The sequence below is a fragment of the Dromiciops gliroides genome, chromosome 2 (genome assembly GCF_019393635.1).
Source record: "Dromiciops gliroides isolate mDroGli1 chromosome 2, mDroGli1.pri, whole genome shotgun sequence".
NCBI classification, from domain to species: Eukaryota; Metazoa; Chordata; class Mammalia; order Microbiotheria; family Microbiotheriidae; genus Dromiciops; species Dromiciops gliroides.
The window spans coordinates 376,090,425-376,378,782 of NC_057862.1; the positions used below are offsets into that span (position 1 = coordinate 376,090,425).

The following is a 288,358-nucleotide window of genomic DNA, read 5'->3' on the forward strand; positions in this document are numbered from 1 at the left end:
CCAAAGCAGGTGGGGTAAAGAAAAAAGAGGGGAGGAGGAACATATTTCATCATCAGTCTTCTGAAGAGCTTTGAAGTTTTTCAAAGTTGTTTTCTTTTACAGTATTGTACTACATGTTTTATTTTCATAGTTTCTGCTCATTTTCTCATGTATCAGTTCATATAGTATCTCTGAATTTTTTATTTCCATAATTTCCTACAGAGCAGTATTTCACTAATTTTTTTTTGAGGCAATCGGTGTTAAGTGACTTGCCCAGGGTCACACAGCTAGTAAGTGTTAAGTGTCTGAGGCTGGATTTGAACTCAGGTACTTCTGACTCCAGGGCCGGTGCTCTATCCACTGCGCTACCTAGCTACCCCAATATTTCACTAATTTTAGCCATAATTTTAGCCCCAGTTGAACCTATAGAAGTACAATAATTACCTCATAGTCCCTTAGGGGTATCCCAGAGCCCTGGAGGGGAAGATGTAATCACCCTTACTCTGTGGGATGCAAGTCAGTGAGAGTGGAATAAGGACCCTATTTTGTCTGCAGGACATAGTAGGATTCTTGCTAAGTCCATTAAGTACAAAGAAAGCGATAAGTGCATTAGTGATGAGTGAAAATGTCTCTTAGTATGTACAGGGAAAGAAAAAAGGCAGCATCTTATTTTCAATACAAAGGCCTGGAAGAGACAAAGAAATGGATCCTTTGAGTAAGTCTTTTGTGATTTCCCAGATGAGATTCTGAAATTCTTATCTGAAAGTGAAATTTGGCCCTGTGTGTCAATTACCCAGACCCAGCCAAACTATTCTAATTTTCTGGCAGTAGCTACTCTGTTGTGACTGCAGATGTTTTGTAAGAAGTCAGCTTCGGGGAACTATTCAGATCCAAGGTTTCTAGGATTCTAGAAAAATCACAACTTTGTCATTCCACTTATGCCAAGCCTAGGACAATAGTTTCTACCAAAAAATGCTAGAAACACATAAAGAAACTGATGAGTTTCCCTTGAAACAACCCTTTTCCGCTTCCTGGAGATATAGCCTGTACCTGCAGTGTGTCCCCCCTGGTGTGTTAGTTGTTTGTCCTATGAATCCTATGAATCTTTGCTCTTTCTGCCTCAGAAATGCAGTCTGGTAGCTCAGGAGAAAATGTTTCATGATGATGAGCCATGCTATATGAAAGAATACAAATACAGTATCCTATACAATTGGGAAAAGTGTTATTTTCCTGCTCCATTGTTTGGACCTCCATGATGTAGCCCTGAATGGGTCTGCGGATTTTCCCTTCCCAGTAATAGGAAGTTGGAGTATTTGTCTCATTGCCCCCACCAGTATGATATATTTTTGCTTCTGTTCTTCTTTGATGCATTCTGTTGCTTAAGAATTGCAATCTGATAGCTCAGATTGAAATGTTTCCGGAAGCTGCAGCAAGGTTTTTTTTCCCCAGAGATGTAGAATCATGGCAATTTAAAATATCTTAGCTCTAAGTGATGAAGTGAGCTTTGTCAGAATCGAAAGGTACCTTAGAGCAGAGGTATCAGACTTGGGTTACAAAACTCCAGAGTGCAGGCCAAATAAGATTAAAATACAATTGGAAAATGTTTAACAAAATAAAAATGCAATAGAACATAGATAACAATATGTTAATATGTGATTTTCTAAGTCAATATGCTGCCCATAGGGATCCATTTCTTTTTTTAAAAAATATTTTCATTTTGTTAAATATTTCCAAATTAAAGTTTAAAATTTTTCAACATTCATTTTAAAAAATATTGATTTCCACGGGGGCAGCTAGGTGGCACAGTGGATAAAGCACCAGCCCTGGATTCAGGAGGACCTGAGTTCAAATCCAGCCTCAGACACTTGACACTTACTAGCTGTGTGACACTGGGCAAGCCACTTAGCCCTCATTGCTCGGCAAAAAAAGAAAGAAAGAAAGGAAGGAAGGAAGGAAGGAAGGAAGGAAGGAAGGAAGGAAGGAAGGAAGGAAGGAAGGAAGGAAGGAAGGAAGGAAGGAAGGAAGGAAGGAAGGAAGGAAGAAAGAAGAAAAAAAGAAAGAAAGAAAAAATATTGATTTCCAAAATATTTCCGTCCCTCCCCTACCCCTTGAGAAGGCAAGTAACATGATATCAATTATGTATGTGTGGGGGCAGCTAGGTGGCACAGTGGATAAAGTACCGGCCCTGGATTCAGGAGGACCTGAGTTCAAATCTGGCCTCAGACACTTGACACTTACAAGCTGTGTGATCCTGGGCAAGTCACTTAGCCCCCATTGCCCTCAAAAAACAAAAACAAAACAAAATAACTGGAGACAATATAAAATATTTGGGAGTCTACTTGCCAAGACAAACCCAAGAACTAGATGAACACAATTATGTATGTGTAGTAACGTAAGACATATTTCCATATTAGCCATGTTGAAAACACACACACACACACACACACACACACACACACACACGCAAAAAAAAATAAAGTGGTTTTTTTTTAAGTGTGCTTTAATTTTCACTCAGATTATCAGTTCTCTCTCTGGAGGTGGATAGCATTTTTTTTTTTTATCATGGGCCCTTTGCAGTTGTCTTGGACCATTGCCTTGATTTGATTATCTAAAGCTTTCACAGTTGATTATCCTTATAATTTTACTTCTAGTGTGTAGAGTGTTGTCTGGGTTCTGTTCATTTCATTTTGTATCAGTCCATATAAAACTTTCCAGGTTTTCCTTGAAACCAAGGGATTTGTTTCTATTTCAGTTGACATGGAATGTCATGACTGGAAGGAATCTTCGAACATAGACTATTAGACGTGAAAAAGACTTTAAAGGTTATCTAGCTGAACCCCTTAATTTTAAAGGTGAGGAAAACTGAACAATTAACCAGTCTTTTCTTTTTCCAAGAGTAGGAATGTTAATATAGAAAGTAGGTGAAAGAACTGGACTTTCTGCAGTCTCACTTTCAGCTCTAACATTCTAAATTCTAGACAGGAATACAGCAAGAACTTTCTGTCAGGTCTCAACATGTGGATATGCCCCCGTTCCTTCACTCTTTCACTATACACCCTTTCTTGCTATACCAAATGTCAAGTAACTAGAAAAATGTTGGAATAATGGTTGCCAACCATTGGTGGGAGTAGCCTGCCATCTGCTGGCTGTATGATGTATTATGCCTATAAGACAATTACAAATGGTTAACAGCTGAAAGATATCTTGAAGGTCATCCAGTCCTATCTCTTCTTTGTGTAGATGGAGAAAAAGAGTCACAGAGAAACGAAGTGAATTGTTTAAGTTCACACAACTAAATAACCTAATATTTGCAGATAAAATGAAATGATGTAAGGGAAAAGTCAAAGGAGTGAGCCTCCTACCTGCCTTATTCAAAATGGATTGGGAAGGAAGTCATCTATCTGGTAATAATTTGAAGTTGCTCAGGTCAGGACCCATTGCTCACACATAATCCCACATTGATCTGCTGGGATATCTTACACTTTGCCATTGGAGGTAACTTTATTTATTATTTATTTATTTATTTTTAATTTATGGAATAAAACAAACATTTCCATAACAGTATAATACAAAGATAATTGCACATGAAACTGCAAATCTACATTTTTACAAATTGCCATTCCTTTAAAAAATATAATGTGAGATTTAAAATTGGATATTAGATCATAAATCTCCCCTACTTAACCTTTCCCTTAATTTATCTCCCAGACTAGTAAATGGAAGAAGCTTTTGGTTTTCTAGATAGACCTTTTATTGTTATGGTAGTCACAAGGTGATGTTGATTAGAAGGATAGGAAAGTAGAAACACAATACAAATCGTCTTAAGTCTAAGCTTAGTCTATATTCCTTATAAAAACTCACCAAAAGAGAAGGCCACCTTTGGAGAGAGAGAGAGACCGTCTGTGCAGCGCAGTCAGGAGACCAGCAGAGCAGGCAAAAGCCCCACTTCCGTTCTCTCCTTGCCTTTTCAGCTCGCACCCAGGAAGTCGAGTGCATAGCAGGCAGTCTAACATGCGCAGCAGGTACACTGGCGTGAGTAGCTCATGCCATTGGTCTCCTCCCCGAAAGGGTGGTCCTTAAAGAAAAACTGGCGTCTTTCAGTTATCCTAACCTACTGTTCAAAAACTTTTATATTTTTTTACCACAATAATAAAGTTATCTGTAAATTTATTTTTTTTTCTTTCCTCTCCCCCAGTCTTTTTTCTTTTCATTGAGGCATTGGGTATAAAGGAAAGATGAGTGAGCAGTCTCCAGTTTTAGCTCTGGCCTCTTACTTCATAGGATCATACATTTAGACTTGGAAGGGACCTTAAAGGTCATCTGGTCCAGCCTCTTCATTTTAGAAATGGGGAACCCCAGAGGTTCCCCAAAGTGAGGAAGTGAATTTTCCAAAGATGCACAGGTGAGTGGGCACAGAGCTGAGATTCAAACCCAAATTCCCTGACTCCATGTAATCCTAGAGGATTCTAAAATCCCAAATCTGTTGGTCTTTTTGCTATACTCCAAGGCTTCGTAAACTTTTTCTACTTGTGACCCCTTTTCACCTGAGAAATTTTTCTGTGGCCCCGGGCATACAGCTATATAAAATATATATACAAATCCAACATTTATTGCCAAATTTTTCGTGACCCCCCACATTCAGTTACTCTACCCAATATGGGATGGGGAGCCACTGTTTAGGAAAGTTTGATATACTCCACTGTTGGGGCAGCTAGATGGCCCAGTGGATAGAGTACCCGCCCTGGATTCAGGAGGACCTGAGTTCAAATCCGGCCTCAGACACTTAACACTTTACTAGCTGTGTGACCCTGGGCAGGTCACTTAACCCCAATTGCCTCACAAAAGAAAGAAAGAAAGAAAGAAAGAAAGAAAGAAAGAAATTATATACTCCACTGCCTCTCCAACTATCATGAACTTATTAACAGAGTGAAAATGAGCAAGTCAGCTTCACATCCCAGAATCTGTTTCCTCATATATAACAAAATAGGTACAACAATACTTGTACAATCTATTTCATAGATGTTGTAAATATCAAATCAGATCAATATCTATCAATCTATATACATATGCATATACACATACACATACATATAGCCTTATGAACTAGGGCACACTCTTCCAATATGAACTATTAGTATTAGTATTACTATTTAATTAACAATTAAAATCATGAATGAAAGAAATGTAAATGTATCTCACCTGGGGAGGGGGGATATTCAACGGCATAAGCCTTTATGAGCTAACATGGGGAGATGAGTATATTAGCTATTGAAAGCAAGGCCTTGTGGTTATGATGACTAGATTTGGAGTTCAAAAGCCCTGGGTCCAAGCCACAGAGCTGCTTCTAGCTTTGTGGCCTTGGGAAAGTAGTTTTCCTTTTCTGAACTTCAGTTTCCTCATCTACAAAGTGAAAACAATAGTTCTCATATTACTTGTTTCACAGGCTATTTTGAGGAAAAATCTGTTTAAAGGGGAGAAATATTTCATTGTTACTTGTCCTCGACCTCCTTTCTCTACTTGCTAGCTCTCTAGGCAATCATGTGGTGCTGAAAAAGAGCTGTGTTGTTCCCTAAGTGAAGGAAAAGATGCTTAATCTAGACATGTTTACTTAGACAACCTTTTTGAAGCCATCAGGAAACTAACTACCTGTGTAACCTCTTGGAGCCTCAGTCACTACATGCTTTAAGCAAGGAGGGTGGAGACAGATGATTTTTTTTTTTTTAGTGAGGCAATTGGGGTTAAGTGACTTGCCCAGGGTCACACAGCTAGTAAGTGTTAACTGTGTGAGGCTGGATTTGAACTCAGTTACTCCTGACTCCAGGGCCGGTGCTCTATCTACTGTGCCACCTAGCTGCCCCAATAGATGATCTTAAAGGTCCCTACAAGCTTGAAATCCTATGACACTTATGATTCATAGATTTATACAGTTTTACCTGAAAGGAACCTTAAAACTCCCTCCACCCCACCCCCATTTTAAAAGGGAGAAAATTCCAGGGGAGGTTAAGTAACTTGCCCAAGAAGACACAAAGCCTAAGTGTCAGAGGGGAGTTTTAAACCCAGGTCCTCTGACTCAAGGACAACTCTTCTTTTTATCATACCCATTGCCAGCTAATGTCATTTCTTTTCTCATAAATAATTCAGTAAGGAAATGGTGAACTTGACCCTTTTACATCTGAATGAGTTCTTATATAGTGAGATCTCACAGGGTCTCATTCTCAGGGCTACTTTGCTGATGGCATCAAGACCATAATATAAATTTTCTTGGGAAATCGAAAAGGAAAAGTGGAGAATGAGCCCTCTGCTGGCCGTTTGTATTTTTTATACAAACCTTGGAAATAAGTAAACTGGCTGTAAATATTCCACTAGTCCTAGATTCTTAGAGCCTCTGAAATATCAAGGCCCAATGAGTCTCAGACTTTTATTTTCTTCTTTTTTATTCTGAACTTAAATGAACACACAAAAGAGAATACAAAAATAAGATTCTCTTTGAAACCATGTATCTCCATTTCACGCAACACAATAAATTCTGTTATTTTCAAAACTGTTTTGCTTGTCTGTGATTTCTCTTGAATTTTCTTCTACACATTAAAAAATACCCTTTTTTGATTGGCATCATTATTGCTAACTCCACTTCTTTCCCACTTCCTCCTCCCCACATTAAAAATCAAGATAAAGAAAGAAAAACAATAGCAAATAACCATAGTCAAGCAAAATGCATCCAAGCAGTGACTATGTCCAAAAATGTATATCTCTTTATGCCAGTCATGACTGGCCAAAATGGGTCAAAGTCATTAAATGTTTCAAAGGTATTTTTCTTTACAGTGTTGTAGTCCCTGTACAGATTGTTTTTCTGACTGGTTCTGTCAGTTCCAAGTACTCAATATTTTCCTTTTGTTATTTTCTTATGGCACAAGAATGATCTGTTACATTCTTATACCCCTATTTTGTTCATTTACTCCCTAATCATCTAAGAGGTGATTTAAGGTACCCCCTAAGATGCTCATTATTTTTTCCCCCTTCCTATTCTCCTCACTACTTCAGGGTTGGGAAGTTTGTTTTTCTTGAAGCTATTTCCTTACTTGTTTTAACAACCATCTTTACTGCCCTCCCCCTCCTTACCCCCATCCCTGTTTGTTTCTCAGTTGTTTGATATATTTCTGCACCCACCTTTCCAAGTGGATGTGTTTGTACGTGTGATTCATCTAATGCCCATTCCTTTATGTTTGTAAACTCTTCTTATCATGATCCAAATTAGGAGAAATAGAAAGTTCCACTCCCTTCTTTCTACTTTAGTCCCTTAGTAGAAAATACTTTCTATTTCTACTCTCCTTTCTCTTTCCCTTTTTTAAACACTCAGAACAATATAAATCTACCTCCAGGACCTCTGTGTCTGTGTGTGTATATATATTTATATAAAAATTTTATACACACACACACACACACACATATATAATGTCTTGCAAGAGTATTGAGGAAGTGTGTGTGCATGTATATATGCACATACATGCATATCTCTCTGTGTACATATATGCGCATGTATGTATGTGTGCACATTGACACACACTTCCTCAATACATTTGCAAGATATTAAAGTTTTGAAGTTACACTTGCTTTTTCTCCCCCTATTAGAATAATAGTCCTACATCACCAATTGCTCCTACCAATTGCTCAAATAAGTGTACCTTTCTAGGTTTTACTGGACTCTCCTGTTTGTATCTTTTCTTTGTTTTTCTTTTTGGGTGGGGCAATGAGTGTTAAGTGACTTGCCCAGGGTCACACAGCTATTGAGTGTCAAGTGTCAGAGTTCGAATTTGAACTCAGGTCCTCCTGAATCCAGGGCCAGTACTTTATCCACTGTGTCACCTAGCTGCCCCCATGTTTATAATTTGAAGTTCCTGCTTACCTCTGGAATTTCTCTTCAGAAATGCTTGAAAATCCTCTATTTATTTAAAGCTTTATTTCTCCCCTTAATTTAAAAAAAATATGAATTTAAAAACATTAAATAAAATGTACATTTCCACATATATGTTGTTCAGTCATGTCTGACTCTTCATGACCCCTTTTGGGTTTTTTTTGGCAAAGATACTGGAGTGGTTTGTCATTTCTTTTTCTATCTCATTTTATAGATGAGGAACTGAGGCAAAAGAGTTAAATGACTTTCTCAGAATCACACAGCTAGTATGTGTCTGAGATAAAATTTGAACTCAGGTCTTCCTGACTCCAGGGTCAGCACTCTATCCACTGTGTCACTGAGATAGAACAAAATAAGATGATTGTACACAATGTATAATTTATATTGAATTGCTTGCCTTCTTAAAGTTGGGGTGGGGAGGAATAAAAGGAGAGAATTTGGAACACAAAGTTTTAAAAATGAATGTTAAAATTGTTTTTAGATGTAACGGGGGAAAAATAAAATGCTAAATTAATAAAAAGATGGTTGTACACAAAATTTCAGATTATTGTTACATACGGTTTATTTTTCTTTTAAAGTTTATAATAAGTTTAACTTGTAGTGTTAAAAGTCCTCATACTTTGTGGTTTTGGGGTCTTTCTTCTTTTCTCTATGGTTTTGAAAAAATATGCCTCAATGACCCCTCCCCTCTACTTTCCCCTTCCCTTTTCCTAAACTTTCCTCTCCTTTGTCAATTAACCTTGTCTCCCTCTCCATCCATCCCCCCAAAAATTGAGGAAAAAAAAAAGAAGAAAAAATAAAGCCTTTGCAATGAATATGCATAGGTAAACAAAATAAATTTCCATACTGGCTATGTCTGAACAGTTAACTAGTCAAATCAACAAGCATTTATACATTATTTACTGCCTACTTTATACAAAGAAAGACAAAAACAGCCCCTGCCCTTGAGGAACTCACAATCCAATGGGGAAGACAGTATGTTGTTTGTTTGGTCCTCTTTCTTTTGAAGGGGACTGATGGCATCATGAGGCTGATCTCTTGACTTGTTGATGAATTGGATTTAAGTGAGGCAGAGCTGTGCAAGTCCTAAGCCTCACTTTCTTCTCCAGGGTAACCAGTGACAAGACAAAAGTCAAGATGACTGGAAATGACCCAGGATGCAATGGGACACCTTGGTGGGAGACTATTCCATGTTGGGAAAAATGAGATTATCATGACAGTTTTAGAATTTAATAGGACTTTATAAATTATCTTCTCCCAATCCTTAATTTTATATATGAGGAAACTGAGGCCCATAAACATTAAATAACTTCTCCAGTCAGTCAATAAACCAATCATCAATAGCTTGCTATGTGTGAAGCACAATACTAACTATTAGGGAGACATATATAAACATTTCAAGGGACACCTATGCTTCTAAAGAACATGTTGACAGCCCAGAAAATACAGGATATATACAAAATAAATATACAGTGATTTGGGGGGAGAGAGACAGAGAGACAGAGAAAGAGAGAGAGAGAGAGAGAGAGAGAGACTCTGTGTGTGTGTGTGTGTGTGTGTATAAAGTCTCTTGAAAGAGGTTAAAATCGTGTTAACCATTTATTTTATGCCAGGCACTGGGCTAAGTATAAAAGATACAAAGAAATATAGTCACATGATCCCTGCCCCATTTTAATAGGTGAGGCAACATTAAAACATTTATTTATGTATTAAATATATGCAGGGTAAATTGGAGGCAATCTCAGAGGGAAGCCAGTGGCACTGAGGAGTGTCCAGGAGAGGCTTCTTGAAAAATATGAGATTTTAGGTGAGACTTGAAGGAAGCCAGGAGGTGGAGACAGATTGCAAATTGTGTGTGTGTGTGTGTGTGTGTGTGTGTGTGTGTGTGTGTTTGTGTGCGCCATGGAGAGGTTTAAGAAGGCTAGAAAAGTAGTGTTGGGGAACAGAAGATTTTATATTCAGTCTTGGAGGTAATAGGGAGTCTCTAGAGTTGATTATGTATTTGGGGGGGTTACAGGCCTGACCTGCCCTTTAGGAAGATCACTTTGGCAGCTGAGTGGGTAGAGGTTTGTTTGTTGGAGAGAGGCCAAGCAGCTGGGCAGTGTCAGTGTCAGAGGAGAGAAGGACATATTTGGGAGAGATATCTCTAAGGTAAAATTGATAGACCTTGGCAACAGATTGGATATGGTGGCTGTGAAAGTAAGGAGGCAAGGATGACACTAGTTGATGAGCTTGAGTGATTGGGAAGTTGGTTTATCTCTCTGTCTCTGTCTCTCTCTAATCAGAATGATTTTTCCAGGGTCATACAGCTAGGCTGGATTTGAACTCAAGTCCTCTTGACTCCAGGGCCGGTACTATCCACTGAGACACCTTGCTGCTCAACTTCGTCCCCACCCTACTTTTTGCCCCCTTTTTGGAGGCAATTAAGTGATTTGAGGTTGGTTTATTTCAAGGAAACAAACTCAGAGAGCTTTGTTCAGCTTTTTACAAGACAAGACATAGGATATGATTTCAAGCACCCTTACATGTGAGATTTTATCAGTTGAAAATCTCTAAACAAAAAATGTTAGCTTCTTGTTGATACATTTTCAGAACAAACAACTTTTGGTTCCTGTTTACTGACTCTCTTTAACTACTGTAGTTCCTTAGACCAAACAGTTTTAAATCTCATCTGGAAGTTTTTTCCTCTCTAGCATGTACACAAAGCAATGAACTAAATTTTGACTAAGATTAAAGACCTAAAGTTTTACTTTAAGATCAATTTCATTTTTGCTTTTTTAATTTGTTTTCATTTTTTTATCAAGCCAAATTTATCAATTTTATTTTCCTCTTCAAGGAGAACTTGGGAATTATCTTTCTATTTTATCCCCACTTTCTTAGTCAAAAGAATGGGAATTTTTTGTTTGTTTGTTTTGTTTGGTTTTGTTTTGTTTTTTAGTGAGGCAATTGGGGTTAAATGACTTGCCCAGGGTCACACAGCTAATAAGTGTTAAGTGTCTGAGGCCGGATTTGAACTCAGGTACTCCTGACTCCAGGGCCAGTGCTCTCTCCACTGTGCCACCTAGTTGCCCCTTTTTTTGTTTTGTTTTTGTTTTTGTTTTTTAGTGAGGCAATTGGGGTTAAGTGACTTGCCCAGAGTCACACAGCTAGTAAGTGTTAAGAATTTGTTGTTTTTTAAACACTATGTGACAAGAACAGTGCTAAGTGCTGGGGAAACAAACAGAAAAATCCTGCTTTCCCGGATTTCACTTTCTATGCTGAGAACAACACATAAAGCACAGTTCAGTTACAGGGTGAATAGAAGGGCCTAGTGGTTCTATGGGTTCAGCTGAAGGGTGACTCTTGAGACCAAGGGTTTCTTAGGTGTGTTGCCAAGTCCCCTTGCAATGCCTGGGGGTTTGGAAGCACAGTGGCCAGGAAGATAGTAAGGCCTCCTGATCCTTTATCTTAGCAGAAGGATTATAATTAGTGACTTCCTGCTCATCCAAGTAATAGGAACAATCGTGTCCCTCTGTCAAGGGACAGTGGGGCTGGGAGGGCCTGACCAAGTGCCACTGGGAAAGGTGGTATGGTCTGAATGTTGGAACAGAGCAGGAGCTCAGGGTTCCCTTCCACAGGGCTGGGGGAGGTATCATTGTCAATTCAGGAGTGAGAAAGGAGAAAGTAGCATTGTCAAAAAGGGCCTCTCAGAGAGACTGCTCTTCTTGGGTCCTCAGAAAGACTGGGTTTTGGGGGAAGGAATATTTTTGAGGAAAAACTGTATCAAGTAACACTTCTAGTAAAAGGAAAGTTGGTTAAAAAAAGTTTTTCACTGACAACTTTTCAACTAAATTTTAAATCAATAAAAGAAAAAGGTTGAAACAACTGTCAAAGTACTTAAATGTTTCTTTGTAGTTAAGATGTCTCACATATAACTTGACTTACTGAAATTTAAAACTTCCCATTTCTCATCAGATAGATATTGATATGGTTCATTTCCTCCTCTTGTATGTCCAGTCTGGCCAGGTAACCCCTGACAACACACTCCTTTCCCCTGTACTTTACAGACTCAGCTCCAGAGGTCCCCTATTACCTCTAAGACCAAAAAAAAAAAAAAAAATCAAAGCAAAACAAAAACTGTTTGGCATTTAAAATCCTTTATGATATGTTCCCCACTATCACCTTTCCAATCTTCTTATACCTCATACTCCTCCCCACCCACATATTTTGGGAAAGTATCTCATGTTTAGAGTACCAACAGTTTTTCTAGATGAGGTAAAAACTGGTTCTTAGCACTCTGTGCTCCCTTTTCCCCCACCACTCTGCCCCACTCCCACCCCAGTTACTGCAGAATGGTAAATATGTTTTACTCTGTTTCATTAATTGGTTCAGTCTAAGAGTTTGTCATTTATTTTCTAGTCTGTGGCTGATAAGCCTCTCGGAAATTAGCCAGGCTGGTGGTCCTTGAATAACAGAAACAATCTGTCTCTGGAATAGCACTTGAAACTGTTAAAGGATGGTAAAATCTGTCAGAGCTTGTCTCCTGCTGGCCTAGCCTGCAAAGACCCAGGATCGTCTCCATATCATGAGGATGTGTTGGAGTGAAACTTTGGATGAGGGCATCAAGCTTGAAAAGCTTAGAGTAACAGGCCTAGAGGTAAATTAACCTACTGAAGTTTAGAGAAGATCATCCTAGATAAGCTACAGGGTATTTAATTTTTAGGCTAAAATAACTGACAAAAACCACATAATATAGTGTGACGTCATGTTCTGCTTCAGGGGTGGGAGTATATGCAAGGTTGAAATTCCAGATTGTTGAAGTAGAATTTCATTCATTTTACAGATATCACCTGAGGCACCCCCCCCCCCCACACACACACCCACCCAACACACACATACACACACACACACACACACACACACACACACACACTCACATCCCACAGGGACTAATAAGAATACTCATTCCAGTTTCAAGCCACTCTGTGGGCCTACATGCTCTCAAAACTAAAGTACGGAAGCCCCCACCAATATCTTTCTTTTTCTCTTAGTTAGCCAGAGGATACAATGAGTTTAAAGAAAGACACTTAGTGAAATAATATAATAAGTAAATGAAAAATTTCTTCCAGAATCCTTGGGCACACTCTCCATAAAGATACCATTAGATGGGAGCATGGACATACATAAAGATGGCAAATGAAGGTCACACCGAAAGAACATGTGGCCACAGCACACTTGTGGAGGAGAGGTTAATTTATACCTCTTAAAGTTGCATGTCACTCAGTGATGTTTTTGGTGCAAGTCATCATGCTGCTGTCCCTAGGATTCTTCTACATAGTGTGAGGCAAATCTGTTGATCATGTTGCTTGTTATGTTCTTGTGGTAACTGAAGAACATGGTAATTTCTCCTGGGTATTGCTCTGCTATTTTCCCTGGTCTCATTGTGGCTGCTAGGAGTGAAGTCTCTGCTGGGCCTGGCTCCCTGATAACAGTTTTTGGGCTTTGTCCCTTTAAGAACAATGACAAACCCTTTCATTTCTAGTCAACTGAAACCTTTGGGGGAAAAGTGCAAAGTCAATTGTTCTTTAGTCATAGCTGTAATAGTCAGACAGAGTGTTACCTCACCTAAGATTGCTCTTCCTTGAATCCCTAGGCCTGGCCAGAGATCACTTATATTTCAGACCACTTAGTGTTTGGCATTCCCAAATTCTCCTCTGGTTTAGCATACAAATGAATTTGAGTCAGACTAAAAAAGTAAACTAAGGAGGCAAGGATTCTTTTCTCTACCCACTAACCTGTCATTTTTTATTTTATTATGCTTGTCTATCAATAGTAAAACTACAATTGTTGTGGTGTTTTATTTTGGCCTTCAAATAATCGTACTGTCTATGTCTAACTATATGCATACAATCTGCTGGGACAGATAAGGAATCAAGTGATTATGTATCTTCCTTTAAAGAATTCCCTGGGGGCAGCTAGGTGGCACAGTGGATAAAGCACCAGCCCTGGATTCAGGAGGACCTGAGTTCAAATCCAGACTCAGACACTTGACACTTACTAGCTGTGTGACCCTGGGCAAGTCACTTAACCCCTATTGCCCCGTTTAAAAAAAAAAATTCCCTTAGTGGTTTGATCTGAAGCAACAAGAATTCAACATTTCAATCATATGATTGAATTTAAGCAATCTCTGATAGTTCTTCACATCACAGAGTCCATTCCCCCCCCCACCCCCATCCATAAAGTGGAAGGATTCCACATATGTACTTTTCTATCATTAAAATTTTTCCCTCCTAGAAATAAGGGTACTAAAAACAGTTTGAGGAACATGGATCTTTATAGTCTGAAATTTCCAGTTTATCAATGGACAAAATGAATCTCCAAAAGAAGTGACTCCCTGGTAGGAGAAAGAAAATGTCAATTCATATTTTGTCCTTTCTCAGACTGTTACTGAGACAATTGCCATGTGGTTCTCCCACTGTTCCATTGTAAAAGGACTCATAATAGAAGACATAGGGGTAATACCTAGTGACTTTTACCCCAGTGATCATGGAGAACTCATTAGCAGGGTCAGAATTGTTAGCAGAGAGACTCAAATGGGCAAAAGAGGAGATGGACCTTGCCAGAGAGGCAGGTGGTACATACCTTCCGAAAGGACATCACTTTAGAGAACTGCAATTTAAGCAGTAAGGTTTTCTTAGAAACATAACTCTTAATGAGCAAAGGCAACAAAGGAGAGGGAATGGGGTTCAGAGAGAAATAAAATGTGTCAAAGGACCTTAGGAGTAGATTATGAGCTATGTCGTCAGGACAGATAGAGTATTAGAAGTTTTGAACTACCTGGTTTTTTTTGTTTGTTTGTTTTTTTTTAGTGAGGCAATTGGGGTTAAGTGACTTGCCCAAGGTCACACAGCTAGTAAGTGTTAAGTGTCTGAGGCCGGATTTGAACTCAGGTACTCTTGACTCCAGGGCCGGTGCTCTATCCACTGCGCCACCTAGCTGCCCCGAACTACCTGTTTAAAAAAATAATAATAACAACATAGTGGTAAAAGTGAAAAACACTAGGACGGGGTAGGACTTTAATAGTTACAAAGGATATTGGAGCTCATCTAGTTACAAGGTCACAGAATTAGAACTAGAAAAGACTTTAAAGATCCAGGTTGGGGGTAGGGGGTGGATTAGACTAAATTCTCTTCCCCCTCTGTTATCTATGGTTCTCTATACTACCTTCTAAACCTTTTGTTTCACAGATTTGAAAACTGAGGCCCAGAGAGGGAAAGTGAATCGCCTAAGGTCATATAAGTAGCAGAAAGGATTGAAAACCTGGCCCTTTGTTTACAAAGCCAGTGTTCTTTCCACTGTCTTTTGGTCTCCTCCTCCTTCTCACTAACCTCCTTGAAAAGAAAGAAAATGATTAAAACTAACATTCATTTCTATAAATTGAGTTCCTTGTCTTCCTCTGTCAACTGATAGGAGTGGGCCTTTATGGGTTCCATTCAGTCATAAAATTCTTTTAATTTAAGAAATCTGATTTTTGTATTTTTGCCCTGGGGATTCTTTGGACTTTCCCCTAACATTCAGGAGCTTTTCTCCAGCAAGAGTGTGGGTGTGAATTCCTGTGTGGGCTCCAGGGAAGCTAAGTAACCTAGGGTCAAGTTAAAGTTCATAGTGTTGGGAATCCCAGCCAGGAGATTCCAAAGTCAGTGTCTATCATGGGGTCAGAAGTCTTGCGGCTCCCTGCCAAAGCCTTGATTTATTTTGGTTTATGCAGCAGGAAGATCGTTGCTATGACTGAAATGCAAGCAACATTTCCTGCAGTCTGGAACAGCAAACTGTGTCGCTACAATGACAGAAATTATTACAGCCAGATAAACTAGGCAATATCTAACCAAGCCAAAGCAATGAATTCTTCAGATCTGGGCTTCTGTTCCATCACATTCCATTTGGATGAAACTTGGGGCACTTTTTGGGGGCCAGTCAACTAAAGGTATTTCATTTAAAAATGCAATTTACTGGTGATTCCCAAGAGAATTTACTTGGGAATTGTTTTGTTTTTTTCTTTTTAAAGTAAAATGCAGTTTGATGATTGTCCCTTTCGTTGTGTGTTTATGAGAGTGAAAAGATACTGGTGCTTGACCTTTCCTAAATCCCAGAAGAGTCTGTCTCAAATCACTCATGTCAGACACTTAGCTCCTTGACCTTGTTGGAATCCCAGCAAAGCCAGGAGAAGGGATGAAGATCTTCAAATAAGGGCATAGGGTTTTGCAGTTAGAAGAAATCTTATGTTAAACTCCATAATTTGATAAAATAGGAAACTGAGGCTAAGAGACAGGAAATGATTTATTCAAAATCATATAGATACTAACTGAAAGAGTCAGGATTTACACACAGGACATGAGCTCAAAAAGCTCAGAGTTGTAAAAGACTTTAGTGATCATCTTCTCTACTTCCTCCCTCCAATTTTATAGGAAGAGAAACTGAGACTCAGGGAAGTTAAATGAACCTTAAAGTACAGTAATTTATAAATGTCAGTTATTGTTTTTATTAATCAAGACTATGCAGCCAGCAAATAGCAGAGTTGGTATTAGAACCCAGTTTCTTAGACCCCAGATCTAATGGTCTTGCCACTATAGCAGTCTCGACTCTAATTTTATGAATTTATGTCTTGATGTTTGTTGAAGGAATCTATCTTGAATTGTAAGGGCTAAACCAGTCTTTGGCCTGTGGTTGGGGCATTTTGATTGCAGTGATCTCTAATGAAAAAAAAATGGGCTTGGCTGGAAGTGGAGAGATCTGGGTCCTAATTTTGACTCTTCCAGTAACTCCCTTCTATGACCTTGGACATAGCACTTTGTCTCTCTGAAACTATTTGTTTCTCTCTAAAATTGGGTGGGAAGGAGAGAAACACACACACACACACACACACACACAGAAACAGAGGATGAGAGACAGAGTTAGAGATAGAGAGACAGAGAGGATGAGAGACAGACAGAGTGACCAAGAGAGATAGAGATAGAAACAAGGGGGGGGGGGGAGAGAGAGAGAGAGAGAGAGAGAGAGAGAGAGAGAGAGAGAAAGAGAGAGAGAGAGAGAGAGAGAGAGAGAGAGAGAGAGAGAGAGAGAGAGAATTCATGATTTCTAAAATCTCTTTGAGCTCTATTAGTCTGTGATTCTATGACTTCTTCCCTCAGTTGTCCAGGACAGTTGGCTACAATATGATGTGTGGAGGAGATGGTGAGTCTAATGATGCTTAGGACAAATGGGACTCAGTTGAAAGTTGAATGACCCTGGGCAAAAGCTATTCTGAAAATTTATTCATTGGATCATAGATTTAGAGTTGGAAAGAACCTTAGCTCAGCCCTCTGAACTATTGATGAACTTGAAGCTAAGAGAACTAAAGGGAGGCCTGGCCCTTGGTATAAAACTCAAGACCAGGGAAAAACTTAGGGTGAAAGTTTCCTGTATTGAGATATTCAGAGCAGCTGTGAGGGACTGTGGTGGGGCTCAGGTAATTCAGAGCTTTTGCTCAGAGGCAGGCCACTGGGAACTTTCTCTTTTCTCTTTTTTTCCTTCCAACTCCACACCCCTTTCCTTTCTCTTAAACTCATCTCTTCACTGCCCTATATTTTTCATCTTCATGTTTTGTTAGTCTCCTTAATTACAGTTTAGGATGAATATATTTTCTTCACTTTCTACGCTCACCTAGCCAACCAATGTGATACTAACTAGTTTTATGATAGTGAATAAGTCACTTCATCTCTCTGAGCCTCAGTTTATAAAAACAGAAGGTTGGACTAGATAATCTTTAAGGTCATTCCCAAAGCTTTGATTGAGTCACTTTCCTTCCTTTAGGAAGTTCTTGAAATCACCTCCATAAAGCCCCGTTGGACTAGTCAGAAGAGTAATAATAACAACCTTTAATATCATTCGGCTTGAACTGACTACTACATTCAACTACTTAGCTCTTAGCAGGGTCACCTTTTGATGGCATAGTGGACAGATCATTGTACTGAGACTCAGAGGACCTAGGCCTTTTCAATACTTTTAAAAAAAAAAATTATTTTATTTTATTGGTGAGACAATTGGGGTTAAGTGACTTGCCCAGGGCCACACAGCTAGTAAGTATGAAGGGTCTGAGGCCAGACTTGAACTCAGATCCTCCTGAATCCAGGGCCAGTGCTCTATCTACTGAGCCACCTAGCTGCCCCTTTTCAATACTTCTGAAACTTAATACTCAATGTGACCTTGGTAAGTCACACTAATTTCTCTGGGCCTCAGGTTCCTCATGGATAAAATAACAGAAGCATGAAATTGGCAGGGACCTGAGAACTCATCTATTTCAACCTATAGCATCATGAACAAGTGGAAATTTAATATTTGCTTGAAGAACTCCAGTAAGGGGGAATTCCAGTGATTTCCTCATAAAACAGCCCATTCTACATTTGGATAGCTCTTATTCCTTATTCAAACCAGGGGGAAAAAATGGAATCATGCCTTTCCCTAAGATCTCCCCTTCCCAGGTTAAACACTCCTCAGTTCCTTCCACCCATCTTGTCATGGTTTTGCTATACTTCATTATCCTGGATGCTCTCCAATTTGTCAATGTCCCTCCCTCTAAAAAAAAAAAAAGTGCTACCCAGAATTGATTACAGCAGGATCTGATCAAAGCAGAATACAGGAGGGTTATCACATTCTGTGTTCTGGACACCCTTCTTTTATGCATCCTAGAATTTCATTAGAATTCCCCACTCTTAAAGTCTATTGAGCATGTAATCTTTGAAACCTTGTAGTTTTTTTTTTTATTTGTTTGTTTTTTTTTTTAAATGAACTGTGGTCTATCTAGTCACACCTCTTCCAACTTTTATTTGTGAAGTTGTTTTCTTTGAACTGCATGATGGGGTTTTACATATATCTCTATTATATTACATCTTTAATGGAGCCCATCATTCTAGGATTCAGAAACTTTGGAACCTGGCTTTATCATCCAATGTGTCCAACTATTGCTTCCAAGTTAGATTATTTCTAAGGTCTCTTCCTGCTCTAATAGCCTAGCAATTTATGCTTGCATCTGTTACCTAGTTGTAAATCACATCCATCCTAAACTTTTTCATTGTCTACATTTCTTTAGAGTGTGTGTATCTCTAGATCTATATCTGTACATCTATGTTGTCATTATTACTCCTAGATTGTTAAGCCTTTAGAGGGCCAGCACCACAATGATGTAATTATTTTGGTAACTACTATATGAGAAAAAATATCTAGTAGTGTTTAACATTATTAATGCTGATCCACATTTTTTAGATATATGAAGCTTAAGGGCCCAAACTTGGCTTATTTTAGTCATTTTGGAGAAAAATCTTTCCAAAATATGTTGTATATTCCCTGCCTTCTTGACCAGATAATGATGAACATAAACTAACTTTTTTCTTAATGACTCAAGTGTAATATGCATCTGGATTTGTGTTCTAAATTTTCTGTCTCTTCCAAAGTCAATTTTTACTTGATATTATTTTGTTTTACTCATAGTTTGCCTACTTTTTGAAGCCCCCTCCTCAAGATTATTTGAATCTATGCTAGGCTTAGAGAGAGTGAAACCTTTGGGCTTTTTCCACAGAGGGAGCTAGGTGATGTTGTGGATAAAGTGCTAGACAGGAAGACCTGAATTAAAATCAAGTCTCAGATGTTTATTAGCTGTGTGACCTTGGGCAAGTCATTTAACTTTTGTTTGCCTCAGTTTCTTTATCTGTAACAAGGAGATAATAATACCTGCCTATCAGAGTTATTTTGAGGATTAAATGAGAGAACATTTGTAAAGTTCTTAGCATAGTGCCTAGTATGTAGTAGGAATTATATAACATATATATATATCATATATAGTTTATTAGCACTATTATTATTAAAGTGGATGGTTTTAGTATAAGGACTTTGTTAGACTCATTATTCTAGGTGCTTAGAACTCCCTGTTTACATATCTCTTAAGATCCTGCCTTGTATGCCTCCTTCCTCATACTAAAGTGCCCTTAGAGGGCAAGAGTCATGCTTTTATTTACCTTCATATCCCCCTGTCCTACTACACCTAGCCCATAGGTTTTCAATAGAAGGCCTTTGAATGAATAAATTAGTGCCTTCACGGATATCTGATTTTATTCTCACAACAACCCTATTAAGTTTAGAAGGGCAGAGATTATTAAACACATTTTTTAGGTTAGAAAAACGAAATGGCAGAGCAACAACCAAAACCTTTGACTTTTGGCATCTCTGTCCAGAGTTTCTCCTATCCACATGGTGTCTCATGATGACCTTGTCATGGCTGTTTATCTTCATTCATGTACTTTTCCCCATGTCATTTCTCAGGAAGCAGAGGCAAAAAAGTTCACTTTGGAGAAAGAGAAACATAAGAAGGAGAGAGAGGCTCTCCTTTAAGAAAAATGATCTTTTGTTCTCTTTGATTCAACAATAGGGTCCACAGAAATTGGATAGAGGTTCTTCGCTTTCAGATGGGGGAAAAAAAAAAGGAACCTTAAGGTGAGCCTTCCCTGTTCTGTATTCCTTGCTTTTGTTAGTTATTTTTCATTTTTTGAAGGGCAAGACACTCAATTACACTGAAAAAGTGACCCATTAAAAGTATATTTCAGCTACTCCAGAGCAGGAGCTAGCGGCTCACTTTCCTCTTCAAAGGTCCTGTCAACCTTGGCTATTAATGACTCACCAAGTGGATGCCTCACATTACAAAGTAGACTCCAGTGACTTAGGGACTCACAGGATATCAGCAGTGGACAGAGCCTTAAAGGTCACTGAGTTTAACCTCCTCATTTTACAGATGATGAAACTTGATTGTTCTTTATGAGTCACAGACCCTGTTACAATTAGGTAACACAGTGAGACACAGACACATTATTTTCTCTCCTCAAAGATCTAGTAGAACATAGATTTATAGTAGAAAGAAAGCCCAACAAGTACATTTAAAAGTAATTGTGCTTTTATTAAAAAAAAATACAATCAGACACTGTCCTGCTGTGTTTTGGAAAGCATGGATCTCTTTAAAAACACTTAGTTTATTATTATTATTATTATCAACATCATTATAATCATCATTATTATTATATTATTAATCCTATTAATTGCATTTGAAATGGTATTGCTTTTCTGGTCTCTGTTGTCTGAAATGTAAAAGAAAAAGCCTTCCAATGACACACATTTAATTATAGCTAATAATAATAATGATAATTAATTGTACAGTTTTGTGTAAAATATGGCTGGTTCTAAAACAAACTACCAATGTACAACCTGCTCCCTGTGCTTCCCTAGAGCCACCCAAGAGAAAGATCCCATGAAACTGTCACTGGAAGAGTTTTGCAGAAACAAATAAACAAACAAACAAAAAGCCCCAAAGAAAACCAAAAGAAAACCCCTTTGAGATCATTGTCTTTGGTGTGAAGGACTTTACCGAAGAGCGTGTGAGATCGGCACTGTTGCTCATGCTGTCATCAACACTGTGGCCCCGGCAGAGTGTCTGGAACCAGTGGCTTTGATGCTTTGGTAAGATCCTCTGTTTCTCTGGGCCTCCCTCCCCTCCCCTTTAATGCTCTTCCCTCTGTTGTCCATGAAATATTTATGCTCGTTTCCTCCTGCCTTCTAGGTTCCGGAAGTTGCTGGGTCTTAGCTTCATTTCTGCAAACTGGATTGAGTGCTCATGACCCTTCCAATGGAACCAATTAACACCCTGGGGAAGAGAAAATGGTCCAAGTTGTTTTCCACTGGGCAGAGGAGCACCCCAATATCACAGGATCCATTACTCAATTTAGTGGTGGGAGAAACCTCGAAGAGCATCAAATCCAACCCCTTCATTTTATAGATGTGCAAATTGTGGCCCAGAGAGGGGCTGTATCTGCTCCAAGGTAACACAGGTTTTAAATCACAGAGTTGGAATCTGAGCCTGGTCTTCTGAATCTAAGCCCATTGCTCTTTTCCTAACACTGGGAGTTCATGAGTTAAACAGTGAGGTCAATCATATGAAGCATTGTTTTGTACAAAAGAGGAATGTGAGGGGTAGGTAGAGCTAAAAATAGTAATATTCACATTGTACACAACCCAGGAATCTCATATTCTGCCAAAATAACTTAGTGGGATTATTATTCCATACAACAAAATTCACCTCAAGCTGTGTAAATTCAAAAGTCCTGCCCCACCCGCTCCCTTAAATCATTGCCTACTTGGTGGGCAACAGCAAGAAATTATTGAGAGAACTCTAGGTCTCCAAATATGTATATTCCTATCACCTAGTCCATATATTATTCCTGTTGGGTTCTCTCAGAAACTGAAGCCGAGAAGGGGCAATAAATTACCAAAGGTTGTATAGCTAATTAATGACTGAGCAGGGACTAGCATCCAGCTAGCCTACCTCCAGAGGTCTTTTCATTGTATTATTTTGCATAGATCTAGATTCAAAATTATGGCTTTGCCAATAGCTAGCTGTGAGACCTTAGGTAAATCACTTGATCTCCCCAAGCCTTAGTTTTCTCATCTCTAAAATGGACGATGGTTAGAAAAGATGATTTTCAATGTCCCTTTTAGCTCTCACATTCTATGCTCTAAGGTTTCTGCCAACTCTAACATTCTGTATTCTACAGCCCCTCCTAGCTCTGCTATTTGGTACTCTAAGACACCTCTCCAGTCTTCTGTCTTCAGGCTTGGACCCTCCCAATTCTGACGTTCTCTGTTCTGAGGTTCCTCCCAATGCTAATCTTGTGTTCTAAGGTTACTTTGAACACAATATCATGCAGCATTTAAAAAATATCCTGCTACTGCACTACTGTTAGAAGACAAGATAAGTATGATCATGGCTAATCTTGGTGAGTTGAAATTAGAATGAGGACTGGCCAGGTACTTGGGAGGCCTAGATTTTAGAATCCTGGTCATACCAACACTTCAATGTGTGTCTGTGGACAAGTCACTTCCCTTTTCTGGGTCTATTTTCCTATCCATAAAGGGAAGGATTTGGATAGCTTTGAATTTATTAGTTTTCTTCTGACTTTTTGACCTTACTAAGGGGTATGCAATGGCCAGCAAAATCAGTGAAGTTCTGATATCCTGAAACTTTTTTTTTTTTTAATAAGCCTCCTCAAATAAGACACTCATCTCCTGACTTAGTTTTTTCACTGACTGGCCCCCATACCTTCAATACTCTCCTTTCTCATCTCTGCCTTCCTACTACCCCAGCTTCCTTCAAGTCCCAATTAAACCCTCATCTTTGATATGATACCTAATCCGATCCCTCTTGATTCTCATGTCACCCCTCTATTCATTATCTCCTATTTAACCTCTATCTTGTTTGCACACTGTTGGGTTTTTTTTCCCTTTGTTGGCCAATGAAGGTTAAGTGACTTGCCCAGGGTCACATAGCTAGGAAGTGTCAAGTGTCTGAGCCCAGATTTGAACTCAGGTCTTCCTGAATCCAGGGCCGGTGCTTTATCCACTGTGCCACCTAGCTGCCCCCACACACAGTTGTTTTCATGTTGTCTTCCCCATTAGCCTGTGAGCTCCTTGAGAGAAGAGGAAGATTTCTGCCTCTCTCTGTATCCCAATCACTTAGTACACAATGCCTGGCACCTGGTAGGTATCTAATAAATGCTTATTGTTTCTAAATATTATTATCTCAATTTTTTTTTCAGTTGAGAAAACCAAAGCCATGAGAGTTAAAGGTACTCTCAGAGCCACAAAGTTAGGAAGTGGTAAAGCCTGAAGTCAAACCTTGGTTTTGTGACTTTAAGTTCAGTATTCTTTCTATTCCAATTCAGTACTTATTTAGTCAACATCTCCTAGTATAAAGCACCGTCAGGCACATCTGTCTCCCTAAGATTCATGGTCTTCCAGGAAAACTCACCTGACTGTGATTGTTGTCACCATACCGGCCCATAAGGTTGACTCGATGACAATTCTTGTACCAGAAGGCTCCCTTGTAGGACAGAGCACAATTTGTGATGGCTGAATCTGTGTCCTTGTCAAATGTAGAGAAGGATCTTCCATTGTGGTAGGCCATAGAATCACCTGTTGAGGGAAAAAAATGAGGAAGTGAAAAGCCTGAATATACATTTCTAATTTTGAGGGTGAATAACATACCTAGGAATGACTAATTAGAGAAGCAAGCAGATATTTAACATTTGAGGTTGTTGTCATGAAGGGAAACTTTAAACTTTAAGACTGCATTATTGTAATTATTTCAGTGATTCTTTCATTGGGAACATGCCAGAGAGTGAAATAGAAGATAGTTTTTCTTTGAAGATTATATTTTTTTCTTTAGGTGATCAGCTTTCTTTATTCCCAATATTTAAACCTTTCAGATATTGATTAAGCTACTCTATGGAAAATACTCCCAGCTTCCAAGAATTTAGTCGATCTATAACTTCAATGATGTGGATATTCTGTCCTATAACGTAACCCACAACTCATCCATGTCTCTTCATCCTGTGTGACCTTTGTCTGTGCCTTCCTGTATTATGTTTATGAATGTTGATTATGTATGCATATATTAACATTCCTAATGTTTAGGTAAATCCTTCTAGATTTTAGGACATTGGTCAAATCATTGGATAGGGTGTACAGATATGTTTCAAATACACATACATTATATCCACCTATTATCTATGCAGTAAATCAAATGTGGCAACATGTATTAAGTGCTTTTCAAGCCTTAAAGTACTATATACATATCAGCTATTATTATTGATAATGACATTATTATTACTTTTGTTGTTGTTGTTATTGTTGTTATGACTATATAAAAGCAATGTGGTTTAGTGGCTAGTATCTTGGCTCACAGTCAGAAAGACTTAGAGTTAAAGGTCACCTTTAAGACTTACTATCTTTGTGACCTTAGATAAGTCACTCTTTGTGCCATCAAGTCTATGAATTAAGTCATCAACATTTCGACAATTGGCTTTGGTGTAGGGAATTCCTCATGAGCTGGAAATCAGAGTTCCTCTACATATTTGTCTGTATGTCAAGTATTTTTATTTATTTTATTCCTGTGTGCTTATTGACAGTGCCTCACATGTAATAGATGCTTAATTAATCTTTGTTGAACTGAATTAATTTAATACTTAAGTTTGTGGTTTTGTCATTGTGGGCCCTCCCTCCACCAATGCAGATGATTTCGAATGAACAAACATTTATTGAGTTGCTATTGCTGAGAAAAATTAATTCCCGTGATGAGCCTCTCTGAACTGAGCTTGATTCATCCTCTGACATACAGTTTGTAACTGGGCTCCTTCTCAGCTATACCTGGCAGGACTTGCAACCTGTTTTCGTTTAGTCTTGGAGAACTCAGAGTTGCCATCACACTGATAAAGCATCAGGGGAGGGTGTCAGTAGAGAGGAGAGGTTTGCAGGCTGCAATCTCCTCTGATACATTTAAGTACTATTATTTTTAAACATCATATTCTCTAGTGACTCTTTGTTAGAAGTCGATTTCTCTGGCATCAACCTCATCTACATGTGTGTTCTATTAGCTACTTGGGGGTCTTTTTGGCATAATTTATTATTTTCTAGTTAAATTTATTGATTTCTACAGACATTTAAGCTCCTCTTCTTGGCTTCATATAAAATGCCTGCATGCTCAATGATTTCAAGATGTGAGACGCTCTCCACTGAAATGATTGAGCAAGTTGTAACAGGGATTCATAGACATTCTTAATAGCTGATGCCATGGAAAGCATGGGAATGACAGGCAGATATTGATGGAATAAGTGTCTGCTTGTGTCTAGTGTGTGCTTAAAAAAAGTCTACAATTGTTCTGGAAAAAGCAGCCCTGTGAGGCTTAGCTTTATGAATGGAAATAATGCTGTGCATTTTCTCATAACTACAGAATTGAAAAGACAAAGACCAAGTGCTAGGTGGAGACAACATTTCTGTCTCCTCCGAACATTATCCCTCCTGGGGATTTCTGAGTACTGCTTTTAGCATACCTTAAGCCTGAAAAATTTTCCACCTAAAAAAAAAGATTGTCAGGTAGCAAAACTAAGGGTACTTGAAGTGATGTTAGAATCGATAGAGCTCCTAATTTGGTCATTAGTTTTCTTTATGACCATGTGACCTCACTGTGAATTGCAATCCTGTCATTTCTGTCTGCTCAGCTAGACTCATCCTTGCAATTTGTTTCCACTGGTATTTTACATAGGTATCCCTAGCACCTACAAAGGATGTGGTTTAAAAATATGGTTGTCTTTTTTTGGGTTCTAATGTTCTAGTAGTACGAAATTAGGACATTTCATTAGCCATCAGATTCTTTCCAGGCTGCAAAGATGATTTAACTGAATCAGCTTCACTAGGAACTTGCATTTACCTTCAATTGTTTTTCTAATGGGGGGATGGCTTACATGGTACCATCTACCAGTTTTCTTTGTAATACACATTGTGATCGATGGCACACATTCTCCATTGTGCTTTGATTCAGAGTTGGATCATGAAACAAAGTGAAGGCTGTCTCAGAAAACTTCCCTTGGCATTAAATAGTATAAAACTTCTAGGGAAGGAATTTTGACCTAAGTTCATTGGGTTGAAAAGTAAGCCATCATTTCTAATTCTGAGTCCTAACGACCTTTACCAGCTTATGCCATAATAGTACACTGTATGTTCTTAAATACCAACCTTAGTCTTTCTGATTTGAAAGGATGAGGAAGTCTGCCCTAGGAACCACCGTATAAACTTCCCTTGTTTACATACTAAAACCCACTACTTGGACCCTACCTGCTGTTCCACTGTATCCATCGACCTTCAGCTTATACCGGGACTTGGCATCTCCAACACTGAATTTATCATAGATGGCATATGCTGTCTCACCATGATCTTGAAGGTCCACCCTTAATTCATATTGTCCCTGGTCAGTGATTTTGTGAATGTTATCCAGCCCTGTTGGATAAGAAAGGTTAGATGAATGGGCAGGAAACCAGGGGACCATCCTCCTATAACTTCTTATATCTTGCAATGGGACAAGAATGTGTCTAGTACTTTTTAGAAACTTCGAGCACTGGTCTCTGCACATAGTAAACCTTTAATAGATACTTTTTTGGGGAGGGGGGCAGGGCAATGAGGGTTATAAGTGACTTGCCCAGGGGTCACACAGCTAGTAAGTGTCAAGTGTCTGAGGCTGGATTTGAACTCAGGTCCTCCTGAATCCAGGGCCAGTGCTCTATCCACTGTGCCACCTTGCTGCCTCCTCAATAAATGCTTAAATGAATTTAAAGATGAATTATTTTTAAGACAGAAAAACAAAATGGCCCTCTTTAAATGGCACCTTTAATTCCCAGGGACTTTTAAATGAACTTGTTTTTAAAGGGATGTATTTGTGTATTCACTAGTGGTGGTATTCCTTCTTTTTAGTAAACTTCTATCTCCACATAACAAATTGTCACAAAAGAAGGTAGAAGGGAGACAATATGGCATTTCTTTATGATAGCTTGCTTTCTTAGACATTAATCACACTGTTCTCGAAAGGTTTACCAAGCCAAAATTCCTCGTTGAGTTTGCCGAATCCAGTGGCATAGGTCCTCCAATTCTGGTAGAAATCTTGACGTCCATTACTACGTCTCAAAAATACCTAAAAAGAGTAATAAGAAGAGTATGTTTAAATGTTAATTCAGTTGAAGGAAATAACTCACAATTATAGTGCTGGAAGATTTACAAAGACTTTTCTTTAACAATCCCATGATATATAGTATAAATATTATCACTCCCATTTTACAGAAAAAAGGAAACAAAGGTTCCAAAGGATTGTAATTTGCCCTTGATCACAGCTATTAATGGGAAGAACTGAGAATTAAATCCACTTTTTAAATTTCCAGATCTTCTCTTCTTTTCTCCGTCCCATGCTATTCTCAAAAGAACCTAGTTTTCTTATCTGTAGATTGGGAACAATAATTCCAGGTCTCCCTCATGCACAGGGATGTTGTGAGATTCAAATGAGATTTAAAATATGCAAAAGCCCTTTACAAAGTACAAATCGCAATATAAAAGTCAGTCAGTTAGTCAACAGTCAGTCAAGCATTTATCCAGCATGTGTTATATGCCAGGCACTGTGCTACATCATCATCATTTTCATTGATACGGAAGTTGCAATAAAGGATGTGATAGAAACCATATCAAAAAGAAAGCTGCTCTCCTCCTGATGATGATGGGGGTGATGTAGAACCATCACATCATTTACATCAGCTTGTTTCAGGTGTGAGCTACAAGGCACATCCATCAGTGCTTCATACTCTTTCTGGGCCTTCTCTTCTCATATGATTGTAATGCTATATGTTGGCTCTGATTGACAAAGATCCCTACCCAACAGTCCTGTATGTTTGTCCTGACTCACCATCATTCAGCGATCCTGATCCCGTCTCTCTTGACTCAGATCCTTCCCTATGACCTCAACCCATGGGAGGCACTGAGCAAAGTTTATACAAGAATCCAGTAGTTGTTCTCCCTAATAGTCTAATTAGAAATGTTTAGGGATGTGACTTTATTGGACTTATTTATGAATTTGTTGCTATATTTTTTATCTTGTACAATTCTTGGGGAATTAGTTCTCTGTGTATGAATTTTTAAAACCCTCTCAGAAGGATAAGCAGGTTTATTGATCTTTCAACTGCCTTCTTCCAGCTAAGATGAAATTTCTTTTTGTGAACTAAGCTTCTCCAGGGTCTAAGCTATTCCAAAATCATAAGGGGACATTGGAGAGCCTGGATGGAAATATGGAGACCACCAGCCCCTTGATCTGAGCATAAGAAGACTTCAAGGAGTTTCAAATGGATTGTGCTTCTATCCAGGGACAAGAAAACATAGGATAATGAGGTTCAGGGTTTCCTTCTTGCAATCTTACAAGGTCTCTGATGATTTTCCCATGAACTTCAACTCCAAGAAGACTGTAGTTGTTAGCTGGAGCTTCACCATCCCTCTTGGCTTCTATTTATGGTGGTCCTTTCCCACCTCCTCTCTTCAACCCCTCTTCCCCCTCAAATGCTAGAGTCTGTTCCTTTAAAATCCCCTTCTATTTATTTTGTAAATAGTTATAAGTGGATATCTTGCCCCTCCCAATTGCATGAATGTACATTCCTTGAGGGCGGGACTGTTTCATTTTTATCTTTGTAAATCCTATGCTTACAACAGAGCTTGACGTCCAATAGGAGCTTAATAAACATTTTCTGATTGATTGGTTAGTTTTCTTTCCCCAGGATATTATTTAGGAATAAAATCCTTTGGAGGCAGCATAGTGTTTGTGGGATTATGTAGTTAGAGAGGATGCTGACTCATGGACACATCAGCATTGATAGCTTGGTATTGCTGTGAAGATACTACATCCAGAAAAATAGAGGTAAGACATAATCTGCTTCATTTATACTCACAATCCATCCACCTCCATCAGAGGTCATATCACAGAAGACATTTAGTGCCTGGGCCTTATCCCCATTCAGATAGATAGTGTAGAGGCCAGAGGCTGTTTCCCCATTTAGCATTGTTTGTGAACAGTCCTTGGGATATGGGTAGAGGAGTCCAACTGTAAGCCAAGAACACAGAAAGAAATTCTTATAGAGTGGACTGATTCGGGTGAAGTGAGAAGATGAAGGAACAGGGATGAGTTTAATGAAATTTAAATCTTGTTTATCATGGAATAACAGAATCTTGTTGGAAGATGCTTTAGAAGTCATCTAGTTCAAGTTCCTCCCCAATGATGAAATCACTTCTGAAACATCATTACTTCACAGAATTTCAGAGTCGAAAAGGATGCCAGAGATCTTCCAGTCTGACACATGCCTAACCAATTACAATTTATGGCATTTTCAATATCCCCAGTAAGTGGGCACATAGCTTCTGCCTAAAGACCCCAAGGGAGAGGAAACCTTTTGCTTGTAAAGGTAGCACACACATTCTACTTTTGGAGAGCTCTGACTATTAGGAGGTTTTTCCTCACATCAGGCCAAATTCTGCCTTCCTGCAACTCATGGCTCATAGTTGTGCCCCCTGGGCTTAGACAGAGCAAGTCTAATCCCTCTATTTTATGAGGCAGCCTATTCTATTTCTGAATAACTAATTGATCGAAAGCTATTTATGCTTGCACAGAGGAACACCAATAGAATTAACCCCATAATGTACACTCTTCTTCCCACTTGCATTTATACTTCTTACTTGTTTGGAAAATGGTCTGAATGAGTTTGCTCCTCAGGGCTCCTTTCAAGGCCTGGATCTTGGCTGTATAGTGTGTGGATGGACTCAGCATTGTGAGGCTGTAGGTATCTGTGTCAGGTCCCAAAATGACTTCCTGAGGGTTAAAGGGAAGACATTAAATAACATAAGGCTTTTTCCTTCTTTCTTTTTTGTTTTGCAAAGCAGAGATCCCTAATGAATAGAACTGATCATTAATGCATATTCTTAGAAAATTTTTTATTTTATTATCGATAATATTTTCTATCTCGTTTTCAGTTCTTGAATCTGTAATTTTGTTGTTTTCCCTTGAAAGCATGTGTGAAAACACAAACATGAATATATAGGGATATGTATACATAAATATATGTATACATGCATGTGTATATGTATGTGTATGTGTATTTGGCTGGATCTATTGTTTTCATTCATCATTCTCAAAGAGGACCAATGACATCATGAGGGAAATGTCTTGACTTGTATGTAAAATAAAGCTATGGGGCAATATGGAATCTGGTATACCTTTCATTTCTAGATCTATGATCCAATGTAGTAGAATTTAAATTTGGCATCCAGAGTTTGAATTAAATGTAGCCTATTCCTCCTTTCAAAAACAAAAGAAATATACTGTGTAGAATTCTGCAAACAACCACTGACTGGTTAAACCATCAAAACCAATCAGGAAGAACCTTCAAAATACACAGTGAGACCATATCTAGAGATAGGGCAGGCCTCACAGGCTCTCTAGATATGGTCTCACTGTGTATTTTGAAGGTTCTTCCTGATTGGACAGTATTTGACTCACTAATTACTACACAAAAATTTGGTTGGGAAAAGAGGCTGTGGGATGTAGTGGAAAGAGCAGTAGATGTAGAGTCAAGAGATTTGGCAACCAGCTGTATGTTATTATGTCTCTACCACAGAAGGGAGTTTTGAAAGGTGAAATGAGTTAATACATGTGAAGTACTTTGAACAATGGAAAGGGTGATGCAAATATAAAGTAGCATTTTTTGTATTGATAAATCAGCTTTTGTATTAAATCAACTCACTTATTCAGCACTGACTGTGCACTCTACTATTTAAGTCTCTTTCTATGTCTGTCTAACTCTCTATCTATAAATTTGCAAAGCTCTGAGAAAGCAAACATTTCAGAGGTGAAATCTCAAATCAAATACAACTTACTTTTTACTAATGCTATGACCATTCCATCAAGAGATTGTTTTGAGGCAGATGGCTAGCTAGATAAACACTCCTAGCTAGTGAACTGATTTGAGAAGCTGACTAGACACTTTAGGAATGATGCTGGTGATAGTGTACCAGAAGGAGAATGAGCCCTTGGCCTACCTCATTTGGATTGTTTCAGTGTTCTTTGCTGTGATAATTGGCCATGTCTAACAAATGTCAGTGAATGAATGACTGTTGCTTAAGTGCTAATGAATAACTTAACGTAGCTCTAGAGACACCTTCCAGAAGTAAATATCAGCTTGATGAAGTTTTATCTCCTATCTCTCCTCTTCTCCTCCCCAAAAAGAAAAAAAACAAACAAGTCTCAAAGGATTTCTTATTACTATTGTGAAGATCATCTGAGAAATCACTCTATGCTATTCATTCATTATTCATTAATTCATTTATTCATCCACTCAGTGCTCCTGAGTCTATGCTAGGTGTTGGGAAGATTAAAAAAAAAAATTAGAGAAGACAAGGGTCTCTACTCTCATGTATCTTAGTTTAGTAGAGTTATAAGACAAATACATATGATAACTATAATATAAAATATTATGTGAAATATACATTATAGTTGGCCTTCACCATGGAATCCTTTTTTGTTGTTGTTTTTGTTTTGTTTAACATATTCATTGGCCCTTTTCAGTTACATAGGAATATTGTCAATGCTATAGTTCTCCTTCATATATATGTATGCATGTGTATATATGTATTTTTGTGTGTGTATACACACACACACACACACACACACACACACACACACAGATATAGGGTCCTGTAACTACCTGGGACAGTTTAGGAATGAATAGAAAATATCCCTGGCTATTCAGTTTATTATCCATGAGCTTTCTGAGTCCTTCATGTCTCTTTCCTTGAAGGTATATGAACAAGCTTGCTGTCGGGTCTTCCTGTATTCATTACATTGTAACCAGATAGTTACTTCTCAGTTACCCATAGCTGTTTTAGGAAAAGCTTTCCTAAGAAATTTAGGGGCATGTTGGTATTAGGATAATGGACAAATGAATAAGTGACTGACTGACCGAATAACATGATCCTTTTCACATGCCCCCAATATAGTCCTTAGCAAGTCCCTTAATTTTCTGAGCCCAATTTGGGGAGAACAGCTCTTAGTTTGGGGATAATGCTACTTGTATCACCTAATATTGATGATGCTAGTATTTATATAGCTCTACAATATGCCAAGCTAAGTGCTTTACAAGTATTAACAAATTTCATCCTCACAACAACCTTGAGAGGTAGGTACAATTATTATCCTCATTTTATAGTTGAGTAAACTGAGTCAGACAGAGGTTAAGTTACTTGGCCAAACCAGTGTTTGTGACCAGATTCAAACTCAGTTTCTTCCTGACCCCAGGCTTACCACTCTATCCACTGTACAACTAGCTGCCTTGAGATGAGGAAAGTACTTTTTTACTAACCACTCTATAGAAGAATGTTACTGTTTAATAATAACAATAATAATAACTAGCATTTTTATAGAGTTTTAAGGTTTGCAACTGCTTTACATATAATACATCATTTGATCCTTATACAACCTATGAAATAGCTATTCTTCTTCTTCTTATCATCCCCATTTTATAGATAAAGAAACTGAGGGTGAGAGTTGAAGTAATTTCCCTAGAGTTATACAGCTAGGAGGTAGCTGAGACAGAATTTAAATTCATCTTCCTGACTCCAAGTACAATACTTGGATGCAATATATCACCTACCTGTTTATTTCTCTTCTACATTTGAAATAATCTGGATGCTAAATAATGTCAGTGACAAGTTGTTCAGAAAATCCAAACAAAATTGTACCTTGATGGTTCCATCCACAGATTCATAGATGAGGAGATAACCAGTGACAGCCCCCACGAGGCGACTTCCATTTTAACACTGCTGTTTCTGATTGAAACCTCAGTTGCCACCAAATCTCTTGGAGAATCTAGGTCTAGAAAAGACAAGGTATTTAATAATAAAGGAGGAAGATTGATGTAATAGAACATCCCTGGGCTGAGAACTGGAAACTCCCCTTGTCACTCCTCCTTTCTTACTAACTCACTGTATGACCTTGCTCAAGCTCTTTTTTCTTGGTGGGCTTTGGTTTGCCCCCTTGGGAGATGATGTAGTGAACATTATGATCTCAAATATTCCTTTCTATGCTCATACATCCTATGACAAATATAAAAATTCCTGAAGGGGGCCAATGGCAAGGAAGATGGCAAGATACCAGTACTGGGCAGACTAGGAAGGTCCCAGGATATCTGGATCTTGCCAACCAACCATGATAAGGTCGTGACTTGCTCAGATGGTATAGAACTAAGGTAAATGGGGAATATTTGTTTAGGGGAGTTTTCAAAAATGTCTTCATGGGTAAATTGAGCAGGCTGAGTAGTTTATGTTCCTGTACTTGTTCATGGACTCTTGAATTTTTTATGAATTACATCATCTCTATAGTGGGCAAGGTAAAAGATGGTCCTAAGTCCAGGAAAAAAAGATAAAATAAAAATAAATTGATTGTGACTATTTTGCAGAATAAACTTTCTATTGATAGTTGTGATATATTTTATCATAAAGTGAGGCTTTGTCTACATACTGTAAAATATTTAAATACTAGAGGCTAGAAGTAATCTTGGAAATCATATGGGTCTATTTCCCCCCCCCCTCCCCGCCCTTTCCCTACCCTTAATTTTACAAGGGTGAGAACTTAATATGAAGAAATAAGTGATGAAATACATTAATCAGTTGGACTGGTGGCACAGGTCTGATCTTTGTGGCTTTGATTGATAGTCCAATAACAAAAAGAAGAATTTACAGGGGACTCACATGATTTCCTATTTAACCCCCCTCTTCTAGAAATGTATAGAATGAAAGAATCTTGAAACATGAAACCTGGAAGGGATCTTAGAGAATATCTTACGTAAATTCTTTGATCTTGCAAATGTAAAACTCGAAGCCCAGAGAAGACTTGTCCAAGGTCATACAGGGAGTTTGTTGTACAGCCAGGACTAAAGTTATCTGAGTTCCATAAAATCACACAACAGACAGAGGATCTATTCTCTTCAGAAAGCCCTTGAAACTTTGGAATAATTTTTCTTGGAGGTGGGCATGAGTTAACAGCTCCTTGAGTTTCTTCAGGAGCTTTACTGCTTGCTATGTGCATGACTATAATAGGTAACATCTGGACCCTTAGTTTTCCTTATCTGTAAAACAGAGGCTTGGTCTTAGTTATCCATAAGGTCCCCTTTCCTTAAGACTACAATACTGTGAGCCTTTGTGAAATAGGACAGGTGGAAATTGATGTTGGCACTTACCTGTGAGGAATAAGATCTGGGAGAACACAGTCACCATTTTCATTAAAGTTCACGAAAAAATTGTAATGTATAAAAGTGTAATGGGCACCTGGGAAAACTTGCTCACAAAGATCCCTTAAAATGTTTTCCTGCATATAATACAAGCCATTAAAATGCCAGTTTTAAGGTCAAAGTGGGCTGGTTTTCTCCTTAAAGGACTTTCCACTTATAAAGTTTCCCTAGTCTATTGAGAGAACAAGATTATTTTAGTTAAAAGATGAATAGGCTGGTAGTGTATTTTTTTTTAACATTTTTACAGAATAGCATTAATGGTTTCTGTTGCTGCTGGTGTGTACAGTTTAACATTGGATACAAGGAAGGATTGGTCTCTAGGCAAGGCTGTTGACATTAATTAGTACCTGTTGTGAAGTGAGTAGTAATTATAGAACTTTTCTGGGGCCCCTTCTCTGCAAAGATCCTTAGCGTATACTCTGTTGCAGGCTCAAGGTCATTCAAAGCATATTCCACTGTGTTTCCAGATACTGTTTGAGTCACTTCTGGCACTAAACATCAAAGGCACGAATAAGGACAGTTAAAGTGCAGTTTGAGACATTAACGTATTAAAAAGCAGAAAACTCAGCTCCTTCGAAGATGAAAACCTTAGTGACCCTCTGGAGAAATCCAATTTGATTTCTGAAGGGACTCATATGCGTACATCTCTCTCAAGTCTGATACAAAGGATTTATCATAATGAAATTGGATTTTTCTGGGCATGAAATCAGAAGGTGAATTTGGGGACAGAAGATGCTTTCCACATGTTACAGACCTGAGTAGCGCTTTAACCAGGCTAACTAAAAAAAAAAAAAAAAAAAAAAAAAAAAGGAAGGCAGTATAATAACTGAGGAAAGTAGATTTCTTGGCACTATTTCTTGCCTTCCATGGGCTTGTTCCCTAACTCTCTTTAATTACTAACCCTTTTCCAACAATTTGCCACTCTTAAATCAACACAGTTAAGTGGACGGATCAAAAATATCTGCTTTAGGAGATGTAGAATCATATCCCCTTCATCTTCCCTGTCCAAGACATAGTTCCCTTGAAAAGTAACCACAATGTTTTAGACCTTAGAGATATATCGTTATTCCTGCCCCCTCCCCTCCCCCATTTTTATTAGGTTCATCCTGATTTCTTTTGGTTCTAAGAATCAATGTTTATTCTCTTGGTTTGAATCTCTGGGATGATAGGAAACATCCCAGGGATTAAAAAAATCTCCCTCTCTCTACATGCACAGATCATTCTTTTTAGCAGTTGCAGAGAGGAAGAACAATAAAAAAGAAATATTTCCAAATCAAAGCTTGCTCCTGCTGACTTCTGGGGACTCTGTGTGGAGCTGTAGTGTATTTTGGCTTTCCCGATCAGCTTGGATCTATGGACCAAGCTTCTGAGTCTTTCACTTCCTCTGCTGGAGGTGAGTGATGTCCAGAAAGCTGTCCCTTTTCCAAGGAGCCCCTTAACTTGGATGAAGTAATATGGATTCCATATAGGATAGAGAAGAAACTGGACAGCCTGGGACAATTAGATAGACACTAGAAATTTTCTTTTCATTTTTTCCCCTTGGATGGAATCCTTTTACTGAATTTACTTCATGAAACCACAATATTCTCCTGCTTTGCTTAACACCCAAGCAGAAGAATATTTGTAAAATACCCTTATCTTCTGATAGCCTCAGCCAGGATTACTGAAAAAAATATATCTATATATAGATATATAGATATAGATATATATAGACCTGGGAGCAATGTCCTATAATGCAAAATTACTGACCTATTGAACTGAGTTTGCTGAATTCTTGTTCTCTCCTAATATGGCAGTGAAAAGATGAAATTTCTGAGGGTATGAGAGAACTAAGTTTTAAGTGCCATGGAAGAAGGGAGAGAAACTTTGACATCTTACAATAACCTTTGTCCCCCGAATAGGAGATGACATAGCTGTCCACAGTAGCAATGTGCTGGCTGCCACATAGCCAGGGCTTCAGAATCAGTGATATTAGCTGCCACCAAGCCTGATGGTCCATCCAGAGCTGAAAAGAAAGAGGGAGCTGTATCAGAGACAGCTGGATAGGTATGAGCCTTTATTTCCTTATTTTCCAAAGAAAAGGTTGGGCTTAACATGACTATTACTGAACTTTCTGACTTTAGTATTCTCTGTCCTGTGGTTCCTGACAACTCTAACTCTAAGTTCTCATATTCTAAGAACAGTATTTATATTGCACTTTCTCCTCCTCCTCCTCCTTCTTCTTCATGGGGCAGTGAGGGTTAAGGAGTTGCCCAGGGTCACACAGCTAGTAAGTGTCAAGTGTCTGAGGTCGAATTTGAAACTCAGGTTCTCCTGAATCTAGGGCTGGGGCTTTATCCACTGTGCCACCTAGCTGCCCCTATATTGCCTTAAGGTTTACAAAACAATTGATATGTACCATCACATTTGATCCATACAACAATTCTGTGAGGCAGGTGCTATTGTTATCCCCATTTGAAACATGAAGAAATTATCAACAGTCAATAATAGTAAATGAACATGTAGTAAGTGCCTACTGTGTGCCAGGCACTGTGCTAAGGGCTAGGGTTACAAATACAAATTAAAAAGGATAGTCCTATGCCCTCAAAGAACTTCTAATTGAGTGGGTGAAGGGGAGACAACACAGAAAATAAGCTGAAAAGGTCAGGGATAGGGATAGGGGAACATGAAAAGCCATAGAGGTTAATTGACTTACCTAGGGTGATATAGCCACTAAATGTCTGAGTCAGAATTTGAATTCATTTTTCCTTGACTCCAAATACAGTTCTCTATCCACTATTTCTTCTTCTTCTTCTTCTTTTTTTTTTTTTTTTGCAGGGCCAATGAGGGCCAAGTGACTTGCCAGCGTCACACAGCTAGCAAGTGTCAAGTGTCTGAGGCTGGATTTGATACTCCGGTCCTCTGAATCCAAGGCCAGTGCTTTATCACTGCGCCACCTAGCTGCCCCCTCCACTATTCTGAAGGCAAGTAGATGGGCAATGGAGTTAGGAAGACCTGAGTTCAAGTTCTGGCCTTAAATACTTATTAGCTATGTAACCCTGGGCAAATCACTTACCTCCATCTCAGTTTCTTCAACTGTAAAAATGGGAATAATAATAATAGCACCTACCTCCCAGGGTTGTTGTGAGGAGCAAATGAAATATTATTTATCAAGTGCTTAGCACAGTGCCTGGTACACAGTAGCCACTTAATAAAGGTATGCTTTCTTCCCTATTCCTTCTATCTGCCTTCTAGATTCTCCTGTGCCAGCTATGGTACTAAAGCACCCGACATTTTTGTTCCCTGTAGTGAACTTATGTTTTTATGAATCCTGCTGTTGTAGTGGAATCTTGAGCACCTGGCCCAGCATGTTGCATATAGTGGGTGCTTAATAAATGTCCCTTGTTAAATTTAAAGGAGTAGTCAAGAGTTAGGGAACACAAGATGTATTGGACTGCAGATATCCTCTGTTGCTATGATATAAAGAGGATGCTGTCAGAAAAATGAGGATAAAGCCATGGAAAGACCGTTTTGCTTGATGAAATGGTACCTGTTGTTAGAGTTCCCTGTCATGGCTCACTTTCCTCAAAGCCCTTGATTGAGATGATACTGACAAGGTATTCCACTCCAGGCATCAGTCTCACCAGCCTGGGTTTGAGTCTTTGCTTCCATCCACTGTCACCACAGAAGGTGTTCCTGGAAGATAGCAAAAGAAACAGGATTCAGATGAGCCTGGGTGAGGTTGGAATCTCTGCTCCCCCCACCCCACCCCCTTTTAAGTAGCTGTGTACACACACACACACACACAACACACACACACACACACAACTCACACACTCACACACACACTCACACCCAACCAGCCTATCTTTGAAAATGAATTATACTTTAAAAAATATATATTTCCTTAAGCCATCATTTGCACCCAGTGAAGAAGCTTTCTTTCTTAAAGTGCTTTTTCCATTGGTATAAATGCCAAAAAAATCTTGGCTGGAGAGAAAAAAAAAGTATAAAATTTCAACAAATTTAAAATGGCAAGTTTTCTTTCAGAGTAACGTTGGTATTTTGTACAGTTTATTTTTTCTTCCCAGAATGTCTTCCAAACTGTCTCTGCGTTAGATATTCTGTCCACCGACATGTTGCCTGGAAGTTATGAACATATAGTTTTCTGCCTGAGAAGGTTCATCACCAGCTTAAATCAAATGGGATAATATGTGCAAAGTACTTTGTAGAACTTCAAAGTGCTATGTAAGGGTGAACTAGTATTAGCTACTATTAACTCAGGGATTGGGACTCTCTGGATACCATTAGACATATAAGGATAGAGAGTGATTGTATTTGGCATTTTCTTTCTTTGGTCAACAATACTGAGAATTTTTTGTAGCATCTCATATCTATGTGTCTTTTTTTGTATCATAAATGGAACATTTAATTGTTGTGTTGGTGAGTAGAGGAGCGGACAAAGGCATTTTGGGCCATTGAACCTCTAGGGTTTCTCTGTAGGGAAAATGACTCTTCTACAGATGGTCCTGTGAGTTGATAGGTACCTGGCTTTTAAAGGACCAATGGGCAAAGAAGTCTATCTAGGTAGTTAATACTTATTTACATTTTGGGATGATCTAGAGAAGTCCTACCCATTGATAGACACAGTTTCCTAAGGTTAGAGGCCTTTAGGGAGATGGATCTTATAATTAACATCAAAGCCTTTGTCTTACTAGTTTTCACCACTGAAATTTGGATGTCATGAATGGAAGGCTATATTGTTTTCAACCTATGAAATACATAGAAGAAAATTGTTGAATGAGTTAATATGCTGGGTAGAGGGTTAGATTAAATCACTTTTTTTTTTTTTAGTGAGGCAATTGGGGTTAAGTGACTTGCCCAGGGTCACACAGCTAGTAAGTGTTAAGTGTCTGAGGCCGGATTTGAACTCAGGTATTCCTGACTCCAGGGCCAGTGCTCTATCCACTGCGCCACCTAGCTGCCCCAAATCACTTTTAAAGCATCCCCCACTTGCCTTTCCTTACTCTCTCTCTGGACCCAGGGCTGCCCAGACTTCATACCAGGGGGTCTGATGGGAAGAGTAGCACAGGACTGCTCATACCGCTTGTATGGGCTGGGAATCACCATGTGTGGTGAAGTGGAGGACTACCAAATCCTGGCATTTGCCTAAGGTCTTCTGGGCCTTTCCATCTGCCATACTTTTCCTTTCTCTAGACCCACAAACACTGAACACTGCCATCTGATCTGCTGATGTACTCCAAGAACTCCTGGACCTTACTTTTGCCCTGTAGCTGGACTGTTATATTTGTTATCTCCCCCTAATTAGAGTATAATCTCCTTGAAAGCAGGGATTGTCCTGCTTTTTCTATTTGTATTTGTAGTGCTTAGCATAGTGCTTGTCACAGAGTAAGCTTCAATAAGTGTTTTTCATCCATTTATTCATTCATTCTTCCATTTGACATTCTAAGATTCTAGTGTTTACCAAATGCCATTTTACATATTAACTCAGAATTAGCTTCAAAAAAAGAGGAAAAAAGGAGGGACTTTCTTCCCTTTGGTAAAGATGGGGAGATCCAAAAAGTGTCAGTTCCTTTTAGATTCACTCCAAATTTCCAGGGTCCCTCACTTCTTTCCTCTTTGCCCCAGACTCTCTTACCTCCTGCAATGGGGACATATGTGATCCGGAAGCTCTCCACCTGTGAAGTGGGTGCCGTCCAGCTAACAGTGGCAGAGTTTTCAGTGATGTCAGAGAAGGAGATTTCTTTTGGTGATCCCATGGCTGAAAAAGAGAGAGCACAACAGTAAATGCAAAAACAGTCTGAAACTTTGCTTAGCAGCCAATCATTCTTTGCCTTTTATCCTGTGAAAGTGATCTATAGAGATTTCTGTCCATGCCAAGTCCTGCAGATGCTAAATTCTACTCTCTGAAAATTGAATTAGGATTTTATCAAAATTATGGTTCCTTAGGAACAATTTGATGCTTGCTTTTTATTCAGGGAGAATAAATTCTATCCTTATGCCATAAATCCAAGGAAAGGAGAAAGATTTCAGAATTTATGGGAACATCAGCAATAGCTGGTAATATGGATGTGTGTGTGTGTGTGTGTGTGTGTGTGTGTGTGTGTGTGTGTGCGCATTGAAAATATCTGTGCATCCGGGAAGTAATAGGAACATGCTCAGAACTTGAGCTGGGAGAGAGAAGGGAGAGATATTACAGGGAGGAATGTGTGATAAAGTGGGGACAAACACATTTCCCTAACTTCATAATTCTTGAGAGCCACTTCTGTGCCCATCCAGTATAGATAGTCCATAACATTATAGGATCTTAGAGTGAAAGGAACCTTAGACAAAACACAATCTAATCTCTCATTTTATATAATTATAGAAATAAACTTTATATAATTATATAATTGAGCCTAGAGATAGGAAGTGACTTGTCCAAGGTTATGTTTCCTAATATTTGCTCCCTAAAAGTCAGCATAACTTTATCAGATTAGTAGATGCTTGTAGAGGTAGTGGGGTGGATATGCCCTCTTGTTATAACCCATGAATTTATAGTTCCCTTTGCAAGACTGATTTTATCAGGATGAATACTAAAGTGCTTAGATTTTTGCAGGGAAGAGAACCAGCGTGTCAGGATCTACCAATGACTATCCATGTGTCTTTGGGCAAGTAATTTTCATATTTGGGCCTTCTTTTCCTTCTCGGTAAAATGAGAAGGCTAGATTATGTAACCTTTACAGCTCTAAAGCCTATGAACCCACAGAACATTTTTAGATGGGGAGACTTCCTAGCATCCCCTCCAATAAAACCACTTTAGCAATTCTCTAGAATTATAGGATCTGAGCCTGAAGGAATCTTAGAGATCATTTAGTTTAACCAGAGCTAGATCTAGTCTAACTTGTTGAATCTCTAATGGATTTGTTATGTAATTTCATGAGTCATGTCTAACTCTTTGTGACCCCAAGGACCATAGAACACCAATATTGTCCATGGAATTTTCTTGGCAAAGATACTGGAGTGGTTTGTACTTCTTTCTCCAGTAGATTAAGGCAAACAAGGTTAAGTGACTTGCCCAGGGTCACATAGCTAGTAAATGTCTGAGTCCAGATTTGAACTGTTTCTGAGTCCAGTCCCAGTGCTTTATCCACTGAGCTACTCAGCTGCCTATTATGAATTATACTTATCCATATTTTTTAATCTTATCTTCCTACTAGATTGCAAACTGCAGTTGGGTAGAGTCTATATCTTATTTAAACTTGGTATGGCCACCCCTCTACACTTCAATGTTGTTCTTTGTACATACTAGTGATTTAAGAAATATTGGTTGAATGTATGAATGGATGAATCTAACCCAGTCCCTTTATATAACAAATGGCAAAAGGCACAGAGAAAGGAAGCTACTGCCTGGTCCAGGGTCATACACCCGTTGGTGACATGCCTAGGGCTAGAACCCAAGTTTTCTTATTCCGTGCTCCCTGTTGTTTTTAAAACACCATATCACCTTGTACAAGCACTGCCTTCTACTCTGAGTTACTGGAAGATGACGGCAGCATCTCTCAAGAGGTTTTGGCATAGGATACATCCCACTCCTCAACCCCAGCTCCTTTAGAACTGATGTACTAGGTGCTCAAATCATTTTCACATGCCTCAGTTTCATCTATCAAATGAAGCTTGGTCTCCAAGAGTCCTTCCAGACCTATTTCTGTGTGTTTGATGGTCTAAACTTGTTTATTCTAAGATCCCTGCTAGCTTTATTATTCCACAGTTAAACCTTTCTAACAAAGATTTCATTGTTAAAAGCTGTCAAGTGGTAAAATGGGTCTTTTTCTTTCTCTTTGCAGAAGTAAGGCTGCACGGAAGTAGGATTGCATGTCATTTACTTTGTGGCTTCAGTCACTATGCTTCCTTAGGGAAAAACAAAACTCAAGTGCAACAGGGAGAGTCTGGTTCAGAGTTCCCAGGGGAGAACAAAAGACCCCAACTTGATGTGGAAGGGAGGGCTGATACAGCAAGAAGATTTCTGCAGACCAGTCATTGGACTCAGTGACCACTTATCTTGGGCCGTATATCACAGGGGCTACTGAAGTGTTATAAATTTCCCATCTCATCTTGTCTTACAGAAATGGCAACTTGGCATTTTTAGAGAAAATTTTTAAAAGTTGGTTGGAAATATTGGGAATTTGGGGAGGCAGAGCTTTTAGAATGAGAAAAATGACTTTCCCTGATGTCCGCTACCTATATTTCACTGAGTGGAAAGAAGAGGCAGGTATGAGGCAAATATGGTTTGAAAACTGCTCCTTTGGGTGACCTTCAGGGGCTACCAGAAAAAAGCTGGGAGCTCACCTCCCCAAAATGGGAGCTCAACTAAGGTTCTTTTTGGCCTCTCCAATAATATATGTTCTAGAATTGCCCTCCTGGGCACTGAGAAAAAGACTGACAAACACCCCAAGACCTCATGTTCCAAGGAAAGAAAATCCTGTTTTCGGGAAATAGAATGAACTAGGGGAGGATAAGAAGTGAAACTGTCCTTCAAAGGGACAAAGGGAGGGTGAGCTCCAAGGATAGAAATAACTTAGTTAAGATGTCTTGTGAAAAACTACTTTTTAAAATGGTCTATGGAAAAAGAAAAAGAGACAGACAGACAGATGAGGTGGAACAAAGCAAGAAAGAATAAGAATAAAGATGAGGAAGAGGGAAAATTGGAAATTATACCTTAGACTGTTTCTGACATTACCTCACTCCTTCTTCTTGCCAATATATGTACACGCACATGGCCTGGCTGTGAAACCTATGCACATTTGTAGTCCCAGAGAGACAAATCAAAACAATCTTTTTATATACAAGGTTCTGCCTTCTTTTTGTTCTTTTTTTAAAAATCTCATTCTTATTCTTTTTTTAGAAGTGTGAGGTCTCTCTCTTGAAAACAAATAGTTGAGACAAAAATAGTAATCAAAAATAAACTTGAAAATGCCCTGTTTATAAACCAGGGTCAAATCATGGCCTTCCCTTTGATCTGGCATGTTTGTATGGTGGGGGGGTGAGGGTGGGCATGGGGAACAAGAACTCAAAATGAGACTTCTTCAAAAGAGCCCAGTCTTGGGGGTAAGGGAGGTGATGCCTTTCATGATTCTCTAAACATCATTAGACTAAGCCTAGAGCACTATCTAAGCATGAATTTTGCTTTGTGAAGCTCATTCCATACTTAATCATATCATGTATTAATAATATGCCCATTTTACAGATGAGGGGAATGAGCCTCACATGAGGTTGGGGGATGTGCCTACAATGACCCATCTAATAAGTGTCAGAACCAGGGTTCGAATTCATGTTTTCTGCCTCTAAATCCAGCACCCTTTCCCCTGTCCCACACTGCTGTTTTTCTTTTTTTGGAGTCTTCACCCAAGTGTTCAGTGGTCCTGCATTTCATCCTTTTTTTTTTTTTTTTTTTGCAGGGCAGTAGGGATTAAGTGACTTGCCCAGGGTCACACAGCTAGTAAGTGTCAAGTGTCTGAAGCCGGATTTGGATTCAGGTCCTCCTGAATCCAGGGTTGGTGCTTTATCCACTGCGCCACCTAGCTGCCCCCCATTTCATCCATTCTTACAAGCATATGGTCACCAGATAGGATATAACTTTACTGTAGTGAACTCTTGTGAGATTTCTGGAAATTCCCAGTAGAATATAAGATCTTTGTGGGGCAGGATCTATTTAAATTATTTTCTTTCCATCCCTAGAACAGTGCCTTGCACTTACTTGGTAGACCCTTAGTATATGTTTATTGAATTAAATTCAACAGAAAAGGTCACAGGTTTAGAAAGAGAATGGACTATAGTTTAGTACAACTTGCTTATTTTACAGATGAGGAAACTGAGGTTCAGAAAGATTAAAAGTGTTTGCCCATGGGCAGCTAGGTGGCACAGTGGATAAAGCACTGGCTCTGAATTCAGGAGGACCTGAGTTCAAATACAGCCTCAGATACTTGATACTTAACTAGCTGTGTGACCCGGGGCAAGTCACTTAATCCTCATTGCCCCCCCCCCCCCAAATTGCCCAAGGTCACACAAATAGGGAATACCAGTTTGTTAATTCCATAATCAAGAAAGACTCTAATCTTTTCAGGTAAAGTTCTAATCCTCAGACAATGCATGTCCCTCAGAAAAATTTCCCTTTGGGTTTGTTCATAGATTTAGAACACCTTTGGGCAATATTCCTTGAGTTGGGACTCTTAAAAGCAGCCAATTTTAGCATTAGGTGAGAAATAATCAGCTGTAATTAAATGCCATTCTTCTAAATCTCTCTGAGGGCAATAGAGAGAAGAAGCCACAACCCCCAGCTATTTACCATAAATCTCTTGTGAGTCAGTCAAAGTATGGTAGTGAACCACTCTATAGTTTTGTTATGTAGCTTTTTCCTTTCAAAAAGAATTGGTGGGGTGAGGTTGAAAAATGGCTGGAGTCACAGGCAAAGAGCTAGGGGCTCTGACTGGTGAATCATTTCATCTCCCTAAGCCTCTGCTTTTTCATCTGTAAAATGGGAGGGTTTAGACTCAGTTGAATTCTAAAGTTACTTCTACTTGCAAATTTTATGATCCTTTGTTTATGTAGTGTAGGCATAGACTAGGGAAAAAATTGTGAAGATGAGCTCAATTAAGAAAGGGATGCATACCCAGGATACCTCTATTTCATTATCTGAGTATAAACACACCAATAACAAGAATGATGACTGATTTATATACGATTTCACTCAGAAACAAAACAAAAAGACTACAGTCACGGGGGCAGCTAGGTGGCGCAGTGGATAAAGCACCGGCCTTGGATTCAGGAGTACCTGAGTTCAAATCCGACCTCAGACACTTGACACCTACTAGCTGTGTGACCCTGGGCAAGTCACTTAACCCCCATTGCCCCGCAAAAAAAAAAAAAAAGACTACAGTCACAGAATTCAGATCTCGTAACATGAAATTGTCTGCCTCTCTTCCCTATTAAAACTTTAAAATATAATGCATACAGACAGTATTTTGTCATGCAATAATTCATTAAGAATTGTAATCCTTTGTGAAAGGGTGTCTGTATATTATTTGTATTTTTAATAATATTGTTTTCATTTTACAGATGAGGAAACTGAGGCCCAGAGAATTTGAATGACTTTCTCAGGGTTGTACAGGTAATAAATATGCAGCAGAGTCAGCATTTGAAACCAGACCTTCTGACTCTCAGTGTGGTACTTTTTCCCTTGTATCATACTGTCTTCCTAGATGCTACAATGAGGGAATATTTAGTACTGTTGGATGGGCTTCTTAAATTAGTCTTAATTTTAGGTACTGCTTGTGGAACATAGTGATAGGATGAGGTAGTTTGGTAATAAGGACTTTTCTTACATTCATTATAGGTATGACTTAGACCTAAGAGGGTTTAGATGTTGAGTGGCATCATTGCTGAAAGACTGTTTTTTGAGATTTGTTTAGTCATTTTTCAGTTGTGTCTGACTCTAGTGACCGCATTTGTTATTTTCAGTTTTTTTGGCAAAGATACTAGAATGGTTTGTCATTTTCTTCTTTAGCTCATTTTCTAGATGAGGAAACTGAGGCCAACAGGGTTAAGTGACTTCTCTCAGGTCTCTCAGTTAGTAACCCAGTAAGAAATCAGATTTGAACTCATGATGAGTCTTCCTGATTTCAAGCCCAGGGCTCTACCCATTGTGGTACCACGCTGACCTGTTTTTAGAGAAACCTTCAATTTCTTTTTATTCCCTCTAACTTCCTTTTTCTTTCTTTCTTTCTTTTTTTTCCTGGGGCAATGAGGGTTAAGTGAATTGGCCAGGGTCACACTCAGGTGTTTGAGACCAGATCTGAATTTAGGTCCTCCTGAATCCAGGGATGGTGCTTTATCTACTGCGCCACCTAGCTTCCCCCTTCCTACCTACTTCCATGGTGGTAATAATAATGCTATTATTTGTAAAGAGCTTTAAAGTTTACAAAGAACTTTATAAACATTATCTCATTTGATCCTTACAACTACCTTGTGAAGAAAAACTATTATTCTATTTTTAAAATGAAGAAACTGTAGCTTAGAGAGATTAAGTGGGCTTTAATGCCTAACTCGTAAGTATAGGTGGTAAGATTTGAACCCTGGTTTCTCCTTACTCTAAGTTCAGTATTATTTTCACTCCAACATGCTAATTCTCCAACAATACCTTTTTCCACAGAGGCAGTTGGTGATGCAGTAGAATAGAGCAGTAGGCCTGGAATTAAATCTGGTCTGATATATCTATCATCTGTTTGATCCTGAGTAAATCACTTAACTTCTGTTTGCCTCAGTTTCTTCATTTGCTAAATGAGGATAATAATAGCACTTACCTTGAAGGGCTCTAGTGAGGATTAAATGAGATAATATTTGTAAAAAGCACTTAGTGTGACTGGCACATAGTAAACACAATAGAAATGCTTATTCCCTTCTCTTCTTCCCCCACCCCCAATTCCCCATTCAGTTATACCACTATACAAATAGTCAACTATGGAATATGCATGCGATTCTTCTATTAACCCAGCATCATGTGATTTAAATGCATAGGAGAGGAAGCAGCTTCTTTTCTATCCTTCTCTCATCTCCTCGAAATGAAACTCATTACTTAAAAATTAGAATGAATGACATTCTTTGCAATAATGAACCACAAGACATAAGATAATTCCCTCCTCTCTCTCCATATTCGTCATAATACCTGTGGTTGCAATGGCATTTATTGGCTGAGATCGCCATCCATTGATTAATCCATAGAGTTCAATGTCATATGCTGTGCCCTCTTTGAGACCTGTTATGTCCTTGGTACGCTCATGGGCTGGTACGATTATTTCCAGTGGATCAGCCTGCCTTTTAGTATCCCTGATTTTAAGAACAAAACTGTCGAAGACCCCATCATCTGCCGTCCAAGATAGACGGAAACCATCTGGGGTGGCATCTGAAACCAGAAGGTTGTCGACTTCTGGTTCTGCTTCTAGAGGGGGAAAAAGTGGAAGGGGGAGGAGAGAGAAAGTCATTTAAACAGCCAACTGTGTTCTTCTGTTCAGTGGGGATGTCAATATTCAGTGATGCCCCAGGTCAGGGAAATGAAAATCTCCTAGTTACCAAAAAAATAAATGTTTTCAGACAGAAAAAAAAGTTCCAACAGAAATAGAGTTAGTACAAGTGCCTTTATGCATGTGTGGACTTTTTCTAACATTGATGACATTAAGCCACATCTGGACACACACCGTCTTTTTCTTCCATGCAATATTAAATAAGTTAAAAGCAAGTAACTTATTTCTGTTTGTTCTTTATCTTCCAATGGCTCTATTGTTCATCCTTTGTGAAACCTTTCTAGTAAAATACAAATAAGCCCATGCTAATGAGCTGTATAGCATTGTGCTCATGATCATTTTTCTTTTTTTTTTTTTCTGCTAGAGCAAAGTAGTTTTTAGAAGGCCTTCCTCTTTCTATTTTGTTCTAGAGAGTATTTGAATCAAGACTGAGAAAGAGTCCTTTGAGAGTCAGTGCTGAATCTTTTCCTGGTATTAATTAGTATTGCACTGTATCTTTGGACCTACCACATTAGGACCAAAGGGCTTACCTTGACATTGCCCTGAAAGGGACATTCCCTCCCCGGAAAAGCAAATTTGAACTGTGATAATGATTAATGCTGTATTTCTCAGGCAAGACCTCTGAATTATGAGAGAATTATGGATTTAGTCTGTGTTTAAGAATGTCTCCAGTGTGTCCACTTCTCTCATTGAAAGGATTTTGTTATTTAAGGGTCCAGTGAGTATTACATTTGACAATGTTCTATCAGTCAAGACTTTATGGATGACAGATGTTATTGACAGGCTTTTAGAAATATACCAGTCAGATATATTTCTTTTGAGAAGGCTGAAATGTATCTGGGGACCAGGAAGGATGATGATAGTTAAGTAGAATGTGTAATAGACACTCAGATGAGAACCTCTAAGGCTTTTTAGAGGCGACATGGTGACATTTCGACCTTCTCGTGTCAGGAATGGAAGATGGGACACAAGACAAAGGAGAGTGCAAAGGACATACGAATGAACTGGTCCCACCTATGAAATGTACAGCTGTGATAAGGACAGAAATGCAGAAGCCATGGTGATTTGGCATATGGACGGCATGAAATGTCTCCCAAGTGAAAACATGGGGATGGAAGAGAAGACCGAGCAGAGGAAGAGCATGGCTCACTTGAATGGAAATACCTGTAAAAACCACAGCACTCAAGGGCTTTGTTTGGTGCCCTTGGGCCAAGCCGAAAAGCATAACCTCATAGCCAATGCCAGTTATGAGGCCTTTAAGCTCCAGTTTCCTCTGGGCTCCTGAAAGTGTGAACTCCTGGGGGTCCAGCAGCTTCCCAGAATCCACCACGATTACTAGAAAGCTGTCAAAGGCATTCTCCAATGCCATCCAGGAAACTGTGAACCCATGGGGATTAATGTCGGAAATGGTTAAGTTTTCCAGTAGGGGCAGGGCCTCTGAAAGAAGGGAGGGTTGAAAACAGTACAGATTAGTGTCATAGACTCCACCAAAATAGCCTTAAAGCTTCACAAAGAACAATACATGGCAAATCTTAGAAGGTCATTAGATATCAAGTGCTGACAGAGTAGTTTTAGGATAAATTTGAGAGATTGAGTTCATCACCTCCCACCCATCAGAATTTTGGTTTTGAATCCAGTTGACCAAAACAAGCCTGGTTTCTATGAGTATTTTCTTTTCTCCTTTCCCATTTCAATTTTGTATTTTCTTCCCCTTTACATTTTGAATATAGTAGTATTGATGCATTTAGAGATGACATATCTCATAGACTAAAGTGTGCCTTTTGAGAGAAAAGCAGGTAGAAGTAGCCAGATTTGTATCCTGTACAGTTGCAAATACTTCATATATACTTCATAATGGATGACAAAATTTTAAGAGAAAGACTGTCTTTCACAAAAGTTAGGCTATTGTCCTTTTACTTAGAGACTACTTCAGAAGTAGCTGGAGGGTCACTCATGAAATGTTTACACTACTTGGGAAAACTATTACTTTGGGAGAACAAGAAAATGACGGGGTAAAACATCTGCAGTATACCAAGAAGAGTTTGAAAGGAAGGGGTATATATTTCCCATTTAATGAAGTCAACAGCACAACAACGACAAACCCCAAACAAACTTTCTTTTGTTCTAAAACCTGGTCATTGAAAAATCTTTTTAAAGTGTTTGAGTCTGTTTGCCTCCTTTGTAAATGCAATCTAGGGAAACATGGTTGAATCTATAAGGATGGAGTATGTCTCTGGACTTTGGTGTTATCCTGAACATTAATTCTCATTGTCCAAAATGTTAGAGGTAGACAATATATGGTCACATAATTAAAGCAAGAAAGGATCACCTTGTCCAATGGCCTTATATTTGAAATGAGGAAACTGTAGTCCAAGAAGGGAAATGAATGGCCCAATAAATAGCACAAAGGAAGTAAGCAATAGAGTTTAGATATGAATCTAAGTTTTCTGACTGTAAATCCAGCACAATTTTGCTACTGCACAATGCTGTCTGCCTGGGCTAAATCTGTATCTGTATTGATCCCATGATATCACATGGAAGTGATTTTTTTTCCTCTCTAAAGAATTTTGGGACTTTTTTTTGGGGGGGGTTTATTCATTCTAAAAACATAGCTTAGTAAAATCTCTTGGTTAATTGAAATGGATTTTTTTGGGGGGGGGTGGGAGGTTTAGGCAATATTGAGGGTGGTTTTAGACCTTGATATAAGGAACTCCCAATCTAGAAACTTTCTCTACCAATGTAGCTTTATTTCCAGTCTTAGAGCTACCTGTCTGGGGGCAACACTTATTGTGGTGGCATTTTGCTTTTGTCAAGGAGCCAAAGTCTGCTAAAATATTGCTACAACACTTCAGAAGGAACACTACTCCAGCTGCATTTTGAGGAAACTGGTTGAACAACAGTGGTGATTGTTCTTGATCAATCATAAGACTGAATATCCGTTCCCACTCTCCCCACCACCCCATGTCTAGTTCCTAGGAGCTCTGTCAGCAGTCCTTATCTGCAATCAGAAATAGATTTCCCTACATCTAGGAATGCAAAGGTGATGAGTGGTCAAGAGGTGGCCCTGGCTCTCAGGTACCCTCAGCCAAACTTCTGAGAGTAAAAGATTAGCTTTTACTAGGAATCAGCACACTTTCTGACATTCCTCAGCTTTAATACTGTGGTCTCAGGAGGGAGGTACAAAAATAACTTTTAAGTATATTTAGTAGAGTTACTGGTAAAACTTACTGCCACCAACCGTTTAAAAGACCCTGAGACATAAGCCAGGTTACTCCACTGTCAACTCCATTCTTCCTGCCCTCACCCTTTCAGCTAGAAAAAGTGAATACAGTAATGGTGACTGTGGAGGGTGGGGGTGTGGAAGGGTGGGATGAAGAGGATTAGGCCAAAGTGATCACTAAGGCAGTGGTTCTCCAACTTTGGGGTCTCAGGTCATCTGTATACTCTAAAAAAATTCCCGAGCACCCTAAAGAACTTTTTGTTCATGTGGATTATATAAATATTTTAGCATTGTTATGAACATAGTTTTGACTTCCTGGATCCTCCAAAACTGTTGCTCATGGACATCTTTGGTCATGCTCAATTTGGAGCACTCTGTATTCACAGTTGAGTAGGAACACTCAAAGAAATAATTCTTTATGCTCAAGATGCAGTCCTAAAGACTTTGACTTAAAGAAAGAGTTAAAATAAACATACTCTTTCATTTTGTGAAGAAGTCTATCCCTACCCCCACCCCACTCTTTTTTTTTTCTGGAATTGGATTTCCTGTGTTTCTTTTGAAACACTGGTTGTTTATTTTGAGAAATTTTGCATAAAGAGATTTTTTTAAAAAGTGATGTTTCTGACAAAGGCTAAGATGAAACTCATGCGCTATCTAAACAAAACTTTTTCTGGAAGACATAAGTCATCCCCTTCCCCTTCATGAATAGAATGTTGCCTCTTTTGGGCATTATCTTTGCCCCTATACCATCATTTAGTATAATTTTTCACTGTTGGCTTAATGGTGATTTTCCTCTCTCCCTGACAATTTTTAGGGAAATTTTTTTTTTTTTAACAAAAGGTCTTGAGTACCTTAATCTTTAGCATGCAGAATGGACAATCTAGCAATTTGGTCTTGGATATATAAACTGAGGGCTTTCTCTACCTTCTTTTTTTGTCCTTCATTCTTCCTGGGAGGTTTGCATGAAGCAACATGTAAAGGGAAGGTCTCTTTGATATGATCTTCGTTCATTAATAATCACTCTCCACCCTACCCCCAACCCCAGGAGTTTTGTTCATTACTCATCTTATGTATATGTTGTTTTCCTAAGAATGATCATTTTCCAAATTTAGAGGATTATCTGAACAACAAATAGACATATCAGATAAATAGCAAAAAAAAAAGTATTTGTTAGATTATGCTTTTAGAAAAGTGTTCTTTTCAATTGCGGGAAAATAATTACCAAATAGTTCCATTGTGCACAACTGTGCCTGGGAGGCCTTTTGAATTTAAATAATGAACCTAAATTTTCTTCAGACATTAAAAAACTTAATGGAGCTTCCACAGATGCATAATTTAAAACAGGCACTGGGAGGGAATTTGGTTCAGTATATGTGAATCAGATGATGACTTTCTTCCCCCCTTCCCTGCTCCTCCACCCCATATTAGTATATGTGAGATTTCTCTTGCTCCCTAGGTATGTCTGCTTTAGAAATTGGATGTCATCTCATCCCCAGAATGATGGACTAGCTCATCTCTGCTTTAAAAAAAAATCAGAGAGACAATTCCTAGGGAGTAATAAGGACACATAAATAAGATCCAGGTTGACTCATCTATTCCCTAATTCTGACCCTAAATGATCTCTTCTAGGTGTAAACTTTAAAGAGAAACAGTTTTCCTGTTGTTAAGAAAAGGGGACACCATTATCATTCTGGAATAATTTTGCTTGAACCCACCTATGAATATAAATCCTTTCCATTCTTAGAGTTTACCATTACTTATTTTTCATAAATATTTAAATATATTCATATTGATTATACCATCCTTTTGCAGGAATGATGTAAACCTTCCACAAATTAGACTGGGGAAATTTAGTATCCTAATGGAATTCTCCAAGAGGTATTCTCTGATGAAGGGGAGAATCAGGCTGAACAAGACTAAATAGGTCCTAGATATTGAATGTACAGTGATTCATGTTGAATTTCTGCCTGGAACGAACATAATGCTACTCTATTTTCTACAAACTGGAATTACAGATGGAAATTCCATGACATTAAAGACTTTTAAACTAGTACCTGTCATCACAAAGGCAGTGATTGGCTTGGTCTGGTCACCAGCCCACGTCGTTCCCCTAATGCTAATGTCATAGCCAGTATTATCTACCAAGCCTGTGATGTGAGCATGCTGCATGTCTCCTGAGACTGTGTGCTGCTGGGGCTCATACAGAGAATGAGAATCGCTAACATTGATGACAAACTTTGCAAAAAGCCCAGCACTTGTAGTCCATGACATGTTGAAGCTGTCGGGGGTAACATTGGTAAGAATTATCGGGCCCACCTGTAGCTCTGGTTCTGAAGGAAAAGGAACAAAGGCAGAAAGAGAATATTACTTTGGGAAGGGATAGAAAAATGGTAAGCATTGTCACAATATTGAAAGACATAATTCCTTTCCTAGTCTGTGTCTCTGTAGAAGGTATCTCTAGGTTGCATCTATAACTACAAAGGAGAAGGGTGCTATTTATGAAATGCTGAAGAGTACCATGATTTCCAACTATTAACAAGTTTTTACATTGGTTCCCATGATATAGTCTGCCTGTCTGTGTAGAAAAAAAAATGTGGTCTACTTTATCAGACATGATGAAAATGGATTAACTATATATATATATATTTAATTCAGTTTCATCATATATATATACACACACATATATACATATATATATATAATAACACATAAGGAAATATTTAAATATTTGTACATACATTATCTAAATAGTAACATTTATAGTATACTTAAATTTATATTTAGAGATATTTATATATTGCATAGTTGTTGTTCAGTTTTTTAAGTTGTGTCCTACTCTTTGTGACCCCATTTGGGTTTTTTTTTTTGCAAGGATACTGGAGTGATTTACTGTTTCATTCTCTAACTGATTTTGTAGATGAGGAAACTGAAGCAAATGGGGCCAAGTGACTTGCCAAGGGTCACACCTCTAGTAAGTGTCTTCCTGACCTCAAGCCTAGCACTTTATCTACTGTGTCATCTAGATGCTCCTTTTGCATAGTATTTCTTTACACTTTCAGACTATACTTTTATATTGCATAATATTCCTCTACAAAAGTGCTACTCTGGTGCCTTATGGTAGCATGCATGTACTCCTGGGTTCTTCAGAGCTAGGCCAGCAGACTACAAAGTCTGGAGGCTCCTACTATAGGTCCCAGGTACAAATTGTATGTTTCATGCAAGTACCAGTCTGCTTAAGTTGGAAGATGCTCATCATTAGGTTAGTAACAGGATAATGTAGTTTTTGACCACCATAACCTTTAAAGCCCCGCCATTAAGTTCATATGAATTGGTAGAGGGAATACCCTAACTGATGAAATTTCAGAACTTTGAAGTCATAAAATAGGGCTCTGTTAGTCTATGATTTTTAAGTCTTTTGGCTTTGATAAGCTAAAGGTCATGTCCACGTGACACATATTCTTTTTCATATTCAGCAATAACCAAAGAGAATTTCATTTATTTTCTTTTAGTGCCATATATGTATATGTAAATGTATATATATGTATATGTGTATGCATATACATGTACAAACATGTGTATATAGAGTATCTCATAATTATTTGTTGAATAATTTGTTTATTTTATTGGAAAAAAAGACATAAGGAAAACTGGCATAAACTAATATTAGGATAACCTTGATTAAAAGGAAAAAAAACCCCTAATGTCATAGTTTTAGAACTAGACAGAACCTTAAAGGTCACACAGTGCAACTCCCTCATTTTACAGATGAGGAAAGCAAGTTCTAGAAAAAGAGAGAGACTTGTTTAAGGTTATTCAGGTAGTGAGTATTAGAACCAAGGTTTGAGCTATGCTTCTTTGACAACAGATTTAGTGTTTTTCTATTAAACCACACCCAATCAAGGGTAATAGGAAAACAAGAATTTTAAGATATGACTGTGTCATCTGTAATGCATTTGTATAGCTGTGGGCAAAAATGGCATTTAAATCTAAACCCTAAACTCACCAACTATAGAACTGTCTGATTCCTTGGAACAACATGATCTATGGATGATTCATTTCCCTCTTGCTAGTTTTTCCTTCCTTCATCAGCACATAGTATGCAGACTTTCTGAATATCCTATTATATCATGGGGGAGTTGCTGAGTTATTTCCCATTTGGGACTATGTAGGCCCTCGCCTCCTGGATGTTCGTTTATATAACAGTCTGGAAAATGCCAACACTGAATGAATTCCATTTAGATTGTGCTCTGGAGAGAAGCAATGAATAAAATGGCACTAGATGATTGAGGTGATAGAGGAGGTGGTGTTGGTCAGGGCAGGGGGGAGGAAAGAAAGCTGAAGGTTAGGATGGTGGAATTCTTTCAAGTGACTGGCAAGAAAACTATTTTAATTTCAGACAATGGAGTAAGTGAGGACTCTACTTTCCCTACTCTAGAACAAAGTTATCAAGTTTTATAGGACCATTTAATAGCATAAATATATAACCCAGTCATGGAATTATCTTTTGGGAAAAGAAAAATTCTGGCCATCAAATAATATGATTCAAAGACCCAAAATAGCCACAAACAATTACATGAGGTTCCTAAAAGCTCCTTCATTTTTTTTTTTGTGGGGCAATGGGGGTTAAGTGACTTGCCCAGGGTCACACAGCTAGTAAGTGTAAAGTGTCTGAGGCCAGATTTGAACTCAGGTACTCCTGAATCCAGGGCCGGTGCTTTATCCACTGCGCCACCTAGCCGCCCCCTAAAGCTCCTTCATTTTTAGAACTCAATACTACTGTAGTTTCTAGAAAAAGCATGTAGGAATTACTACTATATCACACCCAAAATAAGATACTTAAAATCCCAGCTCTATTTCCTCTTTCTCTGCATTTCTCTAGTGTTTGAATTAGGGATTCATGTTGGAACTATCTTCATGTTGTCAAATAGAGGCTGACAATGCTAACATTTTCAAAATGAAGGTCCAATTTTGCATCTCTGCTCCTAAGATATATTATATGTACTCATATTGGTGGAATAGAGTTGGAAAGTGCTCAAAGGTTCAAAGATTCAAAGAAGGGATTTCAGGGGAAGGGAAGTCAGTATCCATGCAAGGGAGAAATCATCTTCTATACACTGTACACTTCCACGCACTCAACTGCCCAAAATACATTCCTTTGCATGCTGCTTACATCCATGAAAAGACTGACTTGAGAGGATGGATTGGGTGTGAGGGGATGCTACATGCACCACTACCTTCTTAGAGATGAAGATGGGTATTTGAAAGGATCTGAGACCAAACGAAAGTTACTGATGGATATAAGGCCGTGCTTGCTAGAAAAGGAGCAGACTCTCTAGTCAAAACAGACTCCCTATCAGATAGTTAAATATACAAAGGCCAGGCAAAGAAAAGTCTTGATCACAGCATTAGACTAACTGGCTCAGTCCATGCAGTTGGTGGTTTTGTTGTATATGTTTTCTTAACATGCCATATGAAATCCCAGTGTGTGATCCAAAGGCCTAGTAGAGAAATGACATTATCCTAGTTGAGAAATCAGAATGACATGCACGCATCTTCTGTGTGTATGAGCTTTGCAACACATTACCATGATTAGAAAGACCACAGGCAGATGAGGATAGATTGTATTGGAAGGATGATGAAGAATATTCAAAATAAGATGCAATGATGTTTGAGAAATTCAACTGGGGCAAGTCAGGTTAATTGCTCCCAAATGCAAAGAGCCTCTCCAGATGTGTGTACATAGTTAGGAAACAGAAGTTGCCAGTGGATTTCCTTAACTCCTGCGGCATTTAAAGCCTTTTCTTGGGATTTTAGTTTATCTGCATTCACATTCAAAGTACCTTTTGACTGATCAAATCTGAAAGATCTTCATATTCTTTTTCTTCTATTTTTCAGAAGCAGAATAGGACGAGTGGGTCATGGATATTTTTTGGAGCTATTCTTGGACTATCCAAGAGAAGGTCAACAGATAGTGAAGAAAAACGAGAGAGAATCCAGTAAAGTGAAATACCTGTGGTTGCCTGGGCCATCAGGGTCTGACCATTCTGCCCGCCAATCAGCCCATGAAGTTGGACAGTGTAATTAGTGGAAGCTCTAAGGTCGGTGATTACAGAGCTTCTTAAGGCCCCAGGCACTGTGTAGACCACAGAGTCCAGAGGGAGGTCAGAATTCCTAACTTCTAAAACAAAGTTATCAAAGGCTGCCTCCCGAGCTTTCCATGAGAGGGATACACTGCCCGAGGTAATGTCTGAGACAGTGAGATGGCTAAGAAGAGGTTCGGCTACTATAGAGAGGGAAGAAAAAAAAAGAAAGAAAAATATGTGAATTAAAGTACCACCATGAGATCTAAGTTCCAAACACAAAGACTAAATCCATAAAACTCTGGGCATTTTTTCCCCTCAGAAGGAGATCAACCTTTGTTGAAAATTTTTAGGACATTGAACAACGAATAAGCATAATAGATAATACTTGTGTTTTTTATGAGTTTTCAGACAGTATTTTTCTATCGGAATAAAATGCCATTAACCATTTATTGGGAGTAGAAGAGCACTCACAAAACCCTGTTGCTTTCTATCCTTTCTCACTGTGTTAAAAAATGCTGGTGGGAAAGGTGTTATTCCAAGAACTCCTGGACCAATCCATTTGATGAGAAATGTTATGTGCTTTTGAATCCTGGTAGCAAATGCCAGCATCCACAGACTTACTTAAATCATGTGAATTTTTTTTTTTTTTTTTTGGTGAGGCAATTGGGGTTATGTGACTTGCGCAGGGTCACACAGCTACTAAGTGTCAAGTGTCTGAGGCCAGACTTGAACTCAGTTCCTCCTGAATCCAGGGCCAGCGCTTTATCCACTGCACCAACTAGCTGCCCCGATTGTGTGAATTTTTGTAAGGGCTTTGGAGTTAAAAGCACTGGGACATGTAGGCAATAGAAATGGCTTGAGTACAAGTATTAATATCCATGTTTTACAATTAAGGAAACTGAATCTCAGGGAAGTTCAATGACTTGCCAAAGGTCATTTAGCTGTTCACATGGTGTTAGAATAAAAATTTGAACCCAGGTCTTGTGACTCCAATCCAGCAATCTTTCCACTAAACCATGTGTCTCCATGTGTGGATGAAAGCTTTAGTTTCATTCAAAGATTAAAACATTAGCCAGCACCCTTTCTGTTCATTGGAAAAATTCATCTTTTTGACCACCAGACTGAAATATCAATGCCCAGACTATGGTAACTTTGGGATTGTACATTTTCCAGTGTGGCCCATCTTGTGGTTTTGCCTGGGAGGGAGATTCTGCAGAAATCATTTTACTACTGTTAGGAGAAAAAAAAATGTAATAGTCTATGTGAGGTTCATATCCAGTCCTGATTCATCTAAACCTAGTCAGGGTTTAGAACTTAACCCACTCTCTGTTGGGTGGAGGGGTACAATGAGGTAGATAGAAGGTGTCTGAGTTTAAAGCCTGTAAATTAGAATGGAGAGAGAGAATTGTTAGAAGGAGAGGTAGGTGCATATAGCTGTTGTAGTTGCCACAAACAGGCATCAGGTGCTATCCCAGAGAGGTAGACAATAAAGTCAGTATTGGGAAAGAGCCCTGAGATATGAACAGCCCTTAAATTGCCAAAGATATTTGTATTACAGAGGCTCCAACAAGCAACCATTTCAATGTTAAATGTCTCAAAAGCCCCATCTGTTGTTGTCCAGGAGTGGTCAAAGTCCCCAATTGTTTGTTTCTTTGCTAAAGAGGGAAAGAAAAGTGCGGGAAAGATTTTCAATTAAGTACTCCATCTTAGAGCTATATGGGTCCTGGTGGTGAGCTTGCTTAAAATAGCTGCAGGTGAAATAAAGGGTGTGAACAGTTTATAATCCAGGAAAAGGAAAAAAAAAAGGTTATCCCTGAGAATAATGAGAAAGTTGGAAGAGGAAAAAAGCAGGGTGCATGAAAGATAGGTACAGAAGCATTTCATGCTGTATGCAATATTAGGTCTTGCCACATGGACTTGTGGGAAATGGAGAACAAACTGAGATGCTTTCCGAGTAGCAGTTGCTGATTCTCAAGCTCCACATTTTTCAGTTTCTCCATTGTGAGATGAATTTCAGCTATTTTTCAAAAGATACAAGTTGTAACCAAACTACTCAGCTTCAGAGACACAGAGACTGACTTGCCCCAGGCCTCATTCCAAGGCTTCCTTTGCTTTGAAAAAGATATGATCTTAGAGATGCTGACACCATTACCCTCCTCCAGATAACTTCAGATGCTTATGGCTCAAAGGGAATGGATAATTTTATCAGGGTATATTCTCCTGTTTCCATCAGAGTCAGAGATAAAACAGCCCAAACTTCTCTCACCCAGGAGATAAAATTCAGGCCCTTTCTTCTTCCCATGTGGCTTTAAAATATCTTTTCTTCTTATCTTTCCTAAGTGTTACTAAGAAAGTATACAGTAGGAAGCCAAGTTAGTTTAAGCCCAATCTAGACCATCCCTTTCAGTCAGTGGGGTAAATCTCCCTCTTAACAATGTTACCACCAAGTTTCTTTTGTGCAGAAAAAAAAGAGAATCTTATCATAGGGGAATGTTTTCTAAGTGATAAAGCAGTGGTGTAAGGCTCATGGAGAAATTTTCAGGAGTTTTGGTGAGGCATGGATCAGATCTGCTATAGTTTTTTTTTTCCTTTGTCATTATAGCTCATTAGGAGTGGAAACACTGAAATTTATTGGAAAACAAGCAAACAAAAACAAAACTAAAGGGTCTATAAAATGAACAGATCTGAAGGAGCCTTGTATCTCTCTGTTTTGACTTCATGAACTTCAGGAAAGAAATGGATTGTAGGTAGGATTTAAAGCATATATCTGGGTAGGGCTGTTTGGCATATAGACTTTCCCTGATAACAGTCTTTTGAGATAGGTAATGTATCTGGGAATGGTACCCTTGTGGATCTGAGACAGCATTCATCTAGCTGTAATCACCTGGGGAAATTAGAACCACTCCTCTTCCAGAAGCTGTTAGCATACCATGGTTCCCAGGGTAGGTGGAAACCAAATAGTACAGGCCAGAGAGCCTGACTAGGTTTTCATCGGAATTAATCAGGCAATGGTGGGTGTATAGGCTTGCTTTCAGAGACTAGTTGCAGTAAGCATGACGATCAGGGTAAATGGGGGAAGGAAATCACAGAATCTCACTAATGAGTTTCAAACCAATCCATTGATATAAAGAGGATGAGGATCAGGGCTGAATAGAGATCACTGTTTCATTTGATCAGGCTATCCAGGGAGCCCTGAGTCCTCTGAAACAGGCCCAGAGTGAGATACTAAGTCTCTCTAGGAGCCTGGTACTGTAACTAAAACCCCTAAGGCCTAATATCCTTCCAGAGAGAGAAGCTAACTGGCACATAGAACCATTGATTGTTTGATACTCATGAACTTGTACAGACTGTGTTGCTGATGCTGATAGAAGCATTTATGCTAATTAATAACATTTCAGTCTGGTATATACTTGAGTCATAATTGTATTCTATTTGCCAGTTTGATATTCCAGTAACTGTTAGTGGCTGTGGATGGTTTGGTATAGATGTGCCCTTGGGGTTATTCAGTTCTCTATTAAACTTGATCTATATTAAAGAAATGTTTCTTAAATTTGAGAATCATGGCACCCACATTCCTGAGGGTTGCTGAGAGATTAAAACACCATTTTTTACTTGCAGAAGGGTCTCTAAAGTTAAATGATCTGTGCCTCACCCAAACTTGCCAATGGTAGCATGGAAAAGGTTCTTGATCTCTCTGGGTAGGGAATGGAGATTTGATGATTTGTCTGTACTCTAAGATGCTCCCATGACAAGATGCCATTTATCTAAGTTGGCCTTGGTTCAACCATTTTTACCCTTGGTTTTGAGCTTAAATGCAGAATATCTAGGGATCAAAAAGCATGTTTCCCTTCTACTAGCCTCCTTGAAATCCCAACTGCTCCAGGACACATGCAATGCATCGCATTCCCACTCAGATCTAAAAGCTTGCCAGATCTTCAGCCAAAGGGGAGAATTGATTGAGTTCATATATGAAACTGGAAGGGGAGAGACAGAGAGATTTGCTTGACCCTTCCTGCCTAAGGAAGTTAGATCTCTGAAGTAGTAGAATAGTTTATTGAGAAAAAAGGTACCTGTGGAAGCTTCAGCAGAAAGGGGGCTTGTTCTGTAGGCCTGAATCACCCCATAGATGGTGATTCTATAAGGAGTGGCAGCTTGGAGGCCTGTGATATTCACAGCTCTCAGGCTGCCAGACACTGTGAGATTCTGAACCTCTTCCAACTTGTTAGCCTCCTGCACCTGAATGACAAAGCTGTCATAGGCTTCCTCTGCTGTGGTCCAGTTGAGTCTGAGGGCATCCCAGCTAACATTTGTCACAGTAACCTCTCCCAGTTTAGGGAGCTCCTCTGAAGAAGGATAGAGAATCATTTAGTCAGTCATATACATTTTACAGAACCACAGAATCTCTGCCTTGGAAGGAACCTCAGAGGTTATTGAATTAGACCCATCAGGAATGCACTCTACAACACTGCATCTCCTCAACTGTCATCTATCTGCTGCTTGAAAACTTCAAGCAATGGCGAATCTACACTTTCCTCAGGCAATTTCCTTCCATTGTTAGAGAGCTCTGATGGTTGGGGTGCCTTTTTTTTTTTTTAAATAAATCAAGGCAAAAATTGTCTGTAAGCTACTTTTACTTTTCTTTCTTTCTCTTTCTTTTCTTTTCTTTCTTTCTTTCTCTTTCTTTCTTTCTTTCTTTCTTTCTTTCTTTCTTTCTTTCTTTCTTTCTTTCTTTCTTTCTTTCTTTCTTTCTTTCTTTCTTTCCTTTTGTGGGGCATTGAGGGTTAAGTGACTTGCCCAGGGTCACACAGCTAGAAAGTGTCAAGTGTCTGAGGCTGGATTTGAACTCAGGTCCTCCTGAATCTAGGGCCAGTTCTTTATTCACTGTTTCACCTAGCTGCCCCCTACTTTTACTTCTTTTTAATAACTCTTCAGGTGTTTAAATGATTCGTTCTTCCCCAAGTCATCTCTAGACTAAACATTACCAGTTCCTTCAACCTGTCCTCAAAAGGTATAGTTTCTATACTTCATGAAAAATCCCACAATCTGATAGATGGAAGAACAGCTTTCATTTATTTTGCTGACATATTTAAATTTGCTATGGCTCTAGCTTATAGTACATCTTCCTATAGGGATTTGAAATTATATGTACAGTCGTCCAGATTGGGAAAAGGCGGAACAGTGAATCATTCTAATGTGTGTTCTTATGTGGGACTTTTCAGTAAAACTACATGGCATTATAAGATCTAGTCTTTAGTTGAGACATGTCTCGTTTTTGACAGTGGCATCCATTAATTTACAAAAACTGAGTTTGTAAAACTGATTGGCACAAAACTTGACATAAGTTAAGATTTGTCTCATATACCTTTTCCCCCCTTCAGCTTGAAGGTAGAGGTGGCCTTGAACCAATATTCATCAGTTGCCTTAAACATCATATGACTTTCGCTAGTGTTTGGGATTTTGCTGAAGAATCCTGTGTCAAGAAATTCCTTAGCAACTTAAGGCAATTTGATCTGGTTTCTACTGCTGGTTCAGAAATGCTGCTGCTGCTGCTGCTGCTGCTGCTGCTAGCAAAGGCTAACATTTAGATACTGCTTACTATGTGGCAGGCACTGTACTAAGCACTTTACAATTATTATCTCATTTGATCCTTATCTCTACCTTGGGAGGCAGGTGCTATTATTATCTCCATTTCACAGATGAGGAAACTGAGGTAAGCAGAGGTTAAGTGACTTGCCCAGGGTCACAAATCTAGTGAGTATCTGAGGGCCAGATTTAAACTTGGTCTTTCTAACTCCACACCTGCCACCTAGCTGCCCCAGATAGTTTTAAGAGAATGTTTATAAACATGCACCACCTAGAAAATGCTTTGTCCCTAGGTCAAAGGAAACGTCCAAACCATTTTAGGTTTATTCCTTTCTTGAAAGAAAGACCAATCTACCTCTTTAGGGAGGTATCACCCAAATGTAAGGAATTTAAAAGGAAGTACCTGTGGAGGCTTCAGCAGAAAGGGGCTCAGTGCGATAGCCTCTGATCATACCAGTGATGGTGATTTTGTAAGGGGTGGCTGGCTTGAGCCCTGTCACTTTCACAGAGTTCAGTACACTAGGCACTGTGAGATTGTGTATTTCTTCAGGGTGATTAACTTCTTCCACCCACATGACAAAGTTCTCGTAGGGCCCATTTACCACGGTCCAATTGAGTGTGAAAGCATCCCAGGTAATTTCTGAAACTGTTAAACTTCTGAGCTTAGGTGCCTCCTCTAAATAAGGACAGAGAGCTAGTTAGTTACTCAAATTTAAAAAGTCATTGAATGGGAAAGGTCTACTAGGGGCCATTTTTTTCCCCCTGCATGAAGAATAGTCTGTTTTTGGAGTACTTCTCAAGGGACATAATATTCTTAACATGAAAACAAGAAATCTAATATCTAAATGTTAAATTATATCTGCTGTTATGAAATGTTGGGGCATAAATACTGGGGTGCAACATGGAATTTAAACCAGGAAAAAACCCTAACAATTGGGTATGTTTTAAAAGGTCACAGGATCCATTTTACCTCAACTTCTCTTCAAAGTTGGTCCTGTGACCCCCAAATAAGCAGCTGACTTTAAGCAATAGATACTACTTTACATTTTAAGAAGAAAACCAAGCTTTCTCTCTCAGCAATATTAAAATACTTATGGAGCAATAGAATATGACTCTTCAAATTCACTGACTAATTAGAATTTTCTTTAGAGAGAGCTTTTGATTCTCTTTGGGAAGATGAATAGGTTTCCCAAAGGTGATGGCATGAAACTTAAAAGAAAATACCTATACAAAAAAAAAAAGCCACAGGACAGAAAGAGAGCAGGTACAGCTATATTATTATCTGATGATTAATTAAAGAGAAGGTTCCACCCCAAAGTCTGACTATGGTCTTGTTTATTTATTTATTTTTTTAGTGAGGCAATTTGGGGTTAAGTGACTTGCCCAGGGTCACACAGCTAGTAAGTGTTAAGTGTCTGAGGCTGGATTTGAACTCAGGTACTCCTGACTCCAGGGCTGGTTCCACTGTGCCACCTAGCTGCCCCTATGGTCTTGTTTTAAAGTGGAATCAGCAGAGATCCTTAAACTTTGGATGTCTCCCCCATCCATTCTAGTTGTATACTGATTTGTTACTATATCATTGGAATGGTCATCTTTGAGAATAGGACACTCTTTGGTACCTGTGGTGGCTTCAGCAGAAAGGGGTTCAGTGCTGTAGTTCCTGCTCACACCATACAAGGTAATAGTGTAAGGGGTTTCAGCATGGAGGCCAAGAATATCAGCAGACTGAAGTTTGCCAGACACTGTGAGATTCTGGGCTTCCTCCAAATTGTTAGCCTCCTGCACCTTAATGACAAAGATCTCATAGGCCCCATCAGCTGCAGTCCAGTTGAGTTTGAGGGAATCCCAGCTAACCTTGGTCACTGTGAGGTTCCCCAGCTCTGGAACCTCTTCTGAAGAAGGACAGAAAGTTATTGAGTTAATGAGATGGCAAACCCACACAACCCAAGGATTCAGGTGAGATGAGACATTGGCTTTTTTTTTTTAAGGCTAAATGAGTCTGCTTTTTTTTTTCATGCTGATCCTCAACAAACAATCATCAGCAAGAATTAAGCACTCTTTAAATTCTGGCATTAAAAGATCCTGCTTATTGAAAGACTTTTATGATTTGCTTGCAACTCCCATTCTGAGTAGATAAATAGTGCAGACTTTGGTGTTTTTGTTGCTTCGGTCTCACCTCCCTGCTCTTAGAATCCCTGAAGGCTTTTTCCTTAAATTAGAAATTGTCTTAAATTCTTTGTGTAGCCTGAGTCCCTCCCCTTTGGGATTGATCCTGAGTCATGCCTTGGGGGAGAAAGCAGCCCCATTTTTTTTTAAGAGGAGGAGGAGCATATGTAATTTTATAACAAGTTTCTGGTAATTATGACTCTATCCTAAATCCACCAAATAAGGGAATATTAGAAAGGGAAGAGAAAGCAGAGATAAATCACTGAAGGTCATTCAAGGAAGCCGAATGTTGGGCATAACTCAAAGACATGGAGCCCAGGTCCGAGGACCTTTGCTATCCATCTAATCCCAAATCAGGGGTTGTCCTTTAAGAGTAAAAGCAAAGAATGTTAAGTGGATTAGTGAGAGAGTCCAGGATACCTGTGGTGGCTTGAATAGAAAGAGGGTGTGTGCTAAAGCCCCGAATCACCCCATGGATGGCGATTTGATAAAGGGTGGCAGGTGTGAGCCCAGTCACATGCACAGATCTCAATCCTCCTGGGATGGTAAGATTCTGGTTAGCCTCTTGCACCTGAAGGATAAAGTTCTCATAGTCCCCATCAGTGGTGGTCCAGTTGAGCCTGAGGGAATCCCAGCTAACCTCTGTCACGGTTAACTCTGCCAGCCTGGGAGTTTCTTCTGAAGAAAAACAGATAGCTTAGTACTCAAAGTAAACATGATGCGATCCATTCAAGGAGGACTTTAACATTACATTCAAGAAAAAAAAATTATCATGATTATTTTGTTTGCCTTTGGTGGTAAACTTTCATGTCATGGCTTACTAAAAAGAGTTCAGCAGTGCAACAAGGTGGGTGAGGATTGAGATGAGCAAATGGTCTCCTCGCTAGAAGGAATTGCTCCTTATTGCTTTCACGCATGCAAATTTAGTACTATAACTCCCTCTTCAAAGAAGACAGTCAATTTTTGAGTGGTAAATGTTATTAGACCCCTAAGGAGTTGGGGATTGGTGAAGAAACCACATTTTCAATGCTGGTGCCTTCTGATCAACCTGAGTTCTTAGACAGAACTTAGTTCTTAGATGGAAGTTTCCAGAGATATACTTGTTGAAAAAGAGAAGGACTAGGTAGGTTGGGTTGGTAAGTGGATAAAGTACCTGTAGAAGTTTCAGCAGAAAGGGGGCTTGTTCTGTAGGCCTGAATCACCCCATAGATGGTGATTCTATAGGGGGTGCCAGCTTGGAGACCTGTGATATTCACAGCTCTCAGGCTGCCAGACACTGTGAGATTCTGAACCTCTTCCAACTTGTTAGCCTCCTGCACCTGAATGACAAAGTTGTCATAAGCCCCATCTGCTGCTGTCCAGTTGAGTTTGAGGGTATCCCAGCTAACATCTGTCACGGTAAGGTTTCCGAGTTCTGGTGCCTCCTCTGAGGAAGGACAGAAAGTCAGGTGGTTAAACAAATAAAAAGGCATTTTGAAGTAAGAAATCAGAAAACAGAAAACTATGGGTACTTTTCCTTATGACACTATTTCATCTATATGAATGCATTGATCAGCCAAGCCAAACTTTTCTGCCTATGTGCGTGATGTTTTTGTTTCTCTATGCCTTGCCCTGATTAGAAGGTAGAAAGGGAGGGGAATTAGATGTAATTGCTGATTTGGAATTGGGAACATGAGGATTTGAATGCTTCTTTTGTTAATGCTCATCCTATTTTTATATGAGTGTTGAAAATTTACAACATTTTCTAGGCATAACTCCCCTAAAGTCACAGTGCCTCATTGGTATGCAAGTGACTCTGGGTTTTCAAAGTCTGTGCCAAAGGAGCACAAGCTTGGCCAAGTCCTCTCAATTTTGAAGGCTTTAACTTGCTGGCTCACAGAGTCATATCGGTTCTTCAAGGTCCAGTTGAGGGAGGCTGATTCCCAGAAGCTTGGCCATTAACTTAGCCAGGATATTTTTTAGGTCATGGTGATTTAAAGAGATTTCTAATATGGCATAGTGGGGTTGCAACCTATTTTAAAGCAAGGATAACAATAACAACAACTAACATTTATATAGTGCTTAGTATGTGCCGAGCACTGTGCTTTGTGTTTTATAGTTATCTCATTTGATCTTCATAACGACCCTAGGAGGGAGGTACTATTGTTATGAGCCAAGAAGAGGTTAAGTCACTTGCCTAGAATAACACAGCTAGTAGGTTTCTGAGGCTGGATTTAATAGCTAGCATTTATATAACTTTTTAAAGTTTACCTAACCTTATCTATGTTATCTCATTTGATCCTCTCCACATCCCTGTGAGGTACCTGTTATTATTCATCTCCTTTTAGAGACAAAGAAACCTGCTGAAAGAGATTAAGTGATTTACCCAGTTACACAATTAGTAAGTGGTTGAGGCTGTGTTTGAACTCAGGTCTCCCTAATTCCAACTCCATTTCTCTAATCATTTTGAGTCTTAGCAGCTTCGGGAATACTGATAAAAAACAATGAATAAATCTTTTAAAATTTCAAGCATTATTCATCTAAAAGAGCAAAATTCCAGACTTTTTATGTTTTGACAAATGTCTTTTTCTCAACTCAAGAATGGGGCCCTTCCTATTTTGCCAGGAATTCAGTCTATTATATTTTCCTCTATATTTTGAAGCTATCAGACTTATGCATCTCTTTCTTTCCTTTCCAATCTCCCACAATGTCTCTATCTCATGTTGTCCCCTCTTCTGAGGGATTTTATAAGTGTCTGTGTTTCAGACAATTTTACAAGAACCATGCTGAGCTTGGACATTTGCTTCACATATCCATTCAGATGAGGGCTAAGCAAGTATCAGTTAGCAAGGTGAGGGAGGAAAGGGGACATTTATTGTTACAGAAAGACCAAAAAGGTCCCTTACTAGCTTGTAATAGGGTCTTAGGCACAGAAAAACAGCCTGTTTAGTGTATCTTGGTCTTAATGTTCCATTTTCATTTACCTGGGGGGACACAGAGGCAGGAAGTGTTATAAGACCTCATTAACTTGGAATCTACTAACAGAGTGATCATTTTCCCCAGACAGAGCTCGAGAGAATGTGCTACCTAGGAAGACAGTACTTGCTAAGGAAACTTATAATGGAAACAAGATTGGAGGAGGCATCTTTAAATAACCAAAAAGAATATTTTAAAAAATAGACCACCATACATTTTTTGAGGACCAACTTTTCAGCTAATTACAAATAAGTCTCTTCTACTTCAATAAACATTTATTAAGGCTCTGAGCCTTCAACAAGTTAAAACTACAATTTCAATTTAAGTGCCTACTTTGAAGTAAGTAAAGCAACCTTTCTATATTTTGTAGTTCTGGTTTTGATTTAACTGGGGATAAGGGGGATGGGTTGGGCAGAGGTCTTTGCTATGGTTAGATGAAACTAGCCAGCTCTTTATTACATTATCTCTTTCTATGCAAGGGCATGCATGCTTAATGTAGAACTATAATTCTACTCTCTCAAGTTTTTTTGACCTTCATCCTCCCTTCTTATCCCTAAAATATACAATGTAACTAACAACTCTCCAACAGTCTCTGTGCAGGAATGAACACTGATAATAATAACTGGCTTTTACATTGAAATTTAGTGTTTGTATTTTATCTACATTATCTCTTTTGAGGTAGATGCTATTATTATCTCCACTTAATAGGTGGGGAAACTGAAGCTATGAGACATTGTGTGATTTGCTCAAGGCCACATAGCTGGAAAGTGTCAGGCAGGATTCTTATCTCAGACTTTCTTGACTGCATGGACAGCACTCTATCCACTACACCACCTGGATGCATCATTATGAAATCTCCAGCAAAATGATGCCATTTAGTTTAAAAGGGAGAAAAAAGAGAGGAGAGATAGTGGTTCTTAAGTCTGCTTGGAGACCACTGGAATGTGCAGACTCTTGAGCTGCCACAGCCAGCAATGCTCACTTTATATAATATTTGTAATATGAAGTGTGTATTTTTGTCTCTTGGCTCTATGTCTCTCTATAATTCCACATTGCTTGCAATGTTGTAAGAAGGTCCCTGGGAAAAAATAAAAATCAGAGTATAGGGATGGCTCCATGCCCTAACCTTTCCTAATTTTAGTTTCCTTCTCACTCTCTTCCAATCTGTCCCCCAACTAAAATTAATCTCAGGAGTGAATGAAAAGCAGTGTGGAATAGATGGAAGAGCACTGGATTTAGATGTCAGAAGAACTGAGTTTAAAACTGTGCTTTGTTGGTTTCTGGCTCTTTGACTTTAGAAAACTCCCTAAACTTCCTGGACTTTAATTTCCTCATTTGGAAACTAAAGATGCTAGAGTAGACGATCTTATAGATCCCTGCCTTTTCTAAGGCCAATGAAGCAGCCATATCTTCCTTTAGGGTTAAGCCTTCTTTACCCTAACCACAGTGACCAAGTCATTTATGTATTTTTTATCTTCCCTAGATCCCAACATGAGATATGAGATAGTGGGTGTTTAATAAGTATTATTAGATGGCTAAAGGCAGTGTGGTCTCTTTCCTGGCAGTGTTTGCAGTTTAAGACTTAACTCTCAGTAATGGATTTGGTCCTGTTAAAGGAATTTTAGGTGTCAGATCATGGATATTATTTGAATAGATCTCATTGCTACTAAGCAGGCAAAATCTCAATAGAGAAGTAAGGCAGGGAAGTAGAACATTTCTATTCCTGATGGGTAATTTCTTTCTCACAATCACTTTTCCATACTCAAATTGCTTCATGTAGTCATGCCTAACTCTCCTTTTATCTCAATGAAAAGGTTATAAGAACTTATTCTTATGGTATAGCATACTCTAGTAGATGCTGTATTTCATGGGTTTGGGCACTCTTGCCACCAGGACATATCATTCCCTCTCCTTCTTAGTCTCTGTGATGCTCGACTATTTCCTTTCATAAATCCTCCAAAGAGCAGATCTACTCAATGTGCTAGAGTCTGTTGGTTGTTTTGGTATTTTGTGGTATCCACAAAATAATAAAAGCTTCCTTTTAGCATCAAAGCAGCTTTGATTTTGCTAAGATTATTCTGGTGAAGTTCAAGCTCTAACAGGTCTGACAAAGTTGAAATGGCTTTGAGTAAACCCTGTTTGCTATTGTGACTCAATCAATGTTTGCTATTCAGTAATTTTTGATTAATGATAGTAACATGATTTCCTTAAAGCTTGGGAACTTCTCTTTTTACATATAAATCAGTGGGGAGCAGAGATAGACCTTGACAAAACTAAGAGGTAGATGGGGAGATAGATAGAGATTGAGATGGAGAGATGAATAGAACCAAAGACAGAGACCGCAATAGAGAGACAGAAAGAAACAGACCAACAGTCAGAAAGATACATAGAGACAAAGAAATGAAGACAGACTGACAAAGAAATGGAGAAAAAGACTGAGGGACAAAGAAATAGAGAGAAAAAAACATAGAGAGAATTTAACCTATTAGTTATATTACCTGTCCTAAGAGCATTACATAAGTTTATGTTTAAATTCTATCCCTTTATTCCCCACAAATTGAGATATGTTTTGTTTTTGTTTTTGTTTTTTTTTGCTTTTGTTTTTGATTGTTTTGGCCACACATAGATTGTCTCAAAAGGAATTCCAGAAGGAAACCCCAAAGAAACCTGATGTGTAAAATGTGAAAATTGGACTACTTGATCTCCAGGTTCCCTTCCCATTCTAAATTTTATGGTTTTATATAAAATCATAATCCTTACCATTTTCAAAACAAAACAAAACAAAAATAATATATATGTATATGTACACATATACATATATATACATACATACACACACACCCCAAGAAGACAAAGACTGGAATAAATAAGTATTATAAAAAGTAATTTAGTATTAGAGAGAACTGGAATTTATCTGTGTTTGATGCCCTATCTGTTATTCTGTGCTTTCTCTGAAGTAGGCAATTTGTGCTTGACAATGACTTAACGGTTTGGAAACCACCTATCTTTGGCCTTTCAGAACCATAAAAATAGTCACAGAACTCATTCTTAGAAGAACTCCATTGCATAGCAGTCATGGTTCAAGAGGTATAAATGAGCAGGATGAGTGCTGGAAGGGCAGATAGAGCAAATGACAGAGGAATGGGTGAAAGGTACAGAATGGTAAATAAATATGTAGATAAAATGAAATGAATAAAAAGGAACTATGAAGAAGTAGTGGGGAAAAGGAGAAATGGCAAGATGGTTAATTTAAATAAAAGGGCAGATAACATTGAGGTAGCTAACAGAATGATGTCCAGCTCAATGATAATGAGCAACAGATAATATCCTGGATGGGGGAAAGACAAACATATCTGGAGTATCCACATTCCAATCATGAGTCACATATCTTTGGGCTTCCTACCCTCTGGGCAAAATGTTTCCATTGTGTGTGGTGTATGGTCCTTTGACAATGAACTGCTTGGCATTTCTCAATGAAAAGGGCCTTTCTTGAGAACTTCCCCAAAAGGTTTTTCTATAGCTTTGTATTACTTTATACTATAGACAATATGAGTTGGGGTGAGAGGTCTAAGTTCTATGATACTACATTTGCCCTTTGGGGAATCTATAGGCTTAATAGAACCATTCTTAAGAATTCTCCCTTAATTTTGAGAACTGATTTTCACTTTTTCCCCTCACCAATGGCTGGCTGGCTGGCTGGCTGGCTAGCTGAGGAGAATCAACTTTCTCTCGGCTAAAAAAGAAAGGATAGTATTCTTGCACTGTGAAGAATGAAGAATTTGAAAAATATAGAGGGACATGGAAATACCTGTGGGAAATGAGGCAAAGTATAATAAGCAGGACCAGGGAAACAATACGCACAATGACCACAATGATATGAATGGAAAAAACATCAATAATTACAAAAGGAAAACTGATGCTAAGTAATGGAAAGACCTGAACCTGGCCCTAAAAAAGAGATATGGGAATGCACCAATGCGCCTCCCCTCCTTTCTATGAAGAGATGGGGAGACTCCATTTCCCTGGGTGGCTCAGCAACTAGAGCACTAAGCTTGGAATCACAAAGACTCATCCTCATAAGATCAAATCTGGCCTCAGACATTTACTAGCTAGTAGTGTGACTCTGGGTAAGTCACTTAACCCTGTTTGCCTCAGTTTCCTCATCTGTAAAGTGAGCCAGAAAAGGAAATGGTAAATCACTCCAGTATCTTTGCCAAGAAAACCTAAAAATAGGGTCATGGAGACTCAGACACAACTGACCAACAACACAAACTCCATTTCCCAAATTTGCTTTGTATAAATTTTATATTGACTTCTGGGTGCATGGTTTATTTTCTTCTAGCAGAATGTCAGCTTCTTGAGGACTGAGATCCCAGCACCTAGCACAGTGTCTGGCACATAGTAGGCCCTTACTAAATGCTTGCTAAATTGAAATTGATCAGGCATGCCCAGGGAAGGAGGTCCTCTGACCCATGCTTCCTTTGTCAGAATGATGGTTTACTATTGGTTTTAGAGCTCGTGGATTAGCCAAACCAGACCGTCTTGAAGTAATCATCTTCTCATCAAACTGACAAAACTATTCAAAGTGACATGGATAGGTGTGTTATTTCTCAGCTTAGAAGACTGTTACCCCAGGACACTGGGATCAGGAGAAACAATTCTACTCCCAAGGTATTCCTATTCAGCTACTGATTATTTACTTTTTTGGGTAAAATTATCCAAATCTTTTGATATTTTATTTCTTTCTACATAACAATAAAAATGATAATAATCATTATTATTAACCTTTCTATGGAGCTTAAAGGGTTGCCAAATACTTTACAAATCCCCCTTCTCCCCAATCTGAGTCTCACAATAATCCTATGAAGTAAATAATACTGCTATGATTCTCATTTTGCAACTGAGGAAACTGAGGCTCAATGAGGTAAAATATTTTGCCTAAGGTCACACAGCCACTAAGTAAGTGATGGAGGTGGGAAGGAAACTCTGGACTGTAAGTCCAGCACTCCTTCTATGGCTGTGCCATGCTATCTTTATCATTTCTTGTCTTTCTCTTTTTCTTTCCTCACTTCCTTTTTCCTTTTCTGGACTTATCCCTTTATTTCTCCCCACCTTTCTAATTCTTTCACCTTTATCCTCCTGTAAGCTTTTATAGGCTAGGGAATACACACTCTTTTACTTTTGTGTCTGCCATAGAACCTTGTCTGTATTCAAGAAATATTTATTGACTTCTGCCCATGTCTCAGCCGCTCTCCTGAACACCTTAAGCCTACCAGCTGGGTAACAAGAAGCTCATATCAGGTCAGACACCTTGTCTCCTTTTCAGCAAGTCTGTTAAAAGGCCTGGGAGGAAATGGGGTTGAAAAACTATTGACTAAAATGGAATTTGGAGTTCTCTGGAGGTTTCCATTATTCAGACTTATAGAAAACTAAATCAGCTTTTTAATAGGTTTCCAAAGGGAAAAAGTGAATGCCGTGGATTATTATGTTTCTTCTTTTCTCTTTTTGAGGAAGGTTCATTGATCAGTGAAATCATAGCCCAAATCCTTAGCAGTGTGCTCTGAAAGGAAGGGAGGACGGGGTGGTAGAAAAGGATCTTAGCCAAAACTTCTATCATACTCTAAATAATGGAAAGCTATCTGTTATAGAAGCCCGAATTTAAGAGGTCAAGTGGCCGAGAAATTAAGTTCAGGAAGGAGCATTCCAGTTGTGAAAGGGACTTGAACTTTCCTTCTACCCTGAAGGATGATCAATTAATACATCAAAATAGACATCTTGATTTCTTTTAAACAAATAATGAGGAAGTATTGTGTGAATAAAAGCACTACATTCAAACAGTGCCCTCAGGATTTTAAAAAGCTGGCTAAGAGTAAGAGTAGCAGTAGGAAATAAATATAGAATGACTTCAAGCATAGATCTTGTGTTCCTATTTAATAGGTTTCTTCTCCTGGCTCTGTTGAAGTCTAGGGTCTTCTCCAGTGGAGAGAGAGATCTGATGTTACTTAATATTTTTGCACAGCCAGTCAGTCAGCATTTATTAATTTGTCAAGCACTGTGCTAAGTACTGATGACCCAAAGAAAGCATTAAAAAAATCCCTGCTCTCAAGGAATTTACAGTCTAATGAGAGACGGAGGATAAGCACCCCCCCCCAAAGAGATATAGAGGATAAATTGGGGGTAATCTCAGAGGGAAGTAACTAATATTAAGGAGGATGGAAAGGGTGGTTGCAGAAGGTGGATTTTCAGCTGAGACTTAAAGGAAACCAGGGAAGCTATGAGACAGAAATGAGGACAGAGAATGTACCAGGCATGGGGGGCAGTCAGAGAAAATGCTCAGAGTTGGAACATGGAGTGATTTGTGAGAGGAATAGCAAGGAGACCAGGGTCACTGACTCACAGAGTATGTGGATTGGAGTGGGGTAGACTGGAAGAAGAAGGGAGAAAGAAGACTGGAAATGTAGGAAGGGACCAGGGAAGACAACAAGCCTAGAGAGATTTACATTCTCTCTACCCCCCCTCCCTCCTCACCCCTCTTCCTTCTGTTCCTCTTTCCTTTTCTCTCCCCACCCCTGTCTCTGTCTCTGTCTCTCTGTCTCTCTCTCTCTCTCTCTCTCTCTCACACACACACACACACACACACACACACACACACACACACACACACACACACACGCAGAAATTGTCAAAGTAAAGGAGGAAAATAACAATGCAGATTTGAAGTGTGTGTATGACTAATTTAATTTTTGGGTTCTCCCTATTTCAAATGAGGCTCAATGTCTCTGAGTTGAAGTCTTTTAGTCTTTACTATATTTAAATTGTTCCCTGGCTTTAAGCCTGAAAGGAGGGACTTTCAAGACTATTGATTCATAGAATCAAGATTTAGAGCTAGTAGGGACCTCAGAGATCATCTAGTTCAAATGAAATTATACATGTAAAGTGTTTTGCAAATCTTAAGCACTCTATCAGCACCAGTCATCATTATTATTGAACCTTGATTTTTTTTTCTTTTTCTTTTGTGGGGCAATGAGGATTAAGTGACTTGCCCAGGGTCACACAGTTAATAAGTGGTAAGTGTCTGAAGCCAGATTTGAATTTAGGTCCTCCTGAATCCAGGGATGGTGCTTTATCCACTGCACCACCTGGCTGCCCCACAGTTACTATTATTTATAGATGAGGAAACTGAGGCCCAGGGAAAGTGCATGAATTGTCCAAGGTCACATGGGTAGGAAACCTGAGAGATGAGTTTTGAACCCAAGTCCTCTGATTCCAAAGCCAATGCTATTTTCACTATGTCCATGTCATTTTACAGAAGTGGCAAGGAAAATTACCCTGGATCACTGAAGTAGCAAAGCATCAGGACTGGAATTTGGATCCAGGTCCTCATACTCCAGAGACTATGTTCATTCCATTACACTAAACTGTCTTCCCTTTATTATCCTTCTTTGCATATAAATGACCCTTGAAAAAGATCTTGAAACTCCCACAGGCCAAACTATACTTAGAAAGCAATTCCAGACATTGCTCCGTAGATAAGTAAGTCGGATGTTAGCCCAAGAGCACTAAAAGACACCACATGTTCAGTGTAATTTACATAAATCTGTCAGTAGTCTCCTTCAGATCTAGCCACCTGCCCATCCTCGCTTTTGGATACTTCAAACCCTCTCTGTCATTTAAGAATGCACTCAAGTTCCGTCTCTTACAAGGAACCTTCTCTGATTTCCTTCATGCCCTCTGATTTTCTTCTATTGGATCATAGAATAATAGAATATAGAGCAGGAAGGGACGTCAGAAATTATCTAAGTATGGCTGCATTCCCTGTCCCTTATTTTAGAGATGCAGACACTATGGAGCAGATAGGCAGAAATGGCTTGCCTAGAGTCATATAGGTAGCAACCAGCAGAGCTTAACTATGAGCCCAGGTCTTCCAACACCAAATCCAGTGCCCCTTGTATAGTACTATGCTTCTTGATTTTCTGTAGGCTTATTTGCACCAAATATTTTGCCTTTGGCAATGCCCTATCTTATGTTGTAGTCAAGAAATGCTAAATAAGTGCTGTGTGTTTCTCTTGCTACCTCAGCGGGGCTATAAGTTGAAAGTCCAGGGACCAAATGACTAATTGATCACCTATTATGCACCAGGCACTATCACACACACCTTCTGTCACAGTCTTTAGTCCATCATTAAATGCAAAGTGGGACCTCAGTAAGGCTAACCTGAATTATGTTAAAAATGAAAACCTATTATTATTAAAATTCTGAAGATAGTGGTATAGTTAGCTTGGGAGGAATATCTGTATTTTCCTGATAGAAATTGCTCAAGTCTCTTGTTTTTGTAATATAATATACTTCAATATTTTTGTCACTACTGGTGAAATATATCAGCAATAGCAGGGAGTAATGTGGTTCTGAAATGATTAGTCTAGAAAAAACTGGCCTCATCTTTTTAACCACTGAGGGAGGGATTAAAAAGGAAAGGAAGTTACAGAAGGCTCAGGATTGTATACATCTCTGCTATGATGATTGTGGAGAGAAGAAAGGAACCTGAAATGAGAATGAAGGCAGGAAAAAAAAGATATCCAAAAGATTACCACCAACCTCTTGGGCTTCCTTAAAAAGAGAGAGAATTTTAAAAGGCAATTAATATGTGGCTGCTGGGGAGAGGAAAGAAAAATGAGAAATCATTAGCTAGAAACTTTTGAAAATCACACATTAAAAACATAACATGAGGTAGTACATTTCCTGAGAAAGCAATAATTAATATAAAATGGTTCATTTAAATAGACATTTATGCCAAAGGAAAGAAAAAAAATCACATTGGGGGCACAGAATATGATTGGTTTGATCTCAGTAAAGATTGTGTAATGGAAAAGAAAAAAAAACCTTTTCAAATCTTTTAAATAAAATAGCAAATCCTCAGGCTCTTGGAGATGAGAGAGAATTTGTGTGAATGGAGACTTACATAGAACCTTGCTGTTACTTACCAGTTGAACCTTTCACACGGGCTGGCTTGCTCTTGTGCCGTCCTTTCTCAACCACAAGATGGATAGCATACTCAGTGCCAGGAACTAGACCACTCAAAACATAAGAGGTGGTGTCTGCTGGTAACTGGATTTCCTTCTGCTGGCCTGAGGAAGAGCTATAGGTCAGGCGGTATCGGTCAAACTTGGCTAGAGGTCGTCTCCAGAGCAGAGGCAAGGTGGTTTCTGTAGGCTCTGAAATCTGAAGGTCTTTTGGAGCATCCATATCTGTAGGAGAGTTGGAAGAGCACTAATCAAACCTTCTGTTATTGAGAAACAGCTCTGTGTTGAATCTATTTGCCACATCATCCACCGACTATTCCTCCCAATGTCCTCTGGATAGATGTACTAGGCTGGTAGTGAAATAGGAGAATCAACCAATCAATTAATCTCAAAACATTTATGTATGTTTTTCAGTCATATCTAACTCTTTGTGACTCCACTTGGATTTTCTTGGCAAAGATACTAGAGTGGATTGAAATTTCCTTCTCCTGTTCATTTTTTTTTTTTTTTTTTTGGTGAGGCAATTGGGATTAAGTGACTTGCCCAGGGTCACACAGCTAGTAAGTGTCAGGTGGGATTTGAACTCAGGTCCTCCTAGATCCAGGGCCAGTACTCTATTTACTGCACCACCTAGCTGCCCCACCAGTTCATTTTACAGATGAGAAAACTGAGGCAAAGAGGGTTAAGTAACTTGCCCCGAGTCACACAGCTAGTAAGTGTCTAAGGCCAGATTTGAACTTCAACAAGATGAGTCTTTCTGACTTCAGGCCCAATGATCTATCCATTGTACCTCCTAGCTGGCCCAAAACATTTATTATGGACATACTATGCAGCAGCCTTTGTACTGATATTTGTTAAGTGCTTACTATATGTTAGGAATCATGCTGATATTTCTTAAGTCCCTACTAAGTGCTAAGCACCATTATTGACATTTCTAAAGTACCTACTGCTGCTAGTCATTGTGTTAGGTGCTGGGCATACAAGCACAAAAAAACAAGGATAATCTTGTAATGAATTTACATTCTAATGGGGAAGGAATTGTCTTATTCAGATTAAAGATACACAGGGGAAAAAAAAAAACAGGGCAACAAAGTGACTTGTCTCAAATAGTCAGGTAGTAATCCACTTAGGGAAAGATCATCATTTTAAAAATAGAAACAATATAAATGTGAACTGTCATGTCATCATTTCATAGTGGAAATAGACCTCCACTGGAGTTGGGTTTTTTTTTTTTTTTTGGTGTCTCCTTGGGGTGTGAAGGTGATCCTGTGCACTCAAAGGCTTTGCCAGCAGAGACAAGCTTGGGCTGATCCTCCCAAATTGGATAGTTTCTAAGGATCAGCCTCAGGAGGGGCTCTCTCTGTTGTCCAGGGACTTTCCTAGCTAAGTGTGAACCAGAGGGCTGGCTACCACATGATTTATTTTGTTGGAAGACAGTGATGAAAAGCAAATTAATTTTTTTTACTAGAGTAAAGTGTTTTCCACTTGGAGGGGATTGAATGTGTGTATCTATGGAGGGAGTATTACTGGACCTGCAGTTACAAGGTTTCTCTTTGAGTCATGACAGTGCCACTTACTGGATGCCAGGCCTTGGGAAAACTCTTCACCTCTCAGGGAATGTCTACTCATGTCTAAATTAGGGATTAGAATACCTGCACTCCACAGAGTGGTTTGGAGGAAAGTACTTACTAAAGCCTAAAGGGTTATAGAACTATGGGTTATTATTGCCATCCCTCCTTACCTGTGGCAGCATTGATGGTAGCAGGATTGCTTTCCTTATCGTCCTTCACTGCTGATACTCCAATGCCATATTCAGTACCAGGTCTCAGACCTGAAAGAGAAAGGAGAGATGCAAATCAGCCTGAGGTTAGGGAAAGCATTCAGAAGGAAGATTAAGGAGCCCTGAGCAGGCCTTGAATTCACTGAAGTGTTATATACATGGCTCATAGTGGCACAGACAGGACCTTGATTCTCTATACCAGTATAGCATGAGCTTCATGCAGGCCTATGGGGGGGGGGGGTTAGAGGATCATAGTAATGCCTGATCCTGAAATGGAAAGGACCTCAGAGACCTTGTAGTCCAATCCTCACATTTTTATTTTTATGTTTTTCTGTGGGGCAATGAGGGTAAAGTGACTTGCCCAGGGTCACACAGCCAGTAAGTGTCAAGTGTCTGAGGCCATATTTTAACTCAGGTCCTCCTGAATCCAGAGCTGGTGCTTTATCCACTGTGCCACCTAGCTGCCCCCAAATCCTCACATTTTTAGATGAGGAAACTGAGGCCCAGGGAGATTATATGACTTTCCCAAGATCATGCAGGTAGTCTTTGACACATGGTATTTGAACCCAAGTTCTTCTGACTCCAGAGATAATGTTCCTTTTTTTAAAGCAATAAACATTTTTTATTTATAGTTCTGAGTTCCAATTTTTATCCCTCCTTCCCTCCCTCCCCTGGGCTGATAAGCAATCAGATATGGATTATACATGTACGATTATGTAAAACATTACCATATTATTCATTTTCTAAAAGAAAGTAAAAAATAGCATGTTTCATTCTGTGTTCCATCAATAGCAGTTCTTTCTTTGGAGGTAGATAGTATCCATAGTCCTTTGGGATTGTCTTGGATCATTGTATTATTGAGAATAGTTAAGTCATTCACAGTTCATCATCAAACAATATTACTTTCTCTGTGCACAATGTTCTCTTGATAATGTTCTTTAAATAGGACTTCATTAAGCTGGAAAGGCTTTGAGTCTGGGTACAGTGACAAGCAGTGAGTCTACTTTAACCACTCTGGCTCTGGTGTCCTCACCAAAGGCTTGCCCACCAAGTGATGGTTTCTTTTTCTGATTGCAAATCATACACTGAGACGTGGAGAGGATGTGATCTATACCTGGGGAGAGGACACCCTCACTGGGGATAATCACAGATCCTGGAGGTTGTTTTTCCTGGGAGATTTAACCATTTCCCAGCATCTATGATAATTAAGAAGTGTCTTAAATTCTGTTTTAAAAGGTAAAAAAAAAATTCTGTTTTAAAAGGCAGCTAGGTGGCACAGTGGATAAAGCACCAACCCTGGATTCAGGAGGACCTGAGTTCAAACCCGGCCTCAGACACTTGATACTTACTAGCTGTGTGACCCTGGGCAAGTCACTTAACCCTCATTGCCTGGCCAAAAAACAAAAACAAAACAAAAAAATTGTAAATGCCCATCTCCTAAGTAAATTTTGGTACATGAATGGGATGGAATGGCACTGTTGTAAGTAATGATGAATATGAAAAACAGAGAAACATTAAAAGACATATGAACTGATTCAGAGTGAAGTTAGCAGAATCAGGAAAATAATGTACCCAATGACTCTGACAATGCAAATAAAAAAAAAGAGATGAGAATGGACTTTCCTCCTTTGTATGAAGAGGAACACTGCCTTGATTTTTTGGTTAACTGTGCCCCCACACCCCTTTTTAAAATTCTTCATTTTGAGGGATTGGCCACTGAGTTATTGAGGAAGGATAGATGTGTTGGGTAATAAAAGTAATTTTCCAAAAAAAAAGCAATATTCATTAATTGTGATTTGTAGAGAGACTAACCCCCAGTTGAGTTGAGTGATCTTTATCACTTTAACTGCTTAAATCTCAGGTAACCAGAGACAACTATGACTCTACCAAATGCTAAGGAATAAAGCAACATAAACCATACTCCATCACCCGGCCAAGTTTCGACTCCCTTGAGGTAGGAGCTTCCTCTCACCTGTGAGTGTGGTTTTTGTCGTGGCCTGTTTGCTCTTGGGCACCTCAACCTCTGCATGATCTCCTCCAGAAATGGGGGCAAACTTGATCCGATAATTGTCAATGTTAGCTTTGCCATTCTTCCATTCTAAGGTAATGCTATTGTCAGTCTGAGAGATGCGTTTTAGATTCCTAGGGGCATCCAGGCCTGAGAAAGGGAAGGAGTTTTGTTATTAAAATGTAAATTAAAATGTCTTACCTCTAAGAAAATAACCTCTAACCCAACATATATTTTTTGGGTCCCTACTGCATTCAGTGCTGTGGTGAACATAATATTTGGTGAAAACATGGGCATTGACTTAATGAAATTTATAATCTAAGCTTTCTAACTCTATCTTAGCTTAAGAAAGCAATTTAATGTTGTTGATAGAAACTGAGGATCAATGGTCCAATCTGCTATTGTTGTGAGTGACTTCTGTTACCTGTTACAAAAGTTTCATTGACTGGGTTGCTTGACATGTCTCCTCTTCGAGAGATGAGGGACACCTCATATTTTGTATCAGGTTTTAGGTTTCCAATGGAGTACTGATTGTCATCATGAGTGAGATCAATGGTAGTTCTGTCACCTGGAGCACCTTTGATACCATATGAGAGTTCAATGCCGTCAATTTCAGCTAAGGGCTTAGACCAGCTGATTAGAGCAGTAGTGTCTGTGACGTCTTTTACATCTAGCTGGCTAGGAGCATCCAGACCTGAAGACACAGACAGAAATGTGATTAAAGGGTATCCATATCCAAGGATTATCAGTGGTGTAGAGACAGGGCAAGGTTCCACCATATTGGAAAAGGTGCAGGTAAAGCTCTGGTAACATACTGAGGCTCTTTTCCAAGAACCACCCTAATACATATGACAAGGCACACTAGCACTGGGTTTTTAACTGGTGTTTGGGGGAAGGGAAGATGTGGTAATAGATGAAACAGAAAAATGCAAATGAACTTCCATCCAATGAAGCCTCCCTTCCACTTCTACAGTGATTGTGACAGAATGATAGGACAGGGGATAGAAGTGTTAAGACTCTCATAGTTTTTAGACTGTTAATGAATAGTAATTTGGTTGTTAGTACCCTAATGTGTGAGATCCTTGTCCAAGGACCAACACATCATACTGCTTGAATTAGTGAATGTCTTGATATTTTGTTGTTGCTGTTTAGTCATTTGAGTCATGTCCAACTTTTCATGACCCCCATTGGGGGTTTTCTTGGCTAAAATATTGGAATGGTTTGCCATTTCCTTCTCCAGTTCATTTTACAGATGAGCAAACTGAAGCACACAGGCTTAAGTGAATAATTTCGGCTCACAAAGCTAATAAATACCTGAGCCTGGATTTGAACTCAGGTGTTCCTGTTCTGTTCACTATGTTCCTATGTTCTGTTCACTATGCCATCTGTCTTCCCTTTCTATAAACAAAATCAGAAGAATAGAAAAAGTTACAGCTAAATGAAAAGATGGGTCATCTTTTAAAAGGGATAAAAAAAGGAGTTGGCTGAGTGGGTTTATTGTATTCTCTGAAGTAATGAGAGGCATTATTTAATGGAAAATTTAGTTATCAAATTTTACAATACTAACGATAAATATTTGCAAAAAGACCATCAGAAAAGGCAATTTATGCATCAACTTTAGCTGTGAGGATAAAATGGTAAAGAAATTCTATGGAGAACTTGACAAAACCTAAAGCAATGTAACTATTCATAATAGTTGCTTTCATTACAATGGAGGAAATAAATAAACATAGGGAGAAATATAAAGGAAAGCTTCATTCAGGAATTAGAAATGAAAAAGGCCAAAAGCTTATAGATTACATAGAAGCCTCACATTTCTTTATTATAAACATTTTCTCTGGAAAAAAAAGAATTTGTAGGCATTGGATATGGCAAGCACACACACACACACACACACAAAAACCAGCAAAAGACTTATTGATATGGGTGTTATCTCTGAATCAACTGTGTACAATCTTGTTAGAACTAAGATAAAAAAGAAAAAAGAACTAAGATCAGAGTAGGTAAAAACAAGAATATATAATAGTTTTTAGAATATATATGAAATACAGTTGAAACACTTAACCCTGTGCTATTTAAGCAAGTAATTAAAACTCCTAAATCAGAAATGGACAATAGGCATACTATAAAACTCACTACAATAATTTTATCCAAAAGTTTAACCAAAGCAAATTAATTACTATGAGAAGTCCAAAAGAACCCAGAAAACACTTTAGTCAGCAAACATTTGATTTACTTTCCAAACAGAGAAATGATTGCCAAAAGGCAACACTGAATTAGAATATATACTAGTGTTTAAAATCTTACAAAGAAGGATGATTATGATCAGTATCACCTCATAAAAAAGAGAGAAATGGTGGAAGGTAAAACCAGTTTAAAGAAAGTTTAGCAAGATTTCCAATTAAGTGAAGTCATTCAGTGGACATTCAAAGATGAAAATGGAAGGAGGACCACAAAGAGGGAAATGAAATGGAAAGGATTTCAAACAAACATTTAAACAAACTGTTTATTATATCAAGTACAATGCTTGGCCCCTAACTTAACAATTTGTTCTGGAAGAAGTGGAAAATGGCAATATAGATAACCAAGATGGGAAAGGCAGTTGTATTGGACCAGATATGCAAAAAGAAGATTAATTCTGGAGGCAATACAATTGTGAAGATGCTGAGAGACCAGTATATGAGTATGAAGGAGGGGAAGATACCAAAGACTCTAGAAAATTTTTTTTACTTTTTTAATTCTTAAAAAAGGTGACAAAGAACATAAATATCTAACAACTGATATATCTATTGAGCATCTATACAAAATCTTTATGAAAGTCATCTCTACATGAATCAAGTACATCTTAGATGAGAGTATTAATAAAAAACAGGTGTTTTGGTATTTTGAGTTTTGTTTTTCAAATGATAGACTTTATCTTTACAATTTCACAATTAACTGAAAAAATGCAGAGAGTTTAAGATGCTGTTGTAATGATTGCTTGTTGGTTTTATATACACACACACAAACACACACACACACACACGCACATATTATGATTTAGTAGAACAAAACACCACCTTATTAGACCTTCTACAATGTTTCTTCCTATCTATACATAAAGATCATTCAAGATTTCTTGGAAGATATAACAATAGAATTAACCCTGTTAAATAATCTTCTGATAAGAAACACTGGGCAATCCAAATGTATTTGTCTCTGTGGTGGGGGAAATAGAGCTCAGAGTTCAGGTCAAAGAGGGAATCCTTGTGGATGGTGAAGTTTTCTAAATTTATTGATGACATTGTGCATAAGGCATCAAACCCCAGATACTGCTGAGCCTCCTGTAAGAGATCTATAATCCCTCAAAGCAGTCTGGCCAAGTGGATGAAAAGGATGTCTGTTTCCAATATTTCAATGTACAATTGGATGGAGACTCTGTAGAGCCTGTACAACAGTATGTTATTCTGGGACAGATGGTATATATGGACAACAAGTTGGGCCCAGTGCTAGATAAGAGAACTAGAATACATGGATTTGCTGTAAGGAAGAGGCAAAACTCTTTTACTCACTCTAAATTTCTCATGAAAGCAAAAAGTCTATTTCCTACAAAAACCTAATTTTCCACCTAAACTGCTATGACAGAAATATAATTGCCTCTAGAGAGCTAAAGGTGAGAAGGTGATAGAGAGAGCTATGGTGGATATAAACCAGGCTGCAACATGAGACCAGTGAAGAACTCTGAAGAAGAACAGAAGTATAAGATGACATCAAGCAAGGGAAAATGGCCTGGTCATGTGGCAAGATTGAGGGATGATAAGAGTCAGAGGTGCTGGTGGCACAGTGGATAGAGTGTTGGGCCTAGAATCAGAAAGAACTAAATGAAAATCTTGGGGAAATTTAGAATTGATGAGATCACATATCTATTTGAATATTTGAGCAGTATAAATGCAGTGTGGGAAGAGTCCTTAGAGGTCATTTAGCTCAATCCCTTCATTTTGCACATGGGGAAACTAAAGCTTGAGGAAGTTCATTGATTTGTCCAAGGCCATACAAGTATTAAGGGCTATACCTGGGATTGTAGCCATGGCCTATAAAGAGGCTTGGAGACATTGGGTTTCATTTTCTCCAATGGCCAGCTCACTATGCTGTTTATAATTAACTATCTCTGACACAGAAAACTAAAATAAATATGGTACATTCCTTTACTACAGTACCCCAATGACTCTCAAAGAAATGGCTTCATTTATAAGCAAAATATGAATTAGGTAATGATTGGAAATAGATTTTTCAGAATAGGAAATTAGAGACTGAATGAGAGGTAAAGAGACTAGCTGATTGTGATGATGGGCATATTCTGTATTTCTAAAATTTAGGTGTGTTCAGATAGGCACAATTCAGAATTGATGATTTCTTAAAAGACATTGCAAAATTTAGTTAAAAATCAGTTAAAATCATCTGTTTTATTTTGAAATTCTAGATAGGTTACGATGAACAAGCCAATTCCACTTTGTGAGCCATAGTTTTCTTCTCTATTAAATAGAGATAATGATAAAAGTTAAGAAAATGTGTTGTCAATAATTTGACTTTCTAAGAATCCTTTTTATTCTTTCCAATTTTAGGATATGTGCTGCCAAAGTGAGCATGAATCCTTTTTATTCTTTTTTTTTTTGAAGGAAATTCAGAGAGTCACAGACTAGCGGGATAACTTTTTATTTTATTTTATTTTTATTTTTTAGTGAGGCAATTGGGGTTAAGTGACTTGCCCAGGGTCACACAGCTAGTAAGTGTGAAGTGTCTGAGGCCAGATTTGAACTCAGGTACTCCTGACTCCAGGCACAGTGCTCTATCCACTGATCCACCTAGCTGCCCCAATCCTTTTTATTCTTAAGAGTTGGGGGGGAAATGCTGGATTTGTAATCAGAAAATTTGGATTCTAATCCTATCTTTGCTTCTTAGTACCTGTGTGACCTTGTACAAATCACTTAAATTTCTGGGGAATTTGTTTTTAAAATATGTAAAATGAGAGGGCCAAACCTTTAAGGTCCCTTCCAGCCAGGCTGTACTAGAGCCACCTCCTATTTACTTGGCTTTCAAGAGCTGATTGTTAAATTTTCAGTGTAAGTATTTACACCTCAGAAATTAGCGAATACCATATGCTAGGGCTTGGTTTATAATTTTTTATTGTTTTCTAGATTCAAGAACGTGATGGAGAAAATGGTAATAACGCAGATCACATTTAAAAGTGTGTCCTGTGTACATTCAGAGAGCTGGTTGTTAAAAATGTATCAGCATACATCATTGCTTCTGGCTTCTAAATCTATTACCTTGTGAGCAACAAAGTTCATAACGCTTGCAGTAATACTTTGGGTGAGATAAGGAGGTAGAGTGGATGTGACCCCTGAGCCACACAGTTTACAAAATGGGTTAGAACTTAGACTGTATGTTAGTGGGGTAAGCCCGGAGTCACTGAGGGTAGGTGACTGACTCATTGTTATACAGTGAGAAGGAGGTTGACTTAAAAACTGAAATACATGCACTCCCCAAATTTGGGCTTAGAAAGCTATAGGGTTCCCTGAAATGACATCATTCTATTTTCAGGGAAACTTCCCTGGAGCTGGGCAAGTATTGGGATGATTTTTCCTGTTAGTACCTGCCCTTTACCTACCACATGTAGATATTGTCAGAAAGGAGGAGAAAACCCTTGATTATTCAGAACACAAGTGTATTGATTTGCTCTGAGCTAGGCCAAATGGGGTGATATCAAATAGAAGCTGTTCTTTCTTGGCAGTCAACAGTACAAGCCTTTGCAACTACTCCCTGTTAATGAAATTCAATAGACTAGTGTTTAGTTTATATGTTAGATGCAGGGTTTGTTCAGGTCAGTAGCTGCACAAGGTGTGCTGAATGATATCCCAGGAAAAGTGTATATGTGTGTGTGTATAATATAGACATATATGTGTGTATACATATTTGTATATATATATACATATATGCACATGCATGTATTAGCTAATATTTATTTAGCATTTTAAGATTTGCAAATATATTCTCCTAGTTGATATTTACAATAACTTTATGAGGTAGGTACTATTATTATCCCCACTTTACAAATGAGGAAACTGAAGTTTATATAGCTTAAATAACCTGTCCAAAATTATAAAACTAGTAATTATATAATGAAGGATTTGAACTTAGATCTTCCTAAGTCCTGGTCCAGCACTCTATCCAGGGTGCCATATAGCTGCCTTAATTCCCCTGTTATGAAGATGGGCTGGTTGCTGGGGCTAAAAAATAAATTCCCTCATAGGTATTTTATGTTGATGAACCTCTCTGGACCTAGCTATAATGGTCATTAAATGAAAGATCTTTTCTGGGCCCAAATTTGCTGGGCCCAGTCTTTCTAAATTTGTAGGACTCTTCCAGAGTTTAGGCCAAACCAGGGTCCTCTCTATGTTATCTTGAGGCATCAGAAGATGACCTTATTAATTGATTATTTTCGTGGGGCAATGAGGATTAAGTGACTTGTCCAGGGTCACACAGCTAGTAAGAGTCAAGTGGCTGAGGCTGGATTCAAACTCAGGACCTCCTGAATCCAGGGCTGGCGCTCTATCTACTATGTCACCTAGCTACCCCCAGAAGATGACTTTAATAAATACACACACATACACACATGTATATGTGTGCATATAGTATATATATGAGTATATGTGTGTATATACACGCACATATGCAATATACATATACGTGTACATATGTAGTATATATTACATATACACACATGTTTATATATGAATGTGTTTTATATATATGTATAGTGTGTGTATGTGTGTGTGTGCATATATATGTATACCTATACCTATATCACTTCTTGGTTCACCACTATCAGATTCATTTCTATACAAACTATGAGATGTGCATTTCTATATAAATTGGAAGTGATGAATACTACTTAAGTTCTTGAACATTGAATTTGACTGAACTTCACCTCAAAGACATCCTGGTATAGTGGAAAGAGAACCAAATTGAGTGTTAAGAGACCTAGACTTTATCCCTGGTTCTGACAATAACCGTGTACATTTGGTCAAATAAGTCTGGGCACATCTTTCAGTGACGGGTTTAGATTAGATGATCTCTAAGATCTCTTCTAGCTGTGACACTCTATGGTTTACTTAGGGATCTGTAGAAGCCCTTCAGCTAAGGTTGTGTGACCAGGCCTGTCAAGTATACCCTAAACAGGTAAGTGTTTTTAGAATGAGGTGTTTAGGGGATGCCCTGGAACCATCTGAGAATTCTCTCCCTTGGAAATCCCTATTATCCCATTTGATATGCCTCCTAACTATTTCCAGGGCCTGATTATCATAAGATTCTTGTATATGGCCTTCTCATCATCATAGATTTCCATTAGCAGTTGGTGCCTGCTAGAGTTTATCATGAAGGATATTATGAGTACTAAGAATAATACTCACGTGTGGTTGTTATTTTCTTCAGGCCAGGGCCACGTGTGTTGTTTTTCACAATATGCAGAGATATCTCGTACTCCTGTCCTGGAGCCAGGCCAGTCTGTTTGTAAGTTGTTTCTGGCCTCCTCAAGCTTTTGGTGATTTCTTCTCCATCATCTTTATTCTGAAAATCAAAAAAGAACTTGGTGACAAGTGTGATAACATAAAGTTACATTTGAATATACTCCTCACTTCTGAAAAACAGTTTCTTATCCACCAGAATGAGGCAAAAATATGTGTCCTTCTTTTCCCTAGAGATGGATGCTTTAAATGAGACATTTGGGGAGTAACTGTCATTTGAAAAACATCACATTTCTTCTTTTCTTTGCAGGGCATATAATTCAGGCCTTTGGGATTTATGAAAGGCCAAGATATCATTATCCCCATGGTGATGCCTTCCATATGTTTATCCTCTCTTCATTTCCTATAGTCAGTCCCATAGAGCCAAATTCAACGTGAGGAAGACTCAATTCACTTATTTATTTTAACAGCAAAAGAGTACCCTCAAAATACACGGGATGTTAGTTTTTGCAGCCTTCTCCTTAAATTAAAAAACAAACGATTGAATGTGCCAGTTTTGCTCTTTCAAAATAAGGAAAATTTAACTAGATGATCTTTAAGGGCCAACCCAAGTCAGAGATTCTAAGTTCTGAAGGCCTTTCCAGTTTTGCCATTCTATGTTCCAGCAGCCTATCCCTTAAGGCAGTGCTATCAATTCCAAATAGAAACCGATCCCTGTGAGCAGCTTATTGACTTAGAAAACTACAAATTAGCATCATTTATATTATATTGTACTTTTATTTATTTTTTTATACATTTCACAATTACATTTTAATCTGGTTCTGTCTGCATTTGGGAGTTTTTCCAGCCCCTGTGGGCTTGGAGGTAGTGAGTTTGGCACCATCTGCTTTAAGGGTCCTTCCAGTTTTAACATTCTAGGTTTTGAAATTCTTTTCATCTCTAATGCTCTCTGGTTGTGTGACTGAGTTGTTAGTAAGTCTCTTTATCTGAATATTTTACAGACCCCTGGGAAGGTGAACTCTTGGCCATGCATACTCATTTACCATGTTGCGGAAGATAATTTCCCAGGTTTCAAAAGCAATGTCTAGAGGATCCCACTCCACTTCCACTGATGTCTCTTTGATAGCTTTGAATTTCAAGCCTTCTGGGGCAGGCAGGTCTGTTAGAAAGAGGGAAAATAAGCAAGTGATGATCCTTAGAAAAGTAAAATTAAGGTGAAAGATGGGAGAGATGATGAGCTCAAAGGCACCGGTGAAGGCTTCCATATATCTCTGATTTTACCAACCTCCCAAGCATAGTTGAATGCTGTCACCACTCCCAATACCTCTGGGAGATGATTGGTTATTAATTCTGTGTTGATATACAGTAATGCATTCCCCTTTCCAGCTACAGCATGCAGTTACCTGCCTCTAGAGTTTTCCAAATAAAGCCCTGACTGCATTTAGTATATGTTTATAATGTCTGAAAGAAATACTTAAACCACAAAAGCCTGCTTTTAAAACAGTTTTTAAAAAATGTTACCCAATTATCAGTCAATGAACTCCATTGTATGTGGCAAGAATGAAAAAGGCAAAGGAAAAGTGAATCATTGTTAACAAGGAGGATTTCCTTTATGAAAATACACAATCATCTATCTGAATGTTTCCAAAATCAGGCTGGTGCTTGTGTGTTTACACTAAGGCAATTGAGGAAAGAAATCCATTAGGCTTAGTTAATGATCATTTAAAACTTGCTATAGTTAAAGTTGAGGAGAAAAAGGCTCTGAATGGAGCTAGGTTATTGATTTGAAGCAGAATGGTAGAGTGGACAGAGCCTTGACTTCAGAGTCTTGAGACAGAGGTTTAAGACCCAGCTCTGATACTCTCTACCCTGGGCAAGTGACTTCACTGTATCTCTCTCCCTTCTTCCCTCAGCCTCGGTTTTCTCATTTAGAAAATAGAGATAATAAATACTTAGGCTGCCTACTCCATACGGTTGGGACAAGGAAAGTGCTTTGTAATCTTTAAAGAAGTACAGAAATTCTTATTAATGATTTCACAACCAACTCACTTCAAGGAGGCAGTGAAGGATGCTTACCTTTCTTGTAATTCATTCTCTTTTGAATTAGAAGTTGGTTTTGAGCTTGTTTCAGCATCTGAACCACAGCTTATCAGGCAGGCAAATAACTTTTCTTTTTCTTCCTTATTAGACCATTTTATTGCAAGATAGTGTGATTTAGTAGGAAGAGCACTAAAAGACCTGAGTTCTGGTCCTTGACTTGGATTAATTCACTTTTTAAATGGGGGTATTCGTACTTCTTTGCCTCAGGGTTATTGAAATCAAGAAATGAGTCTTGTCAAAGTGCTTTGTAGACTACTGAGCACTTTACAAATACAAGTTGATACTATTACTAGGAATGGGATGGGATTGGACCTGTGATTTTATTGGCATTTGAAACTTCTAATGAGGAGACTGCGTCTACCATTGTGGGTCAGTGTCATGTTTTCACTTCCCCTTAAAATGGTCGTGATTTCCTTCTCGGACTATCTCCACTTCATCTTGTATATATTTTGTTTATACACAGTTGTTTCCACACCGTTTCCCTTATTAGATTGCAAACTCTTTGAGGGCAAGGTCTGATTTTGCCTCTCCAGTGCTTAGTTAGCACCGCACTTGGCACATGGGAGGCATTTAATAAATGTTTGTTGACTTGACTTAGAGTGAACATTGCTAGGAAGCAGTGAGAGGTAAAGTGATTGGACCTGGGTTATGTATGTGCTAGTATGTGTATACCAGATGGGATTTGAACCTATTTCTTTCTGACTCTGAGACCAGTCCCCTATCTATTACACGACATTGCTCCTTGATTATTATTGTTTTTGTTGTTTCTAAATGTTCTTATGTCATTATTATGCCAATTACTACTATGAATAATAATAGCAATAATACTAATGGTAGCAATATTTCCAAAGGCGACTTCCCCAGAATTCTCAGGATATCAGCATAGCCTAAGTTTTCCAAATAGTCTCTGCTTTGGTAGCATCCCATGAAAAAGAGACCCATAAGGGAGGGAGAGATACAGTGAAGTCGCTTGCCCAGGATAGTGAGTAGCAGAGCTGGGTTAAAACCTCTGTCTCTTTTAATATACCTAAGGGTATGTTAAAAGGCAATTTCTGTGTGCTATGGGCAGGACAACAGCTTCAATGCAATATTCCCCACAGAGGCCTGGAATTTTAACCTGGGACATCATGTACCATGGCTAAGAGAGTTCTTCACACATATGCTGTGGAATAAAAGAAGCTGGTGATCACTTTAGAAAAGGGGATAACAAAAGTCCTTTTTGATTTACTCACAGGTAGCCACCCTTGCACTGACAGGGATGCTTTTCTTGTTCTCAAGGACAGCAAAGACTTGGATGAAGTATTCTACTCCCGGCTCTAATTCACGGATGATGGTGGATGTCTGGTCTCCAGGGACACGGAACTGCATTTCCAGGCCATCTGAGTTTGTAGGGGTGTAGATGACGAGGTACTCTGTGACTCTCATTTCATTGTCCCATGCCAGGTTTACAGTCTCTTCTGTCACTTCAGTCACTATGAGGTCTTTTGGTGGGGACACTGCCAGGAAGGAGAAACAATGCCCCTCTGTCAGTAAATTGCCACTGTTGAGCTTCCTAAAATAACAGTAATTTCCTTTGGGATTGTTTTCCTCCCTCTTGTTTTCACTCTGCCACCAACAGAGGCAGAAGTAGTGGTTAAAGGGTTTTCTTGCTAACTTTTGTTGAACATCAAAGATAGTTTTACAGGGTGGTATTGCACAATGGGAAAGCAGAAAGAAAAGGCGGGAAAGTCTGATGTGGGGAATGTGCAGTGGAAAGAATGGAAGCATAAAGGAAATGTGTCACAAGCAATGAGACTTTTGGAATTCACATAGAGTTTCAGGTCTGAGGTCATGTGGACAAAATATATCAAACTAAAACAGACTAATATATGTCTATTCTTTGGGGCAGCTAGGTGGCACAGTGGATAGAGCACCAGCCCTGGATTCAGGAGGACCTGAGTTCAAATCCGGCCTCAGACACTTAACACTTACTAGCTGTGTGACCCTGGGCAAGTCACTTAACCCCAAATGCCTCACCAAATATATATATATATATACATATATATATATATATGTATGTATGTATGTATATGTATATATATGTCTATTCTTATACTGTGGCCTCTCAATTTTATTTAGGTGAGAAAAAACCAAACAATAGCCCTAAATCATAAATTGATATTCTGTTTGTATATTTTTTCTTGGACAATCTTCGGTTAACATAAATATAACCTGGTTCTTTAATTATAGGTGTCAGCATTAAAAAAAACAAACAAACAAACAAAAAACATTGTCTGAGCCTTGGTCCCTACTATGGAGCATGTGATATTAGAAATTCCAGAAATTCTGGAATGATAGAAAAAGTTGAATCTGTTGAAATACATTATCATTTAACTCTGGCTACTACTGGATCTCATAAAGACAGAGCATCTCAGCAAAACAAATGCTAGCTTAGCAGCCATATACACAGATATACTTATCAATGATTTTTAATTGTTCTTCCCTGCTGTGGGTAATATTCTGTGTATGTTCTATAGTGGTGACATTTAAAAACAAACAAACAAACCTTAATCTCATACAATGGATGCTTGACCTTGTAGTCTCACATCTCTGTAACCGTGGTTCCTAATACAGTGCCTAGCACACAGTAGATACTTAACAAATGTCTGTTGAATTGAAATGAATTGAATTTTGGGGATATCAATAGCATCTGGATCTGAAGTCTTAGGCAGGTCACTAAATCTCTCTTGTTTTCTATTCCTCATTTATAAGTTGAGAGAATTGGATTAAATGATTTCTAAATTCTCTTCCAGTTATTACCAGAAGTCCTTTCATCTTATTCATAATACATTTTTTTTTTTTTTGCGGGGCAATGGGGGTTAAGTGACTTGCCCAGGGTCACACAGCTAGTAAGTGTTAAGTGTCTGAGGCTGGATTTGAACTCAGGTACTCCTGACTCCAGGGCCAGCGCTTTAACCACTGAGCCATCTAGCTGCCCCCATAATACATGTTTTAAAAAATACTGCTTACATTGGTAAGAAACAGTCTCTAAGTCGCCTTTTAAAGGTCTATCTCATTATTGATAATAAATATAACGTAATAAAAAGAACCTCTGGACATGAAGTCAGGTAACCTTACTCTGACTCTTAACTAGCAGAACTTTCGGCTAGTTACTGAACCTCTCTGGGAAAAGAATGTTTGCCCTACTTACCTTCCAGGGCTCTTATGGAGAAAGGGCTTTGTAAATTGTGGGGCCAGATTATCATCAAGATCCCTTTCAGTTCTCAATTCCTTTCTTCTTCAATTTCCTTGAGTGGTATGTCATGTAACAATAACAATGTCAACACATTTCTTTTCTCTATCACCTAGCTAACATCTATCTATTTACGTGTTGTCTTTCTCATTAGAATGTAAACTTCTTGAGGTCAGGGACTGTTTTTGCCTTTCTTTGTATTCTCAGAACTTAGAGCCTGGCTCAGGTCAGTACCTATTAGCTGGCAGAGTGACAATAGAAATGCGAATTGTTCTTCACTTACCCTCTGAACAGTCTTCACCGGTGTACCCTTCATTACAGATGCAGCGCCCGCCAACACACTGTCCCCAGTCGTTACAGTTGTTCAGGCAGGAAAGCTGACTGCAATCCTCTCCTCCAAATCCCTCGTGGCAGATGCACTTGCCGTCCACACAGCGCCCTTGGTTGTTACAGTCGTTTGGACACCTTAGGTCACTGCAGTCTCTCCCCATGAAACCCTCGTTGCATACGCACTGTCCATTCACGCAGCGGCCACGGTTATTGCAGTTATTTAAGCAAGCTAACTCTCCGCAGGCTTCCCCAGCGAAGCCCTCCTCGCATTCACACTTCCCATCCACACAAACCCCACGGTTGTTACAGTCTTTGGGGCATCTCAAGTCCCGGCAATCTTCCCCCATGAAGCCATCATCACACACGCACATTCCATTCACACAGCGTCCTTGATGGTGGCAGTCGTTGGGACAACTCATGTCTCCGCAGTCATAACCCGTGAAGCCCTGCTCGCACACACACTTCCCGTGGACGCAGCGCCCACGGTTGTTACAGTCATTGAGGCACCGACGGTTGGCACAATCCTCCCCAGTGTAACCCTCATCGCACACGCACTGCCCATTGACACAGCGGCCATGTTTGCTGCAGTCCCGGGGACACTTGAGTTCCCCACAGTCTTCTCCTCTGAACCCATCATCACACTCGCACCTCCCATCAATGCAGCGACCATGGTTGTGACAGTCCTCGGGACACCGCTTTTCACTACAGTCATCACCAGCAAATCCCTCCTCACAAACGCACTGCCCTTCCTCACATCGGCCCTGGTTGTTGCAGTCCCTGGGGCAGGTGAGCTGCCCACAGTCTTCTCCTGTGAAGCCTGACTCACAGTAGCAGGTCCCATTGACACAGCGGCCCCGGTCGTAACAATCATTGGGGCAGATCAGCTCGCTACAGTCCTCCCCAGTGAAACCCTCATCACACACACACTCGTTCTCCACACAACGCCCGCGATTGTAGCAGTTGTTAAGGCACAGAGGCTCGTTGCAGTCCTCACCAGCGAAGCCCTCATCGCAAATGCATTGCCCATTCATGCATTTGCCATGCTCACTGCAGGGTACAGGGCAGAGCTCCTCGCTGCAGTCCTCCCCGGTATACCCCTCGAAACAGACACAGGCGCCATGGACGCACTTGCCTTGGTCATTGCAGTCACTGGGACAGGCCAGTTGGCCACAGTCCTCACCAATGAAGCCATCATCACAGACACACTGTCCATCGATGCATTGACCCCTGTCGTTGCAATTTCTTGGGCACTCTGGTTCAGAACAGTTGGGGCCCTTCCAGCCTGGTTCACACACGCAGCCACAGCTGTCTGTGCTGTAGTTGCCCCGACCACTACAGAAGAGTGCTGTGTCTAGACGACCTGCAGCAACCAAGAGACCAAACTCTGTTAGGCTAAAAGATTGTAGTAACCACAAGGCACAAGAGTAACTTGATGAGGGATGAGGCTATTGACTGGAGTATTTATTCATATTCAGTTGGGTAGTAAACACAACCAACTCCTTAGTAATTGTGTTAGAGGTAGGGGAAGTGAAGGGGAAATGAATAATGGAATTTTAGAAAGAAAAGGACTTTCTTAGGTCATTGAATCTAATATGTGCCTGAACTGGGATCCACTGTACAATAACTCCTAAGGAACAGTTATCTATCCTTTGCTTGAAGATTTCTAATCTTCAAGAAGAGACTCTGCTACCTTTTGAAGCGACTCATTCCAATTTTGGACAGTTCCTTCTGGGGAAGTTTTTCCTTCAATCAAACTGAAATTTGAATCCTTGCTACTTTCATTACTGCTACTAGTTCTGTCTTCTGGGGCTGAGCAGAACAAGTTTTCCCCCTTGTTCACATGATAGACCTTTAAAGACTTGAAGACAGCAATCATATTTCTCTCCACACCCAAATTAAAAACAAAAATCTTTCTAGACCAATACTTCTCAGTTCCTTCAATGGATCCAGCTGTGATGAAGTTTCCAGTCCCTTTTCTATTCTGTCACTATACTTTCTAAAATTTCCAGGTTCTCCTTAATACCCTTTAAGAAATGAGTTACCTGGGGGCAACTAGGTGGCACAGTGGATAAAGCACTGGCCCTGGATTCAGGAGGACCTGAGTTCAAATCCAGCCTCAGACCCTTGACACTTATTAGCTTTGTGACCTTGGGCAAGTCACTTAACCCTCATTGCCCTGCCCCCCCCAAAAAAAAATAAAAAAAAGAAAGAAATGAGTTATCCCAAACTGAAGACTTCCTTCCAATTCATCATTGACCTGTTACTATTCTTCACAACCAATCATGTAAGGAATGCCAAATATACCTAATTATAATTATCTTGGCCACTTTGTCCCCAAGGATAGCATCAGGATGCCTTGCTGAAGTTCATCTATACTGTGTCTTTAGCATTTCCTTGTCCCATTAGCCTATTCTCTCTTTTTTTTTTTTTTTTTTAGTGAGGCAATTGGGTTTAAGTGACTTGCCCAGGGTCACACAGCTAGTAAGTGTTAAGTGTCTGAGGCCGGATTTGAACTCAGGTACTCCTGACTCCAGGGCCGGTGCTCTATCCACTGTGCCACCTAGCTGCCCCAGACTATCCTCTTAAAAAAGGAAATGACGGGCAGCTAGGTGGCGCAGTGGATAGAGCATCAGCCCTGGAGTCAGGAGTACCTGAGTTCAAATCCAGCCTCAGACCCTTGAACACTTATTAGCTTTGTGACCCTGGGCAAGTCACTTAACCCCAATTGCCTCACTAAAAAAAAAAAAAAAAGGAAATGACATTAATCTGCATCGATGACTCACCATCATTTCATTCCCCCTCCCTTCCCATTTCAGGATCTAATCTTATTGTTGGAAGCTAATTTATACATGCCTAATTTTGAAGGTGAGATTGATTATAAACAAGCCCTTTCAAATCCTTCATTTGCAATAATTCTATAGCATTATATCATATTTACATCTTGTTGGACAATTGCCAGAAGAAGATAACTAGTCTGCATGCAAAGGAAATGTTTCATCCTCTCCCCTACCTCTGAAAATTAGAATGTTATGAGAATTCTGAAAATTTAGGATCTTAGATTTAAGACCAGTATTTGGGGCCTCAATACTCATGCAGCCTAACACTGAAATGGGAATGGTAGAACACTTGCCCATAGTCCCTATAGGCTTTATCAGAAACTTAAATCTGGAGATTAAATCTGCTATACCAGGGAGAAGTGTAGTGAGGAGCTCTGTTCTGTGCCTTGTAGCAGATAGCGAATGCCTATCAGTGTAGAGACATCATGATATGGTTAGACAAGAAAAGAAGTGATTATGGATGACATTGGTTTAAGTTTTGGCTCTGCTACCTACTACCTGTTTGATCTTGGGAAAATCACTTAATATCTTTGGACCTCTGCTTTCTTATATGAAAAATGATAGGATTGGACTAGGTCCCCTTGATTGGCCATCTCAGTTGTAAAAATGATCAGAAACATTCCTTTGTATACCTCAGTTATATTCTCTGGATGCCAGAGGCAGCTAGCATCATAATAAGTTTCCACCTACCTTCAGCAGGTTGGAGACAGCAGCCAGCCCCACTGGCACATTGCTCTCGCAGAGAAGACACCAGTCCCTCTAGCTCCTCCAGTCGAGTTAGTAGGTCCTTGATGTCTGGAGCTGGTGCACAGCCACATGCTCGTCGGGGGATATTGATTCGGTGTGTGAAAACGATCTGATTCTCTTCATTAAGTGTGTGCTCTTGGAAGCTTTCTCCTAGCTCAGTGGGGGGGTTCAGTTCTTTCTCCCCAGTGGCTGATTCTAAGTCTACCGAGCAGTGAGAACCCACGGGCATCTTAATGTTGTACACATGGTTAAAGACAACTGGCTGGTTCTCTTCTGGAAGTGTGACATTGATGCCACTCTGACGCTTGTGGCGGATCACTCTCTTAAGGACCCCTGCTTGGGTAGGGTGGTATAACAGAGCTACAATTGTGTAGGCCAACACCTGGGTCAGAGGCCCCATGGTGGAATTTAGTTTGGTGGTAGCTCTTCTGAAGTAGGAACGTTAATATGTTTTTAGAGTTCAAATCTGGAAATGGAGAAAATGTAGCCTAAGCAAGAGTCAGTTTCCTTTTTTCTTCTTGAGACAATTTTCTTCCTACAAATAATAATAATAATGATAATAAATAATAACAACAACAATAATTTAAAAACATAGCTATTGTAGTTATTGCTGTTAGTTCCTTTTTTATTTAGCATTAATGATAACTGGAAACTTTGCAAAGTATTTAATACACAGTTGGCTATATATCTTTGATTTAATTTAATTAACATTTATTAAGCACCAGTAGTATGAAAGGGCTCCTCGAGGTCCTTGACAATTTCCTAATGATCATCCTAGCTTTATGGACAGGATTTATGATATGGCAAGTTCCCTATTGGTGCACTTAACAAATGCCATGAAGTGGTCACCTGCATTCAAATTCAGTCTTTCAAACATCTTAATTGGTTTCAGCCCAGTAGACATATGCAATGCAAATTGGAGTAATGGGACAATTTCATAGGATTTATTATTTGCACTAAATGGGATCTAGCTATAAGATGCTTCTCTCAAGGACTTTACTCTGTAGTGGAGAATGTGACATACCCACAAATAAGCATTGTAAGGTAAAATGTGAGAAATCCAAAGGAAAGATGCAGACAGAATCCTCTTGGAAAATCTGGAGAGGGTGTAGTTACTTTGACCAATGTTCAGGAGGGTGAGGGAGAGTAGTATGAACTAAAGCTTCATGAAGGAGGTCTTACAGAAAGGAAGGAAGGAATTTCAAAAATGAAGATGGGGAAACAAGGAATGAAGGTTGTATTTAGAGCCTGAAGACCTGGCTTTAATTCCCAGCACTGCCATTTCTGTCTTGTATGATCTCAGATAAAACTTTCAACCTCTTTAGGCTGTAGTTTCCTCTCCTATAAACTGAGAGGATTGGATTAGCTGACCTCTGGGATCCTTTCCAGTGCTATCTATGATCCTATTTCCAGCATAGGAGATAGTATGAACTAAGGCCAGTCATAGAGATGAATGAGAACATGACCTGGACAGGGAATGGGGAGTTGTCTAATTTGCTTAGAACACAGAATGCATGAAAGGGAGTAATGGAGTAAATTCCTTCTCACTCTTATTGTGGAAATGAGAATGGGATGGTTCCCCCCAAAACTTTAAAACAAAGGATCATAGATCTGAAGCTAGAAGGGACCTCAGAGGCTATCTGGTCCAACTCCTTTATTTTAAAGATGTAGAAGCAGAAGCCCCAAGTGGTTATGTATCTTAACCAAGATCACCCAAGCAGTTAAGTGACTGAATCCAGATTCAGACTCAGCTCATTTGAATCTAATGCTGGTACTCATTCCACTGGATCATGCTGCCTCTGTTAAACATATCAATGGAATAATAAATAGATAATAATAATAAATGATATAATGAAATAATAAATAAAATTCTTTGCATACCCCAAAGTGCTATATTATGTCAATGATTGTTATCATTATTATTCTTCCACATTAATTCATGTCCTTGCCATTGATGTTTCTCATATTCGCTTTTTTTTAGTGAGGCAGTTGGGGTTAAGTGACTTGCCAAGGGTCACACAGCTAGTAAATGTTAAGTGTCTGAGGCCGGATTTGAACTCAGGTCCTCCTGACTCCAGGGCCGGTGCTCTATCCACTGTGCCACCTAGCCACCCCCATATTCTCTTCTTAATGAATTGAACTTCTCACATAGAAGATTCAAGGTGTTTGGACATGAAATTGGGGCCCAAAGCCATTATTCTCCATGTTTTGGCCTTGGGGGGAAAGGGATCTTTGTAGATGGTCATTGGTTCCCATTTGTGGAAATCAACCACCAAATAAATATTTGTTGTTTTCTACAATATTTCCAGTCCTGTTCTTGGCTCCACATTTGTTACAAAATACATTTAGAACTTGGCATCTACGCTCAAGGAACTTTTAAGCCATTCAAGGAGATAAGGCCAATATAAATATTAGAGAATGGTGTAGAATCAACTAGATTTCAATGATAGGCATGTCAAGGATTGCAGCTGCTATACATTTCAAATCATGATGATCTTGAGCCAAGTCAGTAGGCATTTGTTAAGTGCCTACTGTCAGACCCTTTGATAAGCACCGAAAGACAAAAACCAGTCCCTGATCTCAAAGAACTAATGGTTTAATGGAGGAGACATTGTGTAAATAAATATGTACAAAAAAAAAGATATTATACAGGATGAATTGGACATAATAAACAAAGGAAAGGCAGTAAAGTTAAGTGGGATCAGGAAAGGCTCCTTGTAGAGGGTGGGATTTTAGCTGGAACTTGAATGAAGCCAGGGAAGCTCTGCATTGGAGATGAGAGAGAATATTTTAGGCATAGAGGACATCGAGGAAAAACACAGAGCATGAAGACAGTGTAAGGAATTAATTGGCCCAAGCAACGGTGTGTCTCATGTGAAGAACAGCAAGGAGGTTAGCATCACTGGATCAAAGAATACATGAAAGGAAGTAAGATAAGAAGACTGGGAAGGTGTGGATGTTAAAGGGATGTTTTGAAAAGCGAAACAGAGGTTTTTGTATTTCATCCTGGAGGTAATAGGGCACCATTAGCATTTTTTTTAAATTAGTGGGTGACAGTCAAATGTAGGCTAGACTGGAGTGGGGAGAGATTTGAGGCAGGGAGAATAACCAGAAAGGCAAGGGTGGTATCCTCAGTATTTATAGGCAAGTTAGCCCCTTATATCAATAGGGCTGGAGTGGTTGGCTATAAGGAGGAATTGTTTCTTGAGCTAAGCCTTGAGGATGAATAGGATTTGGAGAAGCACAGGTATTGGGAAGGCATTCCTGGTGACATGGGGCTTAGGATTAATTAAAAGAAATTTCCCCTGTGAGAAGCAAAACCAAAGATGACCAGATAACAGGACAAACATATGCGAGGAATCAAGGGACTTTTAAGTTTAGATTGACCAACTAGATATCAGAACAGACATACCCAAGAAGTAAGGGGACATATAATTCTATATCAGGAAAGTCAATGGCTACTACCTGACCAGAGCTAGGAGACAGAGATAACCCTAAAGATCAGGCCATCATTAAAAAAAAAATCCCCCTTGACTCTCAGGATATGAATAGCAATCCAGCTATCTCCACCCCACCCTGAAAGGGAACTTCCAGTTTTCAAGTGGTTATCCCATCTATCCTCTATAAAAGTTTAGCCTTCCTTTCTGTTCATGGAGGAGAATGTTTCTAAACTATCCTCCCCTTGAGCAGTCTTTGATGCCGTCTCAGTAACCTACATTAGTGCCAAATTAAAAAAATAATAATATTCTAATTGTCAGGTTGGGGAAATCTTTTCTGTCATTGCTATGTATTTGTGTTACAGGGGACATAAGGAACTAAGAAGAAATGGCCTATTTGGTGTGATTATTCTTTAGCTCAAACATTTAGGTAGAGTGCATATTATACTTAAATAAATAGAAAATATCTGTAACCAACTCTAAATGCACTTATGATCTTCTTAACTCTTCTTTCCCTGAATGTAAACTGAGGCAAGGTAGTTATGGCCATTTATTTCTAAATTATACCAGTCAGTTGACTTTTGGCATCTCTTTTTCCTGGCAAGGTTTCTATTACATTAGTGTCTCAAGTCAATTATCTGTGTAGGTTGGTTATTCTGTAGTGCTTCCTGACATTTTTCAGCAGTGTCTTGCCCTAAGGAAAAGATGAGTCAACAAGAAGAAAGCGGATCTCTCCTTTCATGCATAGAGAATATTTATTAACTAGATTGATCAAGAAAAGAAATGGAAACATCAAATGGTCTGAAATACCTGGTGTATTCAGCCACAATAGCTCATTTGAGCAAGGTGGGGTAGGCAGGTGTCAGGGACAATGGGGTTGAGAAACATTTCTTAGTCCCCCTGAGCCTTGTAGGAGTAAGAAAAAGATTCAGATGTCAGCAGGTCTTGGAACTACAGGTATGTATCTTGAAAGAGCTGTCCCTCCTGCCTTTTCATGTTTGATCTTTCACTACTATCCATCTATCTCCTCTTGGTATCTGCCTTGTGGTTGAGAAGACTGAGCCCTCTTAAACAGGTTCTGCTTTCCTAAATGAGAACTCTTTGAGTTCTAATATAGGTAACTAGGCTGAATGTTTCACCTTGAAGAGAAAGATATTTTTGTGTTTGGACTGAAGGAAGAGACCAAGAACACCAGGCATGTGAGCAGATGCTCCTTCCTTTTCCTCTTTTCCCTTTTCTTCCCTTCTTCTTTCTCTTTTCCTTCCTTTCTCAAATATTAGCATGTTTACTAGATCTGAATCAATGTTTTTTTTTTTTCTAGTCAAATCAAGTGAATAAGCATTAAGTGCTTACTTTTGCCAGGCATTGTGCTGTGTTGGGAATACAAAGAAAGACAACAAAAATCATCTTAAAGCTTTATATTCCAACCTACTTCAATATGCCTTTAAAATTTTTTTTTTGACATTCACTATGTCTTGATAAGGGACTACTATATGCCTAGTCACTGGGAATACAAAGACAAAAGTAAGAATAGTCCCTGATCTTTAAGAATTTACCTTTCTATTCACAAAGTTTCCAACCTTCCAACCTCATTATTTGAAGAGAGCTCTACATAGTAGATAATTTGTTAAATCAATAATCAAACAACAACAAGTATTTGTTAAGTGCTGATTGTGTACCAGGCACTGTGCCTAGGGGGCACAAGTTATGTAAAACCAAAATTAAATATTACCTGTTTTCTTAAGCTTACACTGCTCAGGAAGAGTTAACATTCTATAGGAATGAGTGAAAGGTGGCAGTCAGGTGGTTTTTTTTTTTGCCAGCTACCCTTTCAAGGCAATGGGTTTGTGAAAAGGAACTAGAGTCAAGACTAGAAGTTCTTTCACTCTGTATTTTCATTATGTACACTGACAAAGTTATCCTGTTGAGGAATGGTGTTAGTAGAAAATGGGGGCTGAGCTTTCCATGCTCATGCCATTCCCTACCTCCTTTCCCCTAGACACGTGGTAATCAACTGACATACATTTTGGGCATCTTATAGAAGTCATTTAATTTTTAGTCTTGCAGAGTACATCATTGCACCTTGTAGAGCATGTATGCTGTCAAGAAAGTGGCCAAACTTCTAATTAAGGTTTAGAAGTTAACTCAATGAAGATACATAGAAGGCATTTAAATTATTCATAAAAGAAAGAATAGAGGGCAATCATGATTCTCTTTAAGTAAATGACATCTCTTCATACAAAGTATTGGCTTGCTGTTCTCCTTTCTTGGTCAGCTAAGAAGAAACAGCTTTGAGTTGCAGTCAAGGTTTTTATCCATAGGCCAGCTCTACTACAAACTTGCTATAAGACTGGAGAAAACACTTCATCCTTTGAGTCTGTATGAGCAAAGGCCTTGGTCTACTTACTTCATAGGGTTGTGAGGAAATTACTTTGTGAACTTGAAAGTGTGATAGGAATATGAATTTGTAAAAGTTGTGGTTATTGCTTGTCCACTTTAAGAAACTTTAATGGACACAGAAGCTTGTAGGGCTTTAGAAATGGGACTCCCTTTGGAGAATCCTCTTAAGTAGAAAGTGAGTTCTTATCTCTCCATAGTCAGGAGGGTAAGAAGTTGAACACTCTTAGATGAATACTAGTTGAAGACACATTGTTTAGCTATCCTAACATGATACTTAGCTTCAAATGATTTGAATGGCTGTTGTGTAACAGAGGGAACAATTTGTCCTGTGATATTTTTTTTTTTTGCAGGGCAAATGAGGGTTAAGTGACTTGCCAGGGTCACACAGCTAGTTAAGTGTCAAGTGTCTGAGGCTGGATTTGAACTCAGGGCCCTCTGAAATCCAAGGCCAGTGCTTTATCCCACTGCGCCACCTAGCTGCCCGTCCTGGTGATATTTTGACCAGAATGAGGATCAGTGGGTAGTAGACATAGCTTTAAACTTTCTCATGACTAGAGTTGTCAAAAATGGAATTGTCTGCCTTGTGAGACCTAAATGGGAGTGAGCTCCCTGTTATTAGAGACATTTAAATTCAGGATGGATGACTATCTATTTAGAGAATAGTAGAAAAAGATTCTTGTGTTGGATGGAGGGTTGTATTATAAGTTCTGCCACAAGGCAGATGATGAAATTGAGAAAAAAAACACAAACATAGACCTTTGGTAGGAATAATAATAGCTACATTTACAAATACTTTAAGATTTACAAAGTACTTTACAAATATGATCCTATTTTATCCTCCCAACAATCCTGGGAGATATGTGGCTATTACTATCTCCATTTTTGCAGATGGGGAAACTGAGTAAAACCATGTTAAGTGACTTGTCCAGGATCACACAGTGTCTGAGATAGGATTTGAAACCTAAGCTTCCCTGATTCCAGCTTCAGTTCTCTAACCACTGCACCACCAGCTGTAGCTATATTGAGTCTTGCCTCTGACACTGGCTGTGTGACCCTGGGCAAGTTATTTAGCTTCTCAGTATTCCAAGCAACATGTCTGCATATTGTCAAGTAGCAGCAAATCTGCATTGGAAAGGGGTCTTCTTTCCCCCAAATTCCCAAACACCAATGAAATTACACACAGGGTTAAGGAAGTATGTGGGGACTATGATTTGAAGATAGCTGTGATATAATTCTGGTTTTCTACTAGGGGTGGAACAGATAATTATAATGGACTTCTGGTGGGGTTTGAAAAATATAATAAAACTTTATTTAAAAGACCCATTCTTAGCTTTCAGGCTGTACAAAACCAAGTAGTAGTTGGATCTGGCCCACGGGCCTTTGTTTGCCAACCTTTCCATAGGGTTCTATGAATTTATATACACTCAGTCTGTTGACACAGGAAGAATTTGAGATTCACAGTTCTAGTGACCCAAAGTAACCTATCAGAATCCTCACATCATTACTTTCCACATAAAATATGTTTCCTTAAAACTTCAAATTACTACTTTTAAAGATGCAAGGTCTCTTTCTCCTTCCTTTCTCCTCTTCTTTCTCTTTTTCTGTCTCTCTCTCTCCCTTCCTTACATCTAATTCTTCTGGGCCATCCTTTAGTAGTGAAGACAAACTAGATACTAGATCAGCAGCATCTCTCCGTGCTCCTATATTTTCTGCTATCTTCCCAGAAGTTGTCTTGCTGTTCTGTGACATCTTCTTCATGAACCATTCCCTCCCCTAACAGTTCTGGAACCATAACCAAATCCATACTAATAATGATATTAAAAGGGTGTTTCAATCTACTCTATGGCTCCCACGTAGCAGCACTGTAACATTTTCAACCAAAAGGTCTTTCCCCAGCTACACTTTACTGTGTGTCACTCTTTTCCATTAAAACTTTCCATTCCTCCCTCCTTTCTCCTTCTGTCCTTTTCCTTCTTTACCCCCTCTCTCTCTTCTTCCCCTCTTCTTTCTTCCTTCCTTCTTCCTTCTTTCATTTCTTCCCTTTCCTCCTTCCTTCCTCCCTTCCTTCCCTCTTTCCTTCCTTCCTCTCTTCCTTCCTTCCCTTTTTCCTTCTTTCTTTACTTCCTTCCTTCCTTCTTTCCATCTTTCCCTTCCTTCCTTCCCTCCCCATCTTTCCCTTCCTTCCTTCCCTCCCCTCCCTTCCTCCCTCCCTCGTTGTCTGTCTCCCTCCCTCCCTATCTCCCTGCTTCCTTTCTTCCCTGAATTAGGAGAAAAAAGGATAACAATTAACTTTTCAGATCTTATGCTGTCATTCCCTTCTCCTTTTCCTCCTCTCCTGTAGTCTATTTGTGACTGACATTGCTGACTTTTGTTTCAATTTAACTTTCTAATGGAGAGAGAAATTATAGCAATTAAGTGTTTATTTCCTACCAAACAGCTGGGACCTTAGATTTTTTTTCCCTAGACTTTTTGACCTCTCTTACTTTTTTCTATTTTGGCCATTGAGGATAACTCAAGAAGCTAAATATATTTCTCCTGAAATCTTTTCTTTAGTTTTCAAAGGATGGCCTCAAAACCCATCCCTTCAATGGCCTCTATCCAAGAATCCTGAGACCAAACTTTCTGAAACAGTGGAATTTGGTGCTTCTGTGGTTGATTGGACTAGATTCTTTTGCCTATCAGATGATCTGGCTTCCCTCTATAAGGTTAATTGTTACTGTGGCCATTTGGAACCATGACAACACAAATAATTTTTTATTCCACTTTGTTTCTAGTAGACCACCCAAGCTATGTTTTTCCCCCCACTGGATGAGGTAGAGCATGAATCAACGCTGCTGCTGTCCTCTGATCCATCCCTCTTTCCTGAACTCCTTTCCAATGTTTGAACTTAGTGTCAGCTACTTCAATGTCTCTCTCTCCATTTAAAATTCCTTTGCCTTAACATTCCAGAATCATTACTGAATCACAGGGTTAGAAGGAGACTTTAGAGTTCATCTTGTCCAGTGACTTATATATACACATACATACATACATACATACATATATACACACACACACACACACACACACACACATATATATATATATATATATATATATATGAAATGAAACTCAAAGAAGGGAATAAGATAATAGGATTTAGACTTGGAGGGACTCTAAAGACCATTATATCCACCTCCCACTTTACATATGAAGAAACTGGTCAAAAAAGTGAAACTGACCTTCTAGTCATACCCTAGTAGAGATTCCCTAGGACTGAAGTCTATGAAAGGTTAGCAGTGTTTTTACTATACCAGGGGTTCTTACCCTTGTATGTTCTGGACTCCTTTAACAATCTGATGCAAACTCTCAGAATAATGTTTGTCATCTACATTCATAATTGAAGGAGAGGCTCAATTTCAATGAGAAGTTAGTCAAATGAAGATGTAATTTCTCCCATATACTTTACACGGTTTCTCTGAAATCATGCATCCATGTTAAGAACCCCAACACTATACTGATTGCTTATTAGTGCAACATGAAAATTCCAGACTCCATATTATCCCACAAATCTCTTTCTTTGTATTGCTCCAGGCCTAAGGAACACTGATGGAGGAAAGCAGACCACCATAGAGACCTGATCTATTGTGGAGGGGGGTCAGAGCAAAAATAGTGTAGAGAAGCCAGGAAGTTGACTGAGCTCTCCCAAGTTTCCCTCAGAAACAACATTAAATCAAGCCTCTAAATGAATTCTGGAACTACAGAACCTACAAAAAGACATACAGACACAATCTTCCAACTTGAGATAATTTAGAAGACTTCAGGAAAGGAAAGGTCTGTCTTACTTGGGCAAAAAGGGAGTGCAGCACAGCTCAGCACAGTGTGGAGGGGGTCTGTGCAAGTCAACAGGAGGCTCCTGGCCACAGCACAGATCAGTAGCTGAGGCCCCTTGATCCTGGCTGAGTAGGCTGGTAGCACAACAGGCCAGTTTTGAACGCCACCAGCCATGGATAGAGAACCATTCACAGGACAGGTAGGACTAGTTCAAGCCATTCCAGGACAGGGAGCAAGCCCAGGGCAGTGAGGAATCTGCAAGCCACAGTCAATACTGTTAAAATGCCTAGATATGAAGCCTCAAGAGGGAAGATGAATTGGTCTCAAGACCAAAAAGCTTTCTTGTAAGAGCTTAAAAAGGCCTTTAAAAATCAAATGAGAGAGGTAGAAAAAAACATGGGAAAAGAAATGCTAGAAATGAGAGTTATGTAAGGAAATTATGAAAAAAAGAGTCAACATCTTAGAAAAGGAAATACAAAAGTTGACTGAAGAAAATAATGCCTTCAAAATTAGAATTGTTCAGATGGAAGCTAATGACTCCACGAGACAACAAGAATCAGTCAAACAGAATAAAAAGAATGAAAAAAATAGAAGAAAATGTGAAATACCTTGTTGGAAAGACAACGACTGGAAAATAGATCCAGGAGAAATAATTTAAGAATTATTGAACTACCTGAAAGCCATGATCAAAAAAAGAGTCTAGACATCATATTCCACAAAATTATCAAGAAGTTCCCTGATATTGTAGAATAAGAGGATAAAATTGTCATTGAAAGAATCCACCAATGACGTCCTGAAAGAGACCCCAAAAGGAAACTCCAAGGAACAGTGTAGTCAAATTCTAGAATTGTCAGGTGAAGGAGAAAATACTGCAAGCAGCCACAAAGAAATAATTTAAGTATCATGGAGCCATAGTCAGGATTGCACAGGACCTGGCAGCTTCAACATTAAAGGACTGGAAGGCTTGGAATATATTTGGGAGGCAAAGGAGCTCGCATTGCAACCAGAATCACCACCTCAGTGAAACTGATCATTATCTTTCAGGGAAAAAGATGGACATTCAATGAAATAGGGGAGTTCTAAGGTTTCCTGAAGAAAAGACCAGAACTCAACAGAAAATTTGATCTTCAAATACAAGACTCAAAAGAAGTATAAAAAGGTAAACAGGAAATTTTCAATAAGTTTAAACTGTTTACATCCCACACAGGCAAGATGATACTTATAACTCAGAGAACTGTACCTCTTTTGGGGCAGATAGAAAGAGTATATATAGAGGATATAGGTATAAATTGACTTTGATATGGTTCAAAGAGGGAATAACATAGACACTCATTTGGATAAAGAAACTTAGTTTACCCTTTAGGGAAACAAAAGGGTAATGGGGATAGGGAGGGCAGTGGTAGAAGGGAGGGTAGAAGCAGGGGAAGAAAAAGGAAAGAAAAAGGAGGGGGGCTGATCAAAGGGAGGGCAGATTGAGGGAGACAGTAGTCAGAAGCAAAACACTGATGAGGAGGAATAAGGTGAAAGATGAAAAAAAGTACAAAGGGGAAAATAGAATGGAGGGAAATACACAGTTAGTAATCATAACTGTGAATGTGAATGGGATGAACTCTCCCATAAAATGACAGTGAATAGCAGAATGGATTAAAAACCAGAATCCTAAAATATGTTATTTACAAGAAACACATTTGAATCAGAAAGATACACACAGAGTAAAGGTAAAAGGTTAAAGCAGAATATATTATACTTCAGCTGAAGTAAAAAACAAAGAAACAAACAAAAACAAAACAGGGGTAGCAATCCTTATCTCAGACAAAGCAAAAGCAAAAACAGATCTAATTTACAGAGGAAACTACATCTTGCTAAAAGGTACCATAAATAATGAAATAATATTAATACTAAGCATATATGCACCAAGTGGGATAGCATCCAAATTCTTAGAGGAGCAGCTAAATGAATTGCAAGAAGAAATAGCAAAACTATACTAGTGGGAGATCTTAACGTTCCCCTCTCAGAACTAGATAAATCTAACCGCAAAATAAATAAGAAAGAAGTTAAAGAGGTGAATAGAATTTTAGAAAAGTTAGAAATGATAGACCTCTCAAGAAAATTAAATGGAGATAGAAAGGAATATTCCTTTTTTCAGCAGTACATGGCATGTACACAAAAATTGAGCATGTATTAAGACCTGATCCATTACAAATTCATACAAAGGCCTTTTTACCTTTCATTAAACTCTTAGATAGTGCTAGTTTTCTTCTCCTGTTGGTCACTTCTAACATTTCTTTCCCTTCAAATTAGCACCCCAGCTTTAGCTAGATATCAATACTTATTAACCCACACTCTTGTTACAAACTATTAACTCAGATTCATTTTCTTTTTTTCCTCCTTCATTTAATGCCATTCTCAGCCCTGGTTTTTATGGTTTGCTCATGATGATTTCTTAGCTTCCTACTCCCCTAAACTGAAATGCACGCCTTCTTCTTTATCTTCCTATTCTTCTATGCCTACATGCTTAATGAGTTGGGATGTGTGTGTGTGTGTGTGTGTGTGTGTGTGTGTGTGAGATGTCAACCAATAATGATCTCTTCCATTTTAAACTTCTTTTTCATATTTGGTCACATTTGACTATTCAATTTTATATGCTGTTTTATTCTTTTAATACTTTACCTTTTATCACTTAGGTATACCATTATAAAGCCATAATACTAGATTTATGAGATACTATTTGCATGATATTTTATTATTAATAATACATAGCATTTTATATAGCACTTTAAAATTTGCAAAGTACTTTACACATATTGTCTCATTTGATCCCCACAACATGGGTAGGGAGGTGTTTTATTGTCCACAGTTTACAGATAGGTTAACTGAGGTTGAGAAAGATTAAGTAACTTTTCAAGGGCCACACAGCTAGCATATATATGAAGCTAGATTTGAATTCAGGTCTTCCTGACTCCAAGGCCAGCACTTAATTCATTTTACCACTTAGCTTTCCTTTATGTGCAGTCCATTCTTTGATCCTCACAACTCTGTAAGGTGCTTAAAATATGTTTTAATCCTTTTTTTTTTGTAGATAAGATAATTGTGATTTAGAGAGAGAAGGTTAGAGGTCAAAGGGACCATAGGCACCCACTAGTCAAATCTCCATGTTTTATAGACAGAAAAATCGAGGTCCAGAGAAGTTAAATAATTTGTCTAGACATCTCTCATCATACCTTACCTCTCACAGGTAGTCCATTATTTTCTATCATTTAAAACAATGACAGTATCAAATGTCAGTATTTGCAAAAGGAGATTTTCTTTACCCTATAAGTTTCCATGAATGCTGATTGTAGATACAATGCATTTGAAATCAAGAATGAGCTTTTTTTTCCCCACTGTTCCCAATCTCCTTCTTATTGGGCAGCTAGGTCTCAGTCACAGGAGATATTTCTACATTGGTAGATGAATCATATGTACCAGAATTTCTCTCTCTTGTGTCTTTATATGAAATAAGTACTGGAAGATGGAATAGAAAAGTCTAGTGATTTTGCTAGACATCTCAGCAAAATCAGAGTTTTAGGGTTGTGGGAAGAGCATCCAATTTGGAATCAGAACACCTAGATTTGATTCTTAGTTCAGTATTAACGTACTGGGCTTTTACTTTTCTCCACTCTAATTCCTTTATTTGTAAAATGAAGCATTTGGACTAGACAATCTCTAAATTCCCTTTCAGTCTTTAAGTTCTACAAAAAACCCCACACCATCACCTAACCTTTCCCCATCTCATTAGCGTGGTAGTCTCAAAACATTTTTTTGGTTGTTATTCAGTTGTGTCTGACTTATGACCGCATTTGGGATATTCTAGGTAAAGATACTGGAGTTGTTTGCCATTTCTTTTTCCAGATCATTTGATAGATGAGGAACTGAGGAAAACAGGGTTAATGACTCACTCAGGGTCACACAGTTCATAAGTGTTTGAGTCCAGATTTGAACTCAAGAAGATGAGATTTTCTGATTCCAAGTCCAGCAATCTATCCACTGCACCACCTAGCTGCCTCCTTAATTCTGCTCCTTCTTTAGGAGGTTAATTGATTTTTTCCTGAATATATATCAATTCATGCTCTAGCTATCCTATTTAAGGACTCATATCTTCCTGCCTGGAAAAGTTTTCTAATGAGTCTTCCTTCCTTCAGTCTATCCTTTCTCCAAGTCATTCGTCATACCATCTTCTCTCCAAGAAATGCTTCTGATAGACTGCTTTGATCTTGCCATTCCTTTACTCACTTTGAGTGACTCCCTATTGCTTATAAAAAGCAATGCATCCTGATACTTATATTCAAAATGCTTTATAATCTGGCTCTAACCCACCTTTCTAGATTTGTTTCACAGTACTCTCCCTCCCAGAGTTTACATTTCAGCCAAACTAGACTGCTTTCCATTCTGTCCATCTCTGGACCTTTGCTCAGGTGATCTCCAGGGCCCATTTACTCTATCTCTTCTGTGAAGCCTTTGCTGACACCTTTTTTTCTCCTTAGGTGATGTCTCTCAGATGTCTCATACCACCCTGCCAGTTCCCTGCCTTTGCACTTCTCCCTCTCCTTTGTACCACAGTTATCTGTGTGCATGTCATTCTTCCATTAGAGGTAAAGGACCATGGGGATCCACCAGTCCAATCTCCATTTTTTAGAGATGAGAAAATAGAGGGCCCTTGAAAATGATATATGTGTCATGTATGTCTTGGTATCCTGAATGCCAAGTATAATGCTTTAAACGTTAAAAATATAGAGTTGTTGAATGAATGAATGGCATTTTCCTACTTAGGTGTATGATTGTACCTAGAAGAAGTGTTTTGGGGATTGGATTGAGTCTGCACAGAGATCTGACATACTCTTGTGTGTAGTGTAAAGATTTGGAGTAATGTTCTGATTTCAGTAACCGTTCTTTATTTTGACAACTTATATCCCCCTTTTTGATTTCAGGTTTTCTTCTTTACAAAGTGTGGGGATTGGGCAAGATGATTTCTAAGGTCCTGTCCACTTTGAAATCCTATGATCCCAAGGCTAGACTCCACCATTTCTGCTTTCTGTGTCTTTTGGTGGGGTACCACCAACACTTCTACCAGGTGGTGCTATTGAATGTGGTCTCTTCTTCCTTCTCTTCCACAACAAGAATTTTATCGACTCGCTAAATGTTAATTTTATTTTTCTTATCTTTCTTTTTCTGTGGGAATTAGATGACTCATCTTTCTTCTGGTTTTCCATCCCTCCTTTTGCTAGCCATGCCCATTACTCTGATTCTACAAATAAGCAGGTAATCTGATATAGGATATATATATATATATATATATATATATATATATATAACATTAAACATATTTCTGCATTAGTCATGTTATAAGAGAAAAATCAGAGCAAGGAGGAAAAACCTCAAAATAGAAAAACAACAGCACCAAAAACAAAAGAAATAGTATGGTTCATTCAGCATCTATACTCCACAGTTCTTTCTTTTTTTCCTGGATTTGGAGATCCTCTTCTATCATGAGTTCCTTATGCCTTTCTTAGGTAATTGTAACACTATAGCTTACTATTCCATTCCCAAGATCACATCCGTGCATCACATTTCCTAGTGATCTAGGAAAGGGAGGTCAAATTGCTTGACACAAACCTTGGAACACTTTCTCTCACATGAGCAATATCCTTACTGGCTGCAAGTCAGCAAGACCCAAAATATAGTTTCCTTTTCAATCATGGTCTGTGAATACGCTTGAAGTGTCTAGGAGGAAACTTCTTGAAGCCATTTACCCATTTAGTAACAAAGTCCAAATTGGCTTCTGATATCATTACTCAGAATGCTACTGTGGATGGATGTACAGATAAGACTGCAATTGAACAGGGATTACCATCCCAAAACTTATTAAGTGACGTTTCAATATTATCTCTAGTGTCCATGTTATTCTTTTAAACCCACTTTACAGTAAAGCGACTGATAGCATGCAATGGCTATCTGTACAAAACTTTCAAAAGGTTTTTTCCTTCACCAATTCTTTATTAAATGCAAAATAGTTCTCTGGCTTCTAAAAATACTCCAAAATGATATTTCTACCTTTATATTTCCCCATGTTGGCCAACACCAGTTCTTATTTAAACTTCAATAAACTGGGATACTGTTGCTCAAGTCAATGCCTTTGGAAAGGAAATAGAAATAATTTTTAAATAGTACTTGATGGAGTTTCTGGTCACAACTCACATTTAGCTTACACTAAAATCATCAGATCCTTTGTTTGTCTAGCCATACCTCCTCTCATGAAGCTGATTTTTAAAAAACTCAAGTGTAAGATTTTATATTATTCTATTCGACATAATCTTATTAGATTTGGTTCTATGTTCTGACCTGTTAAGGTCTTTCTGGATCCTCCCATCATCATCCATTGGATTAATTATTCCATCCAGCTTTGTGGCATCCCTGGGGGCCTTCACTAATGTCTTTCTTCCATGATGACCTGTAGCCATCAATGATAACTCTTGGCATGTGTTAATTCAACTAATTCCCAATTCACCTAACTATCCTATCATCTAGCCTTCATCTCTCCACCTTATCTACAAAAATAAGATGATCTACTTCATCAGATGCTTTACTAAATTCTAGACAAAATGTATCTATAACATTCCCTCTGATTGATTGGCCTAGGAACACTGTTCAAAAAAAGAGGAATAATCTGGGGGCAGCTAGATGGCTCAGTGGATAAAGCACTGGCCCTGGATTCAGGAGTACCTGAGTTCAAATCTGGCCTCAGACACTTGACACTTACTAGCTGTGTGACCTTGGGCAAGTCACTTAACCCCCATTACCCCGCAAAAAAAAAGGAGAAAGAAAAAAAGAGGAATAATCAGTGTTAGTTTGACATCTTATTTTTGACAGCATTTTATTGCTATCTTCTGTTTTTATGTCACCTAGATTTTCCTTACATTCTCCCCCTTTCCCCTTCCCAGAGAGCCATCCTTATAATAAATACAACAAAAGAGGTAATGTCCCACACTTATGGACTCTGTATCTCTACAAAAGACTGAGAGGGCATGTCTTCTTATACAAAATCTAGTCTCAAAAGTCGAGAGATTTTCTTTGTATTCTTTGAAACTTCATTTTCGATTGTTTTCTTTTAGTTGTTCTTCCTTTTACATTATTACTGTTGTTTTGGATATTATTTTACTTGTTCTGCTTTATTTCACTTTACATCAGTTCATGTATTTCCATGCTTTTCTGTTATTCATCATATGTGTCTTTTTGAGTGTGTCACAGTTGTATTCTAATCCATCTATATACCACAATATGTTTAATCATTCCCTAATCAAAGGGAATCTACTTTATTTCCAGTTCCTTGCTATCATAAAAAAGTGACATTATGAGTAGTTTGATGCATATGAAACCTTTCTTTTTGTTGAGAGTTTTGCTAAGTATATAGCAAGCAGGGGGATTTTTATATAAAGGGTTATAGACTTTTTGTTACTTCATTAGCATAATTCGAAATTGCATTCAATAATTGATGTAGTAATTCACAGCTCCACCAACAATGCATTTGTGTTCTCTTTCCACAACACCTCCAACACTGACTATTGCCATCTTTTGTTATCTTTGCCAATTTACTGATTATGAAGTAAAACCTTAGTGTTTTGATGTGCATTTCTCTTATTAATAGTGATTTGGATAATTCTTTTTTCTTTTTCTTTTATTCTTTTTTTGGTAGGGCAATGAGGGTTAAGTGACTTGCCCAAGGTCACACACCTAGTAAGTGTCAAATGTCTGAGGTCAGATTTGAACTCAGGTCCTCCTGAATGCAGGGCTGGTATTTTATCTACTGTGCCACCTAGCTGCCCCTTGAATCATTCTTTTATATGGTTGTTAGTGGTTTGTAATTATTCTTTCAGGACTGTTTATTTCTATTCTTTGATCCCTTATATATTTAAGAATGGCTTTTGGTGTTAGATAATTCCTTTAGTTGTCTATATATCTTGGATGCCACATCCTTATCTGAGAAATTTGACACAAAGTTGTTGTTTTTTGTCCCTCTTGGTCAATGGTTTCTCTTATCTTGATGCACTAGTTTTGTGTCTAAAGAAACTTTTCAATTTCATTTAGTCAAAATTATCCATTTTATCTTTTGTAATTGGCTCTCTGCCTATTTTTTGTTGTAAAAATTCTTCTCCTAGCTATAGATATGGAAGGTATATGATCTGTTTTGCCTCTAATAATTTTTATGGCAAGATCTTTAATCTTTAGGTTATATATCCATTTTGAATTTCTTGTGGAATATGGTAAAAGATATTGGTCTAATGCTAACTTCTGGCATGACCTATACTTAATGAAAACATCCTGGCTCTTTAAATTCAGGCTGTTCAGCTTGTCAGGGACTTGTTTGGTTCATCAGTTGGTTGATTTCACATTCCCACACATATATTTCTATTTGCTATATTTCTGAAAAGACTAGTTATGTGTTGACTAACACATTAAATACTTAGATATCATAGTACCTCCTGGATCCATGGTACACATTAGGCAAAATAATAAATGGTCCAAAAATAGTCCCTTTGTTACAGCACTGGTCCTTATACACTGATTAAAATTATTAATTGACTTTTCATCCAAATTTCTTTTGATGCTTATTTCATGCCATCATACATTGCATATAAATAAGGTAATTGTTCTTCCAAGGTTTATCAATAGAAAAAAATTTAGAACACTGCCTGTGATGTTATAAGTCTATTTTCTGGGTGAGGAAATCAAGGCTTGGGAAACTCTGATCTGGTTCTGGACCAAATACTGCAGGTTAGTTTGGTTGTTTTGTATCTCACTTTTAGAGAAGGAGCTTGAAATACACTTGGTTATTTTTAGCCACCATCTCTAAATCCAGAGATCAGAGGCTATTGTTCTTCACTCAGACCTTAGTGGGAAGAAAACCATTCACTTTTGGATAAAGACCACTACTAAATGACTGCAGATATATTTCAGACCATCACTCATGACTTTATTTTTATTAGTGCACAAAACATATTAAGAGTATACAGTTTGAGACAGACATGTGACATGTCCCTGATTCGATGAAGGGAAGAAAGACTTTTTTTTCATTGTTAGGAGGTAGCAGATGGATTTCTTTCAATGTCATCCTGGCAGCTCCTCAGGAAGCTAACACCAAATATGCCTCCTTGCTTGCAGACTAGAGTTTTATTGTGCAGACTTACTGGAGTGTGGAGATACATACATGGATGTTTTCAAAGGTTCTAGAAATTCCTCACTCCTAGTCCCTCTCAACACCCATAAATTCCACCTTGGAATGTGTCAGCAAAAAAAAAAAAAAAAAAAAAGAAGTCAGGAGGCAGATTCTGGGTGGATTTTTTCCAAGGACATCAGATCCTGACAGTTGAGTGAGACAGTTACAATGTGTATCTTCTACTGCCAGGAGAAAGTCAGCCCAACCAAAGTCTCCACCAAACCAGAACAGCGGCATCCAAGCTTCATGAGCAGCATTTATCTTGGCCTTTCAGTTTGTTTTCCTTTGACATCACATTCTTGAAAAAGTCTCAGAGCATTTTTTTTGAAAACTCAGTGGTCAGAATGGGAAGCTCAGAGGTACTGGCTACCATCCCAGGGGCCTAAGTAGGTGTGATTGCTATGATGAGTGGTAGCCTGCTGGGGGGCTTGAGAAAGACACAGGGGATTCTGAATGTTATTCACTCCCTAGAAACCCCTTCTTAATCCAGAAATTCTAAATAAGGGATTCAAAGGACAGAAAGGGAGCTCAGGATTAGGAATCAAAAAACTTTTGGCTCAAGTCACATCTTTTTCTTCCAGTTATCAGCTATATGACTATGGTCAAGTTCCTTTCTCTTGCTGAGAAACAGTTTTCTCATTTACAAAATGAAAGAGTTAGGATAGATGATTCCTAATGTCCCTTCCAGATTGATGATTTTATTGTTCTGTCCCAAAGGGAGTTGTAACTAAGAGACCATTCTCTGGGAGACTTGAGAAGGAGAGACCATGGAAAAATGTCACCTCTTGCTTATTGTGTGTAGTTGTGTTAGGGATAGGCACACAGGTGATTGTTGTTGGAGGATCAATAACATAACTGATTTTCAATCTGATGATAATGATGCTTTGAGATTCTAGGTGGAAAAAATTCAAGTGAAGGTTTCTAGTTTGTTTTTCTCTTCTACACTAATGATATTAATATGACTTTTATATATCACTTTAAATTTTGCAAAGAATTTCACATATGGGGTATCTAAGAACTTTTAGTACAATTTCATCCTTTAATAGCTTAAAATGGAATTAAGACTTTCATACTTCACAGAATCTCTGGGAAGAAAGTGCTATAGGAATGAACATTTCCATTGGGCAAATGAAGTTTCCCCATTGGCCTATGGAATTAGGTGACTGACCCAGGGTTAAGTATCAGAGATGAGATTTGAACCAAGGTAATCCTGATTCCAAGTCCAAAAAGCTATCCACTGCTCTGAGTTGAGGGGTAGTAGAATATAGTAGAAATAGCACTGGACTTGCAGTCAAGAAGACCTGTTTCCAATCCTGGCCCTGACCAGATGTGACCATGAGCAAATTGTCCCCAACTCCATGGACTTAAATTTCCCCATCTGTTAAATAGTGGTAATTTGAGCAAGTGATTTGGTCTCCTCTGAATCTTTGTTTCCTCATCTGTAAGGTGAAGAGAATCATACACTAGGTCTCTTGTGAGGAAAATATTTTGTAAACTTTTGCATGCCAGTAATCAAAGTAGTAGATGAAAGAAAGCTTCCTCAGAATGGTAGCTCATGCTGCTGGTCTAGTAGGAACTTGAATGGAAATATAAGATTCAGGGTTGGAAGTGACCTTAGAGATGATGTAGTTCTTTTGTTGAATTGTCTCAGTTGCACATAACTCTGTGTATGACTCTGTGATCCCATTTGGAGTTTTCTTGGCAAAGATACTGGAGTGGTTTGCTATTTCCTTCTCCAACTCATCTTACAGATGAGAAATTGAGGCAAACAGGATTAAGTGGCTTGCCCCGTGTCACACAGCTAATAAGTGAGGTCAGATTTGAACTCAGAAAGATGAATATTCCTGACTACAGGTAGTGTGCTCTATCTACTGCTCCATCTAACTGCACCATGATCACGTAGACCAAACCCGTTATTTTATAGATGATGAAATTGAGGATTAGAATGGTTCTAAGATTTGTCTGAGGTCAAACAGGTAGTAGGTAGCAGTGTCAGGCTGCAGTCCTTGGCTCTTCAACAGTAAATCCTGGACTCTTTCCACAACACCACACTGCCTACAGAATAGAAGCTTCTGGGGATTAACACATTACCACTCACTGGACTATAAGCCATTTGAAGGAAGGGACTGTGTCCTACTTTTGTATCTTTCCCAGAGAATAGTATAATGCATTGCCCATGATAGATGCTTAATAAATGAATGAATGATGTTTTATCATGGTATTCTTAACAGAAGAAACATGGTTGAGTTCATAATTAAAAAAAAAAAAGAATCATTATCCTAAAATTCAAAGTCCCTTTTTCTCTTTTGGAATCAAAGTAAGATCAGTCTTCACATTCACAGATGAAAAGAACAGCTGGTCTAACTCTTTCATTTCACTTCTTTTCTAATCAGTCACTTTTAAGGTAAGATATACTTAGGAGAGATATACTCAGATGATAATTGCCTCAAGGGATGCTGTTTGGTAGTCATGTAGAAAGGAATTTCCCCTCTTTCTGTCTTTGCTTTTCCTCCCTTACTCTGCCCTGCAATTCCCCCAGGACACTTAAGAACCAACAACCACCATGCCAAAGCAACATCCACCCACTTCACCACAAGCTAGCTTGATGACCGAAAAGTAAACCCCACTGTGGCATTTGGGAGGAAGTATATTTATTTGGCATAACATGTGACAAATAGACATAGAACATGGTTCTTGGTGAGGAGAAAGCACACAGGGGCCATTAAATTCTGCAAACTATCCAATTTCATTGGCATTATTGTGTCCTATAGTTGGGTCATTCTTCATTTTGAATCTTGACCTTCATTACTTAAGGAACTTATTTTAAAATCTGGAGTGTGATTCAAGGAGCTTTGGTCCATTGTTAGTTGCAACCCACGACTTGATTCAGCAGTTTTGATCTGTTGAGCTTAATTTTGAATTTCAAAATGCTAAAGTCAGATGGCCAAGTTCAGTATTCTGAAGAATTGAGGAAATTGCTCAGCAGAATGTTGGGAATTGTTCTGCTCTGGGTGAAAGCTTAGCTAAGGGGATCAGATTCAGATCATGTTTGTTTTAAGTTTATAGCACTCACCTATTTACACTACTATCTTAGTGTCTGTTTCTCTTCACCAGAATTTGTTAATCTGATTATATAGTTCTCTGAACAAAGGGACAGAGGGCTACATAGTGTGATTTGTTTTCCTTCTCCTCAGCTCAGAGACTTGGCTTAAATATTCCTAGCCCATCCAACTGAAGTGTATCCCAGCTTCCCCCCTCCACCTTTTTTCTTTAGCAGAAGTTTCATTACCAACCAAATTTAATCCACAAATCTTATTCCATAAAATATTTCCATCCAGACACAATAATAAGATTCATATTTGTGGTTCAGCTATACCTAAGAAATGCTTAGGTATTTGACTAGATCCATTGATACATTCAAACCACAAACTGCTCAAGCCTGGTATGGTTTCAATTTTTGAAATAAGACTTTTGCAAAGGACTTGCTTTAAAAAAATGCCATTTCTTCCCTAGGTATTGAGAAAAGATGTATGGAGCTCATCAAAGAATCAGCCTGATGGGAACACATCCGGTGTAAGAACATCTTTAATATTTTTCTCCACCCACTCTGGGCAAATTATATTTGAAATTTAAATTACTTGTTTTTGTTTTTTTGTGAGGCAGTTGGGGATAAGTGACTTGCCTAAGGTCACACAGCTAGTAAGTGTTAAGTGTCCGAGGCTGGATTTGAACTCAGGTACTCCTGACTCCAGGGCCAGTGCTCTATCCACTGTGCCACCTAGCTGCCCCTTAAATTACTTTTTAAGAGAAATTTGTCCTTGTTGCAAATTTTTGAAAATTTGGTTTGACTTAATATGTCAAAGCTAAGAAATAGATTTATGAATCTCTCAGTTATGGCTGGATTACTAAAGAAGTTAACCTAAGGGAAGAGGCTACTACCTATCATACTTAGTAGTTTTCTACTAACAAGCTCAACAGAATAGGAATACAAAACAAAAGAACCTTAATGATCCCTGTAGTATTAATGGCCATGGCACATGGGCACAAGACTCATTCAGTAGTATAGGCTAGACAAAGCTGCTAGATTCTGGAGAAATATTGTGTTGCAGTTACAGTTTAGAGATCATCTAATCCAACTACCTCATTTTTGAAATGATGAAATTTGAATCTTTGAGACATTACATGACTCACTAAAAGAGGCAGAGTGAATCAAGAGTTCACTAAAAGAAGCAGAGCCAAGATTCAAACCCAGTTCCTTTCACCCCAAGTCCACAGCAATTTTTGTTGTACCTCATTGCCTTCCAAGCTCCCAGTTGAACTAGTATGGGATCTTGAGCCAGAGGTGATTCACTTATTATCTCAAATAATCCCCATTGAATCCAGTACTCTGTGTGCATCCATACTCAAATGACAGCTGGTTTACATTTGTCCCCTCTCTCATTTGAAAAGTGAATGGGCTTTATGTTTCTCTAACAAAACAAACTTAGTCAAGTTGCTACCTAAATTTAAGTCAATTTCTAGTAGTTAAGCACCCCCTTTGGTGGGAAAAAAATGTTCCCCCCTCAGGTTTTGCATCTGATCCATTATTTGTAGCCACTACTGAAAACATCAAAGAAATGGGGTTCAGCTCTAACAAAGGAGGGTGGGCTCATAGTTCTGATAATTAAACACTTCTTTGATGCCATATGAAGATTGTTTGGGAAAGTATTCTATGGATGCTAACTGTGGGAGGTGATTCAAACCATTCTCCACTCCTCCTTCTGATGATTAATTTGAAAGCTGATGAATATAACATTAAATTGGCTGTATTAGTTGAATATATGTTTATACTTCCATAAGTAAACAGCTTTTAATTCCTATGGCATAGTCACTATTTTTGTTGCATTTGAATTGCATTATTTGAGTTCAAGTGACTCAGTGGATAGAGTGCTGGAGTCAGGAAGACTCATCTTCCTGAATTCAAATCTGTCCTCAGACACTTACTAGCTGTGTGATCCTGGGCAAGTCACTTAATCCAGTTTGCCTCAGTTTCCTCATCTGTAAAATCAGCTGGAGAAGAAAATAGCAAGCAATTCTCTGTCTTTGCCAAGGAAATGGAGTCATGGAAAGTTGACTATAACTGAAAAATGACTGAACAACAACTGTTTGGGTTCAGATTATTTTCCTTGGTATTCAAAGCCTTTGAACTCAATTAAATTGATTTTTCACAAATTAAGTTCTTGTTACATGGAAGGCACAATTTTAGGGACTGAATGTTAAAAAAAAATAATTAAATTGTCTCTGATTTTCCAGTCTTATCACATACTGTTTTTCCCCCATATATTTTGTGCTTCAAACAGCCCGTTTTTTCCCTGCTTTCCCCAACCCCCACCACAATTCCACTCTTACACCTTTATATTTTTCCTCACACTATTTTCTGTGCCTGGACCTTCTTTAACCCTTTCTTTTTTACCTGTGGAATTTCTGCCAGTCATTTAAAGCCCAACTCCAATGCCTTTGCATGTGCAGAGAGCCTTTCCTCGTCCTTGGTGTTGTAATCAGCCCTTTCCTTTGGATATGCCCTCCTCTTTTGTTTTGTAACTTGGTAAGGCATGTCTCAAGTAACAGGGAATGTTAGAGTTATCTCTGCCTGTATAACCCCATTACTAAACTATACATGATCAGAGATTGTGTCCGAATGAAACTCTGCATCTTTCATGACCTGGAAATCAAGGTTTTGTACCAGGTAGACCCCCAATACACACTTGTGAATGATCCCATGCAAGTATCCTAATCGAATTGAAGAAGAGCCTGAAACAAATGGGGAGAACCTCAGCACAGCTGTGAAATGGATGAAAGTTTCATTGCTACTTTCCCATGTATAGATAGTGTCACAGAAGTAATAAATACGAATTTGGACAGACTTTGGGAGATAATGGAGGATAGAAAGAACTGGTGTGTTATAGTATATAGGGTTATGAAGAGTCAGATGCAGCTGAGTGATTCAACAACTTTCCCATCTCCCCTTTCTGAACCCTCATCCACCTTCCTGCTGTCCAGTGACCTCATGCTGTTGACTGTAACATTGAGTGAAGTTCTGGGTGGATATTTCATTGACCTGGGAGTGGGGAGTATGAAAGTATTTTAGGGTAAGGAGATATGAGCTCTTTGAATGATACCATTGGTGTCTAGCTGTTAAGATGAGAAGCGTTTGGGTGTAGCAATACGAATACTGAACTTAGAATCAAGAAATGTGGGTTAGAGTCTTGACTTTACTACTTCTTACCTAGCTGTATGATCTGGAGCAAGCTCTGAAACTCCTTTTCCTTATCTGTAAAATTGGAATAATAATACTTGTTGTACCTCAGTGTTCCTATGAAGATAAAATAAGATCTTGCATATGAAATACCTTTCAAATGTTAAAATACCCTGCAAATGGTAGCTATCATTAAGGTGACCATTCCTAGCTGGTGTTGTATATCCATTTCTGCATAGAGATAAATACTTCTTCATAGACCTATATCTATAGTATCTAAACACTATATATAAAATTACTAATTTATAAATACTTATCCATAGTACCTAAGTACTATACATAACAATTAGTTTATAGATATTTACCCATAGTATCCAAGTACTATATAGCTATACCATAGATACATGTCTATATATGTGTCTATATCAACTATATATGACCATTGATACAGTATGTATCTATAGTATATGTGTATGTATATATATATATATGTATATATATATATTATATAGGGAGAGAGAGAGAGAGAGAGAGAGAGAGAGAGAGAGAAGATAGTCATATCTAGCAAATATCTGTCTGTTCTTTAGAGGTTTGGAGTAAAGAAAACACAACTTTGTTGTCCTCTCAGAAGACCTCAATGGAAAGCACTCCAATAGGACAAGAACCTCAATGAATCTTATTCTGTAAGGTTTGCTAAATGGAACTCTCTCACAGTAAATGTATCCCAAAGCCTGGAAGCATCAAACTTCAAGCTGAGACCAATTATTGGAAGGATACATCCTAGTTCAGTAACTGCCTAATGATAAGGTCTTTTCTTTGTATCTGTGAAATGGGTGTGTTGATAAGATGTCACAGTGGTTTGTATAATAACTATGACAAAAGATGAAAGGAATTGAAACTTAATTGTATCACAGAAACAGTGTGTTTGGGACCAGCATTTCTCTAGAAAGTTTTAGGCATAAAATTAGAAGGCATTTATCTATCTATCTATCTATCTATCATCTATCTATCTATCTATCTATCTATCTATCTATCTATCTATCTATCTATCTATCTATCCATCCATTCATTCATTTATTTGTTTATTTATTTATTTGTTTATTTATTTGCTTGTTTATTTGTTTATTCATTCGTTCATTTGTTTATTTTTGGTGAGGCAATTGGGGTTAAGTGACTTGCCCAGGGTCACACAGCTTGTAAGTATTAAGTGTCTGAAGCTGGATTTGAACTCAGGTCCTCCTGACTCCAGGGCTGGTGCTCTATCTACTGCGCCACCTAGCTGCCCCTAGAAGGCATTTATAACATGGGGTAAGAGAGGAGTACTTCACACTATATGGAGAAACCAGGCCATTTTCTAGCTCTAATTCTGTTTTAACTAAGCATATGCCTTTGAAAAACACACCCCATCGCTCTCATTCCTTGATTTCTTTTCCCCTCCAAAATGGGAATAATGCTGGGATTTGTGTCTTACCCATTTGTGAATTATTTGATTTTGGAGGCTTTGACATAAGTCATCTATATTTTTATAATGCTTTTGATTTCATATCTCTTGCCTCTTTTCATCTTTGCAACAACCCTGTGGGGGAAATAGGGCACATATTGTCACCCCCATTTGGCAGACGAGGAAGCTGAAGTTCCAAGAAGGGAAGTGACTGGTTTTATAACTGGCAGTACTCTGAGCAAGTTGAGGGGAAAAGGTGCTGCATTCATGAAAAATGTTACTATTTACATAACTAGCAAGGTTGGAAAATTCATGGTCATTTACTTGAACGTCATTCCTTCCATTCCTAAGATGCAGACTCTACTAGGGTGGAAGCTACGGGGAAGATGTCTGGCTACATTGATTCCTATTTGAAACTTCAGGAATTACATAAGGGAATAAGCATTTACTAAGTGCCTACTATGTGCCAAGCACTATGTGCCCAATTTGAATCTCAGGGGAGACATTGTGTCAGATAACTCTGTGCAGTGTAGACCAATGTGCTCTTTGAGAGATTGGACTGGAGTGAATGTTAGGGAGTGAAGATTGAGGTCCAGGAGGGAGAGGTTACCAAAGCATCCCATGAACAAGAGCCCCATGCTAACTCTGTATATGTGTGTGTGTGTGTGTGTGTGTGTGTGTGTGTGTGTGTAAAAGAGAGACAGACAGAGACAGAGATACAGAAGCAGAAATATAAGAGACATGAAAAGAAACAAGAGACAGAGAATTAGAGGCCAGCAGGGAGAGAAATAAAGACAGAGACAATCAGAGACACAGAAACAGAGAGAGAAAGAGACAGTGACACAGAGACAAAGAGAGACACAGAGAGATGGAAACAGACATAGAGAGACAGAGAAAGAGGCAGACACAGAGAGACAGAAACAGAGAGACAGAGATAGAGAAAGAAAGGCAAAGAAAGAGAACTATATATACATTAGTTAGGACATGATGTCATTTCAGAAGGTGTAGTGATTTCAACTTTCTGGAAACAGTAACTTATGAAAAAGAAAAGTAACCCCAAGGTAGATTCATTTTGCTTATGTTGCACCTGTTCTCTACAGAAAACTCTAGCCCTGATACATGGAGTAATAGAATGATAGAATTAGAAAGTACATCAGAATATAGAACATATAATGTCAGAACTAAAAAGGGACTTTAGAATTCTGGAAGCATGAGGTACTTTCGAATATACAGGGTTAAAGTATAGTAGGTTACCAAAGAAAGGGCCCTCAGCATGTAGGATGTCTGAGGTACAGGAAACTTGAGAGATCATGTGGGTCATTTATAGATGAGGACCTTGAGGCTCAGAGAGAGTGATCTGCATACAGCTAATGAATGACAGAGTTGGGAACAGAACCTAGATCTCCCAACTCCCAGTCCAAGCTTATTTCTACTATCTTGTTACTTCTTAGAGATTATTTTATCCTAAGCATTTCATCCCACTACAAAGTAATATACAAATATTTGTTGAGGATGACTTGGAGAAGAAATCAGAAACAGAAGACCACATCAGCAAAGGAAGCAGCTATTGTGTAAGGGAAGGGGAATATCAGAGGGAATCTATCCTGTCTCCAAGCCAGACCTGCTAATAGCAGAAAGTGAGCTAGCAAATACATTATCTCCATGAAAAAAAGCAAAAAAAAATGTGTTAGACTCCTGGCATTCTGGAATGCCATTGCTCATGGTGGTTTAGTCCACATTCATAGCTTATACTTCCCCTTCTCTGAGAATGCAGAATGCATGTCAGTATTCATAAGGTGAATTCTTCAATTAGTGCAGTTCCCATAAAGATACAGGCACCAAGTAAATGGTCTTTTATGCCAAATCATGCTGGAAAATCACCCATCATGCCTTAAACCCTGGGAGAGTTTGAAATGGTAAAATGCCTGACCTCTCTGCACTTCCCAAAGGCATCGACTGGGCCTACCCTTTTGTAAACTTCCCCTCAGGAAAAGTCCTGTGCCAGGCTTTTCTGTGTGTAAAGCTGGTTAGCTCCTGGGCAGATGTCAATGATTTCAATTTGGCCTCTGATGAGCTTCCAAATAGGGGCCCAGGCACGGTTGGGCAAGCAAGTCTTTTAATGATCTCAGCAGTGAATAGGAGCTAATGGTGGCAATAAAATGTGAGTTTCTAGCCTGAGCTCTACACTTCTAAGGCAAGTCATCTTTAGCTCCCCTTTGTGAGTACTCTTCTTACCTGATGGCAGTGTTCTGGAATGGAACTAGCAAAGGATGGCCTCAGGAGGGACCTGGGTTCCAATCCTTCCTCTGATACTTATTAGCAATGTGGCAATGGGTGAGTCATTTAACTCCCTTGGGTTTCAGTTTCCTCATCCATAAAATGGGAATATCTTAGGTAGTTTTCTGATTCTGTAAAGTGCAGCAGATGTGCATTGGTGGTTGGAGTCCTCACTTATCTTTTCTACATCAATGAAATCATAGGTCTTTTTCCTTCCATACTCCCACCTTATCCAATTCAATCAGTTTAAATTAATCTCCAGGTGGGCTCCTGAGTATCTGCTAAATCTCATCTATCACATTCCATTATCTTGACACAGATATAAGGTGATTTTAGTGGGAATGACACAACTGGCAGGTGGAATCAGGAAGAGTTCCATTGTAGAAGGTAGCTCTAGTTCTTGAATGAGATCTTGAAGGAAACTAGCTTTGGCAAGAGGTTGAGGCAAGGAGAGATGGATGCTGGGTAAATGGGATAGCCAGTAAGAAAAGTTAAGGGTGGGAAATGGAGTGACATGAATCAAGAATAGAAAAAAGACCAGTTTGACTAGACCATTAAAAGACTCTGAACAAATAATATGGACAAGATCACTGAGTCTCAGTTTTCTCATGTCTAAAGTGGTGATAATAATACTTGAACTACTTATCTTACAGTGTTTGTGAGGAAAGTGCTTTGAAAATATTTAAGGAATAGGTAAGTATAAGTTATGATTTTCAGTTTGATACAATCTGTCAGAGCTCATGATCTAGTGGCACATATTTAGAAAACTTAATCCTTTCTGTGGACATAAAGAAGTAACAGAATAGCTAACCCGAAGGATTAATATAGAGGGCATATAATCATAGGACCATGAAATATCACAGCTGGAGGGATTCTTAGAGATCTTCCCCTCTGGAGCTGTACTTTTGTGGATAAATTAAGTTCTGTGGATAGAAAAATGACTTGTTCAAGTCAGCAGGTAGGTGGCAAAGAGAATGGATCTTTGGGCCTGGATTAAGAAAGAACTGAGTTCAGATTTGACTCCAGATACTGGCTAGCTGTGACACCCTAGGAAAGTCATTTCACCTCTTTTTGCCTAAGTTTCTACAATGGGAGTAAGAATAGCATCTCTCTCCCTGGGTTGCTGTGAGGATCACATGAGATAATATTTGTATGGTACCTAGCACAGAGCCTGGTCCATGACAGGTGCTTAGTTAAATGCTTGTTCTCTTCCTTCCACCCTGATGCACAATGAGTTAGTAACAGGTCTGGAATCCAGGACTCCCAAATCTCTGTCCAGTGCTTTTTTCATTGTATCATGTTACTAATTTGCTGTGTGACCTTGGGGAAGTCACTTCATCTCTGTGGACCAAACTTCACCATCTATAAAATGAAGAGGTTGTATTAGGTCTTCTCACTTTTATGGTAGAGGCTATTTGGGCTTCTACTGCTGGAATCTTACATTGCTCACATTCTAGACTGCCCTTTGCCTTGATGCCTATGATTAACAATGTCAAGTGCTAGTTCTACAGGTCTTCGTGGTTTATAAAGTGCTTCCTTCATCATAAGCCATGAGGTAGGCAGTACAAGTATTGGCTTTCCATTTTATAGATGAGGAAACTGAAGTTCAGAGAAGTTAAGTAACTTATTTGTGGTCACACAGCTACTAAATATTGCAATTGAAGTTGGGACCTAGATCTCTTGATTCCTGATTCTGTACCTTCCCCACCACACCATTCATGCTCACTATATCTTGATTACAGTTGAATAAAAATATTGAGAGGGGGTACAATTTGCCCCAGCCTCCTATCCTCTCCCCTACTCCCATGGGACAACCCTGTTGTTGCCACTTTCTGTTTTCCTAAGAGTCCGGTCAAGGATATGAGCTTCACACTGCCCCAGGGAATGAATGGGTACTTATTCTCAATCCTCCCCGGAGGCTTTTTCTGTCTCTCACTAGGTGATGACTTCCTGCCTGCCTGCATGATCTGTCTACCTGTGCCAGCTTTTCAGCTGCCTGTGGTTATTCAGAGAGCATCAAATCCCTGGCCAGACATCCTCTGTCCTTGGTACTGGCTTTCCAAAAACCACCAGGAGGGCCTGCTTTGCTTGCCCCCATTGGCACCATGGAGAACAAGGACTGTTCCTTGAAGTCAGTCTCCTGAGACGTTTTCCTATCCCACTGCCCGTCTTGGCCTCCTGCTGCTTGTTATGACATCACCCCATACTGGTGTGAGCACAAAGAGGGTGAAGCAGGAACCTGCCCTTCAGCTCTCTGCTTTATGCACAAACACTAGGGCAGAGGGGGAGAGCTAGAAAATGCTGCTAGCAACTTCCTGGAACCAAAAACTCTTTTCCTGAAGAAAAAAACAAACACCAGTTATTCTGGCTGTGAAATCTTTCTCTGTCTCTGTCTCTCTCTATCTCTGTCTCTGTCTCTCTCTGTCTCTGTCTCTCTGTCTCTCTGTCTGTCTGTGTCTGTCTATGTCTGTCTCTCTGTGTCTCTCTCTCCTTCCCCCTTGGGGATAGAGGATGTAACAGGCAAAAATCTTGAAATAAAGAGAAATGGCTGACCTCTACCAACTCCACAGCTGGAGAGCAGCTTTGATGTAAGCACATGCATTTATTATAGAGCGCAATGGGAGACTTAAACACAGAGGCAACTCTCCTTAGGTGGCTAGTATCGTCAGCTATTCCTTTGAACTAGAAATATTTCTGTTGATAAAATGATCTGCCCCTACATAATGAAGTAAAACACATTTTTAAAATGAGCATCTACAGATCAAAAAAATTAATAAACAAATAATGAATGGTAAAACTCAAACTTCAGGGTTGCTAACTAAAATCATAAATATCACTTGCATTTTATGTGCATTTACTTTTCCATCGTAAGTTGTTGTTCAGTTTTGATCATATCTTACTCTTCATGACTTCATTTGGGATTTTCTTGGCAAAGATACTAGAGTGGTTTGCTTTTCTTTCTCCAGTTCATTTTACAGATGCGGAAACTGAGGCAAACAGGGTTAAGTGACTTGCCCAGAGTCACACAGCTAATATCTGAAGCCAGATTTGAACTCAGGAATATGAATCTTCCTGACTCCAGACACAACACCTAGTCAGGGCCATCTTTTCATATTCACAAAATTTATATGTGCTAAAATCTTTCTCTACTCCCTTGATACTTATCTGCTTTATTCTTCTCTATTTTACTAGCCAAGTGACCTCACACAGTCATTTTAGCTTTGTGACCTTCAGTCTATTCATCCACAAAATTAATTGGATGAGTTAGATGATCTCATACAGAGTTATTTATAGGATATAGGGTTGGAAAAGACTTTAGAGATCTTCTAGTCTTATCCATTTTATAGGTGAGGAATTGAGTCATAAAGAAGTTAAATGACCGGTCTAATATCAGAATGGTACTGAGTTGAAAAGCAGGGATTCAGATAGATAGTCCAAAGTACCTACCAGCTCTGACCTTCTATTCTTTTTTTTTTTTTTTTTTTTTGGTGAGGCAATTGGGGTTAAATGACTTGCCCAGGGTCACACAGCTAGTAAGTGTTAAGTGTCTGAGGCCAGATTTGAACTCAGGTACTCCTGAATCCAGGGCTGGTGCTTTATCCACTGCGCCATCTAGCTGCCCCACTGACCTTCTATTCTTAACATTCTAAGGTCTTTATCGGATCAAATTCCAAGGTACTTTCTTCTCAGCTCTCACATTCTATGGTGTAGTTATAATATCTATTATTAGTTATTATTTGATAGTTTTCAGAAGTAATTTCAAATCAAGATTATCTTTACCTTGGCCATATTATTCAATATTTATTCAGTAGAGGGGTTCTTGGTTCTTAAATGTTTCTTATGTATTTTAAAAAATACTTTGATAATTATTTCAATACAATTGTGGGGTTTTTTGTAATCCTAGTTTTTTATTTTATTTTTTTAAAGATTTTCAGAGAAGATCATATCTATAATTAGTTTGCCAAAATTTGGGTCCATAGCACACAAAAAAATTTAAGAACTCTTGATCCAATGGATGTTTCTTTATTTTCCCTCAGCTATGGATTTACCTGTACTATCTCAGCACACATGAAATCCTTGCCAGTAAAATAATGGAGTTAAACTCAGGGATTTCTAACGTCCTTTTTAATACATATCTTATTCTATGAACTTGTGGATAAAGTCACAGAGACACTTAGTTGGATCTAACACCCCTTTGCTTTTCCTTGTCCTGACTCCAGATGATATAGAAAGCTTTCCTCACAGTCTGCTCAGATGTGAAGGCCCTTTGTGGATAGGGACACCCAGATAAAAGTACACCTGTCTCTATGAGAAAGAGCTTTCAGAGGAAACCTGATCAGGGATGTGTTGCAAGTGAGGGCCAGGTGGATGTCACTCTTGCCAAGTTCCTAACATACGTGTAATGTGCCATGATGTACTGCAGGCTCCAATAGGGCCTTTTGGGATAAAACTTTAATGAAACTTCAGGGACTTTAGGAGATTAAAAGCTCTTTTGTTATGAATATTGATGTGTAGGGCAAACATTCGCCCAGTTAGCAGCTATATGGATGATGAATTTCCCAAGAGTGGTCAGGGATGCTGTTCTCAGCTAAAGATCTATCATTTATGTATATCTCCTATTGAAGGCCCATTTCTGTTATGACTTAACATTAGCTGGTGTCCATGGTTTTCCTGAATGTTTACATTGAAGTTTAGTGTAAGCCAAATCTGCCTAACGAGATGTGGAAGTAAGAGATGAAGAATGTATCTTCTGACCTGCTCAGCAGGCCTCAGCATAGTAGATTTTATGTGGATCCAGAAAGGTCTACTGGAAGTAAGGTCAGGTCAATCAGAGGAAAGAGAAGAACTAAAGGAACTTCTTAGACCACTGGTCCCTTACCTGGGGAGTACCTTGTACTGAGCAAGGTCATTGCTAAATGTTAAAATAAACTGTAAATCTGTTATCAGGGTCTTTTTAATTAGCAATAAAATAATCAGATTTTAGAATGTATCCTAGAAGTCTCCCTGCCTTCCCATTATAGGGATCCTCTATGTTCTCCTTGCTGTGTGACCTTCCAGTTTCTGTTTGGACATTTATGGAGTCAGAGAGTTCATATTATGCAATGAAACCATTTTATCTGGAGAAATCTCAATTTTAGGGAGTCCTTCTTTTCATCCACTGAACAAATTGTGTGATTTGGGGCAAGTCATCCCATCACTCTCTGCCTTAGTTCCCTCAGGAGGAATAAGGGATTGTTAAGTTTGTGTCTAGGTTTAACATTCTATGCATCTTCTGGAGCAAGGGTTCTTAACTTTTTTCCTTCCCTCCTTTCCCTTCCTTCCTTCCTTCCTTCCTTCCTTCCTTCCTATGACCCTCTTCTCAGATGAATGTTTTCAAATGCACAAAAGAAATTCCATGAGAGGTTACAAAGAAAACAAAAGATTAACAAAAAAAGAAAGATGTCATTACTTTTTCCTATGCAAGTTTATGGACTCCCCCCACCCCCAATCTTTTTTTTTTTGTTTTTTTTTAAGAACCCTTAGTGCAGATAAAAGCTTTTCTGGATAAGAAGTCAGGAGCCAGACCACCCTATAGATTGAGGACAATGCCTCTCCAGGTGGGTAAAAGGTAACAAAAGCTTCAGTAAAGACACATTTGGGAGAGGAATTCCTTGTGATCCATGAGCCTACAAGACCACATGGGGTTTGGGGCATATGAAGGACTACCCGACCTGCTTGAAAGTAACACAACTCAGGACTTATAAATTAGAGAAAAATGTCAAGATTCTGAATCCAGAGAGGCAGCAAGCTGTAGCAGAATAGAATCATGAGCTTAATTAGGAGATCGGGGTTCAAATTCCAGTGCTGGTATTGGGTGACCTTGGTAAGTCATTTAATCACAAAATGTTCTCAATAGCTCACAGGGTTGTTCTGAGGAACAAAATGAGATCAAGTTTGTCAAGGGCTTTGCAAACCATAAAGTTCTGTAGAAATATCAGCTATTGTTATTATTGATTTATAATTAATTCACCATTTAAAAATTTCCATTCACAAGTAAATCAAATATATAATAATATTAATAACATATTTATAGATTGTTTAAATTGTTTTAGGGATATCTTGGGCAATTAAGTGGCACAGTGGATATAGTGCTGGGTCTGGATTCAAGAACACAAGTTAAAATCCAACCTCAGACTGTTACTAGTGGTATGACCCTGGGCGAGTCACTTAACCCTGTTTGTCTCAGGTTCCTCATCTGTAAAAGGAGCTAGAGAAGGAAATGGCAAATCACTTCATTATAGTTGCCAAGAAGACCCCAAAGGGGGATGACTGAAATTGACTGAACAATAAGAACAACACAACAAAGGGATATCTTATTTTTCTTTTACATCATCTTCATTTGCCATTCCTATTTCCCTCCGATCCCCAAAGGACCACTCCTTGTACTAAGAATATCCTGTAATGAGCTTATCATATCTTTTCTATAGACCTGTTAGATAGGTAAAATATATTTTTTTCCTGTTGTGTTGGTGAGGAAACTGAGGATCAGAGATATGAAGAGTAATTTTCATTTGCATGAAGGTTAAAGAATGGATTTAACTTTTTTGCAGAATGGCACAGTAAGGGAGAATTCTTTTGGCTTTTTGCCTGATTCATGGGTAAAGAAGATATAGAAAATGACTGAGAAGGAACATAATGAATATCTCTTTGATGATAAATAGGTTTCTAGGGAAGATTTCTGCCCCTCATCCTATCCCCTCCTTATTTGCAATAACTAATATAGAATCATTCAGTAGATAAACATACTTTTTCCTCTTTTGGTTAAAAGAAGGAATTGCTTTCATAATGTTCCTTTTCTCTGGGAAGGCCCCTTACATCCTAAACAATGTGATTATAGCTCCTTCTACCCTAATCCCCGGGCCCCACTCCCTAGCCTCAGCCCCCTTGCAGAGGTGATCTCCTTCACTCTTTGGGGGATTTCACTCTCTGGAAGGCAGCCCAAAGGCTAACTTTTCCCACATGTGGAGGGTGTTTAAGTTGGCTGGCGAATGGATTGAAGGGGATTCCCTGGAATGGCTGGTGGGCTGTCTGAAAGAGGGTGAGCTGGGAGTAGGTAGATGGGTGGGTAGATGGTAGTAGGTTCTATTTAGAACCTGTCCAATTCAGCTGCAACTGTTGGAGGTGTGGTTCTTAAATGAGATCCTGTCACATTCATCCTGGCCTCTCTCTTGCCTGAGACTGAGTAATCCATTAACTCTATTTTCTCTAACAAAGGACAACAAAAACCACCATCACCACCACCACCAACAACAACAATTCAAATGAATTCCTTAGTTGTTTCAGGGAAGGCACAGAGCATTTGATTTTTCCCCTCCTTGCCTCCTGTGAGTGAAAAATCTTTAAAATATATTCAACCTGGTGCTTGCTTTCCAGGATTGAAACTCAGCACTGACCTGACTGTACCAGCCAATTTCATTGTCAGGTCTCCAACTTGAAACATGAACTTTTCCCATCTCCAGATTGAGTTGGACCAACTTGACCCCACTGTCCACAAACATCAGTGTAAGGTGATAGTAGCAGGGGCATTCTGCAAAAGTACTAAGTTCCAGTCCTTGTCTAGTAATTCTCTGTCCCTGAGCCAATTCCACTGAATAGTCTTTGAAACACCAGATGCCATTTTTTGCAATTCTAGAGGAGTTCAGAATGTCTAAAGGGAAACTCCCAATTCTCATTTTTTAATAACCTGTGACCCTGGACAAGAAACTTAAGCTTGCCAAGCTTCAGTTTGCTCATCTGTCAAGTAGCAATAATAATGTGTATACGACCTCTCTCATAAGTTTTTTTTTTTTGTGAGGAAAGTTCTTTATAAAATTTATAGTAATATATAAATATGAAGTCTATCCTGTTCTTACTTATTCCCAGACCTGGGATTTCATCAGCATACGGAGATTCTGAAGAGCAATGAGAAACTTCTAGCTGGGCATCAACATTTTCTCTGAAACTTACAGTCTTAGAGATTTACCTGGAGCATTGAGATGCTGAGTGAGCTGTACTGCAGGGTCCCCCAGCCAGTACATATCAGAGACTGGACCTTAACCGAAATTTTTGTGACCCCCAGGACAGCTATGCCAAGCTGCTTTCTAATTGTAATTAATACTCACCCTTGGCTTTGAGGCTTGTATTCCTAACCAATTTCTGTATGGTGCTTTAAAGTTCACAAAACTTCTTACATTTGTAAGGTTTCATTTGAGGAGGGGATTTCCCCCCTGATAGATATAAGGGTATCCTCAGGCTATCAAATTACACTCTATAGTTGGTGTGTGGCACCATCCTGAATTCCCAGGATGAGCAGCTATTTCATTTCATTTTATTGGTTAAATCCAAAGTCTGTTGTCTTTTTTTCCACAGCAGAAAACATTGCCATCAAAAAGGTAACATTGTGTGTCTGGGATTAAGAATCCTGCCTTGAACAGTCTATTTCCTGAGGTTTAAATTAATGAGGAAATGATCTAATGGATGAATAATAAGTTACTGAGATGAATGAATCATGTGTGGCCAAGTGTATATGCATGTTTCCTTATATCCCTCTTGACTCATGGTAACCTGAAGGTTTATTTCAAATGCAGCTTCAGTAAGACCATGGGCATATAGAACACAAGCAGAATGCCAGGCTTTAATAACTAGGCAGTGTATTCAGATATTACAGAAAATAAAGAGCTATGTTTTCCCCCCATTTTTTCCCCAAATAGCCTTTCTTTATAGTTGACCATTGCTATATTCATCAGCCTTTTATCCTGACCCAACTCACTGTTGAGGAAAGCACTAGGTATCCTATTAATGTGTGCCCTGAAGCCAAGAAAATTCAACACACAAAGCAACCATATAAGACGCTTCACTCCTTTCTCAAAAGCTGGGGGAAAAGCCCACAATAAAATAGTTTTCAAAGGGACTCCGATGGCAAAGGATGCCAACGTACTTTCCACTAATTTATTCAGCCTTCCAAAGCCTGGGCAAACCCCCAAAATGACTATCCAGTCAAACTACAGAGTTCCAAACAGGACCTAACTAATTGCCTGGATAAGCGAAAAGCTGTCTTCTGCAAGCAGTTTTTATTCATCCAGTACATATGGTGAAACTCCATAAAAGAAAAAAAAAGGAAAAAAAAAAGACAGAGAGACATTCATTTTACCTCAGGGCTCACTGCCTGGGTCTCACATACAATATAATACTTTCCTAGTGAACTACGAGGACTATCCCATTTAGTAAATGTCCTTCTGGATTGAATGTCTTTACAAGCAAAGAAAACAAGCCAGAGTGTTCCCAGAAGCAGGAGCTCAGCATCAGAACCCACAAAGTGGTAACTCAAAAAAAAAAATGCTGTTAAGGCAGTAAAGTCTTGAAGTTGAAGTCAGCTGTTTAAACAAAGCCTTGTGCCACAACCACCTTTTCCAAGACCTCCACCAGCCCAGTATCATTCATGTCCAGCACACATACAGACACAGATCCACTTAGGTCCAGCCAATAGAGGCGGAAACCCTCAAAACTAGAGAAGGTAAAAGAAAGGGCATGGCAGGGGGAGGGGGGGAAAGGAGTATAGGGGATCAAACACAAGAAATACCCCTGAACATGCAAAGTATCTCTTTTGACTTTTGCGTTGATAGCAAATGTGGACAAACTTTGACTATGTAAAAGTCCTTGTTAGTAGCTCCCAAGTGTTCTTAAGAATCTCCTTTTGGGTCTTTGCCACAATTCAGAGAGAAGTGGGAATCCCATAGAAGGAAAAGAAAAGGTGAGGAGAAGTTTGAGGTAAGAGATTAATAGTGGGATTATATGAGCAATAGAATCCCTTAACTCACATGCACTACACATTAGCCAGGTTTATTGGAAATCTACACAGTAGCATCATTTTATCAAGAATTAATTGGTCAGTGAATTGTGAACTTATCCACCCTGCATTTTAGAATCGATTCTTTCCATAGCTCCAGCAAGGTTTCAACAGTCATTCATTGCTTAATTTGTCATTCTCTACTTCATTCATTTATTCCTGCCTTCCTCTCTTTCTGAAAAGTCCTAAAGAAACGATGCTTTCCTTCTATACAAGACTAGGGAAATTACCAAGAAAAACAACAACTATCAAACATTACTTTCATAACTTCCACTAAAAAGGGCACTTAGAAAACAAATCTTATAATTAATACGTAATTCTATAGAAACTTTAAAAAAGTTCACTAAAAGATACATTCAAACCCATTGAACCAAATTCATACACACACATATATTTATATATACACGTGATTCTTTGGTAATAATGATGGAATAAACTTACCTTCCAGACTCGAATATAAGTTAGATCCTACAGTGAACGGCCTCATTAAATAAATAAAGTTAGCAAGGGGTCTCCCACCTTCTTGTTCTCCTCTTGTCAAAACTGAGTAAAGTTTTCTTTATAGTCTGAGATCAGTGTGTGTGCGTGTGTGTGTGTGTATGTGTGAGCGTTTACGCGTGTGTGTGCAAGAGAGGTTTGACAGCAGGGGAGGCTGCGGCCAATGCAGCCAGCTTTTGCTGGGTTTATATAGCAGTCCTGATCCTTGGCTCATTCCCCTGTAATGGGATGCCTTCAGGCAGCCTTTTCCACTTTTCAGTTGGTGAATTAAAGGAGCAGCCTCCCAGTGGAGCAGCGAGTACGGTTAGCTCATGGAAGACACACTCACTCCCATGCCGGCTGCCAGAAAGGAAACCTTATTTGCATACAATTTATGGCTAAAGAAGGAAATCCCCCCTCTCATTCTGTTCCTCACCCCCAAACCATGTACTAGCATCAGGAAAATGATTCAGTGAGTAATTGCATAATTGGAATCTCTGGTAGGGTTGTTTAAAAATTTTTTTTTTGAATGAAGTTTTCTATTTGGGAATTAGAAAAAAGAGCTAGGAAAGCTTTATTGCTTCTAGTCAAATGCATTTCTAACAATTATCTACTATTATAAAGGGGTAACATTTAGAACTGGTGCTGGTGTTTATTCAGTGAGAAATGAAGATAGGGATGGAGATCTTTGGAGATGGCAGAGTCCTGGGAAAGAAGACATAAAATATATCTAAAGATGAGCACCTCCTGAGTTTCTTTGGGAGGACAGATTAACTATGCATTGTGTATGTGTGGCCATTTCACACAGGAAAGAAAATAAATTATTTTGTCACCCTTTGGAATGCTTGTACCATTTTTTGGGGGAGGGAGGGAAAATATCTTCTATATTCCTGAGGTTTCAGAAGTCAGCATGACCTTTCAGTGGATGCTTCTTTTTATGGGATTGTCAGATTTAGAGTAAGAGTGGTGTGCCAAGCCTATCTTTTAGGAGCAAGTCAGTTTAGGTCCAGAGAGAAAAAGAGGTGGGAGTAAATTACAGAGAAGGGATTTGACTCTAGGCCCTCTGACACCAAATTCAAGAATCTTTCCCCACCATACTGCCTCCAATTTCCACTAATGCTTGGTGGGGGCAGCTAGGTGGCACAATGGATAAAGCACCAGCCCTGGATTCAGGAGGACCTGAGTTCAAATCCAGCCTCAGATACTTGACACTTACTAGCTGTGTGACCTTAGGCAAGTCACTTAAACCTCATTGCCCCACCAAAAAAAAAATGCTTGGTGATTTCATTTCTGTCCTGGTTTCCAGGGAGAGATAGGTCTCATTTGTAGGTTTCCTAATAGGTGGTCAGACCCTAACCTTCTCTTTTCATGCTTGGTGTTAGGAGAGAAAGCTTTGAACTTGGAGAGAGGAGACTAGAGCTAGAGCTCTTAGCTCTTTTTCTTACTAGTTGTGTGATCATGAACAAATCACTTAATTTCACAGTCTCAGTTTCCTCAGTTGTAAAAACTTGGGTAGTTGTATTTGTCCAACCTTATAGGCTTGTTGTGAGAAAAGTGGCGTGTAAATTGTAAGGCAGGGAGAGCATCCCCAAAGCCTTAGCAATTGAAACTTAAAACTCTAATAAGGTTTTTGAGATATCCTACATAAAATGTGAACTGTTATTACTTTAATATTTTAAGGATTCATGCTTAGGACAGTGTAGATATTCTTACTGAGGTAGATAACAACCCTGGTATGACTTAGTGATAGTCTTAATGAGTTTTTTTGATCATTTTGTCAATAAATATTTATTTAGTGCCTTCTATGTGTTAGGCACTTTGCTCAGTGCTAAGGATACAAGGAAAGGCAAAAGATAGTCCCTGCCTTCAAGGAACTTGCAATCTAATGGGGGAAGACAGCATACAAAAGAAATAGAAAAGGGAAGGGCACAGGATGAGATCTAGAGTTAACCTTTTGGGAAAGGCAGACGTAGCTGACCTGCATACCCTCTGTAAATGGAGGTTCAGGGAGGAGCTCTCTGCTCTTCACTATCTACTCTCCAATCAAAGGAAGGGAGATGCTCAGAGAGGAATGGAGGACTATGAGTTAGTTCCAGGGCTGATAAAAACATTATCACCTTGTAACCAATCTGGTGATATTTTTCCAAATGTAGCCAGTCCATAATTTGGATACATGACTCCTACTTGAAGCTTCACAAGCTTGAGCTACCTGAGAGGTAGGTAGTATTTTTATCCCCATTTCACAGATGACCTTCATTCCTTCCAGTTGGAATTTTGGGAACTAGGAAGTATCTTCAAGTATCTTCTCATTCCATTCTGTATACTTCTGTATAGTTAAAATGTTACGTTTATTATAGAATTTTTTTCTAGATTGTCCAAAAGCAGTTAGGTGGTAAAGTGGATACAGTGCTGAATCTAGAGTTAGAAAGATTCGAGTTCAATCTAGCCTCACTCCTTTACTAACTCTGGGCAAGTCACTCTGGGCAAGTCATTTTATCCTCATTTGTGAAATGGGGATAAAAATAGCACTTACCTCTCAGGGTTGTAAGGATAAGATGAGATAATATTTGTAATATAAAGTGCTTTATAGACCTTAAAGCACTATATTAATGCTAGCTATTATTATCTAGTCCAAGGTCAACTATTTTACAGATGAAGAAACTGAGACCAAGAAGGGGAGGTGACTTGCCCAATAGAGTTCAGGTTTCTGGATTCCAAATAAAGGTATCTTTCTACTGACAAAGCTGAACACTCTTCTGGTTAAATATTTTCAGTGGCTCCCCATTATCTATTCTCAGCCTTACTTCAAGACCTTCTACAATTCCACTCTACTTTAACTAGTCTTATGTAACCTTATGGCTATTTTGGATGCTCTTCCCAGAAATTGGCATGAGTATTTATGCCTTTGTATCCTTGTTCATTTCACTGCCTTAGCCTATAAGACTATCTATCTCCTTTCTTTTTCACTTGGCTAAATCTTAATCATCCTTCAAGGCCCCAAACCTCTCATGTCCTCCAGAAAGCCTTGTGACACGTCTGCAGTTCATAGGATGAACTATGCCTCTCACTTAACACTTAATTCTATGACTGCCTTATAAAGCCTCTTGAATAAAATAAAATAAATTTATTTCTTCTCTATGAACTTCTCTCTTCCCCCAAACCAGCTCCTCCTGACCTCATTGTTTCTGTCAATGGCATCACTATGTACCCAGACTTCCATGTTTTCATCCTGGACATTGCACCTGATGATTACTTTTATTTTTTCATGACCTCCTCTATCCCATGATTTACTGGTATGGGATTTCATTACTTCCTGCTTGGACTATTCCAGTAGCCTCCTAATAGTTCTGCTACATATCTACTGTCTTCCCACTCTAAACCATCATGAATGCCACCACTAATCATTTTTCTTACCCATAGATCTGGTCATGTCATACAACTTCTCAGAATTCTTCAGTGGCTCCCTATTGCCTCAATAAACTTAAATAAACTCAATAAAATTTAAACTCTGGAATTTCACTTACTGAATTAATGCTGTGAGTGTTCCCAGAACTTTCCATTGGTAACAACTTCCCCCCTTAGAACTCACACACCATTTTTTTTAATGGATCACTCTAATGTACTTTTCATGTAATTATGTATTCTGGTTATTCTTTATCCCCCTTCTAGACTTTAAGCTCCTTTAAGGCAACAGTGGCATCTCATTTAAACTTTGTATATCCTTCCAGGGTAGGGCTTTGTGACAGGTAGGCACCTAATGAATGTATGTTGACCAAATAAATGAATTCTAAGATAAAGAGATGAATTTGAAAGAAACAAGGGTGGTAGTAATGATGAGACCCTTGAAATAACTGGCAAGGGGACCCTATTTGTGTCTGCTAGCCTTCTACTTCCTCTTCCTAACACCTCAAATTCTGCATTCCTTTCAGTCCTTTTAAGCTCAAATCACCTGCTATTTCCTCTGTGAAGCCTTCTCTAATCTCCTTGGACAATAATGAACTTTGCCCTCAGACCTCACACAATACTTTCTTTTATAACTTTCTAATGCACTCATCAGGTACTGTTTGGTATTTGTTTTTAAAGTTTGTTCCATATTTCTCCAGTACACTATGAGTTTCACAAGGGTAGAGCTATGCCTTAACTCGACTTCAGTTTCCCTCAGTGTCTAACACAGAGCACAATGTGCAGGGTTTTTGATATATTTGCAGATTTGAACACGAGAGCAGAAAATGGGATGAAGAGAGATGAGAGATTTAGAACTGGAAGGACCTTCAAATGGATCCACCTCCTTTTTTTGCAGAAGAGAAAACTCAGTAGATTAAACAGCGTGTTTCTGGGTCACACTTGCTATACCAACCTCAATGGATTCTGGAAAAAGGGAATAGTGGTGAACATGTATGAGAACCCTGTGAAGAGGTAAAAATCAAATTTGAACCCACCTTATCATTGTATTTTAAAATCCTTCAAGTTTTCCATTGTATCACATTCACTCTATGCTTTTTTGTTTTGTTTTGTTTTTAGTGAGGCAATTGGGGTCAAGTGACCTGCCCAGGGTCACACAGCTAGTAAGTGTTAAGTGTCTGAGGCCAGATCTGATCTCAGGTACTCCTGACTCCAGGGCTGATGCTCCATCCAGTGTGCCATCTAGTTGCCCCCACTCTATGTTTTTTTTTTATCTTCATGCTACTCAGGAAGGTCTCAAAGATTTACTGCTTATACTGAAAGATTCCTCTGGTAAGCCTTGGTCCATTACTGTTCTCCCTGACTATGGTAGTTACTGGACTGTATGGGACTGTTCTGCTGAAGTAATGTTCTCAGATAAAAGGAAAGTCCATAAATAGCCCTAGTATAAAACAGTCCTTTTAAATTTTGCAACTATTTTTGGCCGAATAAATCATTGGCTCCTTGGGAACTTTCAGTTGCACATATTTGGGTAGAATGGTTTGCAGTAGGAAGAGGGTTTTCTACTGCAGTCATTAGAGAATCTTGTTGGCTTTCTTGTCCCTCCAAGTTGGGATAAATTTATTCCCTTAGTTTTGGATTGAAATTTTTCTTTTTATTCCTGAACATCATTAAATATTGTCCAACTGGTGTAGAGAGAAGAACAGAAGATTTGAAATCATAGAACCCTCGTGCAGATTCTAGTTATGCTACCAATATGACATTAGATAAGCGATGTGACCTCCCTGGACAGTAATTTCTTCATTGGTAAAATTAAGGCTTGGACTAAGGCACTTCTAAGATCTCTCTAAGGCCCAAGATCTATAATTCGGTGACCTGTATCCAGGCTACTAATTTGTCCCTCATTGTTCTTTCTGTTGGGGACTCATAGCAAAGCCTTCCTTTTTATAAATTTCTCATAAGCTTTATGTGGCAGTCCAGAGTGGTATCACATTGGAAAGAGTATTGGTATAGGAGTTAGGAAATTGGGATTCTTATCCTAATTGTCCACACGGAATATTAAGTTGAATTTGGAATTAAACTGAATTTGAAATCTGAGATTGTTGTTGTTCAGTGATTTCAGTCATGTCTAACCCTGTTTGGGTTTTCTTGGCAAAGATACTGGAATGATTTTCTATTTGCTTCTCTAGCTCATTTTACAAATGAGGAAACTGAGGTAAACAGGGTTAGGTGACTTGTTGAGAGCCAGATATCTAGTAAGTGTCTGAAGTCAGGCTTGAGCTCTGGAAGATGTCTGGAGCTCTATCCACTGCACTACTTAGCTTCCCTGGAATCAAAAGACCTTGGTTTAAATGATGGCTTAGCTTACCTATGTGACTTTGGGCAAATCTCTTCCTTCCTTGGCTAAAAATTAAGTAAAAGCAGCAGATTAAAGCAGGGGCCCTTTGGCAGTCAGGTGAAGCCTATGGATCCATTCTCACAACATTTTTTTTACAACATTTTTAAGTGCATAAAACAAAAGACATAATATTGCAAAGGAAACCAATTACATTGAAATATAGCTACCACTATTTTTTTTAAGTTCACGAACTCCAGGTGAAGAAGCCCTGCTCTAGAAGATCTTTATATTATTTTTTTTTCAGATCAAAATCCTATGATTCTACAGAGTTTACAACAAGCCGTTTGGCCCTTTGTGCCTCAGTTTGCTTTTCTGAAAAGTAGAAATGTTGACACTTGCTATACCAACCTCACTGGATTCTGGAAAAAGGGAACAGTAGTGAACATGTATGAAGACCCTGTGAAAAGGCAAAAAAAATTCTAAGTGAAAAAGTTACAGTTTGCAAATGTATATATTCTTCACTCATTTTATATGTTTGGATTGAATTTGGACTGTATTAGAGAGCCATCTTCTAGAAGCCTTTGAGTCATATGCTAACACATTTAAAGGATCAGACAACAAAAGGCACATTGGAGAGAGATAAATACTGGGAACAATTCAGCAGTTACTAAGACCCAGTGGGAAATTTTCATGTATTCATTTAACAAGCATGGAAAACCCATAAAATTCATTGTTTCTGCCTCTCTCCACTCGCCCCCACCCCTGCCCATGCCCCCTGCCAGCTCCCAGGCCACACTCACCTTTAAAATAATAATTCACATATTTATGGCACCTTACAATTTACAATATGCCTTCCCCACAACAACCCTGTGAATTAACAAGGGCAAGTGCTAATATTCCCATTTCTCAGTTGTAATAATAAATGCTCAGAGAGGTCAAGCTACTATGGACACAGGAATTGAAAAGAATTCTTTCTACTCTAGGGTTTCTGATCCTAAAATCCACTTATACCGGCCTGTTTGCTATTTTTCACATATGTTCCAAGATACACATTTGTGCTAGCTGTCCTCTGTATCTGGCATGTGTTCCTTCATCTCTGGTTCCAAGCTTCCTTGGCTCCCTTAAAGACAGTACAAATCTCCCTCTCTCACTCCTCAGTAGCCTACTAGCTTATTGTATATGTGTGTGTGTTTATGTATATGCATATGTGTATATATATGTACCTACAATTGTTAAGGCTAAAATTCTAGCTAGTCTGTCTAAAATATCTAATGAGTGCTGGACTGCTCAGGGTGCCAGACCTCATCCATTCCAGAACATGCCTGGTGCTATCCACCCAGCAGCTCCTAGGCCACCATTTAGTACAATGAGACCAGCTTCTTCACAGGTTCCACGAGTCATGTCAACACAACGTGTTGCAAACACATCAACTCAGACAATGGGGTCCACGTTCCTCAACAGCTGCTGCAGCAGCTACTCCTGTTGTCCGCACAGTTCCACAGTAGAAGTATGCTGCAAGTGTTCACAATCCTCAACAGCATCTTAATGCACAACCACAGGTTACCATGCAGCAGCCTGCTGTTCATGTGCAAGGTCAAGAACCTTTAACTGCTTCCATGTTGGCATCTACCCCTTCTCACCGGTGCTTAGTGCTGTGAGTGTGGAGTGTGTGCTCCAGGTCCGGAACACACATTTATTATTAAAAAAATACAAAAAACATCATAAAAAATCTGTGTCTCCCCCGCCAGAGACTTATTTTTTTTTCCTCTTTTATAAAATAACCCGGTGAAGCAGCCGAGACTAACCCACCACCCACGGCCCCACAGCAGCTCCAAAAGGGAACAGAGATAGGCCTTCCCCACCGCCAGGACCATAACCACCTCCCAAGCCAGCCCCTGAGCAAGCAGCATGGGTAGCTGGCGGCGGATCGTACCCGTTCTGTGGCCGTTGAGTAGTTTTCGATTCTGGTTGATTTTTGTCCCTTCGTGGTCGCCATCTGTTAAGGCTAAAATTCTAGCTAGTCTGTCTAAAATATCTAATGAGTGGTCACCAATAAATTATAAGCTTTAGCAAGAGTTAGGCTTTTAAGCATTTATTAAGGAGAATAAGAATTTGGTAAAGAGAGAGAGAAAAGGCCTACATTCATCTATCTATTAAAGGGAGAGCGCATTTCTAGCTCTGCTCTCCGCCGAGTCCTCAGGAAAGAGAGCGAGTCAGAGTGCCAGGCTCCCCCTTCTTCCTCCCACAAACAAACATCACTTCCTGACGCCAAAGAAAAGACACATGGTTTTGCCCTCAAAGACCTTCACCTCATGGCGGAACTTTTCTACAGTAAGTCTCCAGCAGGTGGCGTCATTCCAATCATTACACAATGCACACACATGCATATACATGTATCTATTATATATGCATATACACACATAAATATACCTAAAATTTAAAACTGCATGAAGACTTTTGGTACACGCTTTGTGTACACACACATGTGTGTGTTGATGAATAGATAAATAGGGGAAGGAGAAGGGAAGAAACATTTACATAGTGTCTACTATATTTTAGGTGCTGTGCTAATTTCTCTTCACAAATATTATCTCATTTGATCTGCCTGTAGTCCTCATGCTAGGTACTGTTATTTTTATGCCTGTTTTGCAGTTGAGGAAACTGAGGTATATCTTCTTCCTCATTAGAATATGAGCTCCTTGAGGGGAATGATTTTCTATTTATCCTCAATCCATTATTATTATAGTGACTGGCACATATTAAGCCATTACTAAATGTTTTATGACTGACTGAGTCAACTATATCATACTAGCCATATAGTATATGCCAGCCATAGGGGTGCTAGGTAAGTATGACCTGGTTTAAAATAGATGACATATTAATATCCTCACTAATGAATAAACTTAAGCTCAGGGAGGTTAGGTAGGTTGTACAGTGTAGCTTGAGAGTGTACAAATTAGAAAACCGGGCCTTGAGCCTGAACTCTATCTAGTGTGCTTTCTACACTACCAAACTTCCTCTCAAAGAAATCAGAGCAAATTGGTTTAACATTCAGTTCTTGCCTTGTACTAAATCTGTTTCTGTGGCCTTTGTTCACTTGGACCTATGCTGAGACCTCAGAAGCACAGACAAGAAGATGTCTTTTTTGCTGGGTTTCATCACAGGACATAGGAGAGCAGTATAACCTTTATATTAAGGGAAGGGAAAGTCAGTCAGAGATACGCGTGAGAGGAAATCAATCATGGTTGCCTGGAGATCATTCAGAGCAAGACAAAGAGGAGGATAGGGGTATTAGTTGAAAATAGGAACTGTTAACTTGGAGAAGATGAGTGTGTAATAGGTAGGTATCTTATTCTTATGTATCTTTAAGTATTTGGTAGGTTCTCCTGTAGAAGATCATTAACCTTTCTTTGCTTTGTCTCAGGGAAAAGAAGTGGGATCAGTGGAAAGGAGGCAGATTTAGGTTCTGATTTAAAAACAACCATCACAACAACACAAACTTCTTGACAATTTAAGCAGTCCCAAAGTTGAATGGTTTTCCTCAGAAAGAAGGGAATTCTCCTTCTTTGGAGGTATTCCTTCATATGGAGGCTAATTGAAAATTCATCAGGGGTATCACAATAGGAATTCCTGTTCAGACATAAGTTGGACTAGATAAGCCTTGAGGACCCTTCATGTGTGCGATTTTATGATTCTGTGAGATTCATATTCTAGTTCTAGCTTTAAGACCAGCCACTTAACCAAATTTTTTGTACTGTTTCCTCATTTGCAAATAACTTGTGAATGGATGAAGATGAGTGATAATGACAAAAGAGACCATAGAGAGGAAAAGAAGCCATTGGAAAATAAGGACATGAAAAGGACATTTTCAAATGCAGGCCCCATTCAGAAGAGATTGCTTTGGTTTTGTTTTGTTGTTGTTGTTGTTTTGTTTTGTTTTGTTTGGTGATTCAATGAGGGTTAAGTGACTTGCCCGGAGTCACACAGCTAGTAAGTCTCAAGTGTCTGAGGCCGGAATTGAATTCAGGTCCTCCTGAATCCAGGGCCGGTACTTTATCCACTGTACCACCTAGCTGCCCCTGAGATTGCTTTTAAAGAGGGTATAATTTCCTTGGAGGCAAAGTTTAGCAGAAGGTGGTACTGGGGTAAAAAGAGCTGGATTGGAATTTCTAATGTTGGTTATCTGTGTGATTTGGGGAATGTCATAGAATTTTTTTTTTTGTACCTCAATGTCCTCCTTTGTAAAATGGAGACAATCATCTTTGCCCTACCCAAAGTCACCTTAGTTCCTTAGTTCTGTAGAAGGATTGTTGTACAGCTCCACCAAGATTCTGTAATCTATAATATTTGTAATTGGATTCTTCTCCCTCTTGCATTGGGAGATGTCTATTTAAGTCAGGCTTAAGTAATTGTGCTGCAGCATTCCAATGAAGGATGTTTATAGAATTAATAACAATTTATCCTGCTTCTTGGCACAGGCTGTGCCCTCTTGGCACCAGTTTTTGCATGGCTGCAGCTTCCTCAATATAAGTATTGTCTTCTATGTGAGAGGGCAGAGAGAGCCCTAAACATTATCTTCTGTCTTGGGAACCAATTCACTATTTATCTGGTTCCAGGCTAGCTAGTCAGTGCTGAGGTTTGGAAAGGAAGCCAGCCAGTGGGGAGTTAGCCTCAGGTAGGCCTGCACTCATTTCCTTCAAGGTCAGCTACATGGCAATGAGTCTTTCCTCAAAGGTCAACCAGGGAGTGGGAATGGTCAGGACTAGTATTACCAGGGGAAGGCTAAGAAGATACTTCTAAGGGTTCTGGCTCCCACCTCACTAAGGAATTTCCATTTTATTTTTCTTCTGAAATACTAACTCTTCTCATCTGATCTTGTCCAAAAGTTTTATGTTAGATTTAAACTCCATGGCAATTAATTAATTTGAATTAAACACAATGAAGCAGTCATTATATCAGAGGCTTTTCTCAAGTGGTTCAGGGATTTTTTTGAGAGTTATGTTCTCAGACTTTTAAAAAACAACACATCCACTTTCTGGAGGTCAGATATTCTGTCTTCTTTCATCTCCAATCATCTTTTTTTTCCATGCCCTCTCCTACCCCATCAACCCTTGTTTTCCATGGAAATCTGTTTTTAAAACGTCACTAATTCCCTGTGTGACCTTATGAAACTTTTCCTTCTCTTTGGGGCTCAAGCATGATACTTCATCTCCCATCCCCATGCCCTTTCCATTGGCTGTTCCCATGCCTGGAAGGTTTTGCCCCCTCATTCCCACCTTTTGACTTACCTGGCTTCTTTCAAGTTTCTTCTTAAATCCTACTTTCTGCACAAATCGTTTATCACCTGTTTTCATTCTTTTTGTATTCCCAGTATTTAGCACAGTGCCTGACACATAGAAGGTATTTAACAAATGTTTATTGACTGACAGAAGACCTTTCTCAATTTCTCCCAGCTGTTAGTGCCATGCCCTCTGAGATGATCTTCTATCTACTTGTCATTTATCTTGGGTATACCTAGTTATATATTTCCCCCATATCTTTGAAGATATGGACTATTTATTTTTGCCTTTCTTTGTGTTCCCAGTCTGTACTGTGATACTTGCCACAAAGTTAAGTCTTTGTTGACTAACTGGCTGATTGTGTCCCAGAACTGTGGTCTCTTTGGGTTTACATGGACCAGGCTCAACCTTGGGGCTTCTCAATAACTGTAATTTCTGTCTTGTGCCTCCACCCTGGGTTTTCCCTGGAGATAGCAGTATTTGACTTATGTCTAGGGCCCTACAGAATAGGGAAAGGGCTCTCTGCTCCCATGCAAGCACTTAGACTAACAAAACATTGTCTATAAATTAGCTCAATGGAATCAGATGTCTCTATAAACAGTCAAGACAAGGTTCCTTCCCTTTCCAGGAAGCCCTACTTTCACCAATGACCTATACAACCCTCCATATTTGTAATATGAGGTTGAACTCTCACGTCAAAGGGGCAAATATTAGGAGTCATTACAGAATTGACTTCTCCCCTGGAAATCACATAAATCAGAGTGAAGGGTAAGTATTTATTTGTTCCTCTGCATCTTGACTCTAACTCTTGTTACTCTCCAACTCCAATTCCTATTTGGCCCAAAACATTTTCCAATGGGTGCAGAAGATAAGGTTCAAGAACTGAGAGCTTCCAAAGTTCTCCTGCTTCTCCACTGCTGCCTCTTTGTGTTCCCAGAAATCTTGACTGGGCTCCTTCTACCACTCCCTCCATTTTGGCTGAGGACATCTGATTCCCTGAATAGGCCTCCTCTACTGGTAACCATTTCTGAATCTCCAGGAGCCTCTTTCTTGTTGTCCTCTGTGTTCTCTGCATCTGTCTGCCTCTGCTCTCCCTTTTAGTGTCCTATTAGACCTGTTTCAAAGGTAATATATAGTCCAGGAATATTAATCAGTAATTCTCAATGTGGTATTAAAGCAGTATGGGTTGAATTCAGGGCCTAGCAAGTTTACAATTTGTCAAACAACTAGCTTTGTCCATAAATTAACAACTCTTTTAGGAGGCACAAGAGGGACTGTGGATAAACTGATCTCCAAACTCCATTTTATTTCTCATAATCATAATACCAATTCCATTTTGTATAGTGTATCTAGGTTTATAAAACACAGTCTTCAGAACTATCCAGCAAAGTAGGAAGGGCAAACATTGTCCTTCTTTTATGGATGGGGAAACAGAAGCTCAGAGAGGTAATGGGCATGTCCACAGATAGTAAGTGTCCTGCCTGGGGTTTGAACTCAAGTATCCTGACTCTAGATCCATTGTTCTTTCTACAGTACCACATGTTTTCATAGCATCTCATCACTACTAATGGAAAAAGGAACCTGGCTTTGGCTGAATGTGACTTTCAGGTCATAAGTGAAGGAAGAAATTTTGCTAGGTCATTCAAGATCAGAACACAGACAACCACCTGGAAGACTCCTATAAGTTTCTAGTGGTCCCCATGCTACCCTTTGAGAACTACTGGTTGAAAGTATCCTAGTGAAAAGAGAATTCCCAGTGGAGAACAGAAACTCTATGCTTCATAGGCATTCTTTCTTATAATGATGTTTCCAAATACTTGGTCCCTCCCCATATTTTGCATAACTATTTCCCGTATCATGACAGGATAAGGTACAGCTGTATAATCAGAACAGCATTGGCTTTTTTAGCCAATGGTGGTTAAAGAGGAGGAGTGAGTTGGACCTCTCTCAGAATGTGCTGGCCAGCTAGCTCCCTTGCTCAGCACGGCAGCTGAGGCCATCAGATTGCCAAAGCCAAAAAGGGAGGAGGGAGACAGTTTGAGATAGGCCCAAGTTAAATGAGAAGATTGGGGTATGTGAATTCCCTAGAGAAGGCTAGCTGTGGACTTAGTAATGCTAGACATGTTTACTGCCCTGAGCCTCCATGTTGTGGCAATGAATACTAAATGAGTTCCAATAGATTCAGGGCTTAATTCTTCTAATGCTCATTTTCAGTTCATGATGCAGGCCCCAGCTCCAAAATAAATATAGAGCTGTTTTTTTTCTCCTCTGATCTGGGAAGCTCATGAAATACTTTATCACTTGCTTTTGGTTTGTACTATTCTTAGCAGCTTTTGGGTTCGAATTCTGCAAGATGATGGACATGCACACCTTCTCTATAGAGAGAGCCTGTGGAAGTAAGCTTTAAGAGGTGTGTTCTGCCTATGTTCTGGATCTATGTGTTGAGGCCTGGGATAGCTTGATGTAGTAGAAAGAATATTGGGCAGGGACTTAGAGACCATGTCACCATTTACCTTCATATCTACATTGTCTAGTGCAATTTACTGGATTCAAATGTGACCTGATTTCTAGCCCCAGCTTTGGGCTTTTCCTATATAATATGAAGTCTTTGGACTAGGAGGTGTAATTCACCATTTTTCTGTCATGAGTCTTTTGGCATTCTCGGGAGAGCAATGGACCTAATACATATGATTATAAAGGAAACCAATTATATTGAAGATAATTATCAAAATATTTTTTTAAAACGTTCACAACTCTGGACCTCAAAAAGCCCTTCCAACTCTGACATTCTTTAAATAAACAATAGTGTGGCACCCTTTATATATTGGATATATTCCTCCTCACCTCTGATTCCTTGAATCCAAAGTTTCCTTTAAGGTACAAAGGGTTAGCTCAAGTACCCATCCATTCTCTGGAACTCCATCCCTTCCTTGTCAGTAACAAAGACAAACTAGACCCTATCGTGCTGAAGAGAAGTCAGCAGCATCTCCACATCTTCCTATATTTCTCTACCATCTTCTCAGAACTTGTCTTGCTGTCCTGAGGCATCTTCATTGACTTACTTCATTTCCAACCTGGGCTCCCAGGGGTTCACCACCTCACCATACTGATATTAGACTTAAAATGGACATTTATAGGCTTTAACCCTACCTCAGCTTAGAACTCTTAAAGTCAAGTGATTCGCTAGCCTCAGCCTCAACAGTAGCAGGGATTACAGGTATTTAGCATCACACCTGATAAAGTATCACCTTCTGGAATGATAAAAAGCCTGACAAGGAGCCTGTCACAATTTCCTCCAGTTGCTAGTATCTTCCCAACTCCCCATTTTCTCATTTTTAAAATATATTTTGTATATATTTATACAGGGTATCCCAAAAATCTTAGTGGGATTCTAAATTTGCACCTTGAACATGTGCAGATTTCCCCCTCCAACAGAATATAAGTTCCTTGAGGGCAGGGACTATTTCATTTTGTTGTTGTTGTATTGCTAGCATCTAAGGCAATGCCTGGCACACAACGGGTATTTTACAAATTCTTTTAATTGACTGATACTAAAGCTTCTTCCTTGATATGTACACTTTTGCAGAAACACAAAAATTATAATTAGAATTCAACATGATTAAACAAATATTTATTAAATGCTTACCCAGTGCCAGGAATTGGGCTATGTGTTGGGAAGGCATTATTGGAATGGCCCCAGTTCTTAAACAGCTTACATTTTACTGGGGATGGGGTAAGCTGGGGTGGGGTGGGGGCATACAATATTTTCACATTTGAGTAAATACAGAGTGAATTTAGGAGTGCTAACACTTTGTAGGATCAGGAAAGAATTTCCTTAGGAAGTAGCACATATAGTGAGCTCATGGATACTGAGCTACAGATATGAGCAAGGAGTGGTGGATATCCCAAGCAGAGGAGACAGATTGTGCATGGACACAGAAATAGTGGTTGGTATGTTAACTCATAGAGCAGGCCAATTAGACTGGATGTTGAATAAGTGAAAGGTGAAGGGGGTTAATATATATATATATATATATATATGTATATGTATATATGTATATGTATATATGTATATGTATATATATACACACACACACATATATATACACATATATATACATACACACACACACACACACACACACACACACACACACATATATATAAAATAAACCCCAAATTATGGAGTTTTGGGGGCAGGTAGGTGGCACGGTGGATAGAGCTCTGGACCTGGAGTCAGGAAGACCTGATTTCAGATCCAGCCACAGACACTTACTAGCTGTGTAGCCCTGGACAAATCACTTAACCCTGTTTGCTTCAGTTTCCTCATCTGTAAAATGAGCCAGAGAAGGAAATGGCAAAGCACTCTAGTATCTTTGCCAAGAGAACCCCAAACAGCATTTTCTTTTGCTTTTGTATGTGTTTGTTAAATTCATAATGAATTTAAAAGAACCATCAGAATAATCCAAAAAGCATGAAGGAGTTGAATTAGACCATTTCTGAGGCTTCTTCTAACTCTGTATCTATTATCCTATGAACTTGCCAAGGTCACAAGATAGCAGAGGGATTAAGCCCCAGTCCTTTGACTCTAAAGCCATTTTTCTTGAATGTCCCTATGTTACTTTAGTGAAAGGGGGCATGACACTATGAAGGCTTGGCATCATGTTGTGGTGAGCTTTTCCATTTTAACAACAACAACCACATATATATCTATTTTCCTATCACCTTTTCTTGGTTATGGGATGGCTATTTCTTATAGGTTCTATCTGGTTTTCTCCCATAATCCTGTTCCCATTGCTTCTGACTCTGGTGGTGTATTTTTGAAGCATCCTGGAGATCAGTCTTGTAGGCTCTTTTCTTGGCAATTGCTCTTCCAAAGAGGATTAGTGTTAAGTGATTTTTCAAGGGGTGGGAGGTAGAATAAAAAAATATCAACATACAACACACACACACACACACACACACTCTATAGACATTTTCTGTATTCTTAGACTGGAGTCTGAGCCCAGGATGGGAATTGGGTTCTAATTGCCCTGAATTGCCACCTACTTGAATTTAAGCTGCCAGGAGTAGCACGTAGACAATGAATAAATGGAATCTTAGGAACAAAGTATCCCCTTGGATACAATAAAGCAGCCACCAAAAAAGTAATGCCCACAGCTAATGATTCTTGGCAAAGGCAGGGCACTTTAAATCCGATGTACTTATCACCTTGTCTGCTGCTGGGAAAAATAGAGACTAAGGATGCATGTTGTCTTATATTTGTGATTATCATGCTGCGGGTCTTGGACTTCTTGATGATTGGTCCCTGGTGGGTGAAGGAAGTGGGGGAAGGCAGTGTGGCATAGGGCAGTAGACAGTTGGAGTTGGAGTAAAGAAGAACTGGGTTGAAATCTTGCATATGAAACTTAATAGCTGTGTAAGTCATTGCCATCTCATTTATCTTTTCTCTCTTTTAGCTCATATGCCGAGTCCCCTGTTTTGTAGGTAAAATCATGCTCAAACTGGCTAGCTGTGGTTGGAAGGATGGGGGACTAGAGGTAGATATACAGGCTGAAGTTTGGCCCAACTGGCTCCTTGGCATTAAGGAGACCCTGAGCAGGCAGAGGGGAAGACCAGTGGTTCAGAATTAGGTTTTGTTTGTTTTGTTTTTTTGTGGGGTCAATGAGGGTTAAGTGACTTGCCCAAGGTCACACAGCTAGGAAGTGTCAAGTGTCTGAGGCTGGATTTGAACTCGGGTCCTCCTGAATCCAGGACCAGTGCTTTATTCACTGTGCCACCTAGCTGCTCCCCTCCCAGAATTAGTCTTAATGCTAATACCTAATACCATATTAGTTTTATAGTTTACAAAAGCACTGCCATATACACATTTTGATTCTTACCATAGTCCTATGAAAAAGGCAAGCAGGGTAAGAATTACTATCCCATTTAAACCAAAGAGATTAAGTTAATGTTCTAGATATGGTTGGTCAGCAGAGTTCATACTCATTTATATGTTTTTGTTGCTTTTATCTTTTTTTGTGGTCTCATAGTTTCTTTCCAAAATTAGTATGTAGTTCTTGAAGGGAAGGGCCCTTATTTATATTTATTTTGTATAACCTGCCCCTCCACCAGCAATAGTGTCTTGAAAAGTAGACTCAAAAAATGTTGATTCTCCTACCTAGGTTCCTCTTTCCACAATGCCTTCTGTTGAATTTCATTAAGTGTACTTAAATATTTGCTCATAGGTAGCACTGTGATAATCCAGGTGATTGTAGCTTAGTTAGATGAATCTGGGTTTCTCTAGAGCCAATGGCATCACCTCCTTACATCAGAGCAAGGAGCCATTTAATCAAGGCATTGTGGATCAGCTATTGAAATAGTGGTGCTAATATACAAATCATTTTGCTTAGTGAAGAGGTTCAAGGAGCAGGCACAGTTACTCAATTCATAGATTCATGGAATCTTGGAGCCACAAGAAACCTTAGAACTTAGAATGTCAGGCATGGAAAGAACTTCAATGATCTTCTAATCTAACTCTCTCCTTTTACAGATGAATGAATGAAAAACTAGTTGGTAGAAATGACTCTTTGAAGGTCACAGGTAGGATTCCAACCCAGGTCTTCTGATTCCAATCAGAGAGTGCCCTTTCTTGTCCTGCCTAAGAACAATATTGCTTAGAAATAGAACTAGCATGGGAAAATGGGGATGGTGAACTGAATACTGGTCCCCTGGGTATATAATTCCAGACCTCAATACCCCTTCTCCCTATGCCACTGCTCCATAGAAGTCCCTGGACAATTCTCCCTGCTTTTCATCTCTGTCCCCCCCTCCCCCCCCCGACCATTGCAGGGTCTTGTGGACTCAATATTCTTCTCTCTGGGCATCTTCCAGCATAGGTACATCTCCCACCCCCACTTTACCCTAATGAATCACCTGGCCTGAGAATCTATGTCACACAGGATACTTGGGATTAGAGAAGGATCAGTTGAAAGCACTAGTAGCATAGGAAGAAGCAGCTTCAGCCATGGCTGAGAATAACCATCCTCCCTTATAAATTCAGCTCTAGTTCTCCCCTAGCCACTCTCTTCTTTTGATTTTCTGCTGAACTCTCTGTAACATTCCTTTGTTATGGTATAGAAGTGGATTGATTATTAGATCTAGAGTTTAGAGGAGTTGTGTTCAAATCCTGCCCCTGCTATTTATTACCTGAGTAACCTTAGGGAAGTCACTGGAACTCTCCCATCAGTTTCTTCATCAGAGGGTAAATTGACCTCTGATGTTCCTTTCAGTTCTAAATGTGTGATCCTAATACTACTTCCTCTTATATTTCTTCTATTTTCTGATGTTGAATGAAACCTAGACTTCTTTTGAAGATGTTGCATCTCTTGGCACCCTTTCCAAGGCTGGTTCTCCACACCCTCTGGACCCAGAGTCAGGAGGAGGAGGAGCTGACACAGGCTTTGCTCCCATGATCACTTTCAAACTTACCCTCTTTTACCATCACTCAGTAATCTAGTCCTTTAAAGTCCACTCCAAACAATTTCTACAATAACATCAACATTATAAAGAAAAACAACTTTGAAAGACTTAAGAACTCTGATCAATGCAGTGACCAACCAAGTGTCCAGCGGAGTAATGATTAAACATGATGCCTACTTCCTGACAGAGAGATGATGGACTCAGTACAGAATGAGATTTTTTTTGGATGTGACCAATCAGAAAGAGATATATTTTTTCATTAATTAAAAAATCTCCTTCCTGTCTGGATATTTGTTACTATTATCCATGGACCTTAGAGTCCTTTCCCTCCCTATAAATTCCTGGTTTGTAGTATTCCTTTCAATCCTAATCCCTGCCTTCTTTAAACACCTCCTCCCAGTTTTTCAACCACTTTGACTCCCATTTAATCATAAATAGTGGTTTTCATATAGTGGGATACCTCCCCAGCACATGAACACATACATATCCACACACATATACAAGTACATGCAGCTTAACTAAATTTGCCCCAGGTTTCATGATTCCTGTTCATAACTTTGCTTTTCCTATACTACTTATGGTCACACTTCCTCACTGTACTGTCTTTTTTTTTTTTTTTTTGCAGGGCAATGAGGGTTAAGTGACTTGCCCAGGGTCACACAGCTAATAAGTGTCAAGTGTCTGAGGCCAGATTTGAACTCAGGTCCTCCTGAGTCCAGGGCTGGTGCTTTATCCTCTGTGCTTCCTAGCTGCCCCCTGTACTGTCTTTTATTGGAGTAACAGGTGTAACCACATGACCAATAGGTATTAAGTGGGTGGTGGAAGAACAAGGGAAGGGAGTAGTGGCTAGAAGGCATCGTGGATAGGCCAAAAACCTACCACAGCTTTTCTGACTTCCTTGTATTGAAGACAGTGTGTGTGCATGTGTGTGTGTGTGTGTGTGTGTGTGTAAGTTGTCATTATGTGTGTGATTTAGTTAATAAGGACTCTTTTTTTGAAGCATCCTTCCTTGGGTAACTGGCCCTAATCAGTAGGTAGCAGATTTAATATATGGATCTTCCCATTGTAACGATTGGAATGACGTCACCTACTGGACACTTATTGTAGGAAAGCTCCACCATGAGGAGAAGGCCTCTGAGGGCAAGGCCATGTGACTTTTCTTTGGCATCAGGAAGTGACGTTTGCTTGTGGGAGGAAGAGGGGGCAAGGCTGACACTCTGTCTCTTTCTTCAGGACTCTGGTGAAGAGTGGAGCGAGAGAAATGCACTCTCCCTTTAATAGATAGATGAATCTAGGCCTTTCTGTCTTCACCAAATTCTTATTCTCCTTAATAAATGCTTAAAAGTCTAACTCTTGCTAAAGCTTATAATTTATTGGCGACCATTCATTAGATATTTTAGACAGACTAGCTAGAATTTTAGCCCCTTTATACCATCTAGATTCCAAATGCAGAAAAGGAATATTGTATCCTGGGTTATATGAAATTCAGGACTTCCAGAGACTTATTATTATTTAAAAAATATTACTATTTTTAAAATGTTACTTTATATTTAACTGGGAAAGTCTTAGTGAAAGAAAACAATAGTAGTAAGCCAAGGCATACCAGACTACCTTGATGCTTCTATGAACAATGAGCAAGCTCCTAGTTTCTATTTTTTTTCCCTTTCTCTCTGGTTTCCGTTCTATTCAATGATCTCATATGTGGCTGTGCTATCAGGGGACAAACTTAAGCCCTTCTGTTGAAGTCAAAATAAGCCTTCTCAGACATAGCCTCCAAGCCTGTTCTTTAAGAGAAGTTCAAAGTCTGTCTAAGTTCATTTGAATACCTGCCCAGTCAACAACTGGCCCAGATGCAGTCTGGAGGCTGGGGGTCCCAAGAGATCACATGCGTGGTTCAAGAATCCTGCTGTGTAATGATTGAAGAGGGATGATTTATCACCCAAGACAAATGATAAGAAATCCCTACACAGTGTTGTGATTTTTAAGGAATTTGTAGGGAAGCCATGGCTAATTAGATTATTGGTGTGGGTTTTTTTTTTTTGACTAGGGATTGGTAGGACAAATTTGAATATGTGAGCTATTTTAAAAATGAGTTAAGAAACAATTACAGTCATATACATAAAGACAATAAAGCTTAACCTCCTTGGGGCTGAATTACCCCATCTGCAACATCAGGTTTTGACAATATGATTTTTGAGAAACCTTCCAACTTCAGAGCCATGATTGTATGATCTTGAGAGAGAACAGCCTTCATGAATTTACCTTCAGGTAAACACGGGTCTTTAGGGGACTTGTTTAGTGAACAGATAAGAATCATTCCTCTCTACAACATTCTTTTAAAATTAATACTTTTTAAAAGTTTCAAAACAGTTTTTATCTTTTCTAAATTGAACTCCAATTCCTCATAATTGGTTTTATAATCCTGATCTGCTATGATCATAGCAAGGACAAAGGCAAACTTCAACCTTGCTCCTGCCTCAATTATTATAATTGTAGGCAAGACAGCTTTGTTATAGTGGAAAAGGTACTGAATTTGTAGTCATAGAATCTGGGTTCAAATTTAACCTTTACTACCATGGCTCTCCATGTCACAGTATCTCTGATACTGTTTCTTCTCTATAAAATGAAAAGGCTGGACTAGATGATTGTTAAGGTTTCTTTCAACTTAAAATATAAGGATGATGAGAAAAGGGTCCTCGGTGGAGTATAGCTGACAGAATAAATAAAAATGAATGAGTAGGGGCCAGCTAGGTGGCACAGTGGATAAAGCACCAGCCCTGGATTCAGGAGGACCTGGGTTCAAATTTGACCTCGGACACTTGACACTCACTAGCTGTGTGACCTCGGGTAAGTCACTTAACCCCCATTGCTCCAAAAAAAAAAAAAAAAAAGAATGAGTAAAAATAGATTGGGCTAAAGCTTTGTGAATTCGATCAAGAAGATTTATCACTGAAAAAGGAGGGATAAGGGGAGAAAAAGGAGAAAATGGTACATGTAGATTTTCTAAGCCTAGTACCATTGAATCTATCAGGTACAGGTTTTGGGGAATGGTATTCAGACTTGTGATGTCTGGTGTAGGGAACTCTAACTATGGATAATCCCTCCACTGATGCAAATCAGGAACTCATCTATAACCTATAATTGTTTTATCAGTAATATTTAAGGTAAATATTTTTTCCATTCCTCTCCTAAAACTATTTTCTTTCATTTTATTCATATAAAATCTTCTTAATCTTAGGAAGTCAAAACTCCTACTTCACTTTTAAGTACCTTGTTCCCTTTCCTCTTTTGATTGTCCCAGTTTTTTTGTTTGTTTGTTTGTTTTGTTTTGTTTTGTTTTTAGTGAGGCAATTGGGGTTAAGTGACTTGCCCAGGGTCACACAGCTAGTGTTAAGTGTCTGAGGTCAGATTTGAACTCAGGTACTTCTGAATCCAGGGCTGATGCTCTATCCATTGCACCACCCAGCTGTCCCTCCCTTTCCTCTTTTGAAAAAAAATGGATATGCCATTGCTGATCTACCTATTAAGAGAGCCATAAGGATAATTTAAGCGAATTTGGGAGACCTTTGAAAATTCAACAGAACTCCTAATGCCAGCCATATAACCCAGCCCCTTCATCCAGAGAAAAAGGAAGAACACTCAGAGATAGTTAAAATATCTGACAAAACTCTCCCTTTTCAGACCCTACATTCAAAGGAATTTTACCTATCTTTGATTTGGCTTATTTGAATTTCTTGTGACTATAGTATTCAAAGGTAACATAGGCTAACTTAGCCTAAATTGTAGCATTTGACTCCCTTTTATATTTCAGAATAAATCCCCAAATCCCATAACTTTGTCAGCATATCTGGAACTGTTATGTTACTTGTCTAGAAGAGTTTAAAATTTAGGTACATATGCACATGGTCTGGCATGAACTAAGCCAATGTGGGAACTCTGGATGGTAGTAAGATGGAAGGTTTATAAATCTTCTATCATCATCATCATCTCCTCCTCCTCCTCCTCCTTCTTTGACTATATGAGAGGCCACATGGTATAGTCTATAATTGACTTTAAAATGAAGAAGACCTTGGTCTGAATTCATATGGGCTGCATAGACAAGTCACTCAACTTCTCAAGACTCTAGGCAACTAACATTTAAAGACAATAAGCTCTAAAGTAGGTCCTGATAGTCATTGGTAGAAGGAGCTTTCTCATCTGAAGTCCCCTAAACCAATTAAATCATAGATAGTCCTTAAAAATTACATTAGTGTTTTATATCCTACCAATAAAACTATGATTATTTATTTCCATTTGTCCTGAGGCCTTGTCTCTGTTATTTGAAATTCTCTATATTGTCATCACCTTTTTAAAATATTTAAACTTATTACATGAGACCCTTGTTATGGGATTATGTTCATGTGATAATGTGCTGACCTCTGATATAGCCAGATTCTTACCACATTGGAATGTGTTCTGGGTTCCATTTTGTATGAAGCATGCTCTATGATTTTTAGTAATAATGAACCAAAAGTAGGACTTAGCTGTAGCATACAAAGTTATACATACGATACAATTCCTTTATGGCCTTTTGGGATAATTGCTCTAATCTACTGATGCATATGTCTCCTTTCAGAGGAAGCCATAGTCTGAAACAAGCCTAGAACCCTGGATAGTACCCCATTCAAAGGATTAATTTTATCAATGTTTCAAGCACTTTAAAAATATATTGCTTGGGGCAGCTAGGTGGCACAGTGGATAAAGCATTGGCCCTGGATTCGGGAAGACCTGAGTTCAAATTTGACCTCAGACACTTGACATTTTAGTAGCTGTGTGACCTTGGGCAAGTCACTTAACCCCCATTGCCCCACAAAAAAGTACAAAAACAAATATATATATATATATATATATATATATATATATATATATATATATATATATATCTAGCTTGCTTAGTATGTTGATGGACACTGTAGCAGATAAAAAAAGGATTGCCCTGCTCTCAAGCAACTTAATTAAATTTGGAAGACAAAACACTTGTTGTTGGGTTTTGTTTTGTTTTTTTTGGTGGGGCAATGAGGGTTAAGTGACTTGCCCAGGGTAACACAACTAGTAAGTGTCAAGTGTCTGAGACCGGATTTGAATTCAGGTCCTCCTGAATCCAGGGTTGATACTTCATCCAATGTATCACCAGCTGCCCCAACACAACACTCCTAAAATAATCACTTGCCTTGAGCCAACTACTATGCTAGGTTCTCGGAATACAAATATAAAGAATAAAGTAATCGCTAACAAGGACCATTCTAGTTGGAAAGACAAGTATATATATACTTATATATATACGTATGTATATATGTATGTATGTATGTATATATATGTATGTATATGTATACACACATACACACACACACACATATATATATATATATATATATATATATATATATATATATATATATAATTGTGTAAGGGATAAATACAAAGGAGTTAAGCACAAAAATAATTTGATAGGGAAGGAACTGACCTTAAAAGGAGGGATCAGTAAAGGCTTTGTTTTGAAGTTGGTACTTGAGTTGCATTTTGAAGGAAGAGATTCTGTGAGGTGCAGAACAGGAGGGAATGCACCCCATGCATGGAGGAAGACCCAAACAAAGATATGAACATGAGCGTAGAATGGTGTATGTGAAGAACATGGAAAAGACCAATTTGGCTGCATCAGAGAGTGAAAATAGGCAAGTAATATGTAATGAGGCTGGAAAGATAGATTGGGAGCTTAAAAAAAGATTGTGAACAGCTTTAAAGATTAAATAGAGGAGTTTATAATTTATCCTAGAGGAAATAGGAATTGGTTGAGTAATGGAGAAACATGGTCAGACCTTAATGAGAATCACTTTGGCAGTTTGTGTGGAGGATAGATTGGAGAGGGGATATACTTGAGACAGGGAAACAGATGAGGGTGTCTGTTATAATAAGTTAGACTAGAGGTGATGAAGGCCTGAACTGAAGAGATGACTGTATGAGTAGAGAAATATAAAAAAAGAAAAAAAAAGAGATGATATCAGATGAAAGAGTTGTGGAAGTAGACATGGTAAGGCTTGGCAAACTGATTTGATATGTAGAATGGGGAAGAGTGAAAAGTCAAATATAACATCAAAATCACAAACCTGGAAGACAGGAAGAATGGTGGTGCCTTTGATAGAAATGGAGCAGTTTAGAAGAGAGTTGGATATTGGGGGGTGGTGGTAGAAATAATTTCTACTTTGAATATATTGTGTTTGAGATGTTTCTGAGACATTCAGTTTGATATGCCCAGTAGGCAGTTGATGTTGGGACTGAAGCTGAGGAAAGAAATTGGTAAATCTGAGTCATATGCATTGAAATGATAATTGTTTGTTCTTCATTCTCAAAGAGGACCATCACATCAGGGTTATGTTGTGATTACAATGAATTGGATTTAAGTGACAGAAGGCTGTGTAAGGTCACTAACTTCACTCTCTCCTCCAGAGTAATATGGGTCCTGTGGCAAGATCTCGATCTCTCGATCTCTCGATCTCTCGATCTCTCGATCTCTCGATCTCTCGATCTCTCGATCTCTCGATCTCTCGATCTCTCGATCTCTCGATCTCTCGATCTCTCGATCTCTCGATCTCTCGATCTCTCGATCTCTCGATCTCTCGATCTCTCGATCTCTCGATCTCTCGATCTCTCGATCTCTCGATCTCTCGATCTCTCGATCTCTCGATCTCTCGATCTCTCGATCTCTCGATCTCTCGATCTCTCGATCTCTCGATCTCCCTCTCCCTCTCCCTCTCCCGCTCTTTAATCATCTCTATCTCTAATTATCTCTATCTCTATCTGAACAACTGGAGATGGCCCTGGATGTTTAAGGTAATTGGGGTGAAGTGGCTTGCCCAGGGTCACATAGCTAGTAAATGTCTGATGTGAAATTTGAACTCAGGTCCTTTCAATTTCAGGGCTAGTGCTCTATCTATTATGCCACCTAGCTGCCTTGCAGAGCACTTAAGATGATAATAGAACATATGGGAGGTGATAAGGTCCACTATAATAAAAAGATGGTCCAGAATAGGGCCTTGAGGAACATCCACAGTGAGGCTGAGTTGTGGATGATGAACCAACAAAGCAAATTGAGAAGGAACTAGGAGGGGGTGGAGAGAGGTGATCATTTCCAGAAATGACTATGATACAAAAACTGTAGATATCACTAAAACTTTTTGAGAAACAAGTTGAGAACATAAGCCAGATCCTCTTTGGAAGCTACCTTACATACTCTCAAAGAGAAGCTCTTACATCATTCCCTAGGATTCAATTAATCAACAGTTTCCTCTGTGCGTGCTCTTATACCAGATGTTCCTTCCTCAAAAGGAAATGAAAGCAGAGATGAGCAGGAGCATATCCTGAGCCTTATAGTATTTGTCCTTGGAAAAAATCAAATGAAGAAGAATGCTTCCCTCTGGTAGGCTAGAAATAACACTAGAGCACTCCCAGAAGGTTCCCTGGTAACTAAGAAGCATTGATGCAGTTCCCCCAGGGGGCCCATTTACATTCAGTTTGTAGCCTGGGCACCAAGAGAATCTTGCCCAAGGTTTCCTTTTAGAAATACAATATGGAAGAATTCAGGGAAACATGGAGAGATCTGAATGAATGAAAGCAAATACCAGGCACTGTGCTAATCTATTTGTATGAATGGATTCACAAAGTGAAACAAGCAGACCCAAAAGAACATTATATACAACTACAATAATAATGTAAATGAAGAGATCACTAAATGGCAGCAGTATTCTGGGTAATTGAGAATTCAGTAATGATGGATAGATAATGAAATACACCTCTGTCATCTTTGCAGAGAGGTAGGGGCAATTAGGGTAGAATGTTGTATGCCTTGTCAGAACAGCTGTTTTTCCTTAAGTGTTGCAAGGAAGGTTCACTTTAGGTGGAGGAAGGTGTTGGTGAATATTTCTGAAAATGACTGTTATAAAAAAAGACATCACAAAAATTTATTTTAAAGCTACACACAGACATATGGATTCATACATGTAAGACCTACACAACAAGAAAAGAGATTAAGAATATTGGAAATAGGTTATGGGAACCTGGATTCTACTTCTGTCTTTGCTAATTTTCATTTACATTGCTTTCAGTCACTTCCTTTCTCTAGGATCTAATTTTCTCCACTTGATCATTGAATTAGATGCTCTCAAAGGTCCCTTACACTCCTATATTATATGATAATATGATGATGATGATGATAGTCCCACAGAACCCTCTAATTTAGACAGTGTGCCATGTTTTATGAACATTCGCATTTGTTCCTTAAAATTTAGGACTCCATCATATTCTTCAGTGGCTTTGAGGAAGTCACTTCCTATATTTGGGCTCCATTCTTATCATCTATGAGAATAGGGCATTGGACTAGATGATACCTTTCTTGTATCCATATGCTATCTTCTATCTTGTGGTGTGTAGGTGTATATTCCTGCTTTCACTAAGGGTGAATGGGCTGAGTTAATTGAACTACATCATGAGTTCTGTTGCATTTTCAAAGGACTTCCCAATTAACTTATTTGCATTGTCCTTATGACACTCACATGGATCTTCATATATTTATTAAAATGGTTCCACCTGTGCAACTCTGCTCTCTTAATCTTGTAAGAAGGACAGAGCTTGTGTAGGGTATACTAGTAAGAGACACAGGGCTAGATAGAGGGCTTATGTTTGGAGGAGAGACATTAGGGACCACCTAATCTAATGTTCTGATTTTTAAAATGATGACACTGAGGTCTGAAGCTAGTAGGTGACCTGCCCATGGCTCTCAAGATAGTAAACAACAGTCAAGAGTTGGAACCTAGTTTCTTTGAGTCCAGACCCAATTCAGTGTCCTCTACAATATTCTGCCTTGCTTAGGAAGTGTTTAACAATTACTCGTGGATCAATGAATGAATCTTGATGGGGAGCCCAGACCTAAAGGCACAGACAAAAATTTCTATTCAGTGACTCTAGCCTTACTTTCAGCAGACAAATATAAAGCCTGTAGAAACCACAAAACCAAGTAAAATGAAAGTGTTTTTATTTTAATTGATGCCTGGAGGTGGGAGAGGAGATTCACAGGAGGTGAGTGTGCATATTATTCTTTTTCTGAATTCTGTGTGTATATTAGTTTTTTTCTGAATTATTTCTCTCACTTTTATTAGGAAAGGGGTCTGGCTTGTTTCACCTTTTAGTTTACGAACTGTTCATGTTCCCAACTTCCGCTGTCCACTCCCTTTCTGAAAGTTGTGTGAATGCAGACTGGATGGCTCTGGGTGCTGTTCTCTGAGATGATGTAATGGTATAGAAGGAGATCCAGGTCTGTGGTTGTGTGTGGTGCTTTCCACATTTCTGGAGCAAACCCCCTCCACCTCTCTTCATATCCTGCTCTGGCTCCTTTTGGGAATGACAGAAACCTCACACAGATGGGATTTAGATTAGTCAGAGTCTCTGTGGCAGCTCAGGTTACATTTAAGGCAGCTGCAAGTCCCAAAGATGTATAATTCCCTTGTACATGGTAGGTATGGCATTTCACCTGTGGGCAACTAAAGCCCAACAATGAGCTTGGCTAGGAAAGAGGTATATTTTGTAGTTCTTGTGAATGATGGCACAAATAGGACATATTTTAAAGAAATGAGAAACTGGCTATTTACATACATAGATGGGAGTAGATTCAGGCATTTGCCTTGAAAACTCTTCTAGGCTTATATATCGAAAGCAAAACACAAACTTCTACTATGCGGGAAGGATTGCCAGGATCCTAGTGGGTAAGGTTATCAAGTTGAAGTCTCTTTTTGTACAGAAGAAGAAACGAATACTCAAGAAATTTAAATTCCTTGCCCAAAATGCCCAAGGTCCAAGACAAAGAAGTCTTTGCATACCAAAATATTTATGGTTGCACTTTCTATGGCAGCAAAGAACTAGAAACTAAATGGATACCTATGCATTCAGAAATGGCTGAACAATCTATGGTATAGGAATTTAGCGATCAATTAACAGTAAGGAATGAAGAATATGAAGAATTCAGAGAAGCATGGGAAAATTAACATCTAATGCAGAGTAAACTAAGCAGAATTAAATACATGCACACCCACACCCACATCCATAATTGCTAAGACAATATGTTTAAAAATCTCTCAAAGGAAGCCAAGCTCGAAACAACTGGGAAAAATCCGTCTTGGAGAATGGGCAATGAAACATGCCTTCCTCTTCCCAGCAGAAAGGTAGGGAACTACTAAGACAGAATGTTGTGCATATTGTTAGATACTGTCATGGTATCTAGTATTTTTACTTTAATTTTTATTGTTGGTGCTTGCTTGTTATGCAGGGATGCTTAAGAGAGGAAGTATTTCCAGAAATGACAAGAGACATCAATAGAACTCATATATGGAAAACACATGCCCAATGACTCAGAGGTAGGACACAGTACAGGCATCCAGGTTCTCTCCTCTTTCCAGTACTACCATGAATATTTCATTAGCAATTTGAAATCTTTTGGAGATGGGGGTTTAGTTTTCATATGAGAGCAGAAATGAACCATTCTTAGTAGACGGTGTGGTGTAATGAAAAGAGTGTGGGATTTGGTGTCAAGAACCTTACATTTATGTCCCAGCTCAGAATATGTATATGACCATCGGCAAGTCTTTTTACTTTTCTGAGCGTCAGTTTTCTCATATGTAAAATGTAGATTATATTGCTTTTATGAAGAACTTTGTGGGGAAAAAAGTTGTAGCATATACCATAAAGCAAAATATTAATAGAGTAACAAAATCATAGAAATGGAATCAACTATAGGGACCATCTAATCCAACCCATTTTAATTTTATAGAGGAGAAAATAAAGTGGGGGGAAAAAGAATGAGACACTATCTTTGACTTCAAAGAGCTTATGCTCTATGAGGAGGGGAAGGTAAAGAGAAGATAAGATTTATTTTGTCCAAGGTTCAATATTTTAGATTTCCAAGGTATTTCTTTGGCCATGTAACCACTTTGAGGTCACCCCATGTGAGATCTGTCATCAGCTCTAGTTTATTACAACCACAGGGCATTCAAAGGTAGGCATTATTCCTATGCTGTGAGAGTAGAAAACCCTTATATCAATCTCACTTTTTGCTTATCTTTCATATATCTCTACCTCATTCTTCCACAGATGCTTGTAGAAAAGTCCACTCTTTCCAGTTTCCAAAGGACACCAAGACACAACATTTTGTGCACTGTCTTCAGGTGTTTATCTAACTTCCCACTCTGTGCTGAATGGTGTACTAGGCATTTAAAACCAGGTCTTTAAAACTCCAAGTTAAGGACTTTATCCTCCATATCATACTGCCTCTTATAAATGTATAAAATAGATTCATGTAATCTTAGAGCCAGAAGGGAACTTGAAATATTCAATATATCAGAATGGGAAAGGGAAAATAAAACATAGAATGTTATGGCCTTAGAAGCTATCTCATTTGATTCTTTTTATGGTGGATGACAATGGTGAACTAGATGTAATGGGACCAAGGTCCTCTCGTGAGTTTGGGTTTGTGAAAATCTTGCTCCCGTTGAATAGAGTACGTCCATTGCTCCCCGGCCTGAGCAGGGCAAGACCATTGGTGTCTCCCTTCTGGTGTTATGTTCAGGGGCTGTTAGAACACCTCAGCTGGGGAATGACACTTCTAGCATGCTGGCCTTTTGCCTTGGCCCTCCTGTTGGATGGATCACAGGACACTTATTACTCTGTATTTCTTCCTGAAGGAATGTTTGGTAAAGTAAGCTGTGATGTTTTTTGAAACCAGATTACAAAGGCTACATTCCTGATTACTTGTGTAATGTCATGAGATGGTTCTCCGGAACCTCTACCACCCCCATAGGGCAAACTGCCCCCTCCTTTTTCCCACTGGCCATTCACTCAACAAAATGGGATTCCATGTGGGGGTCTGACGTGACCAGTCAGAATCTCAGCCAGATTCCAACCATCTGTTCCAGTGTTGAGGGGAAAGAGTGAGGATATATTTTCCATCCATTCTGTGGCCCATATTACTGGAAAGTTTTCTCTGAAAAGGAAGAGAGTTATTGGAATTCTGCCTTTGCATGACTAGAGTACATCTCCTCCTCCCCTTTTGGAGGAACAGGTGTGAAAAATTCATCATGTTCCCCCACTGGGCTTGTTCAGACCTTAAAGATTGCCAGAATTGTGTTAAAAGCAACAAGGCTTCTGTCTGGCAGAACTACTAGTCAGTCCGTTTCCAATTAGCTTTGGGAGATCACTCCCTTGGGTAGAGAATGAATGACCTGGGAAGAAAACATGCCAGTGAGGATAATACAGTCATCCCTGACATCTCTGGGAAAGTGAAACTGTGCCTGATCATGTTGGGGGTCATGATGATTCAGAAAGTCAGGATGTCTATTTCCTGCCTATAGGCTGTCTATGTCTGACTCCAGGGATGGATTAGATGGTTTATGATCAGGAATGGCCATTGATTAGCCAAAGAATATGAAATTCCGTTCAAGTCTTCCTACTTCAAGTAGATATGTATGTATAGGTGAGTATGAAGGCTCATATAGCGTGCATTTATTTTGTATGGATTACACACACACACACACACACATACATGTACATATATACATAGAGGAATACAATCAGGTAGATGGGAAGGTAGGTGGTCCAGTGGATAGAGCACTAGGCTTGGAATTGGATAGATTCTTCTTCATGAGTTCAAATCTGGCTTCAGACACTTACTAGCTGTGTGACCCTGAGCAAGTCGCTTAACCTTGTTTGTCTCAGTTCCTCATCTATAAAATGAGCTGGAGAAGAAAATAGCAAACCACTTTAGTATCTCTGCAAAGAAAACCTCAAATGGGGTAATGAAAAGTTGGACACAACTGAAATGACTGAACAACATCATCAATGAGATGGTCTAACTTCCCAGCCACTCAGGGCTAGGTTCAAACAATGCAATAAAGTCTCACAACTCCAATAATTGAACTAAGATTTCTCCAAAAACAGAAATTATACTGGATCCATAATTGAATAGCAAAGGAACTGATGTCCAGAATTGAGTCACAGGATAGAGTGAGAATGGTTCACTCAATTCCTACAATTCCCACTCTATGTGTGGTTGTGTGTGTGTATACACTACTATATCTATATACATGTGTATGTGTGTGCATATTATCTCTATCAATAGAATGTAAGCTCTTTGAAAGCCGGAATTCCTTTTTTCTTTTTCATCCCTGATGTCTAACATAGTACCTGACACATAGCAGGGGCTTTAATAAATATTTGCTGTGATCTCACATGCATAATTGAAATTGAATTGTTTGTCTTCTTAAGGAGGGTGACAGGTAGGAAGGAGGGAGAGAATTTGGAACTCAAGATTTAAAAAAAATGATTGTTAAAATTTATTTTACATGTTATTGGGAAATATTTAATGAAATAAATAAAAAGTAACTAAATAGTTACAGATCAATTGATTAATTTACTCACTCATTACTACTATTAGAATAACAAATTAACATTAGATACAATGTGAAACAAGTTAAAAAAGAAAAAGAAGCCTCTATTATATAGCTTCACTAGGCATTTCATGTTATTGATAACATAAAACTTGCTTTTTGTTTTTGTTTTCTTCTGGAAACTTTTGATTTAGGATTCAAAAACTGCAGCTACCTAGTCACTCCCAGGTGTGGCCTAGACTTGCTTTAATGTTAATTTTGTCCTGTTGTTGATTTGGCCTTTACTTAGCTCCTTCATAGATTGATAGAAGAAGAAGGGGCAGTTTCTATCATAACTCCAATTTCTCTCTTAAAGTTCCTTGATCTTCTACTTCTCTAACATCTCCTTTTAGAAGGTAATAGTAGGGGCGGCTAGGTGGCACAGTAGATAGAGCACTGGTCCTGGATTCAGGAGGACCCGAGTTCAAATCCTAGCTGCATGACCCTGGGCAAGTCACTTAACCCCAATTGCCTCACCAAAAAAAAAAAAAAAAAAAAAAAGAAGGTAATAATAGGGGCAGCTAGGTGGCGCAGTGGATAGAGCACTGGCCCTGGATTCAGGAGGACCTGAGTTCAAATCCAGCCTCAGACACTTGACACTTACTAGCTGTGTGACCCTGGGTAAGTCACTTAACCCTCATTGCCCTACAAAAAAAATAAAAAAGAAGGTAGTAGTATTATTAGTTGGTTGTTATTGCTTTTTCCCCTCTCAATGTGTTACCAATGAAGGAGATATGGTGTAAGCCTGGATTTGTAGTTGGAAGACTGAGGCTCTGAGACTCCTGGATAATAAGGCCCTTGGTAGCTGTGTGAGTTTAAACAAGTTTTCCTTCCCACCTTAGGTTTCAATTTCCAATTTTATAAAATTGTGACATTAGACTAGATGACCTTTATGGATCCCCCCCCCCCAGCTCTATCATTTTATTGGTTCAATTCAGTTCCTTGATTACAATTATTTTAATAATGAAAGAAAAGGACTTTTACAATGAAAGTCAGAAAATGTAGCCAATCAGACCTTTGAAGCGAATGTGTCAACTCTCTACATGATGTTAATTTATCAGAAGACATGTGCTTGTTAGGTCTGGTACTTCAAACATTTCCTGGTCAATTTTTGACATTGTCACGGGGGAAGACATAACAATTTGGTGTATATGTCAGTAAAAAAAGAAAAAAAAACTTTATTCATTGTTATAAATCATGATGAGGAGAAATATTTATCTGCCCTTGAAGAAGGAAAGTCTCTGTTGGGAAAGTGGGCTTGTCAATACTAATCATTTTCCCATAGGCATTTATAATATATGGAAAGTCATGGTCTGCCATTGATCTTGGGGGTAGTTTGTTGTATCACAGGGGAGGAACTGGAATCTCACTTAATCTGTTAATGTCATTGGCCTTGTCTGAGTAGGTTCTGTCTTTTTTCTGACTTTGTACAAGAATTGGGACAGAGGAAAACAAAAACACGGGATTTGGATGTGACTGCCCATTTACCCCTTTTAATTTATTTTAGCATTTTTTTTTGCCCATTTACTCTTTGTGTGTGTGTGTGTGTGTGTGTGTGTGTGAATTGGGGTTAAGTGAATTGCCATGGGCCACACAGCTAGTAAGTGTCAAGTGTCTGAGGTCCGATTTGAACTCAGGTCATCCTGAATCCAGGGCCAGTGCTTTTATCCACTGCACCATCTAGCTGTCCCTGCCCATTTACTCTTAAATTGAAGCTAATTCTAAAATTGAGTGACCTATTTTAAGAGAAGGAAAATAGAGGCCTCTCTTCCCTCAACCCTACAATTTTATTGGGGGAAAGAGACATTATGGGCCTGTTTGAATCCTGAAAGGTCATTTACTTCAGCTACTTGCCAAGGATAAATTATATTGCTAGATGATAAGGAATCAAAATAATTCAATGGGAAGAATGTGGCATTTAGAGCGACAAGACCTGAGTTCAAGTCCTGACTCTCCCTAGTTACTACCTGTATGACCTTGGCCAAATCACTTACCTTCTGTAGACCATAGGCTTTTTGTTTGTTTTTTATCTATGAAATTAAGGTAACCTCTAATATATGACCTCTAAGAACTCTTTGAGCTCTAAATTTATGATCTCTGAAGATATCAGCTAGGTGGACAGCTAAATGGCACAGTAGATACAGCACTGATCCTGGGATTAGGAAGACCTGAATTCAAATCCAGACTCACTCACTAGCTGTGTGACTCTGAGCAAGTATTTTAATCCTATTTGCCTCAATTTTCTCATCTGTAAAATGAGCTAGAGAAGAAAATGGCAAACCTCTCCAGTATCTTTGCCAAGAAGATCCCAAATAGGGGGCCATGAAGAGTCAGATATGATTGAAACTATTGAATAACAACAGCCACAAGATTTTCTGAAGAAAAAACTTGGAATCTTTTTAGGGGCACAGAAGTTACTTTCAAGAAAAATGATAGTAGAATATAAGACCAAGTATAAACAACTATTAACTTATGCATTTCAAACTATAAACATTATTGGAATGAATTTAGAGAAAAAAGAGATCAGTGTGTGGTCATTAATAGGCAAGGCAAGCTTCTAGGAAGAGGTCAAACATAAATGGGCCCTTGAAGGATGAATAGGATCTGGAAAGATCCCCCCCAGTGCTGGTTACAGTCATATAGCTTCTATTTCCAAATCAATTTTGAACAAGAAATGTAAATTTCCGATAGAATTCTTTTAAATGGGAGGTCTTTTATTTTATTCCCTGGTGCCTGTATGACTATCAATCTCATTTCCTGAATTTATAGAGTTACTATTTGATAGATAATTTATTATTATTAAGCAACTACAAAGTTGATTTTTTGGAAAATTCCAAGGGAATTATCTTCGTCCAGTTGGGCATGTAGTGACAACCATCAACATTGCAAAAAATGGATCACTCACTTCCTTTCCTTTTATCCTGTATCCTCTTATTGGAAGTTTCCAAAATGCTTTTCCTGACAGCCTTCTCCTTGACTGACACCTTTAGTGGGGAGCCAGGACACAGACTGACTGAAAACAGTGTGCTTGTAGAGACTTTATAAACATTTTAAAAACATATGTTGTTTCATTGTTAATATTTAATGCAACAATCAGCATGGTGCCTTGCACATAGTAGGTACTTCATAAATGTTTGTGTAAATCAATTGGACTTTGTAACCTGAAATTTCAAGAGTGCTTTTAGGCTTATGAAACTTTAGAGCTGGAAGGGACCTTAGAGAATAACTAGTACATATAAATGAGTGATTAAATAAATAAATGAAATAAGGAATGACTGTGCCAAACTCTGGGGATACAGATACAAAAAAGTAGAGACTGCCCCTGACCTCAGAGAGCTTATATTTCTATGGGGAAGAAAACACACAAAGAGGAGTGATGACCTCCTCACTAGGGCTTTGCTGGAGTAGATTGGCACAATGTATCCAGGAACAAAGGTAGAGTTAGTTTAATCACATTTCATGGGTCCAGAACTTGGGGAAAGGAGGTAGAAAGGTGGGGGGGAGAAATACCCAAGTGGAGATAACCCTGCTGGCATGGAGAAAACAGTCAGAAGGGAAGCATGGAAGTGTCTTTTCCTGAAATAGTGGTCTGGGAGAGCCAGTTACCAATTAGCAGAATAGTTTCCAGAGTGGAAGTTTCTCAAGAGTAAAAAAACAGCTGGTTTGGAGGAGAAGACCAGAGAGTTGGGAATGATGATTGTAATTGGAGTGGTTAAAAGAGTGTTTGATATAAAGTTTAAAAAGCATAGAATTTAGAACTGGAACAAGACCTTAAGGACCATGTAGTTCAATCCTCTTATTTTTAGAGAAAAAAAATGAGACCTAGAAAGGGAAATTGACTGGCCCAAGGTCAAACACATTTAAATGTCAGGTTGGAAATTTTAAGTGATATCCAGTGCTATTTTGTTGTTGTTGTTGGAGTGGTGTCACTGAAACACAATGGGAGGCAATATAGTCCCTTGGAAAGAATATTGGTTCTAAAGTTAGAAAACCTCAGTTCACATCTTATCTCTGATGCTTATTACCTGTGTGACAATGGTCAAGTCATTTAACTTCCCTGGGCCATGGGTTTTTTGTTTGTTTGTTTTGTTTTGTTTTTTTATCTGGGAAAATTGGAATAGATGGATTTTAAGGCCCTTTCCAGCTCAAGATTTTTACAATCCACTGTATTTCTATACCTGGGTTTAAATCTGAGACTTGCCATTTACTAGCTGGGTGACTTTGGATAGGATGCTTTTCCCATCTAGGCTTTGCTTTCCTCATTTATAAAGTTTTCTTTCTCAATAGTCTTTAAGGTACTTTTACTTATAACATTCTTGATTCCATGAACCCATAACTTTGGCCTAATTGCAATTTGTTCTATAGTGTCGGACAGCTATACACACGTTTTCCCACTAAAATAGCCTTGAAAAAATGTTTATGGAGCATCTATTTCATGCAAAAGAATCTATTATGTGACTAATGCAGAAAAAATGTAAACATCAGTACTGGGACTCAAATACTCATGAAGATATGTACATGTAAATGACATGTACATGTAAGTGACATGCACATGTAAACATGCATATACGTGTAAAAGGATAGCAATATTTAGCCATATCTATGTGCAAATTAGAGCTTAAAATAAATGAAATGGAAAATTGCTTTGGACAAGAAACACTTCACAGAGTACATGGTCCTTATGATCATAGATCTATAGACTTATATCTGTAAGGGGCTAAAATTCTAGCTATACTGTCTAAAATATCTAATGAGTGGTTGCCAATAAATTATAAGCTTTAGCAAGAGTTAGACTTTTAAGCATTTATTAAGGAGAATAAGAATTTTGTAAAGAGGGAGAGAAAGGCCTAGATTCCTCTATATATTAAAGGGAGAGAGCATTCCTAGCTCTGCACTCTGCCAGAGTCCACAGCAAAGAGAGTGAACCAGTGCGCCAGCCTCCCCCTTCCTCCTCCCACAAGCCAACTGTTACTTCCTGACGCCAAAGAAAGCCACATGGTCCTGCCCTCAGAAGCCCTCTCCTCATGTTGGAGCTTTCCTACAGTAAGTCTCCAGCAGGTGGAGTCATTCCAATAGTTACACATCTGAAGGGATAGAAAGAAGATCTGAGCTTGGGGTCCCAGGAGCCAGCTGGTATTGAGCTCATTTGGGGTGATTTGGCAGGGCCAGAACAGCAGGTACCACACATTGCCTCTTTCCCCACAATCAGTGTTGGTTTTGAGAGCAAAAATGAATGTTGGAATTGTTCACAGTGAGGTAAATCCAAATACCTGGGAAAATGAAAAGTCTTGGTATGTGGCTGTCATATACTTTAGGACTTGGTTTGCTTTATGTTGCCTTGATCCACATTCCCTTCTTCAGTTGCTCCTGTTGCTTGGACCTTAAGAAATATTATATATAATCTGGGAATGTACATGTCTTTACATGCAGTAAAATGAACACCTTTGAAACCCCCACTAGAGTAAAACCAGGTTGCTAACTCACAGGGAACAACTGGACCAGGGAGTACAGTTTACTTCTTCACAATTTCTTGAATAATTCTACCTTTTCTTGAATTTCTACACCAAGTCTGATTCCAACCACTTAATCTTAAACACAGCTCCTTTCCTGAATGTGCTAATTCCCCAAACACCACAACTGCCCAGTGTTTGGATCTTTGGTATTAATAAAAACTAAACAGAAAACGTGAAACTGAACCAATCTGATCAAAACTTTGTGACTGCTGCTTTTTATACAAGTAAGGTAGCATGCTGTGCTTGTTTATTTTGTAATGTTCAATGGGAAATTTCTGCATTCAATGTCTAATACTTGTATGTGATAGGGAAAAGCAGATTTTGATGAGAAGATGCCTCTAAGTATTTAACACAGTTTTCCAGGAGGCACAATGTGATTGACAGTACAGTGAGTGCAGAAAAGCTCTGCACAGAGACATAGGAGGCTTGAGGATTAGGAGTAGCTTAGTTTATCATGAAACAGCACGATGTAGGAAGAGTTATCCAATCAGTCACAGTCTGAAGTTGAAGTACGTTTCTGTGTGAAGCAGAATCATCCTTTACAAAGGCCAAATGTCCTATTCCTAAGACAACCAGCTCTTTTCTGTGTTACAAATGTACTCTGTTTTTCTGGCTTACTGTTTTGTGTCTAGACCTGGTCAGTTCTGGAAGTAGCACAGTACCAAAGTGTTCTGGTTATGTACTTTCAAGTCTCATTATTGTCAGTTTGATTTCCTACAACTTTCTAGTGAGTTTTCAGACATGAATTCTAGGCAAAGCAAAGTTCTGTAGGGTTTTTTGTTTTGTTATGTTTTTTAAAGGCAGCTATGTGTCACAGTGGGTAGATTGCTGGTTCTGGAGTCAAGAAGATCTGAGTTTAAATCCAGCCTCAGACACTTACTAATTGTGTTACCCTGGGCAAGCCACTTACCTCTGTTTTACTTAGTCTCCTTATTTGTAAAATGAGCTGGAGAAGGATATGGCAAACTACTCCAGTATCTTTGCCAAGAAAACCCCAAATGGGGTCATGATGAATTGGACACGACTTATGGACAAAAAAACAACAGCTATTCATTTTTTTGGGGGGAAAAAAAAACTAATTTTATTCCAGTGGTCTGACGTATATTATAATGTGTAATTCTCTGATTAATCAGTTGAATCATTTAATGGTTGGCATTTCTTTGAACATAGTTATAGATATAAGAAATTTGTTGTCTAGTAAAAATACAACTTTCTCTAGTCATAGTACAAAGTACCTGCTACACACAGGATCTATTTTTTTTGTAGCTTTGTAGTAAAAGATTATACTTTCCCTTTATAGTTGCTTTTCTCCATTCCCATTTTACCTGCTAGCTTTATTTTTAAGATAAATATCCATTTAAGTCATCAAGGAAGTAAACTTAATTATCACTTTAACTTAGTTACTAGACTATTCTTTGAATTAGGAGGGTTTGTAGTTCCTGGTCCTAATTGATATACAATTCCTTATTGAGGCTTCCTCAAAACATTTTGTTAACAATAATTAGCTATTACAAACATCAGCAAGATAAATTATTAAAAAATTAAACATTCCAAAATTCAATGATTTTTTGAAAATAAACTAAATTATTTAAAATAGTTTCAGCCTATTTAAAAATGAATTTGTCCTAATAAAGCTATACTATCTTCAAACCGTCCCTGGAATATATCTCCTCCTCTGCTCTGATGCTGCCAGCACTCTGGTGCAGACCCTCATCTCCTCCTGCCTGGACTACTGAAGTAGCCTTCTGGTTGGTCAGCCTGCCACAAGTCAATTCCAACTCGAGTTTATCTTCCATTCAACCACCAAAGTGATCTTCCCAAAGTACAGGCCCACCCATGTTATCTATCCTGATAGATAACAAACTCCAGTGACTGGGGCAGCTAGGTGGTGCAGTGGATAGAGCACTGGCTCTGGATTCAGGAGGACCTGAGTTCAAATTCAACCTCAGACGCTTAACACTTACTAGCTGTGTGACCCTGGGCAAGTCACTTAACCCCAATTGCCTCACCAACCCCCCCCAAACAAAAACAAACAAACAAAAAACAACTTCAGTAACTTCCTATTACCCCCAAGATCAAACACAAAATCTTCTGTATTCAAAGCCCTTCATAATCTATGCCCCCTTTACCTTTCTAGTCTTTTTATATCTTACACTCCCTGGTGCACCCTTTGATGCAGTGACACTGGCCTCTTTGCTGTTCCACAAACAAGCCTCTATTTTGTCAACTCTGGTCCATTTTCAATTCCTGGAATGCTTGCACTCCAGTCTTTCCTACTAGCTTCTCTGCCTTCCTGCATATCTCAGCTAAAATCCAATCTATCAGAAGACTTTTCCAATCTTTCTTAATTGTAGTGCCTTCCCTCTTTTAATTATTTCTTATTTATCTTGTATATAGCCTGTTTGTACATAATTGATGTCTCCCTTCTTAGATTATGAGCTCCTTGAGGCCAAGGATTTTCTGTTGGCTTTCTTTGTATCCATAGCATTTCACACAGCGCTTAGCATATTGTAGGCATTTAATACATTCTTTTTGATTAATTAACTGGCTTACTGGGGTAATAGGGAGCCACTGGAATTTATTGAGCAAGAGTTTGGAGGTGAGGTGACATGGTCAGATTTGGTCTTTAGAAAGACCACCTTGACAGCTTGGTACAGGATGACTTGAGTCAGAAAAACCAACTAGAAGGCTATTGCAATAGGAGTTAGCAACAAAATGGATATAGGGTTTGGAGAATGTGCAATTTGACCAGAGGTTTAAAGGGACTTGGGGTTTCAAGAAGTAAATGTGAGGGAGAAAAGCATTTTGAAGACAGGGTCAGTCTGTGCTTTCCCAGGGTCACATAGTATTAAAACTGAGATTTAAAAATTTGTAGTCAGATGATCTGACTCTGTTTCCTCTGTACCATACTGTACCCAGGAACAGATTGGAAAATGTACAAGATATCATCTGGGAACAGGACATGCTAACTAGAGTCTCGTGATATTAATATTGGAATGTAATTTATAGATCAGATTGGAAAATGGAAGCCCAGAGAAATTGTTACTTGACTAAGGTCATACCCCTAATAAGTGAAAAAACTGGAATTTAAAGTCAGGCCCTTTTAATCCCAGGAGGTGACACTTTTATCATTCCATAAAGCTACCATTACAGTAATTCTTTTAGGTTGTAACCTCTATAAATAGAGATTTATTATATTATAAAATATTTATGATATATTAGGAGTTACAGAGGTTTTCCCCTGTAAATGGCAGCTGTAATAGGTGGGAGATGGCCAATGACAATAACCAATTTGGAAAACATGACTCAAATCTCCCACTCCAATTGGCTTATTTGTTGAATCTCTCACTTGTGGCGCAGGGAAAAAATCCTTTAGACTCTGCTCTAGTTGGCATCAATGGATAATAGATATAGCCGTTTGGGGTGCCAAAGTCTTTAACAATAAGGAAGAGTGAATTTGAAACAAATTGATCTTTTCACAGCTAGTAGCTTCCTCCTTTCCTCCTAAGTTGGATGCTGTTCAGGACAAGGGCTTAGATGTTGTGCTGAAAACAAAGATGGTATTATTTAAGAGGCATCCAGTTGGTGGAAATTCTCATCCTCTGAGAATAGGCTTCTATACTTTAACTAATGTAAAGCCCAGAGACAGAGTGAGTCCATCCATCTCAAATAATCTGACTGGTGGCATTCACATTCTTCGTCCTTTATTTGAGTGTTCTGGAATTTGCTAATATCTACAGCGTCTTTTGGAAATTGTCAGATAATGCAAAAGTCTCTTGTTTGCATTTTTTGTGGACCGGAGGCAAGTGTTGCACATAGGAATGGAAAGCGACAACACCAACAAGTCACATTCTTATAGTATAGTTTACAAAATGACTTCCTCACAATCAACTTTTTTTTTTTTTCAGGGCAATGAGCATTAAATGACTTGCCCAGGGTCACACAGATGGTAAGTGTCAAGTGTCTAAGGTCGGATTTGAACTCAGGTCCTCCTGAATCCAGGGCCAGTGCTTTATCTACTGTGCCACCTAGCTGCCCCTCACAATCAACTTTTAAAGGAGGTAATGGAAAGATCATTATTTCCATTTTACAGATGTGAACACTGAACCCCAGGGAGACGACCTGACTTGTAAGATCACAAGACAGAATAGGGAAATATGATGAGAATCTTCTAACCCAGGGATTCTTAACCTGGGGTCCATTAACATTTAAAAAATATTTTGGTAACTGTATTATGAAATAATTGATTTCCTTACTATTATTGTATGTTTTATTTTATGAATTTAAAATATTGAGAAGTCTATAGGGTTCATCAGACTGCCAAAGGGGTTCAAGGCTCAAAAAAAGGTTACAAAGCACTGACCTAATCCAGGTCCTCATTCTATAGGTGAGGAAACTGAGGCCCAAAGATGTTATGTTAATTGTCCAAAATTATACAGATTGTAATTGGGAGAGGTAAGATTTGAATCCAGATCCAGTAGTCTTTCTACTACATATCCCTCAGTCAATGGAGAGAAATAAATAATTTAGTGACTGCCTTTTGTATATATATATAGATAGGTATTATACCTATCTGTATCACATAACCTACTGCTTATGATAGGCTTCTATAGTTTCATACACACATGTATATATGTAACCATTGAAGCACACTGCTTCATGATATTTGTAACCTCTAAATGACTAGTATAGGCCTACGTACATATGTACATATGTCAAAAATAATGGTAAAACTTTCTTCCAGGGCCCAAAATCCTTTTTCCCCTCTTCATTATGAGTTTGGATACTAGCCAAAAAGACATCTCCAGGATGTTGAACATATGTTTTTAAAAAAAAGCCTCGGTGATTTTTGAGCATATGGTGGGGCTATTTGTTGAGTATTTCTGAGAAATAATACATTTTCATTATTTGCATTTATGTAGGAATTATAACTGGTATCTTCAGAAAGCTAAAACCTTTGCATATGTAAAATTGCTTACAGAAATAATGGGTTTATAGTATTGGATAGGGGGCAGCCAGGTGGTGCAGTAAATAAAGCATCGGACCTGGATTCAGGAGGACCTGAATTCAAATCCAGCCTCAGATACTTGACACTTACTAGCTGTGTGACCCTGGGCAAGTCATTTAACCCCCATTGCCCTGCAAAAACAAACAAAAAAAAGAGAAAGAAAATACCTTAGTTATTGTATTGGTACTATGGCACAACTTAGTATAGAACATTTGGACTCTGGAGAGAACTGTCTTCAAATACATATACTCATTATACCTAGAAAGCACCTTATTCAGGAAATACTTGACTTTTCTGCTGGTGGGAGAGATGACCATAATGGACAATAACATTTAGAATATAAAATCAAATGTAAAGTCCCATAGGAAATAATGGTGGAAGATTATAATGTGTGTGTTTGTGTGGAATATGAGTCCCTTACTCTCTTATCTCTCTTTTTTTTCTCTTTGGGTTAGGGTTAACTTGCCCATTTACCCATTCCTCATTCAAGTATCTTGGGAATTTTCCCAGATGGGGTTGGCTCTGCAGCCACAATTCATTCTCAGGGATATATTCATTACTGATTACAACTGCTGCTTCTGCACTCTAAGTAGTATGTTTCCCATTTAACAAATTGGCCAAAATGAGACTATTAACTCTTTTTTAAATTAAAAATTTCTTTTGAGACTATTAACTCTTTATCATAAACACTAAGTAGATGGCAAAGCAAGAATACTTTTAAAACATAACATTAGGCCTATAAATCAGGGACATATCTTCATCCTAATGTAGACAGTATTCTTGGAGAAGAGTGGGAACAAACCTACACAAATATGGGTGCATATAAACAGGAGACATGGGCCTAGGGTAACTCAAATCTAAACTATGGGCCTTATTGTCTGTTTTTAGTCTCCCTCAGAGAGCATCACAATTCACTAATGACTAAGGCTTGAAGTTGATCCTTTTCTTTTCTTTTCTTTTTCTTTTTTTTTCAGGGCAATGAGGGTTAAGTGACTCAGTCAGGGTCACACAGCTAGTAAGTGTCAAGTGTCTGAGGTCAGATTTGAACTCAGGTCCTCCTGAATCCAGGGCCGGTGCTTTATCTACTGTGCTACCTAGCTGCCCCAAAGTTCATCCTTTTCTAGGCTGCTCTTTTCTCCTGCTGGGCACAGATGTTTTCCTGCTATAGTTGTGTCACTTCTCTTCTGGATTGCCATGGAAATGTTACACTCTTTCATACAAAACAGAAACCTGGGAATTGCAGGGTTTCTCCATGTCTTCTCCATTCATTAGCCCCTGAGGCAGCAGTATATTCTTTCAGGAAAAGCAATTCACTTCAGAATAGTATCTTCTAAGCTTGTTTGCTCCCTCGTATAGACTCTGAGGGGCTTCCATCTCTCAGAAAGTTTGTGATGGCTCAGGTAAAGAAAAAGATATACCTTTTCCTATGCCAGCAAGCAGTAGAACTTTTCTTCCAATCAGTTCTTCTAGTTAGGAGGTGGCAATGTAGACTCAAGTGTCTTGCCGAGGTACAATTCTAAGGCCATTTCTTGGACCTATATTTGACATTATGGCTGAGACTCAGAGATTTGGTTTTAACCAACTTCACTACTCCTAAGGAAGGTCTCTTGTGTGAATGACTTACCTCTTCCTTATATTAAGAAATCAAAATCCACACTGTTGTCAGCCAATATATAAGTTGATAATATACAATTGTCCTATAGTTACAGAGTAGTACTAGGTATCAGGATGATATATCTGATCTGTCAGATTTTTTAAAATTTTTGTTTTATTTCTTCATCTTCTTATTAATAACATTTTCCCAGGATAACAGAGGAAAGTAGTGGAGTTTGTAACCATTTTAAAGATAGCTTGGTCAGATAACCAAGAAAATGTCATTTTGGACCTTTTGAAAATGAAATAGGAAGGATGACAGAAAAGTTAAAAAATGTGAAAAATATTTATAATAACCACATTTAACTACAGAGGAGAGACTAGCAGCTATACTTCATTTCTGATACTACAAACCCCATATTCTTTATAGAGGAAGTAGAAATGGCATTGTTAAGAACAAAAATTTAAAAAAATCTGACACATCAAATATACACAGAAGAGGTGCATGCTCTGAGGGCAATGAGGGATTTATTCTTAAGGTTTTTGAAAAAAGGGAATATACCCAAGGTATAGAAAAGAATCTTGTACTTCTTTAGTTTCAATAAAAGGTGACATAAAGAATGTCAAACACTATCTACCTATAAGGGAACACATAGTTTTCCATAAAAGATGCTTCCAAGTAGAACTTATCTTTACCATCACACAAATGATTGAAAGATAAAGAAAATACAAGATCTTACTATTCCTATTTTTTAACTGTAAAAAAGTATTTGATTCAGTGTAGCAAGGCATCACCTTAATGTTTCTCCTCTAACAATGTATATTCCATAAATATCAGAATTTTCCAAATGCTTTGAAGGGCATGTCAGAAATATTGCAAAAGTATTTAAAAGATACAAAAAGAGGTATAACCTTTTTTGATGACCCTCCATTCTTTAATATCAGTTGAGGCAGGGGGCAGCTAGGTGGTGCAGTGGATAGAGCACCGGCCCTGGAGTCAGGAGTACCTGAGTTCAAATCTGGCCTCAGACACTTAACACTTACTAGCTGTGTGACCTTGGGCAAGTCACTTAACCCTAATTGCCTCACTAAAAAAAAATAATAAGTTGAGGCATAAAACAGTGAGATTTGTGCTAAGCAAAGTAAGTATTGCTCCCTATCCCAGAGGAGATCCAGCTCAGTCAGTGGAAGTCTATGTTGAAGAGGGATTTTTTATAAATAATGAAATACATCAACTGTTGTTTGTGGATCTCTTTGTGGTAGTGGTACCAAACCCCATAAAATTTCAAAGCCATTCAGAAGAAGATCTATAGCTATCCAAAAGAGTTTTGATGAACTATTCACAAAGGAAAAATTGAGTTCATTAAGAATGTATGTTATATAATTAGATGATACATTCAGGTGAATAATCAATAGAAGTTTTTGATCAGATATATCAAAATAATTTTCTGATACATGTCTTGATATATATGCCTTGGATAGTAATTGAAAATGGACAATGAGTTGAATCCAGAATTGAATAGGAGGAAAATAAGCTGAATTTCTTTTGGCAAATTGAAAAAAAAACTAGTAGAGAGAGGTTCATCTTTTTTTTTTTTTTTTTTTTAGTGAGGCAATTGGGTTTATGTGACTTGCCCAGGGTCACACAACAGCTAGTAAGTGTTAAGTGTCTGAGGCCAGATTTGAACTCAGGTACTCCTGACTCCAGGGCCGGTGCTCTATCCACTGTGCCACCTAGCTGCCCCAGGTCCATCTTTTTAATATCCATATTTTATTCTTATTCTTGTATGGCTAGTGCAGCTATATGGTTCAGTGATAGAGTGCAAAATGGGGAGTCGGGAAGAACTGAATCACTGAACTAGCGTGACTGAGCAAGTCATTTAATTTCTTTCTGATTAGTTTCCTCAGCTATAAAAAAATAGGTTTAATATCACCCACTTCCTAGGGTTGTTGTGAGGATCAGATGAGTTAATGTATGTAAAATGTTTTGCAAATATTTGAGTACAGTATATGTGCTATTTGCTGCTGCTGCTATTGTTACAATTACTAGTCATGAAATATTTTTCAGTGAAAAACTGAAAATGAATATTACCTAGGGAATAAGGAAGAGGTGGGCCTAAGCAGGCTAAAACATTTTACAAAAAAGAATTATGATGGAAGACTGTATTAAAGGGTACCAAAATATGAACAAAAAAGGAAGAGTTCATTACAAGATGAGAGAAAGAGCAAGGGATAATTGACATATAGTCTGTGTGTTTCACAGGTGTCTTTAGGATACAAAATACATAGAGGAAGGTTCCCAACATTTAGATGTACACTCTGCATTAAACTTTAGGGGAGGACATATTATATAGGATGGTCAGATCTCGATTTTTGGAGGGTTGGAAGGAATGCCAACACTTGTGCCATCAAAGATCCATTGGAATATTTACGTGGAAATCATTTAACCTTTTTTTGAGCCTCAATTTCCTTATATATAAAAAGTGAATATTCATTCTATATTTTTTTTCTCAGAGGCTTACAACCTAGGTGTCATCCTCTACTCTTCACTGTCATCTAGTATATCCAATCTTTTGCTAAAATCTGTTGATTTTTACCTTTGTAACACCACATGCCTTATTTTCTCCTCTCATGCTGCTATCACCTTGAGTCAGGTACAATCACTTCATTCCTGGATTATTGAAGTAGCCTTCTGGTTGTTCTCCCTGAAACAAGTCTCTCCCCATTCTAGTCCATTGACTCACTTGTCAAAAGTAATCTTGCTAAAGTGCAGGTCTTACCATGTGAGTTTATCAGAGACTTTTGTGCTAATGTCTTGTACCAATTAAGAATGTATGTTATAGGGGGGCAGTGAGGTGGTGCAGTAGATAAAGCACCAGCCCTGGATTCAGGAGGACCTGAGTTCAAATCCTAACTCAGACACTTGACACTTACTAGCTGTGTGACCCTGGGAAAGTCACTTAACCCTCATTGCCCTGCCAACAAACCAGGTATGTTATATAATTAGATGATACTGTGATGCTGTGTGCTACTTTCTAAAAGCTATTTAAAACTGTTGACTAAATTGATTCTCAACTAATAATCTGGGGAGGGAAAGAGAAATGGTTCACTGGTATAGGAGCAGAATAGTTCCATTGGAAAATCACCTTCAATTCTTCAGTGTTACTGCTAAGACCTTGAAGGGAAGATGTATTCTTGTTCTTGTACCCAAGACTCATCTGTGGGAGTGGGAGTTGGGATAAGAATTCCCATAGCTTATACGGGCTTCCAAGAGATTTAAATCTTGTTTAGTACCAGGTAATCACTCCCCTTACTATGGTTTCTATCTGGTTCCTATTATAGCTTGTTGTAATTGAAGGTGGAAGAGAGGTTTACAGTTTGGTCCCTTCACAGTCTTACACCTCCATCCATACTCATTGCTAGATCCTAGAGGTGGCTTTTCCAGCTAACCATGGAGAAGGATGGTGTTGACTCTATTTCTCCCTCTTTGTCCTACATCATGTGGACTTCTACTTCTACCTGTCTCTCTTGCTCTTTAACCTGTTTTTACCTTCTTCTGTCCTTGGAAAATGCACTAGCTTTTCCAAGTTTATCAAGACTGTTAGAGAGGATTTTAATTCAATGTGGGTGTCTGTACATATATTTTAAAAAACATGGAATTTAGATACTTGTCCTGAAGTATTCTGGCTTTTCCAATTATGCCAATGTAGGAGAAAAAAAAACTCTGGCAAATTCCATCAAACTGGTGAACTGACCAACTGAGAGTTTGTTAGCATAGCTAAACAGAGAGGCTCACCCTCTGAATAGGAGTCACATAGTGATGAGCTTTTGAGGTTCCAGCCTCTAAAAAAGACCATTTAGGGGCAGCTAGGTGGTGCAGTGGATAAAGCACCAGCCCTGGATTCAGGAGGACCTGAGTTCAAATCCGGCCTCAGACACTTGACACTTACTAGCTGTGTGACCCTGGGCAAGTCACTTAACCCTCACTGCCCTGCAAAACAAAAACAAAAACAAACAAATAAAAAAGACCATTTACTAAGCCATACATGTGTTAAGATATACATTAGTGAAGGAAGCACTTTTATCATCTCTGAAGCACAGAACTATTTAAAATTATCTCCTTTTAAAGTCCATATTTTGGTAAATAAGTTATAGCCTGGTTATTGTCTTAAAAACCTCATAGCATCCATTTAGAAAAGAAAGAAATGCTTTTAACACTTCTTTCTGTATATGTTTGAATTGTTCTTTTCAAAAAGACATCCTATACCTGTGACTTAATTGGTATTCTTCCACTGATGCAGTTCAGTAACTTTTCCTTAACTTATATCTGAAGAGAATTACTGGGACACTGAGAAAGAATTGCACTTGGTCATCATCACACAGCTAGGAAATATCAGAGGGAGGAATTGAACACAGATCTTCTGGATTCTCATGCTGACCCTTGACCCACCATGCCATGTGACCTTTTGTGTAAGGATGAGAATATAATATGAAAATATGCCATCTTCCAATGAGAGAGCTAAAGAAACTATTAGAGGTACAAAAAGGGAAGAATGTGTATCTTCTAATGTCAATTTCTGAGAAGAAAGAAAAAGCTATTTAAATTCAAACTGTTCTAGGGATCACCTTGTCATAGTCCCTGAAAGATATTGTTCTTGGATTGGACATGGTAGCAGCAATTTTCAGAGCTGTAAAAAATCTAATATAATGCTCAGGGCAAATTCATGCTTGATATTTTCAAGAAATCAACCAACCACAGAGATCAACCTTAGCTAAGAAGAGGAGAAAGAATGGGATGTATTTGTGTGTTTGTATATGTGTGTGTGTTTCATTAAGTCAACACAATGTAAGGTGGTTCATCCCGGGAATTGACTTTTTGGCAGTGTAGTTGGGCTTCCTTTCATTATGTGTGCCTTCTACCTGAAATCTCAGTTCTTCCAGTGGTTCTAAGCCACCAGTTATGATGGAATGTCTGGGAAGTTTGCAAGATGAGAATCATTTTCCATTTTGAGATACTAATCAGGACAATGTGGTTGGTGGATGATTTATGTGCTTATGAGCATTTTGGGGAAAAAACACAAAACATCTTTGAAAGATTTTCCTTCTGCTGTAATCTGTCTTATCAGTTTGGCTTCAGTCGATGATTCCTCAGAATCTATTTTCCCCATTGTAAACTCCAAATACATGTCCTCAGTCTTTTGACCTTGACCCCTGAAGACTAAAAGGGTTCTGCTGTTTGCTTGGCAATATGGATGTAACAACTTTGTGGTCATGGTAGATTGGACTGGAGATAAGAGAGAAGTCAGTATGATGCAGTTTAGTAGAATATAGAATTTGAGTATCTATGTACTCTTCTGTGACTATCAATTACTAACTGATCTGGCATAATTCAATTTATCAAAAATTTATTAACCAACTACTGGCACAGAAAAAGGAGGGCTGGCTTTGAAGCCAGAAGAACAATCTTCCCTCTGAAACACGCTGCCTATGTGACCCCGGGAAAGTTACTTTGCTTTCTGTTCTTGGAAACTCTCTAAATACTATAAACTACAGTAAAGGTGTCAACCTGTATTGGAGTTAACTCACCCAGGAGGTCACCATATTAATGGAAACACAGGTCTAGTCCTTATCATCTATCCATGTGTGCAAGGAAATTACTTTATAAATATTGAAGTGTTGTAGAAATGCAAGCTATTATAATTATGTTAGAATATAGGATCATAGAATAGAAGTGAGAATAGATCTGAGTTGGAATAGTCCAACCCTTTATTTTACAGATATAATTAGGGGCACAGGAGATCAAGTGACTTCCACACAGCCATAAAGAAATTAAGTATTCCAGACAGGATTTTGATCTAGATCATCTGCAAACAGAGAAGTCTATCCATTTTCAAATGAACTTCCATCTCCTTGAATTCATGAATAGTTTTCTCTATTAATGGTGCCCACTGAACAGTAACAGAGAGGTGAGGGCTTCTGGTTTTACCCACACTTGGGCAGAGAGATAATGTTGTTGCCCTTCCAACTACAAATGAATTGCATGCACTTTGCAACTTATTTAGCCCATTTCAGAAAGAGCTTTCACATCCTTCTTCAACTGAAATAAGAAAAAAAAAAAGGAGAGCTCACATTCCTGACACCATATTTGAATTAAAAAAATGATTCCAAGAGGCCATGTCTCTGCTTCACACATTATCTTTTCCCAGTCCTCTTTAAAGTCCAAAAACATCTAATTAAACTTGCTCAATGGCTATTTGCAGCTACTAACTTGCAATTTCCTTCTCTGGCCATCTGGCACATTCTATCTTTCATCCATCATCTCTCTTGATGTACTAGGCTGTGACTCTGACTACAGGAACATTTTGCTCCTGGAGTAGTTGGAAGTGACCTTTGATGTAACCAAAGACAGATGCCTGGTGTCTTAACAACACCAAAAAAATGGAAGTTAAGGTTATAATAAGTGACTGATCTCACTCTGCAGGAATTCTTGTTACAAATAGAGCTTGTAGGATGTTGTGACAGAGAGTAAGTCATCCACGAAAGTGTTTATTCCTGAGTTCCAGAGAAGAAGATTGTTCCCTTTCACCCACAGTATGACATCTAGGAAATCATATGTGGCTAAGGTGACACTAGCAGCCAAAAGGGACTTATTTCTGCATGCTTAGTAATAGAGTGGGCGTTGTTTCTTGAATACTCATCTTGGACAGCCAAGGAAGGATAACTGTCTCAGTGAACAAAGCTGCATGATCGACATGGTGTTTGTAAGAGGACCCAATTTGAGGCCTGACTTGAGTTCTGCCTCTGATATTTCCTAACTCTGTAACCAGGACAAAGTGACTCAATCTGAATCCGCTAAGAGCCTTAGTTCCCTCATTTGTAAGATGGGGGTAGCAGAATTGTTGGATAGAAAACCCTTTGTAAATTATAAAGTACTCCAAGAAATATGACTTATTTAGTATTGATTATCCTGTTGATAATTATATTGAACTGTATTTTAGAACTTTATCAGAATTGTATTAAAATAACCAGAATTTTTGAAAGAAGAAGGATTAAGCATCAGAAGGTTGAGATAAAATGCCATTTTTCCCATTTTGACATCATAGTTGTGAAGAAAAAGGGCAAAGATTCCCAGTTCAAACTTATATTGCAAACTAATGTTTGTAAACAAAACCATTATAAATATACTCCGTAAGTTAGATCTGTACTCCATCAATCTGATATTCTTTCTCTCACAAGGACAGTCAGGAATAGCTTGGGTCAGGTATGTTTTCTAGTTATCTACAAGACCACACAAGGTGTGGAAAAAGGAAAAAAAGGAAAGAGAGTTGAATCCAGAGCATGAAGAAATTGAGATAAAACCTAAGTTTTTCCATTGTTATATGTCTACCATACATGAACATATATTTATTCTTAAGCCATTTTCAACCTATATACATTTTAAGGTTAACAAAAAAGTTATCTATTACTTTATTTCTAGCTCCTCTTTCTGGGCTACTCCTTGAACTTATATTGGTACCAGTGTACTGAGTTTCCAGAAAATAGTTGCCATTTGGGGTTTCTAGGAGTAACCTCGTTGGTGGCTACTCCCACTACTATTTCTTATGAGCTCCCACAAGTATACTTTTCAATAACCATTATCCATTAGCTTAATTAGCTTTTTGTTTTGTTTTGGTTTTTGGTGAAGCAATTGGGGTTAAGTGACTTGCCCAGGGTCACACAGCTAGTAAGTGTTAAGTGTCTGAGGCCGGATTTGAACTCAGGTACTCCTGACTCCAGGGCCGTTGCTTATCCACTGTGCCACCTAGCTGCCCCAGATTAATTAGCTTTTAACGAAGACAGTTACTAAGATGATATAATAAGAACAGTCCATATAAAACATCCCCCAGCCATTGGTTCACTTACACAAATACATACAATATCCAGGAGAAGAGTGGGATCAGACAGAGTACAATGGTAGTAAGGCATATATGTAGTATACACATTTGGCAGAAGATAACTTGCAACTTCCGATATAGTATGTCCTGGAGGTATGGTTTCTCTTTGTAGTGTTCTCATGCAGGCCCCTTTAGGTGCAACATTTCTGAGTGGGCCATTTAACAGGATCCCAGAATATGGTCTCTTCTTGAGTCCATATCTGGCACTCCACTTTATCAGGAAATGTTTTAATTTACCAAATTAGAAACATTATATTTGGATCTGAACACAAGAAATATTTGATGAAATGGCAGGCAAAAATTCTGCTTGGCTGGTTCTCTCTTTGTATATATCAAATAATACAAAATAAGTTAGTGCTGGAATTGGCACAAATTTAAATGCACTCAGGGATGAGTTTTCAGGATATTTCAAGAAAGAAGGAAAAGATTGCCCCATATGGGGGCGGGAAATCATATAGAGTAATATGGCCAAAAAGAACCACCCAGAGGTAGGGAGGAGAGACCTAGGCTTTAGCTTTGTCTATTTTTTCTCTCCACTTTGGACAGAGGATGAACTTGTATGGTACAAATGGCCCAGAAGATAATGTATTCTCTATCTTCCTATGAATGTTCTAGTGACATCTCTGGATAAGCTGGCGGCAATATCTGCATTGGGAACGAGTACCAATTGGACATAGTTTCTTAGCTGAGCTCCTCATGGAGCCATGTAGCTATCATATATCTAAGGGAAGGAAGTAAGTAAACAAGCATTTAAGTGCCTACTATGTAACAGCTAAGTGCTTTAAAAATATTATCTTGTTTAATTCTCACTATAACCCTGCAAGACATTACCCCATTTTAGAGATGAGGAAATTGAAGCTGAGAGAGGTTAATTGACCTGACCAGAGCTACTAAGCATATGAGATCAATTTGAAGACAGGTTTTCCTGACTTCAGGCTCAGTGATCTAAGTAGTGCCCTAAGGGAAACTTCTTGAGTGCCCTACAGATGGGAGAAGAGGACTTTCAGCAGGAAGGAGCTATGAGTTACTCCTTTGTCACATGTTTTCTCTAAGCTCAATTTTACTTTCTCCTGGATATTATGTACATCTGTGGCACAGAAGTCTTCTATGGGAATGTTTTATGCCAATGCTTCTTACTGTACCATTTGCTTAAGACTGACTAAATTGATTCTCAGTTGTGAATCTTGTTGGTGGTAGGGGGCATACATTGATAATAACTCAAGCCCAATCACATCAAAGAATCAACTTTAACTCCTTGGGGTTACTGCTAAAAACCTCGGGGGCAGATATCACCTCACTCTAGGACTGAAGACTTATCTGTGAGAGTGTGAGTCGGGATAAGGGTTCTCAAAATAAATTTGGGCTTAATGAGATTTAGATCTTGTTTGGTACCAAAAAGTCACACCACTTCCTGTTCTTTCCCTGAATCCTGCCCCAGACATCTGGTCTTTATTATAGTTTGGGGGACTTTGAAATGAGAAGGAAGCTTGTATTTTGTGTTTTCTCACCAATCCTATGCCTTCATCCTTGTTAATTTGCCAAATCCTAGAAGTGGATTTTCTAACTAACCATGGAAAAGGATGGAGTTGACTTTCTCCTATATCACCTGGGCTTGCACTTAAACCTACTTCTCATTGCTTTTGATGTTCTCACCTTTAACTACCTTTAGAAAAATGCAAGCCTATTAGAGAAGATTTCAATTCGATTGTGGGAGTCCACACATGTCTATTTCATTTTCCACTGAATTTAGAGTTCTCCCATTGAAGTCCAGCCATGACCCTGACTTTGCCAATTATGCTAATGTATCAAAAACTCTGGCAAGGGCCAACAGGCTGGTGAATAAATTTCCTGATAAAAGTATTAGGAAAATATACAGGCAAGTTTACATTGGTGATGTTGTACAGCAGGTCATACCTTCTCAAACCCCAAATGGAGAGATGATTATGTCCCATAGAAAATACCATTGTATTTTTTTAAATTACAAAAATATTAATGTGTTACAGAAAAACACAGGTTTCAAGCCTTTGCTCCAAAAAAAATATCTCATGCACGTGTTAAGATCATTCAGGAGTCTTTGCTTGTATCAGAAACAAGATTGAAACACAGTTCCACAGGACACCAAATCCATGTCACTTCCTACTATACAACACCAACTTTCTACCATTTTGGTATAAATGTTTTGTTAGGGAATTCTTTGACCACAATGCTCTGATTATTTGTTTCTAGTGGGGCGTATCTAGGGAGGTGCATACCCACAAAAGGCATTTACCACTGTAAGGGAAGATGTCAAGCATAAAGACCTAATAGAAGAGAGGGATTTCCTAATGAGGTTCTCTAGATGATCCCATTTGTGTATGCTATTGTGCTGATTACAAGGCTCAGAATTCAGGACTTGGCTAATAATTTATACAGGCCATATAAAAAGAGATCAAGGTAGTCCTTTGTAGGATTAAAAAAATGAGTGAATGAATAGTGCATATTGTATAGAATGTTACAAAAATTTGGATGAGTATCTCATTGAGATAGTCCAACATTATCTTGGAAAGGTGCTAGAAATAAAGATTTAAGTGGATCCAGAATTAAAAAGAAGAGAAGACCAGACCATATTTAAGAATTTGGACATGATTTAGCGTGATCCCAAACTGACCTTTGCCATAGAAGCTTATATTTTTAATATTCATATTGTCCCAGTAATGAAAACTAATTTCTCAGAAAAATCAAATTTTTCAGTTGCCCAAAGTAGACATGCCTAGTGATCATGGTGAGTAGGCTACAACATATTATGAAAAATAATTTCTACCTGGAAAATTCTATAAAAGCAGAAAGAGACTCAGATTTGGTGTCCTGGATACCTGGGTTTCAATCATGGTTCTGAGACTTGAAGCCTATGTAAGTTGGGGCTAATTCTTTTACTTCCCAGAGCCCAAGTTTACTGAGAGTGAGATCAGTTTTTCCTTTTATTTCTATCCTATAATCCCTCATGTGACCAAAAAAGTTAGTCTGATCATTTAACAACAGCAGGAGATGAAAGTTTGTCTAGGTGTTGTACTGGTAGTCAATGATTATTAAGAGACGCAGAATCTTCAGTTGCTCCTTATTTCCCAGAAGGTAAAAGATGAATTCCTTATCTTGGCATTGAAAGCCCTTTACAACTGGGTAACAGCCAGGTCTTCAGCCTTCTTACACATTATTCCCCTCCACATACTTTATGGTCCTGCCAAACTGATCTTCTCACTGGTCCCTAAACTCAGCATTTCAGTGATCACTCACTTGGCTGTCTTTGTACAGAATGTACACCATGTCCAGACTCTCCCTCATGCTGACCTCTTCCTTTTAGAATGCTCAATTTCTGTTAAAGATCAGCTCATGGGCTATATACTACAGGAAGCCTTTCCTGATCCTCTTATTTCTTAGTACACTTCCTCCATGAATTATCTTTTGTTTACTTCTCTGTGTACTCTTTGTACTTCTAGTAGAATGTAATCTGTTCAAGAGAAGGTACTAGTTAAAAACATGCTTGTATTTCCAGCACAGGGAATAGTCTGCTTCTGTTTAATAAATGGTCATTAAATTGAATTAAGTAGATCTTATATGGAAGATTTATAGGAAAACATAGCTAAGAATGATGATAAAGAAGTTACTTTGTATTATATGCTTTGAACTTATTTACTTGTGAATATGTTGTATCTCCCTTCCTTTAAGAGTCTTCTCTTCATAGATCATTGAAAGCAAGAACTGTTTTATTTTTGTCTTTGTATTCTTACCACCCTGCACAAGGCCTTGTACAAGATTAGTGTTTAATAAGTATTTACTCAGTTGAGTTCATGTCACAGGTAAGTTGTAATCTCCTTCTCTGGAAGGAACAAGAATCCACACCTCTGAGGTCATGCATCTGTAAAAGTGCTATATCATGGTCTTAGATATTGGACTTTTAGCTTGTCTTGACTACCAAGGTCCTATAGTTTTTCTTTCTGCTGCTGATATATCCCCAAATATGTGTGGCAATCTTATTTTAGTCAGAGACTTTAATGTTTAGGTCTGAAACACTACCATCCCAAACTTAGTTGTCTCAATGATTCTGTCATTAACTGGAACTTCTGAAAATTCATCAACATTAAAAGTTGTAGGAAGCCAGAGCAGGATGGAATTAATCACACTGATGACAAATATGTGGGATGTGTGTTAAAGCATGTTATGAACATGGTCCAAACTCTCTTATTGATTTTCATTAAAGCTTCTCTCTTGAGAAGGGAACTGAAAAAAAAAAGATGCAATCCTCAGCTTCTCTGGCATTAGATTCTCATCCATACCATAACCTGTATTCAATTGGTTACTCTCTTGCTTGCTCTTTTATTGCTTTTTCCTTTTTGTTAATGCGCTGATATTATCAGGAGATGGTCTTTTTCCAACTAAATCTGTATCCATAAATATTTAGACTGAATCGAAAGAGTGCTGAAGTCGTAAGGAATCTGTCCAGTTGGTGACTATCCCATTCTCTTTGCCACCACTTTAGACTGTGTTTACATAATGAAAAAAATATACACACATACATATTATATACATATGTATAATAGCTCATAATTGACAGTCCATTCATATGGACCAACTGCATAGAAACGTCCTACCTTTGTCCCTCTCCTTCCTCCCTTTGACCCTCTCCCTCCTCTCTTTGTCCCTCTCCCTCATTCCTTTCTCCCTCTCCCTTCTTTCTCCCCTCCTCCTGTCCCCTCTTATTCTCACTTATCATTTTCCTTCTCCATTTCTTCCCATAATATTATACACTATCAATTGTAGGTCTAATCTACTCTTTGGTAAATTTAGGAGAGTATATTGACCTTTTCTGAGCATTGACTAAAGAACAAGGAGTACAAAATCAAACCTCAAATGTTTATTAATCAACTACTTTACATGGGAGAGCAGTGTACTGTTTGGTAGGGGATAAGACTCAAAGATAGATAACTCTAATATACAACATGACGGGTTAAGTGCATTTATTACAAAGGTGCAAACTATGTGCTATGTCAGTTTCTAGGCAGGGGTGGGGAGAAGGTAATTTCCAACTAAAAGATCAGGGAAGGATTCCAGAAACTGGTGTTATTTGATTTGGCCTTTAAAGAATGGGTAAGAATTCAACAAGTAAAGTTGGAGAAAAATAGTGTCTTACCCATAAGGAATGACAAGTAAAGGCATGTAGGTGGAAGGGAGCATGGGGCAGGCTGGTAACAGGAAATAGGCCAGTTTTACTGTAGCATAGAGTAAATAGATATTGCTATTATGTGTAAAGGCTAGAAAGAAATGGTGCTCAGTTCTGGTGGACATCAAATGAAAGGAAAGGGATTTTGAGTTATACTTAGGGATTATAAAACCATTCCAAGTAGGTTCACTCATTTTTGTTTCTCTCCCAATTTCCCCCCTCCCCTTCTTCTTCTCTTAATATATATACACATATATTTGCATATATATGTATATAATCTATATCTATCTGTATATCTGTATATCATATATATCTATATGTGCACACACACACATGTTGATTCCTCTGTTTAGGAGAAGAATGTTATGAATAGATCCCTACCTAAGAGATAATTCTGAAACCAACATGAGATAGAGATAGATGTGAGTTGAAGTGGGAAGACTATGAAATTATTGCAATATTCTAAGAAGGTGATAATGAGGGCCTGTATTGTGGTGCATATAGTAGGATTACAGAAGAGAAGATAAATGTAAGATATCAGAGCTGGAATTAACAGGATTCTATGATAGATAAATGGTGGGAAGGAGTTTAAAAGCAAATTTAAATATAAAATGCTATATAAATTTCTATAAACAGAAATAGCCAAGTCAGAAAAACAAGTAAGATTATGGTTTTTAAAAAACACACAACAGGGGCAGCTAGGTGGTGCAGTGGATAAAGCACTGGCCCTGGATTCAGAAGAACCTGCGTTCAAATCCAGCCTCAGACACTTGACACTTACTAGCTGTGTGACCCTGGGCAAGTCACTTAACCCCCACTGCCCTGCAAAAAAAATAGATGTGGGGATCATCTACATAAAGTATATAATTGAGTCTAAGGAAGTAAGATTTTCAAGGGAGAAAGTCCTAAAAACAATTGAATATGATAGAGTGACACTGTATAGAAAATATATTTTGATTTATTGAGGTGACTTGGTCATGTTTTGTACGGCTTATATAAAAGCAGCGAGCTAGTTTGGAATTAAGCATTCTAGCACCTGGGAGCTTAGTGGTGGAAGTTATTTTGGCCATAAACATGAATAGGAATGGCATGGGGGAAGAGTAGAGCATATAGACTTCTTCACTCCTCTTACTTTCTACCTTTGCTAGAAGAGATCTTCATGAACTTCAAAAAGTCGAGAGCATTTTGGACTGCTCTTTGTCATCCTAGAAGTATCTTTGGAGCAACTGCTGGCAGTGTCTGTATTAGGAGCCAAGGACAAATTAGACACATTGAAGAAAGGCAGCTTCAAGATTCTCCAAGGAGCCTATAAGAGAAACTATAATTTATGTAAGGAAATTATAGCACCTAGGCACCCCAAGAAGGTGGGGGATACTCCCAGGAACCAAGAACTCTGAATTACCCCTTTGCCACCTGTGCTACATAAGTCTGAGCCCACTTTCCCCTGGACTCTGTATATGTGGGAAAGTGTGCCACAGGTTTTTGAAATGTTTTTTTTTTACCAAGTATCCTTACTATAGGATCTTGGTAAAGATCCTCATGGCACAGCTAGGTAGCATAGTGAATAGAATGTCAGGGCTGGAGTCAGACTCATTTTCTTGAGTTCAAATCTGGACTCAGACACTTACTAACTGTGTGATCCTGGGCAAGTTACTTAATCCTGTTTGCCTTCGTTTCCCTTATGTAAAATGAATGGGTGAAGGAAATGAAATTATCTTTTAATATCCTTGGCAAGAAAACCCAAATGGGATCATGAAGATTTATAGTGAATAACAACAAATTTTATCAACCAATAATCATGGAGGGGGAACATCAGCTAGGAGTAAAGAGTCTAATCATTGAATTTCATAAGAGTCAAAGGTAATTAATTCAGGGTTAAACCTATGACCTTGTCCTACTTAGTACTGTGCTCTAAAGGAATATTCACAAAGGTATTCTTGATGCCCACTCCTAATCTTATTCACAGACCTAGAATCCACCATCTTATATTGCTCATATTTCAGGCCCAAATTGCATTGCTCTAAGAGAGATGGCCTGGTACAGCAGGGAAAAGTATTGGCTCTATAATCAATGAACCTAAGTTTGAATCCTAGTTCTCGCATTTAAGTAGCTGTGTGACCATTCATCAAGTCACTTCATCTCTCTGGGCCTCAGTTAATTTCTTTTTTTTGGGGGGGGGTTTGTTTTTTTTTTTTTTGCATGGCAATGGGGGTTAAGTGACTTGCCCAGGGTCACACAGCTAGCAAGTGTCAAGTGTCTGAGGCCAGATTTGAATTCAGGGACTCCTGAATCCAGGGCTGGTGCTTTATCCACTGCACCACCTAGCCGCCCCCATCAGTTAATTTCTGAGGTCCTGTTCAGCTCAAGATATATGAGCATTTTGAATGTTTTCCTTTGTGGAAACAGAAGACGATTTAGATACTTGTGGAGATGCTCCCTGATTCATCTCATATTTAGGTCCCCTCAAATGTTGGGTGACAAAATGTGCTTACTTAATTTAACCTTCTCCATTTTGGTGATGGACTGATATTACAAATTTGCCTTCAGTGGCATTGTTAATCAAAAGAACACTCCTTATGGCTAAATGGTAGGAACCAACCAAAGAATCATAGGCTTTCTGAACTGTAAGGGACCTCAGAAGGCATCAATTACAACCCCATACCACCACCACAACCACCATAACAAAAAAAAATCCTGACAAATGGTCATCTAGCCTCTACTGGAAGGCCTCTAGCAATGGGGATTCATTATCTCCTGAGAAAAATGCATTCTACTATTAGATGGATCTTGTAGCTAGGTTAAAGAGATGTCTATCTTGCCAACCAGGGTTTCATTGGAAATCCTTCTGTGCTTGTTTGTTGTTTAAGCTCAGCAAATAACTACAATTTTCTCTTCTGTCTCTTATTATTTAGCTCTTGATTTTTTAAAAAGGATCCTTGCTTTCAGCATGGAAATTGTGAATGTCAGTGAATCCCAGACTTTGAATGGTCTATTTGTGAATTTGACCTCTTTAGATGCCACATCGCCACATTCCTTCTTCAATTTCTTGTATCCAACTTCAGGGACAAGGACTGAAATTGAGTTACTGTTGGTTAGAGTCTCTTTTTCTTGATTTTACAAAGTTCTTAGCTCCAAACTGAGCTGCTTCTGGGAAAAGCAAACAAAAAAAAAGTAAAGAAGGGGTCTTTAATTACAAAGCAATGCTAATCTTTTCTTTATATCTATATCCCTTGTCAGTTTATTCCTTTTTTATGTCTAGCCTACTAAGTTTAAATGTTTCTCCAGATTAGCATATTTGATATCCTGCCAAAGACGGCTCACATGAGTTGTCAAACACTACTTTCAGAATGGTATTTTGACAAAGTTGACATTTTTACTAACTTTCTGCCCTCTCTTTCATTGAACTCTATTTCTCGGGACTCTTTCTTTTTCTTATTTACATATTTGTTTCATATTCAAGAATGATGCCAGCATCACTGCTTTGAAGCTAGGAGCCATCCATCTGTCTTGGTCTTTGATGCAGATGGATGGATAGAAAGATTAGTCTTCCTCATTAATGCACTGCTCCTCCTTTTGTTTCTTAATATTCAGCACAGGGACTTGAGCTCAAGCTCAGAACTAAACAAAGCCATTTCCCCCTCACTGAGTCAAAAATAATGGATTGGTGCTCTCTGCATAGCATCTGGGGTTAGAATAGTATAATCGCAATTACTATGGAAAAGGGTAGGTACATTCAATAAAACTTCAGGTGTTCTAGGAGGAAGGATAGAAACAGTATCTTACAAAAGTATCCAAAATAATGTCATGGACATTAACCAAATGAAGGCACAGAAAATTAATTTGTCTTTAATATTATCCCTGGCTTTTCTATAGACCATGCAAATTTCTGCTCAAATCTCAGGAGTATTAACTGTGGCTTCCTCAGATCCTGCCAAGTTTCCTTGACAATTGACAGTAGGAATCTCTAATTTTCCAGTGAGAAGGACCTTGAAATGCAGGCAATCTTTAGAAAGTGGGACATGATGGTACCTGCCATCCCATAAAATTACTGACTGTGTAGGTGAATACTAGATTTGTAGTCAGAAGAATTAAGTTCAAATTCTAGATCTGCTACTTCTTACCTCTGTGAATGTAGAAGAATCATGCCATTGAGTACTTGGGGGAAACCAGTCTACAAGGTCCTTTTCTATGTAAACCAAAAGTCATTACAGAATCAATCATTTGCCCAGGTCAGTGTCTAGTATTAGGAATTGAACTTAGTTTAGAAAAATCATGAGAGAAGAGAACAATACTGGGATGCAACTCTGAGGAACCAGGAGTCCCCAAATGGATGAATACTGTTGATTGCCCTGGTATATCTGATCCTCTTTCATCTCCAAGTGGACAATAATGAATTTTGTTTCGCATAATTGAGGTTTTCTCCTTTCATTCTCTTCTCATCTTCCCACCTCCCCCCCCTAATTCTAGACACACTGGAATAAATGCCTGGGAACTGTGGGGAGGGAACTTGTTTTACACTTGGTTCAGGAAGAGATGAAGAAGAGATTCCTGGGTCAAGAACTAGGACAATTATGATGCTGAAGTGTCTCTGCCAATGAGGGTATGGGGGCTATAGGAATAAAAAAAAATCTATTGGAGCCTTCACTCACACTGTCCACTCCCTACTTGCATAAGAATTCTCTCTATCTATCTAGGAAGCAAAGGATAGGGATATGGGGTCCTAGGGACCAACTCTATATAATGCTCACAGCTGCTCTCCTGACCGGCCTATCATTTGTTGGCCCCACTGACAGTCATGAGGCCTTCTGGACTTTTTTTTTTTGCTTTATGGTGTTTGAAAAAAGTCTCTGAGGGAACATGGTAAGAGGAAGCAAGAGAGGGATGTTGAGCAGATCCATCCTCTCCCTGTCAGTGTGCATAAACATGAACTAATATGGGACTAATATGGACAGCATCAATGTCGGGTTTATGCATAGCTTGTCCTGGAAGTCTTGGGAAGGATAAATAAAGCTACCTGCCTGGGGAGAGAGACTGCCCTGCCTCCTCCTTGTTTCCTCATTCCCCTTGTTCTATGTCAAGTTGTTTTGTTTTGTGAATATGGAAACAAACCTTGACATACCCTGTACCCGAAGTCTCCCACAGAGAGCACCATCTGGAAGGGGTCTATTTCAAGGGACTATTTGCCTGCAGGCACTCTAATTATTTTCTTGAAACATCACACATTGTATCTTGGACTGTAGGCCTTAAGGTTAGAATTCAGACACTAGGATAAGAGAAAATTTATAGTTGATGCCTATTTGCTTAAGATTATGTTCATGGTGAATTATTGGAATATCCCTTTTGTCTTTTTGCAAATAGATATGCACACACATATACATATACATTAAAAACCCATCTAATTGTAAGAGCAATTTGAGCAGGTGTGTGTGTGTGTGTGTGTGTGTGTGTGTGTGTGTGTGTGTACCCTAATTTATTTTGTAAGTTCAAGTTTTGAGGCTTCTTTCCTCTCTCAGGTGGGGATGTTTCTGTTTATAGGACCTCAATTTGTAATATAATATAAATGTGATGGGCAGCTTGGCGTACTGGAGAGGAAGCTAACTTTAGCAACAAAGGACACTAAAGCACTTTTAGCTTTTCCTTCTTAAGCCAGAGTGGGCAGCAACAAGCAACATGCTTTTGGAGAACAAGACCCTATGAAAAACTTGACCTTTTTTCACCTCTAGGTGGAGCTGAAGGGCAAGGGCAATTCTTGGATCTCTTGGACAATGAAATCAATTCTCTGCAGCCAATTAGGAATCACTCTGCTGAAGCCTTATCTTTGTTGTTGTTTAGTCATGTCTAACTCTTCCTGACCCCATTTGGGGCTTTCTTAGCAAAGATACTGAAATAACTTGCCATTTCCTTCTCCAGCTCATTTTACAATTGAGGGAACTGAGGCAAAGAGGGTTAAGTGACTTACTCAGGGTCACACAGCTAGTAGGTGTCTGAGGCCAGATTTGAACTTGGGAAGATGAGTCTTCCTGACTTCAGGCTCAACACTCTAGCCACTGTCACCTATATGCTGGATGCCTTACCTAACTACTTTTAATTTCCATCGTTCCAACAGAGCAGCTATTCAGCCTCTCTATTGTGTCTTCAATTTACACCTGGGAGTCCCCATTCTTTGATTGCTGCTATGGAAGCTGTAGTTCACTGCCTTTAATGAGAACCTCCTGACTTAGTTGTTCACCTTCAACTTAAAAATTCCCTTACATTTCTCCTACTAAATCAACAATCTTTTTTTTCAATCGTAACTCAGTGTCTAAATGTTTCTATGTTTTCTCATTTTCTTAGTTTCATGCTATTTGGTCATTGTATACATATATACATATCCACACATGTGCATGCACATGCACACATACATACACACATGTTTTTATATAATATTACATGTCATGTATATGTTGGCTGCGCGCTCTCTCTCTCTCACCTCAGGGTATCCATCATGTCTCATTTTAAGTCTCCAAATAAAGCAGTCTATCTTTCTGATGTCCTTGAAACTGTTTCTTCACTTTCTAGTTTTTCACAAATTAATGATTTATTTGCCTCTCTATAATGTTAAACCCATCCCATATAAACAAGGCATCACTCCATATTGAAAACAAAAATAATCCAACTTCTCAAATCTACACCACAGCTCATTTTCCCTCCCAACTGTCCAAAATCCTGTCTGAAAGTTATGTTTCTTTATATACATATTTTAACAGTTTATGGTTAAGCAAATTTCCCTTTTCTTTTTGTATTAGGTATCAAAATATTCATTGGCAACACGGTCGCTATCTTATATACTTTGACAATAAATATCTTCCTTTACCCATAAATGCTTTTCTTGTCCCATTCATCATTAACTATTTCTTATGGAAAAGGCCTTAAAAGAATAGTGTACCTTATTGTTAGCCATGGAATTAGCTTAAAGGGAGCTATCACTTAGTGCCATAGAGTCAACCTTCAGAAGAATGTCTGTGGTCTTGTCTCTAGTAAGAGCCTCAGATGAACTAGAAGGTGAGAACTGACTTCAAAGCAGTTCAGTCAACCAGATAAAATTTGCTGAAGAGTATTTGCAAATGCTAGAACATTTCCTGGCATATTTACTTGCAGAATGATTTAGATGAACTGCTAGTTTCACACTCTCAGATGGAAAAATAGGTGTGATGGAGATGGGATCATGCATCTGCACATCCTATAAGTCTATGCTGCAAAATCTTTTTCAAATTTCCATCAACCAGTTAATAGATATTCCAGTTTTCTTGCTATTTATGATCACTTGCCCTATTTATTTTTGTTAGCACTGCTAACCTAGAATAAAGAATAAAGGGAGAGAAGATGCAGGCAGTGTGGTGAGGTAGGAGTCAAGAAGATAGTGAACAAACATTTATTAAGCCTACCCTATTTTAGATAATGTGCTAAGTGTTGGGGACAAAGAAAGGCAAAGGATTCTCAAGGAGAGATGGGAGAGATACCATGCAAACAACAACGTCCAAACAAGATAAGCAGAATAAATTGGAAATAATCACTAGAAGAAAGGTACTAAAAGACTTTGGCAAATGAAAGATAATTGATAAACTTGGAGAGATTGGTTTCAATTGAGTGTTGTGGTCAAAAGCTAGAATACAAGGAGTTAAGAAATCTTAAGATATATCCTTGACATTCTCTTTTCTATGCTCTCTCATATTTCTGAGATTCTGTGTTTTAAGGTTCCTTCCAGGTATCAATGTTCTGTTATAAGACCTTATACACTTCTGACAGTACAGATTTTAAGGCATCTAACATTTCACAAATCTCCAAGAGTAAGTATCCTTTATTCAAAATTCTGATAGGAGACAATGATTAAACTACTTGACAATTGATGTTTTTTACATTATTTATGTATGATCTTTTGTTTTAAATCCATCTCACCAGGGATGATTGAATTGATTATTACTCCAAAAAGCTCTAGGCCTTATAATTTAGAGGCTGGTCTCTGTACTTAAATGAATCATAACCCACAACATAATCCAAAAGGTGTCAACAAAGATGGCCAATAAAATATGTATTTTGTTTGACAGAGCAAGGATATTACAAGAACCAGACCCTTACTTGAGGGCCAAATCAAAACATGTTTTTTGACACCTACTTTTCTCCCAGGAGATATTGCTATTCTCCTCAAGGTGCCAGGGCTTTCTGACATTTTACTCACATTCCTTTCCTGTTAGTCTATGTACAAAAACTCTTTTTTTTTTTCACATTACATGATTGATTAGGTTAGCCAATTATTCTGGAAGTCTTAAAAATTTGTTCCAATTACATATCATCTCCAATTTTAAATGTATGGGAAGTCTAATGCCAGTTCTTCATCCCCCATGAGAAGCTTTCTTTAGCATTGTTAACTAGGTCCAATCTGATTTATTTTCAAAAATATTTCTTGGGCACCAACTCTGGGCTTATCATTGCACTAAGTATTAAAGAGTAATGCAAAGAAGTAGAAGTCATATTCCTCTCCTTGAAAAACCTTCAGTCTAGCTGGAGAAAAAAGGAGTAGCAACGTGAAACTATAGCAAAGATACAAAACAGTACATGGTAAGCGAATGAATGAATAAAGCCTTGACTAAGTGCTTGCAATTGGCAAAGCATTGTGCTAAGTGCTATAGATACAAAGAAAAGTGAGCCCATCCCTGTCCTCAAGGAGCTCACATTCTAATTAGGGAGAAAACACAGATGGAGGGTTCCAGCTGCATAGATAGAAAGCTGCATTTATGATCTTGAAACATCTGACAGGATCAAGCAACTTGGTGGCAGGAACTTTTCTTTATGGGTCTTCCATAGTTTTGTCTGTAGCCCCTTCAGGAACAGTTGTTAGGTTCAATCTCTGAGAGTTGCTATCCAGGATGATTGATGGCTGTAGATCATGGATTGGAAGCATTGGTATTCCAAAGGCTCTTGAATAACATGTTTGAGGAGAATATACAAGAATTGCTGTAGGAGTTTAGAGGAGGTAGAGTTCCTGTGGGCCATGATGGTCAAGGATGGTTTCCCAGAGAAAGTAAGACTTAAACTATATCTTGTTAACAGCTAATACCCAATGCCTAGCATAGGGTCATGTACAGCAATGATGTAGTCAATGCTTACTGCTAATGACTATTTTTTTAGGGTGCACAATTAACTAAATTAGTTTGTATCTGTCTAAATCTATGTCATGGAGAGGCACTGCATGTGGATAATGAGTTGTCTGAGTGAGGCAAAAGGGAATTGATGCAAATGATATTGTAGTAGAAAGACTGATGAGATTTTGCATTCGATTAGATATGTGATTTGAAGGAGAAAGCAAAACTGGGGAGTCAAAAATGATTCCAAGGTTGCTAATATAGGTGACTTAGGATAGTCCTAACCTTAACCGTGGTAGAGAAAATTTTAGAGAGCTGGTTTGCACATTGCGATAGGAGAAGATAATGACATCCAATCTAGCAGAATTAGAACTGGGAAAATTCTTGCATGTGGGCCATATTCTGCAGTGGGGAGGGGTTGGCACATGATGCAAGGGACAGTCTGACCCAGAGGGCACAGGATGAGAAGGTGTAGAGGGCCTATAATCTGGAGTGACTAAGAAGGATTTGCTAATAGCGCATTCGTGAGTTCCTTTTAATATTTAAAAAAGCACAATGACCCCTGTTAGATAAAGGGGAAAATAAAAGGAAAAATTAACACAGTCATTGTTTTGGGGTAGCTTATGAACTAGATATCCTGTATCACAAATATTCTTCTGTCTCATTGCTGCATATCACTCCCAAGTCTTTGCTTTATGATACTAGTGCTTCCCCTTCCCCCCCCCCCCCCTTTTGCTCCCTTGCTGCTTTTATTTTTTTCCTTGCTTCTTTGTAGAATAATAACAAAGTTAATGTGATGTCTGCCTGGCAGAAGTGATTCCTTGTGGGGTTTTTCCTCATCCTATTTAATGACATCACTTTCTATCACCTCCATTTTGTGCTATCCAGTGTCTCAGGATATTCTAACCTTCCACTAGTATAACTCAGACACTGGCCCATGAGAATTGTTCTGAGGCAGCAGGTTGGACAGAGGAAGAAGAACCAGCACAATTAATTCCAGGGAATCTGGAATTAATGCATTTTTTCTCATTGACAACCATCATGAAAACCACATTGTTTGGGGTGGGAATAGGAAAGAACTTCAAAAGTTGTACTGCAGACAAAGTGGGTAAGGAAATTGATCCTTCTTCTGTATATTATACTTGGCCATAATGCAAAGGGAATGGAATAAGTTTTAAAAAATGACCTATCGTTTATATGGTGTTTTGCAGTGTACAAAGTACTTAAGAGGGCTGTGGGAAAGCAATGCCCTCGTAATGATGAAGGGACTTACTTTCAGTATAACCATTGCCCCAAATGCCCCAATCTCTGAGATCATATAGGCTAGATTTGACTTTGACTCAGCAAATCACTCACTGTCTCATATTGCCCCTACTCATCATTGTCTCTAGGAACTTTAACTTCTAGGTCTCTTTGGATATGGGCAAGAGGTTCCCCCATATCCTATACAAGAACTCAAGGTAACTGCATCTGTTGAGCACAGGACAGCTTTTGTTTCACCCCACAGAAAATGGGGAAGACCCAAAAGATTCATGGACGTCCATGAACAATGTAGGGAACATATGAGACTCATAGTAGCTCATAAATAATCAATACAATTTGCCCTTCCCTTTGCTGGGTCCAATTTTTTCACAAGGCCATAGAGTTCTTCATAGTCATAACCACCTCATTATTTAGACTACTTACACAATATAGTTGATCTTGGGGCTGCTAGATAGGCAACACACCAGCACTATTCCTCTTTGACTCCTTTAGAAACCTATACAGCCTACTCTCAGTTACTTCACTGAGAGCTTAGATTATCCCCCAAGTGAAACACATTTAGGGATGCTAGGCAAGCAATACTCCATGAATTCGGTATGTCTGTCTTTCACTCCACAGAGACCCTTTGACCCCTTGAAATACCCCTGGTATTTCCCAGAGTGGGAAAACATTTGGGGTTGCAAGACAGGCAATCATCTTTCCCATAAGACCCACCCTATCTGATCAATTCACTGAAGTAGAAGATTGCAGCATCCAGGTCCTTTGCTACTTTAATTGTGCCTTTTAGTTCCTAGCCAATGTTCCTTCCCTTAATAGGAACACATGCTCAATCTTTTATTACTCAGGAAATTCCCTTTCTCTCAATGGAAAGTCAAATCTCCAAACTCCTGAGCTTAGGGTTATAAGGCAATGGTAAGAAAATTTTCACTTATTTGTCCAGGAACCCCCTTTAGAGGAATGTGGATAATCTAATACCTGCTTCTATCTTTGCATCAGGATGGTTATTAATGCTTACTGTTTTCCTGATCTCTATGAAAGAAAGATGCAAGAGAAATTGAAATAAGGTAGAATATAGCCCATCAGCCTCCTTTTATAGGTCAGCATAAAGGGGTGGGTTTTCTTATAAAGTCCATTTTCTTAAGCATTCAAACCAACATATTCATGTTGGAAGCAGCCCTAGACATTAAGACCTCACCAGATGTCTTTTATCTTGTTTAAAAAAAAAGTATTAGTGAGTAAGCAAAAAAATGCCCACATCAACAATGTCCAAAAGTGTATCACTCCAAAGCTTTATCCTGTCCCCAGCGGAATGTGAATTCCTCAACGGCAGGGACTATTAATTTCTCTATATCCATAGTACTTATCCCTGCACAAACCAACAAATCCTGCCTCTAACTCTTACTCCCTGTGTGATAATGGATAGGTCATTTGACCTATAAATACTCCAGACAACTTCCTTAGGATTTATCTAGGCCCTCCTTCTACCTATCTGTATGCTCTTTCTTGGTCTCCAACAAATTGAATTATCATCTTATATGTGGATAGATCCTTTGGGTTCTGTCCTTGTTCTTTTCTCTTCCCATTGTGGATATTTATTTTGATTTGGGGACCCTACCTTTAGGCAGAGATTAGAAAGCCTTAGGCCCTCAGGGTCTCTTCCCCTCCTCCTCTGCTTCAGCTGAGCCAAAAAGCCTTGCGGGCTATACAAGATGCCAGGTCAGACAGCTGGGGGGGGAAAGCCCCCAGCTCCCTCCAACCTGAGCAGAGGTATCTGAGAGATGCGGGGCTCTGGCGTAGCCTGTGCTGAGGCATGTGAAGCTGGAGGCTCACCCCCCTCCACCAGCTGCAGCCCTGACTGGCGGATTAGCTTGGTCTGTGGGGGCGCAAAAAGCCCCAAGATTTGAGTGGAGATAAGAAAGGTATATATAGACCTGGGAGTTAGACAGCAAGGAGTTCAGTTCAGAAAAGGAGAGACGGGGCTGACAAGGTACGGGGGCTGACAGGAGGACTGGAGGCCTGTGGACAAGACTCAGGGGTTCGGACGGACAAGAAGAGGTCAAGAGGCAGCTAAGGAGACGGCAAAGATTGGAGACTAGAGACGGGGCTACAAGGACGCAGGAGAAGACGGGAAGGACTAGGAGCAGGCAAAAGAGAGGCAGAAGGGCAGACTGCCAGAATAGACAGACAGAAGGTCGGTGAGAGAGAAACACAGTGGCAGTAAGGAGAGGAAAGTTTGAAGTTAGGATTTACAAAGTGAAAGGGACTCCCAGTTAGAATAAAGGACCTGAGTGCCCTGGGGGCACAGCTAAGGCCCTTATTGTATTAAAAAGGTTACAGGCCTTATTACAAACCAGGGAAGCCAGAGGCGGCTAAGGCCCTTATTGTTTTCAAGAAGTTCCAAAGCCCAGCAGGTGGGAAAGAGACTCGGTGGAAAAAGACCACAGCAGTCAGGTTGTACATTTTATTTCCCTGTATTCTTAATTTTCAATAGTATCTCATAAATAAACTCTGCTTTGATTATTTAGTTAAGAGCCTTCTTAATCTTTATCAATTTGGGAGCAGTGTGGTGAACTTTAAAAATGGCCCATATTAAATTAAACGCAGTCAGATAGCCAAACAGTCAAAAGTCCCCAGATTAGTCCTCCAGTCAGCATTAGCTCCCCAAATTAGGCTAGTCATTCAAAACTATTCTTACACCATACTCTAATTATTCTGTTGGTTTCTATACACATGACTCTCAGATCCACGTATCCAGCCATAGTCTCCTGAACACTAGCCCTTCATCAACAATTATCCATTATGTCATTTTAAGCTGGAGGTCCTATCTATATCTAAAACTCAACATGTCCAAAACAGAACTCATTGTCTTCCACCCGCCAAACCCTCTCCTGTTTCTAATCTCCCTATTTTTATTATTGTCTATCCAAGGGGCAGCTAGGTGGTGCAGTGGATAGAGCACCGGCCCTGGAGTCAGGAGGACCTGAGTTCAAATCCAGCCTCAGACACTTAACACTTACTAGCTGTGTGACCCTGGGCAAGTCACTTAACCCCAATTGCCTTACTCCCTTCCCTCCCAAAAAAAGAAAAAAAGGAAAAAAAAAGTCTATCCAAGTTTACCTCTCAGATCTGTGGAGAGGAGAACAATTTATGACCAAACAAGAAACAGAGAATATTATGAAATGAAAAATGAATCATTTTGATTACATTAAATTAAAAAGTTTTTTTTACAAACAGAAGCAATGCTGCCAAAATTAGAAGGGAAACAGAAAGCTGGGAAACAATTTTTACGGCAAGTATTTCTGATAAAGGCCTCATTTCTAAAATATATAGGGATTTAAATCAAATTTATAAGAATGCAAGTCATTCCCCAATTGAGAAATGGTCAAAGGATATGAACAGGCAGTTTTCAGATGAAGAAATCAAAGCTATCTATTGCCATATGAAAAAATGCTGTAAATCACTATTGATTAGAGAAATGCAAATTGAAGAGTCACTCAATGCCTTACATCCAGTAGGCCTTGGTAAATTTTTCTTGGATTGGAAAAGAGAAAGTGGAGGGGGCTGGGGGGAAGGAGGAAATAAGCATTTAAATAGAGTCTATTATGTGCCAGATGCTGCACTAAGTGCTCTACAGATATTACAAAGAGGTAAGACCACACCCTCCATTGGGAGAAGTTGTGGAGTTTCAAAGACTTAGAATCCTACAAGTCCATTAACTTGAACTGAGAAGGTCCCTATCAACCTCCTACATCAAGAGACTTTTTGACCCACAACAACTTTGTGTTGCAATTTCCCTTATTTTATAGAAAGGATTCACTAAGCAAATGAATTACAGGGGACTTGTCCAACCTGTTTAAGAAAACAATTACTGAGCATTTAGAAAGCATCTTATTCTTTATAATTCATAGGATCTCTGAGTAAAAACAAAACAAAACAAAACAAAAAACCTCCTACAGATCATTTAGTCCAACTCCTCCATTCTATAAAGGAGGCAATTGTGGCCCAGAGGGATTAAACAGCTTGCCCAATTTCAGATGGGTTCTAAGGAATAGCCAAAATTCTATCGCAAGTGGCAAAAGTCCATTGTTTCCCTTCTGTACCTGTTGGCTCACTGTATTCACATTTTATTGCTGTACTGTCCTAACCACCTAGGCCTACAGCCTTAGTGTCATCTTCAACTTTTCACCTTCACTCACTCAACACATACAATCTGTGGCCAAATCTTGTTTCTACATGCACAGCATTTCTAGAATATGTCTCCTTCTGGCTACTCACACAAACAGAACCTTAATTCAATCTCTTATCCCTTTTTGCGTAGTAGATAATTGCAATTGCCTTTTTTTTTTTTTTTTTTTTTTAGTGAGGCAATTGGGGTTAAGTGACTTGCCCAGGGTCACACAGCTAGTAAGTGTTAAGTGTCTGAGGCCGGATTTGAACCCAGGTACTCCTGACTCCAGGGCCAGTGCTCTATCCACTGTGCCACCTAGCTGCCCCGCAATTGCCTTTTAATTGGTCTCCATGCTCAAGGTTTTGTCTCCTCCAATCCACCCCCCACATAACTTAAAAAGTTGTTTTCCTAATTTGTTGGTCTGACCATGCCACATATCTCTACTCCCCCTACAACACCTGCTTAATGAGATCAAGTATTTCCCTATTTTATCCAAAATTAAATATAAACTCCTTTGTGGGACATTTAAAGCTCTTTACAACCTGGGCCCTTCCTGCCTTTCCATATTTCTTACTTTCTGTTACTCTAAGATCCAGCTACAAGGGCTTATTTGTAGTCCATTGAACATGACAGTCCAGTTTTCATCTTGTGACTTTGTGTGCATTGTCCCTCACACCTGAAATACTTTTCCCCTCCATCACTGGCTTTGTTTCCATGAGTTCCTTCAAAATTCAACTAATTTTCCACTTAGTCATGGAAGCCTTTCCTCATTCATCCTAACTGCTAAAGCCTTCCTCTTTTAGAGTCTCTTCATTCTGCCATCTCTATATTTCTATCTACCCAGTTGTTTAAACATTGTCTCCCCTAGAAGAATGTAAACTCCTTGGAGACAGGCACAATGTTTTTGCCTTTCTTTGTATCCCTTATTGTTGTTCAGTCATTTTCAATCATGTCTGAGTCTTTGTGATCCCATTTAGGGTTTTCTTGGCAAAGATACTGGAGTGGTTTGCCATTTCTTTCTCCAGTTCATTTTACAGATGAGGAAACTGAAGCAAACAGGGTTAAATGACTTTGTCCAAGGTTACACAACTAGTATGTGCCTGAGGTCAGATTTCAACTCAGGAAGGTGAGTCTTTCTCACACCAGGACTAGCACTTTATCCACTGTACCACCTGACTGTCTCAACTTTCCAATTACTAGTTAATTTTATCATTAAAATACCCCTACAAAGAATCTATATGTGGCAATATATCGTTAGCTTACAATGCAGCATCAAAAAGGAGATGAGCTTGGAACACAGAACAGAAGGCTGTCAAAGAAAATACTCAGTTAACAATTTTATTCAGGGACAGTCCTAAAGGGGAAAAGTCTAATGCGCACATAATATAAAAAGAACAATAGATCAGGAATGAGGAGATTCGGTTCAAATCCTGGCTCAAATTCATTACCTGTGATCCCAAAGAAGTCATTTGTGTCATTTCTGAACCTCTATTTCCTCATCTGTAAAATAAGAGTAATAATATTTTTATCATCTCTTTCACAGAGCTGTTGTGAGGAAAGTGCTTTGTGAACCCTGAAGTGCTATGTCTATGTAAACTATCATCATTATTATCTTCATCAGTAGCAGCAGCATTATCATTAATTTTGAATTATTGAGTGATGTAAGAGATACTCAGAAATCAGTAATGGTGAATGGTTGCTAAAAGGTTGCTGTGGTTTTTTTTTGGGGGGGGGTTGGGGAGGGGAGACTGGATGTAGGGAGTGGGTTGAAGGGACGGGAAATAAGGATGGAAATCTAACTTCATAGCAAAATGGTGAGCTAAATTTCTCCCAGTGTCTAAATTGCTAGATTTGGGAAGGCAGCTCATTCAGAAACTTATCTGTACTCGGAACACAAATCTGTGCATCACACATACAATGCGCCTAACATCTGGAAGTTTTCAACAACAAATTGAAAAAAGTTATTTTTAGCCAAGTCACTCTGTTCTTTTGTCATGACTTAGGCAGAAATTCCTGGACTTGGGGGTGGGAAGAAGCCAGCTTCTCAGCCTGTTGCACAACTGGAAAAAAAAAAGTCCTCTAAGGTCCCTTGCTGAATCCTCTTGCAATCCCACAAATGCTTGGGTTCTTAGATGACTAGTCCTGAGTACTATGTATGAGTACTAGGCCATCCCTTTTCAAAGGTGGCAGAATGGGTCAATGACGTCACCTTATCCGCTTTGTGTAAAGGCAGCAGCTGAGACATCTGTGCACATGATTTATCAGATTGAGTAAAAACACAATAGAAGCTTGTTGCATATACCAGAGCGATGACTTAATGGATCCTTTCATAGGCATATTAAAACAGCTGAGATGTGGCCAAATCCTTAAAGTCACGTTGTTGTCTTTGTCTATGGTTAAGTGAGAAATTTCCCTTGGCAGTTCCCATAGACGGCCGTGTTTGATAACCACTGACCGTATTTTGAAGCATTAAGTATTTGAGAAGCAAGGATTCCAAATACATTTCATTGACCTGATTTTATTAGAAATTCTGAGTAACATAGAGAGCCATATAAGGCACATACTTTTTTTTCCTTCCTTGGCTTGATTTCAGGATCATGGGGAAGGTCTTTTTGTTTCAAAAACCGTTTTTCACCCCACCAGCTGGTAGATGAAATACTAAGGTAGGAAGTTAATTGCTTTAGCTTAAAGTTTTTTTGTCCCAAGTAAAATTCAAATTCCCTTAGGAAGTTCTCATCAACCCTTTGTAGTTCATTGTGAGTGAATTACAGATCCTTTTTGAGAAAAATTTTCTTTTGAAGGAAGAATAATAGAACATTGAAAACTTAGAAGAAAGAGCTTACATGGTATGGGGAAAGGATACAGTTCAAGGAGACTGTTCTTCCTCTTTTTGTCCTGATAGCAAGTTCTTATCACCTTTCTCTGGGTGATTTAATAACTTAACTTGCCTGCTTGCTTTCATTCTCTTCTCTTCTAATTCATCTTGTATATGCTAACAGAAGAATCTCCTTAAGCCACTACTTTGGCCATTACCTATGGTTAAATAAGGAAATTCAAACCCTGAAAGGTATAAATGAGGATGAAGTATCTGGGAAATGGCTTGAGTGAATGCATAGAAGCAAGGACAGGGTGCGGCCAAAGCATAGAATACCAGACTGTGGAAGGCCTTCAAGTAAAAAGTGTTTATTAAGGGCTTACAATGCGCCAGGCACTGTACTAAGCATTAAGTCTACTTTCATTCCTTTTCCTGGAAGAACTACCAATTTAACAGGAGAGACAAACAAATATGTACAAAGAAGTTATGGACAGGATTAATAGGAAATAATTTCAAAGTGAAGGCACTCCCATTAAGAAAGACCAAGATAGGATTTTTTTTTTTTTTTTGCAAGGCAATGAGGGGTTAAGTGACTTGCCCAGGGTCACACAGCTAGTAAGTATCAAGTGTCTGAGGCCAGATTTGAACTCAGGTACTCCTGAATTCAGGGCTGGTGCTTTATCCACTGCGCCACCTAGCTGCTCCCCAAGATAGAATTTTAGCTGAGACTCGAGAGAAGCCAGCAGACAGAGATGAGAATGGAGAGAGCATTCCAGGCACAAGAGACAGTCAGAGATGGTACCTGGAGCTGATAGCTGTAGTATTATGTGAAAGGAACAGCAAGGAGCAAGTGTCGCTAGATCGTAAAGTATGTGAAAGGGGAAATAATGTGTAAGAAGACTGAAAAGGTAGGAAGGGGTGAGATTATGAAAGGCTTTAAAAGCCAAATAGCAGAATTTATCTTTGATCCTAGAATTATCAGGCTAAAAAGTTTCTGTCTTATCCCAGAGATCTGACATTCAAGTCTCTTTACAATCTGTCCCTGACTTATCCTTTCAGCCACATTTACTCCACCAATGAGGATACTCATTTACTTAATTCATCTTGCTTTTTTTATCTCAAGCGATTGTTGTTCCCATCACCTCTGCCTTTCGAAATGCTACCCTTCTACTTCTTTGTTTTTATAGGAAGCTTTAATTTTCATCAGTCAAAAAGAATCTGCAATAGAGTCAGTGTCCTATGGTGGAAAGACCAGAGGGAAAGTAGTTGAGGTTTTCATTTTATTAGCACAGCTGGAATTACATCTCTGCCTCTTGCAATACAAAGATGGTTGAGATCCTGGTTGAAAACAATTCCTTCATGACATAAGAAAGAAGTAAAATAGATCGATTCAGGCCAGAGTGATTTTGTTGCAGTTGCTTCCTTCTGTAGATCTAGTTAGTCAGTCAATGAACATTCATTAAGCTCTTAGAATTTGCCAGGCTTTGTGCTAAGCACTTGAGAAACAGAAAAACATAAGGCAGACCATGCTGTCAAGCAGCTCCCAATCTCATGGAGGGTATATCATGCAAACACCATCTACAAACAAGATATATACAGGCTAAATAAGAGATAATCAACAGCCTGAAGGCATTGCCATTAAGGGGGATCAGGAAATGCTTTCTGTAAAAAGTAGAATTCAGGGATTTGAAGGAAGTCAGGAGCTAGAATTGAGGAAAGAGCATTCCAGGCATTAGGGACAGTCAGTGAAAATGCCCTAAGTCTTCTTCTCCTATGAAGGTAATAAAGTTCACATCTGGAAAGAATTTGCAGTTTTACAATGTGCACTTTGCATACATTATTTTCTTATGATACTCACAGCAACTGTGTAAGAAAGACACAACCATTTAAAATCCCATTTTAGAGCTGAACCTGGGGCCTAAAGAAGTTATGACTTGACCACAGTCACATAGGTAGCATCTGAGGTAGGATTTGAATCCAGGTCTTTATGACTCCATGTTCAGCATACTCTAAAATGCTGTCTCTTTCATGAGGGTGGAAAATACTTTGAGTGTCTAAAGGTGTGATTTGGAGATAGGAGAAGAAATAATGTTCACAACCAAATGGGATAAGCTCAGATGGTCTAATTCCCTTCTACTGACAAGACACAGCTAGTAGTGGTAGATTGCTGGCAAAGTATAGAGGTGCTTAGAATCAGATGAAGGAAGGTATATTGGCTACTCTCACAAAGAGATCAAGACAGAGTAGAGAGATTATCTGTCACAAAAAGGGTGATCATCAAAAGGATATAGATTAGGATACTGATTTAGAAAAGTACATGGGTACAATGAAAATGGTGCTGGACTTCAAATCAAGATAGACTTGAATTTGAATCCCAAATTGATCAACCCCATAAATTTACCCAAGTAAATTGACTCAATTTGCTTCTTTTATTTCATTCACTTGGTACGAGATTTTCACTAAGTATGTCTCTTGAACTCTCTGAGCCTCAGTTTCCTTTTATGAGGAATGAGGCTGATAATACTTCCACAACCTACTGTAGCTGGCAATTGTTAAAATAGGACTCTGTGAACATTAAAACATTGTGGAGGGGCAGCTAGGTGGCTCAGTGGATAGAGTACTAGCTCTGGAGTCAGGACGACCTGAGTTCAAATTTGACCTCAGACACTTGACACTTATTAGCGGTGTGACTCTGGGCAAGTCACTTAACCCCAATTGCCTCACCTCCCCCAAAAACCCCAAACATTGTGGAAACAAGTTAGTCAGTCAATGACCAAGCATTTATTAAGTACTTATTATGTATCAGGCACTGCGCTAAGTGCTGGGGTACAAAGAAAAATAAAAACATAGTCTTTGCTCTTAGGGAGCTTGCACTCTAATGGAAGAGACACAATGTAAATAACTGGGTACACGGAAGATATATAAAGAATAGATGGAATTTAATCTCAGAGGGGAAAGCATTAGTCATAGCTTGGGGGACTTTAAAAGATCTCCTGCAGAGATGTGATTTGAACTGAGTCTTGGTGAAAGCAAGAGCATTCCAGGCATGGGGGACAGCTACTGCAAAGCCAAAGGGAGAAGAGATAGAGTTTGTATAGGGGGAGGAAGAACTGAGTAAGAGTAGTAGGACCGCAATATATATCAAGGGGAGTAAAGTATACTAAAAGTGGAAAAGTTGGAAGGGGCCAAGGTATGAAGGTCTTTAAATTTTAAGTGAAGTACTTTTTTATGAGATCCTGAAGGCAAAAGGATGACAACAGAATTTATTGAAAGAGTGGTATTGGGACAAGATCAATATCTATCAGAGTCCCTCCCCTCATCCACAAGTAGGTTAGGCTATTTTTTCCCTAAAAGACAAGGGGATTGTTTTCAAGGCTTGACTAACCAAAGGGACTATGGGTCAAGACATATTTTAGCTGCTTCAGTTTCCCATTGGTTTCAGATTGTGTTGATGTGTTTTCCTGACCACCAAAAAGTCCATTTGCTATAGTCTCAGATTTGAGAGTTGGCACCTTCTGATCAGATCACTTGAGTTTTAGTATAGAGGTTAAAGGGAGAGTGTCTATCAGAGTTGAGTGCTGTATCTTTGTGGGATATCCTTTCTATGATATTGCTAAAGAAATGTCTTTTTGCTATTTGTTGAAGGACCTACACATGTCTCATTTCATTCCAATATTGGATCTAAATTACCATGGGACCAACCAGAGTTAGTTCCAGCAGACTACAGCAGAGATAGGAAGAACGATGCTTCAAGGAAATTTGCTTTGCCAGGATGTGTTGGAGTAGGAAGAGGCTAGAGGCAGGGAGAACAATTAAGAGGCTATTGAATTAATATTGGTAGGAGGGGTGGTAAAGCACCGGCCCTGGATTCAGGAGTGCCTGAGTTCAAATCTGTCCTCAGACACTTGACACTTACTAGCTGTGTGACCATGGGCAAGTCACTTAACCCCAACTGCCTCACAAAAAAAAAAAATATTGGTAGGAGGTGCTAAGGCCCTGTATGGTTCCTATATGAGAGGAGAGAAGGTCATATGACAGTTGCTGTGGAGATAGAAATGATAAGATTTGGCAACTTATTAGATATGTGGGGTAAGAGTGGGGTCGGTCAAGGAAGACACCAAGGTTGAGAACTTGGTTTACTAAAAGGAGGGTAGTAGTCTCAACATTCATGTAGAGAGAAGTAAGCAGAACTAGGAAAACAATTTACACATTGATGATAATGTTATTCAAAAAAACAACCTTGAAAGATTTTAGAACTCTGATTGACTTAAAAATAAACCACAAGAATTAAAATAAAATATTTTGCTTACCTCCTGACAGAAAGGTAATGAACTTAAAATGCAGAGACATTTTCAGACATGGCTAACATGGGGATTTATTTTGTTCAACTTCATAGCTATTTTGAGGGATTTAATTTTTTTCTTAATTGGGTTGTAGTAGGAGGGATAAATTTATAATAATTGTTACATGAATAAAAATTGTTACACAAATTTTGAAAAATAAAATAATACTGTAATAAAATAGTAATAGGAAAGTTCAGAAGATTGCGTGTTATCCTTTGGACATGTTGAGTTTGAGGGGACTAAAGGGTATCTAGTTTGAAATGTACAATAGGAAGTTTGTGATGCAATATTGGAAGATATAACCAAAGTTGTGCTTTTGGATATCTGGGTTCTCTTAGTAGCAATAGTCAATAAGCACTTATTAAGCACCTACCATGAGCTAGGTACTGGGCTAAATTCTGGAGATACAAACAAAAGACAAAAGACAGTTAAAAAGGCAAAAGACAGTTTATGTCTTCAAGGAGTTCATTTTCCAATAGGTAAATTTGTAAGAGAGACAAATTTTTGGGAAAATAGAAAATATTTTGTTTTGGATATTGAGTTTAGATATGGCACATATATGTCCAAAAGACAGTGTAGTTCAGAAGAGAGGATGGGGCTGGATAAACAGAACTGGGAGTTATTTCTGAAGAAATGATTATTGAGTCCATTGAACTTGATGGGATCACCAAGCAAGACAGGCGAAGAGTAGAGGACCCAAACAGCCTTGGAGACACTGACAGGTAAGGAGCACGCCACTGATGAAGAACCAGTAAAGGACACTGAGGAGCAGTCAGGATGGTAAGAGGAGAAGCAGGAGAGAGGTGTATAACAAAAATTTAGAGTGGAGAGAATATTTAGAAGAAGGAATTGATCCACAGTGCCAAATACTGCAAAGAGGAAAAGAAGAATGAGGACTGATTAGATTTGGCAATGAAGAGATCATTAGTAACTTTGAAGACTACAGTTTTGATTGAATGATGAGAGTTGTTATTAGGATCTTGGCATATATTACTTCCATTGAGCTTATCTACTATTGTTCTCCTGCTTCAAGTCATGTGATATAACCACACATTCAGCTTCTATAGTCTTGTAAAGCTAGTGGCTTTCATATGAACTTGGGGAATCTCTTTAAAATTCTTCTACTGAAATCCACATGAAAGCTACTAACTTTATACAATTACAGAAGCCCAATGTGTTGCCTTTTTCCCCCCTCAGGATGGCCTCCTAGAGGAAAAGATGCAATAGAAGCAGGATAGTGGAGAAAGAACACTAAATATAAAGTCAGAGATCCTTTGATATAGTGGAAAAAATACTGATTTTGGAGTCAATGTTCAGCTGTTTTCAGTGGATTTTCAGTGTCTGACTCTTTGTGATCCCACTTGGGGTTTCTTGCTATTTCCTTTCCCAATTCACTTTACAGATGAAGAAACAGAGGCAAAAGGGGTCAAATGGTTTGCCCAGGGTCAACCAGCTAGTCAGTGTTTAAGATCAGATTTGAACTCAAGAAGATCAGTCTTGGGGGCAACTAGGGGGCACAGTGGATAGAGCACCAGCCCTGAATTCAGGAGTACCTGAGTTCAAATCTGGCCTCAGACACTTGACACTTACTAGCTGTGTGACCCTGGGCAAGTCACTTAACCCCAACTGCCTCACCAAAAAAAAAAAAAAGATGATCAGTCTTCTTGAATCCAGGACTGGCACTCTATCCACTGAGCCCCCCAGCCCCCCATGAAGTCAGAGTACCTCAGTTCAAATCCTTCCTCTTATGCTCATACCAATGTGACCATGGGCAAACACATACTCTGAGCCTAAGCTTCCTTATCTCTAAAAATGACATCATTATACTAGGAGATGTCTAAAGTCCTTTACGGTTTCAAATCCTATGATCTTATTTCTTTATCCAGTATTTGAGAACGTGGGGTTATAAATCTGGGATGATGTAAGGGATCTTCTTCTTTTAATAACATTAGACCCACTGAAAGATTCCTAAAGATTCAGGTTTCAGATAAGATTTTTACCCCACACATGGAACACAAAGGGTACTAATTAAGGGAATGTGCTCAGATGCTCAAAATGCTTCTATCTTTAATTGATAGGCCATGTTGGGAAGACCTACCAGGAGATTATTTCACTAAGGGGTGAATATTTATTGATGGGGTAATTCCTCTCACTGGCCCCGTTGGTATTAGAAGTCTCCCTCCTCAGCTATTCATCTCCTGGGACTGAAATGTTATGGCTGGAGAGGATCTTGGTGATCATCTGGAAATGACAAGCAATTTTCTACTCAATGGAGTTTGGACAGGATGTTTGGAGGCTCTTGTGAAGCATTTTAGTGAGAACCTTACCACTAAGTTATTGTTGTTCTGATGTCCCTAAAGTATTGAAGATTCTGGCTCCTTTGTCATTCTTAGCTATGAATTGTTCACAAAATAGAAATTCTTGGAAGATGGGGAGAAATCAGTGGGCAAAGCACTCTCAGATGCCCTAAATGAGACAGAAAAGACAAAGAATAAATTAGAGATTATCCCTTGAGCTAAAATACCATGGGGAGACAGTCATTCTTCACCTCACATCTGTGTCACTGACTCTTTCCCCTTAGTGTTTGCATTTATGCTTGATCCTTTTAACTCTCACCATCCACTGGATTCTCTGGTTTGTCCTTGTCAATTTAAACTCTATTCCATTCTTTAGAGGCAAAAGCAGGTCCTCTTGATTTGATATCAGTGACAGACCTGGCCTTTAACAACTCTCTTAGAGATGTGCAAATGCTCACACTAAATGAATGCTCAGACATGGATGAAAATTCAGGAGGGCAGATTTTTGTAACTTTTTGGACAGCCCCAACATCTGCAAATGGTTAGTTTAGAAAGGAGACCATCACCCACCCAAATAAATCTAAGATGTCGGAGGGTGCAAGGAATCATAACAAAGAACAGGGCAAAGAACTATAAACTTCAAAGGAGTGACTTGGGACTTAGACATGTGAGGTTGAAGAAATAAATGCAGAATTCCTGGTATGATGCCGGCTAATAAAAATGAAGAAAGGCTCCCTTGGTGTAGGATGATGAGGAAGACAGAGGATATCCTAAGTCTGTTCCCCTTGTGCCTCTGCTTATTCCAGGCTTATCCAGACCCTAGGATTATGGGGAAAATATCCTGTCATGAATTTAGACCAAATTTCAGGTGGTATAGGGGAAAAAACCCTCACAGCTTCTAGTCAAAGTATCTATAGTTGAATTCTGTTACTTTAATAGCTCTATTACTTTCAGAGACCCAATTCTCTCTGTGCCTCAGTTTCCTCATTATAAGATGATGTGGTGGGACTAGATGATCTCCAAACTCTCTTCTGACACTAACTCTTCTGGTCATATAACCATATGGCATCATATGGCTTGTCCAATCCAGGTACAGCAAAAAAGAATCCTTGAACCTTAAAGACAGTTTCAAACTCACCTCTTTTTCCTTCTAGTCTTCCCCTAGCAACTCCAGAGGAATGGAGCATGGTCAGGAGTTAAATCAGATGTCCTGGAGCTACAATGGACTTGAAATAGTTTTTCAATTCCTGGCAAAATTCTAGCATGAAGAGCCTTATCTATTCCTAATATGACCTCCATTAGAGCTCACAAAATATTCTACTTTAGTTTATCTGTTCCTGTTACAACTTTTTCTCCCAGAAGTCATGAAGAGAGTGTTGTGCTCAGCCCTGGTCAACACATTTTAGCATAGACATTAACAAAATTGGAGTCGGGCTAGAAGTGGAATACAAATAAATCCCATTAATCACTTGAAGGAAATGGGGATATTTGCCCTGGGGAAGAGAAGATTTGGGAGAGGGAGGGATATGATACCTGTCTTTAGGCATTTACCAACTAGTCAATTAAGAACAAAAGCTTTTATTACATTTTTATTGTGTGTGAGGTCCTAGGAATACAAAAACTAACATTATTAAAGTATAAAAGGGATTAAACTTAGAATTGAATATTTCAGGATGTAACAAATTTCTCATCATTAGATTTCTTCAAGTAGAAATTGGGTAACCACTTGTTAGGGATTTTGAAGAAAGGATTCATGTATGGGTTGAAGCTCAAGATATATGTTTTTAATTACCAGCCAGATAGGGGGATAGTAACCTATGATTCCTCTTCTGAATATCCCTGGTGTTTGGCCATATGAATCCATTCAAAGGAACTGGCATCCTTGGCCTATATCACTAGTATATGGATGACTTATGGATGTAACCCCTTCTTCTAAGAAAGTGAGCCTTTGATTTTTATTTACCAAGAAGTTTATTGTCTACAACTGTCTGCCATGGTGTAAATCTTGAGGTTGGTTATGTTGGGACAAACTTATAATAGCAGCCAGGGCCTGGGGCTTGTATGCTAGCTAGTCAGTTGCTATTTCTTTAAAAGTTTTTTTTTTTTTAATTTCCCTGTTAAAAACAAACCAAAAAAAAAAGAGAGATTTTTTCCCCAATAGATCTTGGACAAAGTTACATTACCTCCAAGGTTAAGCCCTTACCATACTGGGGGAGGGAGTCAGCCCTCTGAATAGATGATTTTCAGGGATGTGGAAAACCCTCATAGTATGATCTCATGGTTATCGGCCATAAGGCAATCCTTTCCTTACTCAGCTCATTCCCTCCCACGATTCTCGTGGGGAGGTCACAGCTGTATATTTGTCCATTGTGTCTGTGTGTGAGATGTGAGAGGCTAGAACATAATGCAATAAGATGGACATCCTGTCTGGACAATGAGACAGTGTAGGGTCCCCAAGGGCCAGTCCATGAATACCATTAAGAAATCCCATGTTTCTGGGGGGAACAGAGGAGAGTGATAGAATTCCAATGTAGTGCTCAGAGGCTCCTGGAGAGAGTGAGTCAGAAACTCCAGAGCCCAGTGCCCAGAGCTGTCTTTTTCAGGCAGTCATACACAGACTTTCCATGTCTGCAGTTGCCTGTGCCCTTGTTGTGGTTATTACTATGCATTCTTGGTGTGTGAACTCGCTGCTCCTCACAGATTAGTGCAAAGAAAAGTGATCTGAGCTTGGGGCCCTAAGAGAAGCAAACCATTTCTGTCTGGCTTGGAGCAGACTCCATTCAACTTTTGGGGGTTGACCCTTTCTAATCTCTGCTGATGCCATCGGATGCGATTAATACATATTCTTGTGGGAACTGTTTGATCTATGTATTGATGATCTGAGCAGCTGCTTAACTTGTTCAGAAGATGATTTTCCCCAAAGGAGTTATGGAGGTGCCAACATTTTTCTCTCCTCTGCCATTTTTCATATGAATTTCAGTGAATATATGGCTTTCATGCACAGGCCAAACTGTGATTTCACATAGGTCAATGAATGGTGAAACAAGGATTTTCATTGAAAATATTTTAATAATAACTAGCAAACTGGAAGGACATAGAAGGAAAGAAATGCCTTAGAAGTTGGATGGAGTAAAATATGATGAAGCTTAGGGTTTATTTTCAGTTACTCTGAACTTTCTGAATTTGAAATTCCCATTTATTATAACAGGCAGTGCGGCGCATTGGAAAGAAGACTGAATTTGGAGTTGGGCAAACTGGGTTCACATTCCATCTCTCTCTTAACTATCACTGTGGCATTTTGGAGATTTTCTAAGCCTTTCTGGGCCTCAGTTTCTTCATTTCCAAAAAGATAGCATTGGGCTTAGATAGACTCTTTCTTTTTCACACGCTAAATTAATAATTGTAAGGGACTTAGAAGTTGCATGGTTTAGATATCTATGAGATATAGGGTTTACTCTCATTTACTCTGAACTGTATGGATTTACATTTCCTATTTATTATAATGGAGAGGTAGCATGGCATAATAGGTTAAAAACTTTCCTTAGAATCAGGAAAGTCATAGTTCAAGACTGGCCTCTCATATATACTGGTGGTATGATTCTGGGCAAGACTCTTAATGTTGCAGTGCTCCAGGCAACTCTGATAAAATACATTGTAGAGAAAATGTTTACCTGCATTAATAGAGGGAGCTTCCTTTCTGGGAATGACATATACACTCACATGGTCTTTTGTACCAGACCTGTGTTTATACATATACACACATGCATACATATATACATACATATACATACATAAATGTATATAAACACATAAATGTGTATATGTTTGTATCTATATCTCCCATGTACACTTATATGGTGTGTATGTGTATATATATATACACACACACACGAACATATATATGTGTGTGTGTGTGTGTGTGTGTGTGTGTGTGTGTGTGTATAAAGTACTGTTCTTCAGCTATGAAGATGACAGTGCTCTAATTATGGTATTTACTTTTACTTATTTTTGCAGCAGTGGAGATTGTGTTGCCTTAATCATTCCTTCCATATCCCTTTTTATTAACAGTGGTACACATTTGTAAGAAGGTAACTTAGAATTAAAATGTGGGAGAAAATGGAACCATATTAGCTGATCCTTCCAAGGATTGAGCATCTAGGTCATGCAATGAATAGAGTGCTAGACCTGGAGTCAGGAAGACCCAAGTTAAAATCTGGCCTAAGACATGTACTAGCTATGCGACCATGGACAAGTTCTTTTACCCTGATGCCTATAGTTTCCTCATCTTTTAAATGAGCTGGAGAAGGAAATGGCAAACTGTTATAGCATCTTTGGGAAGAAACCCCCAAATGGGGTCACAAAGAGTCAGACTCAATTAAACAACAACAATCCAAGAATTACTAAAGCACTTATTTGGAGGAGAATCCCGGTAGGGTGTAGTGGAAAGAACATTGGAATTAGAGTTAGAATCCCTGGATTCAAACTCTTATTCAAAATCAAATTTAATCATGACCTTGAGTGAGTCACTTAAACTCTCAGTCTTAGTTTTCTCATTTGTAAAGTAGGGATTAAAGTATATCTATATCTATCTATATCTATCTATATCTCTATATATCTTACAGGGGAGGTATAAATAAATGTTATATAAAGTCTATTTTTCAGGGCAAAGCCAAAATGGCTGAATAGAAGGCAGAGACACTTACCTGAGTTCTCTAAAATTCTCTTCTAAACAATGTTAAAATAATGCCTCAAAATAAATTCTGGAATGGAAGAACCAATAAAATAACAGGGTGAAACAATTTTCCAACCCAAGAAAATTTAGAAGGTTGGCAGGAAAGGTCTGTCTCACTGGGGTGAGAGTATAGTACAGTCTAGTGCAGAACAAGTCAGTCCTTGGGGATGACCAAATCAGTGACAGCATTTTCAGAAGCTCTCAGTCCACAGATGGTAAAGGTAGACAACTGGTCAGAAGAAGATTAGGGGAACCCTTTGCTAGCACTGGGTGTAGGACTCTGTTGCATTGCACATACAAGGTCACAGACCCTGGGCAAGAAAGAGCACTAGCATACCAGACCTTGTAGCTACAGCAGAGTGGAGTCCCTGATCAAAGTTCCAGAGGGAAAAAATGTGCTTCTGGTTGCTCACAGATCACAGCAGAGGCTAGGAGAGCAGTGATCACATTTCTCTTTAGATCATATTACCTTGGAAGAACTGAAAACTTACAGACCACTACTAATCCCATTCCCTAACTGGTGCTGAAAAGAGCAGAAAAAAATACACCAAAACTTGAAGCTTGGAACAGTGCCCCTTCTACCCTTGGAGCAGAGCCCAACTTTGAAGTAAAGTTAAAAGTCAAGAAATAGGCTGGAAAATGAGCAAACAACAACAGCAAAAAGAACCTGACCAGGGCAGCTAGGTGGCACAGTGGATAAAGTGCCGACCCTGGATTGAGGAGGACCTGAGTTCAAATCCGGCCTCAGACACTTGATACTTACTAGCTGTGTGACCCTGGGCAAGTCACTTAACCCCCACTGCCCAGCAAAAAAAAAAAAAAAAAGAACCTGACCAAGAAAAGTTGGTGTGGTGACAAGGAAGATCAAAACAAACTCATAAGAAGGCAACAAAGTCCAAACAGTTATATCTGAAACCTCAAAAAATATATATAAATTGGTTTCAGGCCCCCAAAAATAATTCCTGGAAGAGCTCAAAAAGAATTTAAAAAATCACAGAATAGAGGTAGATGAAAAATTGGGAAAAGAGAGTGGTGCAAGAAAATCATGGAAATAGTTAATAGCTTGGTAAAGGAAGCACAAAAATATTGAAGAAAATACTTTAAAAATAAAATAATCCAAATGTTAAAAGAGGCACAAAAGTCTATTGAAGAGAAGAACTCCTTAAAAAGCAGAATTGGACAAATGGAAAAAAATATGTAGAAAAAAATCACTGAAGAGAACACCTTAAAAAGTAGAATTAGTCAAATGGAAACAGAGGTACTAAAGCTCACTGAAAAAAGTAATTCCTTAAAAATTGGAATTGGGCAAGTGGGAGCTACTGACTTCATGAGATATCAATATTTTTTTAATCAAAAGAGTGAACAAATAGAAGAAAATGTGAAGTTTCAAGGGAAAAACAACTGACCTGGAAAATTTATTCAGGAGAGAAAATTTAAAAATTATTGCACTCCCAGAAAGTCATGATCAAAGGAAATCCCTAGAGAGCCTTTCAAGAAATTATGAAGAAAAACTGCCCCAATATCTTAGATCCTGAGGGCAAAATAGAAATTGAAAAAAAAATCTACTGATAACTTCCTGAAAGATCCCAAAATGAAAATTCCTATAAATATTATAGCCAAATTTCAGAGCTCCCAGTTCAAGGAGAAAATATTGGAAGCAGCCAGAAAGAAACCATTCAAATATCTTGGAGCCATAGTCTGGATAACAGAAGATTTAACAGCTTATACCTTAAAGGAAAAAAGGACTTGGATTATGACATTCCACAGAGTAAAGGAGCTAGAATTACAACCAAGTATCACCTACCTAACAAAACTGCATATAATCATTTAGGGGGAAAATGAATATTCAATGAAATAGAGGATTTTCAAACAATCCTAATGAAAAGAGCAGAGCTGAATTGATAATTTTACTTTCAAATATCAGATTCAAGAGAAGCATAAATAGGTAAATAGGAAAGAGAAATCATAAGGAATTCAATGAAGTTAAACTGTTTACATGCCTATGAGGGAAGATGCTATTTGTAACTCAGAACTTTCTCATTATTAGGACTGGTAGAAGGAAAATACATGGAGGGCAAGACTATGGATTGGATATGATATTTAAAAATAAAATTAAGGAATGGAAAAATGCATGGAGTGAAGAGGAAAGGAAGAGGTAGAATGGGGCAAATTATGTCACATAAAAGAGGTATGAAATAACTTTTATAGTGGAGGGGAAGATGGGAGAAATGAGGGGGTATTTCAACTTTCTCATTGTAATTACCTCAAAGAGGGAATTACATACATACTCAGTTGGGTATAGAAGTTTAACTTACCCTACAGGGAAGATGGCAGGGGGATAGGAGGGGGTGGTGATATTAGGGAGGGTAAATTGGAGGAGGTGGTAGACAGAGGTAAAACACTTTTGAGGAGGGATTAGGGTGAAAGGAGAGAGAGAGTAGGATAAACAAGGTGGGGGGAATAGGATGGAGTGAAATACAGAGTAATCATAACTATGGAAAAAAAATTTTACAAGTTTTTTTTTTTTCTGATAAAGGCCTCATTTGTCATTTATAGAACTGAGTCAAATTAAAAAAAAAATAAGAGCCATTCCCTAATTGATAAGTAATCAAACCTTAGGAACAGGAAGTTTTTAGATGAAGTAATCAAAGCTATCTACAATCATAAGAAAAATGCTCTAAATCACTTTTGATTAGAGAAACACATAAAACTACTCTGAGGTATGAGCCCACATTCATTAGATTGACTAATAAGACAGAAAAGGAAAATGACAGATGTTGGAGTGGAAGTGGAAAGATTGGGATACTAATGCATTGTTGGTGGAGTTGTGAATTGATCCAGCCATTTTGGACAGCAATTTGGAACTATGCCCAAAAGGCAATGAAACCATGCATACTCTTTGACTCAGCAATACTACCAATTGGGTTTACATCCAAGAGATTTCATTAAAAAAGGAGGGGGGAGGACCTATAGGTACATAGATATTTATAGCAGCTCCTTTAGTAATGGCGAAGAATTGGAAATTGAATGGATGCCCATTAATTGGGGAATGGCTGAACAAGTTATATGATTGTGATGGAATAGAATTGTGCTATAACTCATTGCCCCACCAAAAAAAACACAAAACAAACAAAAAAGTAATGATGAGGTGCTTGCTTTGGCACCACATATACTAAAATTGGAATGATACAGAGAAGATTAAAATGGCCCCTGTGAGGGGATGACATGCAAATTCATGAACCATTCCATATTTTCGAGAATATTATGAAATGCAAAATGGATCATTCTGATTACATTAAATTGAAAAAGGTTTTGTGCAAACAGAAGCGATGAAGCCAAGATTAGAAGGAAACCAGAAAGCTGTGAAACAAGTTTATAGCCAGTGTTTCTGATAAAGGCTTCATTCCCCAACTGAGAAATGGTAAAAGGATATGAACAGGGGCAGCTAAGTGGCGCAGTGGATAGAGCACCGGCCCTGGATTCAGGACTCCCTGAGTTCAAATCCGGCCTTAGACACTTAACACTTACTAGCTGTGTGACCCTGGGCAAGTCACTTAACCCCAATTGCCTCACTAAAAAAAAAAAAAAAAAGGATATGAACAGGCAGTCTTCAGATGAAGAAATCAAATCTATCTATTTCCATATGAAAAAATGCTCTAAATCACTAATTATGAGAGAAATGCAAATTAAAACAACTCTGAGGTGCCACCTCAGACCTACCAGATTGGCTACTATGACAAAAAGGAAAATAATAAATGTTGGAGAAGCTGTGGAAAAATTGGAACATTAATGTATTGTTGGTGGAGTTGTGAACTGATCCAACCATTCTTGAGAACAATTTGAAACTATGCTCAAAGGCCTATGGGGCTATACATAACCTTTGACCCAGTAATACTACTACCAAAACTCTATCCCAAAAAGTTCATAAAAAAGGAAAAAGGACCCCCATGTACAAAAATATTTCTAGAAGTTCTTTGTGGTAGCAAGGAATTGGAAATTGAGGGGATGCCCATCAACTGGGGAATGGCTGAACAAGTTGTGGTTCATGAATGTAATGGAATACAATTGTGCTATGGAAATGAACAGACAGATTTCAGAAAAACCTGGAAAGATTTAAGTAGACTGATGCTAGTGAAGTGAGCAGAACCAAGAGAACACAATACATAGTAACAACATTTTGTGATGATTAAACTGTGACAGACTTAGCTCTTCTCATCAATATAAGGATCCAAGACAATTCCAAAGGACTCATGATGGAAAATGCTCTCCATATCTATAAAAAGAACTGTGGAATCTGAATGCAGATTGAACCATACTATTTTTACTTTTTTTTTGTTGTTTGTTTTTTTAGATTTTCCTCTTTTGTTCTGATTCTTCTTTCACTACATGACTAATGTGGAAATATGTTTAATGTGATTGTACATATATAACCTATATCAGATTGCTTGCTTTCTTGGGTAGGAGAAGGAAGAAAATTTGGAACTCAATGTTAAATTATCTTTACATGTAACTGGAAAAAATAATACTAAGGAAAAAAAAGAAATGGTGAGCAGGATCATTTCAGAAAAACCTGGAAAGACTTATATGAACTAATGCAAAGTGAAGTGAACAGAACCAAGGGAAAGGTGTACACAGTAACAGCAATATTATATGGTGATAAACTAAATTGCTTAGCTATTCTTTTTTTTTGTTTGTTTTTTGTTTTTTTAGTGAGGCAATTGGGGTTAAGTGACTTGCCCAGGGTCACACAGCTAGTAAGTGTTAAGTGTCTGAGGCCGGATTTGAACTCAGGTATTCCTGACTCCAGGGCCGGCGCTTTATCCACTTCGCCATCTAGCTGCCCCGAGGACTGTCATTTGTAATGTGGATTATATTTGTTCTGCTTGTCCCCAAAAGACAGTGAAGTACAATAGGTGGACGTTATAGAGAGGCTCGTTACCTTACTGTAAGAAAACACTTAACAATGAGTGCTAACTATCCAAGAAATAATTGGGCCAAATCAAGTGAAAATGATACTCCTTCATTGTTGGCTTTCAAGTAAAGGTTGGAAGATGCCTTGTTGCAGATTTAGTAGAAGGGTATTATTGCTCAAATACTGAAGGACTAGACATCTTTTGATGTCTCTCTAAACTCTGAGCTCTTGTGACACAAAATGAAGGTACTACAATATGCCACACAGTCCATAGTATCACTTAAACTTCCCCCTAAGGAAGGAGGCCAATTTGACTTGAATATTGATTACTTGAAAATGAAGAAGTGTAATGCAAAATTAATTTGGAAATGTGGGTTTAAAATCCTAGATTATAAGTGGGTTTAAAGTTTAAAAGAGGAAAAAAAATGAATTTGTATTTCATTCTAGAAGTAATAAGGGGCTACTGAAGGTTCTTGAGCAGGCCTTAATCAGACTCATGCTTTAGGAATTTCATTTTTTTTTTTTTTGGCGGTGCAATGGAGGTTAAGCGACTTTCCCAGGGTCACACAGCTAGTAAGTGTCAAGTGTCTGAGGCTGGCTTTGAACTCAGGTACTCCTGAATCCAGGGCCAGTGCTTTATCCACTGTGCCACCTAGCTGCCCCAGGAATTTCATTTTGATATGTGAGTGGGTAATTGCAAAGGAGAGAAAATGGGGAAAGAACACCACTTTGAAGGATACTTAGTCTAGTCAAGGTTTATTGAAGACTTTCCCCCTATCTCTTAACTCCAATGCCTCCACTCTTAATTATTTCCTGTTTATTCTGTATATCAATTGCTTTGTATATGTTTGTGTGCTGTTTTCCCCATTAGATTGTAAGTTGCTCAAGGGCAGGGACTTTCTTTTGTCTCTTTTTGTATACTCAGCAGTTAGCATAGTTTCTGGCACACAATAGGCACTTAATAAATGTTTGATGATTGATTGAACTAGGTTTGTGACCTTATAATTGGAAAGGATGGGACAGATGTGAGGGATATTGTGGGAATAGAAATAAGAAGTGGCATGTTATTTCATGATAGGTATGATAAAGGAAGAGATAAGAGTCAAAGATTCCTCTAAGGCTTCAAAACTGGGTGAATAGAAGAATAGTAATGGACTAAACAGAAACAGACAAGTTATGAAGAGGGAAAAGTTTTGGTGGAAAAATGATGAGTTCTGGTTTCAGATTGTTTGAGTTTAATATGCTTCTGTGACATAATTGGTAAGGTCCACTGCTTATTTGGTGATACAGAGCTTAAGTTTAGCAGAGAAACCTGCTAGATTTATAATTCTATGAGTTGTTTCTTGGATGTGATCACATGGGAGGAAACAGAAGGCAAGGAAGGAAAAAGAGAGAGGGGAGAAGAGGGAGAGAAAGGGAGAAAGCCTGGGACAAAGTCTTCAGATATACCCACACATAGGGGGTAGGCCACAGGTGACGAAATGGCAAAGGACACTGAGAAGGGGTCATCAGAAAGATAGGAGAACTAAGAGAGAAGATTGTCATGCAAACCAAAGGAAGAGAGAGTAGGAGGAGGGATTGTTTAATAGTATCAAATGATAGAGAAAGCTCAAGAAGGATGAATACAGAAAGCCATTGGATTTGGCAAGGAAGCGATCCTGGGTAACTTTAGCATTTCAATTGAATGATGAGGTCAGAACCCAAATTGCAGGTTGTACAGTGAGTGAGAAGAGAGGAAATGGAGGGAATTTGTGTAGACAGCTATTTCTAAAAGTTTGGCCATGAAATTGAATAATGGTAAATTCTATTCCTTGAGGGGGCAGTGGTGTCATGTATGGGGGTGACTTAGGCATTATTGTAAGCAACAGATAAAGCATCATGAGATAAGGAGGGACTAAAAATTAGAGAGAAATGTTTGTAGAAATAATGTGCTATATATAGGTGATGGAAAGCAATGGAATTGAGGACATAAGAGGAAAGTTTAGGTTAGAAGATATGAAAGAAAGGATATGTTCTTTGACCGTATGTAATTTACCATCCGATGCAGTGAAGAATCAGGACAAACAGTCATGCAAAACAACATTGGGAACAATTTAAAAGAATCATTTGACTAATATAATGCAGACTATCCTCTTGGACAGAGTGATGCAGTGACTGGACTTTGGGAATGATCAGTGAAAATTTGGTGAAGGAAGTAAAGGATATATAATTAGCAGGATGTCTGTGGCAATGCTAATGTATGTGCTCATGAGATCAGGTCTAGTCTAAAGCATAGAATCAAGACCTTAGTTTTTGCATCTGTGGTATGGGGTATTAGCCAGTGTGGGGCCCAGTTAAATTTCTACTGCTAACTGGATATGTAACTTTGGGATTACTCCTTTTCCTTCAGAGTTCCCATCTGACTCCAATGGTCTCTTCTGGTTGAAACATTATGCATTCTGTGAGCTACCTTGATTTTCAACGAACAGTTGTGGCAATATAGGATTAGCAACAACTAAGACCTAAAAACACAGCCAGTCTCCAATGAGTCAGGCATGGAGAATGGACCATAGTAGTGTCTGCAAACAAATGTTATCACCAGCATGGAGGACATAAGAAGGAAGCCTGTATAGCTGAAACCCCTCAAAAACCACTGGACAGTAATCTGGCAAGGAGGTATTAGGAGGGATCGCTTTCAATTAAAATGCACACACATATATTCTTTAGCTTATTTACATCATACATATTTCCCAGATGTACTGCTCTCACCTTCCTCCCCCACAAAGAGCAATCCTTGATAACAAAGAACAACAATTTATCCCTTTTGAGCAAGGGTTATAATTATGCTTGATGTCTAAGCAGAGTACAAATTATGAAAGTCTTTTCAGATCTAAGTGGTAGTGGCAAGCCAAAGGACCACATCCATATACATGTTGAGTGATTGTTTCAGGCACAGATTTTTTTTAAGGAAAGAAAAATACCCTGGATCTTTCTTTTGTACATGAGAAAAGCAAGGACCCAGAGAGACTGAGAGATTTGCCCAAAGTTATACAGATAGTAAATGGGTGAACTGAAATGGAGGCCAGGGATTCTACCTTCTATTCCTGAGTTCTTTACACTAATTAAACTCTCTCACACACAAACAAACAAACACTCACTCACTCACTCACTCACTCACTCACTCACTCACTCACTCACTCACTCACTCACTCACTCACTCACACATACTCATGGAAATCAAATAAAACCCACCCCGTGACCCAGATCCAGGAGTGGGCCCTGATATCATGTCATTTGTGAGAACAAAGGAGTTCTTTGAAGTTGAATCAATGACAACTCTACTATCTACCTCCTAATCTAAAACATTTTAGAGTCAAATCTCCCCCCCCCCTCCAATGCCCTCTGTCCCCATTTCTGCTTCTTCTTTTAAGTCTTTGTGAATCCTCATGATCCTCAGGTGTACCTTGACACAGAAAAGATGTACTCATCAAATTTTAAAGAAGCAAAGGCATGTGATATTTGTTTCTTCATCACTAATCAGAACCTGAATTCTATGAATGCTAACTCCCCCTAAAGTAATTAGTTCACCTGGAAATTCAAAAGGTTCAGGCATCTGGGGGCAGCTAGGTGGCATAGTGGATAAAGCACTTGCCCTGGATTCAGGAGGATCTGAGTTCAAATGTGACCTCAGACACTTGACACTTACTAGCTGTGTGACCCTGGGCAAGTCACTTAACCCTTATTGCCTTGCAAAAATAATTAATTAAATAAATAAATAAAAATAAAAATTTGGGGCAGCTAGGTGGCACAGTGGATAAAGCACTGGCCCTGGATTCAGGAGGACCTAAGTTCAAATCCAGCCTCAGACAATTGACACTTAATAGTTCTGTGACCCTGTGCAAGTCACTTAACTGCCATTGCCCCATAAAACAAAACAAAACAAAAAAAGGTTCAGGCAGCCCAGATAAATAGGTGGAGTTGGTCCTTGACATACTAAACTAACTCAATTCACTTATTTCCTTATTTATTTTTCATTTCTAAATACCTAAGCCAGGGTTTCATTGTGCTTCTATTAGACTGTTAGAAGCAAATGAACAAAAATTTAATGTTTAACGACAGAAGGCAAAGGCTGGTGATAATGGCTACTTGACACTGCTAAAGAGGAGGGTTATATTCCTTGGGCAAAAAAAAGTTTGTAGATAAATGGATAACTGATTTCAGACTGCAATCAATTTTTATAATTTAGTTTTGAAATTCTAAAAGTTGCCTTTATGGTGGAAATCTGGCTCATCTTTCCTACTCAGAGTATGTTCCCTAGTTACGCCCTCATAAGCTCTCTAGGGGGCTATTAAAATATACTCCTAACTAACTTCCTTGCTGTTCTTCTCATAGGGCTCCCCATCTGCTGTCTGTATATCTTTGTACTGGCTGTCACCTGAGCCTGGAGTGCTCTTATTCTTTACTTCTGCATCTTGAAATCCCTGGTTTCTTTCAAGATAGTTCAGAAATTAGCTCATCTCAGAATTCATCTTTGTTATCACCTTCTAGATGATGCTTTTCTTAGTCTCCCCCACCCCATCCCCAATTCCTAATGCCTTATTCTTCAAGATGACCTTTTAATCATTTTTATGTTTTTCTATATACATATATGTACATACTGCTTTCCCTCCCCTATCAGAATGTAAACTACTTGAGAAAAGGGTCCATTCTGATGTTGTTATTGTATTCTCAGCACATTGTGGGTATGTAGCATATATATGACTGGCACAAAGTAGGTATGTAGTGAATGCTTATTGATGGGTCGATTGTTCTCATTCCCACCAGTTTCTTCTCTCCAATATTTACTTCACAAAAACTTGCAAAATAATCACCCTATTTTATGGGCCTGACCAATTTATCTCCCTTGCTCAAAAAATGTTCAGTGGCTTTCTATGGCTTATAAGATAAAACATAAATGCCTTAGTCTAGCTCTTAAGGACCTTGATAATCTGATTTTAGCTACTTCTATTTTCTTTTGTATTACTCCTCGACATGGACTCTATGATCCAACCAAAGAAGATATAGCTTTTCTGCTTCTGTGAGTCAGGCAGGCTAGTGGCCTCTATTCCTAGATCACTTTCTCCTCATCTCCTCTTCTTGCTGAAATACTTTCCTTCAAGACAGAAATCCTCCATGAAGCCTTCTGTGGTCCCAGAAGATAAAACCATCCTCTCTTTCCTCACATTTTCCTAGAGTTCTTTGGATATCTCCTTTGCTCTAACCATACTCTATAATTTATCTATATTTATTTGTGTAAATACCATCTTGGACAAAAATAATTGATTGCAAAGTTCTCAGTGGCAGGGTCCAGGCATTTCTTTAGCTTTGCATAGGCACAGGGACTTGAATGGAGTAAGTGCCTAAGTGTTTGTTGAACTGTATTAAGTAGAACTCCAACTATAGCATTCTTCATGCATGAAGCATTGAACCAAGACAAAGGTCTGAATTATACTTCTAGGTAGGAAAAAAATGGTGCTCTCTGAAGATTGGTACATAGCAATGTATTCAGTTCCCAAGGTCTGCAAGCGCTAGGCTCTCCTATGTCTCCAGATTCAGTGAGTCAGCAAACTGAAACCTACCATCTGTGACTAAAGCAAGCCAGCAGGCACCGTGAGCCCCAGACTTCACATATGAAGCTAGCCAAGAAGCAGGAGCCATACAGAATCCAAAATTAGAGATGGAAGAGACCTATTGCATCATTTCATCTGCCATTTCCTCTAATGGGTATTCTGGGGCTTTGTCTGGTTTGTTTTTTTTAACAATTTGAGGTTTTAAAGGGAGGAGGATAAGAATGGTTCTCATATATCCAGTTATTCCCACCAAACTGGAGTGCATTTATTTAGCTCAACCCAGAACCACTAGATAATGACCTCTCAGGGTTGGAAGGCACCTCAGAGATCATATTGTCCCCTTCATACCTAAAGCACCAACCTCATCAGTTTTGAAAGTTGGCTCCCCACAAAGACTTCTAGTGATACGGAGACTGTTGCCATATGTAGGCAGCTCATTCTACTTTGAGATAGTTCTAACTACTGGGGATTTTTTGCCCCTCAAATTGGGCCAACATTTGCCTTCAGAAGTTTCACCTATTGCTCATAGACCTCTCTTTCAAATGACAGCTATTCAAATGATTCAAGGTGGGTATCATTCTCCTCTAGGTCTTCTCCTTCCCAGGCCCTTATTCTCCTGGTTGCTCACCTCTAGACATGCTTCAGTATATCTAAGTCCTTTCTAAAATATGGTACTCAGAACTGGAGATGAAACTTCAGAGTTTTGGATCCCATTTGACTTCTTGGCAGCCATGTCCCCCTCATGACTCACATCCATCTTGCAGTTTACTACAGATTCCAAAGTGTTGTTTCCCTCCCCTACCCCAGGCTGAGGAATAAAGGAAGATGTGCTTATTTGCATGTGGGCAAGACCTTCCTGGCCAAAGTTGCAGTAATTACACTCGAGAAGTTGAACAAAACTTTTCAAGTGTGGATCTTATTTGATTCTGCTACTTTAACATAGAACAACTGTTTAATTTGAACTGACTGAAGAATGTCTAAATCACTGAGCATTTGAAAAGATGTAGTGTTATTAATTTTAAGAAAGTTGCTTGAGAGCTGATGAAATATTAGCAACTATAATTTCTTAGAGACCTGTTTTAACTGAGTACAACAAATATTTATTAAGAAAGGATGGGGTGGGTGGGGCAGCTAGGTGGCGCAGTGGATAGAGCACTGGTTCTGGAGTCAGGAGTACCTGAGTTCAAATCTGGCCTCAGACACTTAACACTTACTAGCTGTGTGACCTTGGGCAAGTCACTTAACCCCAATTGCCTCACCAAAAGAAAAAAAAACGAAAGAAAGAAAAAAAGGACAGGACACTGTTCTGGGAGATACAAAGATACAAATTAAGCAGTCCTTGTCCTTGAGGAGTTTATATTCTACTGGGGAGATTCAATATGTTTACAAATGATATAGTACAAAGAAAAGTGAGAAGAGAGAGAGGGCAATAACAATTGTGGGGATAAGGAATCTAGAAAGGATTCATAGAGAGAAGGTGGTAGCATCTAAGTTGAACCTTCAGAAAGAGTAGGATGGGGAAAATGAAGGGAAAAATGCATTCCAGGCATGGGGAACAAAATGCATAATAATGAATAGATAAGAGGCAGACAAGAATGGTTTGCAATTAGTCTATCAAATATGTGAAGGCAAATGGATGCTTTTCACACATTTGAAAATGTCCTCTATGTGGTTCTCAAGATTGTTCCAAGACAACCTTGTTTGCATTTTAAACTCCTTGGCTAAACCTTTCCCATACACTAGACAAAAGGAAACTCCAGTCTGGTCCTCATCCAAATAATTCCAGATTGTGAATTCGTAGGGTTCAAGGTAGTAATAAGGTTTAGTTGGATTAGAGAAATTGTGGAGACATTGAATAAGGACACAGCTGGAAAAAGGTTTATTTGCTTTTGAATCTAAAGAGACAAAGAATAATGCATCCCTGGGTGTCTGTAACCCATGTAAGGTATACCTGGAGGGGCCATTAAAACTTTTTTTCAGAAGTACATTCTTTCAGCTCTGTCTCCCTCCAGACTTACTGAACAAGACAAGGAAGATTGATGAGCCTAGCAGTGACCAATGAGAATTCACTAGGAAGCACTAATATAAATACTCAGGTTACTGTTACAGCTTTAGACAACTATAATGTATCCTCATAAAAGCATGAAGATTAAGTCATACAATTCCTTTTTTTTTTCTTTTTCCATTAGAATTTTTCTCTTTCTTGGAACATTTTGATTCAGAACAGAATTTTTAATAGAAGAGTGGATGGCCTTTTTAAAGTAAAAAAATAAAAATAAAAGACTTCCTGTAATGAATTGAATTTGGAAAACCCAGGAATGAATGGAAACTAATTTCATGTTTTGGTACTTGAAGGCAACATCATGTTCAGTATTGGATACAATATAGATATTCTCATAGATCAACATCAGCTTTATTTTCCCTTCACAGGATATAGAGGTAGAAGGGACTTTGAGATGATATAATTCAATTCCCTCATTTGCAGGAGGGGAAATTGACTAAGAAAGCAACTATGGCTTGCCCAAGATAACAAAGGAAGTAAATGGGTAAACTAAGATCTGTACTCTGTTCTTCTAGATCCAAATAAGGCCTTAGAAGCTAGGTGGATAAGGAGAAGTTTCCTGACAAAGAAAAGATTTGAGTTGAGTCTTTAAGAAATATGGGGAAACTAAGAGGCAGAAGGGAGGAGATAGGGAATTCCAGGCATAAAAAGGAATGGAGATGGGAAATGTGTCAATTTTGAGGACCTGCAAATTGGATAGTGCATCTGGATTGTAGAGTACTTGGAATGAAGTAAGGTATAAGAAGACTGAAAGAAAGAAAAGGACTAGCTTATGAAGAGCTTCAAATACCAAATAGGACTTTTTACTTGATTTTACAGATAATTGGGAGTCACTGAAACTCACTGAGGAAGGGTGCAACATGGTTAGACTTAATGCTTTAGAAAAATCAACTTGGCATCCAAATGGAGGGTGGATTAGAGGGAGGAAAAACTTGAGGCATGGAGGCCAGTTGGAAAGTTACTGCATTAGTCCCAGTGAGAGATGATATGGGCTAGAACTAAGGTTGTGGCCGAGTGAATACAGAGAAAAAGACATATATGAGAAAGGCTGTAATTATATAAATGACAAGATCTGGCATTGAATTAAATATGTGGGATGAGTGAGAATGAAGATGCACTAAGGTTGTAAGAAATAACAATGGTAATAACAGTAAAAAGTATGTGACTAGGAGGATAGTGGTGTTCTTGATAATAATAGGGAAAGGGAGGAGAGTTTTTTTAAATGATACTTTGGAGGCAGACCCAAAATGGCTAATCAGAGGTAGCAACTGAACTGTACTTTTCCAACATTACCTTGAAACAACTTTAAAATAAAACCTCAAATTCATGTAGCAGAGCCAAGAAAAAGTCAGAGTGAGACATTTTCCCAGACTGAGACAATTTAGGAGGTTGACAATAGAGGTCTTGACACCAGAGTGAGGATGGTCCAGACTACACATAGCAGCATTACCACTAAGGGCCTTGGAGGTGGCTGTAACAGTCGAAGGGAGGATGGTATCAACTTGGGGGCTCTCTGTATATAGATGGTAAGGGGGTGAGACAACTGGTTGGAAAGAGATTTTAAGGGATCCTTTTGTAGGCACTGGGCGTAGCAGGCACTGAATGGCCTCTATTGTTCATATATAGTTCTGGGTCACAGTTCTAGGGAAGAGAGGAGTGTTTGTGGTTAGCCACAAGGGAGTAGGGGGCTTTGTCACAGTAACAAGACAGAGAAGAACACTAGCACTTGTGGCTGCAGTAGAGCAGGGGACCTGCTTTAGCGAAGAGGGATGCTAGTGTTTGTGGTTGCAAGGGAGTAGTGGCCTTTCCTGGGTAAAGACCAGATCATGAGAACAGTGACTACATCTCTCCCAGTATCATACCACCTTGGAAACACCAGGTGCTTGCAGATGCCCAGAACTAAGTGAAAACAGCAACACAAAAAAGTGTGAAATGTAGCACAGTGATACTGGAGTGATTGGCCATTTCATTCTCCAGCTCATTTTACGGAAGAGGAAACTGAAATAGAGTTAAGGGACTTTCCTATGGTTACACAGCTAGTAAGTGTGTGAGGCCTGATTTGAACTTAGGTCCTCCTGATTCCAGCACTGGTGCTATATCCACTGTGACTCCTAGCTACCAAAGGGTAGAGATAATAAAAAGAAAAGAATGTATCCAGAACAGGGTTGATGACCTGAAGGGGTCATAATGTATAGGGAAAGATGAAATGAGGGGCAGCTAGGTAGTGCAGTAGATAAAGCACTGGCCTTGGATTCAGGAGCACCTAAGTTCAAATCTGGCCTCACACACTTACTAGGAAAGTCCCTTAACAGTTTAAGAAACTAGGTCCTAGAACATTCTGCTTCCTTCCTCGATGACTTGAATGTCTGTCTAATAGTTTTGTCTCCCATCCTCATATCAAGGAACTTCAAATTACTTATTGCTGCCACATCAAATAACCTAACATCCAAGTTCTTTAATCTCTTCAGGTTCTATGATTTGTTCCTCCATTCTGCCTCAACTAATATCACGCCTAACATTGCCTTCAGGCACATGGGTTTCATTTCCACATTTATGAACTCCAAAATTACTCTGATCAGGATGTTTTATCATTTCATCTTTTTTTTGTTTTTTGTGACTTGCCCAGAGTCACACAGCTAATGTCAAATGGCTGAGGCTGGATTTGAACTCAGGTCCTCCTGAATTCAAGGCCAGTGCTTTATCTACTGCACTACCTAGCTGCCCCTCATTTCATCTTTCCCTATACATTATGACCCCCTAGCCCTGTTCCTTGTCCTCATTGTAATTTCTATCACCTCTACCTCCTCATTTTTCCCTTCAGGTCAGTTATTATAAAACTATGTCTAAACTTCCTGGTGAGTATTGATTATGATGCTGTTACAAATGATTGATCTTTTTTTTTGTAGGGCAATGGGGGTTAAGTGACTTGCCCAGGGTCACACAGCTAGTAAGTGTCAAGTGTCTGAAGCTGAATTTGAAGTCTGGTCCTCCTGAATCTAGGGCCAGTGCTTTATCCACTAAGCTACTTAGCTGCCCCAAAATAATTGATCTTAAATTGAACTTGGATGAGCCATTCCCTAAACTAAAGCTATTTAGTTGAGAAATTTACTGAACTTAATTGAGTATGATTGATAATTGTTTCTTTTTGGTGGGGGGCTGTGTGGAAGGCAATGTAGGCTCACCCTCTTTTACATGAGAGAAAGTGTAGGCAATACTAGAATGTGTAGCAAGGGGAGAAGTAACACCAGGAGAAAGCTTTATCTCATTCATGGTCACAAAAATTTATTAATTATTGAGCATCAGAGGGAAGAATTAAGACCAGAGGGTGAGTAGCAGGAAACTTGATTTCAATGCAATATAAAGATGACTTAGGGAAAAACAAACAAACAAACAAAAACAACCTGTCTCGCAATGGGATACAAAACCTCGTGAAAGAATGGCCTTCTTGTTATTAAAAATGTCCAATGGCAAGTTGAACAGCACCTTTCAGTGATTCTATAGCATGAATTCCTGCACAGAATGGGAAGATGTACTCAAAGATCTTACAGGTCACATTGCAATTCTATTATTCTCTAATCCTAAGAATACTTTTGAAACTGGCCAATTACTTAGACTTCTTAATTTATGAAGCTTGGTACACATTTGTAGGATTTAAGAACATACCTAGGAATAGAAGAGGAGAGCCAGATGAGGCAACTGAGGGAGAAAAGTTAAGGAGAAGTCCCCAGTGGGGAGGATTTAAATCCAAGTCTTTTTAGCTCGAAGTCCAATGATATGGGATAGCTAGGTGGCAGAATGGATAGAGTGTAACCACTGCAGTGAGGCCTGAGTTCAAATCTGCTCTCAGACACTTAATGGCTGTGTGATTCTGGACAAGTCACTTAACCCTGTTTGCCTCAATTAACTCATCTGTAAAATGAGCTAGAGAAGGAAATAGCAAAACCACTGGAGAATGGTTGCCAAGAAAAACCTTAAACAGGCTCACTGTAAAAAAAAAATTAATTATTAACTAACTAATCTAGTCTGAAAAAATTTATAATTTTGGACTTATGAAAAATTATGATTACATGAAAAATGATAAGTTTAGAAAAGTTATAATTGAGCTCTAAGTCCTTCATGGTCACCATTAAATGTGAAAATATTTTGACTTACTGGGTCTAATTTGGGTGGGCTAAAACTGACTGGAGGACTAATCTTGGGACTTTTGACTATTTGGCTATCTGACTGCTATTAATTTAATGTGGGCCGTTTATAAAGTTCCACCACACTGCTCCACTCCCAAAATTGATAAGCAAAAGATTAAGAAGCCTCTTAACTAAATAACCAAAGCAGAGTTTGTTTATGAGATACTATTTAAAATTAAGAATACAGGGAAATAAAATGTACAACCTGACTGCATTGTGGTGTGTCTCTTTCCACTGAGTCTCAACCTTTTTTTTTTTTTTTAATACAATAAGGGCCTTAGCTGCCTCTTGCCTTAGGGCACTCAGGTCCTTTATTCTAACTCTGAGCCCCTTTCACTTTGTAAATCCCCTTGCTTTTAACTTTCCTCTCCTTACTGCCACCGCTGAACCCCTGTGTTTCTCTCTCACTGACCTTCTGTCTGCTCTGTCAGTCTGCCCTTTGGCCTCTCTTTTGCCGCCCCTCTAATCTTGTCCGCCGGCCTTTCCTCCTTGCTCCTAATCCTTTAGCCTTCTCCTGCATCCTTGTAGCCCCCATCTCTGGTCTGCTGCCTGCTCCAGTCCTCCTGTCTCTCTATCTCCAACCTTTCTAATCTTGTCAGCCCCCCCCTCCCCCCCCCCCCGTTCCTTCTAGTCTGCTTGCCTCCAACCTTTCTAATCTTGTCAGAAGCCCCCTTGAGTCTAACTCCCAGGTCTATATATACCTTTTCTTCTCTCCACTCAAATCTTGGGGCTTCCTGCACCCCCATAGACCAAACTAATCCTCCAGCCAGTGCTGCAGCTGGTGGGGGGGGGTGATGCTTGAGCATCTGGTGCCTCAGCACAGGCTATCTGGGATCTTTTGGATAGCTCCGCTCAGGTTGGAGGGAGCTGGGGGCTTTCTTCCCCCAGCTGTCTGACCTGGCGTCTTGTACAGCCCACCGAGCTTTTTGGCTCAGCTGAAGCAGGGGGGGAGGGGCACCAGCACTTCCCACACAGAAGAGACCCTGAGGGCCTAAGGCTTTCTAATCTCAGCCTAAAGGTAGGGTCTCCAAATCAAAATAAATTTCCACATCACGAAGAGTCAGACGTGATTCAAAAATGAAACATCCAATGATACATCCATGACACTATGCTGACTCTTTGGAAATTATTTTGTCTAACCCTTATCTTTTTTTAAATTAGGGAAATTACAACTCCCTGAGGGAAGTGACTTGATCAAAGTTATATACATAGCAAGCAGCAGAGGCAGGATTTCAACCCAAATCTGACTCTCACGCAAAACACAATCGATATCTCTGAGTGCGATGGGCTGAACATCATGGCTCTTCCTCAGCCTATTCTACATAGGCCAATGTATCCAAGAGCACTCCTTGGCCTGCCAACCTCATGCTAGCCCTATTTTTGCAATACAACATATGGCAGGTGTTTCTTTTCAGGCCTGATTGAATGGGGTGGGGGTCTGGTTTCTGCCAAAACGCTGCCCTGCTTTTTGCTTTTTCCTGCTCCTTTCATCTGGTTAAGACCTATTTATAAATCCAGGAATGCTAAAACCCTACTTCCTTCCATGTCATTTTAACTTTGGGTGATTTTTTCTGGCAAGACAGAAACACTGAATCTTGTACTTAAATCAATGGCTCACTCAGCCTAGCCCAAAGAAGCCAGAAGTCTCAGTGCAAATAAATGGGTGCCGAGTTCCAATCAGGAGCACATTTACTATTTACTGCAGAAAATTTGCCTTTAGGCTAAGCATAAACAGATGGCCAGAGTTGCCAGATCATGCGGTCATATGAAAGCTATCATCTCTGCTCTGTGTAAATATTCCTCATTGGGCCAAAGCCACTTTTTAGGCGCATTGGGAGTCATCCAGCTTCCCATAAAACACCAGGACAAGAGCAAAGCTCTGGTTAAAGGCAAGGCCAGTGAGGGCTGACAGGAAAACCAAGGGGTTTGGCTAGACTGAAGAAATAACTACAGATGACATCCTGTTTCAGCTCTTCCTTCCCTCAGGTGGACTTCACTTTATGTAATGGATGTGTCCTTGGGAAATGTCTCTAAGTGGAAAAGAATCTCTAAATACTAAGGGGCAGGGAGAAAGAAGCTGACTGCAAATCCATTCGCAAGGTGAAGAATTCCCTTACAGAACCTTTTTATTGCTAGTGCCTTCCCCCTTTTCACTCCCAAATCACCTCGTATATATTTTGTATATGTTTGCACATGCACTAAGGGAAAACTTGGAACAGTGGCTAAAGAGCTGGCCTCAGAGAAAGATCAACATTGGGTTTGAGTCTTGCCTCTAACACATAGAGCCTGTGTGACTCTTAGAAAGTCACTTAACCAACTTCTCAGTGCTCTAGGCAATTCACAGTCCAAGACTTTAAGATACAGAGGTGATGACCTGCATTGATTGAGGGAGTTTTCTCACTAGGGCATTCTCTGTACCAGTGAAATCATAGCTCCAATCCTTATCCCTAGATAGGTGGTGTGCTAGTGAGAGTGCTGGCCTTGGACTCAGGACAATAAGTTCAAATTCAGTTTCAGATATTTACTCTCTTGGTGAACCAGCACTTAGCACAGTGCCCAATACATAACAGGTGCTTAATGTTTATTGATTGACCTTGGACAAGTCAGTTAACTTTGGTTCTCCTGTGTTTCCTCATCTGTAAAATGGGGATAATAATGCCTACCTCCCAGGATTATTGTGAGGATCAAAGAATAATTGTCAAGTGCTTAGTACACTGCCTAGCACACAGTAGGCACTTAATAAATGCTATGATTATGAGTAAGATCTTTATGATTATTATTGTTATTCCTATCAAGGACACCATTCCCCTTCTCTCCACTGACACAACCTTCTCACCACTCACACAACCATCCTGCTTCAGAAGGTAGTGCGTTTTTCTTAGAATTGTGAATTTCAGCATGTGTTGGCATTATCTTGTGAGTAAAATACATCTTTTATAAAGTATATATATATATACAATAAACTCTAAAGGAATGTTATTAAAAGAGGCAAAGAGGAATAGCAAATGATGCATATAAACTATGGGGGATACAATTCTAGTTTCTTGATTTTTTAATTGTAGTTCATTACCACCTTGCCTGGATTACAGTAGCCTGGTAGTTGATATCACTGCCTTATTTCTTCTAGCTCTAATCCATCCTCCACACAATTGCCAAAGTGATTTTCTTAAAGCTCAGGTCTGAACTTGTCATATCCCTACTCAATTAACTCCAGTGACTCCTTATTTCCTCCATGATCAAATATAAATTCTTTTCACATCTTCACTCTTCCTGTCTTTTCAGTCTTTTTACAAATTACTGCCCTGTACATACCATGTGGTCCAACCACACTGGCCAACTTGTTATTCCTTATACATGATGCTCCTTTTTCTTCTCCATGCCTTTGTATTGACTGTCACCCATACTTGGAATGCTTACTAGCCTGGGCAAGTCATTTAACCTTGTTCTTCTTAATTTCCTCATTTATGAAATGAGCTGGAGAAAGAAATGGCAAACCACTCCAGTATCATTGCCAAGACAACCCCAAATGGGGTCACAAAGAATCAGACATGACTGAAAAACAAGAACAGCAACATACCTAGAATGCTTTCCCTCCTCTTAGAAACCCTGGATTGTTTCAAGATTCAGCTTAAACACTACCTTTTTAAGGACTCCCAGACACTAGTGCCTTTCTCTCTCCCTCTCAGCCCCAAGTGAACATTCCTTATTAACTCTCAAATTTTCATTGTGTGCGCGTGTGTGTGTTTTATATTTCTCAGAATACATGTTGTAGGGGAAGCTAGGTGGCACAGTGGATAGAGCACTGCCCCTGGATTCAGGAGGACCTTATTTCAAATCTGGCCTCAGACACTTGACACGTACTAGCTGTGTGACCCTGGGCAAGTCACTTAATCCCAATTGCCTCACCAAAACAAACAAAAAGAAGAATACATGTTATATCTCCAACCATTGCATATAAACTCCTTGAGGGAGTTTTATTATATACAGTACCTTGGATATAATAGGTTCTTAAAAATATGTGTCAAGTTGAATTGAATTGAAATATAGTATCCTGAGTCTACTTAAATACTGAAGTATCTTTAATATACACCTGAGGGTGGCATTCCAGTCAGTAGAGACATCACTATATTTCTTTATATTAATGGATCTATAATCTCATCTATGTAGGTGCTCTTCTAGCAGCACACATTCATAATTCTTATTCTATTTAACTCCATATCCTATAAACACCCCATGTCCTCCCAGCATTTATCCAACATACTGGTCACCTTCCTCCAAATTTCTTAGTTTGCATAGATATCGGTGGAGCACATCAATTGTCCCCTGTCATTTGTCCTTATCAGTATATGACTAACACACCTCCTTTTCTAGTCATCTGTCTCTCTGATGAGATATTTATTCTACATTAGAGAGTAGTGATACGGTGCATAGAAAACTGGGCTGAGTCAGGATATACTTGAGTTTAAATCCAGCTTCAGATACTTACTAGCTGTGGGGCCCTTGGCAAGTAACTTAACCTCTGCCTGCCTTAGTCAGCAAAATAGGAATAATGATGGTATCTACTCCCAGGGTTGCTGTGAAGATCAAATGAGCACAATATTTGGCACATAGTATGCATTTAATAAATGCTACATTACCACTGCCACCGCTACTGTTTGTCCAAAAGGAGGTTTGTTCTGGACCCACAACACTTTTTTGGGGGGGGGTGAGGCAATTGGAGTTAAGTGACTTGTCCAGGGTCACACAGCTAGTAAGTGTTAAGTGTCTGAAGCCGGATTTGAACTCAGGTTCTCCTGAATCCAGGGCTGGTGCTTTATCCACTGATCCACCTAGCTGCCCCTCCCACAACACTTTTGATAGCATTGGGAGATTAGTTCTCAATATACTGGAAATAAGGTAGATACTAAATTCTTAGAAAAATCACAGACCCTATTTTTACTAAAGTAGGCGATAGAGAAAATTTCATGACTTGCTTATGATAATTATTTTATTATCTTTACAAAAACTTTTTGAATTTAATATAGATACTTATTAAGGGCATCCTTGGAGAAGTTATGAGAAGAGAAAAAGGAACTTTTATAAATATTATTATGGTAGACATCTTTCTATTTATATAATTTATTAAAGGTAATAGACTACTCAAGATACATATGTTTATACATGTGTATATATGTATATGTGTGTGTGTATATATATATAAAATCTCACTTTATTGAAGAGAGCTTAAAAGGTTATATTTTGTTCTGTTGAATCAAATTTCATATATATGTTTATTTAACTATATAAATTATATATAAACACATGTTATATATAAATAAATAATTTTCATATAAAATATATACAAACATATAACATAATATTGTGATGTGTGTATATATGTATATGTATATAATTTGATTTAATAGAGCAAAATACAACCTGCTACTTTAAAGGATCTCTTTCAATAAAATGTCTTACACATATGTGAAAATCAAATAAAGTTTGTTGCAACATATGATAACACAGGTAACTTTGATCCTTAGAATATTAATATCAAGTACTGACTACATGAGGGATATATTTGCTTGCTAAAGGTGTTTGCCACTATCACAGTGAAAAAGTGATTTATTATAGAGGAAAAGGTTTTCCAGATACTCTTGTTTTTGTGTTTACATTGTAGTTATTACAAGAAGCCTTGGAACCGTGAAGAATATCTGAACTGACATCCATAATCACTCAAAAAAGTTCAACCTATTTATACATGAGAATCCAAATAGGTGAAAATGTCTACTATCTAGATTATAATATACGTCTGGATGAATGAGTCATAGAACTAGTCAATTATTGCATATATATCTTGGACATCATTCTACAGCATGAGGGAAAATAATTTTTAAGTAGGAGATCCAGATAGTATAATCCTTGCCTCATAAATCGAATTCATGGTCCTGGTTGCTTTTTGGTTGAACTACATATGCCAGGTTTCTATTTTCTTGAGAATAAAAATTATTTCTAGGAGTTTGACTTGAAGGACTCTATGCTTAGTCATCCCTGTGAAGTCACCTATTAATGCAAGATTTATAAGACACATATGCAGGTCATCCTAGTTAATGCAGATGGTACTTTTGGGACTATGATTTTGTTTCTCTCAAGGTTTTGGTGTCTTCAAACTCTGGATTGTTCTTTTGACTCACTATCAGAGAATCAAAGTCAAGGAGAAATCTTTCTGTCCAAAAATCAGTAGCAATTAGGGAGGGCAAAAAAAATTTTTTTTGGATAAGAACATAATTGTCCACAGGAACAGTGATATTGGGATTGCATCCTTTATCATCCTGAGCCTGTATATATAGTCTTGATCATGATATGAATTGGAAATAGGATATGAATCCCCCCCAAAATGTTACTTTGATATCATTTTAGCCAGTACATAAGAAGAGTCTCCTTTTGCAGAGGGAGCACAGTTTTTCAGACTCAAGGCATCTTTTCTGATAGATATTTTAAATATGTTTTCAGAAAGTCCAGGATTAGTGTCCAAAAATGAATTTGTTATTATTGTTCAGAGTTGTATCATTGAACTTGTTTGTTCAAAATATCTACATATAATATGGTAACAACAAATATTTATGCAGAACTTTAACACTGGTCAAACATTAACTTCATTACAATCTTCCTGGGTTATTTTTAATTTTTTTTTTTTTGGTGGGGCAATGAGGGTTAAGTGACTTGCCCAGGGTCACACAACTAGCATGTGTCAAATTTCTGAGGCCCGATTTGAACTCAGGTCCTTCCAAATCCAGGGCTGTACTGGGTTATTTTTTAAAACATTATTTTTCCCATTTTATAGGAGGGAAAAATAAGCTTCAGAGAGGCTGGCTTTTCCAAAAGCACTCAGTACATGACAAAGTTGGAATTTGGATCCAGGTCTTATGATTCACAGTCCAATACTGTTCACAGTTCATTATGACTCAATCTTTTCCAAATACTACAGGTTAGAAATGTAGTACATGGACAAACCACATCACGATTACACTGTTTTCACAGACACACACACATATGCACGTGTTTGTGTATAAATTTTCTAATAGGAACATTCACAGAATTTTTATCTGAGTAATGAATCCCCATGAATACCTGTGCTCTTAAAGGAAAACACAAGTATATATGTGCATATGCACATTTACATATTCATAAACATAGATATAGGCAGCTGGGTTGCACAGTGAATAGAGTGCTGGGCCTGCAGTCAAGAAGACTCATTGTTCTGAGCTCAAATCTGACCTCTGACACTTACCAGCTGGGTGACCCTGGGTAAGTCATTTAACTTTGTTTGCCTTAGTTTCTTCATATGTAAAATGAGTTGAAGAAGGAAATGGCAATCCAGTCCAGTATCTTTGCCAAGAAAACCGCAAATGGGGTCATGATTGAACAACAACTATATATGTATATAAATACACATGTATATATGTGCATCTAGGTGTGTGGATATACATGTGTGTATGTGTGTGTGTGTGTATATATATACACACACATATATATATACACACACACACATAAATAAAATTTTCCTATCATAAAATGAAATGGGTGCAGCAGGATTGGATTCTCTAGTTGATCTTCTTTAAACTCTATCACTTAATTGTTAAGTAAGAGAACATACCTGTCATAGAGGCTATGAGTGGCTTATTTTAAAGCAACACATTAGCTTCATTGATTGATTATAAAATTCATTTCAGCTCATTAAAGATGGAAGGAGAACACTTTAGGGAGGAAGGTCAGAGAGTTTTGGATTTTGTAGTATTCGATGGCATGTATTGGAATGAGGAATGATCAATGACCCTTTCCTTTACCCATGAAATGGATTAGGTATTAAAGGCATGTTAGCTATTAATTTTGTATAGTAGAAATGGTCACTCCCAAAATTTCCAATTCTATCCAATAATTATGGCACTATGAAATTTTCTTGGTTTCCTCCAGGGAACTTGTCCTGTCCTCATCATGATTCAGATGTGTCTGTAGTAAAATCATGGCAAATTCCAGAATATGTTTTAGATCATCGTATGTCCTAGAAAACATAAATAGAACCTATGTACATTCTTGAATATCTACATCAGCAAGAACTTTAAAATTCTTTATTAAACATTTCTGCTGTCATTCTGACAGCTTAACTAGAAAATCCATTATCCTGCTAGACCAAGTGACAAAGCAAAGTGAGGCAGTTTGGAGTACAGTATTATCCCAATGCATCTCCTTCACCCTTGTGAGAGTTACAGGAGCCAATGATAATTTAGCAAAGGAGTAGTCAGTCACAGATGACTTTACCAATGTGCTTCAGGCCCTGAAACCTTGGATTACTGGAAAGAAAACCATTTTTTTTTTCTAAAGGATTTAAATTGATGCTTGGAGAAAAGAAGCCATGCCACTCCCTGGGCTCTGGCTGAAACAACAATCTTTTCATGAACGTGGGGCATCTGCTAGTAAAGTTGTTTGCATGCAAACCCTTTAAGAAAAGCACTTAAGGACCAAGAAAAAAGAATAATTCTTTAAAATAAATAAATAAATGAAGAATACAGGGAAGAATTTTTTAATAGGGCTTGAAATGATGTGTTTAAGATAGTATCATTTATATGCTATTGAACTCTCCATGGCTACATCTGTTTTCCTTTCATAAATTTTTTTTGAATCCCATAAAACTTAAATCCTTTGACTCTGCCTACACTACTATATAGCTAACCTCAGTGATACTTCCTACACACTAAATATAACGATATTCCCTTTAAACCCTTGTTCTTCTTTTTTCTTCCTTCATTAATTTGCCTGTCAACAGTTTGTGATGAGTCTGGCACCTTGAATCAAATTTGTTGTTATCTCCTATTAAAGGGGATTCTAAGAAATACTTTTATGTATGTGTATGCAGACATCATACACAAATATACATATGTATGCATGGGTATATTGATATATGCATGTGCCTATGTGTATGCATTGATTTTTATGTATACATCTGTACATAAGTGTGTGTATGTATGCAGGTGTATTTTGGTGCTACATATTTCAGTACTATTCCTTAGGTACGTATACACCTAAATAAACATACACATATGCATGCACATAGAGGGAACGCAGCCTTGAGTAGTATGATCAGGGGCCACCACTGGCATCAGAAAGAACTATCTTCAGGTCCTACCTCAAACTCATATTAGCTTTGCAAACAAAAATAATTCATGTAGGGGCAGCTAGGTGGCACAGTGGATAACGCACTGGCCCTGGATTCAGGAGGACCTGAGTTCAAACCCGGCCTCAGACACTTGACACTTACTAGCTGTGTGACCCTGAGCAAGTCACTTAATCCCAATTGCCTAAAAAAAAAAGAATTCATGTAACCTATCAATGCTAATCAGCTTTCTAACACTTAGAACTTGTCAATATACATTGTTAGAAGTGTCACTACTGAGAGAAGCTAATGGAAATATAGATCTGTACTTTGTACACAAATATATGAAAAAGCCATGATTCTATTGATCCAGTGTAGATTGCAAGCTTTCTATGACATAGTAGACAAGTTTGATAGAGATTGAAAATAGATTAGTGTGTATAAATATAGGAGCTCATATTTCTATAGTGCTTTAAAGTTTATAAAATATTTTCCTCTTAGTAACCCTTAGTAATAGTACATAATTTCTGATTCTTATTTTATAAATGAACAAACAGAAGCTCAGAGAGGAGAACTGAATTACCAAAATTGTCACATTGCTGACTAAATGACGTGTCAAAATGAGAGAGTAGTTTTTCAGATGCAAATTTGGATGAAAAGAGGAAAAAAAAATCTCCTTTTACTCTGTCATAACCTAAATCAGAGATTTTTTTTTAGGCAAGTGGCTATTTAGGTGAACAGAATTGCATTGTTCCTATCATTAATTTAGTTTTCTCAGTAACCACAATTTTTCTCAAAGGACATCATACAGAATGTACATCCTCTAAACAGTTATTAAAACTTAGTGGAAAAAATGACTTGATGCATCCACATTTGAAGAGACTTTTCACTGGAAGCATGAGTGGTCAATGAGAAACAAATCATGGCAGAAAGCCACAGAACTCCTTTGTAGATGGGGCCTCACTACCAGTAATACAATCACAGTCACAGGAAAGCATTCTCTGTTATAATAGCCCTTTTATGAGTACCATTCATGCAGTCATGCCTTATCTAAAGGTTGAACTAATTTTGATGAAATCCTCAGGGATTCCAGAAAATGGAAGATAGTAAGTTTTATGGGATGGTACAGCTGTGCAATGAAGCAATGAAAAGAGAAAATGGGGAAGAAGTGATCTCAGCTGACATCTATATGTATATTTACAGGGTGAGGAGTGAGGGAGGTAAGGACTTATTCTATAATGTACAGGCACTGGATTATAGAATTGTATAGCTTCAGGGAATCCCTAGACAGCATCATGGAAGCCATTACTTTGTTTCTTGGAAGCACCCAATCTAAACCATTTCAAAGGTAAATAAATAGCTCTCTCTTCTACAGGAAAGACATGGCATAGGGTGAAGGAAAGAATTGTTATTGTTCAGTCATTTCAATCTTGTCCAATTTTTCATGATCCCTTTTGGGATTTTCTTGGCAAGGATATTGGAGTGGTTTGCCATTGGTCATTCTCAAATTAGGTTAAGAAGTGTAGACAGGTGTGTCTATGGAAATCTAATTTGAAAATTGAATTACTCATGCTATATGTCTTAAGGCAGTGTAGCACAGCAAATAGAGAATGGTCCTCAGAGTCATGATGATATAGGTTAAAGTCTCTGACATACTGTGATGTTGGGCAAGTCAATTAACTTCATAGTGTCCAAGGCAACTCTCTTATCACTGTAAGCTGAAGAATAGGTAGCAGTCTGCATTACTAGAGGAAGTTCCACATTGGTAGGTCCTTCTACCAATAAAATCATAAGTCCAATCCATGGTGTGTGGGTGCATGCATGTGCATGTGTGAGCATGTGTGCGTGTGTGTGTACCAAATGGTTGTGAAAATATTTTCTTTATTATGTTCAAATGTCACTTGAATTTGATAAATTTAAAAATTAAGATGGAAGGTTTCAATCTTTAACACAGAGGTCAAATTGAATCAATTAAGACCATACTTGCAAATACTTCAATCTCTTCCAGGTAAGACAAATCACCCATCACAATAATTGACAAATAGTATGTGCTTATTTAAATGTTTGTTGGTTGATTGCTTGGTCTAGCAATCAGACTTTGTCCTGAATAAGAACACTTTGGGAGTACTGAAAGCATGCAGTTCCCCAGACTGAGCTGCATCTGGGAGCTTGGAATGATGTTATATAAATAATGTTATATAAAGAGCCATTATGGTGGCATAGAAACTCAAGACAAGCCCAGGAGAAAAAATGAACCTTCAATGAAATAGAAAACTTCTAAGCATTCTTGATGAAAAGATCAAAGCTTCATAAAAACTCTGAAGTTCAACCACAGTATTTAAGGGAAACAAAAATAAATATAAAATGAATGAAAATGGTAAGGAACTAAACAAAGAAATCTGCTTACATTCAAATATGAGATAATATATATGTAGCCTCTGAATCCTATTATAATCAGGGTTCATAGATGGAGTCTAATTAGACAAGGTCTAGGAGCAGTTCTGTTATGTCTTGATCTTAAGAGAAGAGTACAAGAAAAGGTGCGGGGAAGGAAAAGGAAGGTTAAAGACAATTGTTTCACATAATCATGGTGCATAAGTTGTTGTTTGCACTTCATTTTTTGAAGAGGACTAATGACATCATGGGATGATGAATTGACTTGTGGATGTGCACAAAATCATCAGCCTCATTTCCTCTTCTGGAGTCATCAATGTCCAGTGGCAAGACAAAAGACAGAAAAAATGGCAATGGCCCAGAATTCAGTGGATGACCTTGGTGTCTTTGATGTCTGAACAAGTCCTAAGCACTCCACAGCATCTGCTTCAGCCAAGTTTATGGACATTGTAACAAATTATTATCATCCACTCACTCCACTGGGGGGAAGTCTTCACATGCTTAGGGTAGGCACCCCCCCCACCTCACAAACAGATTTGTGGTCTGTCAATTACCCTCAACCTGGTTTAGCCCATTTACCAAGATGGTTTTACCAGGGTTTGACCTCTGAGCATACTATGACTTCTTGGAGTAACAGGTGAGAGTTGAGTGTCAGGTGGATGGGAAAGGTAGATAAACAGCCCTGAAAAGGACTCAGCAAGCTCTCAGGGGCTAGTCCTCCTTAAGCATCCAAATACTGCAGTGTACAAGTAGCCATCTATGCATACAAGGAGAAGAGGGTGGGGAGGAACAGCTGACAGTTTAACCACACTGTCCTCTACACTGATTAAAGGAAGGAAGAATATAAACCCCATTTTCCTACCCTCCCATGCCCTACAGACAGGTATTTCTGTTTATTATTATCATTATTATTATTATTATTATTATTTTTTTATTATTGCAGGGCAATTAGGATTAAGTGACTTGCCCAAGGTTACACAACTAGTAAGTGTCAAGTGTCTGAGGCTGGATTTGAACTCAGGTCCTCCTGAATCCAGGACCTGTGCTTTAACTACTGCACCACCTAGCTGCCCCTATTTCTGTATATTTAACTTAACAGAGAAATAGTAAAGAAAGGGGATAAAGAGTGAGGGTGAATTAAAGAGAGGGTAGGTTGAGGGAAGGTTTAATTCTAAGGAGGTACAAAAATAATTATTTTTGATATGTCAAAGAATGAGAATCTTAGGGGATACCTATTAATTGGGAAATGGCTGAACACGTTATGGTATATAAATGTAGTGGAATACTATTGTGCAATATGAAATTATGAAGTAAATGGCCTCAGAGAAATCTGAGAAGACTTCAATAAACTGATTCAGAGTGACACGGAAAGAACCAGAAGAAAAATTTATGTAAGGACAAACAATATGGTAAAAGCAAACAATTTTGAAAGAAATGTAGATCATATAAGAATCATGATCAACCATGATTAAAGAAGATTAATGATGAAGCATGCTGCCCACATCCTGATAGAGAGATGAAAGACTAGGAGTTCAGAATGAGACATTTTTTTTTGACATGGACAATATGGAGAGGTGTTTTGATCATCTATCCACCTTTGTTATGGGCTTTATTTTTATTCCATTTTCATTTGGGGAAGGGGCTTGGGGAAGAAGGTTAAGAAGGTCAAAAATATAATAAAATATCAAAGAGGAAAATAAAGTGCTTGGATTTTGACTCTTATCTTCCCCACTTTCCTTACACAAGCCATAGCACAAGAGTAATAGGCTTCAACAAGTTGGGTAACTGATTTTCAGAATCGTATACACTTCTTTCAAGTGCTTAAGCAATGGGCTTCAGTGGAAAATGAAATGGGGAATCAGTAGATATTGCCTCCTCCCATGTTTTATGAGAGAGTTGGGTTCAAATCTTATCTCTGATGATTATTACTTGTATGAATTTGGATATGTCCCTTAACCTCCATGGGGTGTTGTTTCCTCTTTGTAAAATGGAGGAGCTGGACTAGATATCCTCTGGGATCTGATCTAAACCTGTGATCTCTCTTCTTTGTCACTAATTTACTAGATGGTCTTGGGCAAGTAATTTCTTTTCAGTCTCTAGTTCATAATTCCTAGAAGGAGGAGGTTGAATTAAGTGATTTCTAAGACCCTTCCAGATTTATTGTTCTAGTTCTGATATCTGTGACTGGAGGATTTAGCTTTAGGGCATTATGTTAAAATAGAGCATTTGATGGAAATTTAAATATTTCTTATGGTAATTTAATATCCTTTGGCAAACTAGGAATACCTTTGAATAAGGGGATACTGTGACTCATGGGTCACTCTCTTTTGGCCTCTTTAGACTCCAAGCTTTTCAAGGCATTACTTGAGAAGCAGCTGGATCCATACCCATGAAGTCAGAGGGCCCCGGACACATCATTGTTTAAAAACAAACTTCTTGAAATGAGCTTTGAGTGTTCCAAAAGGAATGAATGAAACCAGCCTGTTCCTTTGTGCTTATGAAGGCAGGCTGCCTTATGTCTTCTGGCCTCAGGATTCCCCCAATGAAATAACTCCCTTGACTAGGCTGGAAAACAAAAAGTTACCAAAGACATCAGACTGAGAGAATGTGCCCTAGATTTAATTTTTTTTCCTTTCAAATTAAGAGTATCTACTTTTCTTGTGAAGCTAGAGAGGAAATGACAGCTTCGTTCTTTCTTTTTTCATTTACATTGACCTCAACCAAATAGTTCTTGGTTTAATTTTATCCCTATAGACACAAATCCTAATGGATACCATATGTTGAAATAAACAAAAACAAGAGAAAAAACAAATCCTAAATTAGTGGAGCTTGCATCCAGCTTTCTTGGAGGGAAACTGAAATGGTCTATGAACCCTATAAACATGGGTAAAAAAACTGCTGGATGTAGGAGAAATATAGAGAAAGATAAGGCTTAGTGTCAGAGCTTCCCACTATGGTCTAGTGGTGAGAATAGGAAGGGGAAAGAAGAAGATATGAGGGATTCCATCCTAACATGAATGGCTAATACAAAATAGTACCCGAATTTGTGAGAGAGGTTCTCGGTGCAATTGAGCTTCAGCGTAAGAAAAGAAAGTTACAGAACATTGTTTCTAGAGCTGGGAGAGCTTCTCAGAGCTCATCTAGTCCAAGCATCATTTTTAGACAAGGAAACTGAGGCCCACTGAGGCTAAGTGACTTACCTTACATAGTCTCTTTTGTCTGGTAACATAAGGCTATAATAATATGCATAAACTATGCAGATAAGATTTAGAGTATATAATACAATAGCATTAATTAGCTACTTAATTCAATTAAAATATATCCTGTGCCTGTTGTGTATAGAGACCTGTGCTTTATTCTAGAGCAGGGCTTCATAAACTTTTTCCACTCACAACCCCTTTTTGCCCAAGAAATTTTTACATGATCCTGAATAAATAGGTATATAAAACAGGTATATTTAACCTTTTACTGTTGCCAAAATTTTCATGGGTCCTACATTCAATTATGTGACTCCATGACACACAGTTTAAGAAGCTTTGTTTTTGAATAGGTAAAAGGTTTCCATAACAAACAATCCCTGCCATCATGTGACATACTTTATTTTTTGTGGGGCAGTGAGGGTTAAGTGACTTGCCCAAGGTCACACAGCTAGTAACTGTCAAGTGTCTGAGGCCAGATTTGAACTCAGGTCCTCCTGAATCCAGGGCTGGTGCTTTATCCACTGTGCCACCTAGCTGCCCCCATGTGACATACATTTTAATGGGAGAATGAAAAACCAGTGCAGAGAGAAATGACTCACAACATTATACAAGCTACTGAGAAAGGTACAGTACTAAGTGTTCACATATGTTACATCCTGGGTGACAAAAGTTGGAGCATCAGATCTTTCAAATAATACAATATCTCCCATAGCATCCTTATTGAGTAAAAGCACCAGTGGAAAAGCAGAGGATACCTAGAAATTGTCCTTCCTTTGTGCATGATGTAATACTGAATGAAGAGTCCTGCAGAACAAGCAGCTAGCCAACCAGACAGATGACCTCACCTCTCTGCTTGTATTCCAAATTCCTACAACTCACTGAAAACCAAACAGCCCCACAGGTGGTTGAGAACTCAGCAAAGTTTTGACTCATTATGATGAAGCACATCTCTAATTCCCTGGATTCAAAGGAACATCAGATACTGTCTAGCCTGGTTCATTCAGTTGAATGGACTGACTTGAGGGGAGGAGCAAGGTAGAAGAGAAATATATGCATACTTAGTAGTGGCCATAGGGGAAAATGTGGGGCTTAGGCGGGGGATGATGTATTTTATCTGTATATGTGCTAACATTTTTAATCAGGACCAGAAGGTTGAGGTTGTACTTGGGATTATATCAAAGCCTCAGCAGTTGAGTAAGTAGTTTATTATCCACATTCTTTCATGTGGCTTTGGTATACTTAAATTCTACTACAGTTCTTTGACCTATAAGTTTTGGTCAGGGCAAGCAAACAAGCTGTGGAAAGAAACAGAAATTCTCAGAGATCTTGAGTGAGAGAAGAGAAGGAACCTAAAAATGCTACAGCAGAGGGAAAGAAGACATCCATTTTCTTAAGGAATAAGGATGATGATAATCATAAATAATTATTCTCTTATATAAAATATGATTATTGTTATTATTATTAATATTTCTAAGGTGCTTTAAGGTTTAACTGTGTGTTTTCCTCCCAGATCTGTGAGGTAGTAGTGTACTAGTTAAATATATACATATATGTCACAAATATACATATATACATGCATATTTATTGAATATATAGTTGCAACATAGACATTTTCCAAAATACATGTATGTATTACAATCATATACATATATACACATGTGTATGTATGTGTGTATATCCTAAATTGTTGCTCTCTTTTTTCCTCAAGCCCCCTATGCATTCTCTCTCTATACATACATATATACACACATATACATAAATACATACACATATACATACATATATACAGAAAGACAGACAAATGCCAACAAGCGCATTTTACAGGGAATACAGTTTAGTTATATAGTAACACTAACTGCATCTATACATCACTTTCAGGTTTATGGAGTATTTTATCTCACCTTCTGCCTTTGTCTCTTCTACTTTTCCCTTCTGTAAAAGGGAAGTGAAAAGAGTGGTTCTTCTTTATTTAAATCCCAGAAGCAGAGTAGGGCATGCAAAATGCTTAGGTTATGGAATTCAGAATGGGAAAGGACTTCAGAAATCACTTGGTTCATCCCCTCACTTTGTAGATGAGGAAGCTTCCCCAAAGAGTAAAAATGAATTTCTCAAGGACTTAAAGTGAGTTAGTAGCAAAGTAGGTCCTCTTGACCAGTGGTATCAAACTCAGATAGAAACAGGCTATACTAATTCACATAAAGATCCCTGCAGGCTGGATGTTAACTTACTATGTTAGAGTCAAATATGAACATTATCCATGTTCTGTTGTATTTTTACTTATTTTGTTATATGTTTCCCAATTATATTTTAATCTGGTTTTGGCCTTACTCCAGGAATTTTGTGGACTACAGTTTGGCTAGTGGACCACATGTTTGACACCTCTACTCTTGATTGTACCTACTCCTTTCCCCACCACACCATGATCTACCTTAATGAACTTGACAGTATTGATATGGAGAGGCTTAGGGTCCTAACTCATTCATGCCGGATCATTGTTCAATGCTGTCCTGAGAAGGGCTAAGACATACTATTTCTTCCTCTTACCTTTGATCTTGATGAATTAGCTAAACTCTACACTATTCTAACCTCAAATCCTTTGTTCTCATTTCTAGTTACTAATCACACCTTTGCAAACCCAAATCTTTGTTTATACTTACCATTCATTTCAACTCCTAGGTGCTGATGAATCGACCTAGAGGAAATCACAAAACCATGCTGATTGGATGAAACTTATGCTAGTTAATCACAACTAGAACCTCACTGTAGCAAGACAACAGGATTGAACCTCCCTAATTAATTCCATGTTCCACTCACCACAGCTGTTCCAAAATGTCTCTTCTTTTTTCAAGCCTCCCACTCTACTCCTCCTCTCATCTGAGGACCTTACCACAAAGAAAAAGTAAATCCTGAGGCTACTAGCTGACGGCTCCCTCTTATGTTATCTCACACTCCTCTGACATCATCTTCCATTATCTCCTCCTTCCTGCCACTTGTTGATGATAATATAAAGCTTCTCCTTGTCCAGGCCTACTTCTCTATACATACCCTTGATAACATTTTCTCCTGTCTTCTCTAGAGAATTTCCCCCTAAATCACATGTCATCTCTCTACTCTTCAACATCCTACTGACTCCTTTCTTACTGTCTTCCAATCTGCCTATCTTTCCCATCCTTAAAAAAAATGCACCCTTGGGGCAGCTAGGTGGCACAGTGGATAAAGCACCGGCCATGGATTCAGGAGTACCCGAGTTCAAATCCGTCCTCAGACACTTGACACTTATTAGATGTGTGACCCTGGGCAAGTCACTTAACCCCCATTGCCCCACAAAAAAAAATGCACACTTGATCTGACCATACTTATTAGCTATAATGCCGTTCTCTCTTCATCATAGACAAAATTCTTGAAAAAGCCTTCAAGTCTCCTCTCATTCTTTTCTAAACCTTCTGTAATTTTTCTTCCTGTCTCACATTCAATTGGAACTGCTCACTCTGAAATAACCAAATGGTCTGTCATTTCCCAAATCTAAGGCTTCTTCTCCCTACCGCTTTATAACATATCTGCAGCATTTGACCCTTTTGACCACTTTTTCATGGATACTATTTCCTCTGTGGGTTTTTGTGATTGTCCTTCTCCTGCTTGTCTATTTCTCTTTATTCTTCTTTGCTAAATATTCATCTATATCTGTGTAATGTCCACTAACTTTGGGTGTTCCCCAAGGCTCTGTGTTGGGCTCTCTTTTTTCACTTGGTAATCTCATCAGATGACAAGGTGTAATAATCATCTCTGTGTGAATCTTTATTCTATAAACTTATTTACATGTGTTTTCTCTCTTAAACTCCAGTCCCACAGCTGCCTAAATAGCATTTTAAATTGATAAACCATAGGCATCTCAAACTTAGTAAACCTCAAACAGAATTCATCATCTTATCTACCAAACCCATCCCTCTTATGAACTTCTCTGTTACTCTTAATAGTACTATGATCCGTCTAGTCCCCCAGACTTACTATTTCAATATTCTTATCTACTTACTCTTCCTTACACCATGTGTATCTAGTCATTTGACAAACTTTGTAATTTCTTTTCCTCTCATGAATACATCTCCTCTCTGCACACAGATACCATGCTAGTTTAGACTATAATCACTTCTCATGCAGACTATGCCATAACCTTTTCATTTGTCCTTCATCTCACATCTCTCCTTCCTTTAATCTAGACTCTAGACAACTGTCAAAGTGATTTTTCCTAATGTGTAAATTTGACCATGTTATTCTCTTAATCAATTTCAGTAGTTTTCTTTTATGTATAAGATCAAATGTAATCTCCTTTGGTATTTAAGGTTCTTCATAACCTGGCCTATCTCTATTTTCAGAACATAATAGGTACTTGACACAGTTGTTTAATTAATTTTTTGTATTTGTGATCATTAGTGTCTGTACCTCTATCAACCTGGTATAAACTGCCAACTTCTTTTCATAGGGATTCAGTTTTCGTTTCCAGTCACTTCCCTCCCATCTGATTTCGTTTATTACTCAAAAGCTGCAAGTCTTTCTAGGGGCAGCTTGAGTGAGGTAATCGCCTGGACTAATCTTCTTTGTCCTTGTAGATGGCTGTGGACCCAATTACAGCTAAATAGTCTGCTAAATTTTACCTTGTAAATTTGTCTGTTTTGGGAATGAAGTAAGAGAGGGGACTCACATTCTCCTCTCTGTTCATCTTGCTGCCAGAGGAAGGGTTGATGCCTGCCCAGATGTTTGGCATCTGTATAGTCCCCTTTGGTGCTCTCTTCCTTTTGGAGTATCCTATTGGAATGGGCTATTTCCAAGAACCTGGAAAGAGTGCCTTGCACGTGCAAAGTACTTGAACATGTAGTAAGAGCAAAACTTGACTTGACGCAAACCACGTTTCCCATCTGCTCTCAGCCTTGCTCCTTTTAGTTAACCTGAAAATGTGTTTACATCCCAGAGGCTTTTCATGGGTAGCATGCCTCCAATTTAGATTTTAAATTTCTGCCTTTGGATTGTGTAAAACTGTACCTTAGGGCATATGTGAAAAAGTAAAGTACATTCATGGCTGTTATAAAAAGCCCACATTCATTTGCTTCTGACATGCTGTAAAAACCTTGTTCTACATTGCTATGCCTTTGGTGCTATTGGAAGTCATTTCATACAATGTTAGAACTGGAAGGGATATTATAACCTAGATTATTATAAAAGGAAGGACCTTATGACACACAGTGTCTGATCTGGAAGGGATCTTGCTTAGAGAAAATGTAGTCCAACTCCCCCACCTCTTATCTTGAAGATAATATTATTGAGGTGCAGAGATCAGGAGTTGCTTGACCACAAGGACAGAATTAGTGGCAGAGCCCATATTAGAACCCAATTTATAACTCTTAAAGAACAGTAGATTTGGAGTAACATGTGATGGCTTCCAATCCCACATATGCCATTTATTACCTGTGTGGTGTTGGGAAAGTCACTTAACTTCTCTAGCCTAGAGTTTCCATAATATAAAACAAGCAAGTTGGACTAGATGAACTCTGAAGTCCCCTTCCAGCTCTATGCCTATGCTTAAGACCAGATGGCCTTTAGATCCCTTCCACCTCTAAGTCTATGATCCATTGGTGCTATAGATCATGTGTATGAATTTATAGTTTAAATGCCCATTATACAGAGTGGTTGCTGGTCCTGGAAAGAACACTGGAATAAAAATCGATCATGCCACTTGCTAACTCTTTGACTATTTGTGAGTCAATTTTCCTCTCTAAATTTCTTTTCTCCTTTGCAAAAAGGGAAACCTTGGCCTTATCCTGTCAGTATATGAGAGGGTCAAATGAGAAAACAGATATGAAAATGTTTTCAAAAATACAGGTGATTGTAAAATAGAAAGAAATAGAAAACCTCTGAGTCAGTTGACAACTTGGGGTTCCAAGGTCTGCAGTATAGGTAAATTTATAGAATGAGGAGAGAATTGCCAGACCATGGGTATTTTTGCAAAGCATCATGTGGTCTAGTTGGGGAAGGCACATTTGAGAAGCTAGGGTTTTGCTAAAAGAGGAATACAGGAAGCACTGAAAGTAAACTTTTAACAACTTCACAAGCATGCCTGGGGCTGGCGCTGCCCTTCTGTACCCCCTTCTCAACATATCCCAAGAACGGTTTTCTGGAAACTTCTACTCAACTGATTTTACCATGCTGTGGCAGAACCTACTGAAGCATGCAATTCCCTATGCTTTCCCTTATCCACTGCCTCCTCTAGATTCCTTTCCCTCTCTCCCTCCTATGGGAACTCCATAGGAAAGGTCATCAGACATAGTCATAAAGCCAAGTTAAATCCCACAGCTGCCAGACTGCTACAAAGGGGAACACCGGGACCTATTGTGGGGAGGTTACTGGTCTCCAGAGAACATTGTGGGATGGTGAGCAGGGTGGTAATTGACAATAAACAAGAAAGAGAGATTGTCCTCCAGCCAAAGACCATTCCATAAGATCAGGAAATATAAAACCACATTCTTGGCAAGTTGTTCACTATGTTCTTAGATGATTTTATAAGGGCACTAAGAGCTTGGTGGATTGTTTTTTAATTTAGCTGCCTCTTTAGGAAGTTAGGAAAGTGATATTTAAGTCTATCTCCCTCAGTAGGCATGCTTATATATCACAGGATCTCCTCCTGCCTTTGGGTTGGAAGGAACTTAATCTAGTCTACCTAGTCCAACCCCTTCATTTTACATATTAGAAAACTGGATATAATAGGATAGTAGGGCAGCTAATGACACAATGTGTACAATGCCAATCCTGGAGTCAGGAGGACCTAAGTTCAAATCTAGCCTTAGGCACTTGCTAACTGTGTTACCCTGAGCAAGCTACTTAACCCTGTTTTCCTCAGTTTCCTCATTTGTAAAATGAGCTGGAGAAGGAAATGGCAAACCTCTCCATTATCTTTGCCAAGAAAAACCAAAATAGCCTCACAAAATGTCGATCATGACTGACCAGAAAAAAAAAAAGGGTAGTGAAAGACCTTAGACCAGAACCCAGTCCAAGGTTAGTTTCCTCCATATCCAAATAAGATACTACTCATTTTTTTTTTTACTCCCAAGTCCAACCATAACAATCTTTATGGATAATTAATCTAGGCTTCTCCTATTCAATTTATTGGAAGACTAAGGTGTTTTTACATTTTGACAAATATTTTCCTCTACTTCTAATCAAGGTTGGAAATTTTTTTAGATGTTCAAGAGGCAATGAAGAAAAGTTACTTAATAAATGTTGTTGAGTCAACTTGACTGAGTCAGAAGACCTGAATTTTAGTTCTATTTTTAACCCTTACTATCTGGGGAACTTTGAACAAGTCATGGGATCATTATCATCATAATTGGCATTTGTTAATGCTTCATGGTTGACAAGGTAATTTATATATATTTTCTCATTTCATTATAATAATACCCCTATGAGGGAAAAGGACCCACATGTACAAAAATATTTATAGCTGATCTTTTTGTGGTGGCAAGGAATTGGAAAATTGAGGGGATGTCCACCAATTGGAGAATGGCTGAACAAGTTGTGGTATATGAATGTAATGGAAATCTATTGTACTGTAAGAAACAATGAGCAGGAGGAGTTCAGAGATACCTGGAAGAACTTGCATGAACTGATGATGAGTGAGATGAACAGAACCAGAAGAACATTATACACAGTATAATCAACATTATGTATTGATCAACTGTGATAGATTAGATTCTTCTCACCAATCCAATGGTACAAGAAAGTTCTAAAGGACTCATGATGGAAAAGGCTCTCCAAATCCAGAAAAAAAAAAGGAACTGTGGAATATGGATGCTGATTGGACCACACTATTTCTTTTGTTTTTGGTGCTGTTGGTTTTCTGTTTCGAGGTTTTTCCTTTTTGCTCTGATTTTTCTCTTATAACTAATGAAGAAATATGTTTAATCTTATTATGTATATGTAACCTGTATCAGATTACCTGCTATCTAGGGGAGGGAGGGACGGAGGGTAGGGAGGGAGAAAAATTTGAAATTGGAAATCTTATGTAAACAAATGTTGAAAACTATTTCTACAAGTAACTGGAAAATAATAAAATACTTTTATTTAAAAAAATAATAGCCCTATGAAGTAGATGTTGCAGTTATTATCATTCTCCTTTCCCAGGTGAAAAAAACCTGAGGCTCTCAAAGGTTTTGACTTGTCTGTTGTCACACAGTGATTCAGCACCAGGGGCAGGATTTAAATCAGTGTCTTCCTGACTCCAAGTCCAGAACCCAATCTCCTTCACCATGCCATACAATTAGGGTTTTGGAAATAATTTAGTACAATGCCATTATATTACAAATGAGGAAATTGAGAACTAGAGAGTGAATGTAATCTCCCTAATATCATGTGGACTGATTACAAGTATCAAAACTAGGATTTAAACCCAGGTCCTTCTGATTCCAAGGGCAATATTCTGTCTATTGTTACCCCATACTACTTTGCCATTGCAATTCAGGCTGGAAAGGGCTGTAGAGATCTAGACTATCTAGAATTCATTTTACAAATGAAGAAACAGAGACACACTGATGTGAAATTACCAATCCAACTTAATAACAATAGGTTATTAAGGAGAAGTGCTAGGATTTTAACCCAGGTTCTTTGACTTCATATTCAACAGGCTTTTTCTCCTCTACCACACTGCCTCCCATCTGGAAGTGAGGATTTTTAAAAGAGGTGAAAAATGCCTTTTGAGGTCTGAGAAGGAAAGGCTTCATCTATCTTCAGTTGCCCTTCCTCTTTACCACACTACTTATAATAATACTAAGGTGGTATTATGGTTAGTGCTATGTACTACCCTGTGTGTAAGAACCCACAAGTTCTTCTGGCTCTTTTTCCCTCTCTTTCCCCTGCCCAACCCCCTAGTCTCCCGTTTTTCCAACAACTGCCTTGAGATTTGTTTTTGGAATCTGCCATTTATCTTTTTCAGGGGCAGTTAGGTAGTGCAGTGGATAAGGCACCAGGACTGGAGTCAGGAAGATCTGAGTGCAAATCTGGCCTCAGATACTTACTAGTTGTATGATCCTGGGAAAGTCACTTAACCCCAAATTGCCTTAGTTCTTCATCTGTAAAATGGGGACACTAGAGAAGGAAATAGCAAGCCACTCTGTTATCTTTGTTAAGAAATCCCCAAAGACAAATGGGATCAGTAGAGTTGGATGTGGCTGAACAACAACACCATTTATTTGTTATCTACTTTCAATTTTGAGATTTTTCACACTCCTTCATTTTCCTCTCTTTTCTATGACTTTTTTTCCTGCAGGACTACTCTTTCATTGCTTTCCTGGGTGAAAAGTCAGCTTCCAGGGCCCTCCTGCCCGAGACACTGTCCTTCCTTCCTTGGACCTCTCTTTGTGCTAACAGATGATTGGACAGACCTATGTGGATGGAGGAAAATCAAGGAATTAAGTAAGAATCTTACTCCCTATTGTGAAGTCCTAAAACTCCCTTGAAGTCACGAACCCATCCTGAACTGGTGTGTGTATGTGTGTGCGCGGGGGGGTTTGGGGGGGTTGGAGTTCAAGTTTATATTTAACTAAACGAAACTTCCTGTTCAGAGGCGAGCAGGGGAAATGGATTTCATGTGCTCCTTAAAATGACTTTAGGGGTTTCCAGCAACCTTCTGAGGAATGCTTATTGTATTTGCGTGTCAAAGAGATGAAGTCCCCAGAGGATTCTCCCACCAAGTACATGTGTGTTTAAAAGGGAAGGGGAAACAAGCTTGGGGCAAATCCTCATTCTGGGCCCTGCCCAAACCGAAGCCTTTGAAAAGCATTTCAAGACTGCCTCAGTTGGCTCCAGGGCTGTTCCATGCTCACGTGCATGGGCAGAACACATTAGGAGGGGTGGGGGAGAAAAGGAGGTGGGGTGAGAATTTCACAAACCAGTGGGCCCTTCAAGATTCCCAAACCAAAGGGGTTTTACATAAATTTGGAGCAGCTCTGGAACAGAACCAAGCTGCTTTTGAGGTTTTTTACCCCTCACTAATTCTGGCTCCAGCTGGACTCCAATTCAGTGATGAAAGGCAATTGAAAGCCCAAAGTCTCAGTAAGCATTTGGGAAGGGAGCTATTCAGGCCCCATTCACTCATCCCACATTGCAGCGTTTCCATGGTAACAGGCATATGTTTGAATGTGTTCCATGCTCAGGGACGGTGCCTTAAGGTCTCCCCTTTTCAGAACAACTTGATCTTGTGGGCCTCACTTCCTGAATGTCTGAATGGACCCTGTAGGTTAGTATGTCAGTCTTCAGGCCTTTTCAGGGGGTGATATAGGTGGAGAAAATGCTTGGGCCTTAAACTGAGTAGAGAGGATGATGATCTGGAAAGGTCTGAGAACCAAGGCAGATCCAAAGGCGGCTGGCATGGCAGAGGAGGATTAGAGACTGAAGGCTGAAGCTGGTCCAAGCTCGAGCCTGGCTCCTGGCCTTTGCTAGGCTCGATTGAGGGTGAGGAGATGAAAAGCTGACTTGGATGTAAGCCATCTTGAGGCCTTTCCAGACTGGTGGGGGAAGGCAGGGGAATAGTAATGCAGCTGATAGTGAAGGCAGAGCTACAGACCATGAGATGATCCATTCCCCTTTGTGCTACCTGTCCCTGGGGAGTTTGACAAACCTAAGTTTAGTACATACTTTGTAGGAATATAGATTTAGAGGTCATCAGGTCCAAACATGGATATTTACAGATGATGAAACTGAGGACCAGAGAATTGATGGGACTTACTCAGGCTGACCTAGCTCATAAGTGTCTGACTTCTGTTTTCTTGGGTATAAAATGAAGGAGTTGGAGTAGGTGACTTCAATGGTATGAGAAGCAGTATACCATAGGGGATAGATTTAGTACTAGACTTGGAGTCAAGAAAACCTGGGTTGAAATCCTACTTCAGATACTTTCCAAAGATAGAGGAACCTTGAAGCCTAAGGCATTTACTTTTTCCATCCCACACTTATATCTAACCATGAATTTGTCTTACCCAGATCTGTTCAAAGCTCTGAACTAAAGTCCAGTGGAATAAATTGCCATTACACCTCTTCCTAAAGCTATTTCTTTCTAGCTATTCTTTAAGGCCAAGTTAAGTTTCATTTCTTCCTATGACTTTACCAAGTACTGCTTCCTGCCCATCACAACTCCTCTCTTTTCTGAACCTCTATAGACTTTACAATTGGTTTTATCCAGCTTAGTGCAGAAATGTCCAGTATTCTTCCGTAATGATTTTATTCCTAAGTCAATTCTTACCTAAATTTGATTGCAAAGTAGATAAGCATGTTATGTGCTTCTTTTAAAAATTTTTTTTTATTGTTTTGTTTCAGACCATTGGTTTGGAAAAACTCCTCCACCAATTTAGATCTTTAGCTTCTCTGTAATTAATAATATTATACATAGACTTGTTTGGGGGCAAGTTTAATGACTTCCTCAGAGTCAGAAAGTCTATATGGGTCAGAGCTTCCTGACTTCAATTGGCCCTCTAACTACTTGCACTGTCTACCTTTATTTTCTTCTATCCTCCAAAATGCCAGACACAAAGCTAGGCATAGATCTGGTAATGCAGACTGATTGATAAGAGGAGTGTCTATCTTCAAAGTATGGGCATATTTGCCTTCTCCTTCCACTCAGGTGTGACATTATGGTCAATTTGAATATATTCCAGCCAGGATCTATGTTTGTGGCTTCAGAGATAAAATTAATATGAAAATGCTGAGGAAGTCCCCCTGGACTAGTAAAGAAATGATCTCCCTAGCATCAAGAAAATAACTTTATTACCTTTCCATTATGTGGTATTCTCCTTTTGATGTCCCTTTCTATCCTCTCCCACTGCACTCAGAGAGGGAAAGTCTGGACTTAATTGATTTTATTTACAATGTTAAAAGAATCCTCAACTTGTTAAACACCAAATAAAATGGGTAATGCAATATAAACATATATGATAGTATATATGTATATAAAGTATATATGGACGTACATATATACACTCATACACATACACACATATGGCTGAAAATATACAAATATATATGCATATACATAGAGTAGAAAAAGAGGAATGTAAATGAAAGTGAATAATATATACAGCTTGCGCTTCTTTAAAAATATATAATCAATTCAACATGTAACTTTCAAAACTGCCCTGCTTTCCTATGATTCTTTCTGGCTTTACTTCTATTCTCTGCTGAGCACATATAATTGCGTCAATAATCCTCTTTTTGTGGAGGAAGGAGGTGAAGAATCTCATCCTTAGCTCCCTTCTACCATTCTCCTTCCAATTGAAAACAAACAGAAAAAATTTTCATAACAATCATACAAAGTCAAGCAAAATATAATTTCCTATTTGTTGTATCCAAAAAGGTATGTTTTATTCTGCACCTAGAAGTCCATCTATCAAGAGGTTGGTAACATGCCTTTGTCATCAGTTTTTTGAAATTGTAGTTGGTCATTGATGAGACATTAATGAGAGTTCTTAAATCTTTTAGTTATTTTTTCTTTAATATGTGGTTTTTGCGTAAATTGTTTTCCTGGTTCTGTTTATTTCACTGTGCATCAGTTCTTACAGGACTCCTTTCCAGACTTCTCTCAAATCTTTCCTTTCCTCTTTCTTTATAGTACAATAATATTCCATTATATTCATATATACATAATTTAACCAGCCATTCCCCAAATAGTGGATTGTGTCTATACTTACAACAACATCAGCCACTATTTTAGATAAGACACCTCCTACTCCCCAGTGATTTAGAGCATATACGGATACTTTGAAAAAACTGTAATTTCATAGTGTCAATTAAAAAAAAAAGCTTAAGGTCAAGTTTTTGTTAATTTTTCAGAAAAGTAAAAGAAAAGTGTCTCATTTTTTGTGGTGAGAGGGAGTATTTTTCCTTTCAAATTTCTAAAATTTTAATGAAAAATCATGAGAATATTTTAACTTGATTAATTATTAAGTTACTTGATGCTCATTATATATATACATATATACATACATACACACATACATACATACAAAATATAATATATCTTCCCATTACTTAGAATAAGAAAGTTCATACAAGACTGGCCTTCCAGATTCTCTTTTGGATTTGTTAAAGATCATTCTTTATCCAAAAAGAGCTAATGTGTTAAGAGGGTGTAAGAAATATTTAGTAAATAGCTATGATGTTATAATAACAGCAACTGGATCTATGATTTCATTGGTATAAGGAATTTCTGGTTGAGGAACCTCCTACCAATACAAATGAGCACCACTTCTTCAATTTATGGTCTCTGGTGGGTTGCCTACCCTGGAGACATGAGAGATTATGCTCTCCAAGGTGTCCTATAACTGAGATTTGTCAGAGGCTAGACTTGAACCTAGCTTTTCCTGGGTTTGAGATTGGTTCTATATCGATTATGCTGTACTGTTTCTCATCCTATTGAAAATATTTTATTTTTATGTGCATATGCATGATAAACTCTTGAATCTATTTGTTTTCATATTGATTAAGCAAATGGGAAAGTTTATTGAGAGTCAAGGGTTATAGGGACTGACAAAAAGTAGGAATCTCTGCTTGGTTGATTTCTAAGTTTTCTTTTTGCTTTAACATTCTACAATTCTCCTTGTTGAATATTCCTTCTCTAATCTCAGTACTACACAGGGTAGCACATAAATAAATTGTCTTATAATATTTGATAATTGTTTCATGACCATTAACTTTGTTTGCCCAACTAGATTGTAAACTCCTGGAGGTACATCATTATTTCTCCTGTATCCCCTTAGCAGAGTGGTGAAGATTTATTGCATGTGTACTCAATAAATAGCTGATTACTTGAAAAATAAAACTAGTTAATGTACTTGGTATTCAATTCACATGGTCACCTAGCCAGCAATTGGCTTAGGAGCAGATGAAGTCAGCTGTTTGGTGCACTGGAGAAGGACCTCAGGGTCTTTGTACAGCTGAAGTTGGGTCCTGGAAATTGGATGACACCAAGGGCTACACACCTACCTATTAAGGAAGGCACAGATACTTCAGGCAATTTCCACTGCATTCAGTGTCAGTGTACCTGGGCCATCTTTTGTGGAAAATTACAGTCCTATGTGTAAGAGAAGAGGGAAGTGAATGATGTTTGGAGAAATTTGAAGTATTCTGTCTGTGATCACTTGGAATTTTCTCTTTTCTTCTTCCTGTGACCTGGACTTCTGTCAGGAGTTGGGGTATATAATTATATTTTTCTGGGTTTCTGGTGTGACATACAATCAGGCCTTGGATGACTTGGGAGAGATGTCATACAGTTTGTGTAAGAGAGGATCTGAATGGTGATGGTATATACTATAAGTTAGTCTCAGAGCTGTCTAGTTCTTTCTTCTCAATTTAGTTCAATTCCTTCATCAGTGGGGACATTGGAGGCATTTTCATGACTGATCATAATATGATATATATTATCAGGGTACATACTGACCAGAACTATTTTTATTTATTCATTCATTAATTTATTTACCTATTTATTTATTTGTTTATTCATCTATTCATTCATTCATTTATCTATCTATCTATCTATTTATTTACTTGTGGGGCAATGAGGATTAAGTGATTTGCACAGGGTCATACAGTTAGTAGGTAGCAAGTGTGTGAGGCTGAATTTGAACTCAGGTCCTCCTGAATCCAGGGCCAGTGCTTTATCCACTGCGGTACCCAGCCGTCCCCAGAACTATTTTAAAGAAAACAATGTGTGTAGAGGAGAAAGAGTACCATCATTTGGGTTGAATACTAAGCTTCTGGCCTCGCCCCTCAGACTATTTTAGGGCTAATGCAAAGGATAGAGACTTCATCTATTCCTGATCAAACGGATGCACAGATTTCAATGAAAAGCAGAGTAGGAGTTGATTAAGAATGAATGTTGTGGGGGCGGCTAGGTGGCGCAGTGGATAAAGCACTGGCCCTGGATTCAGGAGTACCTGAGTTCAAATCTGGCATCAGACACTTGACACTTACTAGCTGTGTGACCCTGGGCAAGTCACTTAACCTCCATTGCCCTGCAAAAAAAAAAAAAAAAAAAAAGAACGAATGTTGTGCTAAAAATCTTGCTTCTAACTTATGATCCATCCCAAAGGACTGGCAAGTACCCAATGCTAGCTAAACACTGGGAACTGAAGAGAAATGGATTGTGAGTTAATTTCTTGGGGATCCAAACCCCATCTCATTAAAATGAAGAGTCAGTAACTTCACTGAATCAGAAGCCACTGAAGGAAGTGGGAAATTGGGGTAATGTGATATTTTCGAGATGTAAAGCATGTTTCAGTGGATAATTGGCTGTTTCAGCGGGGAATACATTGACACTAGCGTCTTTGTAAAGAAGGATTTTTAAAAGGCAGCCCAATTATGGCTTTCAGGCTAATAAGCTTTTCACAAGGAAAGGGATGCTAAGACTAGAGTTTTTCTGTTCCCTGCTTCCTTCCCCCACCCCCAAAGCCAATACAGTTCCTTTAGTATTGGGGCCAAACAGTTTCTTTCTAACCTGTATGCCCAGCATCATTTCGACCCCAAGCCTCATGCCAACAGAAGGAAGTTTCTGTCTTTACTTTTATCTCCTTCCCTCACTCCTTCATCCTTCTCCTGTCTTCTCCCACCCCCTTCCCTTGCTGGGGTCTGTTTTCAAAGTGAAACCAGCTTTTAGTAAGAATACAAAGAATCAAGTGAATGGTTTAATAACTACTGGAGTGAATGAAACTCAAGCCACTGTAATGATGCCTAAACCAAACAGCGGGAAAATGATGCCTAAGAGCACTGGTTGGAGAACAGGGAGGAAGAGGAAGGTCTGAACCAAAGACCAGGGATAATAAGGAAAAGATTTACTGTGTTCCAGAAGAGTTGGGGGAAATCTTTTCTCTGGGGAAAGAGGAACGAATGTGGATTAAAGCACAGAAATACACTTGGATAACAGAACAAAATGCTGAAATAAACAAAGAACTGAAAAGCCCTAGATAAGAGGAGGCAGCATCAATGAGATTCAGACAGTTTCAGGGAGCCTGAGGAAGCAATGGCTATTTCTACAATCGTATTTGGAGTTGGTAATCAGGCATTGTTAGTGGGTTTTAGTCAGAGGGTACAGTGGCCCTTTGTTGGAGCTTCTCTGGTAGCCACTAACTTGTCACAGCAGTCTGGAAAGGGGGCAGAGGGTGGGTGGGGGGAGGGGGCCATACAGCATCCCCTGAGAGAATGTATCCCATGGGTTCCTACTCATGATGAAAGGGGTCTGGGAATTTTAACCTTTGATTTGTCCTTAGGGTTTCAAAGGGATTCAGGAGCAGTTAAGTTGGACTTTCCAAGATGTTCACAAAGCATACACCAGTGAGGCAGCATGGAGTTATAGAAGGAGCAATGGACTTGTTATTAGGAGGCCTGGGTTTGAATCTTAACTCAGATACTTAATGTATAACATTGAGAAAGTCACTTCATCTTTCTATGCCTCTGTTTTCTCATCTTAAAATGGAAATATTCATACTTGTACTACCTCCTACCTCACAGCATTGTTGTAGAGAAAGTGCTTTATAAATTTTAAAGTGCTATAAAATTGTGAGCTGATAATATTCTTTTTATTTTTACTAGTATTATGACCATGAGCCAAGCATAGTGAATAACCTGCTTATTTGGATAAAGGAAAACATATTTTAATCCTATATTGATCATTTGCTGACCAGGTGACCATTGGACAAGTCATTTTATCTATCTGCATCTCAGTTTGTTTACCTGTAAAATGGGAATGAAAATGCCCATTGTCTCTACTTCATAGGAATATTGAGGCAAAATTGAAGTAATAAATTTAAAGCATTTGGTATGCTATAAAATTCTATAGAAATATCAGACATTTTATTATGACATCGTTTAAAAATCACTTATAAGTGATGTTCTGCAATTCAGAATGAGTATGTTCAAATGTTTTCAGTTGTGTGTGATTCTTCACCATCCCATTTGGGTTTTCTTTGCAAAGATACTAGAGTGGTTTGCCATCTCCTCCAGCTCATTTTACAGATGAGGAAACTGAGGCAAACATGGTTAAGTGACTAACCCAGGATCACAAAGTCAGTAAGTGTTTGAAGCTGGATTTGAGTTCATGAAGATGAGTCTTTCTGACTCCAGGCCTGGCCCTTTATCCACTTAGCTGGCCTAGAATGAGCATAGGCTGTCTCAGACATTCAATGAGGGTCTGTCATGTGAGCCAGAGCCTTCTGCCCTGCTCTTGAACTTCTCTTTGCACACCACTAACCACGCCATACAAAGATCTAGAGCTGGAAGAGAAAGTAGAAGTCATGTGGTCCAACCCCTCTCATTTAATAGATGAGGAAACTGAGTCCCAAGGGGCTTAAGTGACTTCAGCCTTCAGGAGTCCTTGTCTTCTGATTCCAGAATCAGTTCTTTTTTTCTACTATTTCTCCTCTTTAAGTCATCAGCCTTGATAGGGTCAATATCCCAGAGGAACATGTGCTAAGAACATTATTCCCTTACAGATTCTCTACTTTAATGATTTTGCACCAAGGTTTTTTCTCACTACGAGGTTATCCACTCTGCCCCTCCCCCACCTTCTAGGAACTTTCTATAAACCCTCCTGCCCAGGGGGATACTCCTTCCTGAACCTCTACCTTCTCAACAAGCAGTGCGGGCTGAGTGTTACTTGGCCATATGCTCTCTATTTGTTACCTGACTCCTTGCTTGCTCGCTTGCTATTTTCTGTCTGCCTCTTCACATATGTAAAGCTCATTTCATCAGAAACACACACAGGATGTAAAGTTCAGTGGCAACCACAAGAGCCCTTTTGCCTGATGAAATGCTCCCAGAGGTTTCAGCTCAGCCTTTTGCTTAATCCTTGCTTGGAGCCTTTGAATCTGAGGGGCTCGTTATTTCATAACTTATTTTTCAGGTGCAGTCATTCTAATAATAATAATAATAATAATAATAATAATAATACAGCTAATATTTATACAATACTTTATGGTTGGCAAAGTACTTACATGTGTCATTCAATCCTAGAATGCTTTTGTAGAACATGCACATTAGAACACATTAGAACAAGGAAGAGGCCTTAGAATCTGGAACACCTTTTGTCCTCCTGTCTCTGAGGAAGAATTAACCTCTTTGTAAAGGTCATCCCCTTTCCTTACATCCTCATTCACATCCTTTCCCCACTTCTCTAGGAGTTTGCCCTATCGAGCAGAACCTTTTTTTCTCATCTTGAGTCTCTCCAACCCCGCTGCCTAAAAACATGTTCTGGTCTACCCCAACCTAAAGACATTTTCATGGCACCTAGCCAGTCTTTAAAGCAATTTTCCAGTCTCTCTTCTCCATTTTGCTGTCAAACTTCTAGAAAGAATTGCCTTCACTGTGCTACTGCTTCTTGACCACCCTCTCATTTCTCAATCTCCTTTAGTTTGGCTTCTGAACCTGCTCCTTAAATGACATAGCTCTCTTTATTTATTTGTTTTTAATTAAATTTTTTTTTCATAGTTCTCTTTAAAGTAGGATTTCCTGACTTTTTTGTGTCATGGATCCCTTTGGCAGTCTGGCCAAGCCTATGGATCCTTTCTCAGAATAATGGATTTAAATGCATAAAATAAAATACATAGAATTACAAGAGAAACAAAAATATATTGAAATGTAGTTATCAATTTTTTTAAGTTCACAAAACTCAAGTTAAAAAGACCCACTACGGTCATCACTGATTTCAACTGCTGAATTCAATGTCCTTTCCCCAGGCCTCAGCTTCCTTGACTTTTGTGCATCTTTTGATACTGTTGACCACTACCTTCATTTGGACTATTGTTCCTTGGCTTCCATGACACTACTCTTCCCATAACTGCCAAAAAAGCTTAATTTGTGAATCTGACCATGACAATTTCCTGTTCAAAACCATTAGCTTAGGATTTGGACCATTCACAATGTACTCTTCTCTCTCTGTCCAGGGTTATTTCATATCACTCATTATCACAAGCTCTCCATTCAAGCCTACTTGGACTGTTCCCTGAACTCAGAACTGATTTTTGTCCTCTTAATCTTCACATAAGCTATCCCCTATCTTTGGAATGCACACCTTCTTCATGTTTGCATGACACGATACTTATCTGTTTGCAAGGTACAGAAGGGATACCTCCTAGAAATCCTTCTGGATCACTTTATTGTCCATTGTCTTTCTCCTGGATTTCCTTTGTACTATATTTATTTGGTCTTTGTTCTATTCCAGGCTGCTCTTTTGATTCTCTTGGACTTTCTTCACAATATCTCAGAAACCTCTTCACCCCAGAGGATCACTTTCCCCTCAGCTTCACACATCAAAGTGCCCTGTTCCCTTTCAGTCTCTCTCTCTCTCTCTCTCTCTCTCTCTCTCTCCCTCCCTCCCTCCCTCCCTCCCTCCCAGAACCTTTATTTTAGAAAACATCCAGACCATCTATGTCTTCAGTCCTCTCCAGGTTGAAGTCCTGACTCTTCCAGACTTTCTCTACAATGTTCTTCCCACCAGGTACAGTCATCTCTTCACCTTTTTCTCACTTCCTTTTATGTATTATTTTCTCCCATTAAAATATAAACTCCTCAGGGGCAGCTAGGTGGCACAGTGGATAAAGCACCAGCCCTAGATTCAGGAGGACCTGAGTTCAAATCCAGCCTCAGACACTTGACACTTACTAGCTGTGTGACCCTGGACAAGTCACTTAACCCTCATTGTCCAGAAAAAAAAATATATATATATATATATAAACTCCTCAAGGTCAGAGGCTGTCTTTATTTCTTTTACTAGACTTTTAGCTCCTTAAAGTGGGGCACTGTTTCCAGGCTGCAGTATCCCAAGCTTAAGAAGTCCCAGGTGGTATGACTTAAGGATAATCAGGTTCTTCCCTCTCCTGGCCTGTTTCCTGGTCCTAGATGACCCCAGACCAACTTGCTAATCAACCAGCTTTGTGTGTTGTGGTTGTTAGCTCCAAGGCGTCTGTGACCCTCCCCCACCTGGGCCCCCGCTACTTGAGCCTACCTCCTGGTTCTCAGCAGGGGTGTAAAATCCAAGTTCTGCCTTAGCACCAGCATAGACCCCTGTAGTCTCTCCCCTGCCCAGGGCTCAGCCCACTCACCAGACTGTGAGTTCCAGACAACTTAGTTCCAGACAACACTGGTGCTTCAGCTGATTCAGAGGCTCTGGGGGGTCTCTTTCTCTGGTGAGGACTTCCTGAGACTGGATCTGTGTCAGAGTGACTGTGGGGTTGGGCCTGACTCCTGTATCAGCACAGCAGCTCCCTCCTTCTGATCTTCCAAGCCATTCTTGGTTAGAAGATGATTTCAGCACATTCTTCTGTGAGTTTTGCTGCTCCAGGCATTTTCCTACGGCATTATTTGGATGCTTTTTGGATTGATTGTGTCATGAGTTCGGGAGCTCACTGCCTTTCCTCTGCCATCTTGGCTCTGCCCCCAGCTTTCTTTATTTCTGATAGTTTTTGAATTCCCAGTGCTTTACATATGCCTGGAACTGCTAAGCGCTTAACCAATGCGTGTTGACTTGAATCGACTGTGTATATTTAGCTCCGAAGTAGAATGTAAGCCCCTTGAGGAGAGGGACTATTTTGCCTATATCTTTGGATCCCTAGCATAGTAGAGGCTTAATGTAGTGCTGCATATAGTAGGAGCTTAATTTTTTATTTTTTATGATGTATTAACTTAACTTGAATTGAATGTTAGAACATAAGATGTTAACTTTAAGGAGAGATCTTGGAATATAGAATTGAATAGAATAGACAGAGAAAGAAACTTTAGATGATAGTATGTGATTTTAGAAGATTTGCAGATTTAGAACTGGAAGGGATCTTAGCAATCATAAGTCTAATATTCTCATTTTTCATATGGGAAGAAAACAAACAGGCCTGGAGGAGACACATGACTTGCTTCAGGTTACACAATGGAGATGGGGGATGCACATAGGCTCTTTGACTCCTGATATATCATTTCCCCCTATCCATGTTCCTGTGAAGCCCTGTAGGCTATATATATATTTTCTAATGTTAAAACAGACAAATATGTGTTAATTTTTTGAAATTTCATGGGACTATCCCTATTCCAGAGCTTTCAAGCTGAGAACAAAAGAAATAAGCTGACATCTCATGCATCCAGGCCACAGCTTCTGATTAGGACCACAATAAGAGTCAGTCTGACCTCCATCACTTTACCACTATGACCAGAAATTGTGACAGGAAGCACCCACACACATACACATATAGAGCAAACCTCAACTTTTAAGAGTCAGACCACAGAATGAAATCTCATCCTACCAACCTTGAGCCCTGGAACAGGACCAGCAGCAGGCCCCATCTTGCCCTCTCAGAGGCTGCTTCTTTCTTAGTTTTTATTTACCTGCTTCCACTTGGACCAGAGACCCAGGAAACTTTCTAGAGACCCTCACCCTTACTCCAGTAGAGTTAATAACTTAGATCTACAGTTCTTTTTGAGACTAAAGAGCTCTAAAGGAAACCAGTTCTCTACAGAAGATACCATATCCCTGGCCATCTCTACTGTATTAGATGCATCTTTTCCCATGCCCCAATCCTGACTTTCTGGGGTCAGGATGAAGAATAGGCAGGCTTCTTTGTCCTCATTGCTAATTCCAGACTATAACCCTCTCTGTCTCCTCTTCTTTGAAGTTTACCACATTCATTTCTTGGCTTTCTCCAGCTATGTTTCTTCTACTCAATTCTATTAGAAACATCATCTGTCCCTCCTGGCTTGAAAAAAAAAGTGGTCTTTTTACTTGGAACAACCGTGGATTTTTATAGACCATTGTTGTACTCTACCACCTTTCTAGCTCTCTCCCCCTCTACCTTCTAGTCCCACCTCTTCCATAATGCCTTCCTTAACTACTTTTGTTTATTTTTTATCTATCCACTCTTCTAACATTTATACTCTGTACAACAAAATTTAGCACATATCTTACCTTGTAGTTTCTGAGAAAGAGGGGGGAGAGAGAGAGAGAGAGAGAGAGAGAGAGAGAGAGAGAGAGAGAGCGAGCGAGCGAGAGCGCATGCATGCACTCCATGAGCACAGGAAATGTGACATCTAAATTTCATTTCTTCCTTGGCACATAGACAAATCTAATTCTTTACAAGTCAGTGTTGAAAAATGCTTAAATATAATTGAGTGTTATGTTTGTCTTGTCTCCTCAATTAGTCTTTTCCTTATCTGTAATGCTCTCAAGTACAGACTAGCAATGTGTTGATAAGGGGGGAGACACAATGAAAACTTTTGTATTGATGGGTAGTGAATGCCAGGTAGCTCTGGTGGATAGGGACATGTGATGGTCTTTTCATCAAGAGGATTGCACTTAACAGTTTGGTTCTTTTGGCTATGAATTTAGTTTTACATTTTTTGTCAATTTTGCTTTATAAATTAATCTTAAAACTTAAGTATGGTTTGATTCAGCAGAAGTATGTTACAAAATGAGGCACACAGAACTGTAAAATGCCAGTTGGAAGGGACCTCAATGGCCAACTCATCCAACAGAATCTCCTCTCCTATCTATGGGACAAGTGGTCATTCAGTCTTCCAGTAAGAGGTAACTCACCACCTCCTGAGTCAGCCCATTTCATTTTTCAATAGCTATAAATGTTAGGAAGGTTTTTGTTTTGTTTTGTTTTGTTTTTGTTTTTGTATGTGTGTGTATGTGTGTTTATATTGATTCTGAATGAGCAACTTCTATCCATTGTCCCAATTTCAAGCACTTTGTGAGAGCTATAATGTACCTCTTAAGTTTTCTCTTCTCCAGACTAAATACACCCAGTTCACATGCCATAACCTCTGATTCACAGAGGTTGTAGCAAATGGTACTTAGACCAAAATACATTGTCCCGACTGTTTTGAACTGTTCCTGATCTAAATTCACAGCGATTCTAGAATGGAATTGTCAGTAGTCAGTATAGAGCTGGTGTGAAAGAATCTTGGAGCCAACATGAGCCTTGGATCCATGTCAGAGCCAACTCCATGAAGGTCATTCCTGCACCTCCCAACATATGGATTCAATTATTATTTATTTTCACTTCCTCCCCCTTCTCTCTATCTGTCTCCCTCTATAGCTCTCTGCCTCTCTCTATCCCCTTTTTTTCCTCTGTCTCTATGTCCCTGTCGGTCTTTGCCCCTCTATCTCCCTGTCTGTCTCTTTTTGTCCCCTCCTCCTTCCCTTCCTCCATCTCTCTCTCTCTCTCTCTCTCTCTCTCTCTCTCTCTCTCTCTCTCTCTCACACACACACACACACACACACACACACACACACACACACACACTTTCCTGGTTCCAATCAGGTATTCTAGACCAGAAGAGCACCAGTCATCTGGTGAGAGGATGTAGCCTCTCACTATTTGTACCTTCCATTCAAATCAAGTTCCCTTGCCAGACCATAAACTGTGTTCAATCACACTACAGAATCCTGCTTGGGTATTTTATCCATCTAGTTATCACTCAATTTGCCTTGAATGTATTCTATGACATCACATATCTCATCGCCAGGCTCAATATGTCTTTCTGCAATCCCCTGTCTTATGCTCAATAGTTTTCCGCTAATGTTGGCTTCAGATACTTCTTGGATCTGCTGCTAGACAATTCTCCTCCTCCCTTGGCTTAGGCTATGATAAGGAGAATGATAATTCTCATATTTTGATAGTGTTCTGTACTTTCCAAAAGGATCTCAAATCCATTATCTGATTTGAGCTTGGCAAAAACATTATAATATAGATAATAGGTATATTTATATGTAGATACATGAAGATTATACCCAACTGCATATGGGAAAACTGAGGAATAGAACACCTTGAGTAATTTGGCTGTAGTTGCAAATATCCCCCACATATATGACAGAAGCCTGTTCTTTCCTTATCTTAAAAGATCTCTGACTGAGGTTATAGAGCTTAATACAGCTGAATTCTTTTTTTCCCCTTTAGCTGTCAGAGCTTGAGGTGAGGAAAATCATAGTATTATGAACTTGAACCTGGAATCATCCCACTCCCATATTTCATGGTTGAAGAAAGTGAAGCCACAGAGTTTAAGAACTTTTCCATGGTCACAAAGGTAGTGAGCATCAGTGATGGGAATTAAACCTGTATTTATTTGAACTTAACTTTTCTGAAGAAAGAAACAGCACTCTTTGTAGCATTCTATATTGTATCACTTAGAAACAAAATGTTTGCTTTGCTTTTCCCACATCAGTTCAAACTACAGACTACAGTGTGATTAAAAGTGTGTTGGACTAGAAGTCAGAAAAAATAGGTTTGAGTTTTGACTGCCATTTTCTTTCCGTTCATGTCATTTCCCTTCTTTTGAGCTTCTTGTTTTCTTCTCTGTTATTTGGGGCTAATCATACCTACCCTGCCTACTTGCTAGGAGTCTTATTAGGAAAACATGGAATAAGGGGTCTAAAAAACACATTCAATTATTTTATATCAATGCAGTGTGATAGTGTGAATATTAATTGCTTCTTCTCTGCAACTTTGGAGGAGAAGGGAAGAAGAGAGGAACAGAAGGTGAGACAGTTTTCAAGAGGGATTTGTTTCCTTCCAAAAGTTGCCTAGAGAAGAACTACCATACTATTACCTTATCTCATGATATGGTTATATGATTCTCTAAACAAGAGTTTCATTATTTAGGAGATATTGAGGCTCCACAAAGAGGAAAAAAGGATTTCCAGAGACAAGGAGTTATGAAATGTCTAAGCTTGATCCCACTTTCCCCTAGATTCTTATATGTACTTGTACAAGAGTAATACAGGCTTGTGTGTGTGTGTGTGTGTGTGTGTGTGTGTGTGTGTGTGTGCGCGTGTGTATGTTTCAGAGGAGTGCTTGCTTAAATAATTGGTCTTAAATAATTGGTACAATCTCAGTAAATATTTCAATTAATTAATTATTCTGGCTGTAGCATATGGGATAGGATGTCATGAACAACAACTAGAAACCCCCAACCCCTCATCTCCTAAAAGCATGAGTAGAGAAATGGTTAACTACCCTCTGGGACCCAACCTACTCATCCCAGGGGAATGCTACAAAAGAGTGACAAAAGAAGTTTGAATTGCTATTTTCTCATCGGTTTCTAAGCTCATCTGGAGCTTGATGTCATTGCTAATAATGAAAATATAAAGGTAAGAAAAGCATGAAATCTGGAATTAGAGGAGTTGAATTAAAATTGTAGATTCTTGCTTTCTGGGTGCCCTTGAGAAAGGCATTTAACTTCTCAAGATTTCATTTTCTTCATCTGTAAACTGACAGAGTTAGGACCAGAAGACATTTGAGGTCTCTAACGACCCTATATTCTCAGAGTCTATGGAATGGGAGCACAAAATATTGAATGACTTCCCCTATAGCTATAAAGTTTTATGTTAATTAGCCAGTTTGATGAAAATGACAACAATGATATTTGCATGCCATTTCTCACAGATCTGAGCCCCGTAAGTGGGTTCATATGAGTATAGCTCTCCTCATTTGGGATCTTCATAAATAGATAGGTTCCCCCACCATTTAAGTCATGTAGCTATTCAATTAAGTCTCTCACAGATTTTGGGGATGGAAAACAGTCTGTAAACCACATATAAATGTATATTATGATGATGATAGTGATGGTGATGATGATTTGTGGCAAGAAGACAGAGTCAAGGGGCAGCTAGGTGGCGCAGTGGATAGAGCACCGGCCCTGGAGTCAGGAGTACCTGAGTTCAAATCCGGCCTCAGACACTTAACATACACTTACTAGCTGTGTGACCCTGGGCAAGTCACTTAACCCTAATTGCCTCACTAAAAAAAAATAAAAGAGAGTCATGTAATCTGAAGTTGGGGGAAACATCAATACTACCAATACTACAAATATTTATTAAATATCTCTTACAATATATGGAAAACTATGCTAAATAGGTGTAAGGGGTTCAAAGATATAAAGGAAACCGTCTCTATTCTCAAGATTATGTTCTACTAGGACATGGGGAAGAGAAAAAAATGTGCATATATACATATGCACATATATGTGTATATGTACATCGATACATGTATACATAAATAGCTAGGAGGTATTTTGAGTAAATACAAGTGATTTTGAGGTAGAAGAGAGGTCTAGTATGCTGTACCCAGAAAGGCTTTACTCAGAAGTAACCCTTGTACTGGTTTAAACAATGATTAAGATTTATGAATAACAGTATAACAGTATCCTAAATATAGAGGTACAAGGAACCTCATTTTCATTTTCAGATAAAGATGAAGATTCTTAAAGGTTTTATCCAAAATTACATATTTAATATTCATGAGAGATGAGCTTTCAATCTAGGTCTTCTGATTGTAGAATTACTATTAGTGTCTCCCCCTTCCCACCCCCCCTCCCCCATACCATGCCACTTCCTTGATTTAGATAATTGTAGGCAATGAAATAAGACATTCCAAGTGGCAAATACATCCTGAACAAAGATAAGGGTACAGATATTCAATTGATTTAATTTGGTCCAATTAAACAAGTATTCTGTAAATTCTTTCATTTTGTCAAATTCTGTGCTATTTGCTTGGGATACAAAGAAAAAGAAGTTGAGTTCCTACCCTCCTTATACTTGTGTTCTGCTGGAATTGGAATGACTTCCATAGAGGACAATGAGGAGACCCATAGGAATGGAAGCTCTCTAACAGGAGAAATTGTTTCATTCTTTATATTTTCTTTGAATTTGGTTGCCTTGCTCATTGAATAGTGCCTTCCTCATAGTAGGCACTTAGTAAATACTTGGCGATTGATTGATTAAAAGTGCATGCTGGTTTAGACATAAAGGGTTATACCATAGGTAAATTAGAAGAGAAGGAATAGTTTAACTGTCAGATCTATGGAGAGGGAACACATTTTTGATGAAAGATGAGATAGGGGACATTATGAAATGGAAAATGAATCATTTTGACTACATTAAAAAGTTTTTTTGCAAACAAAACCAATGCAAACAAGATTAGAAGGAAAGTGAAAAGCTGGGAAACAATTTTTATAGCCAGTGTTTCTGATAAAGGCCTCATTTATTCAAACATATTGAGAACTGAATCAAATTTATGAGAATGCAAGTTATTTCTAATTGAGAATTGGGGGGGGCAGCTAGATGGCGCAGTGGATAGAGCACCAGCCCTGGAGTCAGGAGTACCTGAGTTCAAATTCGGCCTCAGACGCTTAACACTTACTAGCTGTGTGACCCTGGGCAAGTCACTTAACCCCAATTGCCTCACTAAAAAGAAAAAAAAAAGAGAATTGGTCATGGGATAGATGAATAGGCAGTTTTCAGATGAAAAAATTAAAGCTATCTATAGTGATATGAAAAAAGTTCTCAATTACTATTGATTAGAGAAATGCAAATTGAAACTACTCTGAGGTACCACCTCATATCTATAAGATGGGCAAATATGACAAAAATGGAAAATGATAGATGTTGCAGAAGATGTGAGACAATTGGAGCACTAATCCATTGTTGGTGGAGTTGTGAACTGATCCAACCATTCTGGAGAACAATTTGGAACTATGTCAAAAGAGTTATAAAACTGTGCATACCCTTTGACCCTGTCATACTACTACTAGGTGTGTATCAAAAAGAGATCATAAAAAAGGCAAAAGAATCCATATGTACAAAATATGGCAGCTCTTTTTGTGTTGGAACTGAACAAGTTTTGATATATAAATGTAATAGAATAATATTATGCAGTAAGAAATGATAAGCAGGAAGATTTCAGAAAAACCTGGAAATACTTACATGAACTGATGCTGAGTGAAGTGAGCAGAACCAGGAGAACATTGTACACAGCAACATTGTGTGAGGATCAACTGTGATACCAAAAGACTTATTATGGGAAATGCTCTCTACATCCAGAAAAGAACTAAGGAGTCTGAATGCAGATCAAAGCATACTATTTTAACTTTTTGTTGTTGTTTTTTGTTTGTTTTTTTCCTTTCTTGTGGGTTTTCCCTTTTGTTCTGATTCTTCTTTCACAACATGACTAATGTGGAAATATGTTTAACATGATTGTACTTTATAATATAACAAAAAGTGAATCTTGGGTTACAGAGAACTGATGGGCTCAGGGAACTGAGTGAGATATGTTTGTTTTTTTGTGTGTGTGTGTCTTTTTTGTGTGTGTGAGGCAATTGGGGTTAAGCAACTTGCCAAGGATCACACAGCTAGTAAGTGTCAAGGGTCTGAGGCCAGATTTGAAATCAGGTTCTCCTGAATCCAGGGCCAGTGCTCTATTCACTGTACCACCTAGCTGCCCCAGGATATGTTTTTTGAACATGGCCAATGCAGGATTTTTTTTTCCTCTTAATATTTGTTACAAGGGCTTTGCTTTCTTTGTTTAGTTTTCTTTTTTTAATGGATGGAAGTGGTTGGTGTGGAAATTGAGGTTTTTGAGTTTTTTTGTGAGGCAATTGGGTTTAAGTGACTTGCCCAGGGTCACACAGCTAGTAAGTGTTAAGTGTCTGAGGCTGGATTTGAACTCAGGTCCTCCTGAATCCAGGGCCAGTGCTCTTTCCACTGTGCCACCTAGCTGCCCCTGAAGTGGATTTTCTTAATGGAGAAGTAAAATTAAATTATAAAAGAAAATAAGAAAGTAAATGTTTGGGACACAGGATAAAACAAAATGAAACATTGCTTTGAAGGATCTTGAAAGGCAAGTTAGCCTATTGCAAGGTTTTTGGTTTTTGTAAATAGTATTTTATTTTTACTCAATTACATGTAGAGATTGTTTTCAATATTCATTTATTATAAGATTTTAAATTTAAAAATTTTCCACTCCCTTTCTCCCATCTTTCCTCCCCAAGATGGCAAGCAATCTGATATAGGTTATATTTGTATAATCATGTAAACACATTTAAACATTACTCATGATGTGAAAGAAGAAACAGAAGAAAACAGAAAAGTCACAAAAAAACCCAAAATAAAATAAAGACACTATGCTTTGATCTGCACTCACACTGTATAGTTCTTTCTCTGGATGTGGATAGTAGTTTGCCATCATGAGTCTTGGATTGTTGTCTAGCTGAGAAGAACTGTCACAGTTGGTTGATCATCACATAATGCTGTTATTATTTATGATGTTCTCTTGGTTCTGCTCACTTCACTAAGCATCAATTCATGTAAGACTTTCCAAATTTTTCTGAAATCTTCCTGCTCATCATTTCTTACAGTAAAATAGTATTCTATTACATTCAGATACCATAACTTGTTCAGCCATTCTTCAACTGATGGACACCTCCCCCCCCCCCCTGCAATTTCCAATTCTTTAATGAAAGGTTGTTAAGGCAAGCAGTTGGGAACAGAATTTCTTTTATTTACCCAAATAAACATGAACCAAATATTCAAGATTTTGCTTTAACTAATATTTTTCATTAGAGGTTCCAGAGACTCATGCCAAGGATGAAGTCTTTGCATAAGAGGTTGAGCACATCCTCTTTAAAGAAAACGCCTGCTTCTCTTTATCTTTTCTTAGGTCTTTAGGACTGGGGCTTTATTTTGATTCCCAACCAAACTCTAGAGCAGAGGTTCCTAAACTGGGATCCACAAACTTATTTTTTTTGATAACTATATTTTAGTAGAATTGTCTTATATTGCAATCCTTTGTATTTTATACATTGAAAAACCATTTAAAGAGTGTATGAAAAAACAAAGTTATATAAAAAAAAGAGTCTATGAGCCAGTGTATACTACCCAAGGATTCTGTGATTCAAAAAAGTCTATAGAATCCCTGTCCTAGAGTCTTGGTGAAAGACTCTATAAAGAAAGCAGAGGGGGACAGATTATGGCACACAGGTATGGGTGTGTGGGAGCTGGGCACTACTGCCTCTTGATAGCTGTTTGTCAAATTTTCAGTGTGAACATTTATACCTCAAAAATCATCAAATTTGACTTTGCTTTATTGTTTTATTGATGGCTTAGACCTAAAATAGTGGTGATGAAAATGTGAATAATGTAGATTCCTACATCCTTCCCCTACCAAAGAGCCACTTTTTAAACATTAACCACATGCCCCTATAGCGTATACTTTAACTTGAAAGAAAAGTATTTTCCTTTTTATTAAAAGAATAGCTATTCTCTTAGTTATACTCTAGTATAGTCCCTTATTTTACAGAATAGAAAAAATGAGGTCCAGGGAAGGGAAATGACTTGCTTGAGATTAATTACATAGATAGCTTGTGATAAAATCGGGATTTGAATCCAAGTTTTCTAAACCAAAATCTAGTTTTCTTCTCATCAGAAGGATCTGACTTTCATGTCCAAGAGGAAAATACATGGGGGCTCATGGGAATCGCCACATGTGTAAAGAAGAATGCCTGCTCCTCAACTGTATGTTGAATTAAAATAAATTAAAGCATGGTTTACTTTGAGCAAAGGGTGAATCTCTTCAATCCAAGTAGAGTTACATTTGGAAAGAATAGGATTGAATCTAGGAGTCACAGAGGTATACCTTTCTTTCTTTGTTTCTTTGTTTCTTTGTTTCTTTCTCTTTCTTTCTTTCTTTCTTTCTTTCTTTCTTTCTCTTTCTTTCTTTCTTTCTTTCTCTTTCTTTCTTTCTTTCTTTCTTTCTTTCTTTCTTTCTTTCTTTCTTTCTTTCTTTCTTTCTTTCTTTCTTTCTTTCTTTCTTTCTTTCTTTCTCTTTCTTTCTTTCTTTCTTTCTTTCTTTCTTTCTTTCTTTCTTTCTTTCTTTCTTTCTTCTTTCTTTCTTTCTTTCTTTCTTTCTTTCTTTCTTTCTTTCTTTCTTTCTTTCTTTCTTTCTTCTTTCTTTCTTTCTTTCTTTCTTTCTTTCTTTCTTTCTTTCTTTCTTTCTTCCTTCCTTCCTTCCTTCCTTCCTTCCTTCCTTCCTTCCTTCCTTCCTTCCTTCCTTCCTTCCTTCCTTCCTTCCTTCCTTCCTTCCTTCCTTTCTTTGTTCCTTTGTTTCTTTCTTTCTTTTGGTGAGGCAATTGGGGTTAAGTGACTTGCCCAAGGTCACACAGCTAGTAAGTGTCACATGTCTGAGGCCGGATATGAACTCAGGTCCTCCTGAATCCAGGGCCAGTGCTCTATCCACTGCGCCACCTAGCTGTCCCTGAGATATACATTTCTTTCTGAAACTCAAATGTACCATCATCCTAAATCAAAAAGAAGGGTCTAAATGAAAACTCATTAAAACACATGCATACACACAGCTTTGATGAGAGTAGCCATCTGCATGCTATTAGTTCAGGATTAGAAAATCTTTTTCACCAGCTTTAGACATCAATTTTAATATTCACATTGTTACAGTTTTGAGTAAAACTTAGAACTTTTGATGCAAGATTTCATTTTACTTTAGCAGCATACAAGTTCTGGGGTGGCATATACTTCTTTAATTTTCTACCTCCTAAAATAACCCAGCTGTGTCTCTGGCATATTATGTCTTGTGAATTAGAAAACAGTATTAATGTGAAATTCCTGGGGAAGGGGAAAAGGGGACACCATAATTTACATTAATAGGAAAGTATATTCAACATTTTGCAAAGATTAGTTGAGGAAAGATTAAATATATAAATAAAATAAATCCTAAAACCTTATCAAAATTCTAAGCCCTTCTAGAGTCTTTCTTTCTCCCCTGAGATCATCAGATTTTTTTTTTTTTGAGGCATCAGTAAAAGACATAGAATCCACCTTCAAAACACTAAGAAGACTAACCATTTTGAAATATGCTATTGTGTCATTTAAAATATTGTGGGACTAGCCTGTTTCTATCTAAATTATTGGGGAACTAGGCTGGGGTTTTCTAAGATATATTGCTACGTATAAATGAAAGGTTATTGCATGAGTTTTGGCAGTAAGCATTTATTATTAATTAAGATCACATATTACTAAAGTATTCACCACATGTCTGACTGACTTCCCCACTAGTTACAGGCCTTACAAGCCTGAACATACCCAGCATGAAGAGTCCCAGAAAAAGAGAGGAGAAGCCACGTGGCTAGTTCAAGAGTGTTTCTGATGCAAGAGAACAAGCTTCTTGTGGTCCAGTCCCCTTCTTCCTTCAATAAAGGTGGTTCTTACACACTGCTCAAAGATAATTGCCAAGCATCATTCAATTCCATTGGTTGATGTGACCTGAGGTTGGTCCATATTAAAATGAGCTCTACCATGATGAGGTCAAGGTCCAGTGAAAGACATACCACCCTGAGGGCAAAGGCGATTTCAGATAGGTGTGGTTTTAATCTCCATTTCTATTGATCCGCCCATGGGCTCCTGTACTGGTCCCAAATGGTCAAGTGGGGGTGAAGAAAAAGCTAAGACTGGGTCCCTATGTTCCCCAAGAAATCCATAATCAATAATTGTTTTCTCATACTATGCAGTCATACAATTTAAGAATGATGTGGGAAAAGCACTGGACTAGGGGGCAGCTAGGTGGCACAGTGGATAAAGCACTTGCCCTGGATTCAGGAGGACCTGAGTTCAAATCTGACCTCAGATACTTGACACTTACTAGCTGTGTGACCGTGGGCAAGTCACTTAACCCCCATTGCCCTGACCCCCCCCCACCCCGGGGGGGGAAAAAAGCACCAGACTACATCAGTCAGCAAGCATTTATTAAGTGCTTACTATATATCAAGAACTATGGGGAAAAAAGGAAGAGGATATAAATACACTGAGCACATGCATAAAATCTACAGAGTGGTAACCTTATAAGGAAAAATACTAATAGCTGAAGAAATGGGGAAAGGGCTCCTATAGAAGAGAAGATTTGAGCTGACTCTTGAGGTAAACTAGAGGAACTAAGAACATTTAGGGACAGTAGGTAGCCAATTAAAAACATGGAGTTAGAGAATGGAGTGTCATGTGGGATTAGTAGCAAGTAGACAAGCATTGCTGGACTGGAGAGTACCTGCAGGGTAGTAAAGTGTAAGGAAACTGTAAAGATGAGAAGGTTCCATATTGTGAGGAATATTAGATTCCAAACAGAAGACTTTCTATTTGATTCTTGAGCTGCTGGCATATACTGGGGTTGGGAGTGTTGTAGGAGGGAGGTTTACATATTCATAACTCTGCTTTAGGAAAATTACTTAGGTATCAGAATGTAAATTACATTGATTGTAAGAAGAGACTCAAGATTGGGGGAGTGATAAAAATCTATTAATGCAAGTTAGAGGTGATGAGAGGCTGAACTACTAGTATGGTTATGTGAGTGGAGAGAAGGAAAGCTGAGTTTAAGGATCTGACTTCCAGTAAGATTGTAAACTTGGTGTCACTTAAGGAGGTAGGTAGAATGGTACCGTAAAAAGATAAATGAAGTTTGAGTGATGGGAATGAATTTGGATCTTGCTCTACCACTTGCTACCTGTATAACCTTCAGTAAGTATCTTAAACTTTGACCTCAGTGTTATCATCTGGAAAATGAGGCAACTGGATCAGATGGTTTCCAATGCTCCTTCTTGCTCTAGATCTATGATTCTATGAACTCCTTTTATTTTTATTGTTTTTGGTTTGTTTGTTTTTCCTGAGGAAAAATATTTATTTATTCATTTTAAGGCAGTTTTCTGAATTTTTTGATTCTTTTTTTCCAGTTTCAAAATCTCTCCTTCCATCTCTCCCAATCATAAGAAATCAAGAAAAACATACTTTAACTCAGTTATATATGTACTTTAGAAATAAGAGCTTTTACAGAGAAGCTAGTCAAAACAATCTCCCCCAGTTTCCTGCTTTTTTCCTAATTTTAGCTGCATTGATTTTCTTTGTAGAAAATCTTTTAAACTTTTTTGTAATAAAGATTATTCATTAAAGCTCTAGTAAATCTCTTTTATTTGGTTTTGAAATTTCCCCTATCAATAGATCTGATGGGTAATATCTTCCCTGCTCCATTAATTTGATCATGATGCCACTCTTCATGTCTAATTGATGTACTATTTTGAACTTATGTTGGTATATGGTGTAAGATATTGGTGTATGCCTAGTTTATGTAACATTATTTTCCAGTTTCCCCAATAATTTTGGTCAAATAGATAGGTCTTGCCTCAGTATCTGAGATCTTTGGGTTTCTCAAGCACTAGGTTATCATGCTCATTGGCTCCTGTGTATTGTGTCTATTCAACTGTCAACCTTTCTATTTTTCTGTGTGTGTGTGTGTGTGTTTGTTTTTGTTTTTGGTGAGGCAATTGGGGTTAAGTGACTTTGCCTAGAGTCATACAGCTAGTAAGTGTTTTGTCTGAGGCCAGATTTGAATTTAGGTAATCCTGACTCCAGGGCCCGTGCTCTATCCACTGCACCACCTAGCTGCCCCAACCTTTCTATTGTTCAACCAGTACCAAATTGTTTTCATGATTATAGATTTATTGTATAGTTCAAGATCTGGTACTCCTATGGCACTTTCCTTCACATTTTTCACCTAAAGATTTCCTCAGTCTTCCAGATGAATTTTGTTATTACATTTTTGTTCAAGCTCTATAAATTAATTCCCTAGTAGTTTGATTGGTATGCTT

General features: G+C 38.7%; 1 protein-coding gene, 1 non-coding gene and 1 pseudogene across 2 annotated transcripts; 2 read left to right on the forward strand and 1 right to left on the reverse strand.

Moving 5' to 3' along the window:
* Window positions 1–20,881: 20,881 nt before the first annotated feature.
* On the reverse strand, window positions 20,882–136,659 carry TNC (tenascin C). The gene is given in 32 exon segments (XM_043980625.1): window positions 20,882–21,590; window positions 23,751–23,914; window positions 26,612–26,773; window positions 27,365–27,461; window positions 29,251–29,402; window positions 30,032–30,164; window positions 33,089–33,142; window positions 33,144–33,182; window positions 33,184–33,221; window positions 34,983–35,126; window positions 36,520–36,565; window positions 36,567–36,640; window positions 38,165–38,273; window positions 38,276–38,310; window positions 40,274–40,396; window positions 47,336–47,608; window positions 48,855–49,127; window positions 56,921–57,193; window positions 61,064–61,336; window positions 64,196–64,468; window positions 65,163–65,420; window positions 65,896–66,168; window positions 76,679–76,942; window positions 78,459–78,548; window positions 80,470–80,655; window positions 80,930–81,199; window positions 87,954–88,110; window positions 89,051–89,166; window positions 91,340–91,603; window positions 93,623–95,029; window positions 97,197–97,788; window positions 136,413–136,659. Coding segments are annotated over 31 exon segments (6,588 nt in total). The 5' UTR covers window positions 97,654–97,788; window positions 136,413–136,659; the 3' UTR covers window positions 20,882–21,479.
* A 37,000-nt stretch (window positions 136,660–173,659) lies between these two features.
* On the forward strand, window positions 173,660–174,106 carry LOC122738927 (annotated as a pseudogene).
* A 51,451-nt stretch (window positions 174,107–225,557) lies between these two features.
* On the forward strand, window positions 225,558–225,664 carry LOC122744945. Its single transcript, XR_006355274.1, has one exon. It is a non-coding gene; the product is annotated as a U6 spliceosomal RNA (small nuclear RNA).
* Window positions 225,665–288,358: the final 62,694 nt, after the last annotated feature.